This window comes from Pipistrellus kuhlii, unplaced genomic scaffold (genome assembly GCF_014108245.1).
Source record: "Pipistrellus kuhlii isolate mPipKuh1 unplaced genomic scaffold, mPipKuh1.p scaffold_m20_p_19, whole genome shotgun sequence".
In the NCBI taxonomy this organism is placed as follows: domain Eukaryota; kingdom Metazoa; phylum Chordata; class Mammalia; order Chiroptera; family Vespertilionidae; genus Pipistrellus; species Pipistrellus kuhlii.
In genome coordinates, this window is record NW_023425504.1 from 7,541,987 (window position 1) to 7,830,344 (window position 288,358).

At 39.8% G+C, this 288,358-nt stretch overlaps 3 protein-coding genes, 2 non-coding genes and 3 pseudogenes across 11 annotated transcripts; 3 read left to right on the forward strand and 5 right to left on the reverse strand.

Moving 5' to 3' along the window:
• Window positions 1-18,325: 18,325 nt before the first annotated feature.
• LOC118721934 lies at window positions 18,326-19,420 on the reverse strand (annotated as a pseudogene).
• Window positions 19,421-29,173: 9,753 nt separating this feature from the next.
• RBMX (RNA binding motif protein X-linked) lies at window positions 29,174-38,555 on the forward strand. 4 transcript variants are annotated; one of them, XM_036443352.2, is made up of 11 exons: window positions 29,174-29,353; window positions 30,440-30,569; window positions 30,789-30,895; window positions 31,420-31,591; window positions 32,962-33,114; window positions 33,379-33,493; window positions 33,589-33,714; window positions 33,794-33,873; window positions 34,521-35,716; window positions 36,584-36,667; window positions 37,456-38,555. In XM_036443352.2, the coding sequence occupies exons 2-9, from the start codon at window positions 30,461-30,463 to the stop codon at window positions 34,829-34,831; spliced, it is 1,173 nt and encodes a 390-aa protein (XP_036299245.1). In that variant the 5' UTR covers window positions 29,174-29,353; window positions 30,440-30,460; the 3' UTR covers window positions 34,832-35,716; window positions 36,584-36,667; window positions 37,456-38,555. The 4 variants fall into 4 exon arrangements, with proteins under 4 accessions (XP_036299245.1, XP_045439436.1, XP_045439437.1 ...); XM_045583480.1 differs by lacking the exons at window positions 36,584-36,667; window positions 37,456-38,555 and having other exon boundaries at window positions 33,598-33,714; window positions 34,521-34,991; XM_045583481.1 differs by lacking the exons at window positions 36,584-36,667; window positions 37,456-38,555 and having other exon boundaries at window positions 33,601-33,714; window positions 34,521-34,991.
• On the forward strand, window positions 30,621-30,692 carry LOC118722243. Its single transcript, XR_004988946.1, has one exon. It is a non-coding gene; the product is annotated as a small nucleolar RNA SNORD61 (small nucleolar RNA).
• Window positions 38,556-50,054: 11,499 nt separating the features above from the next.
• LOC118722248 lies at window positions 50,055-50,196 on the reverse strand. The gene has a single exon (XR_004988951.1). It is a non-coding gene; the product is annotated as a small nucleolar RNA SNORA61 (small nucleolar RNA).
• A 6,060-nt stretch (window positions 50,197-56,256) lies between these two features.
• Window positions 56,257-56,377, reverse strand: LOC118722240 (annotated as a pseudogene).
• Window positions 56,378-56,512: 135 nt separating this feature from the next.
• LOC118721935 lies at window positions 56,513-70,973 on the reverse strand (annotated as a pseudogene).
• A 20,906-nt stretch (window positions 70,974-91,879) lies between these two features.
• ARHGEF6 (Rac/Cdc42 guanine nucleotide exchange factor 6) lies at window positions 91,880-223,420 on the forward strand. Of its 4 annotated transcripts, none has more exons than XM_045583483.1 (22): window positions 91,880-92,496; window positions 93,758-93,841; window positions 128,191-128,275; window positions 132,362-132,486; window positions 133,707-133,908; window positions 156,995-157,065; window positions 174,878-174,972; window positions 179,890-179,985; window positions 181,715-181,837; window positions 196,062-196,200; window positions 199,231-199,290; window positions 201,337-201,483; window positions 204,431-204,517; window positions 205,284-205,362; window positions 206,821-206,966; window positions 208,005-208,142; window positions 209,910-209,930; window positions 211,565-211,658; window positions 212,811-212,900; window positions 215,071-215,170; window positions 219,932-219,986; window positions 221,127-223,420. In XM_045583483.1, the coding sequence occupies exons 1-22, from the start codon at window positions 92,332-92,334 to the stop codon at window positions 221,265-221,267; spliced, it is 2,343 nt and encodes a 780-aa protein (XP_045439439.1). In that variant the 5' UTR covers window positions 91,880-92,331; the 3' UTR covers window positions 221,268-223,420. The 4 variants fall into 4 exon arrangements, with proteins under 4 accessions (XP_045439439.1, XP_036299347.1, XP_045439438.1 ...); XM_036443454.2 differs by having other exon boundaries at window positions 91,906-92,496; window positions 208,017-208,142; XM_045583482.1 differs by lacking the exon at window positions 209,910-209,930 and having other exon boundaries at window positions 92,317-92,496.
• Window positions 223,421-244,910: 21,490 nt separating this feature from the next.
• On the reverse strand, window positions 244,911-259,054 carry CD40LG (CD40 ligand). The gene is made up of 5 exons (XM_036443420.2): window positions 258,482-259,054; window positions 256,577-256,708; window positions 250,644-250,698; window positions 248,621-248,683; window positions 244,911-245,628 (listed from the first exon to the last, which is right to left on the reverse strand). The coding sequence occupies exons 1-5, from the start codon at window positions 258,635-258,637 to the stop codon at window positions 245,252-245,254; spliced, it is 783 nt and encodes a 260-aa protein (XP_036299313.1). The 5' UTR covers window positions 258,638-259,054; the 3' UTR covers window positions 244,911-245,251.
• Window positions 259,055-288,358: the final 29,304 nt, after the last annotated feature.

Genomic DNA, 288,358 nt, shown 5'->3' on the forward strand with positions numbered 1-288,358 from the left:
AATTAGAACTTTTCTTATATTATTTCAACCATTTTTAAAAGAATCGTTTTAAAATACACTTTAATCTTGGCCTTGGACCGTAGCTCAGTTGGTTAGGTCGTTGTCCCGATTACAGCAAGGTTATGGGTTTGATCTACAAAAATCAACCAATGAACGTATAAATACGACTAAGTGGAACAACAAATTAATATTTTTCCCTTTCTCTCTCTCTCTCTCTCTCTCTCTCTCTCTCTCTCTCTCTCTCTCTCTCTCTCTCCCTCCCTCCCTCCCTCCCTCCCTCTCTCCCTCCCTTCCTCTCTTTCTCTAAAAATCAATATACAAAAATAGATTTTAAAAAATAAAATGCACTTCTGTCTTTTCTACCCTAAACAGAACAGTGATCACAATGTTCAAGGTCATTTTGAATATCAATCATTGCACCTTCTTTTACTCTGTGATATCTTTAGTATCAAATGATGTGAGAAGAGCAATTTGCCCCAAAACTAAATGATGATAGGTGACTACTCACAATCCTGTTATCCACACCCTCTCACTCCTACCAAAGAACTTAAACTTGTTTGCAAAAATATTGCCTTTTTTTCCTTTTGGTGATCAGCAGTCAATATGCCTCCTTTCCCTTTTTTCTCCCCTAATTTGTTAGCAAGCAAGCCCTGCCTTTATGGAATAAGTACAAGATTTGTTAAAACTATGTCAAAAAGATAGTCTGAGACATGAGAGTTAGTGCATGAATGTTATGCCATCTAGTCTGGCTCTTCACAGAACATTTTTGCTTACTTCTCTAGATCTCAGCTGTGTTCTTGATAATTTACCAAATAGAATTTTTTAAAATCACTAAAACAGGACAACTTGATAATCAGTTTATTCTTTTTCAAAATTCCATACATTGCCCCTAATAGATCCTCCCTTCCCCCAACTGGTGAGCAGAGTATGACGTAACCTGCAGCCTGGACATACCTGAGTCCCTAACCAGGCACCTTATATGGACTATATATGCCCTTGTCCCTAAATACCTGAGTGACTAACTATGTTCCTTATATGGACCTTACATTAAGCCACCAGTCAGTGTGTGCTGAGTGCACTAAGCCTTCATTCCTTCCCATTCCTCCCCTCAAAAGGTGTGTTCACCTCTCTGCACAAATTGCTGTTCTCCCCTTGCGAGTCAGCCCGGCAGGTCCTTCTCCTCTAATAAAGCCTGTAGTCCTGGTTTTCGGCCTCTGTCTGATCTTTCAGCCCCAAAATTAATTGGTTATAGGTGACTACTCACAATCCTGCATTTGTATCCAATCAGAAATTTTGCAATAGCAACATATCTGTTGTAGTTTTATAAAGGTAAATAGGCAAAAGTTTTTAAAAGACGGCAGATAGTTAAGGATAATAGTTCTTGTCTAAAGTCCCAATACAAAGTACAAAATATTTGAACTATATTTTTAAGTGCATGTTTGAAACTTATTGTATTTTAATTGATTTTAGAGAGAGGATGAGGGAGAGAGGAAAAAAAGAGAGAAACACTGATTTGCAGTGGAAAAGCAATCAATCCAAAACCGGTTTGGCTCAGTGGACAGAGCATCAGCTTGCGGACTGAAAGGTCCCAGGTTCAATTCTGGTCAAGGGCATGTACCTTTGTTGTGGGCACATGCCCAGTAGGGGGTGTGCAGGAGGCAGCTGATGGATGTTTCCAACTCTCTATCTCTCTCCCTCCCTTCCTCTCTGTAAAAAGTCAATAAAATATATATATTTTTAAAAAGAATAAAGTTAATAATTCTAAGAAAGAAAGAGAGAGAGAGAGAGAGAGAGAGAGAGAGAGAGAGAGAGAGAGAAAAGAAAGAAAGAAGGAAGGAAGGAAGGAAGGAAGGAAGGAAGGAAGGAAGGAAGGAAGGAAGGAAGGAAGAATGAGAGAAAGAAAGGGAAAGCAATCAAGACTCTATTCCCCAGGTAAAGACCTGTAAGCCAGGAAGAGGGCTCTCACCACAAACCAACCATGCTGGCACCCTGATCTGCCCCGCCCCCTGAATTAGCATTCTTGTACTCCATTATCTTGCTCTACTCTTTTTCTATAGCATTTATTGCCTTCTACCATATTAGAGAATTCACTTACTTTGAAATATATTGTACCCACAAGAATTTAACTCTGTAAAAACAGAACTCTTCGTCAGCTTTGTTCACTAATATAGTCTACACACTTGGAACAGTGGCTGGCATCTAATTGAGGCTCTATAAGTATTTCTCCAGTTATTCAATCTCAGTCTTCGCCTTTTGTACTTACTATATGTAGTTCAATGTTTACCATACAGTTTATCCTTTTTGCCCACCCATCTCTCTGCCTCTGGATGATACACTGTAAGAGAAGCTATATAATTCTTATTAAAAAAAAAAAATTTAGGGGGAGGGGGAAGCAACCTAGGAGGGGGAAAGGAAGGAACCAAAGATAAAGAGGGCAAGGCCTGGGGGAGGGGCGGCGCCTAAAGGGAAAGGGTTAAGGGAGTGGGGAGCTGAAAGTGAGGGGAAGGGGAGTAGCAGATACAGAAGGGATAGGGCTTATAGAAGAGGAGGAACTGTGAGGGTGAGGCAGTTGGAGGAACCAAGAGAAAGGGGAGAAGCCTATAGCAAAGGAAAGAGGATCCGAGAAAAAGAGAGATTTGGATCTGTGTGAGACTCAGAGTTTAAAACTTTGAGAAGTGCCAAAACCGGTTTGGCTCAGTGGATAGAGCGTCTGGCCTGAAAGGTCCCAGGTTAGATTCTAGTCAAGGGCATGTACCTTGGTTGTGGGCACATCCCCAGTGGGAGGTGTGCAAGAGGCAGCTGATAGATGTTTCTCTTTCATCAAAGTTTCTCTCTATCCCTCTCTCTTCCTTTCTGTAAAAAATCAATAAAATATATTTTTTTAAAAACAACAACAACTTTGAGACGCATCCACAGAGAGGGCTCTGGCATCCCTGTCCAAGTCAAAGAGCCAGGGACCATGCCCTGCCCTGCCCTGATGTGGCCCGAGTCCCTATCTGAAACCTGCCCCTCACATCTCCTTCATCCATTCCTGTCCTCACGTTGCAGGTTGCAGCCTCTTGGTCTGCCTCCAAATAGTTGACCTGAGCCAACCTGGCGAGGTATAATGTGGGGCAGCGGCCTGAGGCCCCTGGAGCAGCCCCAACAGCCGCCTCAGCCCAGGGAAGGGGGGACAGAGGTTGGCTCCGGCTCAGCGCCTGGGGACACACTGTAGAGGCCGAAAGAAATAATATAGAAAAATTCCCCTGCTAGCCCAGACTTCCCGTAAGAATGTGACCTTTAGAACTGCCCCAGGAAAAACAAGGTGTGAGCCACACAGCACCTGGCCACCTGACTAAGCCCCTAGAGATAGTAAACTTGATGTATTATCAACATCCTGCGGTGGTTTCTCCGTGTTCCTTGTGATAATGACTATCCTCCCCTCAGGAAATTCCTGTCCCTCTTTCTGGAAGACCCCCTCCCCTTGTTCTTTGTTCTGACTTTGCGGTTTTTGCCTTTATAAACCTGTAAGAAGTTCTGCTCGGGGCTTGACTTGGTTGCTCCTGCGTGAGTGATAGGTCAGGCCCCAGCATGCTGGAATAAATCCTCTTGCGGTTTGCATCAAGTGTCGTCTCTTGCGTTTGACTGGGTCGCTGCTGATCCTGGGTCAGGGCAGGGGTCTCCTTGGGGGGGGGGGGGGGGTCCAACAACGCACCATGAGCAAGATGGGAACCAGAGCAGGGGAGAAGCAAAAATGATAAGGAAACCAAAGGACTTATGTGCACACATATGAGCCTAACCAGTGGTCAAGGACAATAGTGGGGTAGGGGCATGAGTGTGGGGGTGGGGGATTGGAATGGGGGTTGAGGACAAATATGTGATACCTTAACCAATAAAGAAATTAATTTAAAAATATATCAATGCCAAAAAAAATCAAAGCCAAAGGAAAAACGTGGGCAGAGAAGAGCCAAAAACAACTGGTGAGAACAGAACTCCCAGGGAGGCCACTCATTCTAGCGACACACTGGCTTGGAACCGGGTTGCTAGTTGCCCGGTTGGGTTTGTATGTGCACACAGTACGCATGCGTGCGGGCAGCAAGTATTGTTTTGTTTTTCTACCCCGCCCCTCGGACAGCCCCTCTCTCACCCCCACCCACAGCCAGGCACTTTCCCGTGGTTCCTTGGGGCGGGGCGGTGCCTCACCCACCGCCTTCAGAGCTGCCTCTGGGACAGGGTTGGAGGGAGTGGGGGGAGGTTATGTGATAGGTCTCAACATCTCGCCCTCACAGGATTTCCTGTCCTCCCGAATTTGCCTTTCTCAGTTTCAAAGTAGCGGTGTTACCGCCCCCCCGCCATCTTCATTTCTAGCCCGCTGGGGGTGGAGGGCGGGGCGAGGAGGGAGAAAAGGGGAAATTCCAGAGCCTTGTTGCCCAGTGGGTGGCTATCTGGCGGTTGAAATGCAGCTAGCCAGAAATTAATGTTCTGTAAGTGTCAAATGCACACCGTGTTTCAAAGGATTTGCACAGGAAGAATGCAAAACCTCTCCACTTGTATATTGTTTACATGCTGAAATTATAATATTTGGGGTTTATTAAGTTAAAACATGAAAACTGATTTCAGGAGTTGCTTTTCTTTTTCAAGTGTGACTACTAGAATACTTAAAATTACTTTTCTAGTAGCTGCGTTATATTTCTATTGAACTGCGCAGGTCTGGGAAAGGAGGAAGGAAGGGGAAGAACGGAGGACAAAGGGAGTTTGATTTCGATTTTGAGAGAAAGTTTCTCTTAAATGGCAAGGATCTTATTTTGCAACCTCTTAGATTTCTTGTGGCCAGTACTTTCTGCTCCTTGTGCTGGCAAAGTGCTTGTGTTAGAACCTAGAGAGTATTGTCGCTATCATAGGACAAAGATAGCAAAAGAGCTTATTTTTCTATCTCATGTCTCAGAACTTTGGAGAACAAAAGCTCTTTCGTTTATGCTGAGACTTGTACGCCTTCCAAGTGCCTTTCTGCCTAAGTTCCTCCCTCCAAGAAGTGTCTTCTGCTGATTGGCAGGTGGTGATTCAAGATAGACAAAGGCAGTAAGATGGTCATTAGCAGAAACATGTATAAATTTAGCGAGTTAATGCTTGGACTATAAGAGGTAGGAAACGTTGTAAGAAAAATAAAAGGAGAAATGTACAAACAATCAGAATTAGGGGAGTAATGAAAGTGAAAATACTAAACTTTACCAAGAGAATAGAAGAAATCCATATAAAGATTTGGAGAACAGGATAACATGATCAGAAGGGGCATCATGTTTGTGAAGAGAAACAGGAAAAGGGAGCTGCAAAGCAGGAGAGTGATCCCAGTTGGAGGTAACCACAGCCTGAAAAAAATCTTGTGTTTAACCACTGCATTACCACAGTTCTCCCAACTGCTTTTGGATGAAAAAAGGTTATATGTTAAAATAAATGAGATACTGCCGAAACTGGTTCGGCTCAGTGGTTAGAGCGTCAGCTTTCGGACTGAAGGGTCCTGGATTCATTTATGGTCAAGGGCATGTACCATGGTTGCAGGCTCTCATCGATGTTTCTAACTCTCTGTCCCTCTCTCTTCCTCTCTGTAAAAAAAAAAAATCAATAAAATATATTTTAAAATAATAATAATAAATAAATAAATAAATAAATAAAATAAACAAGATACTGTGACAGCCTCCAGGCTTGGGCCTAGTCATTGCACTAGGACTAGGAAGGTCAGGACTACTGTGAAACTGGGAGGCCTGAGGTGCAAGAGGACTCACCAAGTGAGGGGACAGTGTATGATTGTATGCCTTTTGTTTCTTTTCTCTTGCCTTGTTGCACTGGCAAGGCTTTTCAGTATGATGTTGGCGCTTCCTGGGACAGGTGAGCCACCCATGCCACCTACAGGATGCCAGCCCTGCCTCTCTGAAGATATTAGAGAGAAATGAGAAGCCGGAAACATCAGAGATCAGCATGTTCATGATCCTTTTGGCCTTCATCACCATCCATCCTCTGGAATTCTTTCCATTGAACTAGACAGAAAATCAACAAGGATATTCTTTGCCATTGAGGTCTTCCATGAAGGCTCCAAGCTAGGCTTATCTGTTAATCTCAAGAAGTGAAGCAGCACCAATTTCAGCAACAAGACACGGTGCTGGTATAACCAGTGTATGGTTGTTACCAGCTCCAGCCACCTGCAGGGCCCATAGATCAAGGTGACTCTAAGAGTTTGTCTTTTGAGTTCCTACCACCCCCTTCCAAGAAGTTCCAGAGAAGCCTTGTGCAAATCATCCACTAGGCAGTCCTGCCTTTGCCCAGCACTAAGGCCTCCCCTCCCCCATGCACCAATTTGAAGACCTGTTTCTGGGTGAGGCCTGCCTGCCACCTCAGGCCAGGCCTATATACCTTCTCATGTTGGTATATAGGGACAGTTTTATTTTGTCTTTTCTAATTTGTATGACTTTTGTTCTTTTGTTCTTGCCTTGTTGCACTGGCTAGGATTTTCAATATGATGTTGAATAGAACTGGTGAGAGTGGACACTCTTGCCTTGTTCTCCACCTTAGAGGGAAAACATTCAGTCTTTCACCATTAAATACAATATTAGCTATAGGCTTTGAACAGCTGCCTTTTATCAGGTTAAGAAAGTACCCTTTCCACCCAGGATGGGTGGGTGTTGGGTGGATGGGGGCAAAAAGGGAGGAAATGGAAGGCATCTGTAACACTGTCAATAATTTTTAAAAAATAAAACAAGCCGAGACCAGTTTGGCTCAGTGGATAGAGCGTCGGTTTGCGGACTGAAAGGTCCTGAGTTCGATTCCGGTCAAGGGCATGTACCTTGTTTGCGGGCACATCCCCAGTAGGGGTGGTGCAAGAGGCAGCTGATCAATGATTCTCTCTCATCGATGTTTCTAATTCTCTATCCCTCTCTCTTCCTCTCTGTAAAAAGTCAATAAAATATATTTTAAAAAATAAAAAGAGAGAGCAAAAAATAAAACAAAATAAAGGAAGTACCCTTCCCTTCCTAGTTTGCTGAGAGGTTGGGTTTTTTATTTTGTTTTGTTTTATTTTGTTTTTTTTTTGTTTTGTTTTGTTTTTTTTTTTGTGTGTGTGTGTGTGTGTGTGTGTGTGTGTATTTTTTTTTTTATCATGACTGGGTATTGAATTTTATCCCATTTTTAGCATCAATTTATATGATTGCATGTTTCTTCTTAAGACTATTCATGCCTTGGCCGGTTTGGCTCAGTGGATAGAGCGTCGGCCTGGGTTCAATTCCAGACAAGGGCATATGCCTGAGTCATGGGCTCGATTCCCACTAGGGGGCATGTAGGAGGCGGCCAATCCATGATTCTCTCTCAGGGATGATGTTTCTATCTCTCTCCCTCCCTTTCCCTTTCTCTCTGAAATCAATAAAAACATATATATATATATATATATATATATATATATATATATATATATGTATATATAGTACATTGATTTTCAAATATTAAATCAGCCTTGTGTTTCCAGAATAAACACCGCTATTTTGACTGGTTGCTGTGTAACAAAAGCAACAACAAAACAAATGGAGCTATCAATATATTGTGGTGTGAAATGCAAAAATTTGCAAGGCTTGTAAAATTCAAGTCAGTATGAACTATAATAAATATCTGTACCTAAAAAGAGTAGGCTCACATGTACAGGTAAGTATATTGTGTATTTCTGTTCATAGAGTTGTATAATAAAACAGATGATTGCTTCAAAACTTGTTAAAAAAAAAAAAAAGATAAGATTCAAAGAAATTAATTTCTTAATGTAAGCTATGCCCCAAACTCCAAGGAGATATAGGTTCTATTATACCTCCTGTGCCATTAGGGTATTTTGGTGGAAAAGTGAAGAACACTTTATTCATTTGATTTGCTTACTTGTCTCTCTTCTTCTACTGAAAGTAAACTTCTTGAGCACAGGATCCATTTCTTCCTTATCTTTATATTCCTAGCACAAACCCGGGCACTTAATAAGAGCACAGTATGACTCAGAATAAATAAAAAAGGGTAAATGAATACGGCATAACATGAGCACTGTTGTAGGCATTTTTATATATTTTACCTCATTGAGAAATCAAAAGAAGATGCAATAAAAAGATAGGAGTAAGTGTAGATAACAAGGATAATGCCCCCTTTATTTGTGGGCCAGTAGAGTCTGCAAAGTTTTGCCCATCCATTATCTCACATGATCCTCCTAGTGACCACGTGTGGTTATTTTATGTGAGATTACACAGGCCAGGAGAAGTTAATTTGCTTTCTAAGATCACACAGCTGATACCTATATGAGCTCATTAAGGGCTGAAATATACAAGCAAGATTTTAGCCAAACAAAAGGTAAAAAAAAAAAAAAAAAAAGGATGGCAGAGTCAGCGGAGCATACTAGACCAAGGAACAACAATGATTGATCCGTTCAGAGGTTAAAGAGAATGGCCTCTTAGTGTAAAAGAAAGTAGTTCAGCCAAAACCGGTTTGGCTCAGTGGATAGAGCATCGGCCTGTGGACTGAAAGGTCCTGGGTTCGATTCCAGTCAAGGGCATGTACCTTGGTTACGGGCACATCCCCAGTAGTGGGTGTGCAAGAGGCAGCTGATTGATGATTCTCTCTCATTGATGTTTCTAACTCTCTATCCCTCTCCCTTCCTCTCTGTAAAAAATCAATAAAATATATATTTTTTAAAAATAGTTCAATGGCCGAAACCGGTTTGGCTCAGTGGTAGAGCATCGGTCTGCAGACTGAAAGGTCCCAGGTTCGATTCCGGTCAAGGGCATGTACCTGGGTTGCGGGCATATCCCCAGTGTGGGGTGTGCAAATATTTAAAATAATATTTTAAAAAAAATAGTTCAGGAGATCCAAGATGGCTGCGCCCAGGTGAACACCTAGCCGCAGCCGCACACAACAATTTCAATAAAATACAACTAAAATATAAAACGGACATTGCCCAGAACTACAGGAAGGTTGACTGACTGGAAATTCTACAGTGAGAAGCAAGGAGAAAACCAGAAGGAGGTGCGGAGGAGCTGGAAAAGCCAAGGTACAGAGACGCGGCGCGAGGAGAGTACTGAGCCGACTGAGCCGGAGAGGAGGGAGGCCGAGTGCCTGGCGGGCGTTCCCTAGCGGGAAGGAGATAAAACTCCGACTGTGCTGGGCCCCCGACTGCTCTAATCCCCAGTTTTAAGCCAGACCCCGGGGACTCAGGCTCAGCCATAGGGAGCCGGGCTGTAAGGCGGAACCCCGGGGAGAGGCGAAAGGAGGTCCGGAGGTGCGCACACTGCGCGCAGAGAAGGGACGGTCGGCTGTGCCTCGGGATTGCCCTGACGGGAAGGAGACTGGGGCTCCAGACTGCTCTGAACGCCACCTCCAACTCCACTTCCAAATGAACTGAACCCCAATACCGGACTCATTGGGGGAGAGCATAGACTGTTTGGCAGCAGGCGAAAATCGAGGGCACCTTTCTCTCAGAGGTGCTGGCAGCGAGCACTGAAGGACCCACAGAGGGCAGGGCTGACGGAAGCCAAAGCTGCAGGCTCCACCCTGAAACCCCGTCCCATCAGTAACTGCGAAATGAGACAACAAAATAGATCACAAACGAAAGAAATGGAGGACAAAAAGCGTCTGGATATAGAGTTCAAATCTACGCTTATAAGGTTTTTCAAGAATTTCCTAGAAAAGATGGATAAGGCCTATGAGGATATGAAAAGAGATCAACTAGAATTAATAAGGAGTCATCGAGAAATGATAAGGGATCAACAAGAAATAAAGAATACATTGTCTGAAATAAAAAATATTTTACAGAGTCCTAAAAACAGAAGGGAAGATCACAAGAATCAAGTCAAAGATTTGGAACATAAAGAGCCAGAAGACACTCCTCCACAGAAGCTAGAAGGCAAGAGAATCCAGAAAATTGAAGATAATGTAAGAAACCTCTGGGACAACTTCAAGCGAACCAACATCAGAATTATTGGGGTCCCAGAAGATGAAAGAGAGCAAGATATCGAAAACATACTGAAAGAAATAGTGACAGAAAACTTCCCCCACCTGGTGAAAGAATTAGACTTACAAGTCCAGGAAGCACACAGAACTCCAAACAAAAGGAATCCAAAGAGGACCACACCGAGACACATCATTATTAAAATTCCAAGAGCAAAAGACAAAGAGAGAATATTAAAAGAAGCAAGAGCAAAAAAGGTAGTAATCTATAAAGGAGCACCTATACGATTATCAGCTGACTTCTCAACAGAAACCATGCAGGCCAGAAGGGAATGGCAAGAAATATTCAAGGTGATGCACAGCAAGAACCTACAGCCAAAAATAATCTACCCAGCAAAGCTATCACTCAGAATTGAAGGCCAGATAAAGAGCTTCACTAATAAAAAAAAGCTAAAGGAGTTCATCACCACCAAACCAGAATTATATGAATTGCTGAAGGGGGTTCTTTCAGAAGAGAAAGTAAACAAAGATAAAAATTATGAACAACAAATACGTAACTATCAACAAGTGAATCTAAAAACCAAGGAAATTAAAAAAATCTGATGAACAATATTAACTATTGAATATAATAGAATCAGAGGTATGGAAGGGGAGTGAACTGACGATTCTTGGGGAAAAGGGGAGAGAGGGGCGTGGGAAGAGACTGAACATAAACTGTGCACCTATGGATGAGGACAATGGGGAGAGGGGAAAGGGCAGAGGGTGGGGTGGGAACCTGGTGGAGGAGAGCAATGGTGGAGGGGAAAAAAAGGAACATTTGTAATAATATGAACAATAAAAACTTATAAAAAAAAAATAGTTCAATGGAGCAGGATCAGAGGGTGGCCAATGATTATGGGAGTGGAGCTCTTGTCCTTTCCCACTTCCCCCTACTGAAGTTTGATGCTGGAGAGGTACATGTACAATATTTTCAATTTTTTATTTTTAGATAATTTTAGATTTACAGAAGCATTCCAAAGCAGTACAGTGGAGTCTGGTATACCTTTCACTGAGCTTCACATAATATGAACATTTTACATAACCATGGTATAACGAATGATCAAATTAAGAAATCAACAATGGTACACTACTATTAACTAAACTATAGGCTTTGTTTGGATTTCACTAGTTTCCCCACTAATGTTCTTTTTCTGCTCCAGGATCCAATCCAGGACCTCACATTGCGTTGAACTATCCAGTGAAGATTTTTTAAAAATATATTTATTGATGTTTTACAGAGAGGAAGAGAGAGGGATAGAGAGCTAGAAACATCAGTAGAAAGAGAAACATCAACCAGCTGCCTCCTGCACACCCCCTACCGGGGATGTGTCTGCAACCAAGTACATGCCCTTGATGGGAATCAAACCTGGGACCTTTCAGTCCCAGATTTGATGCAGGCCTACGCTCCATCCACTGAGCCAGACCGGTTTTGGCTCCAGTGAAGATTTTTAAGGAGTGTGATGCAATTAGGTTTGCACTACCTATTTGAGAGAAACATATTTAGATGCGGGGGAACTGGGGGGAAAAGTGAGTCAAGGCAGGAATCCTAAGGGATAAGTTAATCTGACCCTGTTGGCACACTATGAAAGGTTTGATATGGTCTCTGGAGCTGACACACTGGCTCACAGGGACACATTAAATCCCTTTTTGATGTTCCAATATGCTGATTTAGAAACATGGCTTAAATAGAGCATGTTTCTACTAGATCACAGTATTCTTTTGTTCCACTACTTAATTTTGTTATGTACCCGTTGAAGTGACCTGGAAAGGGGATGGGAACTGTAGTTGCATACCTTTAACTCTAAATGGTTAGAAATGTGGAAAAACATTAACTATTAAATACTTAATAGTGCCTCGGTAGTGTGGCTCAGTTGATTGGGGTGTTATCCTGTACACCAAAAATGGTTGTGGATTTGATTCCCAGTCAGGGAGGGCACATACCTAGGTTGTGGGCTTGATCCTCCAGGCCGGGGCCTGTGTGGCAACCAATCAATGCTTTCTCTTCCCTCCCCTCCCCTCCCCTCCCCTCCCCTCCCCGCCCCTTCCCTTCCCTTCTCTTCCCTTCTTGAAAACTATATTAGATATCAGAGACCTGCTTCCTAGCTTCAACTTACTCATATAGGTATCAGCTGTGTGATCTTAGATAAGCAAATTAACTTCTCCTGACCTCTGTAATCTCACATAAAATAACCACACATGGTCACTAGGAGGATCATGTGAAATAATGGATGGGCTAAACTTTGCAGACTCTATTTCTAGAAATGTATCCCAAGAAATCAGAAACACCAGTCAGAAAGAATACAAGCACCCCTATGTTCATGGCCGCACAATTTACAATAGCTAAAATTTGGAAACAGCTTAAGAGCCCATCAGCAGATGAGTGGATTAAAACATGGTGGTACATCTACATTATGGAATACTATGCTGCTGTAAAAAAGAAAGAATTCTTACCATTTGCAACAGCATGGATGGACCTGGAGAGCATTATGCTAAGTGAAATAAGCCAGTGCAAAAAAGATAAGTATACCTCGTTTGTGGAATATAATGAACAATATAAACTGATGAACAAAAATAGATCCAGAGACAGACAAGCATCAGACTGTCAAACCTCAGAGGGAAGGCAGGGGAGGGTGGGAGGAGTGTAAGAGAACAACTAAAAGACTTTTATGCATGCGTATAAGCATAACCAGGACACAGACAGTATGGGGGCAGGGACATGTGCTGGGGGAGAGGAGGAGTGTGGCTGGGGAGAGGTCAATGGGGGAAAAGGGAGACATATGTAGTACTTTCAACAATAAAGAATTTAAAGTAAAAAAATTTTAAAAAAGAACCTCTGTACTGTTTTTCCTCATGGCTGGACCAGTTTACATTGCCACCAATGAGAGTACACAATGGTTCCCTTTTTTCCACGTCTTTATCAGCACTTATCTCTTGTTGTTTTTATAATAGACATTGTAATAGGTGTGAGGTGATATCTCGTTGCTGTTTTGATTTGCATTTCCCTGATGACTAGTGCTATTGAGCACTTTTTCATGTGTGTATTGGAAATCTGTATGTCTTCATTTCATATATCATATATACTATGTTATGTATGGAATGATTCTACACATCATATTATAGTGTGTAATGTATAGAATTAAGTACTTCATTATTTTAGCAGATCCCTTACAGATATTACATACTATGAATATATCATGATTTATTTTGCATTCCTCTATTAATAATCATTTAAGTTGTTTCCATTTTTTCCTCAGTCACTAACAATTCTGTGAAAAACTGCCTTATACACACTATCATGGGCAAAGACGGCAACAAGAAAGGTATACTCATTTAACTTGATTGTGAATCCGAATTCCCTGGAGAGCTTGTTAAAACTCAAATTGCTGCCGAAACCGGTTTGGCTCAGTGGATAGAGCGTTGGCCTGTGGACTGAGAGGTCCCAGGTTGGATTCCGGTCAAAGGCATGTACCTTGGTTGCAGGCACATGCCCAGTAGCAGATGTACAGGAAGCAGCTGGTCGATGTTTCTCTCTCATCGACGTTTCTAGCTCTATCCTTCTCTCTTCCTCTCTGTAAAAAAAATCAATAAAATATTTTAAAAAAAAACCTCAAATTGCTACCCTTTTTTCTATCTGAGTTTGTGATTCTATAGGCATAGATGTGGGGGTCTGCAAATTTCCATTTCTATCAAGTTCCTAGGCAGAGCCTATTCTGTTGCTCCAGCAAACTAACTACATTTTGGGAAGCACTATCCTATGTAGCAAAAGGATAGATAGCTATATATGTTCGGTAACCAGAAGATCAGGAATTTCCTATCTAATGGCTTCTATTTTCTCTATGAAATAAGAATTGGGGTCAAATATTGAAAGTGAGGGGGCAGGAGAAAAGTGGTACTAGGTAAGTGGTTAGAGAAGAGTGGAGAAGTTTTAAAAAATAAACTATTGCTGAAGGTAGGAGAGAGAATTGACCAAAGGGTATGAAGTCAAATTACTGGATAATATTGAAGTCTCATTTGTGATCTGTGGTCTCATTTGAGATCTATAATACAATCATTCTGCTCAATTGTGTGACATTTTCCAGTAGACATGGAGAAAGTACATTATCAGTGTCACCCAAGACTGAGGTTTTGCCTCCCCAGTGTCTCAAAAAGACATTCAGTACCTCATGCCCCAAAACCAGACATCTCCATTGATTACTCCCTCACTCTCATAGTCAACCCCTTAGCAATATAATAGCTAACACTTAATATAATGCTTACTATGCTTTAGAAATGTTATGAATGTGCTGTGTTGTGTGTATTAATGTATTTAATCCTGACACTTCCTATGAGTACTATTATTACCTTCATTTTATAAATGAGGATACTGAGGCACAGAGAAATTATCGATTTTTCCAAATTCATGCAGCTAGGAAGTATCAAAACTGGGCTTCAAACCAGTCATTCCAGCACAAGAGGTGAATGACCCACGACCTGTGTGGTTCAGAGTTTGGGCTCTGGAAGAGTGGCCACACATAAATGAAAGAGACGAGACAAGAAACAATAATTTGGAAACATTGGGGGACCAGACGGAAGTCCAGTTCAAGAGGAAGGACTCTGGGTGGGCTCAGGCCTTGCCATCCTTTTATTCAATTTGGGATACACCTATTGCCCTTAGGCAGGCAATTTCCACTAACAGGCAGACCATCTTATCAGTAAGGATTTACATGACTGTGGTGGGGAAGTTGCTTCAGCTACCATTGTCTGGACTAAACAGTGGTGTACAGCCCTGACCTTTGCCAGAGCTCAAGGGTCATCAGCCTTCTGGGTTCCTTGTCCACACCTCTCTGGTAGTTGTGAGAATAAACAAGTCATATTTTCTGTTAAAGAACAGTTTAGACAGCTGCCATGTTGGCCGCATAGCTTGGCAGCTTCCCTGGGGCCACCATCTTGAAACAGTAAAGGCCAACCCCTTCCTTTGAATTAGCCAATCGCGAAAGACTGCACCTGAGCTCCAATCAAGAGCAAAGGAGAGGTCACATGCATCAGTCTGCTTGGTGTGCACGAGCTTACAGACCATATGTATGCACCCTTCTATATAGGTAAATATGTTATCCTTGCTGCGTGGTTCCCGAATGTTTTCTATTCTACCAGAATCCCTGCCTTGGGGGACTCGCCTTATTTCTAACATAGTGAAAACAATGGGCGACTTCCCCCACAAGAGTCCAGTTCATAGGCTGTTCTGTGTTGTTTCAACTTCCTATATCTTTCTGATATATCCACTCTTCTCCATCTCCACAACCCTAGTCCAAACCATGTCATATCTCATCTAGAATACTGCCTTAAACTCCTGAGCAGTATTCTGGCTTTTATGCTTGCCCCTTTATAACTCATTCTCCACATTGCTACTGAAGCACTATCAAAAATACAAATTAGCTCAAGTTTTTATCCTATATTAAAGCCCTTCAGTGGTTTTCCATCATTCTTAGCATAAACCCCCCAAATCCTATTTATGACTTACAAAGTCTTGGATGATCCTGACAGCTTCTTAACCCCCCAACTAGATCATTTTTCATTATTTTCCCTAAATCACTATGTTGCAGCCATAGTAGTTTCATTTAAGTTCTTAAAATATATCAAATTATTTTCTTCAGTAGAGCCTTTTCACATGCTGTTACTATGATCTAGAACACATGTGTCAAACACAAGGCCCGCGGGCCAAATCCGTCCCTCCAGGCCTTGCAATGTGGCCCGCACCGCGCTGTCATCACTGCACTCCACTGCGTTTCCATCACAATGACAGTTTATGACTGTTCAGTAAACCATTCGGCCAGCGATTTAGGCTGGATTTTAGATTTTGGCCCCTTCTCTGATTGAGTTCGACACCCCTAATCTAGAATGTCCATCCAATAGTTCTTTCCATGAATGGTTACTTTTCTTTTTCTATTGTTGACACTATCACAAATGTCCCCTTTCCTACCCCTTTGCTCACCTCCACGCAGCTCCTGCACCCACCCCCCCACCCCCAGCCTTCACCACCCTGTTGTGTGTGTTCATGGGCTATGCATCTATGTTCCTTGGCTAAGCTCTTCACCTTCTTTTACTTCTCATACTTGAACTCTCAGCTTCCACGTCACTATTTCAAAGAGATCTCCCGTGACTCTCATAAGTAGGTTTCCTCCCATTGCACAAATATGGGAACCCCTTTCACATCCTGCGTGGTTCAGGGTTTGGGTTCTGCAAAAAGGCCACACACAAATGAAAAAGACTAGAAAAAATTTAATTTGATGATATGGGGGGGCCAGGCGAGAACCCACCTCTAGTGAGGACTGCTACTAAGCTCTAGCCTTGCTATCCCTTTTACTGAGACTATGGGATACACCCATTACCCGTAAGCAGGTTTGGGATACGCCCATAGCCCTTCTGGCAAGTAATAAGTAGATTATCAGTAAGGATTTATGTGATTATTTTATGGGGAAGTTGCCTCAATTACGGTTGTCTCAATTAGATTTGGCTCTAATAATTTTTGTTAATTTCTATTATTGCAACTTTCTTCATAGCAGTTTTTAAAATTTGTTTTTTTTTAATTTGTCTTATTGTTAATTTTATCACACAGCCTTCCACAGGAATGGTACCCTGTTTCCCCGAAAATAAGACAGTGTCTTATATTAATTTTTGCTCCCAAAGTTGCGCTACGTCTTATTTTCAAGGGATGTCTTATTTTTCCATGAAGAAGAATACGGTACACATTTATTGTTAAATGAAAAGAAAGGAAATTTATTACCTGTATACGGTACGGTAGTACGGTAGTTGTCAATACAAACCAGACAAAATGTGAATCCTACAGTATCAAGAATTTACTCATTTATTAAATGACGATCATGTCATCATCTTCTGGAACATCATCATAACAATCCAATTCCTGAATTTCCTGGTGAATTTCTTGTGACTCCATTTCTTTCAGAATCAGTGGACCAAATCTCTCATGTTTAGCAATAGCATTCTGAGACAGAGCCTAGGGGGCCTTATTTTCGGGGGATGCCTTATATTTCACTCAGAAGGAAACCTGTAAATAGGTCTTATTTTTGGGATGTCTTATTTTCAGGGAAACACGGTAGTTTCATGAGGGCAGGGAACAAGTCAATTTTATTCTACTATTGTATACCAGTCCCTACAATAGAGGCTAACATGTAATAAGTACCCAATAAATATCCGAGAAGACAATGAGTTAATGTATTTGAGGCAGCCACATGGTAATGTCAGGAAGTATGATATGTACATTGAAGAGTACAAGGGAGAGATTTGACATAGGAGTCATAGGGATATTTATCATAGAGGACACCCTGGGAATGGATGGGATTTACCTAAGAGTGAGGATAAAATGAGAACACAAAGGATCTAGGCACAAGACTGAAAAAACAAAACAAAACAAAACAAAACAAAACAAAACAAAACAAAAACCCTCTAATATTTAAAGATCCACTTGAAAAGAATGAGCTATCAAAGCAGTGTGAGAATGAATAAATGCTTTTATAGTCAAACTAGTGGCCCAGTGCACAAAATTTATGCATGGAGTGGGGGTTCCCTCAGCCCAGCTTGCACCCTCTCAAATCGGACATCTCTCTCGCTATCTGAGACCTCTAGCTCCTAACTGCTCACCTGCCTGCCTGCCTAATTGTCCCTACCTGCCTTTGCATGCCTGCCTGATTGCCCCTAACCCCTCTGCCTGCCTGCCTGATCACCCCTAACTGCCCTCCCCTGCAGGCCTGATCTCATGCCCCAACTGCCCTCCCCTGCTGGCCTGGTTGCCCTCAACTGCCCTCCCCTGCCAGCCTGATCTTGCCCCCAAATGCCCTCCCTTGAAGGCCTGATCTCACCCCCAACTGCCCTTCTCTGCTGGCCAATTTTTTCTGGTTGGTCAGTTTCTATACCAGTCAGCATTAAAAATTTCTGCCTCCTAGACAGCCATTGGCTCCTCAGAGTTGACCCAGATTTGGTTTTGGTTGGTCAGTTTCTATGCCAGTCAGCATCAAAAGCTCCACCTCCTAGGCAGCCATTGGCTTTTTACAGTTGACCCAGGTTTTGTTTGTTTGTTTGTTTGTTTGTTTGTTGTGGGGGGACTGTTTATTAAGTAGTTATTACAGGATCAGACCACATAAGTGGTGTCAGCCCCTGGAATGTTGATCAAAAAGCCCCCAAGGCTGGTCCTGGTGAGTCCCAAGGTCAGAAATGAAACTGAAAGGCTTCGGTCACATGTTGCTTCCAGGAGTCCAAGCTGGGCAGCAGGGAAAAGATGCCCAGGATATGCCTGGTCTCCCCATCAAACACCACCAAGGTCTGGTAGGACAGCAGCTGCACACCTGCCTCTGCCAAGAGCTCAATCATGATAGGCAGCATGGCAGGATTGGAGAGCTGAGCCCAGAACAGGAGCAGGGACAGACCCCTGTGGAGAGGCACTTCTGGTCTGAAGGCAGCTCCATTGAGTGCCTGCAGCACAGGTGTGTTGCAGAGAGAAGGCGCTGACAAGGGCCTTGGCATTCACAACCCCCGCGAGGGCTCTCCCCTTCACTATGTCCATGAACTGGGCAGTGATCTCCTCACAGCAGTTCGGGGCCTCCTTGGTGCTGGCGCCCATGTGGGGGCAGGTGATGACATTCTTGGGGTCCACCAAGGCACGGTCCTGAGGCGACTCCTCCATGAACACATCCAGAGGTGCACCGACACACTGCCCTGACTGCAGGGCCTAGCACAGAGCACCCTCGTCCACGATCCCTCCACTGGCGCAGTTCACCAGTACACGCTCTTCTTGCACAGGGCAAAGGTGCTGTGGTTCAGCAGGCATGTCGTGGAGGGCCGTAGAGGGGTGTGCACAGTGATGAACTCACAAAGGGGCCCAATATCCTCCAAGGGCAACTGCTGAATGCTGAAGGAGGCCAAGACCTCTGGTGAGATGATGGGGTCGTACCCTACAATCTTCATCCCAAAGGACTGCATCGAACAGCCACCTCTCTCCCAATCCTCCCCAGGCCAAGAATTCCCAGGATCTTTCCATTCAACTCGGTTCCCATGAACTTCTTTCGGTCCCATTTGCCATCCTTCATCAAAGTCACCGCCTGGGGAATCTGCCTGGCCAGATACATGATCATCCCACGGGTGAGCTCCGCAGCATTAAGCCTGTTCCCATTGGGAGTGTTCATGACCAGAATGCCCTTCCTCATGGCAGCCTCCAGATCTACGTTGTCCACGCAGGTGCTGCCCCCCCCCCCCCCCATCTCCTGGAGTTTCTCTGCTGCGTTGATGGCCGAAGGGAGATAAGGCCTTCACAGTCCTGCAGCTCAGCTATCAGCTCCTCTTTGCTCAGGTTCTGCTTCTCCACCACCTGCAGCCCTCCATCTTGCATGATCTTCCAGCAGCAAAGGTCCAGGCTGTCAGTGATGAGCACTTTCTGCAGATTTGCGAAGGCCATTGCTGGAACAGCTGCGGGATTGGTGCGCTCTCTGGACAGAAACACCTGATTGGTCAGTTTCTATGCCAGTCAGCGTCTCTGGGCCTATCAATGGGGTGTGATCAGAAAGGCGGGGCTGATCAGCAGCCATGGTGGAATCTTGGAGAGAAATAGCGCAAGGCTGCTGGCCAGACTGCGAGAGAAAAAGAGAGGCAAGTGCTGGTCAAAAGCTGCCACAGAGGCAATGGATCAGTCCCTGCTTCTCTCTTCAGGCCTTTCTCTGGCCCTGATTCGCAGCCCCCTCAGCAGTCAGTGCTGAGTCACCGAGCTTGCAGCGGAAGCAGTCAGTGCTGCGGTGGAGCTTCCTTGTAAAGGTGTTACACCCTGGCTCTTTATTATAGAGATGAATCAACTTTTTCATTCATGTCATCTGGATTTTGTGTTGGGAAGTTCTTTTGACTTTGCCTTCAAAATATGTACAGAATCCAACAACTTCTCACCACATCCACTGCTAGCCCCTTAATTCAAGGTACTATGACAATCATCTTTTGGTAGATCTCCCTGCTTTCACCCTTGCTACCTACAGTGTATCCTGGACTCAGCAGCCAAAGTGTTCCTCTTATGAGATAAAACAGATATGTCACCCCTCGGCTCAAGGCCCTCTAGTGGCTCCTGATTTCAACCACAGTAAAAGATGAAAGGGAGCAGAATTTGCCACCCCAAAAATAAGTCTCTTTAGGTATAAGGATTATTATTTTTTTAATCCTCACCCAAGGATATTTCTCCATTGATTTTTGGAGAAAGTGGAAGAGAGAAAGAAAGACCAAGCCAGAATCAAATTTGGGATCCTTTGGTCTGCAGGCTGATGCTCTAGCCACTGAGCCAAACTGGCTGGGGCATAAGGATTATTTTGAGTTGATGGTTTTTAAAAAACAGTAGACATAGGAAAAACACTGCAACTTCACTATAAGTTACCCTTTTGTTGGAGACATTTACATTTAGCAGCGAAATCTCCATTTGTAAGGTTGTCTCCCTCTATGTAGCTGGAAGAGGAGGATTACTAAATCTCTGGAAACTGTCATTACTAGAGAAGACATTACTAATGGGTTTAGGCCTGCATAACTGCCCTGTTAACTGTGATTTTCCTGATAACCTCCCATAACTGTCTCCCCTCTCCCAATCTTCTTTTATCTTTAGCTTCAGATGGTATTTAAGGTAACAACTTGAGTCATGTTGGGGAATTACTCAGTTTTCCTGCATCTCTCCCATGTATACAGAAGAAATACATGTCATTAAATGTGTTTTACTCATGTTAATCTGTCTTTTATTACAGGAGATTCTCAGACAAAAAAAAACTAGAAACATAAAGGGAAAATTATTTTTTCTCCTGGACAAAGGCAATCTTTGGTCTACAAAGACCTATGTGATCTGACACTCTGCTACTTAAGAGCCTTATCTCTTACTACTCTTGGTTCTCTCACTCAGTTTCAACCATACTGACCTACTTGATGTTCTTAAAATATAGTAGGTAACAGATATGCTTCAGTCTTCCTGGCATGCTCTTCCCCCAGGTATCCACACAACTCCCTCCTCTATCATTGCTTCAATTTCACCTTTATCATGAGGCCAAATTTTTAAAAATATGTTTTTATTGATTTCAGAGAGAGGGAGAGATTGAAAATATCAATGATGACAGAGTCATTGATCAGTTGCTTCCTGCTGGGGATCAAGCCTGAAACCTAGGCATGCGCCCTGACCAAACTCAAACTGTGACTTCCTGGTTCATGGGTCAACGCTCAACCACTGAGCCACACCAGCTGGGTAGTTAGGCCAACTTTGATCAACCCTTTTAATTTTGCATGCTTCCCCTTCTACACTCATGACCCTCCTACTTATTATGCTCTATTTTTTTTCAGATCATTTTCATCTTCAAACATACTTTATAATTTATTTGGTTCATTGTCTATCGGCCCTCACCAAAATGTTAACTCTAGGTAGGCAGGAATTTTTGTGGTTTTGTTCACTGATGTATTTATTCCCAGCACCTAAAACTGGTGGCACATAATAGGCATTGAATAAATATTTAACAAATGAGTAAATGGATGGATGGCCCTCAAAATAAGAATACAAATGCATCTACCCAATTTTTCTTCGAATATCTACTTTTACATTTAAATCTTTAAGCTAGAATTTGTCTTGGATTAAAATGTGTAGTATGAATCCAGTTTTTTCTCTTTAAATGGCTAATTGTCTTGACACAATTTATTGAAAAATCCATTATTTCCCACATCTGCTTTGAAATATTTCTTAAAGCATACTTTGTTTCCTTTCAATTGAATATTAAGTTGAGTTAAAACACATCATCTCCATTATGGAAAAAGATTCAGTAAAATTATATTTTCATTTGTTCAACCAATTCCTATATAGATAATACAACTATATGTTCATTAAACCTGTTAACCGAGAGGGACGTATAAATACGTCAAATGTAAACAATATCGGGTACGGGTAGGACGTATGAATACGTCCTTGAAATATATGTTGTGCCCTGAAACGGGCGGGATGTATATTTCCGAACAACAAAGGTATTAGTCATCCATACATGTCTCGACATGAATTTAGGACACGGAGGGAATCAGTATAATTTCGCTATTGAGAGTGGTGGACGTGTTCTGGGTGAGCAGTGACGGGTACGCACTTACACTTACCTACGTACCTATTTCCGTATTATATATTATTTACTTATATTTTTTATATCCCCAACCTTTATATAATAAAAAACATATAAAATTGATCCAATCATCAACAATTTGTCAGAAAAGTTTAAAGCTTTTATGGATGTGAACAAGAAATATGCGTAGATGAATCTCTTTTATTATGGAAAGGGAATTATCTTGGAAATAATATATATCTACAAAAAGAGCTAGATTTGGAATGAAGTTGTTTATTTTGAGTGAAAGCCAATCTGGATACGTACAAAATATAATTTTATACACAGGCAAGGACACAAATTATGGTTCGAACTTCCCACAAGAAAAACAATCAACAAGAATTGTTTTGGAGTTAACACATGACTTACTGAATAAAGGGTATAGGATTTACTTAGATAATTTCTATACGTCAATTCATTTGGCTGAACTCTTGTGTCAAAACAATACAGACATTGTTGGAACAATGAGGATAAACAGAGTCGGAATTCCCAGTGAAATAAAAACAAAAAAATTACAGAAAAATGAACATATGTAAGAATCAAAGACAAACTTACGGTTTTAAAATGGAAGGATAAAAAAGACATATTGATGCTCAGTTCTATTCATAATGACGAAAAGACAATGAAAAGAGAGGAAGAAGGCAAGAAAAACCGAATGTTGTCCTGGATTATAACAAGAATATGGGTGGTGTAGATTTGGGAGATGGAGTTATGGTGGCCTACACGGTGCCCGTAATAGGGTAAAAAAATTGTATAAAAATTTTTTTCTACAATTAATTGATATGTGCTGCTTCAATTCATATATTATATACAAAAAAGATAAAGGTTATTTGTATCGATTACACTTTTTGATAGAGTGTGTAGAGAAATTGGTAGATAACAACATAGTGAAAACCCACCCAAAGACATCAACAAGCAGCTCTACATCTAAACCATCACGCTTAGTTGAAAGGCATTTTCCAGAACAAATGAAAAGCGATATAGGAAAAACTAAATCCAGGAAATGCCGAGTTTGCTACAAAAAAGGTGTTAGGAAAGAATCTACATACTGGTGTCCGGTATTATAAGGTAGCACTATGTATCAACAATTATTTAAAAATATATCACACGGAAGTTGAGTTTTGAATTTTTATATCTATATTTCAATTTTTTAAACTCAATATTTCTATTTTATTTGTGTGCTTTTGTTTATTGTTCTGTAATTGTTAACTTTTTTATATTTTTTATTGTGTATAGAAATAAAAATATATATTTTTTGTAATCTTTATAATTGTTTGTAAAATTTATAATTTTTTAATTTGATGTTTCCATTTTTTTTGTTGGTATTCTTTTCTATTTGTTTGTAATTTTGTATTTTCCTTTGTGCTTTATATATAAATAAACAAAAAACATATATTTCATTTATTTTAATTAAGTATAAATAAAAAAATAATAATATAAAATTACGTCCACTGGGTGTGACATACTGACACGTCCTAGTGAAAAAGTATGTGCCCGTTGTACGTTGCGTAATTAAAAAGGGAACTCCCCAGTTAACAGGTTAAAAAGTTTTTTTTTTTAAGTACAGGGAGAAAACTTTTTTAATTAATATTTTAGAGAGAGAGAAAGGGAGAGGGAGAGAGAGATAGAAACATCACCCCCCACTGGGGAGCTTGAAACCCAGGCACTTGCCTTGATGGGTAACCAAACCGGTGACCTCTTGGTGCATGGGACAACATTCAACCAACTGAGCCACACCAGTCTGACTGTTCCTCGTTTGTTGTAGTTCAGTAGGTTATCTTCTGTATAGTGGCTACTTAGAGTGGTTTGAAAAGTCTCCTTTCATTGAATAAAATTCTTTCCTCCTTTTGCTTTCTACCAGATAACAGGCACTTTTGCAACATGTTGGCAGGATCTCTTTCTGCAGTTTAGAGAACAGGCATAAGTGGATACAGAGTGACCTTCTATCTGCCCTTTATGTAAAAATGCAAGGCTGGCAGGAGAGCCTCAATTTACTTATCCAGAGTGATCCCTAGTGGATAACTGAAGATTCTTTCTTTCTTTTTAAAAAAATTGATTTCATGGTGAACAACATAGACTGATGAACAAGAACAGACCCAGAGATAAGGAGCTGTGGGTTAGACTGTTGGACCTCAAAGGGAGGGAGGAGATAAATGGAGAGATCAACCAAAGACTTATGTGCATACATATGAGCCTAACCAGTGGTCAAGGACAATAAGGGGGTGGAGCATGAGTGGGGAGGGTTGGGAGGAGTATTGGAATGGGGGGTTGAGGACAAATATGTGATACCTTAATCAATAATTTTTTAAAAAAGCTAACTAAATAAATAATAAAATAAAGTTTAAAAAATAAATAAAAATTGATTTCAGAGAGAAAGGGAGAGGGAGAGAGAGAGAGAGAAATCACTGATTGGCTGCCTCCTGCATGCCCCAAACCCAAGCATGTTCCCTTGGCTAGAATTGAACCCAGGACACTTCAGTCCATAGGCTGACGCTCTATCCACTGAGCCAAACCTGCTAGGGCAAGGTTATTCCTTAATCATTTAACTAGTTGAAGCTTTTAAAACTATGGCATATTTTTGTTTTGTCTTTTGTTGTTTGTTTGTTTTAGTATAAAAAAGTGAGCCATGAAGGCAAGGGAGGGAAGAGATCAACTGATTAATTCTTATGCATATACTAGAGGCCCAGTGCACAAAATTTGTGCATGGGGGCAAGGGGTGTTGTCCCTCAGCCCAGCCTGCACCCTCTCCAATCTGGGACCCCTGAAGGGATGTCTGACTGCCCGTTTAGGCCTGATCATACCGTGATCGAGCCTAAACGGACAGTCAGACATCACTCTCACAATCCAGGACTGCTGGCTCCCAGCTGCTCACCTGCCTGCTTTCCTGATTGTCCCTAACTGCTTCTGCCTGCCAGCCTGATCACCCCCTAACCACTCCCATGCTAGCCTGATTGATGTCTAACTGCTCCCCTGCCAGCCTGTTTGCCCCCAACTTCCCTCCTCTGCTGGCCTGGTTGCCCTTAACTGCCCTCCCTTGCAGGGTTGATCACCTTCAACTGCCCTCCTTTGCAGGCCTGGTCCCTCCCAACTGCCCTTCCCTGCTGGCCATCTTGTGTCCACATAGGGGCAGGATCTTTAACCACATGGGGGCAGCCATATTGTGTGTTGGAGTGATAGTCAATCTGCATATTACTCTTTTATTAGATTATTAAATAGGATAGAGGCCTGGTGCATGCTTGGGGGCCAGCTAGTTTGCCCTGAGGGGTGTCCCAGATCAGGGTGGGGGTTCCCTTGGGGCATGGGGCAGCCTGAGTGAGGGGCCTGTGGTGGTTTTCAGGCCTGCCATGCCCCCCAGCAACCCAAGTGGAGGCCCTGGTATCTGAGATATATTTATTGTACTTTCTACAGTTGAAACTTTGTAGCCTAGAGCAGAGCCAAGCCTCCTGTTTGCTAAGTGGCAGCAGCCGTTTCTGTTTGGATTTGTTTACCTTCTATAATTGAAACTTTGTAGCTTTGAGTGGAAGCTTAGGCCAGCAAGGACAGGTGGAAAGCTTGGCTTCCTCCGTTGCCAGGAAATGCCTCCCTCCTGCTCTCTGTGGCTGTAGCCATCTTGGTTGGGTTTATTTGCATACTCACTCTGATTGGCTGGTGGGCGTGATTTGTGGAGCAGAGTGGTTAATTTGCATATTGCTCTTTTATTATGTAGGATGCATAACCTGGGACAAGGCCAATGGGGTGGTGAAGGCCTGGGAAGGGGAAGAGGATGAGGAGGTAGCTGGAAGAATTTAATGGGGGTGGGGGAAGAAGACCTGATAATTTCAACAATAAAAAAATTTTGAAGTGAGCCCTTTGCAGATAAACTGGGATTAAAGCTAAAATCACCAGTATTTAATATTTAATTTACCAGGTACACATCTCATACTAAGTATCATGGAGGATAAAAAGAACTTGCAGCCGAGACCGGTTTGGCTCAGTGGTAGAGTGTCGGACTGCGGACTGAAAGGTCCCAGGTTCGATTCCGGTCAGGGGCATGTACATTGGTTGCGGGCACATCCCGGGTGGGGGGTGTGCAAGAGGCAGCTGGTCAATGTATCTCTCTCATCGACGTTTCTAGCTCTCTCTCTCCCTTCCTCCTCTCTGTAAAATATCAATAAAATATATTTAAAAAAAAAGAACTTGCAAATCATTCAGCAACATTTATTTAGCACTGATTACACTCTAAGGATACCTAGTGGCAAAGTAATATTGCTTGACTCAATCTTTCAGTAAATCATTGAAATGGTATCTGGAGGAAAACAATGTATCAAGGGAAAAGTTATACTAAAGAGAAAATTTAATTTGATTTAATGATAATCCAAAGAAAGAAAGAAGTAAAGGGAAAAATCTAGACCATGTACAGTATTAGGAGGAGGAATGGGATTCAGAGATTTGTATTGGGCAGTGTGAGATCTGCTTATTGCACTGCAGGTTGGCCAGTCTCTCACTCAGCAAGCCCACATGTCTTCTCTCTTGGATTACATCACCTATACCTTGCTTCCTGACCCTCCTTCCCCTAATACAGTCTCCATACTACAGCCACCATGATCTCTTTAAGATGAAATCTGATTAACTTGCACAGCACAATTAAAATACAGAAAAGTTCTATCATCTCTAAACATTCCCTTGTGCTGCCCTTTAGGAATAAAACCATCTCCCCTATACTCTAGCAATCACTATCTGTTAGATTATTTGACTTTGGATGGTACACACACCATGCAATATGCCAATCATGTTTCATAGAAATATATAATTGAAACCTATATACTTATTAACCAATTTCACCCCAATACACTTAATTTTCAAAAAATTAATAATAAAAAAGTCTCCCTTCCCCATTGCCTTCTGATCCAGTCAGGAGGTCCTCTGCCTCCCTCTCCAGCTTCTTTGTCCTGTGGGTCCCCATTCTGTGATACAGCCATAATGATCCTCTCCTACAATTCCCTCAATTAGCTATCCCCCCTTTCCCTCCCTCTCCTGATCCTTGGAAGTGCTGCCCCACAATATACAACACTCTCCTCCTTCTGGCACATTCCTGGACATTAACTGCAAAGACAAGACTGATCTAATCCACAGAGGTACACATTTCCTTCCTCAGACCTAGGGGAACAGGGACATCTGTTGGCCCTGTTCTGCCCTAGACCAGTGGAGGCCTGGCTTAGAGTTTAGGGAAGGTCCTGTGGTTATTCAGTCCTGGATCTGAGACAGGAAGTGCCAGTGGCCCTCGGGGCAGGACTTCCCTTGATTCTATCTGGAGGTGCAGATTCTACTGGCTGAACCTGGCACGTAAGTAGTTTTTGCCAACCTGGCCAATTTCCAACTATTGCCAGAGCCAAATCTTTATGGTTGTGAGTACACACACATACAAGAGTTTATTCTTGCCTATCCCAGATGTGTATTTCATATTATGTGATCTTGGGACTTCTCAATTTTTTTGAGATTTATTTTTGTTGTATTGTTTTATTTTTAATAATTATTTATTGTTGAAAGTATTATATATGTCTCCCTTCTTCCCATTGAACCCCCTACCCTGCCCCAGGCTCTTCCCGCCCCATTGTCTGTGTCTGAGGGCCATGTATATATGCATACAACTTCCTTGGTTGATTACCCCCCACCCCCACTTCCGCCTTCCCAGAGATTTCGCACTCTATTCCATGCTCTTGAGACTTCTTTTTGCATTGTGTTCTCTTTTTGGTGGCCTCATTCATTGAGATGGGTTTTATTAGCATTTCTAAAATAACAATTTAGTCCTGATCTCTGAGTATCAGATTTCCCAGTCTCTCTCCCTTGCAACAAGTTTGGTAAATGGCCATCACCTGCTAATGGCTTCCTTTTCCCTCAATTCCACCCCGTCCTTTCCCTTCTGTTTCATTAGCAAATCCTGTCCATACCACCTGCCAGGTACACCTAACGATTGTTTCCTCCCCATATCCACTGCTACAACCCTAATTTGAGACACTGTTTTCTTTCCTGATCTGTTTGCACTATCCCATTGGTGTCCCCGCTTCCACACTTAAGCCCCGCAATCTTTTAGTACTCTTTTCTTTTCCAGAAAAGCTCTTCCCCCAGCTTTCCCTTGGCTGGTTTCTTTCCCCCCCTTCATATCTGATCTCCAAAGTCACGTCTTTAGACAGACCTTTCCTGATGTCTAGAACAAATTTAGTCTCCCAAATATTGTCCATCAGCGCACCTAGTTTACTTTAGCCCTGGCAAGAATCACAAGATGCAATTAATTGCTTTAATTGTTGTTGTTTTAACTTTTAAAAAGATTAGAAAATTTTTAATTTTTGTAATCCCTTCCGATGGCAGACAAAATACACACTGCCCAGTTAAATTTGAAGTTCAGATAAACAATAAATGCGTGTTTGTTTGTTTTTTGTATATGATACTTACTTAAACTGAAAATAAAATATCTGAACTTCAAACTTAACTGGGAGTCCTGTATTTTTCTTCGAAAACCAGGCAGCCTTACCCATGGAGGTGCCCTGCGATTGTCTCACTTGTTCTGGGTTGTATTATAGCCACGCAGAGCCTACCACTTAGGTGATCAGTTTATCTGCTGCCTTTTTGTATGCCCCCCTACCCCTATATTTATCAGAATTTTATCCATACACTAAAAATCCTGGTTAAATACATTTTGGGGAAAAATATCTTATCATCTATACTTCTTTGTTTTCCATGTCTGCAAAATTGTCGTAGAAGTATCTACCCTCATCCCGCTACTTTTGAGAATTAAACCAGTTGATGTTAAAGTTTAGCAACGCTCCCGGGTCACTAGAACACGCAATTAACTTCAGTTCTTTAGTAAAGGCAGCCAGTAAACCATTTCAGCGGCAAGCAAAAACGCGGGTTTAGGGCGCAAGGGTGGGGGCTGGGAAAACGGTTTAGAAACCACCCCTGGCCCAGAGCTGTGGGCCCGGAAATGGGGCGGGGCTACGAATGAACGGCAGAAAACCCAGCCAATGGGGAGACTGGGAACTGCTTACACCTCTCCCTGGCGTTTCAAATTCTAAGCTCCGTTTTCATCCGGGTCCTTCAGCCTCGTTCCCGGGCAGTATAAAGTTTGCTGTCTCCTTTGTTCGCCCTCGTTGCGCAGTAGTTCCTGCGGGTTCTCCCTTCCGTCTTCGGAGCCGGCGGCCCGTCCCTCACGTTGAGCGGCTAGGAAGCCTCTGCCAGCGAGCTCGCAGGAGCTTGAAACCGTCGTCACCCCTCCGGTAAGCGTGTCCTTCTCTTCGGTCCCTTTCTTGGCACTTAGTTGTCACGTTCGAATCAGAGATGATCTCCCGGGAGATGGGGCTGGCGGGCGCCATTTTAAGAACGCAAAGGTGCCGACCTACTTTAGATAACAGTGGCGTGTCGCATGGAAACAAATGTAGCGGGTCCGTGGAGTTGCATGCTTGGAGAAAGTTTGACTGTCGCTGCCGGGGTGGCGGCGAAGGTCGGGGTTTGAGCTGGACCGGGAGACCACGCCGCCGCGGTGCCCTCATTGGGATGGCGCCGGCGCTACCGATAGGCACGTGCAGGTTTTCGCGGGGTCCCTGTTCATTGGTGGGGCCACGGAGAGGAAGCCCTTTGAATTTTCCCAGCCATTGCTGATACCAAAAGTTACTCCTCTCACCGGTGCCGGTAGTTCTGGGTTGATTCCAAGTGTCGCCATTTTGTGTGTTCCACGCGGTTTTTTAGTGACGGTTTTAATTGGGTTCTGCTGCAGCCAGGGGATGTTATAAGTTCCGGAGCGCGATTTCACGAATCGTTATTTAATAGGAAACTATGTTAACACTTTTTAAGGTTCTTGACCTTTTTGGCGGGCCACGGAGTGGTGAAGACCAGGGGGCGTAACTTGGCTCAAACTTTAAATTTCTAAATAAGTTTAGCAGGGAATCCTAATAAGGAAACAGAGTCCCCCCTAAGAGAGCTTGACGTTAAGGACTTGTGTCTGGCCTGTGTGTGACCTTGAATGAGTCGATAGTCTTCAGGGTAATTAGGATGTAATTGTTTAAAAGGCTACAATTTTGAGGTTAAAACAAAGTTGTAAATGTCGAGTAGCCGTTACTAGATTAAAACTGCCAGGGTGGGTTAAGGGTAAACGCCTAAACTTACTTGATCCTTTTAATCAGTTTAATGGAAACTGCGCTATGGCTTAAGTACTTAATTTGGGTTTCCTGCTTAGAAGAGATCGCTTTTGGTGTCTAGTTATTAAGGATTAATGGTTTTAGAAAAATAAAGAAATTCACTCCGATAAATTCACGTGTCCGATAAACTTGGAACTTTTCCCAGTGACACACTATATTTTTCTCTAGACTCTTAACCAGGGGGAAAACATGGTTGAAGCTGATCGCCCAGGAAAGCTCTTTATTGGTGGCCTCAATACAGAAACAAATGAGAAAGCCCTTGAAGCTGTATTTGGCAAATATGGACGGATAGTGGAAGGTGAGTTTCTCTGAAAGTATATGCAGGGTTATTTTGTAATTACAAAGGGAAGCTATGATGAATTTAATTGCAATGATCGTCGGAAATGATAATGTATTTTGTCCTCTAAGAAGTTCTGAGCTTTCTTTTCTAAAGATTCACTTTTGTTAATTTATTTGAACCAGAATAACATTTATAACATTTTCCTCCTCTTCCCCCCTCCCGAAAATGACTTTTTAGTACTCTTGATGAAAGATCGTGAAACCAACAAATCGAGAGGATTTGCTTTTGTCACCTTTGAAAGCCCAGCAGATGCTAAGGATGCAGCCAGGGATATGAATGGAAAGGTGAGATTGTCTGCATACTAATACAGTGTTCCCAGGTGCATAAAATAGCCAACCAGGCCTTAGGGCATGGCATCTCTTGAATTTTGTTTTTGGTGTATAACTTTCCCGGCCCCTCTGATCATGGCCCTTTGTAATTTTATAGCCAAAGTTATAGGTAATACTTTAGCAAGTCTTTCAGTTCAGAGTAGTGTGTGCTGCTTATTTTATCTGGGATTTATAAACTGCTTTAATAACGGCTTTTCCATTTGGTTATTAGTTTTGATAAGTTGATAGCCGGCCGAGCTTTAAAATTTTATCCACCAGTTAATTGGGTCCGCCTTGTTTGCCTCATCATCAGTAACAATCTTAAAGATGAGTAAGCACTTTTAAGTAAACAGAAAAGTAACACCACGACTGTATTATTTTTCTTAGATTAATTAGCAAAGTTTACCGGTAATTACATTTTCAAGGCCATTGTTGTCAGTGTGTGGTGCATGTGCAAGTTCTTTTTAAATGATGATGTAACTAACCACTTAATTATTTAGTCCTTAGATGGAAAAGCCATCAAGGTAGAACAAGCCACTAAGCCATCATTTGAAACTGGTAGACGTGGACCACCTCCACCTCCAAGAAGCAGAGGCCCTCCAAGAGGTCTTCGAGGGGGAAGAGGAGGAAGTGGAGGGACCAGGGGACCTCCCCCACGTGGAGGGCACATGGGTAATTTGGATCTACCTCATGCTTGGTGTTTCAGTTAGGAACTGCAAATCTATAACACGTGTGCTTTGTATAAGTCTTTAAGGCAGTGTTTCCCAACCTTCTCTCATGATGAGAATCACCTGGTGGAGTTGTTAAAACACAGATTCCTGAATCCCAACTAAGAAGTGCTAAACTAGAATTTTTGGGAGCATATAGGTAAAATTGTGTACTTAACTAGTGCTCTAAGACAGATTTTATATACAGAGCACTAAGTTAGGTATGCAATTTTACCTATATGTTCTCAAAAATTCTACTTTAGCACTTCATAGTTGGGATTCAGGAATCTGTGTTTTAACAACTCCACCAGGTGATTCTCATCATGAGAGAAGGTTGGGAAACACTGCTTTAAGGGCTCCAGCTTTTGAAATTGAGACCACATGTTTATCTACCAAAGTGATAATGACTTAAAAATGGGGTATCAAATCCTAAATTACACACAGCATTTTTAAATGATGGGAAATACCCTATTTATCCAAGTAGTTCACTCTAGGAAAAATCACTTGCAAACAGAATTTTTTTAAAAATATATTTTATTGATTTTTTTACAGAGAGGAAGGGAGAGATATAGAGAGCTAGAAACGTCGATGAGAGAGAAACATCGACCAGCTGCCTCTTGCACACTCACTACTGGGGATGTGCCCACAACTCAGGTACATGTCTTTGACCAGAATCGAACCCGGGGCCTTTCAGTCCACAGACTGATGCTCTACCACTGAGCCAAACCGGTTTTGGCTGCAAAAAGAATTTTTGATAGGCCTACCTGAATTGGCATCTGAAAATTAACTTATCAGGGAGCTTTTTGAAGATTATCCTTTTTTATTTCACTAAGCCTATATAGATTTCATGCTCAGTATTTTTGTTGTTAATCCTCATTTTAAAAAAATTATTGATTTTTTTTTTTTTTTTTTTTTTTTACAAAATAGAAGGGAGAGTTAGGAAACATTGGTGAAGAGAGAAACATCAATCAGCTGCCACCTGCACACCCCCTACTGGGGATGTGCCTGAAACCAAAGTACATGCCCTTGATAGGAATTGAACCTGGGACCCTTGAGTCTGCAGGCTGACTGCTATATCCACTGAGCCAAACCTGTTAGGGCCTCAGTATTTTCTTAAAAATATATTTTTATTTCAGACAGGATGGAGAGAGAGATAGCTGCCTCCTTGCACGTCCCCCACTGAGTCACATAGGCTGGGCACATGGTCAAGTCTTGTATGTGTGAAAACTAAAGCAAGATGCCCCAACTAAAATATTCTCCACGAAGCAAAGAACTTGTTTAGCCTTTTCTGGATTCTTGTGAATATTAACATTTTTCTTTTCTATTCTAATGTAGATGATGGAGGCTATTCCATGAATTTTAACATGAGTTCTTCCAGGGGACCACTTCCAGTAAAAAGAGGACCACCCCCGAGAAGTGGGGGTCCTCCTCCTAAAAGATCTGCTCCTTCAGGACCAGTTCGCAGCAGCAGTGGAATGGGAGGAAGAGGTAAGTTTCCATTTATGACCACCTATCCCACCGAAAAAATTATAAAAAATTATATTTAAAACTGACTTATGGACCCCAGATGATCCAGGTACATGCAGTAAATATGCATTAAAAAGAATTTAGGTGTGAATAGAAAATTTTTGGAGAACGAAATATATAGTTCTAGGTCATATGTCATTGAAGCACAATTTTTCATTGCTTGACTATAAATTCACATTTCATTTTCTATCTTTGAGTATATTTTAATAATATTTTTTCTTTAAGCTCCTGTATCACGTGGAAGAGATAGTTATGGAGGCCCACCTCGAAGGGAACCTTTGCCTTCCCGTAGAGATGTTTATTTGTCCCCAAGAGATGATGGATATTCGACAAAGGACAGGTAACCGGAAAATGTAACGGTCCCCTCTTACAAATGTTTCGTTTTGAAGGGAAAGCTTATCCAAAGCATCAAACAAGTTATTTTTGTTTTGGTAGCTACTCGAGTAGAGACTACCCCAGCTCTCGTGATACAAGAGACTATGCTCCACCACCAAGAGATTATACTTATCGTGATTATGGTCATTCCAGTTCACGTGATGACTATCCATCAAGAGACTATAGGTAAGTGATTCTGCTTCCATGAATTTTGATGTAAAATGTAAAGGTTTATGCTTTGTGGCTTACAAGTTTTTCTCTTTAGTGATAGAGATGGCTATGGTCGTGATCGTGACTATTCAGATCATCCAAGTGGTTCCTACAGGGATTCATATGACAGTTATGGTAAGATACTGGTTTAGTGTCTTTGTATATCACCAGCTTGAGTTTTTAGGTTCATGAGCCAATTTACTAGGCTGTGTGGTGCTTGCTTTTAAAGGGATGTTGCTTGCTTTTAAGGGAATAACTATCAGCTGGGCTTTTCCTAGTTTTGTGAGGGGCTTTTGTTGTTGTTGTTGTTGTTTTTTTCTATAAGTTTTTTTTCTTTGAGGCTGTTTGCTTGCTTTGGAGGGGGATTTTGCTTGCTTAAATTGGCAGCCTTATGTGTTTTCCCCCAACAGTGCAAATACAATTTAAAAATTTTATTAACAACAACAAATGTTTACCATTCCAATATGAAGGAAAGTCTACAGTTCAAAATTGCAACTTATCACTGGAAAGTGGCTGAGTGTCTACTATAAAATAACAAGCTGTCTGGAATATCCTCTTGAAATACACACCGTCTTCAATCTTTTCAAACAAACATTAAAACCCATCCATTTCCATATCTCAGCAAATGAGCAAATCCCTGTTAATGGCCAGCAATGGCAGAGTTTAAAACCTCCCAGTTGAGAAAGTAAAAGTTTAATACAGGAATTTTGTAAATTCAGATTTAAATGTTGTATATATACAATTTATAGTGTTGCCATATTACCTGACCATTGACCCTGCAGGTAACTCACGTAGTGCTCCACCTACACGAGGGCCCCCGCCATCTTATGGTGGAAGCAGTCGCTATGATGATTACAGCAGCTCACGTGACGGATATGGTGGAAGTCGAGACAGTTACTCAAGCAGCCGAAGTGATCTCTACTCAAGTGGTCGTGATCGGGTTGGCAGACAAGAAAGAGGGCTTCCCCCTTCTATGGAAAGGGGGTACCCTCCTCCACGTGATTCCTACAGCAGTTCAAGCCGCGGAGCACCCAGGGGTGGTGGCCGTGGAGGAAGCCGATCTGATAGAGGGGGAGGCAGAAGCAGATATTAAAAACAAAACTTTGGACCAAAATCCCTGTTCAAAGAAACAAACAGAAAGTGGAACCTATTCTGTCATAACTACCCAAGAACTACTAAAAGGAAAAATTATGTTACATTTTTCAAATTTCCTGTTAAGTTCCCCTTTCATAATTTTTATGTTCTTGTGAGGAGAAAAGTAAAACATGTTTGATCTTAGGACATTGCTTTCAACAAGCAAATGTTAAATGTGTTAAGGCTTGACTTGTGTATAGTGGTGTCATTTTCCAAGTAAAAGTGTCCCAAAGGCCACTTTCTAATTTTTCCCCCAGTTAATGAGAAGCAATTCTAAGATCTACAAACATTTAGCCATCTATTGTAAAATGGACAGATGAATCCCTCTGCCTATACAAATAAGCTAGCTATTAGAGGGTGGTTGGGGTATGCTACTCTTAGGATATCATTACAGTCTTCAAACTGAAATCTCAAATGTTACCAATATGAAAAACTTGAGATCAGATGCTTATGTAAAAGAAAGTGCTATTCACCCAGTAAACCCAAAACAGTTCTGGCCATATTTTGTCTTTCTGACATTTCCTTGGGAATCTACAAGAACCTCCCCCTCTCCCCTCCCCCAATAAGATCATTTTAAGTGTGTGTTAAGCAACTACAGAATACTAAATAAAAAGTTTGGCCAAAACCAACCATGAAGCTGCAAACGGTGCTTGCTCTTACTGTTTCAAATTTTTGCAACTCTGTAGTGTCTCACTTTTAAGGAACAGCTTGATTGCAAAGGAGAAAATAGATAAGCAATGAAGTTATCTCCAACTTCTCAAAGGCTTATGACTTCTAAAAAGTGAATCTATCAGCATTCCACATCAGATTTAAAGCATCAAATGCCTGTGAAACAGCAAAGATGGTAAGCAAAGCAAACTAGTTTTTCCGTCTAAGTCGAAATTGAACACTTCCTCATAGTACAGTGAAACATACTGTACCTCATGGCAGTGGAAATGCTTTCTAGATTAAAAAAAAACTTTTGGAAAAGCAAAGTGTTCTATAGCATTAGAAGTTCTCCAAATTCAACTTCTTGGATTTTTTTTTAAAGCATGTATGACACTTAAAGGCCTTTAGTACAGCTGTTTACCAATAGCCACCTGGGGCTTGGGAGGGGGTAACTTTTTAAGTTTTTGATGAAGACCTTTAAACATGCTTCACATATTTTGACTTTTTTTAAAATTAGATTTTTAGTCAATATAGGAAATGGCTTAAGTTTGGGGTGCCCCTCTCCCTACCCCTGTAAGCCATTGCAAACTTGACATTTAGTTGGATGCCTGACTTGTTTTTCTGTGAAACTACACTGTATGGAGAAAATCTATTTGGAAGTGGTCTTTAAAAAGCAAAACCTGAGGCAGCATGACCCAGGTCCAGCCACGAAGTTGAAAAAGATGCTCTTGAATATAGTAAACTTGAAGACCTCCAACTAAAAATCCTTGTACTGCACATATTCCTTCAAATAAGTTTTGTCCGTTCAACTTATGGATTTAACATGGCAGTGCACCATTGGAACAGGATGAGAATCCATAAGCCATGCAACTTAACCATTTAAGCCATTCCAGTCCATCCCAAGCCAGTGAATCTTCCACCACTTGAGAGAAATAGTAGACCATGAAATACCTTAAGCTGCAAGTCTGAACTTGCCTTTTCTTTCTGGCAAAGGGGGCAGTAAGTTATAGGCAAGTTTTGAAGCATTTCTGACTAGAGATAACTACCTATTTAATTTTTACAGGTTGAGGATTATGGTCACGGAATGCTGATTTATTCACACTAGGTAAAGCTGACAAGTTGGCAGCAAGAGAAATCAAACGCTGAGGTAAGTTTCAAAAGTATGATAGCTTCTAACAGGTTTCTAGACAAGCTTTGCCACTTTGCATGGTTAGGGTATTGGTACATTGTAAAGGGATCAAGTTAAGTGCTGTAATGTGCAACACCTTACATGTTAACTGCTGATTTGAATGTAGGGTGAAGCTACCGTATTTTAAACACAGGTATAGTTCCATTATGGCTCAGTCATGCAACACCTTGCTGTTTTTCAGTGTATAAAATTTGTTAGTGCTATTTCTGCATAAGCAGTTGACTGGAGATGTATAGCTTTCAGGCGTCTTCAAACTACGGCCCGCGGGCCACATGCGGCCCGCAGAGGAGTCTGATCCGGCCCGCCAGGTTTTTTGGGCAGTGAGCGCAGCCGAGGTGTTACAGTAGGAATTAGTAGTTCATATAGTCCGGCCCTCCAGCTCTCTGAGGGACCGTGATCTGGCCCCCACTTTAAAAAGTTTGAGGACCCCTGGTTTGGCAAATGAGCAAGCTTCCTATAATCAGTACCTGTTTGATTACAACACAGTACAAATTCACTAAAGGAGACTAGATGCAGCTGCTAAGTTCCCAGTTTGAAAAACAATTTTATTGGTTTAATGATAGTTATATAGTCTTGATTACACTAAATTGATGCTTAGAGGAATTGTACTGGGTATTTATGGTTGCTTTTAGAGTTTAGAATTGAAAGCAAATGCATTGTTGCCAGTTAAAGCAACAAAATAGCATGTATTTAAAGAGTAGGTAAGGGAGAGAAATTGACCTGATCACATGTTTTTCGTTTTGCAGAGTTGTTGAAGCAGAAGAATGCAGAATGTGTATAAGGCACAACAGTTGCATAAGCAGTGCTCATCAGAATTGGTTTGGTGCAAGCAATAGATTTTTGCCTTCAAGGGTTCCTGTTGGACAAAAGGCATCAGTGTTGGTTAGCACTCTTTTAACTAGGGAGTGGTAGATACTTAAGTAATAATTGACAGATGGAGAAAGGGGAGCAATTAAGGAAATTGGTAAGTGGAGGTAGTGAGGAGCTCTTTGGTTCTTTATGTAGATTTTATAGCTTTGGCTTTCATTGTTTAGCCAAAGTCATTAGGAACAACTTTAATTAGAACTTCCTAATTATCAATGTCAGAAAGTTAATTAAAAAAAATGAAAGGCATAAGCGGTAGCTCTCTGATTTTCAGCAAGTGTAACACTGCTGTTTATTATCCAGAACTGGGACTAAGTAAAAAAACAACTAAAGGAAAGAGTAATGTCTGGAAACTTGGCTGAAATGATTGAAAGCACATTTAAAAACTGGAAACAAAATTGGGCCACTTGGCTTTTTAAACTATTTTTGTTAGGCTATGTTACCCCCACCTCCTTACCTTGGAAAAAAAAATCCGAATACAGCTTCATTATGTTGGAGATCAGAGTCAATAATATAAAATCTACTGTTCTCAAAGGATACAGAGTTAAGTTGTTGGGTTAGAAAAAACAACTCAAGAATTTGTGCATAGTAAAATGGCAGTACTATCATGATCAACATTTGTGATTGTGGGAAATAATTTTAAAAAAGGTGTAACCCTCATTTGACAGGCTCTTAATCACAGACCATGAGGGTATTGGCCAAATTTTAAATGGCTGTTGCACTTATATAGCTGTCTTCCTCAATCCTGTAATCTTAAATTACTTGAGTTTATGCTTTTGTGTCCTGAGATTTTATTTAGATATCTTGAAGATAGTGTAGAACATTGAGATTAATTATAGTAAATATCAATACTATATTCAAATTAGGAAGTATGCTTAAATGACCAAGATAGCCATTTGGCAAGTAGTTTACTGATGCAGCAGACTTAATTCTGCTCTTGTGGAAAGAATTTGTTTTGATATTTATGACTTTATACTGGCTGCAAACACACACACACACACACACACACACAAAATGAGTGTTTTCCTTGTTTGTTTGAATATAGAACATAGGTATTATAGATCACTTCTCTTTTTGGAATGTTTTGTATTTGAAACTTAATAAAACTTAATATGCATTTTTGTGGTCCTGGGTTTTTATTTGCAATAAGGAATTTAGACTTTTTTCTGAGAGGAAGGGAGCGAGTCCTCAATGATGAGAATCATTGGCTGCCTCCTGCAAACCCCCATCCTCCACTGCAGATCAAGCCTGCAACCCCTGCAAGTTGTTTGACCAGGAATTGAACTGTGACCTTAAATTTTAAATATGACATTAAACCTGGCCCCTTCCCCAAAAAGTTCTCATCCACTATTGGCACTTGAGCAGCTATTAAGGAACATAGTCACTGAGGTGGCCTATTGCTGACACTGGACTTGGTTTCTTTGGGGAGTGAGCTCCGTGTAGGCATCAAGGTAATTTGGATGGTTTCATTTAATCCTTACCCTGAAATGAAATGGGGGGCAGTAACAAATTAGCTAAAATAGCAAAGATACTGTCAATTTTTCTCAACTCTTGGGAAAATTGGTATGGAAACTCAGTAGACAGTGAATCTACTTTAGACTAAAGTCCTTTCAGCATTGCTGTTAAACCAACACAATAGGTTTCTGTATTCACAATTTTCTCTGCCATTTACATACACATCTGACCTCTGATATTAATGCCAAAACAACTTAGTGAATTGGAAGATTGTGATTGGTGTATGTTAAGGTTTCATATAAATATAGGCTGACTTGGTTGTAGATTTGTGACATGGGCCAGGCCACTGGGGCAGCTTCCATTTTGTGGTTCCTAATGTACGAATTTCCCTAGCAACTAAAATAGGGTATTGCCTTTGGGTTATAGCCAGTTGCATGGAACTAACCACATGGAAAAGGAATTCATTTAAGTCCTACATGAATATAGTTTTTGTGTCTATCTGCTTTCAACATGTTTTGTTTTTGAGATTGTTAAAATTGTGGGTAGTACATTTTGTTGTAGAGTAGAATTTCATTGTATACCTTATGTGCATAGTATGTACATTCTATTGATTGTCATCTGGCATATTACCAGTTTTGGGCTATTGACAAATTTATGAAGAGTTCTGGTTGCTTTCCAACACTTATAGATCAATTTCTTTTTAACCATTTTTTCAATTTAGTTGGCATGCAATATTAGTTTTAGGTGTACGAAATAGTGATTCAATATTTATATACCTACAATGTGATCACTACTAAGTCTAGTAACCATCTGTCATTGCATACTTATCACAGGATTTATTATATATATTACCCTTTCACCCTTTTCACCAATTCTATACCTCTAACCATAAGTTTGTGAGGTTTTTATTTTATTTTAATTCTTTATTATTGAATATATGTCTTTTCCCCTCCCCCCCCAATTGACCTCTCCCGTCCCCTGGCCCATAACCTTCACCCTCCCCCCCCACTGTCTTTCTATTGGTTATGCTTCTGCATGCATACAAATCCTTTGGTTGATCTCTTGCCCCCTCCCCCCTGTCCTGCCTTCCCTCTGAGATTTGATGGTCTGGTCTGTCCAATTCTATGCCTCTGTATTTTGTTTCTGTTTTTGTTTTGTTTGTTCTTGGTTTAGTTTTTTACTTTGCACACAAAGTGAAACCCTAAGTTATTTGTCTTTCCATTATGATTTTTAAAAATACATTTTATTGAAGAGACGAAGGGAGAGGGATAGAGTTAAAAACATCAACGAGAGAGAAACTGATCAGCTGCCTCCTGCACATTCTCCTCTGGGTATGTTCCTGCAACCAAGGTATGTGCCCTTGACCAGAATCGAACCTGGGACCCCTGAGTCCTCAGGCCGATGCTCTATCCTTTGAGCCAAACCAGTTAGGGTTCCATTATGATTTGATATCGCATTTCCCTTAATGACTAATGATACTGAGCACTTTAAAAATACTTTTTGGGATTTTAAATTTACAGAAGTTGCAAAGAGCATAGTTTCTATATGTCATTCACCAGTTTGCCCTGATTTTAATCTTATATTATGGTACATTTGTCAAAACTAAGAGATTAATATTGGAATATGACTTAACTAAACTTCAGACTGCAAATTTCACAATTTTCCCACTACTCTCCTTTCCAGGATCCAATCCAGTATGTCACATTGTATTTTATAATGGGGCAGTTCCTCATGTTCTTATAGCCATCTTTCACAAACTGTTTTGTCAGTTTCATCAGTTTCAAAAAACTGGATGGTCTTTTTTAATTTTATTTTAGAATTGGGGGTGGGTGGAGGGGAGAGACAATGATTGTTGTCTCCAGCACACACCACATCCTGGGCATGAGTCCTTACTGGGAATCAAATTAGCAACTTTTTGATGGATAGAACAACACTTAACCAACAGCCATACTGTCCAGGGTTGGATCATCTTTTAAATGTTGCAAATATGTATTCTGGATACAAATAGTCAGATAACATGTGTTGTGAATGTTTTCTAGTCTTTGTCCTGCCTAATTTTTTTGTAATCCTCACCTGAGCATGTCTGTTTTTTTAGAATATTTTCTAGTTTGTCTAACAGGACAAAGGCTAGAAAATATTCACAACCCATGTTATCTGACAACTTGTATCCAGAATACAAGAATGTCTGGTGTGTTCCCCACCCAAAGTTAAGTCTCTGCATCCCCATTTATCCCTTCCCCTTTCCCTCTGGCTATCACCATTCTGTTGTCTGTGTATTAAACTAAACTACAAGGCCATTGTAATCAAAACAGCCTGGTACTGGCATCAGAACAGAGAGCCCAGAAATAAACCCACATCATTATGGTTGATTAATATTTGACAGGGGACAGGAGCAAACAATAGAATAAAGACAGTTTCTTCAATAAGTGATGTTGGCAAAATTGGACAGGTACATGCAAAAGAAAAGACTAGACCACCAACTTACATCATACACAAGAATAAACTCAAAATGAATAAAAGACTTAAAAGTAAGTCACAAAACCATAAAAATCCTAGGAGAAAACGGGCAGTAAAATTTCAGACAACTGTAAAACAGGAAAAAAAAAAAAAATAAATCTGCAGATATACCAAACAAGCTGCACAACAAAAGAAACCAACAAAATGAAAAGGCCAGTCCATTGTATGTAGCCCATTTACCAATGCTATATCTGATAAGTGGTTTTAAAAATACAAAACTTAGACAACACCAAAGCATACAACTCAATTAGAAATCTGGCCAAAGTTCCTGATAAACAGAGGACATTCAGGTGGCCAATAGGTATGAAAAGATGCTCAATGTCATAAATCAGTAAATGCAAACTAAAATCACAATGAGATAACTCATGCCTGTCAAGGATGTCAGGAAAGGGAAACCCTCATGCACTGTTTATGGGAATAAAGACAGGCACAGTCACTGGAAAAGTTTCCTCAAAAAATTCAAAGACTACCCTTTGAACCAGTGATCCGCCTTTTGGGAATACATCTGAAGAAACCCCAGACACTAATTTGAAAAATATGCATCCCCATGTTCATTGCAGCATTATTTACAATAGCCATGATCTGGAAACAACCCAAGTGCCCATCAATAGAGTGGATAAAAAAGCTGTGGTGTATTTACACAATAGAATACTAGTATAAAAAAAAAAATCTTACCTTTGAAACAATATGGATGGATCTGGAAAGTATGCTGAATAAAATAAGCCAGTCAAAGCAAAATATAAATACTATAATATATGATCTCACATATGTAGAATCTAATCAACAAAGTAGAAACAGAACAGACAATTGTCAGGGAGATTTGGGAGGCTGGGGTGAAAAATTAAGAGATTAAGGAAAGTGATGTTTTTACTTATTTGTTAGGTCTATAACTCTTTTTTTTTTTTTTATGATGAAGTAGGATTTGAAACTTGTTTTTAAAAACATGGATATAAGCCCTAGCCGGTTTGACTCAGTAGCTAGTGTCCTGCTTCAGACTAAAGAGACCCGGTTGGATTCCAGTCAAGGGCACATGCCCTGGTTGCAGGCTTGATCCCCAATCTGGAGCATGCAGAAGGCAGCCAATCAATGAATCTCTTTAGGCATAGGAAATGCTTGAGGATGAAATTTAAAAGTCTAACAGACAGCCCTTCATCTGTATTGTGAGGGAGTCCATCCTTCTTGACTGCTAGGTGAAAATGAGAGAGAGAGAGAGTTTCAAAACTCCCCCACTCCAGCGCCGGTCCTGTATCCTCATGCCCCAGGTGGTCCCTGTGCAACCTGTTCCTGTCCAGCACACTAGTCATGCGCTATCATTGATGTTTCTATCTCTCCCTCTCTGAAATAAATAAAAATAAACTTTAAAAAAGACAAACATGAATATCCATTTATTTTAGCATCTTTTATGGAAAATCTCAGTATATTTGTAGGAGCCATAGGTATATTACTGTACTTTTTTCTTTTTTAAAAAAAATATATTTTATTGATTTTTCACAGAGAAGAAGGGAAAGGGATAGAGAGCTAGGATCATCAATGAGAGAGATACATCGACCAGCTGCCTCCTGCATACCCCCCACCGGGGATGTGCCTGCAACCAAGGTACATGCCCTTGATCAGAATCGAATCTGGGACCCTTGAGTGTGCAGACCGACGATCTATCCACTGAGCCAAACCGATTTCAGCACTTTTTCTTATTAGTATGTCTACCTTTATCTTGATTACTGTAGCTTTATAGTAAATCCTGTAAAGAAATTACTTTAAAAAATTGTTTTCTTCAGAGTGTTTTTCCCCCTTAAGTTATGCTGTTTGTTTTTTCTACCTCAAACTCCATCTTCCATGTTAGAGGCTTTCCTAAAATGAATGGAAATTTTGGGTTTCATGCTTATGATTATAAGAGTAGGAGATTAAAATGTTTGTAAGCTCTGAAGGCTTTTTTTCTTTGACCTTAACTGTGGAGGTTGTTTGTTGAAGAACCCCCGATTCCAATGTCTTTAGGTTTTTCCTCTTGGGCTAAAGATATTCCTCAAGGAAATCTTGGCCAAATACCTGCCTTGAAGGCCTAGGTTGTTTTTCCTAACTCAAGATGGAGAGTTGGGGTTCAGTGTATGTTGGGTGAGCAATCACATGGCCTGTGTGCCTGCACATGTAATATGCTCTCCACTCCAACAGCTCCTGCTGACTGGGAACTTCTTTTCTTTTAAAAAAATATATTTTATTGATTTTCCACAGAGAGGAAGGGAGAGGGATAGAAAGCTAGAAATGTCAATGAGAAAGAAACATCGACCAGCTGCCTCCTGCACACCCCCTACTGGGGATGTGCCCGCAAACCAATGTACATGCCCTTGACTGGAATCAAACCTGAGACCCCTCAGTCCGTAGGCCGACGCTCTATCCACTGAGCCAAACCGGTTTCGGCTGACTGGGAACTTCTGTTCTCTGTCTTACCATGGTGATGAAGTAGAAAATGATCTCAGCAATGTTGGAGTGGGGTATGGGGAAGGGCACAATTAGAAATTTCTCCTGGCTTCTCTGTAATGGTGCCTGCCCCTATACCATTTTATGCCACTCTCCTCTGAACTTCATCACTGCCCCAGACTCATCTCTATAGGGGTTAGAGACTGAGTTCGATTTTCAGCTCCAGCATTCCCAGCTGTGAAATCTTAGGGAAATTACTTAACCTCTCTATATTTGTTTTCTCATCTGTAAAATGGAGTTCATGATATCTAATAGCATTGGCTGAGAAGATTAACTGAGTTAATAGTGCCTGCCATGTGGTAAATGCTGCATAAGCAGCAGATTTCATCTGTCAGTTTTTCTCATGTGTCATCTTGAGGGCTGGAGAATTGGGGAGGGAGCCAGCACCTTATGTTAGATCAGCATCTTGTAAAGGACTAAAAGTCCCTACTGCAAGCCAAGGTTTTTCCTTTTTCTCGAGTCATAGTCCTCATTTTTTTGGGTACATTATTGTGATTAGTCACACAGGGTCCTTCTTAATTTACTTAAATGGTATGCTATTATTATATACTAGAGGCCCAGTGTGCATAAAATTGTGTGCTATTAGGGTCCCTAGGCCTAGCCTGGCCTCCATTGCTGGCCTCTGCCACCCTGTGATACTAAGTGATGCTCCCTGCCCCACCCCCAGATGCTCCGTAATGCTCCCCCGACCCTGTCACTGCTCTGAGAGACTTCTCCTGCCCTGCCATGCTCCACGAAATTCTTCCCACATCTCAGCTGCTCTGTGAAACTCCCCCTGCCCTGTGACTGCTCTGCAAGGCTCCCCGTCCCCCAGCCCCTAAACTGCTCTGTAAAACTCCCCCCTCCCCCCCTCCCCCCCACCCCCCCCCCCCCCGCCCCGTGAGGCTCCACCCACCCCCTCCCACCCCATGAATGCTCCACAAGGCTCCCCCTGCCCCTCGACTGCTGGGTGAAACTTGCTGCCACTGGTAACTGCTCCACTAAGCTCACGGCTGCCCTGCAAAGCAGCCCACCATCGCCACCACTCAGAGTCCCCAGTCCCACCCACCACCACTCCCCACTCATGGTGAGTGACTCGGGGGCAGTGGGGGGCACCGGTTGTCCTTTTAGTCATGATGGCACCTAGCTCTTTTATATATTAGAGGCCAAGTACACCTTGATTCTTGCACCTTGAAAAGAACTGTGGGCCATGAGGCTGCGGTGGGCACAGGGGCAGGTCTCAGCCCATCCTCCGAACCCCCACCTGGCCCCTCCCGCCATGGCTCTCAGTCCTCTGCCTGCCAGCATCCCTGCTCCCACCCACCGCTGCTCTCACATGCTGATGCAGACAGCACTGGCCCTGCTCGCACTCACTGATGGCGCATAGCTATTGGGGCCAGCGCCAGCAGCGGGTGCCAGCAGCGGGTGTCAAGCGGGGCCAGCGCTGTCAGCGGGTGCAAGTGGCAGCTGCTGCCATGATTGCCCCTCAGGAGCAGGGGGAGGTGGAGAAGCCCTCAGGGGCAATTGGGGCCAGCAGCTGCCACTTGCACCCATTGACAGTGCCCAGCAATAGGAACTGGTGCTGGGCACTGGCTGTGGTGCAAGCAGGGCTGTGGGTGCAAGTGGCAGCTGCTGGCCTGATCGTCCCTCAGGAGCAGGAGGAGGTGGAGAAGCCCTGAAGGACAATTGGGGCCAGCAGCCACTGCTCACACCTGCTGATGACGTCAAACAATCATGGCCGGCGCCAAGCACCAGCAGCAGGTGTGAGCAGCAGCTCCAGTGGCAGCAGCAGGTGCGAGCGTTGGGCGGGACCAAAGCACAGACGAGCAAAGAATTTTCAGTAACCACCAGAGGCTCAGTCTGATGACAGTGCTCAGTGCCCCACCTTTGTCTGGCACTGCTGCTCACCAGCTCCACCATCCCACCACAGCTGACGCCCACCATGTTCCACCTGTGCCCCTGGTGGTTAATGCACGTCATAGTAACCAGTTTGATTGCTAAGTTGTCCTGCCATACAATATATTTGAATATTAGCCTTTTATTATACAGGACTAGAGGCCCAGTACACAAAATTCATGCATGGATAGGGTCTCTAGCAGATGCCAGCTGCCAGCATGGGCCTTCCTTCCCCCTGCTGCATGTCACCACTGCCACCAGCCGAGGCAGGGCTGGCTAAGGGAGCGACAGCAGGCAGTTGGCCATGCGGCCCCACCCCCTGGTCAAACTCCATGTCAAAGGAACAATTTGCATATTAGGCTTTTATTATATAGGACTGGAAGCCGGGTGCATGGATGTGTGCACAAGTGTGGTCCCTCAGCCTGGCCTGTGCCCTCTCACAATCTGAGACCCCTCAGGGGATGTTGAACTGCCAGTTTTGTTTTTGGCCTGGTCCCCGCAGGCAAGGCTGAGGGACCCCACTAGTGCATGAATCTGTGCACCGGGCCTCTAGTGTGCATATAAGATCTTTGGTTAATCTTGCCCTGCCCTCTCCCCTCCCCCCTTCCCTCTGAGATTCATTAATCTGTTCCATGTTTCTGTGCCTGTGGTTTCCGCTCACTCCGGTATTGAGTGTCTGCCCCCTGGTGGTCAGTGTGCATCATAGCTACTGGTCAAACGGTCACTTAGGCTTTATATATATATATATATATATGTTCTTCTAACTTCTCATCACCATGTTTTGAAGATTTACCCATGTTGAAAAATATATATCTAGTTCATTCTAGCTATATCATATTTGATGGTGTGCACCTCCCATCATTTGCCATCTACTCTGCCAGTTTGATATGTAATCTGTTTCTTCCTGGGTTATATATTACCTGGCTGCCTGAAGTATGCTGAGATTTGACCCTAGTTGTGGGTCTAGTGGCATTTTGAGGTGGTTGTGGTGGACCTTAAAAACAGCATCCACTTTCAAGGGGTCTGCTCCAGGTGAGGTTATCACAAGATTTTAAGCAGTGAAACAGTTATTCTAGACACTGAAAGGCAGCAAGCATGCTTCAACTGATAAGGGAGGTTCAGAATGACTTGATTCAAGATTGTCAGTCTTATCTGGGTCCAAACAGAAAGATGTCTCCATTCCAAGTTTTAGGGCACATGTGTCAAACACAAGGCCCGCGGGCCAAATCCGTCCCGCCAGGCCTTGCAATGTGGCCCGCACTGCGCTGTCATCATTGCACTCTGCTGCGTTTCCATCACAATGACAGTTTATGACTGTTCAGTAAACCATTCGGCCCGCGATTTAGGCTGGATTTTAGATTTTGGCCCCTTCTCTGATTGAGTTCGACACCCCTATTTTAGGGTCCCATTCCTAATAAATGCCCTTTCACATGAGAAATTTGATGAGACCAAGTTCAACTCATAATTCATCATCCAGTTCAGTTGATTTTCAGGAATATGAGGCCTGCAGCTATAGATTGATGGGCTGAGAGTTAATAGACTTGAGCTTGTAATTTTTTTTTTTTTTTTTTTTTTTTTTTTTTTTTTTGTAAAGCACTCAAGTGAACTCAAAATAATCCTCCCCAAACCAGTCTTCTGTTTTTTTTAGGAGAGGAATTTTATTTCACTTTTTAAATTTAATACATCTTTATTGTTCAGATTATTACAATTGTTCCTCTTCCCCTCCTCCCCCATAGCTACCCTCCACCAGGTTCCCACCCCACCCGCTGACCTTACTCCCCCTACTGTCTTCATCCATAGGTGTAGGATTTTTGTCCAGTCTCTTCCCACCCCCCCCCACTCCCCTTTTTCCCTGAGAATTGTCAGTCCACTCCCTTTCTATGCCCCTGATTCTATTATATTCACCAGTTAATACTGTTCATCAGATTTTTTATTCCCTTGGTTTTTAGATTCACTGTTGATAGATATGTATTTGTTGTTCATAATTTTTATCTTTATATTTTTCTTCTTCTTCCTCTTCTTAAAGAATACCTTTCAGCATTTCATATAATACTGGTTTGGTGGTGATGAACTCCTTTAGCTTTTTCTTATCTGTGAAGCTCTTTATCTGACCTTCCAATCTGAATGATAGATTTTCTGGGTAGAGTAATCTTGGTTGTAGTTTCTTGCTATTCATCACTTTGAATATTTCTTGCCATTCCCATCTGGCCTGCATAGTTTCTGTTGAGAAATCAGCTGAAAATTGTATGGGTGCCTCATTGTAGGTAACTGTTTTTCTCTTGCTGCTTTTTAATATTCTCTCTTTGTCTTTTGCTCTTGGAATTTTAATTATGATGTGTCTTGGTGTGGTCCTCTTTGAATTTCTTTTGTTTGGGGTTTTGTGCGTTTCCTGAGCTTGTAAGTCTATTTCTTTCATCAGGTGGGGGAAATTTTCTTCACTATTACTTCAAATATGTTTTCAGTATCTTGCTCTCTCTCTTCTTCTGAGACCCCCATAATTTTGATGTTGGTATGCTTGAAGTTGTCCCAGAGGCCCCTTACACTATCTTCAACTTTTTGGATTCTTTTTTCTTTTTCGGAGGAGTGTTTTTTGCTTCTTTGTATTCCAAATTTTTGACTTGATTCTTGTGATCCTCTAGTCTGCTTTTAGGTCTCTGTATAATATTTTTTATTTCAGTCAGTGTATGCTTAATTTCTAGTTGATCCTTTTTCATATCCTCGAGGGTCTCATTAAATTTATCTGCTTCTTCTCGGAAATTCTTGAAAAACCTTATAACCGTGGTTTTGAACTCTATATCCAGTCGCTTGCTTTCCTCCATTTCCTTCATTTGTGTTCTGCCTCTTTGTCCCCACATATTAGTTGCTTCCTTGAGTTGATGGAGTGGCTTTGTGTGCTAGGTGTCCTAGCAGAACCAAGTGGTTCAGCCTCCCCAATTACCTGAGGTGGACACTCTTGGTGTGCCCCTTTGTGGGATGTGTGTGCAATGTTTTTGTAGTTAAGCCTAGATTGTTGTTAGTATCACTGGGGGGAGTTGACCTTCAGGCCAATTGGCTGTGAGGATCAGCTGTGTCTCTGCTAGGAGAGCTTCTGTGCTCAGCTTGGATGGGGCGGAGTCTCAGGGTGGAGCAGACAGTCTTGGTTTCCTGTCAGCTCTGCCCTAAGAGGCCCCTGTGTGTCAGTGTCCCATGGCAATGGCTGCACACACCTCTGAGAGAAGGCTGCTCTCGAGTTTAGCCCGCTGCCAGACAGTCCAGTTTCTCCCCGAATGAGTCTGGGTACCCAAAAGTCTCACCCAGAACTGGGGTTCAGAGCAGTCACAACTGGGGCCCAATGCAGTCGGAGCTTATCTCCTTCCCACTAGGGAACGCCAGCCAAGCACTCAGCCGCTCTCCTCTCCGGCTCTGTCCTCTCCGCTTGCGCCGCGTGTCTCCGTACCTCAGGCTTTTCCAGCTCCTCCACACTTTTTTCTGGTTTTCTCCTTGCTTCTCCTTGCTTCTCATTGTAGAATTTCCAGTCAGTTGACTTTCCTGTAGTTCTGGGTAATGTCCATTTCATATTTTAGTTGTATTTTATTGAAATTGTTGTGTGCGCTGCGGCTAGGTGTTTACCTGGGTGCAGCCATGTTGAATTCTCCTAGTTGTAGTTTTGAAATTGTTGTTGTGCAAGGCTGCAGTATAGGTGTTTACCTATGCCACCATCTTGGTTTCCTTTATTTCATTTTAATTATTTTTTAAAATCCTCACCTGAGGATATTTTTCTATTGATCTTTAGAGAAAGTAGAAGAGAGAGGGAAAGACAGAGAGAGATATCAATGTGAGAGAAACACATCAATTGGTTACATCCTGCACGTGCCCCAACCAGGGCCCTGGGCTGAGGAGGAGCCTGCAACTGAGGTACATGCCCTTAACCAGAATTGATCCTGGGACTCTTTGATCTGCAGGCCAGCACTCTAGCCACTGAATCAAACCAGCTAGGGCCCAACACCAGTCTTTTTGGTCATTACTGGTACAATGGTTAAGTGTCAATCTACTCTCTATCAGTCTATTACCATTTTGCTTGCTTTAAAAATTTTTTAAAACATTTAAAAAAAAAATAAAGTGTAACACAGAAATGTAAACTAAACCACTTCCACTTTCCTCTTTTCTTCTCCCATCCCTTTTGTTTTATTTGAAACTAGTCCACATGCTATAGATAAGACTACATGCACTATGAGGGCAGCTTCAGTTTTACTTTTCCTCCTTTAATAACCAACCAACCACCAAAATTGGTGTTCAGATCCAATGGGAAAGGGAACCTGCAGGCAAAATAATTTCCTCCTCCACTTCTTCTTCTTCTTCTTCTTCTTCTTCTTCTTCTTCTTCTTCTTCTTCTTCTTCTTCTTCTTCTTTTTCTTCTTCTTCTTCTTCTTCTTCTTTAATGAAACACAATTTATTATTGTATTATTTTCCACATAAACAACTGTAAATTTACTTTTGCCCCACCCTGTATGTTAACATTTATTTTGTAGATTAAAATTTTAAGCAGCCACTGTTCTGAATTCTCATATTATTCTCAATTGATTTAAAGTTAATGTTTAGGTTTCTCATATGTAAAATAATATCTACTACAAAACATTTTGATTCTTTTAAAAATATTTATATTACCAATTTCATTTGCATGTCTAGTGATATTAATCAGTACATATAGAACATAGTTAGAATATAGTGACTATATTGGGCTCATGTTTTATTACCAACTTTAATGAAAAGGCTTCTAGGTATTTTTTCTGGCTTTAAACAAAATCACTGTAGAAAGTTTTCCTTCTATTCTTATTTTACTTAGAGATTTTGTTTTCTGTTTTTTTTAAAAAAAATTAAATTATTATCTGTGTACATATCTTACCATTGCCCCTCCTCCCATATATACCCTCCCTCCCCAGAGAATTTCCTCTTCTTATGATGGGATAACTGGTGCTGACCCTGCTTATCCACCACAGACAACAATAAAAGTGGACAAAATATAATGAGACAATTATTTTCAGGCATTACACAGTAAGCATTACCTATATACACTGAGTGGCCAGATTATTATGATCTCTGAATGCATCATAATCTGGCCACTCAGTGTATATCCTATATAATTGTCCCCTCAACAGTTCAACCAGCAGGCAGGCCAGCCAACTGCCCATGTCCCCTCCCCCTGGCCAGGCTTGCTGGACCCCACCCATGCATGAATTCATGCACCAGGCCTCTAATCCTATCTAATAAATGAGAAACATGCAAATTGACTGTACCTTTGCCACACCAACAAGCCCCGCCCACCAGCCAATCACGACGAGTATGCAAATTAACTCAACTAAGATGGCGGTTAAATTTGCATATCCAGGCCAGAGCGAAGACTGAAGACAATGTAGAAAGAAGCCAAGCGCTGCAGAAGGGTGTGAAGCTGCGGAGAAGCAAGCAAGCAGGGTGGGGGAGAAAGGAGGGAATCAGGCAAGGCAGCAACCACAGCAGGAAGCCCTATTGTAGGAATCTTCCTGCAACAGGCCTCTAGTATATACCGTATTTTTCGGACCATAAGACGCACTTTTTTCCCCCCAGAAGTGGGGGAAAAAAGTCCCTGCGTGTTATGGTCCAAATATAGCCTACACATATACTTTAAAAAAAAAGTTTTTTTACTTGCCATGCTCTGTGTGGTCTCTGTGTGCTTGCCCGGCTCTAAAATGGTTCTAAATGCTGCTGTTTACTTTACAGTAGGGGTGTCGAACTCAATCAGAGAAGGGGCCAAAATCTAAAATCCAGCCTAAATCGCGGGCCAAATGGTTTACTGAACAGTCATAAACTGTCATTGTGATGGAAACGCAGCGGAGTGCAGTGATGACAGCGTGGTGCGGGCCACATTGCAAGGCCTGGCGGGACGGATTTGGCCCGCGGGCCTTGTGTTTGACACATGTGCTTTACAGGGTTGATTACATGTGTTTATGACTGTGATGTTGGGTTTTAATGCACATAAAATATTTTAGGACACTATTTGTTTCAGAATCTTTTTTTCTTCATTTCCCTTCTCTAAAAACGGGTGAGTCTTATGGTCCGGAGCGTCTTATGGTCCGAAAAATACGGTATATAAACTGAATGGCCAGATTGTTATACATTCAGAGATCATACTAATTTGGCCACTCAGTGTATATACTACCGTGTTTCCCCGAAAAGAAAACATCCTCTGAAAATAAGACCTACTTACAGGTTTCCCTCTGAGTGAAATATAAGGCATCCCCCCGAAAAAAAGCCCCCCCCCCCCCCCAGAGCCGCCCCAACTGGCGTCTAGCAAGAAATGAAAATTAATTTTCCATAAACGTCACCAGGGCCGCCCCAACTGGCGTCTAGCAACCAGTGACGTTACGCGGAGTCCTGACATCACTGCTGTGTGGAGGCGGAGCGGAGGTCGATGTGAGCGGTGAGAGTGGGGCAGGAGAGAGGAGGAGACTTTTGCAGATGCGTGTGTAGAAGAACAGGAGGATTAGAGCGGACAGGACGTGGCAAAGGTGGTGAGTGCTGGTCTGACTCTGGTGACACTACCTGATGCTCACGGCCGCCCTCATGATGACTGAAGGTTCTCAGTCAGTGGCAGACCCTACTCCAGCCCAGATCCAGGCCTCAGCAAGCCCAGTGACAATCCCCAGGCAGGCCCCAGGGGGTAAATGTCTGATAAAGGGGTAGGAGGGATGTCTGGTGAAGGTGTTCAGTGGCACAGGGGTGGGGGGAGGGGGATCACTTAAAATGGCACAGGAGGATCAGAAGGGGCAATCAAAATGACACAGGAGGATCAAAAGGGGTTACTAAAATGGTAAAACCCCCTCTGATTCTCCTGTGCCATTTTGATCCCCCCTCTGATCCCCCCTGTGTCATTTTAAGTTATACCCTCCCCTCACCTTGATACCCCAATTCCTTTTTTTTACTCCTAGAAATGAGCACAAAAAGAAAAAGCTACTCCGTGGAGTACAAGAAAGGAATCGTGGAAGACTCTTGGGGCCAAATCTTACTGCTTTCTGCAAAGAGATGTTGAGTATCCGATTGGTCCGAAAATGGCGAGCAGAGTATGGTAACCTCATTGAACAAGTGGACAAGGGAAATGCTAAAAAGCGCAAGTGTGGATCAGGTTGGCAACCATTATTTTCCGAGCTGGAAGACCTGATCTGTGAATGGGTTGTTGACAGGAGAGCAGAGGCTTTTGTTGTGAATAGGGCTCAGATTCAAGAATTTGCCCTTGCAATGGCACCACAGTTTGACATAGCCCCCAAAGACTTCAAAGCACCACAACACTGGCTGGATAATTTCCTTCAGCAAAGTGAACTGTCTTTAAGAAGATCTACAACATTGTTTAGGTTGGAAGATACTCAAGTTATTTATGGGCCAATCATCTCAAACAACAATTGAACAGTGGGATGCCTCCTTAGTGTACATTCCCTCCACTTCTTACGAAAGTGCACGTGTTTCCTGTATTTTGGCAATTTGTCTGGATGGCACTAAAATCCCACCTTTAATCATTTCTAAGGGCAAGAAGGAAAAGATTGAACGTGTTTTGGGCGTTTTTATTCTTGAAACTGAAAAAGCCTGGGCCACACAAGCAGTTATAAGGAAGTGGGTTGATTTAATGCTGCCGCATGTTATGCAAGGGAGCCAAAGAGGTCTGCTAGTCTGGGATGCAGCCAGCACTCACCATGCTAAAGACATGAAGACATTTCTTCACGAAAGAAAAATAGATCAGATAATGATTCCTGCAGGAATGATGGCCTATCTCCAGACTCTTTATATTGCAATAAACAAGCCATTCAAAGACAATTTGCTCATGGAAATTAATGACTACATTGAAAATAGAATGGAGAGAAATCAATGTGGAACTTTGTGAAACCTAAACTGCAAGAAGTTGTGACTTGGGTGACGAATTTATGGGAGAAAATCACTGACAGTTGCATTGCAAATGCACTGCGAGCAGAAGTACTCATTTAAAGACAGTGCTGTTGCTAAACATGAGAGATTTGGTCCACTGATTCTGAAAGAAATGGAGTCACAAGAAATTCACCAGGAAATTCAGGAATTGGATTGTTATGATGATGTTCCAGAAGATGATGACATGATCGTCATTTAATAAATGAGTAAATTCTTGATACTGTAGGATTCACATTTTGTCTGATTTGTGTTGACAACTACTGTACTACCGTGCCGTATACAGGTAATAAATTTCCTTTCTTTTCATTTAACAATAAATGTGTATCGTATTCTTCTTCATGGAAAAATAAGACATCCCCTGAAAATAAGACCTAGTGCATCTTTGGGAGCAAAAATTAATATAAGACAGTGTCTTATTTCCAGGGAAACAGGGTAGTAAAATGTTAATATGTCTGACCATCTGACTGGTCGCTATGACATGCACTGACCACCAGGGAGCAGATGCTCAACACAAGAGCTGCTGATCTGCAGTGACAGTTCTCCAGTGATGCCCCCTGAAACCAGAGAGGAGGGAGCCCAATTCCTTGTGGGGCCACATGATTCCACCTTCAGCCGTGGGTTATGTTGTTGCTGGGGCATTGTTGACCCCAAATCTAACTTACTGCACACTTGCATTTGCTTTCATATCCTGTACGACAGCAACTTTGCAAGATGTCCTCTCACACTCTGGGACCCCTCAGGGGATGTCAGAGAGCCAGTTTCAGCCCAATCCCCACAGGCCAGGCTGAGGGATCCCACCTGCTGGAGGGACCCCAGTCACTCCACAGATGCCAGGGAGGGACCACTGTGGGAGGTTGGCTCCAGGGCATGTCTGGCGCTTCTTGCCTAATCCCGCCCTGCTGGCCACCTTCTCATTAATTTCCTTTCAATGTGCACAAATCTATGCACTGGGTCACTAGTAAGAGTATAATCTCTGAGAAAAGGGAAACACATGAGAGGAGCCTTATATTCACTCCAATTCTCTGCCTGGGGACACCTGCAACACAGGAGGTAGGGTCCTAGTCTCAACAGGTTTAAAATAAAAGTGTTATGTTAAATGAATTGTTGCATTCATCTCTGGAGGTTCTAGGAGAGAGTCCATTTTCTTATTCATTTGTGTTGGCAGATTTCATTTCCTGTGCTTATAAGACCGAGGTCCATGTTTTCTTTCAGTCTATAAACTGGGGAATGCTTCCAGCTTTTAGTGGCTAACAGGTTCCTTGTGTGTATCCCCCTTCCTCCATCTTCAAAGTCAGCAATGGCAGGTTAAGTCCTTGTCATGTTGCATCTCTCTGGACCTTCTGATTTCCTCTTTTACTTTTAAGGATTAGTGTGATTAGCCTGGTTTCACATTGATAATTCAGAATAATCTCCCAATTTTATTTTAAATGATTAGCAACTTTAATTTCATCTGAAAACTTAAATCCTCCATGTAATATAACATATTCACAGGTTCTGCGGATCAAGACATGGACATTTTTGTGAGGGCCATTATTTTACTTACCACACAAAATGTGTTCTCTAACTGTAATGGAACCAAATTAGCAATCAATAACAAAAATGCAACAGGAAAAATCAAGGACACTTTGAAATAAAACTTTAGCACTACTAAATAATCCATGGATCAAAGAGAAAATATCAAAGAAAATTAAAAAAATATAGAATTGAATGAGAATTAAAATACAACATATCAAAATATATGGTATTCATCTAAAGTGGTGTCAAAGAGAAAATTTTAAAATATAGTAGCTTCATTAAGATATAATTTACCCTTTTAAAGTGTATAACTTAGCTGAAACCGGTTTAGCTCAGTGGATAGAGCATCGGCCTGTGGATTGAAGGGTCCCGGGTTCGATTCCCACCAAGGGCATGTACCTTGATTGCATGCACATCCCCTGTGGGGGGTGTGCAGGAGGCAGCTGGTCGATGTTCCTCTCTCATCGATGTTTCTAGCTCTCTATCCCTCTCCTTTCATCTCTGTAAAAAATCAATAAAATATATTTAAAAAAATAAAAAATAAAGTATACAATTTAGTGTTTTTTTAGTATGTTCAGAGTTTTGCTACCATCACCACTGTATAATAATTTAAGAACATTTTTATCACCCCCAAAAGATATTCCATACCTCTTTGTAGTTACTTATCTTTACACTGTACTAGGATAGAATGGATCACCCTCAGTCTTTTTTGAGACTATACATTTCTTTTTTTTTTTTTAATGTATTTTGTTGATTTTTTTACAGAGAGAAAGGGAGAGAGATAGAGAGTCAGAAACGTCGATGAGAGAGAAACATCAACCAGCCGCCTCCTGCACCCCCCCCACTGGGGATGTGCCCGCAACCAACGTACATGCCCTTGACTGGAATCGAACCTGGGACCTTTCAGTCCGCAGGCCGACGCTCTATCCACTGAGCCAAACTGGTCTGACTGAGACTATACATTTCTATCACCACAATTACTTTAACAAACCTGATTCTCCCTACTTCTGCAACATTATGTAGAGTTAGTGATCCGGTATGCACTCCAGTTACTTATTCCTCCCTGTCCCCAGACCCTATAAAACAAATCTACTTTCTGTTTTAATAGATTTGCATATTTTTTTCCAGTTTCTTTCTCCATTTTTATTGAAATATAAAAAATGCAGAGGTGAAATACATGATTGATGCCAAGGAATTCATGAAGCGTGAATGTGAACACTTGATTCACAGTACAAGCCCTCCTCCCAGCCCACACTGTAGGGCAGGGGAAGGGAAAGACCAAATAGATCCATAGGTTCCCAGTAAACGGGACTGTGAACACCTGATACACAAAGGAGGGCAGAAAGCAGAGGCCTGTACCCAGGCTAGAGAAACAGGACTGACAGAACCAGCAGCCAGCCAGGTACTAGGAATCTTGACATATCAGTGCCCCCAGGAGAGTGCCCAAAGGGAGTTGGGCTGGTCAGTGAGGACCCCCCCCCCCCTCCGCCTCCCATGGTACAGGCTCTAGGCTCTGGCCAAGACTATGGGGACAGGATCACTGTGTAGGGATTTCCCTGCTGCCATAAGTCAAGGCTACAGGAAGGCAGGGTGGTGAGGGTGGGGGGGAGACATTCTCAGGGTTCACCAGAAAGGAGTATAATTCTAAAGGATACAGTTGGAATACAGGGTAGTCATCATCACTGGGGTCCAGATTGTCTGAAAAACAACAAGGTCTTGGGACCCCTACTCCTTGGGGAAGGTTGCTAGACCTAACTAGCACAATCTCTGCCCATGCCCTCCAGAAGTCCCCAGCAGGAGGAAGGAGCCACCACAGATTCTGAGGTACTGAGTAACCTCTGGCCAGAGCAGAGACCAGTGTGACTCCACAACAGACAGGACTGAAAGAGCCTTTGGCCTAGAGTCTCTCCTTAGACAAGGCATAGAGGCTGAGCCTGCTCCCCTGCTTAGGCACCAGGGATCTCTCAGGGTGGGGGCGTTGACTATCTCAAATGGATTTTAGAACTCAGCCACGTCATCCAAGCTTTGTTCAGGCAGAAGCAGGGGCTTAGAATATTCTGGGGGCAGTGCCACTTGGGAAAAGCTGACCAGGATGTGTGGAAGAGAAGGCAGAAACAGGAAGCAGACTCCAGGTTGAATTCCTCATTTGCTGAGTACCCATGCTGAAGGGAGGAGAGGAGCAGGGGGCTTTCACCCAGGCCTTCACCCAGACAGAAAGGAGCCTCAGCAAGGCCTGCCTAAGCCAGCTCTCCTTTCATTTCCTGGGCAATCAGGAGTGGGCGGACCAGCCCAGTTAACCATCCCAGCCAACAGTGATTTTGGCATCTGCAATTGTCAGGGAAAGAGGAAGGAGAAAGCAGAAAAGGGATTCTAGGGCCAGTCCTCCCAATGGAAGAGCCAAGGTCAGCTCTGCACAGCCCTGCAGGAACCAGGGACCCAAAGAAGCAGAAGTATAGGTGAAGAAAAATGTCTCATTGTAATAGCGAGGACTCCAGGGTTGGCAAGGTGGACTGGAAATAAGGGGAGGAGGAGCTACCCAGTTGGCTGGCTCCAGCTTCTATCTTCTCAGGCTCCATGACCCCTTCTGGGCAGGAGCCCTGGGCTCCTATAAGGCTGATGCCAGGAGGAAGAGTCCAAACTAGTACTTGTGGAGGAAGGGCTATCAGAGAAGGGGACTGGTGGGCAGGGACTGGACTCAGAGCCCCTAGAAGTCAGGTGTAGGGAACAACACCCTTTGATGGCCCAGGAGGAACTTGGTAAAGTTATTAATGGGATTAATGGCCTTGAGAGTGATGGCAGCATCCTTGGCCTACAGCTGGTTAGGACCAAAGACAACAGCTGGGTTAGTGTTGGTCATTTTGTTTTGGTCACACTGGGCAGAAACCTGCACCAGGAAGGTGGCGAGGAAACAAAGCACCTGGTAGTTCTCCTTGGGCAGCATCAGAAGGACCTGCAGCCTCACCTCCACTCTCTGGCTCTCATCAATGTTAAGGGGGTAGAGGTCAAAGGTGAGCAGGGGTTCAGGAAGCTCCCAGAGGAAGGTCTTGAAGATGACTGCTGGCAAGTTTTAGTTGTTGTACTGGTCAAAGTCCACAGGCAGCCCCATGTTGTATTTCTGCTGCACCTCTTATACAACTTAGATGTTGGCAGACCTCCGGAAAATCCCTTCAGTGGTGAGAGCATGAGCCTGCAGGTGGGCAATGGTCTCCGGGAGCATGAGAGGAATGGGCTCCTGCTCTGAGTTCTTCTTCTGGAGGTGCTTCAGTGAGACCCCAAACTGCTGGTTGGACAGAGGGAGCCGTGTTGGCATGGGCTTGGGGGCTGTTGCAGGTCTCTTCTGTGTGAACTTCAGAAAGTCATCATCCTTGAGCACTTGCTGAGGGATCCCTAATTTCTCCAGCTTCACATGCTTGCTTAACTCACTGAGGTAATTCACATAGAAAATCTACCCAAACTTGAAGCTAATGAGAGGCTTAAAGAGGATGAGCAGGGTTTTGATGACCATGGTAGGGTGCACAATGTACAGGGCCTTGATGTTCTTCTTGTATTTTCGGTCAAACTCCCGGTAGGCATCCCAGAGCCAGCTGAAGGAGGGCTTGTTGTTGCTGGTCAGGCCATGGTGCAGGTAAGCAGTGTGTAATCACTTCCTATGTACTAGGCCAAGGTGTGTTTCAGGTACCCCAAGAGCTTAATGTAGGCCAGCTGGTGGCTGGGAGGCATTCATCAGGCACTAAACACAATGATCTTTTGCCCATACTTGTCATCTCCTACCACCTCCGCAATCTGGTGCCTGGCGATGTTATAGTAACATCCCACTTCAGGTGTGTGACAGGTTCTAGGGAGCTGCTTTTGGAGTCATCTGACTTGGGAAAGTCGGGCATTTCATCTGAGGACCAATTCTTCTCATCAATGGAGGCTAGCTTCAGCTGGTTCAGAGCCTAGCTGGTGTCATCCAAGGTCAGGTCATCCTGCAGCTCCAAAAGTGGGCCTGTCCCCAATAGTCTCAGCCCATAGAACCTGAAGAGAAACCGCTGTCGGGCTCTGCTCCTTTTCTGCCTATTCTTTTCTTGCAAGTAAATAGAATCATAAAATATACTGTATAGTCTTTTGTGATTGTCTTCTTTCACTTTAAAAAAATATATTTTATTGATTTTGTACAGAGAGGAAGGGAGAGAGATAGAGTTAGAAACATCGATAACGATAAGAGAGAGTCATCAATCAGCTGCCTCTTGCACACCCCCTACTGGGGATATGCCCGCAACCAAGGTACATGCCTTTGACCGGAATCGAACCCGGGACCTTTCAGTCCCCAAGCTGAAGCTCTATCCATTGAGCCAAACCGGTTTCAGCTTCTTTCACTTAATATAAGGTTTACAAGGCTCATCCATGTTGCAGGATTTATCAGTATTGCATTCCTTTTTTTAAAAATCAATTATTCCATTGTATGGTAAAACATTTTATTTTTATTTTTTTTTTGTGTGTGTTTGTTTTTTTAGTTTTTACTTATTTATTTATTTATTTTTAAAATTTATTTGTTGATTAAGCTATCACATGTTTGTCCTCATCCCTCCCCCACCATTCCCATCCCAAACCCCTCCCCACACATGCTTCCACCCCCCTGTTGTCCGTGACCACTGGTTTGGTTTAAATGTATGCACACAAGTCCTTTGGTTGACCTATCCCCCTTACTCCCACCCTCCTCTACCTCTGAGGTCTGACAGTCTGATCGATTTTCCCTGTTTCCAGGTCTGTTTTTGTTCATCAGTTTATGTTGTTCATTATTTACCCTAGTTGAGTGAGATCATGTGATACTAGAAATACACTTATAAGAACTGAAAATGAGACAAGCAATAATGATTATGCTGAGAGGCAAATGAATCAGTCTGTAGTGAGTTTCTTTCTGGGCCAACAGTTCTTTTGAGTCCCAATTTCAATGTCAAACAGTTCCTTATGTGTACAGGTCAGCAATGATATTTCAGTTCTGGATGGTGGACAGATAGTGGTAATGCAGGTCCGACCCTCTCTTGTTTGGTCCTGGGCAACCTGCAGCGATGCACAGCTGCTGACTGCTAGTATGGCAAGCATCGTCAGATCTTCCATCTCTGGACTGTTTCTCTTCTGTCTTCATGGCTGAAGCAGTCCTGTCAATTCCTCTCTGATGCAGGAATCCACATGGTCTCAGGGTTCTTTTCTGAAAATATACAAACATATTCTCAACCAAAAGTTAATAAAGGAATATTTTCTATACATTTGACTTGGGATCCTTTTTCATTTTTTGCCCAAAATGATTTTCCTTTGGCTTGTTTTGATACCACGTGTGTTTTTCATGGGTGTCTTGCTATTAGCATTACAAATGAAAGTTAATTTTCTAAAGTAAAAGTTTTCTAGATGTAATTTACTTATAGGATATTTTCCCTTACATGATATTCTTCTACTACTTATTTATTTTTTGTGTGTCAATCCTCATCTAAGGATATTTTTTCCATTTATTTTTAGAGAGTGTGGAAGGGAAGGGGAGAGGTGGAGAGAAACACTGATGTGAGAGAGACACATTGATTGGTTGCCTAATTTCTGTCTGGGGCCAGGGAGGAAGCCTGCAACCGAAGTACATGCCAGTGATCAGAATCAAACCCTTTCATCCATGGGCCAATACTCTACCCACTGAGCCAAACCGGCCAGGGTGATATAACACATTTAAAAAAATGTTTTTGTTGATCCTCACCTGAGGGTATTTTCCCACTGATTTTTAGACAGAATGTAAGGAAGGGGAAGAGACAGAGAAACATCAATGTGAGAGTGACACAATGGATGTCTCCTATGCCTGCCCCAACCAGGGCCAGGGATTGAACCTGCAACCCAGGCACATGCCCTTTACTGGAATAAAACCCGGGACCTTTAGTGCCAGGGCCAATGCTCTATCTACTGAGCAAAACTGGCTAGGGCAAGATAAAATACATTTTATTTATCCATTCAACAACTGATGGGCATTTGAGAAGTTATACGTTTTGATTATCATGAATAATGCTGCTTATGAACATTCCTGTGCAGGTTTTTGTGTGAACATATGTTTGCAATTCTTCTGAGTATATCTCAGGGTGAAACTGCTGGGTCATATGATAACATCATTTACCATTTTAAATTAATACAGAAATTGTTTTCCAAAGTAGCTACAATATCTTACAATCTTATGAAATAGAAATTTATAACAACAAATGCTGTTTACATTGTTAAAGAGGAAAGGTCTCAAATCAATAACCTAAGTTCTCTTCTTCAAACAATTAGAAAATTAAAAGCAAAGTGAAACCAAAGAAAGCAGAAGGAAGGAAATAACAAAAATAAGAACAGAAAACGCTGAAATTGAAAACATGAAAACAATAGAGAATTCAATGAAATAAAAAGTAGTTCTAAAAAATAAGAAATTGATAAACATTTAGCAAGATTGACAAAGATAAAAAGAGAAAAGTCATCCCTGGTCAGTGTGCTCAGTGGTTAGAGTGTCAGCCCATGCACCAGAGGTTCATAGTTTCAATTATCAGTCAAGGGCACATACCTCAGTTGCAGATTTGATCCCAAACCCTGGTTGGGGCGAGTATGGGAAGTAATCAATATCTCTCACACATTGATGTTTCTCTCTGTCTGTCTTCCCCTCCCATCCTCTCTAAAAAATCAATGGAAAAATATAAATATGATTAATATCATTAGTTACTATAGAAAGACAAATTAAAACCACAATGATATACCACTGAATACCCACTAGAATGATTAAATTTTAAAAAAGGTAGAAAAGAACAATTTCGGCAAAGATGCAGAGAATTGGAAAACCTTATAAATTGCTGGTGGGAATGTATATGGTGCAGTCACTTATAAGCAAAATGAACTAACAAGCAAAATAGATAGGCTCATAGATAGAGAGCAGGCTGATAGTTGTGGGGTACGGCTGGGTAGGGTATGGAGGGATTGAGCAAAAAAGAGAAAAAAATGTGTGGACATGTGAAATAGTGTAGTGATTGCAGGGGTGGGGTGTGGTGGAGGTGGGTAGAGGGGAGATAAATAGTGATGGATCGAGACTTGACTTGGGATGGTGAACACACAATACAGTGTACAGATGACATGTTGTAAAATTGTGCACCTGAAATCTATATGATTTTGTTAATCAGTGTCACCCCAATAAATTCAATTAGAAAAAACAACAACAGTTTTGCAGTTTCTTAAAATGTTAAATATGTTTACCATATGACCCAGAAATTACTCTCCAAGGTGATTACCCAAGAGTGTTACAAAAGACTGGAGAAAAACCAAGCAATGCTTAGAGAAATGGGTAGCTTTATTATGCCAGCGGTCTCAGTGAAGTCACCTTCAAGAAAATCTGAGAAAGCAATATGGTGGGAGCTTTTCTTTATATTCTACTAGAAGCTCAGTGAGCAAAATTTCTGCACAAAGGGGGAGGGGGGTCCCCCCTCAGCCCAGCCTGCACCCTCTCCAATCCAGGACCCCTCAGGGGATGTCCAACTGCTGGTTTGGGCCTGATCCTTAGGATTCGCAGCCAGACATCCCTCTCACAATCCTGGACCACTGGCTCCTAATTGCTCACCTGCCTGCCTGCCTGCCTGATCCGCCCCTCACTGCCTCTGTGTGCCAGCCTGATCACCCCTTACTGCCCCCTCTGCTGGCCTGGTCACCCCCAACTGACTCCCCTGCTGGCCTGGTCACCCTTTATAGCCCCCCCCTGCCAGCATGGTCAACCCACCTAGCCTGCTTGTTCAGTGGTTTGGTCATCCCTCACTAACCCCCTTATGGCCTGGTCATAGGCAGCCATCTTGTGAGGGCGTGACAGCAATTTGCATGTTACCTTTTTATTATATAGAATTGGTCTCTTTGTCCCCCAAATATGGTTTTTTTCCCCAGACCTTTTGCAGGCTTTACAAAGAGCTCTGTGTAGATATTTTGCAGGCAGCTTGTAATCTGGAGCGCAGTACAACTTAGTAGATAACAGGCACCTGGTATGAAAGTGGGTAGAAACAGAAGCTAAAAGCAAAGTTAATTTATGGAACAAGAGACCATCTAAAAATAGCAGAGTTGACTCACAGAATAAAAGACCACCTAAATAGCAGAGAATTTTAAACAGCAGTTTTACAAAATAGAGTTTACTACCCATGTTTCCCCGAAAATAAGACCTAGTGCATGGAAAGATAAAACATCCCCTGAAAATAAGACCTAGCGCATCTTTGGGAGCAAAAATTAATATAAGACACTGTCTTATTTTCGGGGAAACAGGGTATGCATAAGGTTGATAACACAGGTTGGTACTGCTTCTCTGGGAAGGCTCTAAATGTTGGGAAGAATTAGCCTTTAGCTTTCTCAAGAGGGTTGAAAACATATGCCCACACAAAGACTATTACAAGAATTTTTCTAGCAGAATTTTTCATTATAACAAAAAGTAAAAACAAACTAAATGCTCATTATCTGATGAAATTGATAATCAAAATGGTATGTCCATACAATGGGATAATATTCAGCCATAAAAATAAAGTACTGATATATCTACAATGTGAATGAAACTCGAAAACATTATACTAAAGCACAAAGAAACCAGGCACAAAAGGTCACAGATTATATCTACCTATATTGATACATAAGTTGTATGATTCCATTTATATGAAATGTCCAGAATAGGCAAATCTTTAGAGACAGAATGTGGTTGCATGAACTTCAGAATGGGAACAGGGACTAGCTATAAATAAGATTTTATTGGGGTGATGAAAATGCTCTAAAATGTACTTATGGTAATAGTTACACAACTTGGAAAATTTACTAAAAATTGTTGAATTGTACACTTTAAACGGGGAAATTGTATGATTTAAAATCTGCAATAATAAAGGTATATATATATATATATATATATATATATATATATATATATATATATTTAAAATATATTTTATTAATTTCTTACAGAGAGGAAGAGAGAAAGATAGAGAGAAACATTGATCAGCTGCCTCTTGCACACCCCCGACTGGGGATGTGCCCACAACCAAGGTACATGCCCTTGATCGGAATCAAACCTGGGACATTTCAGTCCGCAGGCCGATGCTCTATCCACTGAGCCAAACCCAACTGCTAAATGTCAGGGGTGTGTAGTGGCTGTTGTTCTGCTCAGATGGGATATTTGGCCATAATAAGAAATATATATTTGGCCCAGCTAATGTTCAATGGTTGAGTGTCACCCTATGAACCAGGAGGCCACAGTTTGATTTCATTCAGAGCATATGCCTGCCCGGATTGTAGGTTCAATCCCCAGTAGGGGGCGTGTAGGTGGCAGCTGATCGATGATTCTCACAATTTTTAAAAAAATATATATTTTTACATACAAAGCAACTGATTTCTCAACAGAAACTTATCAGGCCAGAAGGGAATGGGATGAAATATACAAAGTCATGCAAAGTAAGGGTCTGAATCCAAGAATACTGTACCCAGCAAGGCTATCAATCAAAATTGAAGGGGAAATCAGGAGCTTCACAGACAAAAAAAGACTGAAGGAATTTATCTCCACCAAACCAGCAATGCAAGAAATGCTAAAGGGTCTACTGTAAAAATAAAGAAATAAGAAGTGAAGAAGGAACACGGGTATAGAATAAAAATGGCGTCAAATGAGCACCTATCAATAATAACCTTAAATGTAAATGGATTAAATACTCCAATCAAAAGACATAGGGTAACAGATTGGATAAGAAAACAAGACCCATACATCTGTTGTCTACAAGAAACCCACCTCGGAAAAAGAGATGCACACAGACTGAGGGTGAAGGGATGGAAAAAAGTTTTCCAGGCAAATGGAAATGAAAAAAAAGCTGGGGTAGCAATACTTATATCTGACAAATTAGATCTCAGAGTGAAGGACATAATAAGAGATAATGAAGGCCACTTCATAATACTAAAGGGAACAATCCAACAAGAAGAAATAACCCTGGTAAATATATATGCACCCAATACAGGAGCAACCAAATACATTAAAAAACTGCTGGAGGACATTAAGAGAGAGATTAATAGCAATACAATCATAGTAGGAGATTTTAATACCCCACTGTCACCCTTCGACAAATCATCTAAACAAAAAATCAGCAAAGAAATATCAATCCTAAATGACTCACTAGACCAGATGGAATTAATTGACATCTTCAGAACACTGCACCCCAAAGCCACAGAATATACATTCTTCTCAAGTGCACATGGGACATTCTCAAAGATAGACCACATTTTGGGACATAGGCAAAGTCTCTTCAAATTCAAGAAGATAGAAATCATATCAAGTATCTTCTCAGACCATAATGGCATAAAACTGGAAATTAACTACAATAAAAATAATCCAAAGAAATCAAACACATGGAGACTAAACAGCATGCTATTAAACAAGGATTGGGTTACCAGAGAAATCAAGGAAGAAATTAAAAACATCCTGGAAACAAATGACAATGAAAACACAACAATCCAAAATCTATGGGACACAGTAAAAGCAGTTTTGAGAGGGAAGTTCATATCCTTACAAGTCTATTGCAAAAAACTAGAAAAAAGGGTAACAGATGATCTAACTCTACAACTCAAAGAGTTAGAAAAGGAGCAACAAGAAAAGCCCAGTGTAAGCAGAAGGAAGGAAATATCAAAAATCAGAGCACAGATAAACGACATAGAGACCAAAAAAAAATACATAAGATCAACAAAACCAAGAGCTGGTTCTTTGAAAGAATAAACAAGATAGATGGACCTCTAGCCAGGCTAACCAAGAAACAAAGAGAGAGGACCCAAATAAACAAAATCAGAAACGAAAAAGGTGAAATAACAACAGACCCCACTGAAATACAACAAATTGTTACAAAATACTACGAACAACTCTATGCCAACAAACTGAACAACCTGGAGGAAATGGACATATTCCTAGAAAAATACAAACTTCCAAAACTCAATCAGGAAGAATCTAAAAATCTCAATAGACCAGTGTCTTGGGAAGAAATTGAAACAGTCATCAAAAAGCTTCCAGCAAACAAAAGCCCAGGGCCAGATGGCTTCACAGGAGAGTTTTACCAAACATTCAAGGAAGAACTAAAACCTATCCTCCTCAGACTTTTCCAAAAAATTCAAGAGGAAGGAACACTTCCAAACTCCTTCTATGAAGCCAGCATCACCCTAATACCAAAACCAGATAAAGACAACTCAATGAAAGAGAATTACAGGCCAATATCCCTCATGAACATAGATGCCAAAATCCTCAACAAAATTCTAGCAAATCGTCTCCAGAAGAACATCACAAAGATCATACACCATGACCAAGTAGGATTTATTCCAGGAATGCAAGGATGGTACAATATCCGCAAATCAATAAATGTGATACATCACATAAACAAATTGAAAGATAAAAATCATATAGTCATATCAATTGATGCAGAAAAAGCATTTGATAAAATCCAACACCCTTTCCTGATAAAAACTCTTAAGAAGGTGGGAGTACAAGGATCATACCTCAAAATAATAAAAGCCATATATGATAAACCCATGGCCAACATTATACTCAATGGGCAAAAACTAAAACCTTTCCCTCTAAGAACAGGAACAAGACAGGGATGCCCACTCTCGCCACTCCTGTTTGACATAGTACTGGAAGTACTAGCCATTGCAGTTAGACAAGAGGAGGAAATAAAAGGCATCCAAATTGGAAAAGAAGAAGTAAAGTTATCCTTATTTGCAGATGACATGATATTGTACATAAAAAACCCAAAAGACTCCATTAAAAAACTAATTGACTTAATAAATGAATTTGGCAATGTAGCAGGATACAAAATTAATGCCAAGAAATCCATGGCATTTCTATACACCAACAGTGAAACTACAGAAACAGAGACTAAAAAAGCAATTCCATTTACCATTGCACCAAAAAAATTAAGATACCTAGGAATAAATTTAACTAAGGAAGTAAAGGACCTATATGCAGAAAACTACACGACACTGAAAAAAGAGATAGAGGAAGATGTAAGGAGATGGAAGAATGTACCATGTTCATGGATTGGTAGAATCAACATAATCAAAATGTCCATACTTCCTAAAGCAATCTATAGGTTCAATGCACTCCCCATTAATATACCAACGGCATATTTCACTGACCTAGAACGAACTCTCCAAAAGTTCATTTGGAACAATAAAAGACCCCGAATAGCCACAGCAATCCTGAGAAAGAAGGGTAAAGTAGGAGGGATCTCAATACCAGACTTCAAACTGTATTACAAAGCCACTGTTCTCAAAACAGCCTGGTACTGGCACAAGAACAGACATATAGATCAATGGAATAGAATTGAGAACCCAGATATCAACCCAAATCACTATGCTCAATTAATATTTGACAAAGGAGGCATGAATATACAATGGAGTCAAGATAGTTTCTTCAATAAATGGTGTTGGGAAAATTGGGCAGACACATGCAAAAGAATGAAACTAGATCACCAACTTACACCATACACAAAAATAAACTCAAAATGGATGCAGGACTTAAACATCAGACGGGAAACCATAAAAATACTAGAAGCATCCACAGGCAGCAAAATCTCAGATGTATGCCAAAAGAACTTCTTCACTGATACTGCCCCTAGGACAATGGAAGCTAAAGAGAAAATAAACAAATGGGACTACATCAAAATAAAAAGCTTTTTTACAGCAAAAGAAACCCTCAACAAAACAACAAGAAAGCCCACGGTGTGGGAGAACATATTTGCTAATAACACCACTGATAAAGGTTTAATCTCCAACATCTACAGACAGCTGATACAACTAAATAAAAGGAAGGTGAATGATCCAATTAAGAAATGGGCAATGGACCTAAATAGAATATTTTCAAAAGAAGACAGAAGGAAGGCCAAAAGGCACATGAAAACATGCTCAAAGTCACTAATTATCCGAGAGATGCAAATCAAAACAACAATGCGGTACCATCTCACACCTGTCAGAATGGCCAACATCAACAAATCAACAAATGACGGGTGTTGGCGAGGTTGCGGAGAAAGGGGAACCCTAGTGCACTGCTGGTGGGAATGCAGACTGGTGCAGCCACTGTGGAGAACAGTGTGGAATTTCCTCAAAAAACTGAAAATGGAACTCCCATATGATCCAGTAATCCCACTCCTAGGAATATATCCCAAGAAACTAGAAACACCAATCAGAAAGGATATATGCACCCCTATGTTCATAGCAGCACAATCTACAATAGCCAGAATTTGGAAACAGCCTAGGTGCCCGTCAGCAGATGATTGTATCCAAAAACTATGGTACATCTACACAATGGAATACTATGCTGCCATAAAAATGAAGGAATTCTCATCATTTGCAGCAACCTGGATGGAATTGGAGAACATCATGCTGAGTGAAATAAGCCAATCAATGAAAGAGAAACACGACATGACCTCACTCATTTGTGGATAATAAAGATCATTATAAACTGATGAACCAAAAGATAGATACAGAGACAGTAAAGCAACAAGCAGATTGTCAAATTTCAGCGGGGAGGGGAGGAGGATCTGGGGGAGATAATAGATCAACTGAAGGACTTGTATACATGCATATAAGTACAACCAATGGACATAAAGCTCTGGGGAGGGAGGGGATGGGTGGGAGGGAGGGAGGGAGGGGGGAAAATAAAAAAAAATAAAAAAAAATAAAAAAATAAAAAAATAAAAAAATAAAATAAAATTGACTTTAAAAAATAAATAAAAAAATAAAAAAATAAAATCACAGGATATATCTTCAAAACCTAAAAAAAAATAAAAAATAAAAAAATAAATACTTTATAAAAATAAATCTTCACCAAATGATGCACTGGAGCATAATTTTTATTCCATGACATTACAAACTAGCTTTTGGTCATCATGCCAGATTTTTTTGTTAAATGCATAAAGTACTGCCTGCTAGTGACTGAGGTCAAGAAGACTTTTACTTGTTATCATAATTTCAATGCAAACAAAATTTTCAGAAGAAGCTCTTTTTGAAATATTTTGCATGATGTGTCAAGTGTATTTCTAATTTGCAGTTTGCAGTAGTGAAAGGATTCTAGAAAAGGTAATTATGTTATTTTAATATGTTGTATTCTATATTTTGTTTAATTCTGAAAATAAAATAATTATATCATTTTTCCATAAAAAAAAATATATATTTTATTGATTTTTTACAGAGAGGAAGGGAGAGAGATAGAGAGCTAGAAACGTCGATGAGAGAGAAACATCGACCAGCTGCCTCTTGCACACCTCCCACCGGGGATGTGACCGCAACCAATGTACATGTCCTTGACTGGAATCGAACCTGGGACCTTTCAGTCCGCAGACCGATGCTCTACCACTGAGCCAAACCGGTTTCGGCTGATTCTCATAATTGATATTTCTATATTTTTCTCCCTCTCCCTTCCTCTCTGAAATCAATAAAAATATATTTTAAATATATATATATATATATATATATATATTAGCTGTACCCGGTTATGCGTTGCTATGGCTCAGTCTGATTAAATGAAAAAGAAAGAAAAGAGAAAGTGCATTTTTCTAATATGTTTAATTTCACAATGCTTTTGGGTATACAATATTTTTTGTTGTTCCATTGTTTGTGCAGATATAGAGATTGTGTGGTTTGCCGACTCTAGAACACGCAACATATAATTGTCCATGTGATTGTTAAGTTTGTAGACGTCTTTGTTCTTGGCTGCAAGAAAAGCTTGTTCACTCAGCCAATCGTGATTCTTATAATTGGTTTGAATATTGGGAAATACTTTTTCAACCAGTTCTTCTTTTGATGTCACTAAATTGCAGAAGTTATGAGGCAATGAAATTCCTCCTAAGGTCAGATCAACCGGCACCTTTCCGTTCCCAATTTCCAGCAATTGATGTGAGAATGTTTCAGCTGATCAATCGTTTTGCAACTGGACACCCATATTTGTAGTTAATTTTAACATCTTTACATGTCGCCACAAAGTAGAGTATTTTAAGCAAGCATTTATTTCGTCCGCTGGTGTCGATCAAGAAATTACAAGTAATGTTTGCCTGAAATCTCCTGCAAGCAATATTAATGCGTTCCTAAATGGTCTGATGTTTTCACGCAAATCTTGCAATGATTGATCAAGAGTCTCCAGCGATTTTTTTGTGCTCCATTGTGCATTCATCCCAAACAATAAGTTTGTATTTCTGCAATGCTTTTGCCATGCCGGATGCTTTGGAAATATTGCACGTGGGAGTTTCAATCAATTGCATGTTCAATGGCAATTTCAAAGCGGAATGAGCAGTTCTTTCACCTGATAGCAATGTCTCAGCTAAGGCTATATCATTTTGGAATCGAATTGCTGTCAGAATCAATCTAATTAGGAACGTTTTACCAATTCCTCCTGGTGCATCCAAGATTTCTCCAACCCCATAATTGACAGTTTGCATTATTTGATCATAAATGCCTTTTTGCTCAAGCGTTAGCTTAGGAATATTTGCCCACACTACAAAAGATCACCCGTATTGTAATTTTGTTCACGATGCATTTCTACATCAAACGAAGCAGCAGCAGATTGATTCGGTGATGGCATTCCCAATTGACTGAGAACTTTGTTCGCGATTTCTAAGTACAAATCTATCATTCTCAACATTGAGATGAAATCGTAAAATTGGAAATTTGGACATCATAAATGGATCGTAAATCAGAAACACTGAAATGGAATCGTAAAATATTTAGTGTAGCATGTGTTGCTTTTACGTCCAACAGATGTGCTGTTTTTCAAAAAAAAAAGCATGTTTTTACCTGTCACAGGTGTGACATCTATATAACAGAAGGTATATAGGTACATGCACATATTCGAATGCAATGTTGTGTCAAAATTTCAAAGCAATCGGTGAAGAACTTTTGAAGATTTAAGATTTTGAACAAATGTATATATATATATATATGTATATATACATCTCAATCTCTCTTAACTCAAGAAATTCCAAGTTTAAGGAGCTCTGTGCCAGAATAGTGAGGAAGAATATATATATATATATATATATATATATATATATATATATATATATATATGAGTTAAGAGAGATTGAGATGTATTTTGTTATTCATAACAAGCCCCTTTAAACCACACCTGAATTTGGGTTAATGCAGTGACTTCATGAAAGCTGCCTAAGAGTGGGGCCAGTTGTCAAGGCAGTGATTAGAGGAGTCAAAGTTTCAACCCCACCCTCCAACCTTCAGGGATGGGAGAGAGAATAGAGGTTGAATTAATTTCCAATGGTCAATGATTTAATCAATCATGCCTAAGTAATATTGAAGCCTTCATAAAAACCCAAAGAACTTCCTAGTTGGTGAACACATGGAGATGTGGGGAGAGTGGTGTGCCTAGAGAGGGCATGGGAACTCTTCATTCCTTCCTACATACCTTGCTCAATGCATCTCTTTTAGATGTTCCTGAATTGTATCCTTTTTTAAAAAAATGAGTAGTCTATTAAGTAAACTCTTTACCTGGGTTCTGTGAGCCACACGAGCAAATAATAAACCTGAGTAGAGAGTCCTGGGGTCCTCTGATTTATAGTTGGTTGGTCAGAAAAACAGTTGACAACCTGGACTTGTGATTAATGTCTTAAATGAGGACAGTCTGTGGGACTGTTGTAGGCAGTTAGACAGACATGAGCAAAGCAAGGAGGATGCGCCAGGTATAGAAGGTCATCAGCATAGAAAGTCCCAAGTGCCTAGTGAGAGGCAGGACAGGGTTAACTCCTGACTCCAATTTGTACTGTGTCCTCCATTTTGTATAACTATGTCACTATGTAACTGGACCCTAGCCCTCACCCAACCAATCGGGGTCAGCCAAAGCAGTGACCTCACCACCCCTATAAATCCTATGTTCTAGAGACCTGCTCTCTTTCTCCACCTTGCTGCTGTGTCGGTATGTAGGGGGTGAGCTGGGGCTAGCTCAAAATAAAAACTCTTTTGCTTTTACATTGGACTCAGCTCCCTGGTGGTCTTTGGGGATCACAAAACCTGAGCATAACACCTAGCAATGGACAATCAATTGTAGAGTGGGGCCTTGCCCCTAGGGTGACTTTTTCTCCCCTTGCATATTGCCGGTCTTAAGGTTTGCACCACCTGACCTTTCCTCCCTGGAAATAACAACTAGGCCTCAGTTGTATTTCAGCTCTAGGCCCAGATAAGCAACAAAACTATCCACGCTGCCTGCCATCAGGACCAGCTGCATGAAATAATGACCCCCTGCCCTGATGCCGGCCAATCAATCATTGGAGACCACAACCCTGAATGGACCCACCTGGAAAACTACTGACTATTCTATTAAGATCTTCATTTGGATCTCCCCTGAATTCTCTATCCTTAAAACCCTTAGGATGGAGGACTGAGCAAGCTCTCCTCCTGGGAGCATGGCCTCCTGAGAGCACAGGACTAAGCCTTTGAAATAAGTATTTTTAGGGGTGAAATAGGCATGTTTAGGGATTTTTTTTTTTAATTAAGGGGGTCCATGGAAAAAGCATGGGCTGCGAAGCTGCAAATGGATATATTTCCATAAGATAGGGAAGTTGGGAGAGGCAGCAGTTACATTTCTATAAGATAAGGGAACTAGGAATAGCAAAAGGTCTATATTTACAAAATAAGGAAGGAGGAAGAAAGCCCAAAGGGAATAGGAGAACAATGAGGGAGGAGGGCCTTACAAGTCCCGCCTGAGGTTTAACCTTTGAGCTCAGGAGTTAGTATAGTGACCAAATCAAAGGGGAATAGTCACCAGTTAGAGTAATGTGACCAGACGTCTTGCTTTTGGCGGGACATTCCTGATTTTTAAAAATTTATCCAAAAATCCGGATTTTTTAAAAACGCCTGGGACGCGGGACAAATTGGTAAAAATCGGGACTGTCCCTCCAAAAGCGGGACGTCTGGTCACCTTAAATTAGAGGGGATATTGAGGCAGAAAAAAACTGCAGCCTTTATAAACTGTGGAAAAAGGGACTCAGTGGGACGCTTTCCTCCTCCCCACGTTGGGAGTCTGTATTTGTTCTTCAATAAATTTCCACCTTTACTATATCATCTTAACCTGTTGTATCTAACACTATCTTTAGAGTGTCAGAATTGAGTTAAATTATAAGACACCTCTATGGTACTGCAGAATTGCTTGGTGTGGGAAAAACCCTTCACATATTTAGTAACCAGTATTCAGAGTAGTGAGTGTATAAGGGAGAACAGGAGTGTGTTTTTCTATATACTTCTGATCCCTTTAACAATTCCTGAGGGCCAGTTCCCCTGGAATTTCTGTATGTTTGCTTCTCAATGCATGCACCTGTCTCTTTAATTATATTGGAAGCCTGTTTAGGGGTTAATGGAGCTGCTTTGCTTGCACATGTAGAGAGATGGCAATGTGTACAAGTTTACAGCCACCCTTACACAACCCCATTCCTTCCCACTTGCAAGCCATGGACCCAATGAAGGTGTGAAAATTTAGTTCCTTTGCTTCAAGCAGGGACAAACTCTGAGGCCAAATTTACACTTAGTGTTCCCCTGTTGTAGTGGTAGGAAAACTGTGGCTCATGAGCCACACGCGGCTCTTTGGCCCCTTCAGTGTGGCTCTTCACAAAATACCACAGCCTGTGCAAGTCTATTTTGAAGAAGTGACATTAGAAAAAGTTTAAGTTTAAAATTTTGGCTCTCAAAAGAAATTTCAATCGTACTGTTGATATTTGGCTCTGTTGACTGTTGTGGGGTCAAACCCTGGGTTCAAAATAAGACCACCGGAGGCTGATGATTGATTAAAAAAAGCAGGCAAGGATTTATTGAAAAACTGGCCAGGACAGTCGCGAGAGCACCACACACACAGGTGGAATCCACAGGACTGCACTGCTCGAGGTGTAAGCAGTCTTTTTAAAGGTCCAAATCACAGGAATTTCCTTTGTTCTAAATTCTAAAGACTGGGAACAGCCCTCAGGGTCACTCTCAGCCACATCCTGCCTTGGAATGTGGCCCTATCTTGCAATAGCCAATAATATAGAAGCAGAGCTCAGTGATTAATCTCTAAAGGCTATCTACAGCTTCTACCCCTGAAGCTACTGAGTCAGTAGGAATCAATCTCCTGTAGTTCTGGTCCCAGGCACAGGAAAATTGCCTTAACCTCCAGGTCTCCACCTAGAAGCTGAGGTAACTATCCTATGTTTAAGCAAGTAAGCGAATGCCGAAGCCAGAATAACAGTGTTAAGATTCAAACAGCAGTTTTTACCCAAGTATGGTTGCTACCATATTTCATTGACTAATGAGTTTGCCGACCACTGCCCTATTGATCATGCTGAAGCAATCCTTCACAAGATGTTGCCAGAAATTACACAATTGTTGAGTTTCTTCCCTTTCCTGTCCTGCTTCCTCCAGTCTCTTATCAGGTTCTTCTTGGAGCACTTCCTTAAATTAACTGCACGTACACAAGGCCTTATCTCAGCAGCTGCTTACTTGCCCAGGCCGTGGTACTTTGTGGAAGAGCCACACTCAAGGGGCCAAAGAGCCGCGTGTGGCTCGTGAGCCACAGTTTGCGACCACCGCAATAGAGGAACACTAAGTATAAATTCGGCCTCAGAGTTTGTCCCTGCTTGAAGCAAAGAAACTAAAAGACAAGGGGTGTTACTTATTTCTTACCACTGTGTTTCCCAGAAAATAAGATATCCTCCGAAAATAAGACCTAGCGCATCTTTGGGAGCAAAAATTAATATAAGACACTGTCTTATTTTCGGGGAAACAGGGTATGAGCCCAGTGCATGAGATCGTGGCACCACCCACCCACAGCCCTGCCTTGACAACCAAACCTGTCCTTGCAGAGCTCCAGTGCACCTAGGCCAACCCCCAAACCCTCTTGCCTTCTCGGGCTGCTTCAAGCCCCACCCTCAGTTCCTCCAGTCCCCTTGGGCTGGTCCCACTTTCTCTGGACACCTCCCTGCTTCTGCCCCATCTCCCAAGCAACACTGCAACCCTGCCCCATCATGGGGCCAGAGGAGAGCATGGAAGTCTCCCACCCGCTGTGCTGTGCTCCTTCCCCTGGCAGGTGAGCCGCAGGGCACTCAGAGTGCAAGCAGTGGGTGGTGAAGGACTGGTGAGGGGGGCGCTATGGACACTCACTCCTGCCCTCCCTGGCATGGAATGGTCCTGCCTCCTCTGGGCACCTCCCCACTTTCACTCTGTCTCCAGAGCAATGACCCAGCTAATATGCTAATTCAGTGGTCATTACCGTTATGGTGTATTGACCATTAGCATATCAGCTCTTTATTAGTATAGATTCCCCAGTTTTCAGACGGAGGGACATCTATTAGAGTAATACTACTGGCTTTTCTGTGCCCCCACTTCCCCCTATGAGAGGAGAAGTGACATGCTGAATTGTGAATTTGGGATTAGGAATTTGGCATATGTTGGTATATCAGATGTTCTATGAACCTTCAGGTATGGTGCTGGCTGAGTCTTTGTGGTAAGTAAAGGCAATCTACATTTGGCATAGGTGTCAATCTGGCAGAATGAACTACTGAAACAAAGGGGAAGGGTCAAATATAATCATTTTGACACATGGTTGATATCCTCAAGGGATAGTGCCATACTGGGGACTTGGTATTGGTCTCTGCTGCTGGAAGCTTAGACATCTGATCATGGTAATATGTAGATCAGCCTTGATAAGAGGAAGCCCATGCTGTTGTGCCCATGCATTACCTCCATCTCTGCCACTGTGGCTACTCCATTGCCCAAGCACTAGGGTGGGAGAAGACAAACTGGCTGATATTAATGGGGCCAGATCATCCTGTCTCCTTGATGATTTAGTGATCTTTTTGTAGTGTATGCTCTCTGGTGGGTGTTAATACAAAAAAACAAAAACCTTTACTTTTTGCCCATTCCCATAAATCCACCCACAAGTCTCTTCCTCAGGCCTCCTTGACCCCAATCTTTCCATTTTTCCCTTCCAAGTCCCTAACCAACCAACCGGGTCATTTACTATTGCCCATGATTCGATATTATAACCTTAAGTAACTTCTTCCATACAAAGTGGATGACCAAGCATACCACCAAAATCTCTGCCACTGTCCTAGCCAGTTTGGCTCAGTGGATAGAGTGTTGGCCTGCAGACTGAAAGGTCCCAGGTTCAATCCCAGTCAAGGGCATGTACATTGGTTGCAGGCACATCCCCAATAGGGGGAGTGCAGGAGGCAGCTGATCAATGTTTCTCATCAATGTTTCTAACTATCCCTCTCCCTTCCTCTCTGTAAAAAAAGCAATAAAATTTATATTTTTAAAAAGCTCTGCCACTGCCTTTCATGAACATCTTTGAGAAGGACCATAGGAAAGCAGCTGCACATTTTCAGCTTGTACTCAAACACTGAGCCTACCCATTCATGAAACAAATTTGAGATCTTTCCTTTTATGTCAGTTGGTAATAAGGGATGTTCCCTCTTCCATGTGCCCATCAGTGTGAATTGAGTGAAAGGCACTAATGCAACAGTGGTGGGTGATATGGTGTCTGGACCACCTGTTCATACTGCTTATTTGTACCCACTGGGCCTACTTGAGTCTAATCCTGTTGATGTACTACTTTACCTTACAATGGAATTATGATGGGCCTGCCCAACCTTATGACTGGTTAAGTCTGACAGAACCCAGCTCATGATGGGAAGTTCTGGGAACATGGTCACTTGATGTTCCAAGATCAGGTGCTCAATATCTACAAGGACTCAATAGCATGAAAGGCGATTCTCTTCAAATAGTATATAGTTATCTGCTTCCAAATGGCATGTCCTTGCTCCAGAACCCTTAAGGTCTTACTGCACCACTCCTATTTGGACTGTTCAGAGACTCCACCCAGAATTATTTTACTTATTTATTTATTTATTTATTTATTTATTTATTTATTTATTTATGTTTACCATAGATACTTCTAGTATCATGGCTCTGTTTGGATCAGATTACCCAAGTGGCAGGACTTTATTATTACAGCTTGTGCTTAATCAGAAACCTTCCTTTGAGCCCCATTCAAAATTAGTAGCTTTCATGTCATTCAATAAATGGACCAGTGTAGCATTCCCAAGAGCAGACAACATTGCTTCTGGACCTAAAGAGATGTACATTTTTACTTTTTCTTTCTGTTTTTAAATAAGAACACATTTATTTATAAAATTGTTAGGGGCAAAAATAGAATACTGGGGACTAGTTATGGGAAATATTATTGTATTAAGACTTTGTTAATTGTGATTGCCTACTTTTGGTTAAAGAAATGACATTCTAACCTGGCTGGGAGTTGTATGTCCTGGGACCTGGGACTCATTCTTGGACCTTGGAGACAACCTTAGAACGTAGTCCATTTTCTTTCAAGAACTGCCATTATCATGGAAAGTTTAGCAACCTTGTTGCCCAAACAATGGAGTCCCACCCCAGCCTGCATAGCCTAATTCTCCAAGTCTATAATCCCTACTTCCCCATGTAATCCTTGTCCTACCCTATGCAGGCAGTTGGTTTATGAGGAGTAGCAGAGCAGATTTTTGTGGATGATTTGCTGCTCTCCCATACTGCCGACATTATAGGAATGAATGCTCACATGAGATTCAACCCTGTCACTGCTTAATTGGCTCAAGTAGTGACAGGCAGCCAGGACCCATTGGTGTTCCAGTTTCAAAATTACACAGGTAGAAGAAGTAATTTGTACAAGAGATGGGCTGAGGAAATGAGTTATGGAGGCAAACCCCTAGGAGTTTAGGAGTAAGGAAGCCAACAGTAAAGCACCTGGTGGGTCAGGGAAGGGGGAAAGGAAAGGGGAAGGGAAGGGAAAAGAGGTGGGGAGGGTGAGCACACTGTGTTCTTCTTCCTAAGGGTTTTAAGGGTGGAGATTTTAGGGGCGGCCCCAGGAGAAGATCTCAATAGAACATTCAGCAGGGTTTCAAGTGTGGTGTCCACTGATTGACTGACCAGCATCAAGGCAGAGGGTCATTATTCAATGAAGCTTCTCCTGAGGTCAGCCATGGGGTCACTGGTCTGGTTTTGTTTTTTTTCTGGACCTGGAGTTGAAATATAACTGAGGCACAGGTGAAATCTCTAGGAAGGAAAGGTCAGGAGGTTCAAACTGCATGGCCATCAATATGCTGGGGGAGAAAAGTTCACTGTAGGGGCAAGGTCCTACCCTATAATTGTCCTTTGCTAGGCACCTGGGGCTTTCCACCCTGGTGCCTTTCTGTACCTGGCCCATCATCCATGCTCTGATCATGTTGGTCTAACTGCCTACCACATCCTCCCTCAAGGATCTTGGCTCTGAATTCTTTCGGCGGAAAGGGACACAGGGTTTCTTCTGTAACTGTTTCCTGTTGAAAGTGGGTGACATTTTTCTTCAGAGCCAAGAGAACCTTGCTCTCTGTCAGAGCAACAATAAGGCCTGGGAGGAAGCCATGATGTCTAGATGTGGTATTTCCTGAGTATGAGTAGGGCTTGTAATCTGGAGGAGACAAATTTATAAATTTTAATGTTATTGTGGCAAAAGCTAGAACAAGAATTATGACAAATGATCCAGTGGAAGGAAAAAGTTTTAGTTCTCATTAATTCTAACTCAAAGGATGGGAGAAAAATGAAACATTAGTTTGGAGGGTTGTAATAAAATATTTAAGAACAATAGAAAAATCCAATATTCAGTTCAATTCATAGATGAAAAATAGAACTTTGAAAATAACTAATTGAATTAGAATCTAATATTCACAACTGTGTATTATACAGTCTGTTGAAATAATTTCCCACCCTAAAATCACCCTCATTTTTATTGAAGAGTGAAATTAAGAGCAATCTATTTACTACATTAACTCTAATTAATTCAGGTTTGGTCCTGGGAGAGTGTCAATGTAGCTTTCACTTAATTTGTCATCATTTTGGAACTTCAGTAAACTTTTTGAGAAACATTTTACTTTTGAATGGAACCTGTTTTTTATTTTCCTTCCTGATGATATGAAAACAATAGATTTGCCCAAATTAGCCAACTACTATGTTAATCTGCTCTGCTAAAGATACCACATTCAGCTCAGTAAACGTCATTGGGGCTATTACTGAGCAGGCGCAAGACTGATTAAATGGGTATATAATGGGGACTATGACTCTTGCATCATTTAATGTTTTGAGGTTGACACTAATCGATCAGTTGCTTCCTGTACACCGCCCCCCCCCCCCCCCCCCCCCGGGGATGTGCCTGCAACCAAGTTACCTGCCCTTGACCAGAATTGAACCTGAGACCTTTCAGTCTGCAGGCCGATGCTCTATCCAGAGCCAAACTGGTTAGGGCACCATTGGAGGTTTTTTTTTTGGTGGGGAAGAGGAGTTTCAGGGGCTTCCATGGGGCCTTTTCTATTACAATAACTCTTACTCTATAAATCAAGGAACTGGTATAAGGATTCTGCTAACTGATAATACATTAATTCAAATTATTCATCTGGGAGCCATGGAGATGATTACTGAACCTATTGTGAAACAGATATAAGCTAATTCTCCTTTTTTAAATTTATTATTACCTGACCCCCATAAATCCCTCTCTTACAGGGCAGCCATAATTGAGCTCCTGGGTATCAGTGTCTGCTTACTTATTGGTTCCAATAGGCCTCAAAAGTTTTGTGTATCCCCCTTTCCCCAGCTATTTGAGTGAATAATCATAGATCCTTTTAGAGAAGGAATGGGGAAATCACTACTGGATATAATTGCCATATTGTTGTATGATCCTTCCTCATGAGAACCTGGCCTCTCCTTCATTTTATGGGTTCTGGGGTCTGAGAACTGGCTTACTTCTAGAAATTGGAAAAGGGTTGTGCCTTTCTTTTTCTTTCTTTCTTTCTTTCTTTCTTTCTTTCTTTCTTTCTTTCTTTCTTTCTTTCTTTCTCTCTCTCTCTCTCTCTCTCTCTCTCTCTCTCTCTCTCTCTCTCTCTCTCTCTTCCTTTCTTTCTTTCTTTCTTTCTTTCTTTCTTTCTTTCTTTCTTTCTTTCTTTCTTTCTTTCTTTCTTTCTTTCTTTCTTTCTAAACATTAAGCCTCTGTAAAAAATGTGTTTCTTATTCTAGGGTACAGGATTGAAGGGCATGATGATACAAGTAAGGAAAATTTACATGAAAAAAAGCTTGACAAATTTTTTCAGTTAAGGTATTGTAACATTCAAACTTGATTTAAAACATAACAAAAGAAACAAAATTGCAAACTAAAATATGTTTATGGATTTCCCCCCCCCAAACATAAATGAAATAGTGTTTCAGCAATAGGGCTCATGTTGATGGCTATCAGGAAGTAATAAGTATAACCCACTTGGGAAATCATTAATGTACAATAACAAGCCCAAATTATGGACTGCAGTAGTTTAATCATCACTGTCATTTTTCTTACTTCCAAAATAAAGCCTTGATTAAACCATTCATGCCCTATATTACTCATATCTTTACTTCAGAGATTGAAGAACTATATACACCAAATGAATTTATTTTCACCAGAGGGATAACATATTGTACTTTTCTGCTAATGTTACCTGAAAACCTTCCATGTTAAAACAATTTGACAGCAAATATAACAATTCAATAGATGTGCAATGATCTTTCATTATAGTCCATTAAAGATGCATGTTAATTCATGCTGTTAACCTTAGGATAACAGTGCTTAGAATCCAAATAGGAATGAGTTGGGATGACTTTGAAAGTAATGTTGGATTTCTCAGTTTAATTGGTAACATTACAATTGGTAAGTTTATTTCATAGGCCCAATCATGAATTAATTATTGAGTCGCAGGAGAAAATTTTCCTGTTGTGATGTCCATTGCCAACAATAAACAACTCAAAACTGCCAAGGAAATCGTTCTTATTACATAAAACATGAGGACCTGGAACTTTCCCAAAATTCTAAAAAATAAAAAGTGGAATTACATGTTACATTTTTCTGACACTTGCAAATACTATATGATTAATAAAAGCATGTCAATTTCCTGGACTGAACCAGCAATCAACATGTGCCCAGAATGCACACAAGTAATAATTCAGTAAAGGGGAGTAGTCTTCATTGCCTGTGAGTCACTTCCAGTCAAAGGTTAAAGTTCAAAGACTGAATGATCAAAGTGCTCATTTTTTCAGTAGGACTATCCTGCTCGGAGGATAAAAGTGGCACCAACAAGTACCACCATTTTGTTTTTCTTTTATTCTTGTTATATGTTTGAACTTAAAAAGAATGATCTGCTGGTCATCTCTTTTCTTTGAAGCTGGAAAGCAGGTGAATAACACTAAGACAAACTGACTGGACTGAGAACTAGGGACTGGTCTTTTGTTAGAATGAATAAACAGATATGACCATTGCTGTAAACATAAGGATGTACAAAGACATTTTCACCAGTAAACATGACCTGAGGAGAGTTTTGAGGATATTGACTACTAAATGTACAAAAGAAGTTTACATTTTCCCCTTTGTATAAGGTAGCTGGTGCACCTTCCATGTCTACAATCCACTGTGTAATTGAGCTTCAAATTCTATTTTTTTAAAAATATATTTTTATTGATTTTTCACAGAGAGGAAGAGAGAGGGATAGAGAGTTAGAAACGTCGATGAAAGAGAATCATCGACCAGCTGCCTCCCTCACACCCCCCACTGGGGATGTGCCCGCAACCAAGTACATGCCCTTGACCAGAATTGAACCCGGGACCTTTCAGTCCGCAGCCGACGCTCTATCCACTGAACCAAACTGGTGCCGGCCAAATTCTATTTTCATTTAAAGACATCCTGGGAGGTGGATCATTTTGCAAATACAAGTTCTTCCTGAAGTAATTTCTGCATTGACACTATGATGAATCCTTCCCAAATGGGGTTGTGATTTTTCACTGGGGCAGCTGACCTCCGTCTTAGGCTGTTTGGGCTGCTAAAACAAAACACCAGAGACTGTGGTGTGTACTTGTAAAAAATAAACATTTATTTCCCATAGTTTTGGAGGCTGCAAAGTCCAAGGTCAAGGTGATGGCAGATTTGCTGTATGGTGAGAACATGCTTCACGGTTCATAGAAGGCCATCTTTCTGCTGTAACTTCACTTGGCAGAATGGGTGAGGGAGCTCTCTGGGCTTCTTTTAAAATATATATTTTCTATTGATTTCAAAGAGGAAGGGAAAGGGAGAAAGAGATATAAACATCAATGATGAGAGGGAATAATTGATTGGCTCGCTCTTGCACACCCCCTACTGGGGATCAAGTCCACAACCTGGCCATGTGCCCTGACCAGGAATCAAACCATGACCTCCATAGTTCATTGGTGGACATTCAATCACTGCAGTGATTCCCTCCGAATTTAATTAATTAATTAATTTAGTTTAGCAGGTCTTTGAATTTGGGTCTGAGACCATGTACTGTGCCTGATTTCACTGAATCCTCTCATAATCATGTTCAACACTTAAAAGGGCTATCTCTTCTCTAGAAACCTTGAGACTTAAGGTAATAGTACCTGTAAGTACCTGCCTTAGGAAGTCTGCCACCCCTATCAACTGAGAAACTTTATTTACATAAAGATATTCTGGAAGAAAGACAGCTGTCACCCACAGAGTTCAAAGGGACACTTTCAAGTGCTGCTGATCACCCATACAATTATCAAAGTAAAAGAGAAATTTAGCTGGATTCATGCTTTACATGTGAAGCCAGCTTCCCATGAGAGCTGCACTGTGATTCCCACAAAAGATTTTTTTATAGAGTAATGAATATTGATACTGAACTCAACTGAAAAGAGATCCTAGAAAATTAATTTCTGTTCTCATAAGCTGCATGGCAGTTCTACTCATGGCAGTAGTTATTCCAATTACTTTTAAGCGTCGCATTTTTAAAGAAAACAAATGTTGTTATGATACTTTTCTATCTGTTCTCCAACCACATATTTTTGATCTGCTCTGAATTATGCTCCTGGCATGAACATGATCTAGATTTATAAATACAGCAATCTGATCATTTGCAGAGTACAAGTGGCACCATCTTTATTAGTAATTAAAAAAATATATTTTATTGATTTTTTACAGAGAGGAAGAGGGACAGAGAGTTAGAAACATCGATGAGAGAGAATCATTAATCAGCTGCCTCCTACACACCCCGTATTGGGGATGTGCCCGCAACCAAGGTACATGCCCTTGACCGCAATCGAACCTGGGACCTCTCAGTCTGCAGGCTTATGCTCTATCCACTGAGCAAAACCGGTTTCAACTATTAGTAATTTTTATTATAACAAAGTAAAAGTAGTTAGTATGCATCTATGTAATCAAGCTCTAAATTTAACACAGAAATGTTTTGATAACTGGTTTGATTGGAAGGTTGATGTAGAAAAGAGGAACATTTAATTCCCATACACACAGAAAGATGGAATCTACAGATAGAAGCTGTAGAAGACAGGTTTGGTATCATTAGATTAACATGGAGAGGCAAGCTCTCTGCAATTACAGTATAGGTGGATAAACAAAGATGGATGATTGTTATTTATAGAGATTCAGTTGACTGTTATAATAATACTAAAGGCCTGGTGCATGAAATTTGTGTTGGGGAGTGGGTTGTCCCTCAGCTCAGCCTGCACCCTCCCCTATCTGGGACCCCTCAAGGGATGCCCGTTGGGATCGGGCCTAAATGGGCAGTCAGACATCCCTCTCACAATTCAGGACTGCTGGCTCCCAACTGTTCGCCTGCCTGCCTTCCTGATTGCCCCAAATTGATTCTGCCTACCAGCCTAATCACTCCCTAACCTGATTGATGCCTAACTGCTATCCTGACAGCCTGATTGTCCCTAACTGCCCTCCCCTGCAGGCCTGGTACCTTTCAACTGCCCTCCCCTGCTGGCTATCTTGTGGTGGCCATCTTGTGTCCTCATGAATATTTCTTATTGTGCTTATTGGCTATTTGCATATCTTCATTGGAGAAATATCTATTCAGATAATTTTCCCACTTTAATTATTTCACAGAAAAGAAAATATAAGTGACCAATCAATATATGAAAAACTGCTCAACTTTGTTAGTAATCATAGAAAAGTAGACTCACACCCATGAAAACAACAAGATTTATATATTTTTAAAATATATATATTTTATTGATTTTTTACAGAGAGGAAGAGAGAGGGACAGAGAGTTAGAAACACTGATGATCAGCTGCCTCTTGCTCACCCCCCACCGGGGATGTCCCCACAACCAAGGTACGTGCCCTTGACTAGAATCGAACCTGGGACCTTTCAGTCCGCAGGCCAATGCTCTATCCACTGATCCAAATCAGTTTTGGCAAACAACAAGATTTAAAAGTTTGAGCTACCAAGTATTACCTACGGTGTGGAGCAATGGAAAATCATACCCTGCTTGTGGGAATGCAAATTTATATAATAATTTTAGAAAACAATGCTTTGAACATCCTGATGAGGTTAAGGACTAGTAGTAGGAGTAATTGAACAAGCAAGGTGAAAAAAAAAAGATGGTAGGCTGCGGTTAAAAAAGTGTAGTGTTTGAATTCACTATTTAGGAAGCAGAGAAATTTGTATTATGACAAAAGTACAAGATGTGACCTTATAAGTGTTTGAATCATCTGGAGGAGTGTTCATTGAAGATAATGAGGCATGTAAGTCTGGGTACAATCAGGACAGAGAAATCACAGAGGGATTTGAACAGAAATAATTTAATGTAAAGAATTATTAATGATAACGGGATTGGAGTAATGAGGGGTTGGCTAATAATATGTAAAGGGAACTCAACAAAGGAGTTAGAAATAGCAGATATACTATCAAATGGCAGGCAATATAAAAATAATATATTGTAGCCATTCTCTTAGAACTGTGATACTCCATATCTCCACCCATAGTTGAGACCCAGGCCTTGTTAGAGAAGTTGCTTTGGTGCTGAGTCAGTGGATATCCCCGGACATCTGCCCTCTTGAACTTGCTGAAAATGTTCCTCTCTAGGGTGTTGGTGCCTGTTACAGGGGATGTATCTCACCAGAGACACTCACTACAGAACCACCAAAAGGTGGTGTCCAGAGAAGCTTCTATCCACTGTGCATTGAGGAAGCCAATGCCACAAAAGGTGAGCATCAGGAAAGCTGGAAGGTTGTCTGGAGCATGTGGAGTGAACACACAGAAAATAAAAAAAAATCTCTTTTTCCTGAAATGTCTTTCCACCACTATCTATTGATAAAACATCATGTCATGCCAACTGGCAAAATAAAAAAATATTTAAAGGACCCAGATCCATTTTTATAGAACAGGCATAAAGAGGGAAGATTCAGGTAGTCAAGGACCTAATAGTTCTAATTGTGGATTATTGTTCTTGTGGATGACCCAGGTATTGGCAGAAATAAAGTTATTTCTCCAAGTATGACCTTGGTCCACCTGTATCAGGATCAAGTGGGGCACTTTAATAATACAGATTCCTTTGTCCCATTGCAGATCCTTTGAACTAGGGCAGTGGTGGGTAAACTCATTCGTCAGCAGAGTCAAATATCAACAGTACAACGATTGAAATTTCTTTTGAGAGCCTAATTTTTTAAACTTAAACTTCTTCTAACACCACTTCTTCAAAACAGACTCACCCAGGCCATGGTATTTTGTGGAAGAGCCACACTTAAAGGGCCAAAGAGCCACATGTGGCTCGCAAGCTGCAGTTTGCCAACCACGGAACTAGGGTATTGGGGAGTAAGGCCCCCAAATCTTTCTAACATGTGCCCCAGTAGATTTAAAATTCAATTATGAATATTTCGAACACATAAAAGTAAATAAAATAGCATAATAGGTTCCAGTGTACCTGGCAACCAGTTTTAAGAAATGTTGACATTTACCTTAGTTCTTACAGATCTTTATATCCTATACAATAAAGAGGTGATATGCAAATTGACCATCACTCCAACATACAAAATGGCTGCCCCCATGTGGACAAAAGATGGCTGCCCCAAGATGGTTGGCAGGGGAGGCAGTTAGGGGTGACCTGTCTGGCAGGGGAGGGCAGTTAGGGGCAAACAGGCCTATAGGGGAGGGCAGTTGGGGGCAACCAGGCTTTCATGGGAGGGCAGTTGGAGGAACCAGGCCTGAAGGGGAGGGCAGTTGGGGGCAACCAGGCTGGCAAGGGATGGCAGTTAGGGGCATTTGGGCTGGCAGGGGAGCAGTTAGGTGTTGATCAGGCTCGCAGAGCTGTTGTTAGGGGGCAATCAGGCTGGCAGGCAGGCAAACAGTTGGGAGCCAGCTGTCCTGGATTGTGAGAGGGATGTCTGACTGCCCAATTAGGCCCAATCATTGGAATTGGGCTTAAACAGGCAGTCAGACATCCCTCTAGGTCGGAGCCTGAGATTGGAGGGGGTGCAGGCTGGGCTGAGGGACACTTCCCCCCTGCCGTGCATGAATTTCATGCACCGGGCCTCTAATTATATATATATATATATATATATATATATATATATATATATATATATATATACACACACACACACACACACACACACACACACACACACACACATATATATATATATATAATATAAGCCTAAGCAACTGGAATGACTGGAACAACAGGTAGCTATGATGTGCACTGACCACTAGGGGAAGATGCTCAATGCAGGAGCTGCCCTCTGGTGTCAGTGTGCACCCACAGCCAACCTCCCGTGGTCCCTCCCTCTGCCCCCTAGGCTGGGATGGGGAACCAGGGGTGGGTGGCAGCAGACATGGCTCCTTTCCCAGGGGCCAGCTTCCTCCTTGGGGCTGGTGGCCAACCTCCCATGCCTTGTCCCTCCCCGCATCTGGCAGGCCCTGATCGGCCCACCTCCTGCCCACTGTGGTAGTAGCACAGCATTGAGGGAAGGAGGAGGGGGGAGATGGGGAAGTGTGCCATGACAGGGCGCTGATGATGGTGGCGTCAGCATCCGGCATCCATTCCTTCCATGCCCAGCCTGGTGATCGTTGCCTCATCTCTGGCCCAGCCCTGATTGGCCTGGCCCCAATTAGTCCTGATCACTGGTCCGGCCTAGGGACCCCACCCATGCACGTAGTTGGTGCACCAGGCCTCTAGTTTTTGTTTTTTTTTTAAAATATATTTTATTGATTTTGTACAGAGAGGAAGAGAGAGAGATAGAGAGTTAGAAACATCGATGAGAGAGAGTCATCTATCTGCTGCCTCTTGCACACCCCCTACTGGGGATATGCCCGAAATCATGGTATATACCCTTGACCGGAATCGAACCCGGAACCCTTCAGTCCTCAAGCCAATGCTCTATCCGTTGAGCCAAACCGGTTTCGGCGGGGCCTCTAGTTTTTATTAAAATGTTTACCTAATTTGGCTCAAGTTCTATTCATTCCTTTCTCCTTCGCACACAAGGTGATTATTTTTGTACATTGCTGTTTATAAATCATTGCTTTAGGTGATGGATAATCTTTGATGGTTATTGAGTAGGGATATTAAAGGGGAATTTTGGGAAAATCAACCAAACGGTTGTGCTAGAGAACTCTTTAGGACAAACAGGTGAAGGTAAGAAAGCCAGTGAGGACATAGGTTGTGGCTCATGGTATTAAGGATCTGAAGTAGAGTGAGAGACTTTTGCTTTTTTCACTCATGCCTTTATGTGAAATCTGCCCTTTGTGTTGCTGTGACCTCCAGTATTTCAACCCTCCTTTCTGATTCCCCAGCTCATCAGATTTTTTCTATCATCACTGGCTTCCTTACCCAGCCAGGGTTTCATGGTTACTCATTTTACTCATTTGCTTGCTACTGTCCCAGAATTCCTTGCTTTTTAATATATTTTTATTGATTTTTTACAGAGAGGAAGGGAGAGGAATAGAGAGCTAGAAACATCGATGAGAGAGAAACATTGACCAGCTGCCTCCTGCCACCCTCTACCGGGGATGTGCCCGCTACCAATGTACATGCCCTTCACCAGAATTGAACCTGGGACCTTTCAGTCAGCAGACCGATGCTCTATCCACTGAGCCAAACTGGTTTCGGCTCCTTGCTTTTTTGACATTTAAACATACTAACCCTGACTGCTAATCTTTATACTAATAGAACTGTTTCTTCTGCCTTGAGGAGGAGGCTTTGCCTTTCTGATTTTACTTTATGACTTAGAGTAATTTGCTACAGCCAGTGTCCAAAATGAGGCAGATTTTCATCTAGATGACCTCAGTGGACTCAAGTCTATTTTGAACTAGGCTGAGTTCCTGAAATTACTCAGGCTTCCTTCATCTTCATCAGAAAATATAAGTGATACCTTAATAATACTGCCAAATTTATTTGTCTCAAAAATACAATATTGATGAACTATTGTAAAAACTGTCCAAAATGACATATAAAAATGTACGTAAGCAGGTCAGATTTGGAAATTTCTTTTATCAATAATGTAGAGAGCCTCCTGAGAAGGCACATGGACATTCTTTTAATTCTTATCAGCTTAGCCCAAGGGCACTGGCAGAATCCTGTTATCAGTACTGATTTCTTAATCCATGCGCTTGGAATGAGGAACAAATAGGACCTTGACTCACCCAGGTCTTGATATGCTAAATCTTGAGCCAAAAAAATAAGGAGCTTACCTAGATTTTGATGAATAGGATCTGGGCACACCCGAAACTCCTTTTGACCTTAAACTCCCCTTTGGGAGCCAATAAATATGCTGTGTTGTCTGTGGTGAGTGTGACTGTCTCTCCATCAGAGAGATGGCACCCACCTAGCTCCCAGAAACACCACACAACAAATGGATTTTGATTTTATTTCTATTACATGAACTTGGCATAAGTCAAAAGTCAATTAAAACTTTTAATTGATTATATCTATTTTTCTTATAAGTGTAATTACATCAAACCAAACATTTGGATGTCAAATCTTTGTTATAAAACTATAGATGCAACAACATGAATGAATCTAAAAAGAGTGATGTTAATTGAAAAAAGCCTGACAAAAAAAGGTGCCAAGCTGTGTACTTTCATTTATATAAGATCTTAGAAAAGGCAAAATAATATTGTATATGGACACTGAAAATAGATTGGTAGTTGTCTGGGATTTTGGGAGAAGAGAAGGATGAAGGATTAAAAGATTACAAGGACACTTTTGGGGGTGATAGAAAGGTTTATCTGGATTTTGTGTGTGTGTGTGTGTGTGTGTGTGTGTGTGTGTGTCATTGTATCACAGGTGTATACATATGTTAAAATTAATTGAATTGTACATATTAAATATATGTAGTTTATTATGTCAGTTATCCTATCTAATAAAAGAGTAATATGCAAATTAACCATCACTCTGCCACACCCACAAGCCATGCCCACCAGCCAATCAGAGCAAGTGTACAAATTAACCCAAACCAAAATGACTGTGGCTACAGAGAGCAGGGAGAAAGCTTGGGTTTCCCTGGCAATGGAGGAAGTCAAGCTTTCCATAAACCCTGATGGGCCCGGGTCTCCACTCAAGGGTACAAAGTTTCAATTATAAAAGGTAAATAAATTTCAACAGAAGTGGCAGCAGCCTCGAAACTGGAAGAGCAGGAGGCAAGGGGTGCCTCAGGTGATGGAGAAAGCCAAGCTTCTGCAGCCCTGGCCTGTCTTGGCCTCCGCTCCAGGCTATAAAGTTTCAATTATAGAAGATACATAAATTCCAACAGAAATGGCTGCCACCACGAAGCAAACAGGAGGCTTGGCTCTGCTCCAGGCTACAAAGTTTTAATTGTAGAAGATAAATAAACCCCAGATACCAGGGCCTCTGCTTGGGTTGCGGGTGAGGGGTGGGGTGGGGGGAGTGGTGGTGGTGGTGGCATAGGTGGCCTGCAAACCACCATAGGCTCCTCGCCCAGGCCACCCCACATCCCAAGGGAACCCCCCACCCTGATCCAGGACAACATTTAGGGCAAACCAGCTGGTCCCCACTACTTTCTAATAAAAGGGTAATATGTAGATTGACCATCACTCCAACTCTCAAGATGGCTGCCCCCAGGTGGTCAAAGATCCTTCCCCCATGTGGATACAAGATGGCCACCATAAGATGGCCAGCAGGGGCAAGCATTTGGGAGGGACAAGGCCTGCAAGGCAGGGTAGTTAAGAGGGACCAGGCCTGCAAGGGAGGGCAATTGGGGTCAATCAACCCTGCAGGAGAGGGCAGTTAGGGGTGACCAGGCAGGCAGAGGAGGGAAGTTGGGGCAAACAGGCTAGTAGAGGAGCAATTAGACATCAATCAGGCTGGCATGGGAGTGGTTAGGGGCAATTAGGAAGGCAGGCAGGCGAGGAGTTGGGAGCCAGCAGTTCTGGATTGTGAGAGGCAGTCGGACATCCCTCAAAGAGTCCCAGATTGGAGAGAGTGCAGGCTGGGCTAAGGGACACCCACCCTGTGCACAAATTTCATACACCAGGCCTCTAGTACCTCAATATGAGTATAAAAATCATTAGCAAGGAAAAATGTTTTAAGACATTAAAACATAAAAAAAAAATCCTTGTTATAATCAGGTAGGGTCTATACCTGGACATTATGAGTTCAATCATCCATTCATTCAGTATTTTTTAACATCTGCTGTGTACCAGGCACTCTGCTGGAAACAGTGTTAAACAAGATAGAGAAGACCCCTATGCCAGGAAGGTTACATTCTGACAGAGGAGACAGATCAAAAAGTAATAATAGTAAAGTGTGATGAGTGTTATGACAGGGCAAGAAGGGAAGCTTTGGGAAACATTTAGGAGACTAATATAAGATGATTATTTGGTAGTGTAGTATATGCCTAAAGCTGAGTTGAAAAGGAAGCTTAGGAGGATCCCACATATGAGGATGGGTAGTGATGATGAGTTCCGTGCATTTACCAATAGGAGGAGGCTATACTGTACTGTTAAAGTTGGCCTTATAAATTTTTCAGTTGTATGACAATTTCGACTGGTCCTAAAAATGTTTCAGAATAGTTCAAGAACTTTTGTTATAGCCCAGTTTTTATCTTCAGAAAAGCATTTTTAATGCTTTTGGAAAACATCAGATTAGTATAGATAGAGGACAAGTGCTTTTTTGTTCTAAAAAATTCTGTTTTCAAGAGTCCCCCCCCCCCCCCCATTTATGTGACTGCTTGAGCCTCGGTTAAGGGTACTGCAGCTGGATTGTGTAGTGAAATCAGGTCTAGAAAAATAATTGCTCAAGAATGCAAGTAAACAGGATGTCAGATGTTATCCTTAGCCCATTTCCCTAAACATAACTTTTTGGCTGCAAAGTAAAATGCCGTTCCTTTAGCTTCTGACTATATACAGTGATGGCTGACAGCAGGCACAATCTTCATTTGCTTGGCACTGTGTCACCATGCAACTCAACATGTTTTGCAAGCAATGATCATAACACACCATCTCTGTGAGACAGTTTGTGGAGATTCAACCATTTCGTGGAATAATTTTTATGAACCTACCTTCTTTGAGCCATTTTGTGCCAGCAGAGCTCCCTACGAGGCTCAGATCTGTCTGACCTAAGAGCCAGTTGGCATCTTCCTCCTGACAGAAGCCAGATTTTCACTGGGGCTAGACTATTTATTGACAGCATTTTCCCAGACTGGCCCAAGAGTGTCTCATTTCCAAGGTCCCCTGAAGTGCTGGCTCACCTCTGTTTTCCAAGAGCGCTTGCTTCCTTCTGTCTCCTCCCTCCCTAGCATCCTCCTCACTTCCTTCCCTTACAGCTTCTTGAACTGTTTTTTTTTTTTTTTTTCTCCCCTTGGTGTGTGCTCGTGTGTGTATTTCTTCTTTTTTTTTTAGTCTAATGAATTTGTTTTGCAGATTTTGAAAAAGAAAACCAGTGTTATCCAGGTTTTTCCATTAATTCTCTTCCCACATCTTTGAGTGTGATCTTTGTGGCTTTAAAATCCCATAATTTGAGTGAGTTCCAACGTTGTCCAAGAAAGTTGTTTTAAAGCTTTGCTCTGCAAGCACCAGAAGAGAACTCATAAAAAGGAAGACAACAGCAGATGCAATCGCGGATGTGGCTTCGTCCTTGCAGCTGCCCCAGAGAGCTGTTCCGAGCGTACAGTTCTAAGGAATGAATCCAGAAGAGCAAATCGTGACATGGCTTATATCCCTGGGAGTTTTAGATTCCCCCAAAAAAACTATCTGCGATCCGGAGGAGTTCTTGAAGTCCTCGCTGAAAAATGGGGTAGTGCTGTGCAAACTGATCAACAGACTGAGGCCTGGCTCTGTAGAAAAGGTAAGAAACATTTACAATATCTTTAGAAGTGCTAACTATGAGAGAGCAGCAATAATGTAACACTTGAGATTTTCTATTGTCCTGATCTTGGGACTCTCCTACTTTAATCTCTTTCTAAGAGTTGGATATTCTTTCTTACTGATTTTGTAGTTTGAAAAAGTCAGAAAATGAAAGTTATCGTTTAGTAATTGGCCACCAAGAATAGTATTATTAAAAAAAAAAAAAAGCCTTTTAAGCCACTGATATAATACTAGGGGACCAGGAGAACACCCATATCACGAGCTTATTCTAAAAAAAAACCAAACCTGACAAGTTTATTCTGTCACAGAGATATGTCCCTGTGTACTGAGGACATGTTTTAAACTTGGGGTACATAATAGTCTGTGGAACAATGGAATAATTTCTAACAGATATTGATGGTGTTTAGTGACAGTTTGACTAAAATCAATGTAGATTTTCTTCCTAAAGAAATAAAATATCAATTGAAAGAGAGGCTATTTAGCAATTAGGAGAAATAATCCCAATGGCACATAGGTTTGTTAAAACAACAAAAACCAAATATACGTTTCAAGTACAACGTGCGTTCAAAGTGAAACTACCCTTATTCTCTTTTAAAAATCCAAAATTTTTAATGTTGGAAACCCATAGTCACGAGAATGGACAATTTTCAAAGCAGGCACTTTAAGTCAGTTTAAAGGTAGAGTGATGCAAGTATGTTCTTAAGGTTAGTAGGAATGTGACGCTGAGTAGTTGTTTTGCCTTCTTGTACTAGTTTGTATTTTTATTGAAAAAGTTGACTTGCTTATAATTTCTTAAACTTAAAAAGCAGTGAGAAAATGGTGGTAAAATGTAGATTTTTGTGATCAGATGCAAAGAAAAACAAAGAGTAAAATATACTTGAATAAATCATCATGAAGAGGAGGGAGCGAGGTAGTAACTTGAAAGCAAAAACAAACTAAAAAAATAAAAATAAAAATCTGGGTTTCTCTGATTTGCTATTACCATATTCAGGCAAAAAGCATGAGAAAAAGTTTATAAGTAGAGATGGCTTGAGGCTAAAGGTTTGGTGACATTTGAAACAAAGACCAACCGTTTAGATTTTTGCATCACTTCCTTTGGTGGTTATTTCTCTTCCTGGATTGACAGCAATGTTGTTCCCTGCCTTAAAAAGCCTGCATGTGCAGTTATTAGCAAATGGTGAATATGGCATGTTTGATCTGGGATGACAGTTTCCAAGTGACACTTGACCATGTTTCTCTAGTACTGTCTGGATCCCCAAACAGAAGCTGACTGCATCAACAACATCAATGACTTCCTGAAAGGATGTGCAACCCTTCAAGTGGAGGTAAGCCAACCCAGATTGCCTTTCTTGTCATTTTTTTTTTCACTCTGCAAGTGAAGATGGTATTGTAGTAAAAGTCCTTGGTTTATTTTCACTGTTAAATAGAGGAAGCATTTTACAGAAACCATGGTTAAGACTGGTGACTCCAGTGGTGGCTTGCTATTGTAGTTTGGCTTTTCCTGAAACCATTTTCAAAACAAAACAAAACTCTTTCAGATATCAAGCCCTGAAAGCAGGCTTCTGGTGACAAAGCTTGCACGGTGTGCTTCCCTACTAAGGGGAAATGGCTGCTATAGAGGGTCAATACATTCCCCCTGAATTGGGAAAAATGTCTATTGTTACTTTTTTTCCATTAACACTTTAGGACAGAGGCTTTGAAACACTGAGAGAACCTGACCCTGAGATAGAAATTGTATATTAAATTATGTTGCATTATTTTATATTACATGGATCCTTACTGTACTTATAAGGGGTTTACTGAAACTCAGTTGATACTTTTGACTGTGTGCCAAATTACTTCACTTCTCTGGGCCTCAGTATTTTTATTTGTAAAATAGACACAAATAATAGGTACTTCATGGGGTTGTTTTAAAGATCGAATGAAATGCTGCATAATAATTTAGAACTAAAACCTCCAACCTCAAAACATGTCTATATATATAAAAGCCTAAGTGACCAACCGACCGGCTGACCACTAGCTATGACATGCACTGACCATCAGGGGGTAGACGCTCAACACAGGAGCAAAAATCACAGGCATGGAAACATGGAACAGATTGATAAATATTAGAGGGAAGGGGGGGAAGGGTGGGAAGAGATCAACCAAAGATCTTATATGCATACTAGAGGCCCAGTGTACTAGTGGGGTCCCTTGGCCTGTGCTCTCTCACAATCCGGGACCCCTTGGGGGATGTTGGAGAGCTGATTTTGGCCCAATCCCCACAGGCCAGGCTGAGGGACCCCACTGGTGCACAAATCCATGCACTGGGCCTCTAGTATGACACAATGTATGTAGAGTGCTTAGTATAAGACCAGGGATATAAGAAGTGTATACAATCATTAGTAGTAGTATTTCTAGGGAAGTATTAGTAGTTTGAACATGGACTCTGACACTAGAATGCTTGAGTTCAAATTTCAGTTCTTTCTCACCAGTAGCTTTGTGAACTTCAACATGTTTCTTAACAATGCCTTTATGCCTCATTCTTCTCAGCTGTAAAGTGGGAATAATATTAGTACCTGTCTCATAGGATTGGTGTGAGATATCAATAAATTCATGTTCATTGCAGGGTTTCTCACACATAGTATTCTCTTAGTATTCTCCAAATGTTAGCTAGTATTATTAATAACAATACAAGTAGCTTTTGCCCTATATAAACTTTGCTTGCTTTAAAATTTTTCCTAAAGCTACCCATAGCATCAGGCTATGCTTGTCTCAGAATATTTTATTCTAGGTTTCTCCATTGACAAATTTTATTTTATTTTTCTATTTGTTTCCATTGCCCAATTTTAGATCTATGTATGTGTGTGCACACACATGTCCATATGTGCACATGTATGTGCATGGGCACATGTGTGTGCATGGGCACATGTGTGTATAGCTTTTGAGGTAGTAGGTATGGCCTGAGATAACTCTATATCCCTTATTGAATGATGGCTACTAGGGAACAGGTAATAGTGTTTCCATTTTTATTTGGCAAATAAAAACATGATGAGGTTGCCAATGATTTCTGCATTCTGAAGCTGCCAGAAGGTGTATTAAGCTGCTTCGCAGTTCTAAGAATACTAGATAATACAGAAACACCTCATGGGCATTGTTGGAAAATGAGTTGTTTCATAAAAGTGGATTTGTCTGATAACTAATGTTTACTTCTTTAAGCACTAATGCTTAAAATATTTTTTATCCACTTTGAATAGAAGTATTTCTAAAAAGTATATCATAATTTTCATTTTTTAAATAAAAGGCACTTGGCATATTTTAAATCTCTTTTTGATAATTCAGGCTGGCCTGAACATTATAAGACTATTGTAATAAGGCAATATTGGCATCATAGTTAAGTACATATCTTCTCTAATTGGACAGATTTTGGCCAGTCTTGGCTTGGTCGGTTATTGACTACTAGAGGCCCGAGGCACGAATTTCATGCATGGGGGTGGGGGGGTAGGGGGGATGGGTGTCCCTCGCCCAGCCTGCATCCTCTCCAATCTGGGACGCTTTGAGGGATGTCTGACTGCCGGTTTAGGCCCGATCCTACTGGGATCCTACTGGGATCGGGCCTAAACGGGCAGTTGGACATCGCTCTCACAATCCAGGACTGCTGGCTCCCAACCGCTTGCCTGCCTGCCTTCCTAATTGCCCCTAACCACTTCTTCCTATCAGCCAGTAACCCCCTAAACACTCCCCTGCCAACCTGATTGATGCCTAACTGCTCCCCTGCCAGCCTGATTGCCCCTAACTGCCCTCCCCTGTAGGTCTAGTCATGCCTAACTGCCCTCCCCTACAGGCTTGATCACCCCCAACTGCCCTCCCTTGCAGGACTGGTCCCTCCCAACTGCCCTCCCCTGCAGGCCTGATCCCTCCCAATTTCTCTCGCCTGCTGGCCATCTTGTGGTGGCCATCTTTTGTACACATGGAGGCAGCTATCTTGTGTGTTGGAGTGATGGTCAATTTGCATATTACTCTTTTATTAGATAGGATAGAGGCCTGGTACATGGGTGGGGGCCAGCTGGTTTGCCCTGAAGGGTTTCCTGGATCAGGGTGGAGGTTCCCTTGGGGCATGGGCCACCTGGGCGAATGGTGTGTGGTGGTTAGCAGGCTGGCCATGTCTCCTGACATGACAACACAAGCAGAGGCCCTTGTATCTAGGATTTATTTATCTTTATAATTGAAACTTTGTAGCCTTCAGCAGAGGCCAGGACAGGCCAGGAACTTGGCTTCCTCCATTGCCAGAGAAACCCAAGCCTCTTGCTCACTCTGTGGCCGCAGCCATCTTGGTTAGGTTAATTTGCATATTTGCTCCTGATTGGCTGGTGGACGTGGCTTGGGATTGTAGTGGAGGTATGGTCAATTTGCATATTATTCTTTTATTAGATAGGATGTGACTCTGAGAAAAGTTACTTGGCCTCTTTTTTTGGGGGGGTGGGGTGGGGAAGAGATGAGGTCTTTCTGCCCACTTTGGCTTCTGCAAAGAGCTCTTGGAATGCATGCACTGCTTCCTGGCATGGGGTTGGGGAGTGTGGGGATTGGTAGCTGCTACAATGTAAAAGCTGAAATAGACTGAAATTAACTTTGAATAAACTCCAGACCTCTAAATGGTTACATCAGACAGATTCTGCCAGTACAACTGCTATCTAGGTAGGAAGAAGGATCCAGGATGCTTTCCAATATCCACAGAATTCTCTTACTAAATCAATTATTTGTTTTATGGAGAGGTTGCTATTATGAACAAGGTACTGAAAATAGAGTAATGAATAAGACAGTTACTTGACCTCTTTAAGCTCCAGTTTCCTTATCTGTGTAACGGAGACATTAATCATGTATGACAGCCTGGACAGTGTGACTCAATTGGTTTGAGCATTGTCTTGAGTACTGAAGGGTTGAGGGTCAAGGCACATATCCAGGTTGTGGGTTTGCATAAGGGAGGCAACTGATGGATGTTTCTCTCTCACATCAATATTTCTATCTCTCCGTCTCCCTTCCTCTCTCTCTACAATCAATGAAGAACATATTCTTAGGTGAGGATTAAAAACAATAACAATAATATATATTGCATAGGATTGTTTTAACAATCAAATGAGAAAATCCATCTAAGGCACTTAATATATTACTGTACATAGGCATGCATACTAGCTGTTCAATGTTACTGTTAATATAAGGTAATATTGAATGCAAAATTATGCCTGTAAGAGGTATATAGGAGATGGTTGAGGAACTCCTAGAACCCTGAGGGAAGTCTAATTAAATCAATACATGAGACTGAAAGTTGAGCAGGGATGCACCCAGCAGCCATGAATACTAACCATCAAGTTTTAAGATTCTAGATAGCTAAGAGACATGCCTAAACACAGATCTTTGCAAAGTTTTAAACATTAACTTATTTTGCTTTTGTTTTTTCAAATTCAGTTTCTTTTTTAAAATTTAATAAATATTTATTATTCAGATTATTACAATTATTTTTCTTTTTTACCCCTATAGCTCCCCTCCACCCAGTTCCCACCCCACCCTCTGCCCTTACCTCCATCCCCACTGACCTCATCCATAGGTATACGGTTTTTGTCCAGTCTCTTCCTGCACCCCCATAGAGAATTGTCCCCTGAAAATTGTCAGTTCACTCTCTTTCTATGCCCCTGATTATATTATATTCACCAGGTTATTCTGTTCAACAGATTTTTAATTCACTTGATTTTTAGATTCACTTGTTGATAGATATGTATTTGTTGTTCATAATTTTTATCTTTACCTTTTCCTTCTTCTTCCTCTTCTTAAAGAATACCTTTCAGCATTTCATATAATACTGGTTTAGTGTTGATGAACTCCTTTAGCTTTTTCTTATCTGTGAAGCTTTTTATCTGACCTTCAATTCTAAATGATAGCTTTGCTGGGTGGAGTAATCCTGGCTGTAGGTTCTTGCTATTCATTACTTTGAATATTTCTTGCCATTCCCTTCTGGCCTTCATAGTTTCTGTTGAGAAATCAGCTGACAATCATATGGGTGCTCCCTTGTAGGTTGGTAACTGTTTTTCTCTTGCTGCTTTTAATACTCTCTCTTTGTCTTCTGCCCTTGGCATTTTAATTATGATGTGTCTTGGTGTGGTTCTCTTTGGATTCCATTTGTTTGGGGTTCTCTGCATTTCCTGGACTTGTAGGTCTATTTCTTTCACTAGGTGGGGGAAGTTTTCAGTCATTATTTCTTCAAATAGGTTTTCAGTATCTTGCTCTCTGTCTTCTTCTGGCACCCCCATGATTCTGAAGTTGGTATGCTTGAAGTTGTCCCAGAGGCTCCTTACACTATCTGCAAATTTTTGGATTCTTTTTGCTTTTCCAATTGAGTGTTTTCTGCTTCTTTGTATTTCAAATCTTTGACTTGATTCTTGCATTCCTCTAGTCTGCTGTTGAGTCTCTGTATAATATTTTTTATTTCAATAAGTGTATGATTAATTTCTAGTTGGTCCTTTTTCATATCCTCGAGGGTCTCGCTAAATTTATTGGCCTTTTCTAGAAAATTCTTGAAAAACCTTGTAACCGTGGTTTTGAACTCTATATCCCATCTTTTGATTTCCTCCATTTTTTCTGTTTGTGATCTGTTTCTTTGTCACTGCATTTTCATTGCTTCCCTGGGTTGGTAGAGTAGCTTTGTGTGCTAGGTGTCCTATAGGGCCCAGTGTCTCAGCCTCCCCAGTTACCTGAGGTGGACACTCTTGGTGCACCCCTTCGTAGACTGTGTGCACAGCCTTGTTGTAGTTAAGTCTTGATTGTTGTTGGTGTCACTGGGAGGAATTGTCCTCCAGGCCAATTGGCTGTGAGGATCAGCTGTGTCTGCATTGGGAGAATTTCTGTGCTAGAGACACCTTTATGAGACCAGACTTGCAAATTGCAAAAGCCTTGTGCTCAGCTTGGATGGGCGGAGTTTCAGGGCGGAGCAGACAGCCTTAGCTTCCCATCAGCCCTGCCCTATGAGGCCCCTGGGTCTCAGTGTCCCTTGGTAATTACTGTGAGCACCTCTGAAAGAAAGCTGCCCTCAAGTTTTGCCCACTACCAGACAGTCCAGTTTCTCCCCAAATGAGTCTGGGTTCCTAGATTCTTGCCCGGAACTACAGTTCAGAACAGTCAGGAGTTTCCGTTTACCTCCCACTAGAGAAAGTCAGCAGCACACTCAGGAGTCAGTCCATTCCATGCTCACTCTGCACGCATGCCTCCAGACCTCTGCCTTTTGTAGCTCCTCTGAGTCTCCATGTGCTTTTCTCTTTCTTTGTAGTTGTAGAATTTCCACTCAGCCAACATTCCTGTGGCTCTGAATCATGTCTGTTTTGTCTTTTAGTTGTAGTTTTGAGATTGTTGTGTGAGGCAGCAGTTTAGGTGTTTGCCTATGCCACCATTTAGGTTTCTCCTCAAAATTAACTTATTTTGAACTGATCATATTTGATATGTAACATTGTATAAATTTAAGGTGTACAATGATTTACTTTGATACATTTATACATTGTAATATGCCCAAAGTAATAATTATAGTACAACTAGAGGCCCAGTGCATGAAATTTATGCATGGGGGGTGTGTGCCCCTCAGCCCAGCCTTTCCAAAATGAGACACCTCGAGGGATGTCTGACTGCCCACTTAGGCCTGATCCTGATAGGACAGTTGGACATTCCTCTCACAATCTGGAACTGCTGCCTCCCAACGGCTCGCCTGTCTGCCTTTCTGATTTTCCCTAACCACTTCTGCCTGTGAGCCTGATCACCCCCTAACCACTCTCCTGCCAGCCTGATTGATGCCTAACTGCTCCCCTGTCAGCCTGATTGCCCTTAACTGCCCTCCTCTGGTGGTCTGGTCACCCCTAACTGCCCTCTCCTGCAGGCCTGGTCCCCCCAAATGCCCTCTTCTGCCAATCTGGTCACCCCCCTCAACTGCTCTTCCCTGCAGGCCTGCCCCCCCCTCCCCAACTGCCCTTCCCTGTAGGCCCAGTCGCCCCCAAATTCCTTCCTCTTCAGGCCTGCCCCCCTCCCCAACTGCCCTCCCCTGCAAGCTTGATAGCCCCCAACTTCCCTCCCCTGTTGGCTATCTTGTGGTGACTAACCTGTTTCCACATGGAGGGAGGATCTTTGACAGCACAGGGGCAGCCATATTGTGTGTCAGAATTATGGTCAATTTGCATATTACTGTTTTATTAGATAGGATTGAAGCTGGGTGCACGGGTGGGGTCTGGCTGGTTTGCCCTGAAGGATATCCCGGATCAGGGTGGGAGTTCCCTTGGGGTGTGGGGTGGCCTGAGCGAGGGGCCTGTGGTGGTATGCAGGCTAGCCACACCCCCGGTGTCCCAAGCAGAGACCCTAGGATCTGGGATTTATTTATCTTCTATAATTCAAACTTTGTAGCCTTAAGAGGAGGCCAAGCAGACAAGGGCTGTGGAAAGCTTGGCTTTCTCGATCGCTGGAAGCAACTCAAGCTTCCTGCTCTCTCCAGCTCCCTGGCTGCTGCCATTTTTGTTAGGATTTATTTATCTTCTATAATTGAAATTTTTTAGCCTTGAGTGGAAGCCTGGGCCCGCTACAGCATGTGGAAAGCTTGGCTTCCTCCATTGCCAGAGAAATTCAAGCCTCCTGCTTGCTCCATGGCTGCAGCCATCTTGGTTGGGTTAATTTACATACTCTCTCCTGATTGGCTGTTGTGCGTGGCTTGTGGGTGTAGCAGAGTGATGGTTATTTTGCATATTAATCTTTTATTATATAGGATATTGTTGTCTATATTTATTATACTGTGCATTAGATCACTATGACTCACTGTAAGTTTGTACCCTCAAACAACATCAATTTTTATCCCCTCACTTCATTCCCAGATAACCATCATTTTACTCTCTCTCTTTTTTAAAAAAATATTTTTTTTATTGATTTTTTAGAGAGAGGAAGGGAGAGAGATAGAGAGCTAGAAACATCGATGAGGGAGAAACATCGACCAGCTGCCTCCTGCATACCTCCAACTGGGGATGTGCCCTCAATGAATGTACATGCCCTTGACTGGAATCAAACCTGGGACCCTTTAGTCCGCAGACCAATACTTTAGCCACTGAGCCAAACTGGTTTCGGCTGCTCTCTCTTTTTTTTAATTTTCACTTTTTTTTAGATTGCATATAAGTGATATCACACCCTACTTGTCTTTCTCTGACTTATCTCACTTAGAATAATGTGCTCAAGGTCCACTCATTTTGTTGCAAATGGTAGGATGTCCATCATTTTCATGGCTAAATAATATTCCACCATGTATACTAATATACACCATATCTTTTTTTATCCATTTATCCATTGATGGATACCTATGCCAGTTTAGATAGATTATTTCTCAGGCCTAAAGTACTTTGCATGGTGCCTAGTATAGGGCATGCTTATTAGATTTTTGTTGATGATATAAAACTGTTAATGTATGAAAAATACAAGAACAGGGCTTGAATATTATCCAGAACACACTATTACCTACAGAAAGAGTATCAGTTTGAAATGGTCAGTTTGGAAATGCAAAACAATGATGCTAGATATGCAATAGCACACTGACATTTTCAATATTGGCTGTGGGACATAGTAATCACTTTAAGGAGCTGCTGCCATGTGACCCTCTGGGTGGCCAGTTGGCCTTTTCAAATGACCTCCATCTTTATGTTTTCATATGGCTATAGTGTCCTAGGGTCGATCAGGATGGCAGGGGAGTGAATCAGAGAATCACACAGGTAGCAGCTGGTCAGGTTAGTCTGCTGAGACACCTGGGAAACAAAGTACTATCTAAAGCACCTTCTCAAGGTTGACAGTATCCTTTGAAACACAATTTTGATGAAGTGAAAATCACCTATTTTTGTTGTTGTTGCTTGTGTTTTGGGTATTATATCTAAGAAACAATTATTTAATACAAGGTCATGAAGTTTTACTCCTATGTTTTTTTCTAAGAGTATTATAGTTTTTTCCTCTTACAATTACGTTTTTTTAAATCTATTTTGAGTTAATTTTTTTTGTATGTGATGTGAGGTAAGGTTCCTAATTCATGCTTTTACTTGTGGGTATTCAGTTATAACAACACTATTTGTTCTCCTCATTGAATCGATTAATGTAGCTTTGTGGTATAATAAATATTTTGATGGTATTTTGATGCTTGGTGGTATTTTATTCCTTTTGATGCTACTGTAAGTTGAATTGTTTTATTAATTTTACTCTTGGATTATTCATTTTAAGTGTATAAAAATGCAATTGATTTTTGTATACTGATCTTGTATCCTTCAACTTAGCTGAACTTATTTATTAGTTTTAATAGTTTTTTTTAGATTCTTTGTGGGGTTTTTTTGTCATCTGTTCATAGAGATATTTTTACTTTTTCCTTTCAAATTTGAATGCCTTTTATTTAATTTTCTTCTTAATTTCCCTGGTTAGAAGCTTCAGTACAATCTTGAATATAAGTGATGAGAGTGAACATCCTAATCTTGTTTTTATCTTAGGGGAAGTTTTCAGTCTTCCGTCATTAAGTATAGCGTTAGCTGTGGGTTTTTCATAGATGCTTTTTATCAGGTTAAAGAAGTTCCCTTCTATTCCTACTTTTTTGTTTGTTTTTTAATCATGAAAGGATGCTAGATTTTTTCAAAGTTCTTTTCTGCTTCTGCTAAGATGACCATTGGTTTTTGTCTTTTATTATATTGATATGTGGTATTACATTGATTGATTTTGATATGTTAAGTCAATCTTGCATTCCCAGGATAAATCCCAGTGTGTCATCTTGGATACCCATATAGAGATTTGTGTACATCTGTGATTATTCTTGAAGCATATTTGTTCATAGAATAAAATTACTGAATCAAAATTCTATAGGTACTTTCAAATTTCCCTACAAAAATGCTATATGAAATTCTACTCCCACCGATAGTGTAGAAAATGCCTTCTTCCTCATGTTCCTGGCAGCCCTCGATATTATCTTTACTGTTTGTTAAACTGCTGAGTAAAAATGGTATTTTATTTATTATTATATTTTGTATTTCATGATTCTTACTGAGTTTGGACATCTTATCACTCCTTCTATTCCAGTTGTACTTCTTTTTCTGTGACCCAAATATGTATATCTGTCCTATTTGTTTACAGAATAGAGAAGGCAGGTGGACACATAAGCCTCAAGAGTAAATATTCCAAAACATATGAAAAAAGTCTTCATGTCTAGGTAGAATGTGATTAGGAAGTCCCTTGACAACAGGAGTCTAGCAATGGTAGTTTTGGTTTGGTTTTGCCTTTGAACTTGGTGGGAATCAGGGACATACACAGTTCTTCTGATCCTTCCGGAGTGGCCTGGATAGTTGGTACCTCTCTGATTGCATTGTTCTGTGGCTAGTTTTCCTTACAGCCAGGCTTCCCCCACCTCATTCCCAGCAGTCTCCTGCCACCTTACTACCAATCCACTGCCAAGGACCTGCTACCATCTCCTATCCTGCTCCTGGCCATGCCTACTTTGTAAAAGATGTTTTATTCATGAAGCATTTAATTGAATATATATGAGGCTCATTTTGTGCTTCTTTCTCTCTTTCTTTCTCCCCCCCCCCCTTTTTTGTCTCTCTCTCTCTCTCACCAGCTGGTGTCAGTAAGGGTTTTTCTCTTTGCCCCCACCCCCTCACTGCCTCCTGTTTCCTTCTACTCACTCCCTCTGCCTTGTCACTGGAGCAGCATGGGTGCCCTACCCAAAGTGGGGCCTGTGGGATGGTTGATTTGCTATTTCACAGGGGCTGCTCTGCAGGGAAGAGTTTTGGAAGGAAAGCAGATTTACTAATGATCAGGAGTCAAGGTTAAATTCCGCATAGACGAGCTCTAGCTCTAGAAGAGTAGGACCTCCCCCGAGGAGTGAGGTGTGAGGGGCAGACAACTACTCAGTAACTGTAATGGCTATCAGCAGACCGTCCTTCAAGCCCGGAGCCTGCCACTTGTGTGAAGTCTGAGTCCTCTTCTCTAGGCTTCTGTTGACTCATCTGTAAAATGAAGAGACTAGAGTAGAGATTGGTAATGTCTAACTGTTGGACACTATTTTTAATTGGCCCCTTTCCATCAATTTCCACTCTGCAAAACTTTGTATATTTAGCTGCTCAATTTGAACTAGTGGGAAGACTAAAGAGGATTTAGGTAAAATTTTCTCTTCTGTTGAACAAATTGGATACTCTTAGTGAGTTTCATGAATTACATTCAATGGCGCCCATGATTGGACTTCAACAATGTTGTAAGTATTTTCCATCTATCATGAACCTTTTGAATTATTCTCCCTCAAAAAGACTTTCGATTTGGGGCCTGTTATCAGAGATCCCAGGAAGGACATCAAGGTTACTTTAGGGAAAGAGGCATCTGGAGGGCCCTTGGAGAATGCTTCCTTACTTGGGTGTCTCTGCTGCTCACCATAGAACCTGGGGTTCCGAGCGGAGTCGGGGGGTGGAGGAGGACATGGGCCACTGGAACAGGCTAGTCTGTGAGGCCGGGATTCCCGCCTGAGGTTCTGGCACTGACAGCCCTGAACTCCGGGCTGACGCGGGAGGCAGCAGCATGCGCAGTGTAGCAGTTGCCGCTACACCGGAGCTTCAGCAGCTGCCGCAGCTACTCGGTGGCTGCTGCTGCTGCTGCTGCTGCTCTGCCGTCCGCCGCAGTCACTTCCAGTTCCTACTTGGGTGATCCAGGTCCGGGTCACTGCTTCCCCGCCGCTAGCCCGGCCTCTCGAGGCCTCCCTCCCTCCCAGGCAGGAGGGGGCCAGCGTTGACAGCTGAGCAGGGTCCTGAAGAGCCGCAAAGGCAGGTTCCCAGGCAGCCGATCCAGGCCCGCCGCCGCCGCCCTAGTGCTCTGGCCGGCTCGCCGCCAGCGCCCCCAGCCGGGCTCATCCCCCGCCACCCCCTTCCTCGCATTCGGCCCCTTGGTCCTCAGCCCATTGAGGGGCACCATTCTGGAAGCAAGAACTTGAGGGCAAGAGTCTGGCTTCCCTTTAGATTAAAAAAACAAAAAATAAAAACAAAAAAACATAACGGAATAATAAAAAAAAAATCATTCCTGGACTGAGAGGTTCCGGGCGTGGCACAGAGTTTGGAGACTGGCGCCCCCTCCTCGCCGGCGTCTAAGAGCAAAGTTGCAGCCGCCCCTCCCCGCCCGGGGGAGCCGAGCCAAGCTTTCCAGTTTCGCCCTGGTGGCGGCTGCGCTTAGGGCAGGGTCCCAGCTCGGGCTCGGTTGAACGGTTCCCGCAGCCTTGGCACCGGGTAGCCCGCCCGCTCGCCGGCCGGGTGACTCCGGAGGACGAGCCTCTTCCCGGAGGCGGCGGCGGCGGCGGCGGCGGCTGGAGTCAGCGAGCAGCCGGAGGACAAGCGGGCAGTGGCCGAGCCAGGTGACCTGCCTGGGGGGCAGCGGGTTAGGGGAAAGGGACAGCTCAAGGGTTCTGGGTGGTGCCTAAGGACTGCCCCTTAGCGGGGAGCTGCCCTTCCACTGCCTTGGCTCCCAGCCCCAGTCTTGGGGTTCCTTCTCTGCCAAGGCCTCCCAGGGAACTGAGATCCGGGGTGCCCGGAGGGAGGGCGGAGGCTGAGGGCGCCGAGAGAGGACGCGCCAAACTTAGGGGCGAGTTGTCCGGCTCTGGCCGCAAGGTTTGCATCAGACCGGATTCCTTCCCTACAACCCCCCACCAGGGCAAGGAGTCCACAGTACTGTTTGTTTGTTTTTTAAAATACGAATTTGATGCCTCCCCTTTCCATCCCCAGCATCCGTACATTTGGGGATATTTTTGGCGATGAGTATACCGGTCTGTCGCAGGAATGGTTTGTGTAAGGGGAAAGACCTATACTCTCTACAAAATGTTCCAACCTGCCTGTAGTTATTTTCTAGTCATTAAAAAACCCAACAGGTATTTGAGCTATTCGTTTCTTATCTCTAGAGTGGAGAGCCCTTAAGTTTATCTCTGTCTCTTAAAAAAATCTTATATTTGTGTTTTTGGCTTGTTACTGGTTTTGGATATAAAGGTAACTCACATGACTTTTTTTCCCTCTCCCTTTTCTTAATGTGTAATGGGAATAAAAATAGAGTAAAGGAATACAGTTTTCTATGCAACTGTGTTTATTTTTGTCAATAAAAGCTTTACATGAAACAAACAAATTGTAGACTAGGCTAAATTTCAGTTGATGTTTTGTAAAGTATTTAAAAAATTTGAAGCAACTGCTTTTCTAACATATTTGCTTGGCAACCCCACAATTTGTCCTTGAACTTCCTATCTTAATTTTGACATTGACCACGGTAAGAGGAGCTTCAATGACATCATTTGCTCCAGCAACAGTTCTGGTGTTCCGTGACTGAAAGCACTTCTCTCCAAAATGTTAAGGCCTGGGCCTGCTCTTGTACTTCAGCTGAGGCATTCCCAGGGACTTCTCTTAAGGGAAATATTTTGCTACTTGATGGCGATGCTTCAGTCCCTTCTTACATAAACGGGCTTCGGGCTATTGTCGTTTCCTGCAGGTGTGCTTGAAGCAGTTAATATCAGAGAGTTCTCAGTCTTGAGGGGTGGTGCTGGTTAGAGTTTGGAACAAAGTAAATTTCTAGCTAGTGTTCTCATCTGGCATTTCTTTGCTGCTTAACGTTTTTTGGAATGTTGTCTATTTCTCTGCAACTTACTGGGCATTTGTAAAGGATGTGGGAAGGATGGCATTGCATTGCTTTCATTTGACAGAGAAACAAAAGTTGAGTTCACCAAAGTCAGGCAGCTTACCAGTGGTAGTATTAAAATTCTGACCTGGATCTCCTGCTTTCAGCTCAAGGTTGTTTGTTTTTACTAAAACATGGCATTTTATATAAAAGTGTTTCATTTGGCATATGTTTTATGGATGGTATATCTTCTGAGCTACCAATTTTTTCCCTATTCTTTGTACCAACTCACATCTTGGCCTTGTCTTTGCATAAGGCTGGCTCTGTTCTTAGGAGTACAGGAGCAGAGCTTTCGAAAGGAGGGTCTGTGGTTTGCATTTCCCACGGATGGCCTCCTCTCCATTCATCTTCAGGGATAACAGGTGCTGAATAGAGTGAGTCACTAGGGCCCCAAAAATGTCTGATATTTGTCTGACATCACTAGTTCAAGTATAATATTACTCCAGTCTTTACAAAGAAACTCATTCAGGAGGAGAAATTGGAGAGTATGAGTTTTGTTCATTTAAAGCAATCTGCTCATCACTGTACATAGGGAACTTAGATGTGAAAGAAGAAAAGGAGCTGAGTACCCAGCATTTCTCTATCTCCTGTTTTAAGTACTGTGCTGGGAGATTTATGTTATTCTATTCAATCCTCACGACAATCCCAAGAGGGAGGTGGCATTGTGCTCATCACACAGTGCTGGTTTGTGGATGATCTAGACCAGTGGTCGGCAAACTCATTAGTCAGCAGAGCCAAATATCAACAGTACAACGATTGAAATTTCTTTTGAGAGCCCAATTTTTTTAAACTTAAACTTGTTCTAACACCACTTCTTCAAAATAGACTCTCCCAGGCTGCGGTATTTTGTGGAAGAGCCACACTCAAGGGGCCAAAGAGCCGCATGTGGCTCATGATTCGCAGTTTGCCAAACATGGATCTAGATGTCTCAACTGCCAGTCTCACGGTGCCAAAATGTAATCACTGATATACACCTTACTCCAGAAATCATTCTGTTTGCCATGTGTCAGGCTCTCTCTCCAAAGGAACTGATGATAAATACAGAAACACCTAGCCCCTTGGTTTTCAGATATGGCTGTAACTAGAGCATGTCTGGTGTGGTTCAGTGGTTGAGCATTGACCTATGAACCAGGAGGCCATGGTTCCATTCCCAGTCAGAGCACATGCCCACGTTTTGGGCTTGATCCTCAATGGGGAGAGGTGGGGCAGGAGGGGGAGCAGTGCAGGAGGCAGCCGATCAAGGATTCTCACTCATCATTGATTTTTCTATTAATTAATATATCTCTGTCCCTCTCCATTCCTCTCTGAAATCAATAAAAAATTATATATATGTATATATCCATATCTATATATATATTAAAAATACAAATGTTGCCCTGGCCAGTGTGGCTCAGTTAGTTGTGAATAGTCCCATGCACCAAAAGATTGCTGGTTCAGTTGTTGGTCAAGGCACATGTGCAAGTTATGGGCTCTGTCCCATATGGGGGGGTCATGTGGGAGGCAGTTGATTCATGTTTTGCTCTTACATGGATGTCTCTCTCTCTCTCTCTCTCTTTCTCTTCCTCTCTCTCTAAAAATCAATTTTAAAAAATCTTTAAAAAAATGCAAATGTTGGGGAGGGCTCCCTCCCACTGAGTTTCTGTGTGAATTGGTCTTCAGTGAGGGCCAGGCCTTGGTATTTCTTCTTATTTTAATGTTTAAGTGAACTTTATATTAAATATAACATGAATTCAGGAAATTGCACAAATCCTAATTATACTAATATAGTCTGATGAATCTTTACAAATTGAACATATCCATATAATAACCAGCACACCATTTTCAGCACCCAGAAGCTACCCTTGTGCCCTTTTTAAGTCACTATCCCTCACCCACAGACACCACTGTCCTGACTTCTACAACACTCAATTCTTTTTTTCTGTTTTGATACTTTATATGAGTGGAATCATATAGTATGTACTTGTTTGTATGTTATCTTTCACTCAAGTCAGCTATGCTTTTGCAGGTAGTAGTAGTTTTTTTATTTTTATTTTTATTTTTTTATTGCTAGTAATATTCCATCACGTGGATGTACCATATTTTGTGTCTCCATTCACCTATTGATGGACATCTAGGTTGTTTCCAGTTTTTGGTTCCTATGAATGAAACTACTGTGAATATCCTTGTGCATGTCTTCTGGTGCACATTTTTGTTGGAATTTGTACATAGGAATGAACTGCTGGATCATAGGGTGTGTACAAGCTTAGCTTGAGTAGGTACTGCCCAACAGTTTTCCAAAGCGACCAGGTCTTGTTATTATTTATTTAAATTTTTAAAGCTCCCCAAGTGATTTTAATGTGCAACCAGAGTTGAGAACCATTTAAAAAATATCTTATTGATTTTTTACAGAGAAGAAGGGAGAGGGATAGAGAGTTAGAAACATTGAACAGCTTCCTCCTGCACACCTCCCCACTGGGGATGTGCCCACAACCAAGGTACATGCCCTTGACCGGAATCGAACCTGGGACCTTTCAGTCCGCAGGCTGATACTCTTATCTACTGAGCCAAACCAGTTTCAGCCAGAGTTGAGAACCATTTTGATGGCTAATCTAGAGTTCAGCAATATAGCAACCTCTAGTGTCTGCTGCCTAAATGAGAACAATAAAGAGATACCAGCTTTCTTCTCAGCCTCAGATCTTCTAGAAAAAATCTCTGTAGGATTTGGCAGCTGTTGTTCATTTTCTTATATTCCCTTGTGCCAAGGTACTTTTATTCTGTCTGCCCACTCTCACTATGGTAATCTGTGGACACATTTGTCTCTTTACCAGTCTTGGAACTTCTCAAAGGCAGGAACCAGAGCTTGATAATCCCAGCACTCAGTATTAGAATATGGCATATAGCAATGCTCAGTAAATGTTCATTAAATGAATGATTCATAGTATGACTGAAGGGTCAGAGAAGGTTTGGGCTGCCAAAGAGATGGCACACCTTTGCACTAAGACTTACGCACTTTATTCCTAGAAGACTGCCATGGACCCTTGCTCAGAGTCTAAATTACTTTTATTTACCTGAGCATGTTATAATTATGGGTACTCTCATTGCTCATCCCAAAACTGATTAGATTAGACAAGATAAGTTATGTGGAAACACTTTGTAAAGTGGAAAACAGATGTGAATAGAAACTTGTGATAAAGGGAGAAGAGGGGATCTTATAGATTAGATGAGTTAGCAATGGCAGAAAGAGTATATATCTAAATAAAACATGGAAGAAGTGAAATAAACAGCACATCAAGAAAAGAGACAAAAAACTATAAAAAACAGACACCCAAACATATAACCATCTGGGACCTTTTGGTGTAGGTTCAGGCAACCCAATACATGTATGGTTGATCTAGTGGCTAGAATTTGTGACTCTCCCTGTCTTGTTCTGGGTTTGATTCCTGTCAAGGAAACTTTGTTCTTGAGAAGTAGTATAGTACTGCGTTGGCTAAGAGCTTGAGCTTTGGATTTGAATTGACCTGGGCTAGCCAATTATTAGGTATACTAGGAGCCCAGCGTGAAATTTGAAATCAAGTGGCACTGCTCACTCTTGAGTTGCTGGTCTGGTCCTACCTCCCTCTCCAGCCCTTGAAGTAGCCATGGCTGCTGCTGATCAGGCCCTCCCCCAGCGTAAGCACGTGGAGGATCCCGCCCCCCATGCTTTGTGCGAAACCTCCTCCTGTCTGGTCAACCCGGCAGGGGTCGTCAAACTTTTTAAAGTGGGGGCCAGATCACGGTCCCTCAGAGAGCTGGAGGGCAGGACTATATGAACTACTAATTCCTACTGTAACATCTCGGCTGCGCTCACTGCCCAAAAAACCTGGCGGGCCGGATCAGACTCCTCTGCGGGCCGCATGTGGCCGTAGTTTGAAGACGCCTGCTAGGGTGTCCTGGTTAATTAGCATATATCTATATCTATCTATCTATATCTATCTATATCATCTATATCTATCTATCTATCTATCTAGATATATAGATATAATTCTTTAAAAATTATATTTTATTGATTTTTTTACAGAGAGGAAGGGAGAGGGATAGGGAGCTAGAAACATCGATGAGAGAGAAACATCAACCAGCTGCCTCCTGCACATCCCCCACGGGGGATGTGCCCGCAACCAATGTATATGCCCTTGACCGGAATTGAACCTGGGACCCCTCAGTCCGCAGACCGACGCTCTATCCACTGAGCCAAACCGGTTTTGGCTAAAATTCTTTTTTAATATTAGGTGTATTCTAACTTCCTTGGTGGTAGTGGTATTTATATTAGGTATATGCTACTTTATTGTTAGTTATATACTTACTAGGTATATGCTACCGCTTAATATTAAATGAGAGAATGCAAGTAAAGCACTTAGCGCAGTGCCTGGCACTGGGTAAAGCTAGTTACTAATTGGAATTTTAATATATTTCAGTAGACTAGTGTTCACAAATGATAACATTACATTATGAAAAAAGTTCACTTAGTACAGTTACGTTATGCAAGCTCCGTTTAAAAAGTGAGTCATGCTTTATCGAAAGACTTCCTTTTGAAATCTTAACATTAAAGAAAATTTGAACACAAGAAAGGGTAAATTGTGGACTTTGTGGAGAGATGGCTTCTCCAAGAGTTCTGAGGTTTTACACTAGTTACATTGAGAATTTAGACAGAGATGAAACAGGAAAATAAATCCAACCATATTATTTTTTAGTTCCATGCTTTATTTGGCAGAAACTGCTTCTTTTTGGAAAAACATTCTTAAAAAAATAAAGTTGAAGCTAAAATCCCCCACATATTTTCCAATACTTAATAACCCTCTTCTGAGAACAAAACAAAGTTGATTGTCTTAGGGAATTTTAGATGAATTTTAGATGATGGCAGGCTCTGTTCTCATGTTAACAGCAGAAATTATTCTTTTCAACATTATTAACATCTTTCACTCACAAATGGAAGTGCTTTTTCTTTTTTCTGGACTTGAAATTCTTAGTGCTTTGCATAATAGAAAATAATTTAAATTTAAATGAGAGGATGTTGAAATGTGTTTGAAATTATTTATATGTCATATTTAATTTGTTTATATCTTGTATTTGGAAGACTAGGTAAACACAGTTTAAATTTCAGTGATATTGTAGCCCAGTGATATCCATGGAACAGAGATAGGAATTTTTAACTATAATTTCTGACAATAAGCATGTAGTCTTAAGAGTTTTATGAATTGGTTATAAAAGTTCATGCTAAGTCTCCAGATGCCTGTCTTGCTGCTGTTGTCAATGCTGAGCATTGCCAATTTTTAACTGCTGAAAACAATTTGTATATTATCTTCTTTATAACAACTCAGGACTAGAAATACGTTTGGGGATCCAGTTCGAAAGAGGAACTAGAGAAGACAAAGCAACTGAATTCTTCAGAGGCTATGAATTATTCAGTTGTTAACCACAGTAACTTCTTTAGCTACCATTTTGTGATAATAATATAAACAATTTGATAGATTCCTCTTGAAATTGAAAAATCAGGAAAGCTTTCCACTTGTTCTTAGTCTATGCATAAACTAGAAGAATGTGAAAACTGAGTATTTTCAGTTTTTTATGTTTACCAAGATAGAGTGGTTTAATTTTTGTCTTTTAAAGCAAACCTGGTTATTTTATAGTCACAAAAACTTGAAATTTGAAAATACACCCCAGAGCAAGATGCATGTTATTTTAAACAATTCAACAAATTGTTTTTGTTGTTTTTTTTTATGATGACTGACAAAAAACATTCCCCTTTACCCTCGGAAAAAAGTAATAAACCTATTGAATTGGGCATAGTCGGGGGAGTGGAGGGAATAAAAATCAATTGCCTCTATACAAAAAAACCCATAGTATATAACACTTGAGAAGGAATCAGGTTGTTTCTGAATAGGTTGAATGCATACTAATAATACCAAAATAATGTGTTTTGTTAGAAAATTTGATCAAGGAATCTTCCTGACAGAAGATGTAAAAGTTACCTTGTTTTAAATCTAACTCACTCTAATTTTTTAAAAATTACTTTTATTGTTTTTAAATAGGTTTTTGTTGTTGTTGTTTTGTTTTTTGCTTTCAGAGAGTAAGGGAGAGGGAGAGAGACATAGAAACAAGAATGATGAGAGAGAATCATTGATTGGCTGTCTCCTGCATGCCCCTTACTGGGGATTGAGCCTGCCACCTGGGTATGTGCCTTTGACTGGAATCGAACCCGGGACCCTTCAGTCTGCAGGCCAATGTTCTATCCACTGAGCCAAACTGGCTAGGGCAATAACTTTATTGTTGAAAGTGTTTCAAACATTTCCCTTTTTCCCCCCATTGACCCCCTCCACCTCATTCCCACCCGCCCCCAGGCCTTCATGTTGGATTCTAATCCAGGCTGTTTCTGAGTGCAATGGAGCACAATATAGCTCTTATTAAAATCATACAATTTTGGCAAGCTACTCCAGCCACATTCCCCATTCTAATTTGGTCATTTGTTATTACTGAGTTTCCCCCCTCCCCCGCCAAGGATTTGTTGAAGAGGTAAAGAGTTGCCAACGCAGCATAAGGTATGCAAAACCATTGGTGATGACATTGGAGTTAACACCAAAAGGATGTGCAAGGTCTGGCCTTTGAATTGCAAATGAAGAAATATGAGGGACACTTGCCAGTTTTAGGGCCTTTGCTTACCAACTTTTTAGAGGAGATATATGTCCACTCAGTCCAGAAGCTGCTCTGGATTTCAACACTGACAGTGCCACTTCCTCTGCTGTCATCTGGGGGGGAAAAACTCATGACACCAGACATCTGCCTGATTAGCTCTAGGTTTTGTCATACCCTGGCACATTCGACCCTACCACATACAGGGCTGTGTGGGTTCTGAAATGTGGATCATCTAAAATAGCATACACTCACACATCGTTTCTATTTGACTTCTGGCAGAAGATTTACCTTCCTAATTAAGTTCTGCTTAGACAAATAGAGTAAAATCCCATTTTTATACTTTCCTGGGACTTGAATATTATTACAGAGATCAGACATGTCAGTTGAGGGATTGAATAGGGCAATGGGGAAAAGAAGGAATTAAATTAAACTGATACGTAATGCGGCAGTTTGCAAAGCAGTGAGTTATTAAGGACTTGTTTCACCGGAGACAATGACATACAGGCTTCCCTACCCCTTGGAAGCATGGACATTATTTTAAGAGGTGTCATTAAGGTGTCAAGCTCTTAATAACTTTTATGAAGAGCCCAGTCTGTGAAGCAGGCCTGTATGCTAAGGAACATTCTGTCTTGAAATGTGTCTGTTCTTGGCTAGGTCTCCAGCAAACTGGGGATATTTACCAATGATTGCTGAGAAATGTATGTAATTCAAGAGACTTATTTAGGTATAATTAATGTGCACTATCAATAGAATGTAGTATTTTACTAAAATAGAAAACTAACCACTACTTTTGAAAAACGTATGTTGTGAATGAATGTGTCAACAAGCATTTGTACTGTAGGATACCCAGTTTGCATTCTTTGAAGACATGCTGGTGTTTGAGAATGTGTTTTGAATTGAGAAATCTTGATTTGGGATTTAAAAAATCACCTTCAGGTGAACAAACTGTTAAACCATTGCTCCCCACTCTATTATTTAGTCCTCAAGTCACTTGTTATTTCTTATCTTACCAAAAGTCTCTCAATTTCATTGGGTTTTCAAGGTGTGACATTTGCACATTAGGACTCTGTGACTGTGATTCTAATAGGCAGTAACTTTGCTTCCTTTTGGTGAGGTGCTTTGACAGTGTTCTTAACTTCTCTCAATCATATTCTTCAAAAGGAAGAATCTATTTTACCAAGTGATGGAATATATATAAGCTCTGATTTATCAAGGTCTACCAGAAAAAAATGAGCCTTTTTCTGTCTTCTTTTCTGGGAAAGGTATGCCAAAAGGACAGGTATTTCTGTTGGAAGAAATATCTTCTTAAAAAATATATATTTTATTGATTTTTTACAAAGGGGAAGGGAGAGAGATAGTTAGAAACATCAATGAGAGAGAAACATCCATCAGTTGCCTCCTGCAAACCCCCTACTAGGGATGTGCCAGCAACCAAAGTATGTGTCCTTGACAGGAATTGAATCTGGGACCTTTCAGTCCGCAGGCCGACGCTCTATCCATTGAGCAAACCGGTTTCAGTGGAAGAAATATCTTTTTAAACTTTAAGTTGAAAGGAAAGACTGATGGCAAATACTTATTCACCATCTGTATGGTAAGTGCTGTGCCTGGCATTGTGGAAAGAGGCAGATGTACATGGGAAATAGTATAATTTAACAGTGTATGGCTAGGTATCCAAGTCAGTGGCTCCAGCGTATAGAACATAATGCTGGCTCAGAAGAAGAGAAGCCCCCAGTTATTGAGGTGTGTTTAGGGAAGAACCCATGGAAAGGAGTGATGCAGGATGGACTCTGTAGGTGTAGGACATCTAGGATTCAAATAGGTGAGGGAACTTTTTCATATAACAGAGAGGCACAGTGAAGAAAGTGAAGGATTGTGGAGCAAACAAGATGATGGTGAGAAATGATGGACTTGCTAAGTGTTGGACCAGGTTGAGAAGAAATAGGAATGCCAGCCTGAGAGTGTGGACTTGAATTTGTAAGTAGTTATCGGCTTGGTTCTATGAGGCTGAGAGACATGGATAGTAACTAAAAGCACCATTCCTGATGTTACTGGCATCTGAACTCTCAGATACCCACCTTACTGTGTTTGTTTTGTTTGTTAGGCACAAATATTGTTTGTGATCAGATGGAGGAAAGTTAATTAACAAATTAATTAATTAACTAATGTCTGTTAGGCATTGATAAGCAATTCAGAAAATGACATAGTTTTGAAAACGTGTCTCACATATAAACAAGGAGTGCCAAAAGTCATTGCCAGATGTATTATTGAAGGTAATCTCCAATTAAGAAAATGGTAGCGACTTTGGCACAACATCTTTCCTACCTGGATTAGCTGGTATAAGAGGGACTTTGTACATGTGGTTTATTGTCTCTTTCAAATTGCCTGTTACACCTTTCTTGCTTCTCATGAGTTAATTTGCCATATTTTCCTGTCCCATTCTGCTCTGGCTGCACCTTGGAGCTTGTTTTAGAGCAGAGTATGAGCAGATGAGTATGACTTAGAGTGTTTGTTATTTAAGCTATCTTACAGTAAAACAGTACAAAAAAATATAGCCTGCCCAGCCAGCATGGATTAGTGGTTGATCGTCAACCTATGAACCAGGTCATGGTTCGATTCCCGGTCGGGGCATATGCCCAGGTTGTGGGCTTGATCCCCAATGTTGGGGGTGCAGGAGACAGCCAATCAATGATTCTTTATAATCATCACTGATATTTCTATCTCTCCCCCTCTCCCTTCCTCTCTGAAAAAAAAATGTAGCCTACTCTAGCAAAGCAATAAACCCCACAATTCTTCTCTATAATGCTTAGGTCATGGTGCTTTGTGAGATTTAAAGGAGTCTGGGATAGGCCAGCAATTGCAGACTTTGCCCATACTCGCACACAATTCTATGAAATACAAAAGCATGGAGTTTGAAGCACCTTTGGTCACCTCATGGTCATAGGGCTTAATTTTGCTGATGAGTACAAGTGTATGTTATTTTTAGATAATACCTTTCCTGGAAACTTTCATGGAAATTTTTTATCCTTAATAATATATACATATATGTCTTTCAATTTATCTATTTAGGTATAATTGATATACGATATTATATTAGTTTCAACTGTGCAACATAGTGATTTGGCACTTCTATAGATTGCAAAGTGGTCACCACAATGTCCAGTTACCATATGTCACCTCACAAAATTAATACAATATTATTGACTATATTCCCTATTCCATACATTACATCTCCATGACTTATTTTATAACTGAAAGTATGTACTTATTAATCTCTAAGATCTTATGATTTAATCACTCATTTCACCCCCCCCCCCTAACCCTTTTCCTCTCTGGCATTCACCAAACTGTTTTGTGTATCTATTAATCTGGGTTTTGTTTTCATTTGTTTTGTGTTGTAGATTCCACATATAAGTGAAATCTGTGGTATTCATCTTTCTGTGTTTGACTTATTTTACTTAGTTCAATACCCTCAAGGCCCATCCATGTTGTCACAGAAGGAAAGATTATTCTTTTTTATTTTACTGTAGTTTCAGCAATACTTTTTCTTTAATTATGATTAATCATGTGTTGGTGAGAGCGTTTAAAGATTCATTAACCCATTAAATAGTTTATGAGCAACTATTATGTGACAAGCATTCTTCTAGTCACTAAGGATACAAAGGTAAAGAAGTTTTCTGAAAACTGGATTTATGGGGCTTATATCCTGGGCACAATTTAATTTTTTCTGACAATACATCCTATTGATCAACCAATAAATGGTTATTTATCAAATGCTTGATCTATCTTACCTAATAATATAAAAACATGTAAATTGACCATACCTCCACTACACCCACAGCCAGAGTGAATATGCAAATTAACGTAACTATGATGGTGGGTTAATTTGTATATGCAGGCGTGGAGCAGCCAGGAGGGGTGGGACACCTGCTATGAGGGGGAGAGGGTGCAGAGGAGGGAGCTACAGAAGCGGTACTCTGGAAAGAAGTGAGGACTTGCTGGCTCCCAGGCAGCTGGGAGTGAAGCCAAGGGAAAGGAGGCATATTATTGCATGAATATCGTGCAGTGGGACTCTAGTGTTGAATATTGAGCCAGGGCTATGGGAGCAATTTGGACTTCAAAGAGTCTGCCTTATAATAGTAAATCCAGGGCTAATCTTAACACCTACAGAATAAATAGGGAATATTACAGTGGTGGATGATTGAGGGCTTAAAAGTGCAACTTCTATAAAGACTATAAGAGTGTAACTCTTCAGAAGAAAAATATGTGAGGGTAAGTCAATAGAGGTCTTAGGGAGGACTGCAGATGAAACTGCCAGACAAGCTTCTGCTTAAACTTCAAGCCTTAAAGCAACTGTGAGGGGTTCCTTTTTTCTTTATTATTTTTAAAAATATATTTTTATTGATTTCAGAGAGGAAGGAAGGAGAGAAAGAAACATCAATGATGAGAGAGAATAATTGATTGGCTGCCTCCTGCATGCCCTACACTGGGGTTTGAGCCTGCAACCCAGGTATGTGCCCTTGACCAGAATTGAGCCCAGGACCCTTCAATCCTTAGGCCGATCTCTCTATCCACTGAGCAAAACTGGCTAGGATGGGTTCCTTTTTCTCATTGCCCTCCTCCTGCCTTAATTTTGTGTGGAGTTCATTTAACACCAGTATCTCCTGTATGTGGATGTCACAGTGAAGCAGTTGCTTCTGCTAGACTTTCTGGCTCTTACCATAAATTATAGCATGTTCCTAGGAAAGCACGGACTGCAGGAGCCTTCTTCACAGCTGAGTCTCCCCCTTAACTGCCTGGACTGTTACATATGCAGGGGCTGTCAACTATTATAATTTATGAGGATATTCTCATAATCTTCATATGTATTATTTGGTTCTCTCATCACAAGGAGTTCTAAAATAAATAGCACTTAGAATGTCTATTTTATTTGTTCATCCTTTATGTGATAGGACAAGGAAAAACTATGAAGGATCTGGACATTGATTTGGGACCACACATTCAGGCATTCTTCAATGTAAAAATTGATTATTTTCCAAAAGATCATTTTTAAGTTATTGTTGGGAACACAGAAAACATTTTTTGATAGAAACTAGGGTCTATACAATGATTATGTTTTTTGGCTGGCTCATAACAACCTACTTAATAACTAATGTTGCTGACTTTAAAACTCTCAGAGACTAAGTAGCAGGTGTGATGCTATGTCTTTGGGAAAATGTGTTCTGCATTCCAATTTGGAACACTAGAAAATAAGTCCCTTTTTTTTGAAGGGGTAGGGTGAGGGGCTTGGGGAGGACATCCAAAGTCTGGCACACAGATGCTCCAGCAGCTGAAGCATCACTCAAAACTGGCAGCCAGTATGGCTCCTGCAAAGGCTCTAGTGACAGGAGCACAGGAGGAGGGGGCGTGGGCAGGCCATATTGACTGGCTGGCTGACAGGCAGCAGGGTCTAGGCCTCCCACTTTCTATCCTTGGCTTGGCAAGCATTATTAATAGGAGAGGTTTTATCTGTCCCTTTCCTTTACGTCTGTTCTCTTTTTGGTCAGATTATCCGAAGCAAATTGTTCTATCTCTTTATCCTTATTTTATTTTATTTTATTTTATTTTTTAATATATTTTTATTGATTTTGTACAGAGAGGAAGGGAGAGAGATAGAGAGTTAGAAACATCGATGAGAGAGAGTCATTGATCAGCTGCCTCTTGCACACCCCCTACTGGGGATGTGCCCGCAACCAAGGTACATGCCCTTGACCGGAATCGAACCCGGGACCCTTCAGTCCCCAAGCCGACGCTCTATCCATTGAGCCAAACCGGTCTTGGCTATCTCTTTTCCCTTAATCCTGTGACTGTCCCCACCAAGATGCCTGTATCATTCCTCATTCATTCTTTTGAACACTTAATACTCACCTGAAGATGAATCTTTGTTGTGAAGAAAATGTTTTTCTCCTAAAGAACTGTAGCAAGGAAGGATGGAAGTAAAAGTGTGTGAAATATTGATGTTAGTGATGCTGAGGAAGTGGATTTGGTGAGTTTGCAATGAGGAGTGAGCAGCGAGGGATTACCCTTGGATCTTTATTCCTGTCATAGGAACTCTATGGAGCTGGATTCTATGAGATTCAAGTAATCTAGAAGCCCATAATAATTATGTACTGATTCTATATAAAGCCACAGAGACAAAAGGACATAAATGGTTAAACCTGCCTACAATAACAGTCCAAGTCCCACCAGGCAGAACCAGCAAGATTGAGCCAGGATTTATAATTAGGTCATTTTAAAATGACATTTTAAAAAAGCAAACTTATAAACAAACAACAATTACGATAGGCTGTGCTACCCCATACTGCCTTTGCTTTGATTCTATACTATCCAACAAATTTCTAATTCTAATTTGGCTTTCCACATAGAATTCTCTATTGGGAGAGAGTTATCTGGTCATAAAATGGGAATGTTTAATATTCTTAATGCTTCACTTTAAAGTAAAAATCAGCACATTGGCATTTTGGTTTATGCATTGACCTTTCATGAACTTGGATGGTGTGAGCCCATTCTCAAGAGTCTTGAGGACTGAAGATCAGATTCTGGACCTTGGGCACACTACCAAGATGCTGCCTTTCAGAGTTCCTATTTAGATGATGGGCCAGCACATCTCTCACTCTCCACATGGGAAACAGAGCCATAAACAAACTGGCATTGCTTTCCTAAATCCTCACAACTACTCAGCAGTGACAAATCTCAGATTGGAGTTAAGGTCTTCTGACCCTTGCACCAGTGCTGTCTTCAGTTCATCGATGTTTTTGCAACCACATGCATTCTCTCATTTAATATTAAGAGGTAGCGTATACCTAGTAAGCATATAACTAACAATAAAGTAGCATATAATATACCATTACCACCAAGGAAGTTAGAATACACCCAATATTAAAAAAGCATTATAAATTATTAAATAAGTCAGATCTTGTTTCCTAAATTGCTGAAATGGAGAGAAAGGAAGGAAATACGAGAGGAGTAGAGAACAAGCAGGATTTGCCCTCTTAACTTTGCTCCACATCAAATAGGAACAGTTATTATTTAAAACCAGGCAGGTGCAAATGCCATCCATTGCATTCTACGGTAGTAAGTGGAATATAAGTGCCTAGTTGAATCTAATTTCTGAGCTTAGAGCATTATTTGTCACTGACTTTGTGACTACTTTTCATAGGAGCTATGTGGAAGCATCCCAGGTTGCATTCACAAAGCCACGAGCAGTACCACCCAGTGAAATATGACTAAGCAGCTCAGATTTTCTTGCTCTGTTGCCCTATGTAATGGCATTTCCTCCAAAGTTCAGGGATTAACAGAAGCAGCTTGTTCAGTTGTGAGAATTCGAAAATGTGATTCAAGATGGGCTAAGTTAATTTAAGATTTTATTCAGTAAGAACAATAAGAACAAGTGAGAGTTGGAATGCTCCTAAAATATTTGGAATTTTTTTAACTGGCCTGAAACATAAGCTATGTCCACGTGGTTTCACTCAATCCCTTCCTTTTCGGTTGATTGGATTTAACAATTGAGTGATGGAGCCTATTGTGATCACTTCAAACCCTAAATTAACTTTAAATGGAAGTCGATTGAGTGGGACTGAAGCCTCATGACATTAGAGACATGACCTAGTTCTGAATCAGTATATAGTATGGCTTCTCTTAACATAGGTGTGGCTAGGGCTATGACTGTTAACTTAGGTGGTTAGAACATGATGCCAAGGGAATGGTTTAGCTTGGTCCTATACCCATGGGCTGGACCCCCACCCTACCAACAACTTCACAAATATGGATGGTGGCTTATAAGGTGAAACCCAATGAACAAATAAGAGTAGCTCAGTGCATCCCTTCCCCACTTCTGGCAAAAGTTAGCTGCTGGGTCAGGACCATCTTGAAATGAAAAGTATTGCACAGGAATTAGGGAAGACCCTGTGGAAAAAAAGTCTTGTCATATGGGGTATTTTCTCTTTGCCATGGTTTATTGTATTAGTCATGTTAGAGGTTGTAACAAAGTTCCTGCAGATGGTACAGATGCAGCAAAGGATTTTTTTTTTGTATGTACAAACCCATGGGTTTCTTTTTCATTTTTAAAAATAGTTCATGAAAACATAAGTATGCATGCAGGACTAAAACGTCCCTCACAACACTTTCTAGTGAATATTTATTGATTCCATCACTTTTTTGCTTTGTGACTTAAGTATTCTGAATCTCAGTTTACTCATTTATAAAGTGAGGGAAATAATTGTACCTACAATACAGGTTTACTGGGAGAATCAAGTGCAATGATGAATATCTATCTATCTATCTATCTATCTATCTATCTATCATCTCTATATCTATTCATCCTCATCAAACATGGTGTCAGCACATAACAAGTGCTCAGTAAATCAGTAAATTATAACTATAAGATTAGTAAGGGAATGGAACAAGGGGTTGTGGAAGTTTTTCCTCATGTGTTTCCTTGTGTTTGTCAGTTCAGAAAAAATGTCCTAAAACAGCATACATGTTGAAAGTGAAAACTACTTCAAAAGGATCTATTTGTAAAGCATAAAAATATTAACTTCTGTGCAGTTTATACTGGCAGATCCCAACAGTTCAGAATTAACACCTGCTGTTTAGTGGATAGAAAATAGGTTTTGCTGTCATTGTAGATGTTCAAAATGGAAAAATGTGGGGAAATATTGAAAAAGTAAATGCTTTGTCTGATATTAGATGCTGATGTAGGATTGGACCTTAGAAAGGCTATATATAAATACTTTAAAAAATCTTCAGTGAAGTTTAATCCTTGTCTCTCCTACTGCTTACCCGGAGTAGAGTAAATGTTTTTGTTGTTTCTGCTGTTATACTTGAACTTTGCCTCATCCCATTGCTGGAGCGGGACCTTGAAACCATCTAGCGATAGTCCAAGAAGCAGTCATTTCTTGCTGCATTACTTGTGGTAAATGGAAGAGAGAATCTTGCTGTTCATTTGACCTTCATAGATCCAACTGGAACTAACCATCTAATTTCTGAACCAAAATAAGTATAGAGAAAGTTAGTTTCATATGATATTAAACATGCTATCAAAGTTTACACAATATACCAGAAGAATAGTATCATCACATGCAGCATAAATATGCAAATATGCATTACCTTTTTATTGGAAAACTTTTTTATTTTTAAAAATATTTTTATTGATATTAAAGAGGAAGGGAGAGGGAGAGAGAGAGATAGAAATATCAATGATAAGGGAGACTCATTGATGGGCTGCCTCCTGCATGACCCCTGCTGGGATCAGGTCCACAACCCAGGCATGTACCCTTGACTGGAATTGAACCTGAACTCTTCAGTCCACAGGCCAATGTTCTATCCACTTAGCCAAACCAGAAACCTTTTTGTAAAGCCTCACCTGAAGATACAGTTTTGTTGACTTTGAAAGAGAGTAGAAGGGAGAGGGAGAGAGGGAGAGAGAACATTGATCAGTTGTCTCTCATTGTACCCCAACTGGTGATCAAACCTGCAACCTGGGTATGTGCTCTGACTGAGAATGGGATCCATAACCCTTCAGTGCATGGGATGATGCCCCAATCAACAGAGCCACCTGGTCAGGGCTGCATTACCTTTTAACAAGTCCCAGAGTGCTTTGTCGTTTGGAAAAGAGATTGGTTTTCCATTTTATATATATAAATTATTGGGCTTAGTCTTAGGCAAAGGGCCTGTACTATAACTTAATTTTCCTTGTTCTCCTTACATTCCTCTCCACATTGTGGGGTTCTACCTTGATTTTTCCCAGTTGGACCATGGTGACCTTAGTTTTTCTCCACAGCATCATCTCTAAACTTGGTCTTATTCTCCACATTTCCAGTAAGGTATAAAAGACTGATAATTAAGTTGTTGTGTTCCCTCCAAATAATATTCCCATTTTAGCAGGGGCCAATCTCAAGTGCATAGAAGAATGATCTGGGGTGGAATTTTCAATAGCATTCAATTTGAGGCTTGGATGGATATGGTACAGTGGGGAGTGTTCGTGGTTATATATAATCTTCTAACTGCTCTGGAATCATAACCTTTGGGCATTGCCTTCTCTACTAGTCCCTAGAGACCTCTTCCAACTTCTGTGTAGTTTCTAGTGCTACAGAATAGGCTTGCAGTGAGAAGAACAGTGTCTGTAGGTAAACTCTAGTTTTCTAAAAAGGAAACTGTGCATAGTCCAGGCAACTTCCCTCAAGCAGACACAATGACTTTCGTTGATGCATATTTTATTTTTCCATCAGTTTATTTTTCCCCCCATTTAGTCAAGTACCAGTACAAGTGAATAATGCCAGTGTTGCCACATATGGGCAGTCAATTAACCTAGATAAGGAGCAACATAAAAAAGAGAAGGTTTTAAAAATATATATATATATATATATATATATATATATATATATATATATATTTTATTAATTTTTTACAAAGAGGAAGGGAGAGAGAGAGAGAGTTAGAAACATTGATGAGAGAGAAACATTGATCAGTTGCCTCCTGCACCCCCCCCACCTGGGATGTGCCCGCAACCAAGGTACATGCCCTTGACCGGAATCGAACCTGGGACCTTTCAGTCCACAGGCCGATGCTCTATCCACTGAGCTAAACAGGTTTTGGGGGAAAAAGGGAAGGTAGTTAAAATATATACATATTTTTATTGATTTCAGAGAAGAAGGGAGAGAGAGAGAGAAACATCAATGATGAGAGAGAATCATTGATCAGCTGCCACCTTCACACCCCCTGCTGGGGTTTGAGCCCATAATCCAGGAATGTGTCCTTGACAGGAATCAAACCTGGGAGCCTTCAGTCCATAGGCCAGCACTCTATCCACTAAGCCAAACCAGCTAGGGCGGGAAGGTTTTTATCAGACCATTTGCTTTCATGCCTTATTCTTTGAATACTTACTTATTATTATTATTTTAGATTCTACCCATGTCTACTCAACCTACCCAACAAATGTATCCATATATACACACATATTTACATTCCTCTGAGGAATTCTGAGCTAAAAATAAATGACTTTTTTTTTTTTTTTTTTACTTTGTTACTATTTTGGCAAACGTCATTATATTAAGCGAGAGTCAATAAGTCTGGAATCCCTTGGGTTACTAGATACTCTTACCAGCATCTACTGGAACTTTTTCACCCAAGCTTCGACAAACTAAAACAGAATGTCTATCAATTTATTCCTGGAAAACTTTGAAATACGTAGTAACACTCAGAAATATATTTGGAATGTAATATCATTTAACTATTTAGTAATATTGGCATTGGCCTTTTACTAAAAGTATATTAATGCCTCATTTTTTCTTAAATATATATTTATTGATTTCAGAGAGGAAGGGAGAGGGAGAGAGAGATAGAAGCATCAATAATGAGAGAGAATCATTGATTGGCTGCCTCCTGCACTCTCCCTACTGTGGATCATGCCCATAATCCAGGTTTATGCCCTTGATCAGAATTGAACCTGGGACCCTTCAGTCCGCAGGCTGATGCTCTATCCACTGAGCAAAATTGGCTAGGGAATTAATGTCTCATTTTTGATGTGAAAGGGTTCTTTAATCATTTTAAGTTTGAACGCAAAATATTTATTGATTAAGTGAATAGTTGAGCTGTGAATTCCAGAGTAGGCAGACTGCTATAAACTCATATTTGCCTATATTATCTACTGAATGTCCCTTCACTCAAAAAAAAAATCCATATATTTTTAATTTATAGATGATTTTAGATCTTCAGTAATATGTACACAAACAAGATAGGGTTAGGGTTAGGGTTGGAAAATTTTCTTTAGATATGGCTCCCAGAAAACAGGCAGATTAGAAATGGAGCAAATGGCTTTACTTAATGGGAAGATAGATCCTTCACAATGTTAGATCCAATCATGTTCCACATTCTATTCTCATCACCACATTTGTGTGTGTGTGGCGGGGGGGCAGGGGGGATAGGCGAGGAGGGATGTAAACTCAGACATCTTGGAACAAAATGTTTTTATTGGGTCGGCAAGTAAGTAATTGCGGATTTTTTAAAGAAAATCAAAGACAATTTTTTCATGGAACTAAATAACTTTATTCTGTAATGTATTGCCCATTTTGATCAATGACCTTTTGCCATCTTTCAGGCAGCATCATAATCCCACGTTCAAAAAACTTCTGGTTTTTATTAGCAAAAAACTGAATCAGGTACGATTTGACATCATCATCATTATTGAAATTTTTACCATTCAAGGAGTTTTGTAAAGATCGAAACAAAAAGTAATCAGATGGTGCAAGGTCAGGACTATATGGTGGATGTGGCAAAACATCCCAACCAAGCTCCATTAATTTTTGCCGAGTGACCAAAGATGTGTGTGGCCTTGCATTGTCATGATGGAATACAACACCTTTTCGATTTGTCAATTCGGGCCGCTTTTCTTCAACTGCATTGTTTAATTTCATTAGTTGTTCAATGTAGACATCAGAATTGATCGTTCGGTTGGGTGGTAAGAGTTCAAAGTAGACAATTCCTTTGTAATCCCACCAAACTGATAACAAAACCTTCTTTTGATGAATATCAGCTTTTGATGTTGTTTGAGTTGGTTCACCTGGCCTGCTCCACGATCTTTTCCGCTTGATATTGTTGTAAACAACCCATTTTTCATCGCCAGTTATCAGTCGTTTTAAAAATGGATCATTTTCATTACGTTTCTTTAGCAAATCGCAGCTGCTAATGCGTTGCGTTAACTGTGATTCTTTCAGTTCGTGAGGAACCCATGTATCGAGTTTTTGAACATAGCCAAGTTGTTTTAAGTGATTTTCAATGCATGTATGTGATACATGAAGCTTCTCTGCAATCTCACGTGTTGTACTGTGACAGTCCGAATTGATTATTGCTTTGATTAGGGCGTCATCAACTTCAACTGGACAACCAGAGCGTTTTTCATCTTTGAGTGAAAAATCACCAGAACAAAATTTGGCAAACCAATTTTGACACTGCCGTTCTTTTAAGGCTTCGTCACCATAAACAGCACATAACTTTTTATGAGCTTGCGATGCGTTTTTCCCTTTGTGGAAATAAAAAATCAAAATATGACGAAAATGTTCCTTTTGATTTTCCATTTTTCAACGAACGCCAAACGAAAACTACAAAACAGATCAAAAAACTTTTTTTACTGTTTAACAGCTGAATAGCCAACTATCAAATAACAAAATGTGTTTTACATTTTTACTACGTCTGTAAACCTAAAAATTCAACTGAAGCCATATATGTGTGAAACCCGCAATTACTTACTTGCCGACCCAATAGTAGGTGCATTTCCATCCAGAAAGTGGGCATCTGGTTACTTACAGATGTACATATCTAGATCATTGACTGGCAGATTAATAGATTGTGCTTGTACTTGAGAATACTTCTAGTTTCAAATACACATATGTGAGACTAAAAGAAATTTTGATACATTTTAATACATTGAAGACATTTTAAAATTAGTAAATTTTCTTTAAAACAACAACTGACTGGTATCTTCACTAGGAACATTTTGATATCAGAATTACAGTTAAGAATGGCAAAGTGAAATATTCTCTTTATTTAATGTTTTGTTGCTGACAGTTGAGTAGTATCAGAAAGGCCAAAAATCATATCCAGGAAAGTCACTTAAGGCCAGGAAGAATCTATAAGTTCAGGCAGGCAGGGGTTCAAATTCATGAAGAATGTTTAAGCAGCAGAAATCAGAAACAGGGGCTGGAAGAGAAATGCATATCTGGGTGAAACATTTAGGCAATGTGGAATTGGGATCACAGGCTTTGGGATCCAGTGGGTAGCAGTGGGTAGGACAAAGAGCAGAGAGGAAAACACATCTGACAGTGCTCCTACTGAGTATAATGAATAAACTTTACAAATGAAAAAGTGTCAAAAGGGCTCCACCCCCTTTTTTGTCTACTTTTATGGACATTATGTAGGTGATGTGCATTAACTGTAACCCATGCATACAAGTTTCCTGTAACTGGGTTAGAGTATTGATATGTTCAGATTACAAGAGTGGTCCTGAGTATGCACTGTGCATTTCCTGGTAGGCCCTGCGTTCTCATCTGGGCTCTCATTTCCCATTACTGCTTTATTCTAACTCACTGCTGGCCTGCCAAATGTCGTTAGGCAACTCAGCTGCTGCTTTCATTTCTCCAAAAGGTATACAGAGGTTTGGGTCTTGGGTTTTACTTTTTTTTTTTTTTTCTTTTTTTTTTCTTTTCTTCTTAGAGCTAAAGGAAATGGTCTTTTGATAGTTGTGTTTGTTGAGTTGAATACTTATGGTATCTTACAGTTTCAATGTCCTTTCTCATAGGTATTTGATCCTGATGACCTTTATTCAGGAGTCAATTTCTCCAAGGTTCTGAGCACTCTTTTAGCTGTTAACAAAGCAACAGAAGGTAAGTAGGGATTGTGATTTATGAGTTTCTGGTTGACATGTTTGGATCCACATGTTTCTGATTACCCAAGAAGCTAACTATGGCCAGGATTGTTTGATTGGTGCAAAGTTCTCCCCTTCCACCAAATAAACTTAATGGGTGTCAAATGCTTTAATTTTTAATGGTTTTAGGATTTATTATTAATTTTTATTGGAGTGACACTGGTTAAAAAAGTTATACAGGTTTCAGGTGCACAATTCCACAACCCATTGTCTGTATGCTGTATTGTGTGTTTACAAACCAAAGTCAAGTCTCCTTCCATCAGCACTTATCCCCATAGTCCATCCTCCAGCTCATCCCCTCTCCCTCCCCCAACAATCATCACACTGCTGTTTGTCTACGAGTTCTTTTTCTTTTTTCATTTTTTTGTTCAATCCCTTCACTCCCCCATCCCAACAGCTGTCAACCTAATTTCTATCTGAGTCTGTCTCTATATTGCTTGTTAGTTCATTTTATCCATTAGAGTCCACACATGAGTGAAATCATATGGTACTTCTTTCATTGACTGGCTTATTTCACTTCACATAATGTTCTCCAATTCCATGATCTCACTTATTTATGGATTATAAGGAACATTATAAACTGATGAACAAAAAGATAGATACAGAGACAGTAAAGCAACAAACAGACTGTCAAATTACAGTGGGGAGGGTAGGGAGATATGGGGGAGATAAGAGATCAACACAAGGACTTGTATGCATGCATATAAGCATAACCAATGGATGAAAAGCTCTGGGGAGGGAGGGCATGTATGGGAGTGGGGGGAATTGGTAAGATATATACACCTTAATAAATATAATACCTTAATAAATAAGATATAATACCTTAATAAAAAAAGAAAAAAATTATATGGTACTTGTCTTTCTCTGACTGGCTTATTTCACTTATCATAATGCTCTCCAGGTCCATTATAGTTCAGAATTTAAACATACCTATCACAGATGTCATTCTAATACCCTTAATATAATGATAAGAATCAAGAAACTATTTCATTCAGCCAGGACCGGTTTGGCTCAGTGGATACAGTGTCGGCCTGCGGACTGAAAGGTCCCGGGTTCGATTCCGGTTGAGGGCATGTACCTTGGTTGCGGGCAATCCCCAGTAGGGGGTGTGCAAGAGGCAGCTGATTGATGATTCTCTCTCATTGATGTTTCTAACTCTCTATCCCTCTCTCTTCCTCTCTGTGAAAAATCAATAAAATATATTAAAAAAAAGAAACTATTTCATTCAAAGCTATTGAATACGCAACTGAGTGTAACAAGACCAAAAAGAAAAAGAAAACAAGTTCCCTTTTCCATAAAGTTTACAAAACTATAGCTGTTACTTCCCTCTCTCCACTAGAGACATTTTTCTCATTGTTTTTTTTGTATGTCTTTGTCCATGTAAAGCACATGTGTCAAACACAAGGCCCGCGGGCCAAATCCATCCCGCCAGGCCTCGCAATGTGGCCCGTACCGCGCTGTCATCACTGCACTCCGCTGCGTTTTCATCACAATGACAGTTTATGACTGTTCAGTAAACCATTTGGCCCGCGATTTAGGCTGGATTTTAGATTTTGGTCCCTTCTCTGATTGAGTTCGACACCCCTAATGTAAAGGAACCCCTTAAGAATCTTGCACTGGAAATGAAGCCTCAGATTCATAGTGAGTGAAGAGAGTATCTTTTATTTAGATCTTAATACCCACCACATTAGAGGCATTAAATATAAATCCTACTAATTGTGAAGAAAATGAAGATTACCTTAGAGCAGCAACTTTCAATCTTTTTTATCTCATGACACATATAAACTAACTACTAGCATTCTGTGGTACACCAAAAATCTATTATATTTTTGCCAATCTGACAAAAATAGGTATAATTTAAAAATATATATATTTTATTGATTTTTTACAGAGAGGAAGAGAGAGGGATAGAGAGTTAGAAACATCGATGAGAGAGAATCATCGATCAGCTGCCTCTTGCACACCTCCTACTGGGGATGTGCCCACAACCAAGGTACATGCCCTTGACCAGAATCGAACCCGGGACCTTTCAGTCTGCAGGCCGACGCTCTATCCACTGAGCCAAACCGGTTTCGGCAAATAGGTATAATTTTTATTGATTTACAAAAAAAAGAAAAAAAAGAAAAAATAGTAATTACATACACTTTTTGCTCCAAAGTGACTTTAAAAAAATCAGGTGCATGTATTTGTATATAAGGATTTCTGGAACCAAGAATTAACCAATCAGATGCAACCTTATTATGCAACATGACCAATAAGATGTAACTTCATTATATGACCTATATATTTATGGTTCAAGACAGAGCATTCACACTGGATGACTATTGTGTTGGCTGTTGTCAGTTTTTTATTTGACAATCTAAGGGAAAAGATGTTAGTAACCCTGCCTAGCTAACTAGTCAGGTATTGCAGGTCTTAAAAATTCTTGCAGTACACTGATTGAAAATCACTGCCTTAGAGTATAATGTCACACTTTATGTGATATAGTATCTTACCTTCAAATGGGCAGTAACAATCATAAAGTGCTTTGAGCCCTTACCATGGATATAGGCTGTCTTATGAGCCTTAAGTAGTCTCATTCAATCTTTGAAACAACCCTGCAAGTAGGTATTATTATTAGATCCATATTACAGATAAGGAAAGTCAGGCCCACACTTGCCCCTCTAGAAAGTATGTGGCAGAGTTGGGATTCAAACCCACATCTGACTGATTCCAGAGCTCTTACGCCTAAACACCAAGTCCTGGTGCTCCAGCTATTGGAGAGTCAACAGAGTGTGCCCAGCACTGCCAGATACTACAAAGGAAGTGTAAGATATGATCCCTGCTATTGAGAAAATTACCATCTATTTAGGGAGATTCAACTTACCCACGTGAGACAATTAGAGAAGAAGAGCAGACAATATAATCAAGTGCCAAATAGGATGGAGTATCTAGGAAGCTATCAAGTAATTATAGTTTTAGTCAAAAGAGCTGTATATAATAGCAATAAATGTAAAAATACTTCTCCAAAGTTGTTCTTTTGCTACTTGGAAAAAATACTTTTGCACTTATTGCAAGGCGTAGAGCAGAAAGTACAGCTAATTCAAGTAACTAAATTTAACACACATGACAACTCTCTAGTTCTGGGCAGGGAGAACCGTATAATTCTAACATATGCCATGAAAATTATATGTTCCTTTGCCAAACACTCCTAGCAAGTTTTATAGTCTCTTACCTCACCACAGATATTTATAAAATACAAGGAGGTGAAAGTTAAAACCCACAGTATCAAGAAAACTACTTGGATACTAAGCTTGTCGCCTAGGGAATGTTTGGGCTTTATACTTTTGCAGTTTATATCTTTTAAAAATAAATGGAGAGGAAAAGAACCGTCATTTGAATTTGTCAAGAAGCCAGCTCCTCTCTTTAGTACACTATCAGCATACTGAAAACATCTAGCTCAGCGCTGGTGGGATCAAATTTCATAAGGTCTCAAGGAAGGGAAGACTCTTGAGTTAGATTTAAAAAAAAATTAGTCTAGTGTTAAGATTGCATCTTTCCCAGACACACTCACTCATTCTTGTTCTCCCTCCCCGCACCAGGCAAAGGGAGATTTCACATTCTATATGCCACACATATTGTTATATGTGAGGAAGAAAAAAACCACTTAGTTATAGGCCAGAAAACAAAGATAGAAATTTGAAATATTTCAAAGTAATAAGAGCCACAAACAGCTGTCTGGTAACCAATATAGTTCTGCCTGGGCTAACAGGGCATACTGTTGCAATTGGCTCAGGAGGGAAGAGCTGTAGGGAAATGGGTTAAGAGAAAATGTGGCTCTGTCGCTGTTTTTCTTTCTACTGGAGAGCAATGGCCAGTAAGGTTAAGAAAAAGAAGTTGGCCACCAAAAAGGGAGGGGGAATGAAACACACTTGGCACATTCATAATGATGACAGAATTATAGTCAGATTGCCTTTGATAGTGTTCCATGGAAGATAATGTTATGTTGTCGATGTTTTTCTGACACGAGTGGTTCCCTTTACCATGCCTTTTCCTCTTTTCACAGATCAGCTATCAGAAAGACCATGTGGACGTTCCTCTTCTCTTAGTGCTGCTAATAGTTCTCAGACAAATCCACAGGGAGCAGTTTCTAGCACAGCTCCAAGGCTGCAAAGGCAGTCAAAGGCAGTGGTAAGTATTGTTCCCAATTCCTCCTGCCTGTTTGAGAATCCAACCAATTTGATTGATAACTCGGTTGAATTTCCATATGTAGTAAGATAGCCATCCTGTTTGCTCGGGGCGTCTGGAGAAAACTAATTTTAAACCTAGCACAAATTCAGGCTGGCCCCCGGGACAAATCAAAGGTATGCAGAAAATCGAGGTTGAAGCTCCCAAATTCTCTCTCTTCCTAAAATGGAGCAAGTTGTTTAACTATGTATATATGTCATTATGACTACTTCCTGATGGCAGTTTACTGTTATTTTCCCCATCCTTCAGTTTATTAGGGGAACTAAATAGTGCCTGTCATGTAGTAGTAATCAATATTACTTGCTATTGTCATTTTATTTTTCTCTTTGTACGTATGATGGGCCTATAATGAGCTCCTTGGCATTTAGTCTTAACGGGAACTTTTGTTTAGGAAGGAACACCCCATCTTTTGCTCTTTTGAGACATTATTTCTTGTCAAAGCCACCCACTTGCTTTAAGCTATCAAGAGCTATTACTTCCAAAACACTTTAATTACTTCCAAAGCACTTAACCTTTTGAGGTCACAGATCCCTTTGAGAAGCTCCTGAATACAATGGTTCTATATTTCTTGGACCCTCTCAAACTGTGTGCAAAATTTTCTGTGTGTGAACATAGGGGAATATGTGTTTTGGAAAAAGTTCAATTGTGCTCATCAGTTTCTCAAAGGGGCTTGTGATAGATTAAGAACTACTGACGGGGTATTTAATCTATGCCTATGACTAAGTCTCAGCCAATTTAAGATATTCTTAGTAATTGGGATGTGGGAGGCACATGTTATTAAAGTAGGTTAGTAACCTAATCTTGGTCATATAATCACATAAGATAGGTCTATGTATTGGGTAGGGGCATAATCCTTTGTTTCCTGGATTATTTAAAATAAGTATCTTTAGATAATTGATAGGGAGAGAGGGAAATGAAAGCTATGACTCCCTCCAAAATACAAAGTCTCACAAATACAAAAGTTTGCATACAATTTTGAGGAGTTTATTAGTTCCCACTGAGGCCTATCCATGTTAGGCCCACTCCTAAATTAAAAACACAAGACTGAGATGGCTCTGGGTTTTATCCTAGGTCACCCCACTCAATTTGCCTACGTTCATATAATTTCTGCCCCTGCCTCATTTAGATGGGTGCTTCATCTGGTATGGCTTTTGTTTCTTTAGGAGATGTCTGAAAATGGAAGTCACCAGTTGATAGTAAAGGCAAGATTCAACTTTAAGCAGACGAATGAAGATGAACTGTCAGTCTGTAAAGGGGACATCATTTATGTCACTAGAGTTGAAGAAGGAGGCTGGTGGGAAGGCACGCTAAATGGGAGAACAGGCTGGTTCCCTAGTAATTATGTACGAGAGATTAAATCCACTGGTAAGTGAATCTTTTATAAGCCTTTCTGAATGTGACTCTTGTACTTTCTTGGCATTCTACTGAAAATAATTGTAGTTTTAATTGGTTAACAGAAACTGTAATTGTATGTATGTCAAAAAATAAGACTAGAACAGAACTGGGAAAAATCTGTGGTTACATATTTTGAAATGAAGTTGTATTTATATTACAGCAAGGAAGAAAAAACACACCCACAAAACTAAAAAAGCAATAGAATTCAAAGCTAAGACAACTGTTTCACCTTAACTATGAACCCTCTGTCTTCTAATTCTAGCTCATGTAACATTGTCCTTCCTGCTACTCTAAGAATCTCCATGGCAGAATACAATAAGACAGACCATGTGTTAACTTCCTTTTTTTAGCCCTAAACTCTTTAAGCAGGCCTAAGTCTGAATGCCTCAGAGATGTGTTCAAGAAATAATAATCATAGGATTGCAGAAAGCTATCTGGCCACTTTGATTCTGGATAAAATTACCCTTAACTCATTGCATACTGCTAACTGCTTACATTTTTCCTTTTCCTTAAAAAAAAATATATGTATTTTTATTGATTTCAGAGAGGAAGGGAGAGGGAGAGAGAGATAGAAACAGCAATGATGATAGAGAATCATTGATCGGCTGCCTCCTGCATGCCCCCTACTGGGGATTGAGCCAGCAACCCAGGCATATGCCCTTCACCAGAATCAAACCCTTCAGTCTGCCAATGCTCTATCCACCAAGCCAAACTGGATAAGGACATTTTCATAATAATATCCAGAAAGTGAAGTCTAATTGCTCTTCAGTAGTGTTTCTAGAGCTTTCTTAGGTAATTTGTTTTTTTATTATTTAAGAAGGTAGGTCCTGCCTATATTATATCCCCTCCGATATATAGAAATATGTTACAATTTAGATAAAATAGTGTTCAGTCATTCACATTATTATATTTCTTCACTTTTCAAAAATATTTACCCAAGGGCTCCTTTGAATAGTTCCTCAGTCCATTTTTGGGTATATATCTTTATTGCTTTTTAATGCCTCATAATTAATACTACTAATTAATAAAATTATAACTTCACTGTAAATAAATTAAAACATTACAGACATAGATAATTAAAATTTCTCTTCCTTTTACCCCTTCCCCAGATAACTATTTTTAGGAGCTTTTCCCTAAAGCATTTAAGATAAAATTTAGTTTGCACACTTTTCTGTGCAAATACACTTTCTGTATTGTATGTTGGGTTAAGGGAAGGAGTATCTCCTTTAATGGAATAAATGTTATTAACAGATTTATAATTATATGGGCATGTGTAGACTTCTTAGTAATTTTTATTACTGAGAGTGGAGAAATTTTTGTTGAGCCCTGGAGTAATTTCACAGGCCTTGCCTAGAATTTTCTTGGTTTAGATGATTTTCATAGCTGATTTTTACCTCTGTGCTACATCTTTCAATTGGTATCATTTGATTGTTATGATATCTACATAACTTTATAGATTAACCCTGACTTTATTTTCTGATTCAATGTCATCATCTTCAAAAGGCACAGCACTTGCTGCCTTTCCTTGGGAAGTGGGCAAACAGCATGCCCTCATTATAATGTCCTTCACTGACAAGCCTCATAGCACATTCTGGCCACTCCCTTATGGATTGCTCTAGGGCCTAGGCTATTTGTCCTGGTTTTGGACCCTTTCCTTGAAGTTTCTCCTATTTTTCTCTTTGGTCTGGAACTCAGATAAGGACTCACATGGCAAACTCTGGCTCTGATTTGAACACCTATGTAACCCCTAGAAGCATTTTACCCAACTGTTCAGGTTAGGTCTGAACAGCTGAGGCCAGGTAGCCAGTTAAAAAATAGTAAAGTCACCCAGCCAGCATGGCTCAGTGGTTGAGTGTTGACTTATGAACCAGGAGGTCATGATAACCCAACCTTGATCCCCAGTGTGGGGTGTACAGGAGGCACCCAATCAATGATTCTCTCTCATCATTGATGTTTCTATCTCTCTCCTTTTCCTTTCTTCTCTGGAATCAATAAAGATATATTTTTAAAAATAGTAAAGCCAAGGTCCTCCCAATAACCTACAGGGCCATACAGGATTTGGCTTCCCATTGTCCCTCTGATTTCCTCTCTGTGTTCTCTCCCTCTCATTCATTCCATTGCAGCCACACCAGCCTTCAGCCTCCTGGTTGCCTATGCCAGACAGGTACCTGTCTCACTTGCTGTCTCTCTGCCTGGAACACTGTCATGGCAGAACCATCATGACTGATTCAGTCACTTTCTTTAGGTCTTTGCTTACTTATCAGCTCCACAGTAGGGTCTTCCCTGGCCACCTGAGAGAAGATTGAACTCTATCCTCACTGCCCCACACCCCTTCTCTGCTTTATATTTTTGTTTGCCGTTTTCTCTAACACAGAGTATACATTTACTTATTTCATGTCTGTATATTACCATTAAAATTTAAGTTCTGTGAGAGTAGAGTTTTTTGTTTAATTTATGCTCAGTAATCATTTGTAAAGTGAATGCATATTGTAGGGTAGTCCTTAAGTTCTGTTCAGATTGTTTATTGAGCATCTCCTAAGTACTGGTTTGAAAGGGCTATAATAATCTGTTTTCATGAACCCTACCTTCAAGGACTTGCTACTCTAGTAGTCAAGATAGGTGTGTACAGAATCAACTATAACAAGATATGACAGCATAAGTAATACAGACAAAGCTCTAAGTAAGATGCTGTGGAACCAGTAAAGAAATGGTTCAATTGACAATAACCTTAATGGGTGGGGAAAATGTATTTGAATTGGGTCTTGAAGAATGGAATGAAGATTCTGACTAGTGGAAGATAGAGAGAGTTAGTAAGTTTAAGCATGAAAGTAGGAGATCATGGGGTGGGTGGTAGGATGATATAAGAGTAAGGTGAACAAAGAGGAATGGGGCCTTGAGCTGGAGCTACACTAAGAGGGGTGCAGTGCAGGGGATAATATGTGGTTTAGAAATATCTTTCTAGTGATAGTGTGGAGGCTGGATTGCAGGGAAGTGGTGAGGATAACCAAGGAGGTTGTGGGGAAACCAGCAGAGATAACTGCTGAGGTCCAGCAATCCATTAGTGGTGTGGGCTATTTCTGTGAGAGTGGAGAGGAAGAGAAAGTGGATGTATGCAGTAGATACTGTTAAAATGGAATCAAGAAAATGTGCTGATGATTAGTTATGAGAAAAAGGGAAGAGATGAAAATAATTGCAAGTCTAAGGGACCTCCTTGATGGTGAGTTCCTTAGGGACATGCAGTGTTAATCCACTTAGCCAGCCAGCAAAAGTTTTTTCCCTGTGACTTAGATCTTAGTCTTTCCTAGGCACTGGAGAGGCAGAGAAACATAAGACATGAATCTTGCCTTCATGGTGTTCATAATATAGTGAGGGGGAGAAATAAAAATGCAATGTGAAAGATTAGTGATAGAGCTAAATACAGGGTGTTTTGAAGAATGGTGAGCAGAAGAGAGGTGACTAATTCATCCTGACAGGGAAGTCAAGGGAGACTAATTCATCTTTGTATACCTCTCTGTGTCCATAGTGCCCAACAGTGGTTTAGACATTGAAAATGTTTGATAAGTGCTGACCTCCATTAATATCAATAGAAAAGATAAGGAAAATAGGAGGAGGAAGTGTGTGTGTGTGTGTGTGTGTGTGTTGACCTCCATTAATAGAGAAAAGATAGGGAAAATAGGAGGAGGAGGTGTGTGTGTGTGTGTGTGTGTGTGTGTTGGGTGGGTTACTGGCACTGAAGATGATGAGTTATTATTTTGGGCATGTTGAGTGGAGGTGCCAGCAAATCATAGTTCTGAAGATTTTCTACAGATAGTCGGCAGTGTGGATTTAGAGCATGTGAGAGATAGAAGAGCTGGAGATGAAACTGACAACTGACAGTATAAAGTGGTAGATGATGAAGCATAAAATATATAGCAGATCATCAATGGACAGAGAATGCACTGTGACTGGAGAGGATGGAGAAGGCTTCACAGAGAAGGTAGGGCTCGAATTGAACCTCAGAGACATGTAGCTGTGGGTAGGCCTAAAAGAGAGTGGGAGACAATCTAAGTCAGTGATTTATCAGAAAGAACAAAACCACAAAGGATCTGCAGTAGGATTGAGCAGAATGAGTTTGGGGAACAGTGGGAGAGATTAGCTTGATGTAATGAAAATGTCTTGTTAGGAAAGTAGGTGTCAGGTCTTTGTTGACTTAAATTCTTCCCATCCCAACTCTTGATACTACAAGAGTGAGTAGAATACTGCTGAGGGATATTTATTTATTTATTTATTTATTTATTTATTTATTTATTTTAAAAATTCTTTATTGATTAAGGTATTACATATGTGTCCTTATTCCCCCATTACCCCCACCCCTCATTCATGTTCCCACTCTCCTGTTGTCTGTGTCCATCGATTAGGCTTATACGCTTGCATATAAGTCCTTTGGTTGATCTCTTCCCCTTACCCCCACCGTCCCCTCCCTTCCCTGAGGTTTGACGTTCTGACTGATGTCTCTCTGTCTCTGGATCTTTTTTTTTCATCAGTTTATGTTGGTCATTATATTCCATAAATGAGTGAGATCATGTGATATTTATCTTTCTCTGCCTGGCTTATTTCACTTAGCATAATGCCTTCCATCCCCATTCATGTTGTTGCAAATGGTAAGAACTTCTTTTTTACCGCAGCATAATATTCCATTGTGTAGATATACTATAGTTGTTTATTATTTAATTTTTTAAATTTTGTGTTATTGTTTAAAGTATTACATATAGTAGTACATATATCTCCTCCCCCCCACAGACCTTCCCCCAGCTTCCCCCACCCCCTGTCAAATACCCTCATCCCACCCTACAGTTTTTTAATCCACTCATCAGCTGATGGGCACTTAGGCTGTTTCCAAATCTTAGCTATGGTGAATTGTGCTGGTATGAACATAAGGGTGCATATATTCTTTCTTATTCGTGTTTCTAGTTACTTGGGATATATTCCTAGAAGTGGGATCACTGGGTTAAATGGGAGTTCCGTTTTTAGTATATTGAGGAAACTCCATACTGTTCTCCACAATGGCTACACCAGTCTGCATTCCCATCAGGAGTGTATGAGGGTTCCTTTTTCTCAGAATCCTCACCAACACTTGTCGTTTGTTGATTTGTTGATCATAGCCATTCTGACAGGTGTGAGAAGATACCTCATTGTTGTTTTGATTTGCATCTCTCTGGTGATTAGTGACTTTGAGCAGGTTTTCATATGTCTCTCTTTTTTATATTTTATTGATTTTTCACAGAGAGGAAGAGAGAGGGATAGAGAGTTAGAAACACCGATGAGAGATAATCATCGATCAGCTGCCTCCTGCACACTCCCTACTGGGGATGTGCCCGCAACCAAGGTACATGCCCTTGACCAGAATTGAACCCAGGACCTTTCAGTCCGCAGGCCGACGCTCTATCCACTGAGCCAAACCGGTTTTGGCAGGTTTTCATATGTCTCTTGACCTTCCTTCTGTCTTTCAAAAAGTGTCTCTGTAGATCAGTTGACCATTTTTTGACTGGGTTGTTTATCTTCTTTTTGTTAAGTTGTATGAGTTCCCTGTAAATGTTGGAGATTAAACCCTTATTGGCAAATATGTTTTTCCATGCAGTGGGCTTTCTTGTTGTAATAGTGATGGTTTCCTTTGCTGTGCAAAAGCTTTTTTATTTTGATATAGTCCTATTTCTTTATTTTCTCTTTAGTTTCCATTGCCCTAGGACAGTGGTCGGCAAACTCATTAGTCAACAGAGCCAAATATCAACAGTACCATTGAAATTTCTTTTGAGAGCCAAATTTTTTAAACTTAAACTTCTTCTAATGCCACTTCTTCAAAACAGACTCGCCCAGGCCATGGTATTTTGTGGAAGAGCCACACTCAAGGGACAAAAGAGCCACGAGCCACAATTTGCAGACCACGGCCCTAGGAGGAGTATCAGTGAAGAAATTGCTTCAGCATATGTCTGAAATTTCTCTGCCTGTGGATTCCTCTAGTATTTTTTATGGTTTCCCATTGTATGTTTAAGTCCTTGATCCATTTGAGTTTATTTTTGTGTATGGTGTAAGTTGGTGGTCTAGATTCATTTTTTTGCATGTATCTGTCCAATTTTCCCAACACCATTTATTAAAGAGACTGTCTTGATTCCATTGTATGTTCATGCCTCCTTGTCAAATATTAATCGAACATAGTGATTTGGGTCAGTTTCTGGGTTCTCTATTCTATTTCATTGATCTATAAGTCTGTTCTTGTGCCAGTACCAGGTTGTTTTGAGAACAGTGGCTTTGTAATACAGCTTGATATCTGGTATTGAGATCTCACCTACTTTGTTCTTCTTTCACTGAGGGACATTTTAAACTCAATGCTATGCTTTTTTATGTTTGGTCTAGAAAATACTTATCAACTTTTATTTCTTTCCAGGAAGTTCACACCAATGTATAAGCTTAGGAAAGAAGATTTCTCTTTAATGAGTTTAAAAAAAGATTCATAGATTAAATGCACATCTCATTGAAATGAAACCTTCAATTTAGAGTTTTAAATCCCATGTCATACAACTGATTCAATTAAGGGGTCATTAAATCCTTCTTCTAAAACTTATTAGAAGGTAAATACAGATATCAAACGAGGGAATTAGGTATATGGCTAATTAAATTTGTATTAAGGCAGATTAAGAAATGATTATACTGATTATATACCAAAACTTGGATTGAGATTTATATTTAGACTTCCTGTTTTAATCCCCCGGGTATATCACCCAGATGTTTCATATCCAGAGAAACTGGTTGTCACTAGATTTCTTTTTGTCGTATCACCACCAATAGGGGATGGACTCTGAATATCAGTAAGAGAAGGGAAAAGTTAATTAGAAATAAATCTTTATATCAGTATTTGAAGTGCTCCATACATATCTACTAGAGGCCCAATGCACAAAATTCATGCATAGGAGGGGGGAATCCCTTAGCCAGGCCTGTACCTTCTCCAATCCAGGAACTCTTGAGGGATGGCCTATTGCTAGTTTAGGCCCAATTCCGTGATCTGGGACCACTGGCTCCTAACTATTCGCTTGCCTGCCTGCCTAATCACCCCTAACTGCCTCTGCCTGCCATCCTGATCACCTCTACCTGCCTCTGCCCGCCAGACTGATTGCCCCCTAACTGCTCCCCTGCCAGCCTGATCACCCCTGATGACCTCTACCTCGGCCCCTGCCACTGTGACTTTGTCCAGAAGATGTCTGGTCTAATTAGAATATTACCCTTTTATTAGAATAGATTAGTATAGATGTGACACTGTTGTTATTTGAGTTATATTATGCCAAATAACCCGTTTGAATTCTACATTACACTGATGTTTTTTCAGTGATTAAATTCAATTGAGCAATCTTTTCATTGCCTTAGAATCACCACCTAAAATGTTTATGTTTTAATGTTAGTTCCAGTTAGGTTACATTGAAATACCCCCAGGGATTGAACATGTTTTCTCTGAACCTGCACATCTTTGCTCCTCTGCAGGATGTTCAGTTTAGGTTTCATAGATAAATGCACATGGCAGGAGTAAGCAATGGTAGCAGTGGAGGTGGAAAGCAAAGAGGAATGAGAGGTAGGAAACTCACTGAGGCACAGTGCTGGTGATTTTCTTTTTGTAGCCACCCTTTGATTCCCCACCCCCCATAAGATAATCATTTACAAGGGCTATATGTTTTTAGACTTCCCAAGTCTGTACTGCCAAATTTGTCTTCCTTCCACTCCTCCCCCCCTACATTTTTATTAAGGTATTTTTTAAAATAAATCTTTATTGTTCATATTATTACAAATGTTCTGCTTTTTTCCCCCCCTCCATTGCTCCCCTCCACCAAGTTCCCACCCCACCCTTTGCCCTTTCCCCACCCCCCATTGTCCTCATCCATAGGTGCACAGTTTATGTTCAGTCTCTTCCCACACCCCTCTCCCCTTTTCCCCGAGAATCATCAGTTCACTCCTCTTCCATACCTCTGATTCTATTGATATTATATTCATCAGTTAATATTGTTCATCAGATTTTTTTTTAATCCTCCCTTGGTTTTTAGATTCACTTGTTGATAGTTACGTATTTGTTGTTCATAGTGTTTATCTTTATTTACTTTCTCTTCCGAAAGAACCCCCTTCAGCAATTCATGTAATTCTGGTTTGGTGGTGATGAACTCCTTTAGCTTTTTTTTTTATTATTAGTGAAGCTCTTTATCTGGCCTTCTATTCTGAGTGATAGCTTTGCTGGGTAGATTGTTTTTGGCTGTAGGTTCTTGATATTCATCACTTTGAATATTTCTTGCCATTCCCGTCTGGCCTGCATGGTTTCTGTTGAGAAATCAGCTGACAATCGTATGGGTGCTCCTTTATAGGTAACTACCTGCTTTTCTCTTGCTGCTTTTAATATTCTCTCTTTGTCTTTTGCTCTTGGAATTTTAATTATGACTTGTCTTGGTGTGGTCTTCTTTGGATTCCTTTTGTTTGGACTTCTGTGAGCTTCCTGGACTTGTAAGTCTAATTCTTTCACCAGGAGGGGGAAGTTTTCTGTCACTATTTCTTTCAGTATGTTTTCACTATCTTGCTCTCTCTCATCTTCTGGGACCCCCATAATTCTAATGTTGGTTTGCTTGAAGTTGTCCCAGAGGTTTCTTACATTATCTTCAACTTTCTGGATTCTCTTGTCTTCTTGCTTCTGCAGAGGAGTGTCTTCTGGCTCTTTATGTTCCACATCTTTGACCTGATTCTTGCGATCTTCCATTCTGTTTTTAGGACTCTGTATAATATCTTTTATTTCAGACAATGTATTCTTTATTTCTTGTTGATCCCTTATTATTTCTTGTTGATCCCTTATTATTTCTAGTTGATCCCTTTTCATATCCTCATAGGTCTTATCGGACTTTTCTAGGAAATTCTTTTTTTTTTTTTTTTTTGAGAGAAAGGAAAGTTTTTTTTTTTTTTTAAATAGTATTTCTTTTTTCTTTTTCTTTTTCTTTTTTTAAAATATATTTTTATTGATTTTGTATAGAGAGGAAGGGAGAGAGATAGAGAGCTAGAAACATTGATGAGAGAGAGTCATCGATCAGCTGCCTCTTGCAACCCCCTACCGGGGATATGCCCGCAACCAAGGTACATGCCCTTGACTGGAATCGAACCCGGGACCTCTCAGTCCCCAAGCCGACGCTCTATCCATTGAGCCAAACCGGTTTCGGCTCTAGGAAATTCTTGAAAAACCTTATAAGTGTGGTTTTGAACTCTATATCCAGTCGCTTTTTGTCCTCCATTTCTTTCGTTTGTGATCTGTTTCCTTGTCTTGGCATTTTCGCAGATTCCCTGAGTTGGTAGCCTTAAAAGTCTCTGTGTTCAGCTTGGATAGGGTGGAGTTTCAGGGTGGAGCCTTCAGCCTTGGCTTCCGTCAGCCACGCCTTATGCGGCTCCTGAGTCTAGTGTTCCTCAGGGTCCTTTGGTACTCGCTGCAAGCACCTCTGAGAGAAAGGTGCCCTCGAGTTTCGCCTGCTACCAAGCAGTCTAGGCTCTCCCCAATGAGCCCGGAACTGGGGTTCAGTTCAGTTGGAAGTAGGGTTGGAAGTGGGGTTCAGAGCAGTCTGGAGCTTTTGTCTCCTTCCCGCCAGGGCAATCCTGCGGCACAGTCAACCGTCTGTTCTCTGTGCATAATGTGTGCGCCTCTGGGACCTCCTTTCGCCTCTCCCCCGGGGTTTCCCTTTTACAGCCCAGGCTCCCTCTGTATGGGCCTGGGTCCCCGGGGTCTGGCCTAGAACTGGGCTTCAGAGCAGTTGGAACTGGGGATCAGCACAGTCCAGAGCTTTTGTCTCCTTCCCACTAGGGCAATCTAGCAGCAGAGTCAACAGTCCGTCCTCTGCACACAATGTGTGCTCCTCTGGGGCTCTGCCTTTCACCGCTCCCCTGATATTCCGCCTTACAGCCCAGGCTACCTCTGTATGAGGGGTTCAGTGCTGTTGGGTTTGGGTTCAGCACAGTTCAGAGCTTTTATCTCCTTCCCACTAGGGAACGCCAGCCAGGCACTCAGCCTCCCCCTCCTCTCCTGCTCCGTCCTCTCCATGCGCACAACGTGTCTCTGTACCTTAGGCTTTTATAGCTCCTCTGATTTTCCTTCTGGTTTTCTCTTTTCTTCTCATTGTAGAATTTCCAGTCAGTCGACTTTCCTGTAGTTCTTGGTAATGTCCATTTTGTAATTTAGTTGTATTTTATTGAAATTGTGTGCAGCTGAGGTTAGGTGTTTACCTGTGCAGCCATCTTGGATCCTCCTTTATTAAGGTATTATATGTGTACATATCTTACCATTGTTCCCCTACTCCACTCCCGTACATGCCCTCACCCCCCAGTGTTTTGCATCCATTGGTTATGCTTATATGCATGCATACAAGTCCTTCGGTTGATCTCTTATTTCCCCCACCTCTCCCTAAACTTCCCACTGTAATTTGACAGTCTGTTTGATGCTTTACTGCCTCTGTATCTATTTTTTTTTGTTCATCAGTTTATAATGTTCTTTATTATCCATAAATGAGTGAGATCTTATGGTATTTTTCTTTCATTGCCTGGCTTATTTCCCTTACCAAATGTTCTCCAGTTCCATCCAGGTTGCTGCAAATGGTAAGAATTCCTTTTTTTTTATGGCAGCATAGTATTCCATTGTGTAGATGTACCATAGTTTTCTGATCTAGTCATCTGCTGAATGGCACCTAAGCTGTTTCCAAATCTTAGCTATTGTAAATTGTGCTGCTATGAACATAGAGTTGCATATATCCTTTCTGATTGGTGTTTTTAGTTTCTTAGGGTATATTCCCAGGAGTGGGATTACTGGGTCAAATGGGAGTTCCATTTTTAGTTTTTAGAGGAAACTCCATACTGTTCTCCACAGTGGCTGCACCAGTCAGTATTCCCACCAGCAGTTTCCTTTTTCTCCAAATACTTGCCAGCACTTTTTGTTTATTGATTTTTTTAATAGACCATAACATGATATGTTTATTTTTTTGTTTTTTATTATTTTTTAATTGTTTTAAAATTAAATTATTATCTTTGTACATATACCATTGCCCCCCCTCCCATACATGCTCCCCTCCCCAGAGTTTTGTGTCCATTGGTTGTACTTATATGCATGTATATAAGTCCTTCAGTTGATTTCTTATCTCCCCCAGATCTCCCTAACCTCCCCACTGTAATTTGACAGTCTGCTTGTTGCTTTACTGTCTCTATATCTATCTTTTGGTTCTTCAGTTTGTAATGTTCTTTATCATCCATAAATAAGTGAGGTCATGTGGTGTTTCTCTTTCATTGACTGGCTTATTTCACTCAGCATGATGTTCTCCAATTCCATCCAGGTTGCTGCAAATGATGACAATTTCTTCTTTTTTATGGCAGCATAATATTCCATTGTGTAGATGTACCATAGTTTTTGGATCCAATCATCTGCTGATGGGCACTTAGGCTGTTTCAAAAATCCTAGCTATTGTAAATTATGCTGCTGTGAATATAGGGGTGCATATATCCTTTCTGATTGGTGTTTCTAGCTTCTTGGGATATATTCCTAGGAGTGGGATTACTGGGTCGAATGGGAGTTCAATTTTCAGTTTTTTGAGGAAGCTCCATACTGTTCTCCACAGTTCTTGAACCAGTCTTCATTCCCACCAGCAGTCCACGAGGGTTCTTTTTTCTCCGCAACCTCGCCAACACTTGTCGTTTGTTGATTTGGTGATGTTGGCCATTCTGACAGGTGTGAGATGGTACCGCATTATTGTTTTGATTTGCATCTCTCGGATAATTAGTGACTTTACACATGTTTCCATGTGCCTCTTGGCCTTCCTTCGGTCTTCTTTTGAGAAGATTCTATTTAGGTCCATTGCCCATTTTTTAATTGGGTCATTTATCTTCCTTTTATTAAGTTGTATAAGCTGTCTATAGATGTTGGAGATTAAACCTTTATCAGTGATAACATTTGCAAATATGTTCTCCCATACAGTAGGCTTTCTTGTTGTTTTGTTGATGGTTTCTTTTGCTGTAAATAGCTTTTTATTTTGATGTAGTCCTATTTGTTTATTTTCTCGTTAGCTTCCGTTGCCATAGGAGCAGTATTAGTGAAGAAGTTCTTTCTGCATATGTCTGAGATTTCTCTGCCTGTGGATTCCTCTAGTATTTTTATGGTTTCCCGTCTTATGTTTAAGTCCTGTATCCATTTGAGTTTATTTTTGTGTATGGTGTAAGTTGGTGATCTAGTTTTATTTATTTATTTTTTGCATGTATCTATCCAATTTTCCCAACACCATTTATTAAAGAGACTGTCTTGATTCCATTGTATGTTCATGCCTCCTTGTCAAATACTAATTGAGCATAGTGATTTGGGTCAATTTCTGGGTTCTCTATTCTATTTCATTGACCTATAAGTCTGTTCTTGTGCAAGTACCAGGCTCTTTTGAGAACAGTGGCTTTGTAATACAGCTTGAAATCTGGTATGGAGATCCCTCCTACTTTGTTCTTCTTTCTTAGGATTACTGTGGCTAGTCAGGGTCTTTTTGTATTCCAGATGAATTTTTGTAGAGTTCTTTCTAGGTCAGTGAAATATGCAGTTGGTATTTTAATGGAGAGTGCATTGAATCTATAGATTGCTTTAGGTAGTATAGACATTTTAATGATGTTGATTCTACCAATCCATGAACATAGTATGTTCTTCCATCTGTTTACATCTTCCTCTATCTCTTTTTCAGTGTCGTGTAATTTTCCGCATTAGGTCTTTTACTTCCTTAGTTAAGTTAATTTTTCTAGGAATATGTCCATTTCCTCCAGGTTGTCCACTTTGTTGAAATAGAGTTGTTCATAATATATTTTTTAAAATAATCCTTAGTATTTCTGTGGGGTCTGTTGTTATTTCACCTCTTTCATTTCTTATTTTGTTTATTTGAGTCTTCTCTCTTTGCTTCTTGGTGAGCCTGGCTAGAAGTTCATCAATCTTGTTGATTCTTTCAAAGATCCAGCTCTTGGTTTAGTTGATCTTTTGTATTGATTTTTTGGTCTCTATGTCAATTATTTCTGCTCTAATATTTATTATCTCTTTCCTTCTGCTCACTCTGGGATTTTCTTGTTGCTCTCTTTTAATTCTTTGAGTTGTAGCATTAGATGATTTACTACCTTTTTTTTTTTTTTTTTTTTTTTTTTTGAGTTAGGCCTGTAGAGCTATAATCTTGCCTCTCGTGACTGCTTTCATTGTGTCCCATAGGTTTTGGCTTGTGGTGTTTTTATTGTCATTAGTTTCCAGAATGTTTTTAATTACTCTTTTGATTTCATTGGTAACCCAATCAATATTTAATCACATGCTATTAAGCTTCCAAGTGTTCGAGTGTTTTGGATTGTTTTTTATTGTAGTTTATTTATAATATTATGCCATTGTGGTCTGAGAAAATGCTTGATATGATTTCAATGTTCTTTAATTTGGGGAGACTTTGCTTGTGACCCAATATGTGATCTATTTTTTAAAATGTCCCATGTGCACTTGAGAAGAATGTATATTCTGTGGCTTTGGGTGAAATGTTCTGAAGATGTCAATTAACTCCATCTGATCTAGTGAGTCATTTAGGATTGATGGTTCTTTGCAGATTTTTTGTCTAGAGGATTTATCCAGTGATGTCAGTGGTGTATTAAAATCCCATATTATGATTGTATTGTTGTCAATCTCTCCCTTGATATATTCCAGGAGTTGTTTTAAAAAATGTATTTTGGTGCTCCTGCATTGAGTGGATATATGTTTATAAGGGTTATACTTCTTGGTTGTATTGATCCTTTTAGTATTATGAAGTGGCCTTCCTTATCTCTTGTTATGGCCTTCACTTTGAGGTCTATTTTGTCAGATATAAATACTGCTATCCAAGTTTTTTTTCCTTTCCATTTGCCTGGAAGATACTTTTTCATTCCCTCATCATCAGTCTGTGTGAGTCCCTTGTTCTGAGGTGGGTCTCTTATAGGCAGCATATATATGGGTCATTATTTTTTATCCAGTTAGCCACTTGATGTCTTTTGATTGAAGCATTTAGTTTATTTACATTTAAAGTTATTATTGAAAGTTACTTGTTTGTAGCCATTTCTATTTTTTTAAGGCTGTGTTCCTTCTTACCTTTTTGTTTCTTCTTTTTACAGCATTTCCTTTAGCATTTATTGCATTGCTGGCTTGGTAGTGATAAACTCCCTTAGTATTTTATTTTTTTATTTTTCTGTGAAGCTCCTGATTTCTTCTTCAATTTTGATTAATAGTCTTGCTGGACAGAGTATTCTTGGATTCAGACCCTTGCGTTGCATCACTTTGTATATCTACTTCCATTCCCTTCTAGCTTCATGTGTTTTTGTTGAAAAATCATTTGATAATTTGATGGGCGATCCTTTGTAGGTAACTCTCCGTCTCTCTCTTGCTGCCTTTAAGATTCTTTCTTTGTTGTTAACATTTACCATTGTAATTATGACATGTCTGGTGTGGGTCTTTGGGATTGATCTTGCTCAGGACTTTCTGCACTTGTGTAACTTTTTTCTTCCCCATATCAGGGAAGTTTTCTGTCATTATTTCTTCAAATAAATTTTCCAATTCTTGCTGCTCATCTTGTCCTTCTGGCAGCCCTATTATACGTATGTTATTTTATTTTGCATCACCCCAAAGTTCCCTTAGGCTCTCCTCCTGCTTTTTAATTTTTTTCTCTAGTTGCTGTTCAGATTGGGCTTGTTTTCGTACCTAATCTTCTAATTCACTAATTCGGTCCTCTGCTTTTTCTAGTCTACTGTTGAAGCTTTCCATGGTGTTTTGGATTGTAGCTATATTATTTTTCATTTCTTTCTGATTTTTGCATAGGTTGTTGATTTTCTCATCCATCAGTGTATGAACTGTATGATCATTACTCTGAATTCTTTTTCTGTCATGTTTCATGCTTCCGTTTCACTTATTTCCTTTCTTGGGGATCCTCCTTTTCTTTCCTCTGGGAATTGCTTTGTTGTCTCCCCATTCTGACTATCACTAGAAGGTTCAAATGTCAAGTTGCAGGGCCTGTGACATGTGCAGTGGGAGATTTGCACCCGCCAAGTGTCACTGAATAGCTCTGACACGAAGACATATGTGGTTGCTGTGGGTTGTTGAGAGCCACGCTCACCTTGAGTCAGAGTCACAGGCTTAGTGTGGCCTCATGTGTATACCTAGAATCAGGGACTTAGTGTGGCCTGTGCTACACTGAAACAGAGAACCCACTGGCGTGTGCCAAAAATCAAAGTTCCCTATTGTGTGTCAGAAGTCAGAGGATCCCTGTGTCCAGGCTGACTATCGAGTATCAGAGTCTCTGTTGCTTGGTGCTACTTTGCACTGAGAATCAGGGTCCCTGTGTGCATATGCTCCAAGAATTGGAGTCACTGGCTCTATAGTGTGAATTTACTGGGGATCAGGGATCCCAGGCACACACAATGAGAAACAGAGTCTAGTCACTGGTGCTCATTGCTGACTCTTGCATGGAGATTCAGCGTTCCCAATCTGCTTGGCAGACTGGGTTGCTCAGTCACAGTGTGTTGGCAGGAAATCTACTTCTCCCCTGTGATAAACAGCCTTCTGTGTGTGCTTGCCCTGAATCAAAGTTAGGTGGTACTGCCACTTAGTGTGTGTGTGGAATCTGGTCATGCAAATGTGTACTGTGGAAAACAATCTCCCCGTGTCCATGCACCCAGGCTCAAATTCAACGCTGTCTCCCTGTGCTGGCGCAGTGTCTGGTCTCAGAAAACTAGGTAGTGTGCCTATGCTTAAATTCAGGACTGCCTCCCTGCCTGGGTGTAGAAACTAGTCGTGGGAAACAAAATCCCCGAGTTCTCAACTCCAGGCTCAAATTCAGGGCTGTCTCCCTGCCCTGCGTGTGTGTGGGATCTGGTTGCAGAAAACAACCTCCCTGAGGATAAGCAGCTAAGTTCGAATTCAGCTCAGTCTCCCTGCCTGGGATATGGAGGCAAATTGTGGGAAACAAATTCCTTGAGTTCGCAAGTCCAGGCTCATGTTCAGTGCTGTCTCCCTGTCCTGCGTGGGCACGGTATCTGGTCACAGAAAACTACCTCCCTAAGGATGAGAAGCCAAGCTCAAATTAATTCAGTCTTTCTGCCTAGGAATGGAGACGAATCGCAGGAAACAAATTTCTTGTGTCTGACACCAAGGCTCAACATCAGGCAGAGTCGCTAATGCTTTGTGTGTGCAGAAAGCCTTATTGTACAGCTGGGGTCTGGTAGTTTCTATGTCGCTGCCACTGGGGCAGTAGGGAAGAGATTGGCTTTGTGACTCACAGAAATCTGCAGCTCTGGTGCCTGGAGTCTTGGTGTCCCTGGGTCTGCAATAGTGATTGCAGGTCTTTTACCAGAGTGGTTGTAGGGTCCTGGTTTGCTTCTGAAACCAGACTAGGTGTTGGCAAGGCTAGGATTCTAGTTTCAAGCAGTTCTGTTCTTCAAGATGGGGTGGTCTCTGTGCTGCTGGTGTCCTCCCCAGAGTGTCTGTGGCACCAGCAGGGCTTTGCTGTCTAAGACTGCCCAAATTAGCAACCCCTGAAGGACTACAAGGTCTAACTGTCCTTATTTCACTCACACTCACACCCACACACATCCACACACCTCTATCACTCCCTTACTCTCTCACACTCTCCCTCCCTACCTTCCTGCCAGTCGCCATCTTTCCTCTTCTCCACCTGCTTTTCTTCCCTGCAGGAAAAAAAGGCTAACCCACTTATAGTCTCTTAGAAAGCATTGATAAGCTCTGGCTGGTGTCACTCGGTTGGGCATCATCCTGTGCATCAGATTGTTGCCAGTTTGATCCATAAATGCTCTTTATTGAGTTGCAAAAGTTGATGTTTATTCCTATTCTTTTCTGGAAGTTTTTTTCTTTATCTGTTTTGTTAATCCTCACCAGAGGACACATTTTTCCATTGATTTTTAGAGAGAATGGAAGGAAGCAAGAGGGGAAGGAGGGAGAGAGGGGGAGAGATTGACACCAGAGAGACACATTGATTAGTTGCCTCCTACACACGCCCCAACAGGGACTGGGACTCAAACCTGCAATGCAGGTATGTGGTCACTAAGGAAAACGAACCCAGGTGACACTCTACCCCTTGAGTCACACCAGCCAGGACTAGAAGTCTTATTTTCTTGAAGGGTGTTCAGTTTTTCATGTATCATTATCATATGATTTTTCTGTTTAGATTATTATTGTGGGTTACACTGATTGATTCTTGAATATTTAACCAACCTTTCATCCCTGGAATGAATTACATAGTATACAATTTTTAAAATATTGCTGAATTATATTTCTTCACTAGAGTCTCAGTGCATGAAAATTCATACACTGGAGGGGGGCGTCCCTCAGACCGGCCTTCCCCCTCTCACAGTCTGAGAGCCCTCAGGGGCGGGAGGCAACCTAGTGATCAGGGGAAGGTGATGCCCCATCACACCTCTGCTGCTGCCACTGCCGGTAGTGCAAGCCTCAGGTGGCCCTGGTTACCTGAGCCTCAGGTGTCCCTGGGTGGCTGGGCAGCCAACATCTGAGGCTTGCCTGTGCTTCAGGCTAGCCCTGTGCGGCTGGGGGGGGGGGGGCTGAGAGGACTGGGGGACTTTGAAGGCAGGCCTTGCTGCATGTCTGCCACTCCAGTGGGGCTGAGGGGACTGGGCGCCACCATCTGGTGGCTATGGGCACTGCCATCTTTGAGGGCGTGATAGTCAATTAGCATATTCCCTAATTATTAGATAGGATACTTTGCTAAGATATTCATGAAGAATGTTGGCCTGATGATTTTTTTTTGTGCTATTTTTTGTTTCTCTATAAGAGTGACTTTATAAAATGATTTGGAAAGTGATATTCTTTTATTTTATATGATAGATTGTGAAGAATTTGTATTGCTTCTTCTTGACATTTGATAGAATTCTCTGGTGAGAGGGTATGGCATGGACTTTTCTTTTTTTAAATCAGAGTTTTAAATTTACAAATTCAATTTCCTTAATAGTTATAAAGCTATTCAAATTGTCTCCTTCATTTGGGTGTGTTCAGATAGTTTTTATTTTCTGAGGAATTGATTCACTACATTCTAATTATCAGATTTATGTGTGTAGAGTTTTTCATAGTACTCTTTTATTATATTTTTTATATCTCTAGGGACTGTAGTTATAAATATCTCCTGTTTCATCCCTCATATTGGTAATTTGTGTTTTCTCACCTTTTTTTCTATCAGTCTTGCTAGAGGTTTGACAATTTTATTGACCTATCAAAGCACCAGCTCTTTTACATCATGTTAATCCACCTAGTAATCTCCATGGCAGCCACTTCTTTCTTTTTAAGTCATGATTCTCAATTCTAAACCACTTAGTTAACATTTTGTTTCAATTACAAAGACCCATTCCTATGGCCTTTCCTTTCCTCTTCCATGTCTTGACAGGCTCTAATTACTGTTTACCCTTTCCTTTGGCCTTGCTTTTGAAAGGTGACTACATCTTGCTGTTATTGTTAGAAAGTTTTATTTATTTTTAAATATATATTTTTGATTGATTTTAGAGAGGAAGGGAAAGGGAGCGAGAGATAGAAACATCAATGATGAGAGAGAATCATTGATTGGCTGCCTCCTGCATGCCCTACACTGGGGATGGATCCAACAATTCTGGCATGTGTCCTGACCAGGAATTGAACTGTGATCTCCTGGTTTATAGGTTGACACTCAACCACTGAGCCATGCTGGGCAGGCTAGAAAATTTTATTTTTATCAAGACTAATTTACATTTTATTTCCACAGAACAACTAAATTCTAAGTAGAAGCATTAGAGCTATGTTGTAGAGCTATGTTGTAGAAAATTTGCCCAATACAAAACTAAAATAATTTGGTAATGGTCAATTTAAGAGAACAAACATCTAAGAGAACAAAACCATGTGTATTGGAAAGAACACCAGATTTGGCAATGCAATACTTGGGTTTGAGTACTGTCTCTGCTACTTATAATCTCAAGTAATAGGCAAGATGGTTCCACATTGCTCAGGTTCACCCAGTAAAGCATTGTGAAGCCACCAAATGGGTCCAGGCAGATCTTGAAATTCCATATACTTTCCCCAAACTGGCCATACCCCATTTGTCATCACTGGGAAATGATCGAATTGGCCTTCATCATTGCCTTTTTACTGTTTCCACTCTGCTCAGCCTGGCACAACCGTGCAGTTCTCCATCACAGGAACAGTTCTGCCTTGAGCATTGTCATTACTATAGCTGTGCTTCTGGAATCTTCCCTGACTACAAAACTCCTTACTGTCTTCTATGCTTGTTTGAATTTTAGCCACCTTCCAGAGAAAGATCACGGGTCCTCTGCCCAGCAAGATATTCTCTGACCATTCCAGGTCAAACTGATGGTCCTTCTGAATTCCAGTAGGAACCATTACCCATCAATTTAAACCTTCAATAATTTTATTTCAGGACCTCATATTGGTTAGAAGCATAGCCCCTTATCAAGACACACTTGCACTTTTAGTCTTAGTTTTGCCATTTTTCAGATTCATACCATTAGGCAGCTGACACCACCTTTCTGAACCTTAGTGACCTCTGCAAAATAAGATCATTTCTGCCTGACAGGGTTGTTGTAGAAGTAAAAAAAAATGTTTTAAAAGCTGTTATGAGTCAGAGAAGAGGATCCAAGATGGCTGCACAGGTAAACACCTAACCGCAGCAGCACACAACAATTTCAATAAAATACAACTAAAATACAAAATGGACATTACCCAGAACTACAGGAAAGTCAACTGACTGGAAATTCTATCACTAGAAAGAAAGAGAAAACCAGAAGGAAGAGCGGAGGAGCTGTAAAAGCCTAAGGTACGGAGACACGTTGCGCACGCGGAGAGGACGGAGCAGGAGAGGAGGGGGAGGCTGAGTGCCTGGCTGGCGTTCCCTAGTGGGAAGGAGATAAAAGCTCCAAACTGTGCTGAACCCCAGACCCAACAGCACTGATCCCCAGTTCTAGGCCAGACCCTGGGGACCCAGGCTCATACAGAAGGAGCCTGGGCTGTACAGTGGAAGCTCAGGGGAGTGGCGAAAGGAGGTCCCAGATGCGCGCACATTATGCACAGAGAACAGACGGTTGACTGTGCCGCAGGATTGCCCTGGCGGGAAGGAGACAAAAGTTCCAGACTGCTCTGAACCCCACTTCCAACCCTACTTCCAACTGAACTGAACCCCAGTTCTGGGCTCATTGGGGAGAGCCTAGACTGCTTGGTAGCAGGCGAAACTCGAGGGCACCTTTCTCTCAGAGGTGCTTGCAGCGAGTACCAAAGGACCCTGAGGAACACTAGACTCAGGAGCCGCATAAGGCGTGGCTGACGGAAGCCAAGGCTGAAGGCTCCACCCTGAAACTCCACCCCATCCAAGCTGAACACAGAGACTTTTAAGGCTACCAACTCAAGGAATCTGTGAAAATGCCAAGACAAGGAAACAGATCACAAACAAAAGAAATGGAGGACAAAAAGCGACTGGATATAGAGTTCAAAACCACACTTATAAGGTTTTTCAAGAATTTCCTAGAAAAGACCGATAAGACCTATCAGGATATAAAAAGGGATCAACTAGAAATAATAAGGGATCAACAAGAAATAATAAGGGATCAACAAGAAATAAAGAATACATTGTCTGAAATAAAAGATATTATACAGAGTCCTAAAAACAGAATGGAAGATTGCAAGAATCAGGTCAAAGATGTGGAACATAAAGAGCCAGAAGACACTCCTCCGCAGAAGCAAGAAGACAAGAGAATCCAGAAAGTTGAAGATAATGTAAGAAACCTCTGGGACAACTTCAAGCAAACCAACATTAGAATTATGGGGGTCCCAGAAGATGAGAGAGAGCAAGATATCGAAAACATATTGAAAGAAATAGTGACAGAAAACTTCCCCCTCCTGGTGAAAGAATTAGACTTACAAGTCCAGGAAGCACACAGAACTCCAAACAAAAGGAATCCAAAGAAGACCACACCAAGACAAATCATAATTAAAATTCCAAGAGCAAAAGACAAAGAGAGAATATTAAAAGCAGCAAGAGAAAAGCAGCACCTATAAAGGAGCACCCATACGATTGTCAGCTGATTTCTCAACAGAAACCATGCAGGCCAGACGGGAATGGCAAGAAATATTCAAAGTGATGAATAGCAAGAACCTACAGCCAAAAATAATCTACCCAGCAAAGCTATCACTCAGAATCGAAGGCCAGATAAAGAGCTTCACTAATAATAATAAAAAAAAAGCTAAAGGAGTTCATTACCACCAAACCAGAATTACATGAATTGCTGAAGGGGGTTCTTTCGGAAGAGAAAGTAAATAAAGATAAAAACTATGAACAACAAATACATAACTATCAACAAGTGAATCTAAAAACCAAGGGAATTAAAAAAAATCTGATGAATAATATTAACTGGTGAATATAATAGAATCAGAAGTATGGAAGGGATTCTCGGGTAAAAGGGGAGAGGGGGTTGTGGGAAGAGACTGAACATAAACTGTGCACCTATGGATGAGGACAATGGGGGGTGGGGAAAGGGCAGAGGGTGGGGTGGGAACTTGGTGGAGGGGAGCAATGGAGGAGGGGGAAATGAGGAACATTTGTAATAATATGAACAATAAAGATTTATTAAAAAAATAAAAGCTGTTATGAGTCAAATAAACATAAGGGATATTTTAAATATAGTAATAATTAGAAATAAAGGTTAAAAGGGAAATAATCCATGAAATAATGTTATAGTGGTAGAATTATAAATATATATTTATAGGAAAACTGTAGGAAAAGTAAGAAAGATCCATTTGTATGTGTGTACATTTGAGAAGACACTTCAAATTCTTACTGTGGGTGATGGGCCAACCGTTGTTTTTCTTTTTAAAAATTTTTCTATGTTTTGCATTTTTAGGGTGGATATGTAATAGATTTAAAACTAGAAAATATAATTTTTAAAAAAGAAAAATTAAGATTTGATGTTATATTATTTTGTTATTGATAATTCCTCATACTTCAGAAAGAGGTTAAAACTGCATACAATGTAGCAAGATAAAAGTAGAATATGAAACACAATGAAGCAAAGGAGAAAATGAGGGTAGGAAAGATAGTATGTAGTGACTGTTAAACATTTATCATCCATGTCTTGTATTTTTATTAACTACTTTTCTAAAGAAAAAAGTTACTAGAATGTCTCTTATGAGTTTAATAGGTAAAATTAACTTTGTAAAAAAAAAAAGGCAGCATTTTACAGCATAATGTATTAATATTAAAATGATACGTATCGTAAAAGAAAAGACTTTTCTGCTCGTTTTTAGTGTATTATATATATTCTAATTATTTTGTTTTTGGCACAGTAGATAGCCCTAAGAAATTATGGTTCTTAGTATTTATGTTATACTTAAATTGTAAGTTGCAAGTTACAAATATGCATTTGGTTAGCATTGGCCTTGCTTATTTATCTGTTTTTTTAAAAAAATATATTTTATTTTATTTTATTATTTTTAATATATCTTATTGATTTTGTACAGAGAGAGAGAGAGAGACAGAGAGCCAGAAACATCGATGAGAGAGAGTCATCGATCAGCTGCCTCTTGCACACCCCCTACTGGGGATATGCCCGCAACCAAGGTACATGCCCTTGACTGGAATTGAACCCGGGACCCTTCAGTCCCCAAGCCGACGCTCTATCCATTGAGCCAAACCGGTCTCAGCTTATTTATCTGTTTTGATAAGTTGAATGGAACAAACTGAAGCTGGGAGTGAAGTTCTTGCCCCCATCCTGGCATTAAGTAGCTAGACCTTAACTCCTTGGGTTATTCTCCTCCTTAGAAATTGATGGACCTGAACAAGAAGATTTAACTTTGACCATATGTAGTTTGGTAAAATTATGGTTTCTTGTTTAGGAATGTACATTTCCATTGATCTTTCCACTTGATAATATTCATGATATTTTAGTTGGCCCATGTTATAAAATTTTCATCTTATACTTGTATGATATTAACATAATTAATTTTTTTTCACAGAAAGACCTCTCTCCCCCAAGGCTATCAAAGGATTTGAAACTACACCACTTACCAAGAATTATTATTCCGTGGTGAGTGATCAGATGATGAACAAAATTTTCTTGACTATATGGAAACTTTTCAGTTGTTGAATCATTGATGTTTTGAGCTGAAACAAATGGAAGACTAGATAAAGTTGCTAACAAGGGTATAATATCAGCTACATTACAATAGAGCTCTTGTATTTATAGGCCTTTTATATATGCCTAGAAGTTTATTTGTAGCCTATTAAACTATAGTGAAAGAGAAAGTACAGACATAATGGGGAAATTCAGCAGTTAGGTAGCCAATTTTGTCACTAAATAGCCTTACCAGATATTTAGAAGGTGAATTATCAAGTTCCTCTCATGTAGTAAGTTTTTAGTGATTACATACTGTGGTTTCATTTTAAAATAAATCAATCAATTAATTATGATATTCCTCTGAAATATTATCAACTTTGTTCTTGAGGAGAACCCAAAAGGAAGGTTGTCCTTTGGCACAGAAGGAGGAATTAAATGGTTCTGGCTTGAACACAATTATGTCAAAATATATTAGGTATAGATAGGGCAAGTGCAATACTCAAAATAAGTTCCTGTTTGAGAAAGAAATAATATCCTTTCCTTAATATTCTCTCTGCTTTCCTTCATGTCTCCTTTCCTGATTTGGCTCAGTCCCTGACTGGTAGCCACATTGTTCCTCCACACTCCTGCCCTGCTGAAATACAGTTTCACTTTTCTATGTGTTCTATGTGTGTTTGTACTGCATATTCCTTTCATTTTATGCATGGATGAACAGTTTTAAAACATCTCTATACATTTGGTTTAAAAAAAAATAAATTTCACTCTTCAGTGAATTTGCTCCATAAATGATATCAGCAGTAGCTGGTATGAAAAATCAAGACAGAACTTCATAACATCGAGGACAATTTTGTCACTATTTTTTCTCTTATATTTCTGAGGTTAAAATGTATTACCCAACAGAGCTAGGCTCCCTTATTCCTTCCACTATGACTACTTCTTTTAGCTTCTAGGTGATTCTCAATGATTTAATTTTTAAAGAAAGGCACATTCAAATGGTGGATAAACATGTTACCATAGCTTATTTTCCCTGTTATTTGGAGGATATCATCCATAGTTTTGCTTTATCTCTCTCTCTGCCTCTGTTGATTCTACAATTTATTATATTGTTGGGATTATCCAAGGCAGACTAACCTCTGTGATTCTTTCTTTATTTTTTTAAAATATATCTTATTGATTTTTTACAGAGAGGAAGAGAGAGGGATAGAGAGCTAGAAACGTCGATGAGAGAGAAACATCTACCAGCTGCCTCTTGCACATCCCCTACCGGGGATGTGCCCACAACCAATGTACATGCCCTTGACCGGAATCGAACCTGGGACCCTTCAGTCCGCAAACCGACGCTCCACCACTGAGCCAAACCGGTTTCGGCTCTTTCTTTTTTTTATTTAATAAATCTTTATTGTTCAGATTATTACAATTGTTCAGTGTATTTGGGAGCTTCCATCTCCCTCCTACTTTAGAAAGTGAGCTGCACACTCATCCTCTCCCAGTGCCTGTCTTCATACCTCAGCCTTTTGCAGCTCCTCTGAGTCTCAATGTGCTTTCCTCTTTCCTTCTAGTTGTAGAATTTCCACTCAGCTAGCTTTCCTATGTTTCTGGATGGTGTTCGTTTTGTCTTTTAGTTGTAATTTTGATATTGTTGTGTGAGGCAGCAGTTTTGGTATTTACCTATGCCACCATCTTGGTTTCTCCTACACCTCTGTGATTCTTATGGGCCTTATGTAAATCTTACATATACAAAGTCTATTTTTATCATGTACCTCCTACTGGAGTCCATGTATGTTGTTTCTAGTTACTTGCTACTATAAACAATTAAGCAGTAAACATCTTCTATGTGTAACTTGGCAAAGTATATAAAGATTTGTAGGTTAAATTCACAGAAGTTAAATTGTTAGATCAAAAAATATATATAGGGTGGGCAAAAGTAGGTTTACAGTTCATATGGAAAATACAGTAATTAATACAAGAATAAACTGTGTTTCACATACAACTTAAACCTAATTTTTACCACTCCTGTATGTTTTTTTTTTAACTTTGATAGATTTTGTCTCAAAACCAAAGCATAATAAAGAAAATAGAATGCCTTGGGGGGCTCATGATGGCCTGTGAAAGAACTGTAGATCTTTCTTATAAATATTCCTGAATTGTGGAGACCAGTTAGATATAATGTTGCAACTAGATAGGTATATGAAGGGATTTTGGTTGGTTATTGTTTTTTATCCACATTTCTTTTGGTTTGAATATTTAAGCAAAATTTTAGAGGCAATTAATTAAAAATATATTCTGAGTGTTCTGATCACCCTCCCAATCTGTGTTGATTGGCTTAGACAAATAAAAAAAATTCTAGCTCTCCCATAGTATTTGGAAACCTGGAAAATCAAGTTTACCTGCATGCAAATTGTTCCTATATGATGTTATATGAACTCTTCTTCCTTCTAAGAGTCATTAATTGTAAATATTTTCTGTTTGGTAGTTCTATAAGAACACCAGTGAAGGATTTTTTCATCTATTTTTTAAAAACAGATAGGACAGTTTTTTTTTTCTGATTCCATAACATCATATAACTAAACACACACACACACACACACACACACACACACACACACAAAATAAATAAATAAATAAATAAATAAATAAATAAATAAATAAAAATAAAGAAGAAAATAAATATCACTTGTAATTCCACAACTCATAGTCACTACTAGTATTAACATATTGGTGAATCTCATGCCAAATTTTCTTTGAAGTAGGGTATGTGTGTACTCATGTGCATATATCCAGCCTGGGATATATGTATGTATATAGATATATACATATTTATAAATAAAAATGGGAACTGAAGCTACACTGGTCAAGTGGAACAATGCATTTTTCTAAATTATTATTTCTCCTTTATGGAGATTCTTAAAAATTGGCTTTTGAGCCCTGACCAGTTTGGCTCAGTGGATAGAGTGTGGGCTCAGGGACTGAAGGGTCCCAAGTTCAGTTCCGGTCAAGGGCACATGCCTGGGTTGCAGGCTCGATCCATAGTAAGGGTTATGCAGGAGTCAGCCAATCAATGATTATCTCTCATCATTGATGTTTCTATCTCTCTCTCCATCTCCCTTCATCTATGAAATCAACAAATATATTTAAAAAATAAAAATTGACTTTTGAGAGAAAGAGGGAGAGAGAGAGAGAGAGAGAGAGAGAGAGAGAGAGAGAGAGAGAGAGAGAGAGAGAGCACAATTTGTTGTTTTACTTATTTATGCATTCATGTTGGTTGCTTCTTGTATGTACACTGACTAGAGATTAAATCTGCAACCTAGACATATTAGGACAATGCTCTAACCAACTAAGCAACTGGCTTGGGCCTATGGAGATTTCTCTATTGTCACACCCTGATAATACTTCTCTGACCAAACATTTTCTTAGACTCTTTCATTCAGTGAGTCCTTGAAGGTCCACATGTTCCCTTTACTTTGGTCCTGTGTATTATTAGTGAGGGTTCTCCAGAAAACAGAACCAATGATTTACTATAAGGAATTGGCTTACACAACTATGGTGACTGAGAAGTCCCACGATCTGTCATCTGCAAGCTAGAGACCCTGGAAAGATGTCCAAAGGCCTGAAAAGCATCAGAACCAATAGTTCCTTTCTGAGAACAGAAGAGTGATATCCCAACTGAAGCAGTCAGACAGAGAGTGTATTCTGCCTTCGTCCACCTTTTTGTTCTATTCAGGCTCTCAACAGATTAGATGATGCACACACACGCAAGCAAGACAATTTGCTTTTTTTAGTCTATTGATTCATCTCATCTGGAAAGACCCTCACAGACACACCCAGAAATAATGATTGATCTGGACACCTTGTGAACCAGTCAAGTTGATACTTAAGATTAACCATCACATCCAATAAACTTGGACAGGATAGAGAACTCTTAGAATTTGCAAGTGTTCAGACATTCTTCCCCTCTTTTCAAGTTTCCAAGAAATTATCCATATATTTCAAGCTCATTCAGGCCTTGGAGTGATTATGGTGGCACATCAATTTTAAATGTTAAATTCTTCAGTGTGATCAAATGGCTTTAGGCACCCAGTTCATACTAGCATCTGCAATGAGGCATCTTTAATGTGTTTGACTGAGGTTTCGTCACTCCTGGCTCATTATTTTGAATGAGAGTTTAGCATCCTTTAGGGACATGGCAGGCCAGTGGAGGCTTTTGCTGTCACTGACCTTGATTCTTTCATTGTCCTCAAAATTCAATGTAACTTGTTAAACTTCTCTCAACATTGGAAAAAAAAAAAGCATTGTTTTTTTTTAGTAATTATTTTCCTAATTATGTTCTCCTCACTGTCCTTTTTTTGCCCATTTTAACTTGATATTATACGCCAGGAAGGATTAAAAAATAAAGAACAACAACAAAAGAAAATGGTAACTATGTGAGGTGATGGGTGTGTTAATTAGCTTAATTGTAATCATTTTACAATGCATACATATATTAAAGCATCAATTATATATATTAAGTATATACATTTTTCTTTGTCAATTATATCTCAACAAAACTGAAAAAAATAAAGGATAGAAAAAGGAATCTGTATTAGTTGTCAGGCTTAGTTTGTATGCAGCACTTAGCTCTTGCACCCATAATCTTATTGGAAAGACAGTACAAACATGATAGCACAAGCCATGTGGCAGAGAATGATGTAAATTTATAGAAGGTCCTAAAATGAGTTTCTCCAAATGTGGTTGGGGATCCTTTGCATCAGAAGCCCCTGAGAGCTTGTTAAAACTGTAGAACTCTGGGCCCCGCACCACACTTGCTACATCAGAATCTCTGGCCACAGATCCCAGGAAAAGGCATTTTAACAACTCCCTCAGCCTCTTTCTCATCCTTCCCTCACCCCAGGTGATTTGGATGTTCACTGAATTAAAGTTTGAGAACCAATAAAGGGATAGATTGCATAGAAGAGATAGGATTCTAGGTGTGTCAGAAGACAAATGAGCAAAGATAAGCTGAAAGAGAATTCAGGCAAGGGGAACTATATGAGCAGATTCACCTAGGCAGGAATGTACATGCCTATAATCCATCCCTACAGTTCATAGTGTAGACTACAATCAATTTCTCCCCCATCCAGATGTCCCTCTGAAGGTGGAATTCTTTATTCATTGCAACTAGTGTAGCTCACTTTAAGATTGCTATTTTTTGTGCTGCCACAAATAGGCTGGACTCACAGACTAATAATCAACTCTGGAAATGAGCATCTGTCTGAAGAATTAGAGGTGATATTTCCCTACATCCAGCAAGAAAAATATAATCAATAATTACTAGTATTATTTATTTTTTCTTACTTTCTTCTACTGTGTTATAACTTGTGACAGATGCCTAAGGGTATCTCTCACAGAACCTATATGAAATTGGAATGGTGGGAAGAAGTCTATGGCATGCCAATCATATAAAAATCCCAGGAAACCTGGAATCCTTGCTTTTGCCACCCACATTCTGCTTATCCCCATTTTCTCTCACTCATTTATCTACCCACTTGCTTCTGCCCAGAATTTTCCCTACCTTTTTAGTGTTTATCAGCCCCCCCCCTTTTTTAAAATACTTTATATTCTTTAGAGCAGTTTTAGGTTAACACCAAAATTAAGTGGAAGGTACAGAGATTTTTCATATGCCTCCTGCCAACACACATGCACAGCCTCCCCCACTATAAGCATCTCCCACCAGAGTGGTGCATTTGTTACAAATGAAAACTCTACATTGAAACATCATTATCACCCAGAGTGCATAGTTTACATTAGGGTTCACTCTTGGTGTTGCACATTCTATATGTTTTGAACAAATGTATAAAGACATGTATCTATCATTATAGTATCATACAGAGTATTTTCACTGCCCTGAAAATCCTCTGTGCATCCACTTTTTAAAAATCCAACAGCCTAAACTACCTCACATATCTATCCATTTATTTCTTAGCCATGTTCTCTCTTTGTTCTTATCTACCAATTTCCTGTCTTATTCTTCCATACATCTCTTTCATCTGAGGGATGGAAGTAGAAAGAAGAGATGATAGTATTTTGTAGAGTCTGTCTGTCAATAATGGGGGATAATGCTGCCTGTTTTGTGAGAGCCAAGGATTTGAAGCTATGAAGTCAATAACTGCATTTGAATGTAAATGGGTGGTTCTACTGGAATATAAGTCAGATATAACGTAAGTACAATATATTAATATATTGCTTTTTTCAGTCTTATAAGATGTTACCGACATTAACTCATTCTTATAAATCCTATAATATGATGTTTTTTATTTGATTTAAGTTTTCCTGGGGCCATCATAGTTTTCATATCTCTATCTTCAGCCTTTGTTTTTATATATTAGCCCCATAAAAAATGTCTTTATTCTTATATGACTGTTTCTCTCAGAGTTATAAAAAAATGAACTCCAAAGACTTTCCAGAAAATGTAGGAAATATATTTTAGTGTAAAATCAATAGCCTAGGATTGAGGTACAAAAGTCCTTCACCTCTTTTTCTATGGATTTTCACCATCTAATTTGTTCTGAATTTAGTCAAAGGTTAATTGAACAAAAGGATACTCTACTCGGTTTTCCTTGTGAGGACAGAGTCAGGGAAGCAAAGGCAACGTCTGGACATGGTCTATTTTAGTAAATTTGAATGGATTTCATTTTGATCAAATTGTACTGCTCTGAAGTTGGTTGGCCTGCCAAACTCCTTGTCTTCTGACTCACCACTGAGGCCTTCTGTTTTGGAGCACATAGCCTTCTCTGTCTGCTTCCCTTTTTATCCTTTTACAGTAGATGCCCTGTGGTTTGAAAAATAAAGAACCAGTATCAGAAGTTAATCAGTTGGTCTTTTGAGATTGAGGAAAGCAATAAATGTCCAAGCAAATTTGGGAAAGAATCCCAAACATTCACCCTGATGAGCATGTCTACCTCTCAAACCAAAGAATGAACAGTATTGTTTAATGCATTGCCATTCAAAACTTTTTTTGCATTATTTAATGAAGGAATCATTAATTACCCTTATCAATTTAGTTTTATAAATTCATCATTCAGCCACCCTCAAATCTGGTAACAGTATGAATTCAATGTATAGGTTCTGTTTAACGCTCCAGAACTCACTCAAAGGCACAGGACATATCTCCTTGAATACCTCACCTTTGCCTTCTGTGTGACCCATGCTAGTGGTTTCAACAGAGATCAAACTCCTCAAAAGTGTGCTGCCTCACCAAGCAAGTAAACCCACTGGAATAGGACAGTTTGTACCTTTCTTGCAAAGTCTTAGTGATTTCTTTTACAAGAGCCCCAGATAGTACACCTCAAACTAATACAAATAAGATTGAATGTCAACTGTAATCTATCTATGTATATAAAAGGCTAAGTGTCTGTCCATCCAACCCACAGCTATGACTCACACTGACCACAAATAGCTGCCATGACACACACTGACCATTTAAAAATTAATGGCACCATGGACCTGGCTTTTTGATTTAAGAAAGAAACCAACACTCAGCTTCCCCCAAGTGGGACACAGGCCCCACCACCACCTTAAAGCGACATCCCACCAAATTGCAGCCAAGACCCCATGGCTCAAAATGTGGCTCACAGCCCAGCCCAGCCTGGAAACAGTGGCTGTGGGCACTAGGTAATGATGTCACATAGCAACACCTGGCTTCCTCTCCCTAGCAACTAGCATCCTTGGAGTTTCTTCAACTCAGGAACCCAATTGCTTTATAGCCAGGTGCAAAAATTTTACAGTTTAACAAGTATTTGTGAAGTGTTTTCCCATGCCTCATCTCATTTTATCCTCACAGAATTCCTGGAGTAGGTAGATAGGAGACTGGGTAGAATCCTATTTTCTTTTCATTCGCAAGATGCAAGTAGCAATATTAAGATATTTCTTCTAATTAATTTACTTTCAATGTGCATGAATTCATGCACCAGGACACTAAGATTAAAAAAAGAAATAAATAAAGGAGCCACAGATAATAGAATTTTAAAGGAAGTTAAAATGATAAAGCTGTTTCAATGGGGAGAGGGAGGTTGAATTATAGCAACCATGGAATTAAGGTATCATATTATTTTACAAATTACAAAGTTGTTTAATTGTTTTAAAAATTACATTTTTAAGTATGTCAATATGATTTTTAAATTTTCAATTACAGTTGGCATGCAATACTATATTACTTTCAGGTGAATAACTTAGTAATTAGACATTTATATGCCTTATGATGTGACCATCTTGATAAGTCTAGTACCCACCTGACACCATACCTAGTTATTACTATATACAAATCACATTTTTATGATGTAAATAATATCTGAAATTTTTCTAATTTAAAAATTCCCTTCAGGCAAAGATAATTTAGTTTGTTTTTTTTATTTTGCTTTTCTTTTTAAAACAGAGATTATAATTTTGGTAGTGTGACAGTTATAGACAGCAGTGCTTAAAAGGAGAGGAAGCATGTGGATGGCTCATTACCAAACATGGTCTTTTTATTCATTAATTCATTTATTTATTTATTTAATATATTTTTGTTTATTTCAGAGAGGAAGGGAGAGAAAGAAAGATAGAAACATCAATGATAAAAGCAAATCATTGATCTGCTGCCTTCTGCCCTCCCCAACCCCCCCCACACACACACTGGGGACTGAGCTTGAAACCCAGGCATGTGCCCTGACTGGGAATCAAACCATCACCTCCTGGTTCATAGGTCAATGCTCAACCACTGGCTGGACAATCAAACACAGGCTTTTTAGAAAAATGTGAACAAAAGGAGATGATTAGATAACTTGATTCCTTCCTGAATAAAAGTGATAAAGTATGTCACCAGCTTTCCCACCTATACAAATAATATAGAAAAATAAATATTGTTAATAAAGCAATATGGATGTCAGATTTACATTTTGCTTAGTATAATATGGTACCATTGAATTCTAGTGCAGTTCTTTCCATTTCTAAGAATATAAATATGAATACATGAGTGTAAGTAATTACTTGAGGTATTGCAGTGAACAACAGCACAGTTGGGCAGAGAGCTATAAAGACAGACAAATTTGAGTTAGGGGTACATGATAATGTATAAAGACTTGAAGTCAGAAATGAACAGAATATTTTATTGACATAAGAAATTTGATTTTTTAAAATAGCAGCTTTATTGACATATAATATACATACCACTTTTTAAAAATTTAATAGATCTTTATTTTTCAGATTATTACAATTATTTCTCCTCCCCCCCCCCCCACTTCACTCAGTTCCCAACCTATCTTCTGCCCTTATCTCTCCCCCCCCACTGACCTCATCCATAGGTATACAATTTTTGTCCAGTATCTTCTTATACCCCCACATCCTTTTCCCCCTGAGAATTACCAATCCACTCCCATTCTATGCCCCTGATTCTATTATATTCACCAGTTTATTCTGTTTATTAGATTTTTAATTCACTTGATTTTTAGATTCACTTGTTGATAGATATGTATTTGTTGTTCATAATTTTTATCTTTAACCTTTTCATCTTCTTCTTCATCTTCTTAAAGAATATCTTTCAGCATTTCATATAATACTGATTTGGTGGTGATGAACTACTTTCGCTTTTTCTTGTCTGTGAAGCTCTTTATCTGACCTTCAATTCTGAATGATAGCTTTGCTGGGTAGAGTAATCTTGGTTATAGGTTTTTGCTATTCATCACTTTGAATATTTCTTGCCACTCCTATCTGGCCTGCATAGTTTCTGTTGAGAAATCAGCTGACAATCATATGGGTGCTTCTTTGTAGGTAATTAACTGTTTTTCTCTTGGTGCTTTTAATATTCTCTCTTTGTCTTTTGCCCTTGGCATTTTAATTATGATGTGTTTTGGTGTGGTCCTTTTTTGATTCCTTTTGTTTGGGTTTCTCTGCGCTTCCTGGACTTGTAAGTCTATTTCTTTCACCAGGTGGGGGAAGTTTTCAGTCATTATTTCTTCAAATAGGTTTTCAGTATCTTGCTGTCTCTCTTCTTCTGGCACCCCCATAATTCCGATGTTGGTACGCTTGAGGTTGTCCCAGAGGCTCCTTACACTATCTTCAAATTTTTGGATTCTTTTTTTTTTTTGTGCTTTCCTGGTTGAGTGTTTTTTGCTTCTTTGTATTTCAAATCTTTGACTTGATGCTTGCGTTCCTCTAGTCTGCTATTGGGTCTCTGTATAATATTTTTTTATTTCAGTCAGTGTATGTTTAATTTCTAGTTGGTCCTTTTTCGTATTCTTGAGGGTCTCATTGAATTTATCAGCCTTTTCTAAGAAGTTCTTGAAAAACCTTATAACTGTGGTTTTGAACTCTATATCCAGTTGTTTGTTTTCCTCTATTTCTTTCATTTGTGATATGTTTCTTTGTCTCCGCATTTTTGCTGCTTCTCTGAGTTGGTAGAGTGGCTTTGTGTGCTAGGTGTCCTATATGGCCTAGTGGTTTGACCTCCCAGTTACCTGAGGTGGACACTCTTGTGCACCTCAGGTAACTGGGAGTACAGCCTTGTTGTAGTTGACTCTAGATTGTTGTTGGTGTCACTGAGAGGAATTGACCTCCAGGCCAATTGGCTGTGAAGACCTGCTGTGTCTATAATGAAAGAGCTGCTGTGCTGGAGACACACTTATGGGGTAGGACTTGTTTTTGTGGGGCTTTGGTGCTCACTGAGTCTGCCTCTTGAATGTGTCACTTATGGTGTGAGTAGTTGAAATCTGGTGTTGTCTCACACTGACCACTAGTTACACATGCGTCTGGATCTCCAATGGGGTGCATGTCAGCTACTGTCTAAAGCCACCCAGCAGGAGCTACAGCAAGAACTACAGTTTTCTCCTCTTTGCTTGAGGTATGGAGGTTTTGGAGCTGTCTGACCAGAGCTCCCATTTGTTAGGTTAAGCTGCAATAAGGCAGGCCATTTATGTGCAAAAGCCACTGCATGGAGCTTGGGTGGGTTTATAGACTGTGTGGGGTGGGGTCTCAGGGAGTCATTAGGCGAGGGCGTGGAAAACAGTGACGGCTGCCAATCAGCCATCTCTACATCTCCGTGTTTCCAAGTCCCCATGTCCCACGCCCCAGCACAGTAAACAATGATTGCTGGGTGCACCTCTTCAAAAAAGTCACCCTCACTTTCCTACCTGATGGCAGACAGTCCAGCTTCTCCCTGTAGGAGTTTGGGTCCACCGTGTCCCCCCAGAAACTGGAGTTCAGAGTAATCGGGAGCTTGTCCCCCTGATCAGGTTGAAAAAAGCAGTTTACTCAGTCGCCCACTGCCAGTCTTTGTACCTCAGCTTTTCAGTGCTTGTGCACATCTCAATGTTCTTTTCTTTTTCCTTGTAGTTGTAGAACTTCCACTCAGCCAGCTTTCCCATGGTTCTGGGTAATAGACGTTTTGTCTTTTAGTTGTAGTTTTGAAATTGTTGTGCGAGGCAGCAGTTTAGGTGTTTACCTATGCTGCCCTCTTGGTTTCTCCCTCCCACATACCACTTTTATTTAAATATATTTTATTGATTCTTCTACAGAGAGGAAGGGAGAGGGAGAGAGGGTCAGAAATGTCGATGAGAGAGAAACATCGACCAGCTGCCTCTTGCACACCCCTCACCAGAGATGTGCCCGCAACCAATGCACATGCCCTTGACCGGAATCGAACCTGGGATCCCCCAGTCACAGACCAACGCTCTACCACTGAGCCAAACCGGTTTCAGCTCACATACCACTTTTAAACTTACCATTTAAAAGTGTAAAATTCACTGATTTTTAAAATAAATTAACAGAGTTGTGTGATTACTACTAGCTTATTTTATAACATTTTCACTATCCTAATAAGAAATTCTGTACCCTTTAGCAAGTACTTTCTCCAAGCCCTTGAATCTTGTTGTTTCTATGGATTTTGCCTATTCTGGACATTTCATATAATAATTGTTCTTTTGTGTCTCACTTCTTTCACTTAGCATAATTGTATTAAAGGTTCATCCATGCTATAGAATGTGTCAATACTTCCTTTCTTTTTATGGCTGAATAATCTTCCATCATATGGACATACCAGGTTTTGTATATCTATTCATGAGTTGATGGACCTTTGAATTATTTCCACTTGTTGGTTATTATAAACTAGTGGCCCGGTGCATAAAATTCATGCATGGGGGACAGGGGGGGGTTTCCCCTCAGTCCATCCTGCACCCTCTCCAGTCTGGGACTCCTGGCTCCTAATCGCTCACCTGACTGCCTGCCAGATTGCCCCTAACTGCCTCTGCCTGCCTGCCTGATTGGCCCTAACTGCCTCTGCCTGATCACCCCTAACTGCCCTCCCCTGCCTGCCTGATCTTGCTTCCAACTGCCCTCCCCTGCCTGGCTGATCGCCCCTAACTGCCCTCCCCTGCTTGCCTGATCTCACCCCCAATGGCCCTCCCCTGCCGGCCTGATCTTGCCCCTAACTGCCTTAAAACCCCTCCTCAGCCCCCACCTTAGGTTCTGCATTCACAGTTCACCAAGATTAGGTTCTGATTGGTTGGTTTCTATTCTAGTCAGCATCAAAAGCTCTGCCTCCTAGGCAGCCATGGCTCCTCGCAGTTTACCCAGATTTAGTTCTGATTAGTTGGTTTCTGTGCCAGAGTCTCTGGGCCTATCTCCGGGTCTGATCAGAGAGGTCGGGCTGATCAGCAGCCCTCATGGAGGCCCAGAGAGAAAGAGGGGTGTGCTGCTGGCCAGGCCCAGAGAGAAAGAGAGAGGCAACAGCTGCCACAAAGGCTACAGATCAGACCGTGCTTCTCTCTGCGGGCCTCTTTCTGGGCCTTATCTGCAGCCCCCTCAGCAGTCAGAGGTGGGTCATTGTGCCTGCAGCAGCAGCAGTCAGTGCTGGGTCACCACGGTAACCCAGCACTGACTGCAGGACTAGCTTCCGGTGCTTAGTCAAGCCTTTGGTCATTATGGTCACTGCCTTTTTATATATATAGATAATGCTGCTGTGAAAATCATGTGCAAATTTGTGTGGACATATGTTTTCATTTCCCTAGGAGTGGAATTGCTGGGTCATTTGGTAACTTTGTGTCTAACTTTTTGAGGAACTGGTAAACTGTTTTCTACAGCAGCTATACCTTTTAACATTCCCACTAGCAATGTATGAGGGTTCTAGTTTCTCTGCCTTCTCAACAACACTTACTGTATATTTTCTTTTTCTTATAACCACTTTAATGAGTATGGAGTAGTATCTCATTGTGGTTTTGATAAGCATTTCCCTAGTGTTTAATTATTTTGAGCATGGTTTTGGGTGCTCATTGGCCACATGTATATCTTCTTTGGAGAAATGTCTATTCAAATATTTTCCCAACTTTTGATTATTTTTATTGTTGAGTTGTATGAGATTTTTATATATTCCTCATCAGATGTATAATTTGTAAATATTTTTCCCATTCTATGTGTTGTTTTATCACTTTAAAAAATATATTTTATTGATTTTTTATAGAGAAGAAGGGAGAGGGATAGAGATACAGTTCCTCATGTTGTGGTGACCCCAACCATAAAATTATTTTTGTTGCTACTTTGTAACTGTAATTTTGCTACTGTTAATGAATAATAATGTAAATATCTGTGTTTTCTGATGGTCTTAGGCTCTACAGCAGTGTCTCGACCTACAGATTGAAAATCACTAGCAGGGTCACCTAAGACCATCGGAAAACACAGATATTTACATTATGATTCATTAACAATAGCAAAATTATGGTTATGAAGTAGCAACAAAAATGATTTTATGTTTGGGGATCACCACAACATGAGGAACTGTATTAAAGGGTTGAGGCATTAGAAAGGTTGAGAACCACTGCTCCATAGGTGAGCTGTTTTTTTCCCTCTGGCTTTTTTTAAGATTTTTTCTTAATCTTTGATTTTTCTAGAGTTTGAAAATAATATGACTAGGTAATTTTTTGGGGGGGGGAGAGAGGGGGAGCATTTATTCTGCTTTATGGATCTGTGGTTCTGTGTCTAACATTGATTTATGGAAATTCTATCATTGTTTCAAATGTTTCTTCTGTTCCCCTTTCTCTTTCTTTTGGTATTCTTATCATACATTGTTAGGAATTGTTCCCCAGTTTTCAGGTATTCTGTTCCATTTTTTAATTTTTTTTCTATTTGCTTTTACGTTTTAGAAGTTTCTATTGACATATCTTCAAGCTCAGAGATTCTTCAGTGGCTCAGACTATTAATGAACCCATCCAAGCCATTCTTCATTTCTTTTATAGTGTTTTTCCCCCCAGTATTTCATTTTTATTATTTCTTAGTATTGCTCTCTGCTTACAATATCAATTTGTTCTTGTATGTTATCTTCTTCCACTATTATAGGTCTTCGCATATTAATCAGTTACATTAAAATTCTGGTCTGATAACGCCAACATTCCTGCCATATTTGACTCTTATTCTAATGTTTGCTGTCTCTTCAAGCTGTGTTTTTTGCCTTTTAGTATGCTTTGTAATTTTTTTGTTGGAAACCAGACATGATGAACTAGGTAAAAGGAATTGTAGTAAATTGGCCTTTAGTAATGTGATGGTGAGGTGTGAGGAAGTGTTTTAAGGTCCTATGATTAGTTCTCCATCTTTTGGTGAGCTTATGTCCCTAGATTGTAAGGCTCATCAGCATTTCTCAGTTTCTTTATTTACCCTCCCTTAGGTGGGACTTCAAGACCAGAATTAGGTATTTCCCTTCTCCTAGATATGTTAGGCTCTGATAAAGCCCCAATAGATTAGGTTATAAAATTATTGCTCTCTTAAAAAGGAAACCTTGTTACAAAGAACAGAATTTACTGAAGCATGAGTGCGATTATCCTCCTATGTTCATTGTGAGAACCCTTTAGAGCAACTGGAAGTAAAACTCACAAAAGTGTGGGTATACTCCCCTGTAACTGGGCCCCTGGAGTTTTTAACTTTCATACTGTTTTGCATTCAGTCCCCAGCTATTCATAATTTCAGTTCATGTTTTCTTACCCAGGTACCAATTCCCATGAAGACTTCTGCTCCTGGGTTTCCTTTCTAGCAAGTTTTGATTCTTTGTATCTTTCTGTCTGTTTCTCCAATTTGGGGAGTAATGTTTTCCCCATGACCACAATTCACTGACAGACATAAGAGAAAATAAGTTTTCTTTCAGTTTGTTCAGCTATTTACTTGTTACTAGGATAGAGTAATGACTTACAAGATTCTTAAAGACAAGACTGGAAACCAGAAGTCCAAATTTATCTCTCTTTTTTTTTTTTTTTGCTTTTTAATTTAATTTTAAGTCTTTATTGTTGAGAGTATTACAGACATCCCCCTCTTCCCTCCATTGCCTCCCTCCACCTGGTTTCTGCCCCGCCCCAGGCCTTCACCATCTTACTGTCTGTGTCCATAGGTAAGATCTTTAGTTAATCTCATCCTGCCCTCCTCCCCGCTTCCCTCTGAGATTTTCCAGTCTGTTCCATGCTTCCATGTCTCTGATTTTATTTTATTCATTAGTTTGTTTTGTTCATTAGATTCATTGTTTGTTTATTTTTGACTTTTAGATTCATTTGTTGATAGACATATATTTATTGCCATTATTTGATGGCATTCACAGCTATATATTTGTCTCATAAGCACTGCTTTAACTGCTTTCCATATGTTTTTTTTATGTGTTTTTGAAAATTAATCTCATTAGTTTCTAATTCCTTTTATTGTGCTTAGACTTTTATAGGGGTGACATTTCTATTTCATTATTGGATTAGTTTCAGAGAGCATTATTAGTTCTATCAGGCCCCTGGATTTACATTTATACCTTTAAAGAATAGTTTCTGAGGAAGAGAGGAACTGAGAGTAGACATTAGCGGCTGGGGAGGAAGGGACACCATTTAAGCCTCAGCTTTTTTTCCCTTTTTATTGTAGTGGCCAGATTATTATGCATTCAGAGATCATAACAATCTGGCCACTCAGTGTATATGTTCTTTGGTTAATCCCTTCACCTTCTTTCATCCAGTCCCCTCTCCCCTCTTCACTCTGACAGTTGTCAGTTTGTTCCATGTATCTATATACTTCTGGTTCTATTTTGTTTTTCACTTTATTTTGTTCATTAGATTCCACATATAAGTTAAATCATATGGTATTTGTCTTTCTCTGATTATAATCCCCAGTTTTTGAAGCCACCCTGTGTCCTGTGTTCTTCTAAACCAGTAGTTCTCAACTAGGGAGTGATATTACCCTTCCGGTTACATTTGACAATGTCTAGAGACATTTTTGGTTGTTATAACTGGAGTAGGGGATAGCATGCTACTGGCATCCAGTGGATATAGGATGCTGCTCAACATCCTAAAGTGCACAGGGCATCCTCTCACAGCAAATAATTATCTGGTCTGAAATGTCAACACTGCTGCCATTCAGAAACCCTTTTAACCCCTTAAATTGCTTGGATTGTTTCCCACTCACCCAGCACCTACCTATACAGTGTCTTACTATTGCTTCACAATGGTCGCTGGAGGTAAATGAAATGTCATGATTTTGAGATGAGGTGAGCAAAGCCTTAAATTTGAAGCATCCTGTCAGTCAATAGCAAAGTGTGGATGACCACCCTCTAGACCAGTTGATTCCCAAAAAGCCCACTTCTACCTGGGCTCCACTTGCATTGTTTATTTCATCTTTCAAAAGCAGGTTATCGTGCATTGTCTTGTGAGTATATGTCTGGCATATTGGTAGGCTCAGGGGCCTCTCCTAGCTAAGAATGCTTTACATTGTCTTGTGATCCCTCATTGTCTTGTTCAATATCTCCCTCTACAAATAGTGTGGAAACTCCCTGGGGACAACATAGAATTTGGCATTGACTAGACATTCAATAATTTTTGTTGTTGAACGAATTAGGCTACATAATAGAAAATATATAAAAATGTAAGCTTGGTTATCCTTAGGAGCTCAAAGTGAAAGCTGTAGGTGCCTCCAAGAGAGGCTAGGAAATGGGGTGTGACCCTAGAACTGATGGGGGAAGAGAAATTATGGGCTTGTACATTGGTTGTTTTGCCTATAGGATTTAACTCGTTTGCCATTAATAATACTGGTAAGTATTATTTCCCTTATTAAATTTGTCACATTTCAGCTTCCTTTTCTCTTTGAATTGTCCAGACTAGCACCTTTTATCTTTATTCAAAGACCAGTTTTAACCCTGTTTGAAAATTCAGAGACCTCAGATTTTGTTTCCTAAAGGTCTTATCAAAAACATAACTAAAAAAATCTTTTGTAATATTTGACATTAGTTATTGTTATATTATCTTGATATTAATTGAATCTCTACAATAAGTCCTCACAAAACTGTTGAGAGGTTCTATGACTTTAAGTGAAATGATGTATAACAAAATGAATTTTACCATGGACTATCAGCAGTCTCCGACCTTTTGGACCTCACGGACCACCAGTGGTCCACGGAGCACTGGTTGTGACTGCTGGACTAATTGATATAAACGAGAGTTAGATTCCTACAGCATCTCATTAACATAACGATGCTGAAGAAAATAACATTATTCAAGGACCTGCTCTATGGATTAAGGTAGCTGGTTTCAATTTTTCCATACATAAAATGGAAATAATAATCCTTTATTAGCTGAGACTTTTCTTGAGATGCAATTATAAAAGTAGTTTGCTAGAATGAATCAAAGTGCATTCAGACTTTGTGCTTTTTACTTACACTGCTAGCCTGAGTAAATGGGATGTTGATCTAGTAATTTGATTAAAAAATCGAAAGTTATTTTACTGCCCTGACTGTCCTGACAATGACAATGCCTTGATTTTTGTTTCTCCACAGGTGTTACAGAACATAATAGACACTGAAAAAGATTATGCTAAAGAACTTCAGTCTCTTCTTGTTACTTACTTAAGACCCCTGCAGTCCAATAACAAGTAAGATTTATATTTGAAAGCCCTCACTAAATAAAGCAAGATAACATCTGCATATGGAGTCATTGCTCTCATGTCACTGAATAATTTATATTGCCCTTTAGAAAAATTTCCACAGATCACAGGTTGCTGAGAACATGGTCAAGGCAACAGAAAAGAGCTTGGCTTTCTTTCTCTTCTGGCTGTGAAAGGGATCAGTAGATCTTCATTTCTGTCTCTCACAATTTTTATGTTATATGTTTCAAGTCATACATCTGGTTTTACCTCATAGAAAAAGAACTTGCTAGTGTTTTTATCCAGAAAGCACATAAACTGAAAATTATTTTGCTCACTCTGACCTTTGCTTGCAAGGGCAGAAACTCTTTCCCATGTGCTGTGAGTGGAAAAAGTACGGCATTTTATGAATGTTCATAAAAACAATTCAAAGCAGTATTTTACCCAGGCAAAAGTGAATGATAAAGAGATGCTAAAAAATTTTTTTTAAATAAAATGTTCTAAACTTATTCTGGTCTTAGAAACTTGAGGTGATAATTTTTACAAATGAAAAATATTGACCATACATTTTTTTGTGTGCTTGTAGGAATAGTATATTTAACAAATAGTGCCTCAGCGCATTTGTTTGTGTTTTTATGTGAATTTATTAATCTTTACTACAGATTATGATCTATAAGTCAAATAGAAAACTTAGCAATTGGTCCATATAATGGAAAACAAAAGCCTCCTCTTTTACTTTAGTAAGAGTTTATTTTTGTTAGATAGTTACCTGAACTATTGATTTCAGGCTTAAATAAGTTTAATATATCACTACTTTTTCTCTCCCCCCCCCCAATCATGTTTGTTTAGTCATAATGTCTTGCTAAATTTTGCACTTGGTTATTTTCATGGTACTATGGGAATCTTACTTCAGTATTCCTGTGTTTTGTAAGAGTTTAACCATATTCAACAAAATGTCTTTTGTCATTACTTATGTAAAACATGAAGTGTTCTATGAATCATGATTCTTAGAGCTGAATGGAACCTCAGTGAATTATTGGGTCCAGTGCCCTGGAAGAAATGACTGTCCCCACTAAATAAATAAGAAAACTGAAGTCCATAAACGCTTTCTACTGTACCCACCACACAACCAGTCAGTGGCCAGATTGGACCATTTTGTCTCCAGCCACCGAGTGAAATGTGCCTTTAATTTTTCTGGAGGTGACAGGCAGAGGAGGAGAGGGAACCCTGGGAGGGGAAATGGTAAGATTTCAAATGAAAGAGTGACTGATTAGTAATCAAGAAACAGTAGAGGAAAGGAAAGGAAGAGCCAGGTCAGAGGAGGTGAGAGACTTGAGTCAGAACTGAACTGTTCCCAACTAAATTCAAAATGTGGTTATAGTAAGTTTCCATTGGTTCTGTCTTAGAGACCTCAGAGTGATTTGAGCCAAACCAGATTGTTTATTGTCTGATCCTGAAGGGGCCAAATAAGTCCCCAGTCAAGTTCTTGGGGCTGTGATAGAGTAACAACCAGGGGAAGCTGGCTGAAGGTTTCACTTTTGACACCCATAAGAGGGGTTTTCTAGCTTGTTTCAGGAAGACGCTAGAGTAGAGGAACTGGGAGTTTTTTATACTCTAGGGGTTATTGGTAACATTTCTTGGGTTCTTCCTTTTCTTTGTCAGCAAAAATTACTCTCTTGGAAATATTCCCTTAGTATTACTATACTAAGGAGAAAGGACATCGGGCCTTTTAAGGCAGATACTGACCTTGTAAGTAAACCTTTGGTCAAGTTTTCTCCCAAAAAGTGGTTAAGAGTGTGGCTCTGGAGTTAAAATGTTTTTTTTTAAATACATTTTTATTGATTTTTTACAGAGAGGAAGGGAGAGAGATAGAGAGTTAGAAACATCAATGAGAGAGAAACATCCATCAGCTGCCTCCTGCACACTGCCTACTGGGGATGTGCCTGCAACCAAGGAACATGCCCTTGACTGGAATCGAACCTGGTACCTTTTAGTTTGCAGGCCGACCCCCTATCCACTGAGCCACACCGGTTTCAGCTGGAATTAAAATGTTTTGACTCAAACGTTGACTTTGCTATTTACTAGCTTTGTGACTTGGGGTGATTTGCATAACCTTCTTGTACCTGGGTTTCCTTACAAGTAAGATAAAAACAATAGTACCTACATAATAAAGTTATTGTAAGGTTCAAATGAGTTAATATTTGTAAATACTTGCATAAGTGTTAAATGCTTATGAGTGTTGTTAGCTCTTATTGTTATCACCTATTAGTATTTTTTTTCAATTACAGTTTACATTCAATATTATTTTGTATTAGGTTCAAATGTACAGCATGGTGGCTAGATATTTCCAGTACCCACCTGGCACCATACATAGTTATTACAATACTAGAGGCCCAGCGCACAAAATTTGTGCACAGGAAGGGGTTATCCCTCAGCCTGTCCTGTACCCTTTACAATTTGGGACCTCTCTGGGGATGTCTGATTGCTGGTTTAGGCCATATGCATATGTGATTGAGCCTTACCCGGCAGTTGGACATCCCTCTCACAATCTGGGACTGCTGGCTCCTAACTGCTCACCTGCCTGCCTGCCTGATCGCCCCTAACCACTCTGCCTGCCTGATGCCCCTAACTGCTCCCTTGCCTGCCTCATTGCTCCTAACCGCCTCTGCTTGCCTGCCTTTAACCTCTCTGCCTACCTGCCTAATCACTCCTAACTGCTCTACTCTGCTGGCCTGATCACCCTGACTGGTCTTCCCTGTAGCCTGATCCCCCTAACTGCTCTCCCCTGCCGGCCTGATCACCCTAACTGCCTCTGCCTCAGCCCTGCCACTGTGGCTTTGTCTGGAAAGACGTCCAGAAGGTCGCCCAGAAGATATCTGGTCTAATTGGCATGTTATCCTTTTATTAGTATAGATTATTTACTATATTATATACACTATGATTGACATCCCTGTGACTATTTTATAACTATCAATCTGTACTTCTCAATTCCTTCATCTTTTTCACCTAGTCCCCCAACCACCCTCCCTTCTGATAACTATCAATCTGTTCTGTGTATCTATGAGCCTGTTTCTGTTTTGATAGGGGAAGACTGAATGAGAAAAATTATAATATAGAGGCCCTGGACAAAATTATTCAGTTTGCTTTTGCCATTCCACTTCAAAAACAAAGAAATTAGTACTACTTCTCCTACCTCCTCTCATAAAGAGTTCTTTTAGTTGATTTATGTGCATTTTAATATAGGAGAAACTGGAGTTTGCTATTTTCTCCTGTGCATTATATTAGCATATATACCTTTCAATTACTTTCCCAGCTCCTCTAGAAGAGAGTTCTCAAGATGTTTTACATTTATCGCCATCTATGATGTATTTTACATGTTTAGATGATAAGATGTTCTTATTGAGGTATAATTGACATATATCATTGTATTAGTTTCAGGTGTACAGCATAATTATTTGATAGATATATGTTTATTTTGTGAAATGATTACCACAATAAGTCTAGTTAACAGCCATCACCCTATATAGTTACAGAAAATTTTTTTTTCTTGTGATGAGAATTACTAAGATCCACCCTCTTAACAGCTTTCAAATATGCAGTGCAGTATCATTAACTACTAGAGGCCCAGTGCACAAAATTTGTGCAGGGGGGCGGTGTTCTCTTCAGTCTGACCTGCACCCTCTCCAATCCGGGACCCCTCAGGGGATGTCCAACTGCCTCTCGCAATCCGGGACTACTGGCTCCTAACTGCTCACTTGCCTGCCTGTCTGATCTCCCCTAACCACCTCTGCCTGCCTGATTGCCCTTAACCACCTCTGCCTACCTGAGTGATCACTCCTAACTGCTCCCCTGCTGGCCTGATTATCCCTAACAACCTCTGCCTCACTCTGCACCTAGGGCCCAGGATTCCCTCCTCTGGCTGGTTGCAGATACCAGGAAACTGGGCTGGCTTTGCCCAGGTCAGTTGCAGCCACAGGGGATTATGGGTGGGTGGCTTGTCCCTCTCCTGGGCCCCAGCCCCAGCCTCTGGCACCTGGGACCATGGGGCATGTGGCTTGTCCCTCTTCTGGGCTGGGCCAGGCTGCAGCTGCAGGCACAGCTACTGGGACCACAGGGCGAGTGGCTTGTCCCTCTCCTGGGCTGCTGACTGGCTGGTCCCTATTCCTCTCTCCCTAGTGTGTTGAGTGTCTGAGCTGTTATGCCATTATGGTATGATGGTGTGAGGGCATGATGACCATTTGCATATTAGCTCTTTATTATATAGGATAGTCACTATTCTGTGCATTGCATTTCCATGACATTTATTTTATAACTGGAAATTTATACCTTTTGACTTCCTGCACCCATTTGTCAACCCCTACCCTCCATAAGTGGCAAACACAATCTGTTCTCTCTAGATTAGGGGTGTCGAACTCAATCAGAGAAGGGGCCAAAATCTAAAATCCAGCCTAAATCGCGGGCCGAATGGTTTACTGAACAGTCATAAACTGTCATTGTGATGGAAACGCAGCGGAGTGCAGTGATGACAGCGCGGTGCGGGCCACATTGCAAGGCCTGGCGGGACGGATTTGGCCCGCAGGCCTTGTGTTTGACACATGTGCTCTAGATACTAAGATATTAAATATCTGTTATTAATTTACTTGTAAAATACCTGATAAATACATATAATACCTAATAAACACTTGTTTTCTTTAGGAACAGTATTATAGAAAAGGTAAATCAAGGAAAGAAGCTTTAGAAAGTTGCTTAAAACTGGAGTTGGCATAAATTTAAAAAAAGTTAAAATATATGGATTGCTTCCCTTGATTTATATGCTACTTCCTAATAAATTATCAGCTCACTGAGAGAGATAACTAGAGTCATCCTCACTAGTTCTATTCACTGACACCATATATATATATATGGTGTATGTTTTGTTTTTTTCAGTCTAAGTACTGTGGAGTTTACATCTTTATTGGGGAACTTTGAGGAAGTATGCACATTTCAGCAGACACTCTGCCAAGCCTTGGAAGAATGTTCAAAGTAAGTGTCACATATTGCCATAAGGATAGCTAGCAATATTGTTTTTGTTTTATTTTCCTTTTAAGTTTTGTCTTAGACAGAGGCACTTTATATGTATGCATTTAGTACAACTTATGTAAATTGTCTCAGAGCAGAGAGGATGCACCAGGTGGTGGTACAGTGTCAAATCACTAGTTGTATTTTTGTCTTTATTTTAAAATCATATAAGTTTACTGCTTCTGGTCAGTATAAGAGACAAATAAGGTCTCAATTAACCATGGATGATGCCTTTGACATCGATTAGGTATTTTCTTTTGTACATTGTAAACTAGTTGAAAAAGTTATTCAGATTATTCATTCAGTTTCACAAGCTTGTTTTTCTCTTTTAATTACTCCTGGTATCATGTCTATTATACTAATATTTGAAAGACATGAAAAGTGGGGAAAGGAAATGTATCTTTCTATGAACCAAAAACACATATTTCATGGCTAGCTAGTTTTTGTTGTTTTTTTAAATATATTTTATTGATTTTTTACAGAGAGGAAGGGAGAGAGATAGAGAGCTAAAAATGTCAATGAGAGAGAAACACCGACCAGCTCCCTCTTGCACACCCCCTACTGGGGATGTGCCCGCAACCAATGTAAATGCCCTTGACCGGAATCGAACATGGGACCTTTCAGTCCGCAGACTGATGCTCTACCGCTGAGCCAAACCGGTTTCGGCTAGCTAGATTGTTGAGGTATTCAACTTCATACTACAAAATGAACTATATAATGATCATCAGGCAATATATATCTGTAGCAGGATTAATCTTCCAAGCAGTGTATTTTGGAGAAGTTGGTGACTTTCATTATCTATAGGGAAATTGGGGTGATTATCTGTTTCTTTTTTTTAAAAAAGTTATTTATTTAACAGTAATTTATTTCTTATTTTTTAAAAAATTCTTTATTGTTTAAAGTATTACATATAATATTACATATGTCTCCTTTTTGACCTCTCCCTGACCCCCCCCCCCCCCACCTATTTATGGGACACAGATGGTTGTCTAGGGAAGGAGATGGTAAGAGCCCACACTAAAGAGATCTGAGGAGCCATTCCAAATGCTGATAAGGATACAGATTATTCATATGGAAAGACTAAGAGAGAAGAAGCAGATTACAAATTATATTTGTGATCTTTACTTTCCATTTTATAGAGAAACATGTAGAAGAAAGGCCAATGAACATAACAAAATTGTTATAATAGGTATCTTTGAATGGTGGAATCCTGAGTACTTTCTTTCTTCCTGGTGTTTGTCTGATTTTTCCATAAATGAAAGCAGGTGGTTTGTTATTTAAAAAATCTTAAGGCCACCCTACCTAGCAAACACCAGACCACCAAGACTATGTAATACTTCTTTTTGGATTTTATTAGTTTTGTCTGTATTTGAACTTCCTCTAAATTAGCCAAGAGTATTTTTAGTGTGGATAGTAAAATTTGAATATTATAATTTTAACAACCATTTTAGAAGAAAACCCTACCTTATGATTCCAAGTAAGTATCTGACTCTATGTATTGGCCTATGTTTAGTGACTAGAGTTAAAGCAATAGTCAAGAATTTATGTTTCATGGATAAAGTGGTTGTAATATAGTTTCTCTTTTAACTTTGGCAGAATTTGAAATGTATGCATGTTCCTGGCATAATTTGAATCATCTTCCTTTCTACTCTGTTTCCTGATCTACATTGTGCTCCACCTCTTTTACCTACAGATTTCCAGAAAACCAACACAAAGTAGGAGGTTGTCTACTGAACCTCATGCCTCATTTTAAATCCATGTATTTGGCTTACTGTGCAAATCATCCTTCGGCTGTAAACGTACTCACCCAACACAGGTAAATTGTTAACATTTCCCCAAATAAACTGTTTTACAATGAGACCCTTTCCTAGTACCATTTCATTTGGAAATTAAGTTCTCTGGTAGAACTCTTAGTTATTTCCGTTCATCATGCCAGGAATTGATTCAATGTTACATGGATTGAGTATTTATCAATTCAACAAATAATCTACTGAGCACCTAATATGTGCAAGATCCTGTACTAGCTGGTGGGGATACAGCAGTTAATAAAGAAGAGAAGGTCCCTCTCTTTATGGAACATAGAATCTTGAGGGAAAGGCAGGCATGAAATTAAATATTGTAAACATGTTGTATACTAAAGGGAAATTAAAAGAATGCAGTGAGAATTTGCAACATGGTCTCGACTTAGTATGGAGTGAGGGGAAGATTGGAGAAGGTGTTCCTGAAGTAAAATTCTATTTAGATCCAATGGGTTAGCCTTTCCCTGCCCCAGTAAATGTTTTATCTGGGTTGCTGGCAAGTAGCTAAACCACTTAGATTAATCAATTTCAATTTTCTATTTTCTGGTAGGGGAAGTCTTAGTGTTATGGCTAAAAGGCAGCTATTAACATGGAAAAGTGGAAGGAAACTAACACTGTGAATTTTGTGGCAGGTACTTTAAGCAAAGGGCTTATAATAATCGTATACTGGATATAAATTGTTTCTGATTCAATGGAGAGCAACAGAATAGTAGTGTCTCCTTTAAGAGTTCTTGCAAGGGACTAGGAGAAATCTTCTACCTCCCCTTACCCTCTGATTACCTATCCCTGACACATTTGCTGAGACCTTTATCTGGGCCAGAGTACTGTATGATAGGCTTAAAGATGCAGTTTTAACTTTGAAATTATGTGCTAGAAATCTGGGTGGGACAGTAGCAAGAACAATACACATAGGCTCTTAGGACTTAACCTGGAGACTAGATTCATAATGGACACAAATTCTGGAGACTGCTCAATAATGAAAAGAATATTCTTCTCTTAATCTGGCCCAAACGTGAACTCCTAGAGCAAGGCTAGAACACTAGTTGATACTGACCCTTAGAAGTGGCAGTAATTTTTGTATGTTGGGCACCAGATATACCATGTTTCCCCGAAAATAAGACATCCTCTGAAAATAAGACCTACTTACAGGTTTCCTTCTGAGTGAAATATAAGGCATCCCCCTGAAAATAAGGCCCCCTCTAGGCTCTGTCTCAGAATGCGATTGCTAAACATGAGAGATTTGGTCCACTGATTCTGAAAGAAATGGAGTCACAAGAAATTCACCAGGAAATTCAGGAATTGGATTGTTATGATGATGTTCCAGAAGATGATGACATGATTGTCGTTGAATAAATGAGTAAATTCTTGATACTGTAGGATTCACAGTTTGTCTGGTTTGTGTTGACAACTACCGTACTACTGTACCGTATACAGGTAATAAATTTCCTTTATTTTCATTTAACAATAAATGTGTACCATATTCTTCTTCATGGAAAAAGAAGACATCCCCTGAAAATAAGACCTAGAGCATCTTTGAGAGCAAAAATTAATATAAGACATTGTCTTATTTTTAGGGAAACAGGGTAGGATTCTCTTTCACGTCCCGCGTGGAAAGGGTTCCAATTCAGGGTTTGAGTTCTGGAGAAGGGCCACACATGAAATGAAAGGAGACTTGAGACTTGAAGAAATTCAACTTGGCGATATGGGGGGCCAGGTGGTAGTCCAACTCTAGTGGGAGAACTACTCCCTGCTCTGGCCCTGCCATCCCCTTTGATTGAGGCTTTGGGGAAAGCATCTTAGGCAACATAAACAGAAATTTACATGTAGCCTTTAGGCAGGAAATAAAACCAGATGGAGGCTGCTTCAGCTAACAATGTCTCAACTAAAGGGTGAGTGGTTAGAGCAATTAAGGTTGTTGTCCAGCCTTCCTGGCTTCCTGTCAACATCTCTCTTTTTAGTGAAACTGATTTGTTTTCCAGCAAATTTTGTGTGTGTGTGTGTGTGTGTGTGTTTGTGGTTTTTTTTCCTGATTGTAAAGAGCTTTATTGACTTCATAGAGCTGTTGTGTAAGGACATTTTTAATATATTTTATTGATTTTACACAGATAGGAATTGAGAGGGACAGAGAGTTAGAAGCATCGATGAGAGAGAATCATCAATCAGCTGCCTCTTGCACACCCCCCACTGGGGATGTGCCCGAAACCAAGGTACATGCCCTTGACTGGAATAGAACCTGGGACCTTTCAGTCCTCAGGCTGACGCTCTATCCACTGAGCCAAACCGGTCCCGGCATGTAAGGACATTTTTAATGTAGAATTCAGCAGTTTCTATTTGAAGGTACATTTTATTCTCCCTATCAAAGTTATGAATTCTTATAGAATAGTAAATATGAAAGTTGAGTTTATAGAAAGAGAAGCCATGACTCTGGGTTATTTAGGCAAGTGGCCCAACTGCTTAAAGCTCATACTAGCTAATAATAACACTGACTATGTGCCAGGCACTTGATTTAAAAGTCTATAGCAGATATCAAGTTATGCTACACTGCAATAATAATAATAATAATAATAATAATAATAATAATAATAAAAAGCCTGCTATTGAAACAAGAACAGGCATATAGATAAATGGAACAGAATAGAGAACCCAGAAATTGACTCAAGCCAATTAATATTTGACAAAGGGGGCAAGAGCATACAATGGAGTCTCTTCAATAAATGGTATTGAGAAAATTGGACAGTTACATGCAAAAAAAAAAAAAAAAAAAGAAGAAAAAGAAAGAAAATAAACTAGACCATTAACTTACACCACACACAAAAATAAATTCAAAGTGGATAAACGACTTAAATGTAAGATGGGAAACCATGAAAATCTTAGAAAAAGTTACTAGTATAAGCAGCATAATAGCGGACATTGTTGTAGCAATATCTTTACCAATACAGCTTCTAGGGCAAAAGAAACCAAGTAGAAAATAAACAGATGGGACTACATCAAAATAAAAAGCTTCTAAACAGCAAAAGAAACCATTAACAAAGTTAAAGGGAGCCCACTGTATGTGAGAACATATTTGGAAAAGATACATTTGATAAGAAGTTAATATCCAAAATATATAAGGAATGCATACAACTTAAAAGGAACACAAAACATCCCAGTTAAAAAATGGGCAAAGGACCTAGAGACTTCTCCAAAGTGGATATACAGATGGCCAGGAGATGTATGAAAAAATGGTCAGTCACTAATCATCAGAGAGATGCAAATTAAAACAACAATGAGGTATCAGCTCACACCTGTCAGAATGGCTACCATCAACAAATCAAAAAATGACAAGTGCTGCCAAGGATGTGGAGGAAAGGGAACGCTAGTTCACTGCTGCTGGGAATGCCGACTGGTGCAGCCACTGTGAAGAACAGTATGGAGTTGTCTAAAAATATTAAATATGGAACTCCTACTTGACTAGTAATCCAACTTCTAGGAATATAGACAAAGAAACCCAAAGCATCAATCAGAAATAATGTATGCACCCCTACATTCATAGAAGTGTTATTTACCATAGCTAAGATCTGGATTACTTAGTGTTTTCTACATATAAAATCTTGTTATCTGTAAACAGAGATCATTTTACTTCCTTTTTCATTTGGATGGCTTTTAATTATTTTTGTGTCTAATCGCTCTATCTAAGACTTCCAGTATAATGTTGAATTAAAGTAGCAAAAGTGGACATCCATACCTTGTTCTGAATCTTATAGGGAAAGCTTTCAGTTTTTCACAATTGAGTATGATGTTAACTGTATGCTTTTCATCTATGGCCTTTTAATGTTAATGTAATTTCTTTCTATTCCTAATTAGTTGTGTGTTTTTTTTTAATAAAAAAGAGTGTTAAATCTTGTCAAATGCCTTTTCTACATCTATTGGAATGATTGTGTGATTTTTATCCTTTGTCCTTTTAATGTGGTGTTGATTGATTTTCATGTATTGAACTATTCTTGCATCCTAGGGATAAATCTCACTTGGTCATGGTGTATAATCCTTTTAGTATGCTGTTGAATTTGGTTTGCTAGTGTTTTGTTGAGGATTTTTGCATCTATATTAATTGGGATATTGGCCTGTAACTTTTCTTTCTTTTCTTTTTTTTTTTTTTTTTTTTTTTTTTTTTACAATTGAGATAACATTAATTGATAGCATTATATGAGTTTCAGATGGACAATACTATATTTTTTTCTTTTTTCTTATTGTTGAAACTATTACAGATGTCCCTTTGTTTGTTTTTCTCAATGACCTCTTCCACCCCGCACCAGCCTTTCCCAGGCCTTCACCACTCTATTATCTGTGAATACTGTAATTTGATATCTGTATACACTATAATGTGCTTACCACCAAAAGTCTAGTTTCCATCTATCACCATATACTAACCTTTACCCATTTTGCCCTATCCCACCTTCTTCAATTCTGGTAACCATCAATCTGTTGTCAGTATCTATATGTTTGTTTTTGTGCATTTTTTTTTTTGGCTTGTTTCTTTTTTTAGTTTTATTTTCCAAATATGAGTGAATTTCACAACTTTTGTTTTTTCTTTTTAAAAAATATATTTTATTGATTTTTTACAGAGAGGAAAGGAGAGGGATAGAAACCTCTAGAGAGCTAGAAACCTCGTTGAGAGAGAAACATCGACCAGCTGCCTCCTGCTCACCCCCTACCGGGGATGTGCCCGCAACCAATGTACATGCCCTTGACCAGAATCAAACCTGGGACCTTTCAATCTGCAGACCGACGCTCTATCCACTGAGCCAAACTGGTTTCAGCTATTTTTCCATTTGACTTATTTCACTTAACATAATACTCTCAAGATCCATCCATGTTGCAAATGCCAATGTTTCCTCTTTTTTTTATAGCTGAGTAGTATTTCACTCTATCTATCTATCTATCTATCTATCTATCTATCTATGTATCTATCTATGTATCTATCTATGTATCTATCTATGCATCTATCTATCTATCATCTATCTAGTCACATGTTTTTTACCCAATCATCTGTTGATGAACACTTTGGTTGCTTCTGTGTTTTGTGAAAAGTTATTGTAAATAATGGTGCTATAAACATGGGGATGCAGATATCTTTTCCAGATAGTTGATTTTGTTTCCTTTGGATAAATACCCAGAAATGGAATTACTAAATCATATGGTATAATTATCTTTAATATTTTGAAGAACTTCCATACTGTTTTCTGTAGTGGCTGCACCAATTTACATTCCCACCAATAATGCACAAGTGTTCCCTTTTCTCCACATCCTCCCCAATACTTGTTACCTCTTGTATTTTTTATGATAGCCATTCTAACATATGTGAGGCGATAGCTCATTGTGGGTTCGATTTGTATTTCCCTGCTGATTAGTGATATTGAACACCTCTTCATGTACCTGTTGGTGATTTGCATGTCTTCTTTGGAAAGATGTCTTTTCAGTTCCTTTGGCCATTTGCTAATTTGATTGTTTCTTTGCTATTGAGTTGTATGAATCAGATTTGTGATTTGCAAATATTTTTTCTCATTAATAGGCCATCTTTTCATTTTGTTGGTTTCCTTTGCTGTGCAGAAGCTTTTTAGTTTGAATAGTCTGATTTGTTTATTTATTTTTTTGTTACTTGTGCATTTTCTAAGTACTGGGCTTCAGTTTCTTTGAATTTCCTAGTTGTTTTTTCTCTATCTTTGTGTTTCTAAGTATTCTTTTTAAAATAGAGTCTGAGTCTTTAGCTCTCTCAATTGTAATCCTGATATTGTACTGGAGTTCTATTGATGTGGTGGCAAGGTGTGCTGGAGGGGATGCAGTCTATAGTCTTATAAATAAATTTAATTTTTAATGGACCTGTGTTCCTAAACTTTGACCTTTAGAAATATTTCTTAGCCTTTTCTTTTTCTCCTCTCATTTATGACAGGAAGATGAGAGAGAGTTGGAGCTGGCCTCTTGTGCCTTCCCAAGTTAGGTAAAGCTCTGGCAAGCTAGATTCTCTTGGAGAGCAAGCCTTTGTTATGGTGAATGTTCTAGGAGCTTTTCACAGTTCTTTCTCTTCTCTGAACCACAAGGGAATTTTTCTCAGATTTTTACCATGAGAACCTGAGATGCAGAACCCACAAAAGTGTTGGGGTCCCCAAGGCTGGGTTCCTGGAAGTTTTTAATTGTCAAGCTAGTTAACATTCATACTCTTGCAATTCATCAAAATTACCATTTGTGTTTTCCTATTAATTATTGTCTCCAGTGGCTTCTTCTGAGGGAAACTGATCTCAGCTCTTATTATCAGTATTTTCCTGTCTTTGCAGATTTGAGGGTGGTGATTTTATTGTAATTTCAATTCTCATTGAATCTAAAAAAATAAAATTTCATTTTGTTGAGTGTGTTTTTTTCTTATTACGAAGACAGCAAGGATGCCTTTTAAGCTCTTTACACGGCAGAGCTGAAAAACAACAACAAAACAAAACTGTTAATATTTAAAAAAAATTTTAGTGGTTATTTTGAGGCTTTCCATATGTATCTTAACTTGTTAATATCTACTTCATGTTTACACTAATGTAATTCTAATGAGATACACAGATGTTACTCCTAGTATCTGTCTCCTCTTTCCCTTTTGTGGCATTGTTATATATGTTACAAGCACAATAATACATAGTTATACTGGTAATGATTGTTTAATATACTTTTATATCTACAAATGAAACTGGGAGAAGAAAGGAGAGTAAGGATATATTTATGTCATTTTAAAAATTAATATTCTTATTTGTTATTTGGTTATCATTTCTGTGGATTTGAGTTACTATCTGGTATCATATCGTTATTCCGATAGAACTTTGCTCCCAACCACCTCCATTGTACTTGCCTTTGTAAAATATTTTACATTTCTATATGCTATAGGTCCAACAGTACAATTACATAATATTACTTTATAATATCATTTTTATATCAGTTAAGAGAAGGAGAAATATATATTTATAATTGCATGATTACTTTTCATAATTGCATGATTATCTTTACTGGTATTCTATGTTTTTATATGTTGATTTGTATTAACATACAAATTTACTTGCTTTTATACTGTAAGTTGAGTATTTCTTGGAAAGTGGGTCTTCTAGCAAAGAATTCTCTCAATTTTTTATTATTTGAGATTGTTTTCATTCCAATTTTTTTGCAAGATACTTTGAATGGATACAGAATTATTGGTTAGTAGCTTAGTTTTTTCATTACTCTGAGTATGTCATTCCACTGCTTTCTAACCCCCATTAATTCTGATAAAAATTAGTTATGAATTTTATTCAGTTTTCCTAGCCCATGATGAGTTGTTTTTCCTTTTCCTTTTTCTTTTTTTCAAGATTTTCTTTTTGTCTGTCCTTAAGCATTTTTACTATAATTTGTCTGTGGATTTCTTTGCATTTAATCCTAGTTGGAATTCATTGAGCTTCTTAAATGTGTATATTAATATTTTTCTCGAGTTTTGGAAATTTTTAATCATTATTTTTTCTATTTATCTGTTTCATCTCTTTTTGGTACTCTCATCATGCATATGTTGTACTTAAAGATGACCCACATGTCTCTGAAGCTCATTCATTTTTCTTTATTTTTTTCTCCCCCCCCCCCCCCAGATTGTATTATCTCTGTCATTCTATCTTTAGGTTCATTGATTCTTTCTTATGCCAGTTGAGATATATCATTGAGAACTTCTAGTGAAAATTTAAAATTCAGTTATTGTACATTGTAACTCCAGAATTTCCATTTGGTGCTTTCAAATAATTTCTCGCTACTCTCTATTTGATAAGACACTATCATAGCTTTCTTTAATTCTTTAAGCATAGTTTCCTTTTTTCCTTAACACATTATAATTAATACTTTGAAGTTTTTATTAAATCTGACATTTTGTCACATTCACAAATCATTTCTGTTGTCTTTTCCATCCCAATCTGTGTATGGATCACACAATCCTGTTTATTTTTTTAAAATCCACACTTGCCAAGAATTTAGCTTCATCAACTCAGAATTGAAGCTGATGAGACGTGCTAGTGAGATCTTTTATCCTTGAATTGGGATCTGAGGGGAGAGAGAGGACTGTCTTGGCCACCCTGGCCTGGAATGGAGCTTGTGTCAAGATGAGTTGGAAAGAAAGGAGAGTGGGAGATAGCAGGTCATGGCTCAATGCCTGAACTCTCCCTGTTCTGAGTTTCAAAATATTTTCTTGAATGTGTTTTTTCATGCATCATATGTCATTGAGACAATTTCCAGAGACTTAAAATTGTTTTTTTCTATGGTTCCCACCAGCTATGCTTGTTTCACTGGGAAACAGGTCTATGGAGCATCTCATGCCACCATACTAAAAGTAAAACTTCTTACCATTTCCTTTTAAGCTCCTTTGTGCCACTCCTTGATCTCAGTGTAATTTTTGTTTTACCACTTTAATATTGTTTCAGTTTACAATTCTTCCACCTAGAAGTTTTATTACCCAAAGTAATTCATTTACTTCTAAGCTGTAGTTTCCTCACTTGTAAAATGAGGATAAAATCACCTACTTTGTAGGGTTGGTATGAGGATTAAATGAAATAATGTATATGAAGTCTATAGCATAAAGCACAAGGTAGTTGTTGTTACTCCCCATTTCTACTTTATTCGCCTTCTATCAGCTTCTAATTATTTTTTTTGAAAAAAAAATGGGATATTTCAAGTACACAAAGCATTCAGCTTAATTATAGCTGCAATTGGAGTCATGTGTATATTTTCCAATATTTCCTGCTTCCCCCTCCCTCATCAGAGGGAACCACAATCTTGAATTTGTTTTGATCATTTCCAAGAATGTTTTCATACATCACAACCTATCTTCAATAAAGAAAAAATGCTTTAAGGGCATTTTTCCTGTGATGGGTGCAGAAACATCCTGTGTGTATAAGGACAGATTTCTTAATACCAATAAAAAGAGATACTCACAGTTCTTTTTTTTTCCTTTTAGTCCGAGAACAGCAATTTTGGATAAATATCAGGAAGAAATGGTGTACCTCAAACAACAGCCTTTTGTAGTATTTAGAGATCTTTCTGTGGTAACTCTGTGTGCTAAAATGTTACTGACCAAATTTATCCATATTATGAATTTAATTTTATAAATAACAATAGAGATTTCTTCTAACTTTATGATTTAAAGTGTGTTACATTTGTTAATTTTAAGATTCTCAACTTTTGGAGGAATTATTTTACGCTGTTTGTTTGATTTTTGCTTAGTGATTTATTTATTTTTTTTTAGATTTATAATATCCTTAGAAATGGAAGAAGATTCACTGGAATCTCTTAGAATTGATTTTTTTTCCATTTTTAAATTAAGGTATTATATGTGTACTTATAGAATTTAATTTTTATTTACTGGTTTATTTACATGTAAGAGGTGAAAATTCAATGATAATACTTGGGATTTTCCTCAGATGTGCTAATATTATCTCAGCTATTTTACAAGCATCTTTAATTTATGCTGGCATACTAGAGGAAAAGCATAGCTGAATAAAATTCACAGAAAATTCAGATGAAAATCCTGTGTTAGCGGAAGTTTGAAGATGAAATAAAGACATTAGTGGATTTCTGTTCCTTCCCTGACAAATTGTAAGCAGGAAAAACACTCCTGGCCTGAGCAGACCAGTCAGTTGAACTGAATCCTTTTGGCCTGCAGGTGGCAATATCATACCAGAAATTAGTGTGGCAGCTGGCAATGAGAAAGCATGCGCCTTAACACTGTATGATTACCTGTGGTGCCTTATAAAAAAATGCAGTAATTTATCATCTGAATTTGGATATATAAGCAGACTCCAGTCATGGTGTGTTCGCAGATTTACATATATTTGAATAGCTGCCCCGGTCTTTTACTATCCCCTGGGTGAGGTTTTTTGGGATTTCCCCCTTTTCTCCCCTTTGGCTTGCTGTTGTAGCTCATGTTTCTCTTTTTACAAAAATACCCACTTTCTTCCCATGCTTCAGTGTGGTGTCCATTCTTTGCATGAGGGAGAAGGACCTGGAGTTAATAGAGAGGAGGAGATATTTGGTGCTAAGACAGATCTGTGTCTATTGCAACAACTACTATAAAAACCACAGCTGTATTTTTTTTTTTTGTACTTTTCCTCTTCTTAGTTTTATTAACTCTCTGTTACTACTGTTGTCAGCAGTGAAGACTAGGAAAAACTCAAAGAATGGTGTCCTTGCTTTGGGGACAAGGAGCACAGGAAAAAAAGCTGAGATTAGATTCTGTTCTGTTTCTGTCTTTGAGCATCCAGGGAAAGGAGAAAGTGAGACTGGACACAAACAAAATATGGTGGGGACAAAAAAACAAACAAACAAAAAACCCTCCGAAAACAGCAGACAGCCTAGTCTCTGGGACTGGATAAATGAAAAAGGGCTAGTAGGTAACTACTCAACCCAATAGAGCGGCCTTGGAATTTTCCACTGGCCAGAGGCCAGGGCCTCCCAGATCCTCATGTCTCACCTTACCTTTCCAGGCCACAGTGATTCCCATGAAAGGCTGGTATGAAGAGGAAATAAATATCTGATCCTTTTCTAGCTGTTCTAGGTAGAGTTATTATTATTCAAAGTAGCAATCTTATGCAGAGGTTCCACAAAAACACAGGTACATGATATGGTTAAGCTCTGTAGTTATATTACAATGTAAGATAGTTTTCTTGAGCTTTCAGCCCAACCCAGAACCTCATCCACCATGAATTTTATGAGGTAAATATATGTAGAGTTTCAAACGAGGTTTATACATTGAGAAATGCTTCTGTTGTGTCATATCATACATATAGAACATGTTAAGCTTGACAAGGAAGTCTTAACTCACATTTCAAACAAGCTGTATAAAATTAAAACTGCATTTTAAAGACAGATTGTTCTTTGAGATAATGATATACAGGGTGGGCAGAAGTAGATTTACAGTTGTTCATATAGAAAATAATACAATAATTAATTAATATTAATACAAGAATAAACTCTGTGTGTCCCATACTCACAACTGTAAACCTACTTTTGCCATAACCTGTATTGATTCTTGTGTATATTAATTTGTATATTAAATTTATTTGGCTAAATGAAAATGTACATTTTATAATCTATTTATCATAAAAGACAGTTGCTTTATGAGATAGCTTTGTTCTTTTGTTGTACTAGTATAATGTTCTTTTCTTTTTTAAAATTTATTTTTCAATTACAGTAGTAAAATATATTTTTTTATTTCCAATAACCAGTGTTCTCATTATATTGAAAAATTTAAAAGCTTTTTATAATATTTAATAAGCCTAGAAGTTAAAATATGCATGAGAAGCAATAACAGCGAACACATTACATTTGCTTTTATTTTTTGTATCACTTATATTAGAGTAGAATGTTGAGGATATGCGCAGTTACTTAGTCATGGAAAGAAAAAAGTTAGACTTGTTTAGTAAATTGAAAAGAAATTAGGAAAGTGATTTTCTCTAAATTACATTTCTACTCAAATGCACTCTCCAAGTCCCAGTTATTTTCCTAATTATATTTTATATTCCATGAATTTGTAAACCTCTTTGTGCACTTTATGCTTTTGGTTGGAAATTAAACATTAATTGAATTTCAATTAAAAATGTAGTTTTTAAATTTTATTTATTAAAAATGTAGTTTTAAAAGATGCTATCTTTAGCAAGGCATTTGCCTTGAAATAATAATAACAATGCATCTAATGACTACTTTAAAATTTATAAAATACTTTCCTATACAGAGGCAGTATGGTGTCTTGGAAAAACCTGAGGCTTTGACTTCACATTTGGGTATGAACCCCAACTTAGCCATGTACATGCTGTTACTCATTCTTCTTGAGACTCAAGTTTCTCATCTGTAAAATGAGGATAACACCTGTGTTGAAATGTTGTGAATCTATAAAAATAGAAGCATAATATGCTAATTAGGCCAGACGTCCTTCCAGATGACCTTTCAGATGAAGCCGAGGCTGCAAGGGGAGCCCGGGTCCTGGGTTCCAGAGGGAAGCCAGTGCTGGCAGCCGGGGGAAGGAAGGCTTACTCTCGCACGAATTTCGTGCATCAGGCCTCTAGTATTAAATAAGAACCAATGTATGCAAGGATCTTAGCATGGAATAGTAGCCTTACAAACCCCAAGTATTTAATCTTAATAATTGTAGTAGGAAGTAGATTTTATTTTTATTTTACAGATGAGTCATCTGAGGCTAGGTCACTGATCCAGGGTCACCAGATCTATTGTGGTTTTGTTGTTGTTGTTTGGTTGTTTTTTTGAAAATCCATTATTATTATTTTTAAATTTTTATTATTAAATTTACTAGGGTGACATTGGTTAATATGATCATATAGGCTTCAGGTGTAGGTTTCTATGTTACAAGATTTGTATCTTGCACTGTGTGCCCACAGCAAATCTGTTTTATGACTCCAAGTTTTGGGCACTTCTCTCCCTTCAGCTGCTTTTGGAGCAAGATTGCAAAAACTGCTAAAATAATATTAATTATTAAATATGACCACTCAGATGCGATTTACCTTTCCTTAAGGCAGCGATTCTTAGTCCTTTCCCCCCTCTGACACACATGTGATACTCAAGGACGCTGAGACATTAGCTGAAGCTCCATCCTTTTCTCTCCTGTTAAAAAGAAAACATAGAAGGAGAATGTCTGTTAATAGGGATAACCTATAATCCACACCATTCTCAACCCTCCTAGTATTTAATAATGATAACAAGTTTCATTGAACACATTTCACAACTTATTGCAGTGCATCACAGTTGGGGACCACTGGATAAGATGTGTCCTAGGGACAATAAGTAGTTGAGGATTTCTCTTGGTGATGAAAAAGGTTGGTGGGGCCAGTAGGAGTCTAAAAAAAGTTAAGCCATGATCTCATAGGCAAGCAGAGGTTCTCGAGCAGAAAAGCAACAGGATTAAAATGATGGTATTCAGAATAGTTCAGAAGTGAAAAAGCCCAGAAGACCAGTTGGGTTATTGAAGTGAACCAGATAAGATAAGAATGCCTGAACTAAAGCCGTGGCAGTGGGAGTGGAAAGAAATAAACAGATACAAGAAGACTCAGAATATTCTTTATTCTTGTTGATGGTTTCTTTTGCTATAAAAAAGCTTTTTATTTTGATGTAGTCCCATTTGTTTATTTTCTCTTTAGCTTCCATTGCCCTAGGGGCAGTATCAATGAAAAAGTTCTTTCGGCGTATGTCTGAGATTTCTTTGCCTGTGGATACCTCTAGTATTTTTATGGTTTCCCATCTTATGTTTAAGTCCTGTATCCATTTTGAGTTTATTTTTGTGTATGGTGTAAGTTGGTGATCTAGTTTCATTTTTTTGCATGTATCTGTCCAATTTTCCCTATACATTTTTATTTATTTTTTGGATATGTATGGGCAAGCAAAGAGGTAAAGGAATCAAGTGATATACAGAAGTTTCAAAATATGCTTTAGTTAGGCAGTAGGTGTTCTTTAATTATATTTTGTGTAAATGTATATTAAAATGATCTTGCAGCCTTGGGACTCAATATCTTGTTGGTGAAGACAACCCACAGGGTGCTTAAATGGCAGAGAAAGTACAAGCTGAGACTAAATCATTTACAGGACATAGTTAATAAACTGTTAATATACTCTCCTTTAGTTTTAACCAAGTTGTTTGGATCCTAGGCTAATTGACTTTATAGTTAGGCATACAAACAGGCTGCTATCTGAATTTAGTTCTTGATTCTGGAACAATATAAGTGGGTGCTCCGGTAATAGGAAGCACTTGGTGAGTTGCTAAGCTTGGCATCTGACCAGCCAATAGCTAGGATGTTTGAAGCAACAAGTAAATAGCTATTAAAACCTGATATCAAGGTCATCTGATAGACTGTATGCCCTATTCCCATGAATGCAATCTCCTTATAGGTAGGAATTTCTGTTTTGTTCATTGTGGTATTCCCAGCAGAGAATGGAGCCTGTTGCTTAGCAGATGCAATAATTGTTGGTTGAGTAAATGAAGCCAGGGTTCTTGAATGTCTGGCTCACCACTGTAGCCCCAGTGCTCCGTGCAATGCTGATTGCATAGAGGAACTGAATAAAGGTTTTTTGGATTAAGTTAAAATGAAAGGGACAGCATTTAGACTAGTGAAACAAAATTTTATTTGGTTTTATGTTATGTGAAATACATTAAATAATGTTCAGTTTTTTCCCCCCATGAAATATGAAGCAGTAACAAATTTGTATTTGTCCTTTTGGTAGTGATGAACTGGAGCAATTTATGGAAAATCAAGGTGCATCCAGCCCAGGTATCCTCATTTTAACAACAAGCCTCAGCAAACCATTCATGAGACTGGAGAAGTATGTTACTCTTTTGCAAGAGTTGGAACGGCATATGGAGGTAAGGGAAGGTTAGCTTTTTTAAGCTCATGTATAGATTATGGGGCTCTGCTCTTGGAGGGAATTGTCAGTCTGCTTTCAAACTTAGCCTGACTGCAGAATTCAGAAAAAGCCTTAGTTTCCAAATTTTCTTGACCCAATCTCCCCTCTTCCCAGACTTTTGGTTTTCCTTTTTGTGCAGCAAAATAAAGGGGCATTCTTTCACACCCCCCCCCAGAATATTCTTTACTCTTTATGCATTTGTATTTATTTTTCCCCCCAGCTTTATTGAAGTATAATTGACAAACAAAAATTGTGTATATTAGGTTATACAACATGATTTTCTTAAGGTGTATAATGTGGTGATTCATTATACACAAATCTTGTGGAATGATTACCACAATCAAGTTAATGAACACATCCATCATTTCACATAGTTACCAATTTTTTTTTATGCTGAGAACTCTTCAGATCTACCCTCTTAGCAAAAGTATACAATACAATGTTATAAACTATAATCACCATGAACTTATGATATCCACTCTTTCCTATTAAATATTCATGATCATTTTCTTTCTCCTTTCCCCCTCCCAGCTTTGGTCCTGTTGCTTCCCTCAAGTCTCTGCTAACTTGTTGACTTAGGTTTTCTTCTGCCCTCTCATCTGTAGATGGTGGTTCAATCAAAATCGTCCAGGAAATCTTCTGTTCTGGTATATGAACAACCTTATTGTGAGATACAGGCAGGAGTATTTATCTCTAGAGCTCTGTGGTCATTCAGCTGCCCGACTTTGGATTATAATGGAAGATTCTTGTATTTCCTTAAAGATTAATAATTGGTTATCTCTCTATGCATCCATACATCAAGATCCCCTCACATTTTTGTTTATAAACTTACAATGAACTTGCCACAGCTGTAACATAGCCATATGTTTTCTAAACAGTAAGATTTCAATGAGGCCTGATAATTGAATTTTATTTATTTATTTATTAATTTTTTTTATTTTTTACCAAGAGCCAGGCACTCTTATTAAAAAAACAAATAATGGGATAGCTTCTTAAGCTGCTCTTGAACATGGGGTTTTGAGGTGTGGGTGGAAAAGGAGGGCCTGCTAGAGGAGGCTGCACTCACCATACTTGCTCTTCCTGTGTCTGGGGGAAAGGTTTGAGGTTTTAAAGGGTTTGATTATCTCTTAAAAAAAAAAAAAAGTTGCATACTGCTTGTCTTGTCAGCATTTGTAAGGATTGAAAACATTTACTCTGAGCAAAACCACATTCTCAGGTTATTTGAACTGCCGGAAAGCTGGAGGCAGTGGGGGACTAATAGTAAAGCCCACTGGAATGAAATTTTAGTTAGGGCTTGGAAAGGTGCTGACCTCCGGATGTCTTTCTAAAAGCTTAAACAATTTGATGAACGGTTTGAGGTTTGCCCCTCCTTGCTTATCACTAAAATCCAGAAACTAGTGGCCTCAGTTTCTGTTACTGCTCAGTGCTGAACTACGAATATACACTTAATTCAGAGAGAAAAATCCCTAGATCTCCTACTGCTTGGATCCTCTATCTTGGCCTTCCTTGTATCAGAGCCCATTTCGACTCCTGCCTACATTTGCTGTCAGTTACCTGTCTTGGCTGCCTTCCATTTTCCACCATCAGATAATACACACCCTTAGCACCAATTCACCACCAGTAAGACACTTAATCCAGCTTTCTGATTGTTTAGTATGGCTGATGGCTAATGGAAGAGTAGAACCTGAACTTTACAGCTGATTTGGGTAAGGATAAATTTAAGTTAAAAAGAATACAACCTTTCCTTTCATTAAACAATGCTGGTTTGGGCTTGGGTCAGACCCCTAGTCTGTTCATCTCTCTATTTTATCACCCAAGGCTGGTAGTGCAGCAGATTGTCTTCCCATTACTCCAGCGGAATTGCAAAGGTTAGGTACATATATACCCCCAATGTTAGATACATATCTATACTTCATATAACCCCATATAGGTGTATATCTACCCGTAAATAGCTCTACTTTTCTACATAGACAGTTATGGAGATGTGCATTTCTCAAAGCAATTTTTGAAGCTGTCCACTTTTGGGGGTTGTAAATACTGTGGAATTGCAGACTATATGTAATAACCTTGCTTAAGAAGGCATACATGGTATAAAACTTGGATACCCCCCATTTGCCATTTGAGTCTGCTGAAAGAAAAGAATAAGCATTTTAGGAGATGAGATTAGATTGATTTTTCTCTTAACCACCACTCTGTTTCCATTATTCCCTATCTATTGTCATTTACTAACGATGTGACTGATACCCCCAAACAATTATTACTTATTAACAGCAAAAAAGAAAATGTTAACTTTTGCTTTTATATTTGTGGTTTTCAAATATTAATATAATTATGTGTTACCAGCCATCTTCATATCTTTAAAATTTTTTTTAGTTTTATTTTAGAGAATGGAAGGGTAGAGGAGAGAGAGAGCATAACATTGATGTGAGAGAAAAACATCTATTGGTTGCCTCCTCCATACACCCTGACTGGGGATTGAACACACAACCTTTTAGTGTTTTGGTGTACAGACAACACTCCACCAACTGAGCCACAGTGGCCAGAGCTTAAAAATTGATTTGTTGCTCCACCCATCCATGCATTCACTGGTTGCTTCCTGCATATGCCCTGACCAGAGATCAAACCCACAACCTTGCTACATCAGGACGATACTTTAACCAACTGAGCTCTCCTGTCAGGTTTTCATTTCTTAATCACCTAATAATTGGCGGTGCTGAGATTGCAAATGCTCAAATGTGTGTTTTTTTTTTAAATTTTTACATTAGCATACATTAAAATTGACTTTTTTCTTTTGATGTCAGTTTTATGACTTTTAACACATTCATAGATTTGTGTCACTACTGCCACTATTGAGATACAGAACAGTTCCATCATCCCCCAAATTTCTTCTTTTTATCTCTTTTCAGCCATACCTTTCTCTCACCTCTAACCCCTGCAACTGCTGATCTGTTCTCTTTTAATATTGTTTTAAAATGTATTCATTTAATAGGATACACATCCAGATCATCAAGATGTTCTGAAAGCCATCGTAGCATTCAAAACACTCATGGTAGGTGATGCTCTAAAATTATATTTCTCCATTTTTTTGTGCTGTGTTTCTAAAAGAGTAATTTGTGTGTGACATTTCTTTCCTTACGAAAAGGTCTTTAGAGTGGAAACAATAAGCTTCAGTGACAGTATTGCTGGGATTGATTCATTTAAACTTGTCTTCCAAAAATCATGCTTACCTAAGAAAGGTTGCCAGTCTGAGGGTATAAAGCACTCACATTTGAAGTCTCTGCCACATTAAGCATTGCTGTGTAGGTGGGGGGTTTCCTTTAGTCTCTGTCTTTACCCCTGTGTTGCTCACTTTATGTTGGTGCAACTTGTTCACTGACTGACATCAATACTAGATTCATCTACGTATGCCAAAAGGTGTGAGTCTATTCTTTGCATATGAAAAAAAAATTCTTCATCAAATCTAAAAGGTAAAAAACCTACTAAAATACAATTGCTTTATATAGATTGCTATCAAATGTACCTGTAATCTTATATCTTGAGCATGATAGCTAATGACTTCTTGATACTAACTGATGTAAAACCACTTAGTGGCATTTTAGGAGGAAATAAAACATTATTTTGGGCAACTGACTAAGTTAGCTTCAGTTGAGACATTTCTGTAGCATTCTAAGTGACTGAGATTAATGTTTAGTTATTGATTCTTGTTATAAGGTTGTGATGCAACATTCACTATCACCTCGTTTTTAATGCTTTTGAAAGATCAGTACCTGACTATGTCCATGGTTAAACAGAAAATTGAAGACCAGAATAAGGAATTAGGTTAAAATTGCTATTATGGATAAAAAAACAATCTAATATTGGCAGCTTTACACAGTTCAACACATGTTGTAAAACTTGCTTTGATGGTGATACTATATTTATTTGCACTATAGATGCTTCAAAAATATATGTACAATGAATTTATTTCTTCAAGTTTCCAATTTGCTGAAAGGGACAGCATAATTTTATAGAAAACACATCCAAAAAAACTGACATTCATTTGCAAACCATGACATAACTAATCATATGCTTATTTTTACATTTAATTTATAATAAATACTGTTAAATTACTCTAAGATAATTTCACACTTTCTGAAAGAAATGGTGTGTGTGTGTTGTATTGTATTTGTATCCCACCTATTGCTTCTTGGTTTGTATTTTTCATTTGTAATCATGAAATTCAGGTGTGTCTCTTTTTGTCCAAACCTTTTAGGATTAAAATTTTAGTATTTTTAATAGAATTTACTAGTAGTTCTTAAATACAATGTAGCGTAGTACATATGTTTTATTATAAAATTAGTTTGATTCACTGTGGCATAAAGAATTAAATTTTCTCTTTTTCTGTCACTTATTTTTATTTTTTAATATATTTTTTATTGATTTCAGAGAGGAAGGGAGAGAGATAGAAACATTAATCAATGATGAGAGAAAAATCATTGATTGGCTGCCTCCTGCACACCCTCCATTGTGGATCGAGCCCACAACCTGGGCATGTGCCCTGACTGGAAATTGAACCGTGGCCAGTAGGTTCATAGGTTGATGCTCAACCACTGAGCCATGCTAGCCATACCTGGAGTCACTTTTTTTTTTTTAATTAAGATGTTAGTTGATTGGAAACTGAGCATGTATTAGAAAAATAAAATTGCTTTGTAATTAAAGCACTATTTATGCAGGTAGACAAGATTGAGAGGAGCTAGAACAAGGACATCATCCAGAAGATCTGAATATACCAATTGGTCTCCTGGCTCTGTTTGATGTGATTCTGCTACTTGTCTTTCCATACTCCTTGCAGGGAAGGAGAAACAAGCTCCTTCCTCCATTGTATCTTCATATTTTGGCAAGATGAAAAGTAGCTCTTCTTCAAAAGACTTTTGGGGACTCAAGGCTAGAAATTCAGAGTAGTGGATTTTTCTATCTGTCAAGACATCGGTGATGGGATTCATGTGAGGAATAGGAACTCAGTTGAAGTCTATGAGACTCAAAAGCCACATCTTACTTTGGTCTTGTTTTAGGTGTGTTTCATAAAAATTTCTTTTCCTCTGCTTTCCTTCTATAGGGACAGTGCCAAGATCTAAGAAAACGAAAACAGCTGGAGTTGCAGATACTTTCTGAACCTATTCAGGCATGGGAAGGGGAGGATATTAAAACATTGGGAAATGTAATTTTTATGTCACAAGTAATGTTACAGTACGGAACATGTGAGGTAAGATGTTTCAAATCTCAACACCATTCTTTACATCTTTCATATTTTTCTTCCTTTATTCTTCAATCAAGGTCAAATGCTCAAACATTCAAATAAACTGAGCACCTATTATTTGCCCAATACTGCTAGGTGCTATGGGAGAGAGGAAGACAGAACACACATTGTTCTCTGCCTTCAAAGAATTCCTTAAGAATAGATTAAAACACAAGTTGCAAGTAGAAAACAAACCAAAATAGTCAATGGCAGTTTGTGCAACCTCAACAATAGATTCTATTGAAGTTCAGAGAAGGAAGAGAGTAAGAAGAATATTTTATGAAGATAAGATTTGAGGAGGAGGGCTACGTAGAGGGAAGGAAAGGATTTTATAAGGTAGATGTCATTTTTATTCCAGAAGAGAACATGAAATGGTCTTTTTTTCCTACAGCACAGTGAGAAGACAGTCTGTTAGGAGCAGAGGAAGCATGTTGGACAGAGTGAAGAAGTTGATTGAGTCAGAGTCAGGTTATGAAGAACCTTGGATGTCAGACAAGAATAGTTCACATTGACACAGCAGGCAATAGGAAACTATGAGACTTTGGTAGTAGAGAAACATAATGAAAGGGATATTTAATCTGACAACCGTATATGTCAGATAAGATGGAGGGGGTGGGGCTAGAAACAGAACATGTAGCTGAGTTGGAAAGTGATAAGTACCCCCGACGAAGGTAGTGGTGGAGAGAATGAAACTTAAGGGGCAAATCTCAGGCATGTTTAAAAGGGAGTCTATAGGAAGTTGTGACATATGGGCTAGAGGAGATAACAAATGTAATTTAGACATGTTAGCTTTCAAGTGACTGTAGGTATTCAGGTGGAAATGTCTTGTTGGTAGCTGTTAAAATAGTGTAGAAATGTGGGTGGGAGATCAGAGTTAGAAGCAGAGACTTAGATGCCTCTGACAGATGGGCCTTTCAAGGAAGTAAATACCCAGAGAGAAGTACAGAGGACTGAAGATGTATTATGTCTTTTAGGAAGAGGGCAGAGTAAGGGAGGAAGGTTGATTATGTCAACTGGTATGATTTATCTGGTGTTAGAATTGCCTTCCCACTCTTAAAACATCTTCCTATGCTCCCTGACAGGTCTCTGTCAGAGATTCATTACCTAGGGTTAATAAGCAATCTCATTTAAAATGTAGGTACTCCTCTGGGAGGTATATGCAGAGAGTTTATTAGAGTTTCACATCTTTGGATAAACATCTTCGATGAAGGAAGGAAGAATCACTGCCTGAACAAAAAGACAAAGAGGAAGATAGAGGAGAACTGGGAGAGTGTGGAGTCATGTAAATTCCAGGAAGAGAATTTGAAAATGGTCAAGCTGAGTGCTACAGAAGGTTCAGAGTTCAAGGAGCATGGAGACCAAGAAGAAGCGATTGGATTTTGCTAAAAGAAGTTATTGATTACTTTAAGAGAACAAAGCAAGTAGGTAGGGATCAATAGGGAGAACATGAAGGCAGCAAAACTCAACCCAGTTTTTCCCCTTTCTTATCTGGTTAAAATTTAAAGCAGGGAAACATTATCTATTTGTAGACCAGTGAAATATAACAAGAAGTATTTTATGTAAGTAGTCACAGGGGCAAGTGAAAGCCCATTATGATAAGAAATGTGCATATGTTACAAGCCAAAAGAAAAAGCTGACTAAATAGGCGAGGCTGCTGGAAGAAGGAGATGAGATATCTTTAGAAGGAAGCCAGGCAAGAGAAAGATGTGGAAGGATGGAAAGCCCTTTTTAGAAGAGTTAGCTTCAAAAGGTTGCTCTTTTCAAGTGGGAAGAAGGTGATGGAGATAGGTATAAGAATAATTGAAGCTAAGATGGATGGAAATGTAAGCTGAATGTAATTACTTGCATCTACTAATTGCATATCTGTTTAAAGGAATTCAGAGAAATCCTGTGTAAAATTTCCTTTAGTGCCATTATAAAGTGTTTACTTCTCTTTGTGTATGCAAAAACTATCTTGTTCTTACTAATTAAAAGTAATTTTATAAATAAGAATTTAACATACATGTTAGAACATAATAAATTTCCTATAAACTGAAAACCTCTTTATTTTGCTACTTTTCAAAATAGAATTGTTTTCTTTTTTTCTTTCTTTTAAAAAATATGTTTTATTGATTTTTACAGAGAGGAAGAAAGAGGGATAGAGTTAGAAATATCGATGAGAGAGAATCATTGATCAGCTGCCTTTTGCACACCCCCTACTGGAGATGTGCCCGCAACCAAGGTACATGCCCTTGACCAGAATCGAACCTGGGATCTTTCAGTCCACAGGCCGACACTCTATCCACTGAGCCAAACCGGTTTCGGCTAGAATTGTTTTCTTTTTGTGAACCTAGATAGTTATCTTGTGCTCTGAATGCAGCTTGGACAGGAAGGCATTGTGTGACTTCTCAAGCTTTACATACTTGGGAAACAACCAGGGTTATTTGTATTTAATTGTTATATATGGGAAGGAGAGAGACTCGGTTTATATCCATTTCAAAATAAAATTCAACTAGCTCTGTGCTTTTAAGTTGAGTATCTTTCTTTTAAATTTGTTGTTCATGTTTCATTGCCTTATGTAAGATCTATGTTACAAAATAGTGATTCCACGGGAGATGTTTATTGATTTTAGAGAGAGGAATGGGGAGAGAGAGAGAGAGAGAGAGAGAGAGAGAGAGAGAGAGAGAGAGAGAGAGAGAGAGAGAGAGAGAGAGAGAAATATCTATTGAGAAACATCGATCAGTTGCTTCCCCGTACATGTACCAACTGGGGACAGAACCTAGATATGTGCCCTGACCGAGAATCAAACCCATGACCTTTTGGTGTACGGGATGATGCTCCAACTACCTGAGCCACACTGGCTAGGGCCAGAAATTCTTAACAAACAAAATGTCCAATTTCTATTCTTCATTTAATATTTTTCATCCCACTTTAGGAAAAAGAGGAGCGGTACCTCATGTTATTTTCAAATGTCTTGATAATGTTATCTGCAAGTCCTCGGATGAGTGGCTTTATCTATCAGGTTAGTAGATTTCGTATAGAACAAATAGCAGGACCCATAGTTAAAAGAGGTTTCCATCCAGGTGCAATATTTCTATTATAGTTTTAAAAGCTCCATCCAAAAAAGGCAGAATGTTCTGAACATTCATTGTAATTATGTATATAGCTTGTAAGAGCAGATGTTCCTTAGATCCTTTGTATTACTATAATGGGTTTATCCAGAAAGTCCACTGCTCTGGTTATAAATGTATAAACAGAAATATAAGTCTGCAACTAGATCAATTAGCAAAAGCATTTTACAGATCCATATTATATCATTACTGTTAAAAAACTATAAAGCTGAAACCTCATCCTAACAGTCTCATCATATGGTTTGAATTTCTGAGATGCAAATCATTACACTCCTTAAGAAATTAAACTTCCTTTAGTCTGTTACCTAAATATGGAGTATTATAAATTGCTGTTGCCTCTTATCTTGGCCTAGCAATTACTAATTTTCACAAAATTTGTGTCTTTGTTTACTGATTTTTCATGAAAATGTGCTTGAAAAGTGAGCTCTTTATAAATCTTGACCTTATGGTTTAGGATGTGCTAGCAAAACACAACCCAGTTTTTCCTCTTAACTTATTGAAATTTAAAACAGGAAAACATTATCTATTGACAGACCAGAGAAATATATCTATCCATAATCTGGCAGTGATTCCTGAGAGGGTCAGAAATATAATAGAACTAAGCAGAGACATTTGCAACCACAGAATTAATGGGAAATGTTCTTTTTTTTCTGGTAGGGAAAAATACCAATAGCAGGAATGGTGGTGACTAGATTAGATGAAATTGAAGGGAATGACTACACATTTGAAATCACAGGTAGGTAATTTTCTCTTTTTAATGTAGCTACTTTAAATTCTTTTTGGAAAGAAGTGGAGTTTAAATAAATAAATGCTATTATTTTCTGTTATATAGTCCACGAGTAACTTTTGCATGGGCATGACAAAGTATATATCATTTCCTGGGATAATTAGGGTACAGCTATAGAACAGAGAAGTCTCCTGGTCATTCAAAAGCCTCAGCTTTGTCATTAGTTTCAATTTTCTCTTGAATAAGAGCTACTTGTTAGAGCTAAGAAATAACAAAATGGACTTAGGTTTATGCAATTTTCTCTCCTTTCTGCCATCTATTCCCTGGTGGCAGAGAAGCCCAAGATGTGGAATTTTATCAGCAATTTTATCATCAGCCTATGAATTAGCAAGATTTTATTATGTTTATAAAAAGTGCTGAAAAGCCATAAAACTTTTTTTCACAAGTTGAGAAAATGCCTGGTTCTCTGACATTTTAGCCTGTTGTCCCTTCTGCCAGGTCAATGGTTTGTACTTTATGTACTGATATGGTGCAATGGTGAACACTGGGATAATGGCCCCAGGCCTTATCCCCTTTTTCCCCCAATAGGGAGTAAAAGATTTGATGTTAGGTGTAACTAGTCTTAGTTGGATTTTGTTTCAACTTTGATATTGGATAAAACTACAATATTATCACTTTATATTATGAATTAAATGGACTCTATACTTAAATTTTTGGATTGTGAGTTTGTCTAGAGTGAAGTTTTATACTACTTCTAAGATTCCGTAAGCAGTAGAAATCAAGGACAGATTTATAAATCAGATATAACTATTTCTTTATTATCACAAGATATATGTTCTTTTTTTAAAAAGTGTCTTTTTTCGTTTTTTATTATTTGAAGGATTACAAATAGTAGTAAATGTCTCCTTTTTTACCCCCTTGACCTCCCCCAGCCTCCCCTACCTCCCCCGCCCACATATGCTTTCACCACCCCCTTCCCCCCATGTCTTATATCCATTGGTTATGTTTATATGCATACATACAAGTCCTTCAATTGATTTCCTACAGCCCCCTCCCCCAACCTCCCTTGCCTTCCCGCTATAGTTTGACAGTCTGTTCATTGCTTCTTTATCTCTACAACTATTTCCCCCCATTTATTTTCTTTGAAAAATCTTGCAACTGCAGACTGGAAATAAACATATAATAACAAAAAACATTTGAGTCCCAATTTCAGTGTCCAAAGTTCTGAGACCCAGTTTCAATGTCAAATAGTTCCTTGTATGTACATGCCAGCAATGATATCTGGATGATGGACAGATGGTGGCAATGCAGCATATATTTTCTTTATATTGTAGTTTCAAAAGGGTTCTCCCATAGGTATAAAAACTCCTGAAAATATACACTTAATTCCAAGTTGTGTGATGTGGTTTTGAATGAGTCAAGCTCAAGGTTCTCCTTGCCTTTTGTTTCCAAATGCGGGTGATGCAGGTCACATATTGGAGAGAATTGTGGTCCACTGCAGCAACAACCAGGACTTCCAGGAATGGCTGGAACAGCTGTATAGACTGATTAGAGGACCTGCCTCCTGCAGTTCATTATCCAAGACATCATCATCATCTTGTAGTGCTCATTCTGTAAGTAGTCCATTTGTTCTGTCCAGGGATTACTGAGTTGTCAAATCTTGTCTGCTGAGGACTTATAAGAAACAGTGAGCATGCCCTTAATCTTTGGGTAGTCTATATCTGTAGGTTTTGAAGTACAGTTAAACCTCACTAATTCAGATTTCTTGTTGTAGAGAGAGGTCCACCTAAATTAATACAAAGTTTTACTTAAATGTGTGCAGTTTAGTTTGACCTTAACTTGGAGTACCAACTAACTGCTAGCAATGTTTTTCTAACCAGAAGTCCTGCAAAAATATTTTAATGACAGTCAAGATTTATTTTTAGTTAGCAACTGTTGTTCTCATAATAATAATGTGCTAAGTCAAAACCAATAGTTTACCTTCATAAGTATTGAAGCATCTCCACGTAATCTCATCTATATTATCATATTCACTCAGTAGCCTTCAAGGGTAAACCCTTAGTATTGCTTTCTTCCAAGTTATCATAAATTTAGCTATTCATGGAATTTGAATTGAGATTTTACTGTACTTGCTTAGTGATACCAAATATACGCTGTTGTCTATTAACACTCAAACCTGTGATATCAAAATTCCAGTTTGGGAACTGTGTGTTGTGGTAGGAAGAACAAGGGCTTTGGCATAAGATCTGAGTTCAAATATTAGCTTTGCCAATTGCTGGCTACTTACTTCACTTTGTTACAGTTTGTCTTATGTTTGTTCTGATGAAATGACCAATTTAAGTATCTAAACATATAACGGAACTCATTAAATTTTGACTGTTCTCCCTTATCAATGAAAAAATAATTCTGACGTTAATGAAATTGCTGAAGAGAGAGGAAGAACAGGATTATAGGATATTGACATCATTTAGTACTTTTCCACAGAGACCTCATAATCTTGACTGGAAAGTGCAAGTTCTCAAACTGGAGATTTTGGGGTTTTGTTCCTTCCTTTCTGTGGCTGGCACTGCTGGTCCATTGACACTATTGATGTTCTTTTACTGCGGGGCATAAGGTTGGGTTCCAATGGCAGACTGCCAACATCTCATCAGATATTTTTCCAGTCTTTTAGCTCTACTGGACAGCCCCGAGGACCGTTGGAGCCTCCTCAAATTATAAAACCATGGAGTTTAAGTTGTCTACGACCTGCTCCTCCACTTAGACCATCAGCAGCACTAGGTTATAAAGAGGTAATTTTACTACATATGATATAAAATGCTTCTGACAAGCTAATTCTGTAGCTTATTACCAATGATTCTGAGGGAATGTGCTTAGAATTTATGATAGGTGAACATGGCATTCAATCTTGAATTGCATGATACACTGATTTTTTTATTTTGTTTTTAAAAAATATTTTTATTGATTTCAGAGGGGAACGTAGAGGGAAAGAGAGAGAGAGAAACATCAATGATGAGAGAGAATCATTAATTGGCTGCCTCCTACATGCCTCCTGCTGGGGATTGATACACAACCTGGGCATGTGCTCTTGACCAGAACAAAACCTGGGGCCCTTCAGTCTACAGGCTGACGCTCTATTCACTGAGCCAAACCAGCTAGGGTGATTTATTTTTAGTTCTTAATTTTCATTTTCCTTATTGTTTATCTACAAAAATTTATTGAATTTCCACAGGGTTTATGTGTACTGAGTTTCCCCAACTTCCTCTTGAAGTGCCTTTGGTTTACCTTTATGATGATATGATAATTTTTAGATTGGTGGTGATTTATACACATCTCAAACAAGAGCCACTTCATTAGAGTTGAATTTCCAACCAAGCAGACCCATTTCTGTTTTTTGGATCATTTCGATCTATTGAACCAAATCAGTAGAGTCTTATGGGAATAAGCCATGTGTCTGAAGTATGAAAGTCTGAACTCTTTGCTGCAGTTGAAAAAAGAAAAGAATTTAACAAAAGGAATGTCTTTTTAAAAGAGTCTTCTAAGTCAACTGTAAAGAACATTTGGTATTTGGGTAGGGTGACGATTTCAAGGCTTTTTTTCTCTCTCGAAGTTGCAATCAGGAAATGTCAGTCACTAGCTTCCATAGCTGTGTGGAGTTTACATTTTCCATCCAAATAGTCGTTTTTTTCCTTAACCTGTTGCTCATCATTTTAGCTTTTAGAAAAGATCATCATTTAAATGTAACTGTTGCTTAAAATGGTCTTAGTAAGTGAAGATTTAGGTTTATGACAGTTGTGAGAGACAGCATATATTTGTCTATCATAGGTGTTTTGATAAATGATGAAGACTTAGCTGAATTTTGAGTTTGTTTTTATTTGAAACACATGCTACTGTTTCAATTGTTGCCTCAACTCTTAGTGTAGTATAAATGGAACAATATTTGGACACTGGAGAACTATTTTATCCGTTTAACCCAACATGTTAGGAAAAATAACTCTTGAGCTGAATTTTCATTATGTACCTTTTTTCAGAATTTGGCCAGAAAACAGTCCAATAGGTTTGCGTTGAAAATTGACCTGTGATACTTGCAATCATCCAAGTTTTTTCTTTGATTATCTAAACCAGGAGTCCTTCATAGTTATGTAGGTCCCCTCTTTGATGATGGATATTTTGTAATTTGTCAGTTACTAAATTCAAATTAAGGTGAGCTTTGAGGGGTAAAATTGACTTAATCCTTCACAGAACTAATCCATTAAGACTAAGGCATGATTATTTTTTTCGGCTGGGAGAAGAGAATTATTAATAAATTCTTACTAAGCACTGTGTATTTTAGTTATTTTCAACATTTGTTATTTTGCACAGAACTGTATTCCTTGGGCTTTTGCATGATGGTATTGCATCTAAAACTAATGTGGGAAACGTGATGATATTCTCTCTGTGTAATTTATGATAACACTAACATTTCAAATGTTGTTTTAGAATTATTGATAAATGGATTTGTTCATTGTAACCATCGATCTCTCACACTCATCTTCTCTTTCTTTACATATTCACTTTAGAGGATGTCTTATATCTTGAAGGTAAGGGTAGAACACTATCTTTGGCTTACAGTGACATCATATTGTGCTGTAACCTTTTATGAATGAAGCTTTCCTTTGTGCTTGTTTTGTCCCTTGTTATTATTGGTAGCTAAAATATGAAGATGCAATTCTGGCATGTAAGTATTTTCTTCAAAAAGCAGGCTCTTGTGAAATACATATGAAACTGTCATTTTATAATGCTTTAAAATGTCTGTGTGCCTGTATTTTAAAGCGATTGTTTCTGTTATTTTTGTCACATATGAGTTTTTCATGTCTGTCGTTTTATGCATATGGCAAAACAAATTCAATAATTGATATAATTTATATATTTTAAAATCTACTAATTAAAAATATAGCTTTATATATGTACTAGAGGCCCAATGCATGAAATTCATGTGAGGGAGAGGGGGTTCCTCAGCCCGGTCTGCACCCTCTTGCAATCCGGGACCCCTTGCTCCTAACTGCCCACCTGCTCACTCCTTACCGCTTGGCTTGCTGCTCCTTAGTGCTGCTGCAAAAGTGGGAGAAGCTCCCGCCACCACTGCTGTGCTCGCCAGCCATGAGCCCAGCTTCTGGCTGAGCGGCACTCCAGCTGTGGAAGCGCACTGACCACCAGTGGGCAGCTCCTGCATTGGGTGTCTGCCCCCTGGTGGTCAGTGTGCATCATAGCGACCAATCCTTTTACCGTTAGATCGATTTACATATTACCCTTGTATTATATAGGATATAGCGACCAATCCTTTTACCGTTAGATCGATTTACATATTACCCTTGTATTATATAGGATATTGAGCTTGATTGTAAGAACGTTACTCCTAACCTAAAATTATCAAGAAGTCCTTCAGTTGGCTCTTCTTTCTGACTATGGGGAAATTAGTCTCTTTGTCTTAATTTTCCCATCAGACAAATAGAAATTAATATTCTTCATTGTGGGACTATTGCACAGGAAGATTTTTTTAAATATATATATTTTATTGATTTTATATAGAGAGGAAGGGAGAGAGATAGAGAGCTAGAAACATCGATGAGAGTCATCGATCAGCTGCCTCTTGCACACCCCTTACTGGGGATATGCCCGCAGCCAAGGCACATGCCCTTGACCGGAATCGAACCTGGGTCCCTTCAGTCCCCAAGCCGACGCTCTATCCATTGAGCCAAACTGGTCTTGGCAGGAAGATTTTTTTTAAAATCATTTCAAGCTCTTTGAAAAGAGGTATATACTACAGTAGTAGTTATAATTTAATTACGATTTAATTCCCTTAATAGTGTATCAGTGGGGAATATAAACCAAGTTAGTAATACTGTATTTCTCTAGGATTGACATTCATTACTTTCTCTGCAGATGATACCCCAAAGGCATTTGGTTTCCTGGAGAATCTGCTGCATCTTTAGTAGGCATGCTCCAGTCTTACTCCCATCCTTATAGCAATTGAGAGGACAATGTCATTGCCTCTGTTTTACTTAACCTTTCAGAGATTATTGGAACCATTTTTTAAATTGTGCATAGTATTACATTTTGATGCACTCCTGAGACTGTCAAAATAAGAGAGAGCATTTTATTTAAATTTATTTGCTCTTTTAAATTTTTTTTGGGGGGATAAATTTAATTCATAAAGAAACCTCTATTTTTACAGGAATCTAGTAAAAGCCCCAAAACCATGAAGAAGTTTCTTCATAAAAGAAAGACTGAAAGAAAGCCATCAGAAGAGGAATATGTAATTCGGAAAAGTATGTGTTTTGTATTTTCTGAAAATTGGTAATGGATAAAATAACAGACAATTTTTTTTTAAAAAGCAGATGATTAGAGCAACCCTCTCTCCCAGCATCATCTGTTACATAACAACAAATGCATGGAAAGGTTTATTTACCAATAAAATTTTTATTTTTAATTTTTTTGTTTGTTTTTTAAATATATTTTATTGATTTTTTAAAGAGAGGAAGGGAGAGGGATAGCGAGTTAGAAACATTGATGAGAATGAAACATCAATCAGCTGCCTCCTGCACACTCCCTATTGGGGATGTGCCCACAACCAAGGTACGTGCCCTTGACCGGAATTGAACCTGGGACCACGACACTCTATCCAGTGAGCCAAACCGGTTTCAGCGACCACTACATTTTTTAAATAAATTGTCTCCTGCTGCACTTCTTGTCATCGGAGGCAGACACCATCTATACGGTTTTCATGTTGAATATTTTGCCCACCAGGTTTAGAACCATTAAAATGAGCATTTGCGCTGGATACATTTTCCCCTCTTAGTTTCTTACCAGGGGTGACAAAACTGTGTGTATTAGTTGAAAATATAATCTGGATAAATTGTTGACTCTAGTTTCTGCATTCCCCTCCCTCACTGTCACCACACACTTGAGTATGCACATCAGCATATTAACAGGGTTTTGCCATCTAGTCATGTCAAGAATGAGTTGGAAGAGGAGGAAGGAAGAGGGAGAATCAGTGACTATGCTGGTTGGTTGGGAAAATGTCTAGGCCTAATGGAGATAGCTTCCTAGAGAAGTGTGCCTTGGAATTTGAAAGAGAGGAAGGATGCATTGTATTGGATGAGAGCTGAGGCTGGTCTCAAGCCCAGTGCTATAACTGTGGCCTTGAAGAAGAGACTGACAGGACTCCCCAGTTTAGAGCTCTGGATGGGCTTCAGGAGCATGCCACCCTTGGTGCTGAACTCACTGACGCTGGTCCCAGTTCTCCTTGGGAATAGTGTCACTCTCATTCCATTATGAGAACTGAATAAGCTTTTGCTCCTGTATTTCTGAAACATCACTGGTCAGAGAGGCAAGTCCATAGCAGTGGAGTTCACTACATAATTTTGAGGCTCCCGAGGCATATATCACTATGAAGAGTAATTATGAATTACATTTGACAGGTACCGCTGCTCTGGAAGAGGACGCTCAGATTCTGAAAGTGATTGAAGCCTACTGTACCAGCACAAATATTCAACAAGGCCATGGCTCAAGTAGGTTCCCCCAAACCACAATTTCTTTTTCACTGTTCACTGCCTCTTAAAAGAAGAGAAAAGCAACCCACATTGGTGCAGGGTATTTAAAGCAGGTGACTGGGTTCAGAGGAGCAGTGCAGAGAGGAGCGGTATAGGACTGCATCTTTCAGATAAGGTGGTTTTACCTACCAAGCGGTTTGTTTACCCAGTTTCTTTTCACCCAGAGAGAAAGAGAGATGCAAGAGTAAAAAATTGGAGGTGATAGAAATGAAAAAAAAATTTTTTTTTAAAGTCATTCTCCTTTGAAGTACACAGATACCTTCATCAACACTAGTTAGGAATTAAAGAGCCCAGAGAGTTCCTGTGTCTGTGAACTGATGCTAATCTATTCTTATAGGCAGATTTGGAAAGGAAGTCAAAATACTATCTTTGATCAGCTGCATATTTAAGCAGACAGAGCTTCACCAAACTCAAGTTTCAAAGTTGCTCTAAAAATCTGGAAATAGAGCTGCTTAGCAGGGGGCTGTTGGAATGTATGCAATTTATCAGGGAATTATTAGGTGAGGATAATTCCCTGAACAACTTTCACGTTACAAAATGAAAGCAAGATAATGTTTTCTGATTCATCTTTGTGCTTTTTAAAAAGCCAGGTCACATAATCATGTCTCAGGATAGGTTATATTGGGATTTGGTATCTGGGTAAGAAATGAATTCTCTATCATGCTCCATTTTGGGCAGCCATTGACACATCTCAAGCGTGGGAGGGGATCACTTAGGTGGACTGCCTTGACATATGCTTTTGCAGTGACTGTCTCTAAGACTATCATAAGGAAAATGTTCAATGTGGAAGTTGGCACATTTGACCATGAAGAGGGGACTGTCACAACTTCTGCTTCACAGGCAAAACCTGGCTGTGGCTTTGGGCATACCAAGTTCTGCTAACAGGGTTTGAAGAGCCAGAAACGGGAAGTGAGAGCAGTTTTTATTGTGAAAAGTAGAAATGAGAAGGGTACAAGGAGACACCAGAAGCAACATCCTTCATACAAAATCTGACCTCATCTCTTCCCACCACCTCTCTTCACATCAAGAGTTGATAGATGTATTTGGAGGTGCTGGCAGGCGCTCTGACTAAAAGAATCACAATTATCCCCATCCACAGACTACCTTTTACATGTGGAAAGTGTATAGTGCAGTTCTTAGCACATAATAAGCCTTTTAGCATCATGGTGACTACTACCCTTTATCTCTCTCTGGCATGTTTCTCTAAAACTGATTGTTATTATTTCTTGCTGCATTCAGTCTGTTGGTTGGTCAGTCTGCTATTCCATTTATTAAGTATCTATGAAGTGCTATGAGGTAGAAACTTATCCACCTCAGGAAAGGGGAGGTGGTCAAGTGAAGGCAGTGAGTGTTCAGTTCACTACACAAAGGAGCATGGTTTAGAAGATAGGAAACCAGTGGCTCAGGACACTCAAGATTAAGGGCTTGAGATTCAGGAGGAAGGATCCAGAAATGAGGGGGAGATTGGATGTGCAAGAGAGCTGTTTGCTTAGGCCCTATGTCTGTTCTGCCACCTCTTCTATCCCAAATCTTATAGACAGTCTGAGCAGAAAGAAGGATGCCTGCATCTTTGCTGCTGAAATGATAATCTCCCAACTCTGACTCTACACTTGATCAAAAATGGTCTTTCCTGACCCTACCCTACTTTATAGGACTTCAAAGAGAAGAAATGGGAGTGACTGATATTTCTGATGCCCTATAAGCATGTTGTGTCACAGTCTAGTGTTATTTCTAAATTTACTCAAATTATATAATGCCATAGTATAAGATGTGGTGTGCTGTTCTCTGGAGATGTGCACAGACAGATGATCACTGGTCAAATTTTTGCTGTGGAAGAGGCAAAACAGGAAAAGATGGGGTCGTGAATACAGGTATCACAGTGGCCCTTTCACATAATTTTTCGGACTATAAAATTCTCTCCTTCCCAAGATTTAATCAATATATTTGGTCATTTAGAATTTTCTCAGGTCAGGAAGATTTAGTCATTAATATTGGGTGCAATATGGGTGCAAGGTTATAACATGCTATTAATAAAGACCCTTCAATAACAATAGGCAAAAGGAACTGACACTTCAAAATAGTTCTAAGAACTCTTCCCTCTCCACCTTCTTGCAACCCTTAATTGTAGGTTCTCGCAAAGATTCAGTCCCACAAGTCTTACTTCCCGAGGAAGAAAAGCTCATCATTGAAGAAACCAGAAGCAACGGTCAGACCATCATTGAAGAAAAGTGAGTACAGTAGACCAAACCTTTTCTGATTTGTCTAGGGGCTGGAAAGACGGTTCTGGCAGGGCAATGTGGCTCTTGCAAAGCCTACACTGAAGGACTGTCCCTTCTTGTCTGAGACTGTGACCCTCTTTGCTGATCATGCAGTTGGGAGCCTTGGGAGGGTTGTCTCCCAGCAAAGGGAAGAGGGAAGGAGAGACACATGGGGCAGAATTCTCTTCATGGTGGCTGTCCCTGGAGCCTTCTCCCCCATATAGTAAGGTGCTTCAGGATACATATAAATATCACTCTACATGGATGTAGGAGGCACCTGAGAAGGCCATGGCATCAATTTCCATGCCTAGAGGGATGCTTCTCACATTTATTGAGTCTAGCACTGGACTTTCACCAACATGACCTCATTTAAAATCCTGTAGCAATGAGTGAGATGAGCATTTTTTCTCCACTTTTACAGATGAGGAAATTGAGGTTCAGGATGATTATTTCCCTGGCCTACCTTTGCACAGCAGTGGGGGAAAATCAGCTTAAATAACTGATGGCTCATAAAATAAACACAAAGTAGCAAAATAATTCATTTGTTTAAACTTGAGTCATTTCTGAAATCAAGCCAAAATTTGCAGCAGACAGCATATTTCAAAGTGCTGGGTGTCATCAGTGTACAACACTTTTCCATCTGGTGTACAGGGTGAATCGGCCAAGTGGTAAAGCACTTGGGCTTATGAAAAGAACAACCCTGGTTCAACTCCAAATTCTACTATTTGCTTGCTGTGTGACCTGGGCAAGTTCCTTCATCTATCTGTGCCTCAGCTTCCTCATCTTTAAAATGGGTATGGTAGTTATACTTTCCAGGTTGTTGTGAGCTTAATTGGAATAATAAGTGTGTATAATAAATGCACATGGTAATCACTCAATATAAATGATTATACTATAATAATGTTATTTAAATTTTTATAAATTATTACAGCTGACATTCAATATTATATTAGTTTTATGAGTATAGCATAATGGTTAGATGTATATAATTTATGAAATGATTCTCAATAAGTCTAGTACCCATCTGGCACCACACATAGTTATTACAATATGATTGACTATATTCCCTATGCTGTGCTTTACGGAATATAAAAATTCAATTTTTTGTACCTGCCAATTTGTGCTTCTTAATCTTTTCACCTTTTTCACCCAGCCCCCAACATCCCTTCTATCTATCAACCATAAGTTTATTCTCTGTATTTGTGAATTTGTTTCTATTTTGTTTGTTTATTTTGTATTTCATATATAATTGAAATTATATGGTATTTCTCTTTATCTGACTTATTTCATTTAGCATAATACCCTGTAAGTTCATCTATGTTGTCACAAATGATAAGATTTTATTTGTTTTATGGCCAAGTAATATTTCATTGTTTATGTACCACTTCTTTATTCAGTCGTCTATTGATGGATACTTAGATCGCTTCCATGCCTTGGTTATTGTAAATAATGCTTCTGTGAGATTAGAAATGCATATCTCCTTTCATAATAGTGTTTTGGATTTCTTTAGATAAATACTCAGAAATGGGATTGCTGAGCCATATGGTAGTTCTAGTTTTAATTTTTCAAAGAACCACCACACTGTTTTCCATACTGGTTGTACCAATTTGCAATCCCATCAACACTTGTTTATTGACTTATTGGTGATAGCCCTTCTGACAGGTGTGAGGTGATATCTCATAATGTTTTTTAAATTTAATTTTTCAATTCTAGTTTATATTCAATATTATTTACTATTAGTTTCAGGTATATCTCATTGTGGTTTTAATTTGTATTTCTCTGGTGATTAGTGACATTCAGCATCTTTTCATATATCTATTGGCCATTTGTATGCTGCCTTTGGAGAAATGTCTATTCATGTCCTCTGCTCATTTTTTAATTGGTTTGTTAGTTTTTTTGGTGTTGTCATATGAGTTATTTATAGTTTGAGTATGTCAACTGATGGTTGTTGGCATCAATTCAACACCAACAGGAATTTCCAACTTGAGGTACAATGAAGAAGGAAACTTTATTCAGTGCAAACAGATCAAACGTGTTATAGCTCAGTTATGAAGCAGCACAGCTGTAAAACAGCCCAGCTGGGAAGCAGTAGGGTAAGCCAGCAATGGGGCCAGGCAGCCTGGAGCCAAGCCTCTCTCCAGATAGACAGCTGTGCTCTGCTCCAGTAACACACCTTTTATGTTTCATCTTTGGTGGAAAGGGAAAGTGCACTCTCTGAGCCAGAGGGGAGCTGATTCGTATAGACAGAAGTCCCTGCCTCTGGTCCCTGATTGGTTTGTCCTCATGCAAATGAGGACTCCAAATCCTCACAGTTTGGTTGGTCTAAAAGGCACTATTCTGGTTGGTCAGATTGGAGACACACTGTTTTTTTTAGTGAAGATACTGATGGAAATATAGCTGCATAACTCCTATTATACAGGGAAAGCCTCAGTCCTATTGGTTGAAATAGGATTCCAGGAACTACTTCATAAGGACTGGCTCAGATTGAAGAAACACCATGAAGGAAGGCAGTTCAATGCAGAAGCAGACAACTTACTTAGTGCAGGTTTCTCCCTGAAGAGCATTTGTATGAAACACACCTTATATAGAAACTAGAGGCCCAGAACACAAATTTGTGCATGGGTGGAGTCCGGCCAGCCTGGCCCCAATGAGGGTAGATCAGGGATGGGCTTATCAGGAGGAGATGGTGGGAGGTTGGCCAGCGTGTCCCACCCCTGATTTGGGTTGGAGGGGCCAATGCAGATGGGGAGGGGCTGTGGGTGGTGGGCCGGCTGGCCCCACCCCCAATTGTGGGGGGCGATCAGGGGCAGAGCTGGCTGGGGGAGGGACTGTGGGCTGATCAGGGTGGTGGGGGCTGATCGAGGGTGGGGCTGGCCGTGGGGAAGGGCTGTGGGTGGTGGGCCAGATGGTCCTATCCTAGAATAGGATGGGGGGCTGGTCAGAGGCCAATAGAATAGCCTGAGGGAGGGGCCATGGGTGGTTAGCTGGCCAGCCCTGCCCTTGATCAGAGTGGGGAGACCTATTGAGGGTGGAGGTGGCTGGGGAGGGGCCACAGGTGGTTGGCTGGCCAGCCCTGCCCCAGATCAGGGTGTGGGGGCCGATGAGGGGTGAGGCTTGGTGGGGGAGGGGCTGTAAGAGGTTGGCCAGCCAGCCCTGCCCCCTATTAAAATGGGAGGGTGGCAATCAGGAGTGGGGCCTGTTGGAGGGAAGGGTTGTGGGGGGTTGCCTAACCAGCCCCACCCCAAGATCTGGCTGGTTCACTCGCCACAGTGTGCATAATAGCGAATGGTCATTCTGGTCATTCCAGTCGTTCTGCCAGTTGGATTCTGGGATTTTATATATATAGACTAGAGGCCCAGTGCATGAAATTTGTGCCTGCACCCTCTCCAATCCATGATCCCTCTCATAATACAGGACCGCCGGCTCTTAACTGCTCACCTGCCTGCCTGCCTGATCACCCCTAACTGCCCTCTCTGCAATCCTGGTCGCCCCCAACTGCCCTCTCTGCCAGCCTAGTTGCTCCTTACTGCCCCCTTGCTGGCCTGGTCACCCTCAATTGTCCCACCTGCCAGCCTGGTCCCTCCTGCCCTGGCCTCCCAGCCCCTGTCTGACAGCAGCCCCACTCTTGCTGCCACTACTCCCACACATTGATGGCACCAGTCCTGCTCGCACCCACTGAAGGCACAGAGAAATTGGAGCCAGTGCTGGCAGTGGGTGCGAGTGGGACCAATGTTGTCAGTGGGTACGAGTGGTGGCTGCTGCCCTGATTGCCCCTCAGGAGCAGAGAGAGGTGGAGAATCCCTCAGGGATAATTGGGGCTGGCAACCACTGCTTGCACCCGCTGATGGTGCTGAGTAATTGGGGCCAGCAACAGCAGCAGGTGTGAGCAGCAGTTCTGGCACCAGCAGAGGGTGTGAGCAGGGCCAGCAGCAGCAGCAGGTGCAAGCGGCAACTTTTGGCCCTGATCACCCCTCCAGAGCAGAAGGAGGTAGAGAAGCCCTGAGAGGTGATCAAGGCCAATAGCTGTCACTTGCACTCGCTAATGGTGCTGAGTGATCGGTGCCGGCGCCAGCAGCAGTGAGAGTGGTGGCTTCAGCACTGGCAGTGGGTTCATCTGATACCCACTCACCTGTTCTACCATCCTGTCATGGCAGACACCCGCCATGTTCATGCATGCACCCTGGTGGTCAGCACATGTAATAGCAACTGGTTGTTCGGTTGTTTCACCATTCAGTGTATTTGCATATTAGGGTTTTATATAGGTAGATGAAATCCAGAAATAATGCTTCTGCTTTTGTGTCTTGTAGGGTCGTGTTGGGTCAGATAGGTAACAAAAACAATGCTATAACACAGATATTGTAGGATTGGTAGGGCCCTGTGATACTTAGCATATGTTAGGTGATGTTTATTCCTGCGCCCAAGGAGAAATAAAAAACCTGATGATAATCCCTAGGTTCTTTTTTTGTAAATACTGAAGCTGGGAGGTGAGTGGCAAAGGAGGAGAGAAGCATAGGAAAGGTGCAATGACATGGAGTTTGCATGAGCATGTGTGGTGATGGTGGTTAGCCCATAACAATGAGGAACACAAGGACAATTAATAGCAGTATCTCCTTCAATCAGGTAGAAAATCCACTGTTTTTCAGGATCTGCATTTCTATAAAGCTGCTTTTCTTGTTAAATATTACTTAACAATACAGGGCCAGCTATTAATCTCTGAACTTTATGTTCTAGGAGCCTCGTTGACACTGTTTATGCCTTGAAGGATGAGGTGAAAGAACTGAAACAGGTAATGAAATATGTCTTTTTTCTCAGATCATAACTCCGTCTTCCTTGTCACACACTAGTTGATGCTCTCAGGAAAGGTCCAGGAACAAAATGGTGACGTGGGAATTTCTATTTTCCTTGTGTAATCATGGTGGGTTTTGTTGATTTTACCATGTGGTCTTGGGTAGAAACTCCTGAGGCTTGCTTCTATACCTATTTAGTGATTTACAATAGGGTTCAAAACTTGCTTAAAATTTTCATGCTTCCTGATATTTGTTAACAGAATTTAAGAAAAGATAAGTAATTTGTGACCATGTAATCGGAATTATAAATCATAATTTGTGAGCTCCAGTGCAGATGTGATCCAGTGCTCCATGATGTTCACACTTCCTTATGTTGGAGGATTGACTATACCTCGTGACAGGTTAAAGGATGGATTGAAAGGAAGAGGGACCAGACTCTGAAATATCAGTTAGAGCTTATTACAAAACTCAGGGTGAGACATGAAGTTCTGACCTGAGGTAATGCTACCGAGGCTACAGTGGAGGGAAACAAATGTAAAGGAAGGCACATTGCAAAGTTAGAGCCTGTGGAAAATGATGGTGTGATTTTGGGATTCAAAAAGAGCCAGGGATTGAAGATGAAGCTTATTACTTTGGTATCTAGTTTGATATGGTGATTCCCTTTATGGAGATCAGCAACCACAAAAGGAAGAGAAGTTTGGGGTGATGGAGATAGAGTTCACTTTAGGACATAATGAGTTTGAGGGGCTTGAAACATATCTAGGGGAAATACCAAGTTGGCATTAGGGACTGTGGACCTAGTGCTTATGAAATGAGATGAAATAAATACTAGAGAGATTTTGGAGGCCTCTTAAAAGATACTTGAGTTGAAAGAAAATAGACACCAAGTGAAAAGAGTATTGAATTAGCAGAGTGCCAGGGACAGAGTCTTAGAGAATGCTTGTATTTTCAAGGAAGAAGAATGCAAAAGGTTTGTCAGAGAGCTAGGAGAATCAAGAAGCTGCCTTGTGTTAGAAGCTGAGAGAAAGGATTTTGAGGAAGAAAAGTGTAGTCAGTAGTGAAGGCCACCAAGAGGATGAGCAGGAGAAGCCCTGAGAAGGGGTCCCTTTGTTTAGTAATAAAGTCTTTTCCCATCATAGGAGAATAAAAGAATGAAGCAATGCCTGGAAGAAGAATTGAAATCAAGAAGGGATCTAGAAAAGCTGGTTCGGAGGCTGTTGAAGCAAACTGATGAGTGTATTCGGGCTGACTCCAGTAACAAGACCTCCATTCTTCCATAACCATCACTGTGTACCTGGGCAGAGTGTGCCTTCAGTGCATCTTGAAATGTCCATCTGAATGATTTGGCTCAGTTTGCTCACATCCTTGGTTTTTATTTTGTATTTGAGCCAGCCCCCTTTTCTCTTTTTGTTTGTTTGTTTGTTATTGGTTGGTTGGTTACATTTTTCCAGACAGGGATAAAAGCAAGAGGTGGTGGTAGAAGTCTCCCCAGTGTCGTCTCTATTCAATAACAAAAGGAAAGCTAATGTAGGCAAATGACTTAATTGATCTACTGTCGGCCTTGAAGTGCCTCTTTAACAACCATTAATTACCCTTTGGGGGCTGGCTACTATCACAAAGCTACTAGCCATGGATTATTAAAGGTGAATTTGACTTTCCCCCCAATGCTTTCCTGTACCTAGAAGCCCCTCAGTACCAAATTTACTGACAAAAAGCTTTTTGAGTTATGACTAGAGTGAAAGACAAACACATTAGCCTAATAATCCAGCTGTCTTTCCTGGACCATCATTTGCCACCCCTCAGTGTATTTTTTTTTATTACTACCTGATGTTGTCTATAAGACCAAGAAGACAGTAGCACCCTATTTCTTTTGTGTTGGTTAACATTTTAACTATGTGGATCAAAAGCTGTATGGGGCATTCATGCCAACACCAAATCCATTAGCAAATTGCACTGGACAGTCCTCCCTTCAGCAGTGGAGTTGACCACCACCTCTTCTCCAATACATAATAGAATTTTCCCCTACCTTTATGCCTCATTGTAAGTTTTGTATTTCCTCAGTGCTTTAAGCCAACCATACCAAGTGGTGTGTAAAGTAGTATGCTTGTACTTTGCTTACCTTTAAAAAATATCGACTGTGAGCAGGTATCTACATTGCATATTAAAATTGCAACTTCTCATCTTTAAGCAATTTGCCATTGAGGAGATATTGTATCCCAGCAGACAGCTTTAATTCACATTACTGCTCTCCCATATATGTTATGAGAAACTTAATATTCATCAGCCTCTAAGCATTGTTTGTAGAAATGTGCTGTTAGTCCAGTTTGTGTATTCCAGGGGGGCGGGAAGTGCCCTCTAGTAGCTGTGTGTTGGTTACTAGTGAAGCAGATTATTTGGAACCTGTTTACTCGAGTTTCTCTTGGAATCAAACAATTGCCTTAGTAAGTATCTCAGAAATTAGATCTGTGACATACCAGATTTAGAAGATGGTCACAGAAGAGTAGCATATATCCAAATTACTCCCAATTGAAAAATCACTTCTCCCAAGGAGGTGAAATTTGGTCAGGTGGGGAAGATCACTAGAAAAAGAGGCAAAGGGATGTCTTCCAGATACATTTGAAAGGTGCCTATAAATATGGATTTTGCAAATATTGTTTAAAAACCAAACTTGAAGCTTGAACTTCTCAGCTTGCTAAACCCTTTTTCTTTCTAGTACTGTAGGTATCAAGTTCTGATAGCTGCATGGTATGGGACTGTTGACTGCTTTCTGCACAGCAGAAATTAACCATTCACAGGATATAGACTATTCCTGTTGTCAAACATCAGCCAACCACACACAGCTATCTTTGGAAGCTGAAGAGTGAAGATGTCTAAGAATTAACTGTTGTTCCGTTTTTAAGTACAGCAGTTTAGATATGCCATCCTTCAAAACAACACAGATCTTAGCATTTGCTCTGTCTGTGGTTAGTCAATGGCTTGCAATAAGTGTGCAAACTATATCCATAGGAAACATTTTTGTGATTACAAAATATTTTAGCTGATAAGGTATAGCTTAAAATATTGAAAGGTTTTTATTTTAGAGTGACATATATAAATGCATGTTTTGGGGACTTGGCCCTTCTGATGAGAGGCCCTCAGTTGTCTGGATAATGAAGCTTGTGCAGAGTGGTGTCCATGCTCACACACTAAACAATAATATAAAGGAAATGAAGCCATGTTAACCTGAGAGCAGTATCTCCATAGTTGTGTTGTTTACAATACTCTATAAATGGGTTCCTGTTACCCTGTAATTAAACTGTTGCCCTTGGAGGCCTTTCAGTTCCTCTTGTCATGTCCCTTATTACACAGGCGCAGATTTTCTAACTTGTTTTTATTTTGAACTTTTAAAATTGACATTTTCAATAAATAAGAATAACAATGCTTTATAAAATAAGTGCTGTGTTTTATCAATTTTATTCATTCATTCATTCATTCATTTAGCTCGATGGTGTGCAGAAAGATTTCTCATGCTATGTCAACTTTATTTCCTATTTCATTATCATCAGGCCCTCCCAGGGCATATGATATTTGCTTCCCACTTTATACAAATAATAAATGCCTTGAGACAGAATCTTCCTTAACTTCACCTTCTCCTTTTGGCCTGAACCTGTATTTCTTACCATTTGCATTCCAATACTAGAAAAATATCCATTTTCCTTATCAAGCTTATTCCTTGATCTTTATTCTTATCCCTATCCCTCTTTGTATTTTGGAGGATTTTACCAATCAGTGATATCGTATATTTTGATCATAGTTGGAATGTTGGTATCAAGAGTCAGGAAGGATATATTTATCTAAAGATAGATGCTTTGGATATTATGTTTCTACTCAGCATCCATTTTTACCTTTTTATGTCACTTGCCCCCAAGGTTAAAAAAAAATACACACCCCAGACTCCCCTGGAGCTAGGATTCTGAATACAATGTGGGTTCTGATCAACATTTTCAGTTCTGGCAATGAGATGCTTTTGCACAATATTTGGAAGCCTTCAGTTAAGCAGAGGATATCTTCCTAGGGCTTGCTGGCTGGCAGGCAGTTACAAGGATATACTGGTGGCTTATGTACTCTACATTCCAGTGTGTGTATCCACAGTTTTGGGGTAAGGAACTAATGGCAGCAGTGCTGATGACAGAAGTGGCAGCAGCTTCCTAAACTAAATTTGGATCACAACTGCAATGGTATGACCGCAAAGCCGTTAATCTAAAGGCAGGCCCCTGACTTCTACTTCTATAGCCAATAGTTTTGTAGATACCTCATATTACTTTTCTGCTTGAGATATCTGCATAGATTTATTTTTTTATTCTGAGGCAATAGATAAATATTGCACCTCCTCTGTGTTAGGCCCCATAATTTTTTACATAGTTTTAAGCTCATGTAATCCACATGACCCTATGAGGTATTCACTATTTTTAAAATATATATATTTGTTTTTAAAATTCTAAAATTATTTAAAGTATAGTGGCCTGGTGCATGAATTCATACACATTGAAAGAAAATTAATTAGAAGAAATATTTTAATATCTCTATTAGCCCTTTCTCTATAATAGAAGTGTTAAACAAATTCATGATCAACAATGACAGATTGAAACATGTGCAATTGGCACCAGTGAGAGCTTTATATGTATGATGCATACACAAGTCAACCTAGCCATATATATATATATATATATATATATATATATATATATATATATATATATATATAAAATAGACTTGCTTAATTAGAACTGCTTTCTGCTTTAGCTAAACTTTTTCATATTCCGGCTAATGAAAAGACAATAGGATTTCACTGAGTCTCCTATCTACCTACTCCAAGACTTGTTTGAGGATCAAATGAGATAAGGCACAGCAAAATGCTTCACAGATATTTGGTAAAAGGTTCCTCAGCCTGGCCCGTGGGATCAGGCTAAAACTGACTTTCCAACATCCCCCCAGGGGTCCTGGATTGTGAGAGGGTGGCAGGCCAGGCCAAGGGACCCCACTGGTGCACAATCGGGGCCAGGGAGTGACACAGGAGATAGACCAGCCTGGGAGAGACTGTGGGAGAGCTCCAGGGTGTGTGCAGCCTGTCTTAGTCCCAATCAGCAGGAACCCAGCAGAAAGATAATCTATTGGTTGGAGTGTTTGCCTCCTGGTGATCAGTGCATGTCATAGTGAGTGGCTGAGTGGCCTTAGCATGTCCTATCTAATAAAAGAGTAATATGCAAATTGACCACCACTCCAGCACACAAGATGGCTGCCCCATTGTGGTCAAAGATGGCTGCCCCCATGTGGATGCAAGATGACCACCACAAAATGGCCAGCAGGAGAGGGAAGTTGGGAGCAACCAGGCCAGCAGGGGAGGACAGTTAGGGGTGATCAAGCCTGCAGTTAGGGGTGACCAAGCCTGATCCTGGTTGGGCCTAAATGGGCAGTAGAACATCCCTAGAGGGATCCCATATTGGAGAGGGTACAAGCTGGGATGGGGACACAACCCCGTGCCCCCTGTGCATGAATTTTGTGCACTGGGCCTCTAGTCATTAACATATTACTCTTTGATTGGTTGAACAGACTACTGAACAACTGGACACTTAGCATATTAGGCTTATATTATATAGGACATATAGATTACATATATCTCCTTTTTCCCCCATTCACCTCTCCCCAGCCCCACCCACCCCCAGCACATGCCCTCATCCTCCTTGTTTCTATGTCTATTTGTTATGCTCATACGCATGCATACAAGTCCTTTGGTTGCTGTCTTAATCCTCACCATCACCCTCTCCCGCCTTACATCTGAGATTTGCTTGTCTGTTAAATGCTTCTGACTTTGGATCTATTTTTTCCCACCCCCCAGCACATGCCCTTACACCCCAACTGTCTTTGTCCATTGGTTATGCTTATATGCATGCATACAAGTTCTCTGGTTTATTTTTCACCCCATTTCCCACCCTCTTCTGCCTTCCCTCCGAGATTTGATGGTCTGTTTGATGCTTCTCTGACTCTGGGTCTACTTTTGTTCATCAGTTTATGTTGTTCATTATATTCCATAAATCAGTGAGATAATGTGATGTTTATCTTTCTATGACTGGCTTATTTCACTTAGCATAATGCTTTCCAGGTCCATCTATGCTGTTGCAAATGGTAAGAGTTCTTTCTTTTTTATAGCAGCACTAGAGGCCTGGTGCACAAAATTCGTGCACAGGGGGGCGTGTCCCTCAGCCAGGCCTGCACCCTGTTCAATCTGGGACCCCTTGTTGGATGTCTGACTGCCCGTTTAGGTCCAATCCCAGTGGGGCCTAAACCGGCAGTCAAACATCCCTCTCACAATCCAGGACTGATGGCTCCCAACTGCTCGCCTGCCTGCCTTTCTGATTGTCCCTATCCACTTCTGCCTACCAGCCTGATCACCCCCTAATCACTCCCCTGCCATCTTGATTGATGCCTAACTGCTCCCCTGACAGCCTGTTTGCTCCTAACTGCCCTCCTCTGCAGGCCTGGTCACCCCTAACTGCCCTCCCCTGCAAGCCAGGTTCCCCTCAACTGCTCTCCCCTGCAGGTCTGGGTCCCTCCCAACTGCCCTTCCTTGGAGGCCTGGTCGGCCCCAACTTCCCTTCTCTGCCAGGTTGGTCACCCCTAACTGCCCTCCCCTGCAGGCTTGATCGCCCCAAAATTCCCTCCCTTGCAGGCCTGTTCCCTCCCAACTGCCCTCCCCTCTGGCCATCTTGTGGTGACCATCTTGTGTCCACATGGGAGCAGCCATCTTGTGTGTTGGAGTGATGGTCAATCTGCATATTACTCTTTTATTAGATAGGATAGAGGCTTGTTGCATGGGTGAGGGCCAGCTGGTTTGCCCTGAAGGGTCTCCCGGATCAGGGTGGGGGTACCCTTGGGGTGTAGGGCATCCTGAGCAAGGGGCCTGTGGTGGTTTGCAGGCCAGCCACACCCCCTGGCAACCCAAGCAGAGACCCTGGTATCTGGGGTTTATTTATCTTCTATAATTGAAACTTTGTAGCCTGGAGCAGAGCCAAACCTTCTGCTTGCTCCATGGTGGCAGCCACTTCTGTTAGGATTTATGTATTTTCTATAATTGAAACTGATTGTCTGGTGGGCGTGGCTTTTGGGTGTGGCTTGTGGGTGTAGTGGAGTGATGGTTAATTTACATTACTCTTTTATGAGATAGGATGGTATTCTATTATGTAGATGTACCATAGATTTCTATTCCACTCATCTGCTGATGGGCACTTAGGATGTTTCCAAATCTTAGCTATGGTAAATTGTGTTGCTATGAGCATAGGGGTGCATATATCCTTTCTGATTGGTGTTTCAGGTTTCTGGGCATATATTCCTAGAAGTAGAATCACTGGGTCAGATGGGAATTCCATTTTTAAATTTTTGAGGAAACTCCATACTGTTTTCCACAATGGCTGCACCAGTTTACATTCCTACCAGCAGTGCATGAAGATTTCTCTTTCTCAACATACTCTCCAGCACTTTCTTTTTATTGATTTGTTGATGATAGCTGTTCTGACAGGTGTGAAATGGAACCTCCCTGTCATTTTGATTTGCATCTCTCAGATGATTAGTGACTTTGAGCATGTTTTCATATGTCTCTTGACCTTTTGTATGTCCTCTTTCAAAAAGTGTCTAAATGGGTCCTTTACCCATTTTTTAAATTGGATTGTTTATCTTCCTTTTGTTGAATTGTATGAGTTCCCTATAAATTTTGGAGATTAAGCCCTTATCCTAATACTAGAGGAATGTTTCATGAAAATTCATGCACTGGAGGGGGTGGTCACTCAGCCTGGCCTGACCCCTTTTACAGTCTGGGAGCCCTCAGGGGCATGCCCATCTTCCCGGCAATCAGGGAAGACGATGCCTTATCACATTTCTGCCGCTTCCACTGCTGGCAGCATAAGCCTTGGTCAGCCCTTGTTACCTGAGCCTCAGGCGGTCCTGTGCATCTGGGCAGCCAACAATTGAGGCCTGCCTATGCCTCAAGCAGCCCTGGGTGGCTGGGCAGTTGACATACGAGGCTTGCCTGCACCTTGGACCAGCCCTGAGAAGCTTGGGGACTGAAGAGACTGGGGGACTCTGCATGCAGGTGTGTGGAGTGGCCAGACCTGCCTGGGGGTGGGCCCAGGCATTTCGTGTGCCTGCTGCCCTGGCAGGGCTGAGGGGACTGGGCACTGCCATCTTGTGGCTGTGGGTGCTGCAATCTATGAGGGCATGGCAGACAATTAGAATATTCCTTCCTTATTGGTTGTGGGTGCTGCCATCTTTGTGAGGGCATGATGGTCAATTAGCATATTCCCTCTTTATTAGATAGAATATAAAAGCTCAGTGTCTGTAACATCCAAAATGACCAAAGGCCCAACTGATCAAAAATCAGTGCTGGGTTGCTATGGTGACCCAACACTGACTGCCCACCGCTGTGAGCACTGTGACCCACCACTGACTACTGAGGATGCTGTGGATCATGCCCAAAGAAAGGCCTGGAGAGAGAAGCAGTGTCTGAACCATAGTCTCTGTGGCAGCTGTTGACCAGCCCTTGCTGCTCTCTTTCTCTCAGGGTCTGGCCATCAGCCATGCCTTTCTTTCTCTCAAGTGGCTGCTGGGGCTGCTGATCAGCTCCACCTCTTTTATCAGGCCCATTGATAGGCTGGGAGATGCTGACTGGCACAGAAACCGACCAATCAAAACCAAATCTTGGTGAAGGCAAGGAGCCAATGGCTGCCTAGGAGGTGGAGCATTTGATGCTAACTGGCATAGAAACCGACCAATCAGAACTAAATCTGGGTGAACTGTGAGGAGCCAATGGCTACCAAGGAGGCAGAGCTTTTGATGCTGACTGGCAGAGAAACTGATCAATCAGAACCAAATTGTCCAAAACCGGTTTGGCTCAATGGATAGAGCATCGCCCTGTGGACTGAAAGGTCCTGGGTTCGATTCCGGTCGGGGACATGTACCTTGGTTGCGGGCACATCCTCAGTGCGGGGTGTGGAAGAGGCAGCTGATCAATGATTCTCTCTCATCGATGTTTCTAACTCTCTGTCCCTCTCTATTCCTCTCTGTAAAAAATCAATAATAATAATAAAAAAAAGAACCAAATTGGCTGGTAGGGGAGGGCAGTTGGAGGCAAGATCAGGCCAGCAGGGGAGGGCAGTTAGGGGAAAGATCAGGCCTGCAGTTGACGGGATGAAATTAGGCCAGCAGGGTAGGTGGGTTGGGGGCAACCAGGCAAGCAGGGGAGGGAACTTGGGGGCAAGATCAGGCAGGCAGGCAGAGGCAGTTAGGGGTGATCAGGAAGGCATACAAAATGGTTAGGAGTGATCAGGCTGGCAGGCAGAGGGGTTAGGGGCAGACAGTTGAGCGGTTAGGAGCCAGTGTTCCCCAATTGCGAAAGGATGCAGGCTGGGCTGAGGGAACCCCCCCTGCACGAATTTTGTGCTCTGGGCCACTAATTGTATATAACATTGGCAAATATGTTCTCCCATGCAGTGGGCTCATTTGTTGTTTTGCTGGTGGTTGCTTTTGCTGTGCAGAAGTTTATTTTTATCTTGATACATTTTTTTAATTTTCTCCTTAGTTTACATTGTTCTAGAAGCTGTATTGGTAAAGATATTGCTACAATGTACATCTGATATTTTGCTATCTATGGATTCTTCTAAGATTTTTATGCCATATGAATTTTTGGAGTTTTTTTTTTTAGGTCTGTGAAATATGCTATTGGTATTTTTCCTTTCCTTCCCCCGTCACTGTGTGTGTGGTGTTTTTTGTTTGTCTGTTTGTTTTAATTTAATTTTTTCCATTTTTTATTAAGGTATTATATGTGCACATATCTTACCATTGCCCTCCCCCCACTCCCATACATGCCCTCACTCCCCAGTGTTTTGCGTCCATTGGTTATGCTTATATGCATGCATACAAGTCCTTCAGTTGATCTCTTATCTCCCCCACCTCTCCCTAACTTGCCTGCTGTAATTTGACAGTCTGTGAAGCTTTACTGCCTCTGTATCTTTTTGTTAATCAGGTTATAATATTCTTTATTATCCACAAATGAGTGAGACCATGTGGAATTTTTCTTTCATTGACTGGCTTATTTCACTTAGCATAATGTTACCCAATTCCATCTAGGTTGCTGCAAATGGTAAGAATTCCTTCTTTTTATGGCAGCATAGTATTCCACTGTGTAGATGTACCATAGTTTTCTGATCCAGTCATCTTCTGATAGGCACCTAGGCTGTTTCCAAATCTTAGCTATTGTAGATGCGCTACTATGAACATAGGGGTGCATATATCCTTTCTGATTGGTGTTTCTAGTTTCTTAAGATATATTCCTAGAAGTGGGATTAATGGGTCAAAAGGGAGTTCCACTTTTAGTTTTTTGAGGAAATTCCATACTGTTCTCCATAGTGGCTGCACCATTCTGCATTCCCACCATCAGTGCATGAGGGTTCTTTTTTCTCCGCATCCTTGCCAACACTTTTTGTTGATTTGTTGATGATAGCCATTCTGATATGTGTGAGATGATACTGCATTGTCATTTTTATTTGCATCTCTCGGATAATTGGTGACTTTGAGCAAGTTTTCATGAGTTTCTTGGCCTTCTATTTTCTTTTGAAAAGATTCTATTTAGGTCCATTGCCCATTTTTTTTTATTGGATCATTTATCTTCCTATTATTAAGTTGTATAAGTTGCCTGTAGATGTTGGAGATTAAATCTTTATCAGTGATAACATTTGCAAATATGCTCTCCCATACAGTGGGCTTTCTTGTTGTTTTGTTGATGGTTTCTCTTGCGTGAAAAAGCTTTTTATTTTGATGTAGTCTCATTTATTTATTTTCTCTTTAGCTTCCATTACCCTAAGAAGAGTATCAGTAGAGAAGTTCTTTCGGCATATGTCTGAAATTTTATTGCCTGTGGATTCCACTAGTGTTTTCATGGTTTCCCATCTTATGTTTAAGTACTGTATCCATTTTGAGTTTATTTTTGTGTATGCTGTAAATTGGTGATCTAGTTTCATTTTTTTTTTTTTTGCATTTGTCTGTCCAATTTTCCCAGCACCATTTATTGAAGAGACTGTCTTGACTCCATTGTATGTTCATGCCTTCTTTGTCAAATATTGATTGACCATAGTGGTTTGGGTCAATATCTGGATTCTCTATTCTATTCCATTGTTCTACTCTGTTTCCCCAAAAATAAGACAGTGTCTTATATTAATTTTTGCTCCCAAAAATGCTCTAGGTCTTATTTTCAGGAGATGTCTTATTTTTCCATGAAGAAGAATACGGCACACATTTATTGTTAAATGAAAATAAAGGAAATTTATTACCTGTATACGGTACGGTAGTACGGTAGTTGTCAACACAAACCAGACAAACTGTGAATCCTACAGTATCAAGAATTTACTCATTTATTCAACGACAATCATGTCATCATCTTCTGGAATATCATCATAACAATCCAATTCCTGAATTTCCTGGTGAATTTCTTGTGACTCCATTTCTTTCAGAATCAGTGGACCAAATCTCTCATGTTTAGCCTAGGGGGCCTTATTTTCAGGGGGATGCCTTATATTTTACTCAGAAGGAAACCTGTAAATAGGTCTTATTTTTAGAGGATGTCTTATTTTCGGGGAAACACGGTATATGTCTATTCTTGTGCCAGGACCAGGCTGTTTTGAGAACAGTGGCTTTGTAATACAGCTTGATATTTGGTATTGAGATCCCACCTTCTTTATTCTTCTTTCTCAGGATTGCTGTGGCTATTCTGGTTTTTATTTATTTATTTATTTATTTATTTATTTATTTATTTTTATTCCAGGTGAAATGTCTTCCTCTATCTCTTTTTCAGTGTCCTGTAGTTTTCTACATATAGGACTTTACCTCTTTAGTTAAGTTTATTCCTAGGTATCTTTTTTTTTTTTTTTTTTTTTTTTTTTTTTTTTTTTTTGGTGCAATGGTAAATGGGATTGCTTTTTTAGTCTCTCTTTCTGTAAGTTCACAATTGGTGTATAGAAATGCCATAGATTTCTTAGCATTAATTTTGTATTCTGCCACATTGCCAAATTCATTTATTAAGTCTGTTAGTTTTTTAATGGAGTCTTTCAGGTTTTTTATGTACAATATCATGTCATCTGCAAATAAGGACAGCTTCTTCTTTTCCAATTTGGATGCCTTTTATTTATTCTTATCTAATTGCAATGGCTAATACTTCCAGTACTATGTCAAACAGGAGTGGTGGGAATGGGCATCCCTGTATTTTTCCTGTTTTTAGGGGAAATGGTTTTAGTTTTTGCCTATTGAGTATGATGTTAGATGTGGGTTTATCATATATAGCTTTTATAACGTTGAGGTATAATCCTTCTATTCCTACCTTGTTGAGAATTCTTATCAAGAATGGATGTTGGATTTTGTCAAATGCTTTTTCTGCATCAATTCATATGCCTATGTGAATTTTAGCTCTCAATTTGTTCATGTGATGTATCACGTTTATGGATTTGTGGATATTGTGCCATTCTTGCATCCCTGGGAAAAATCCTACTTGGTCATGGTGTATGATCTTTCTGATGTATTGCTGGATCTGATTTGCTAGAATTTTGTTGAGGATTTTGGCATCTATGTTCATGAGGAATATTGGCCTGTAATTCTCTTTCCTTGTGTTGTCTTTATCTGGTTTTGGTATTAGGGTGATGCTGGCTTCATAGAATGAGCTTGGAAGTGCTCCTTCCTCTTGAATTTTTTCGAATAGTCTGAGGAGGATAAGTTTTAGTTCTTCCTTGAATGTTTGGTAAAACTTCCCTGTGAAGCCGTCTGGCCCCAGGCTTCTGTTTGCCAGAAACTTTTTGATGACTGCTTAAAATTCTTCCATAGTTATTGACCTATTGAGCTGTTAGAGTATTCCTGATTGAGTTTTCAAAGGTTGTATTTTTTTAGGAAGGTTTCCATTTTTTCCAGGTCATCCAGTTTGTTAGAATAAAGCTTTTCATAATATTTTTTAACAAGCCATTGTATTTCTATGTGGCCTGTTGTTATTTCACCTTTCATTTCTGATTTTGTTTATTTGGGTCCTCTTTCTTTGCTTCTTGGTGAGCCTGGTTAGATGTTCATCTATCTTGTTTATCCTTTCAAATAACCAGCTCTTGGTTTTGTCAATCTTTTGTATTGTTTCTTTGGTCTCTGTGTTGTTTATCTCTGCTCTGATCTTTATTATTTCTTTTCTTCTGCTTACACTCGCTTTTCTTGTTTCTCTCTTTCTAACTCTTTGAGTTGTAGGATTAGGTAATTTATTATTATTGTTTCTTAATTTTGTTTGTTTGTTTGTTTTTGTAGTAGGCTTGTAGAGCTATGAACTTCCCTCTCAAGGCTGCTTTTTTTGTGTCCCATAGATTTTGGATTGTTGTGTTTTCATTGTCATTTGTTGCCATAATATTTTTTATTTTTTCCTTGATCTCTTTGGTAACCAAGTCATTGTTTAATAACATGCTGTTTAGTCTCCATGTGTTTGATTTTTTTTTAAATTGTTTTTATTGTAGTTGATTCCAGTTTTATGCCACTGTGATCTGAGAAGATGCTTGATATTATTTCTATCTTCTTAAATTTGGACAGACTTTGCCTATGTCCCAACATATGGTCTATCTTTGAAAATGACCCATGTGCACTTGAGAAGAATGTATATTCTGTGGCTTTGGGGTGAAATGATATGAAGATGTCAATTAATTCCATCTAGTCCACATGTGTCAAACACAAGGCCCGCGGGCCAAATCCGTCCCGCCAGGCCTTGCATTGTGGCCTGCACCGCACTGTCATCACTGCACTCCGCTGCGTTTCCATCACAATGACAGTTTATGACTGTTCAGTAAACCATTCGGCCAGCGATTTAGGCTGGATTTTAGATTTTGGCCCCTTCTCTGATTGAGTTCGACACCCCTAATCTAGTCTAATGAGTCATTTAGGATTAATGTTTCTTTGCTGATGTTTTGTTTAGAGGATTTGTTCAATGGTAACAGTGGGGTACTAAAGTCTCCTACAAGGCAGATCATTTCACCCCCCCATATTCCTGAGTGCATCTCGCTTTCTGAAGTTCTCGCCTCACCCTCCCCACCACTTATTCTCCACTTGCTCACTCATTGGCCACAGAGCCTCTGACCCCATCCTCCTGGGGGCCAGTTTCCATCCTCCTGTAATGAAAGACCACAAACATGGGCTGACAGCAGCACATGCTGATGGACTTGCAGTTCTTTCTGTAGGAACACAGTGGCAGCACTGGGTGTGGCAGGTGTGTCTCTGCTCAGAGGCTTGGGAGAACCACTGGCTCTGACAACAGCCTCTTCCTTCAGCAATAACAGCTGAGTCCCTCACACTGCCTCAGGCCCCCCCTCTGCCTCCCTTGGCCCTGTGTGAGGACTCCCGTGATCACAGAGGCCCAAGGATTCAGGGCACTCTCCCACCTCAGTCATTTGAGGTGCCATCGCAATTCCACCTGTTTAGCTTTGCGTGCTGCCCTGTAACACCTGGGGACAAGATGCAAATTTTACGGCTGGTTTTCCTGTAAGTTCAAACAATGGTCTGAGGCTTCCCTGAAGCCTGGGGTTCACCTTCCAGGGGATATACACCCTCAGGAGACCCTGAAACACACAGAATGCTTAAATCTAATGGCTCTAGCTGGGTCTGGTGTGGCCAGGCCCGGAGCAGCGGCTGCCAGGCTGGGAGCGGCCAGGCCCGGAGCAGCGGCTGCCAGGCTGGGAGCGGCCAGGCCTGGAGCAGCCGGGTCGGGTGTGGCCAGGCCCGGAGCAGCAGCTGCCAAGTCCAGAGCAACTAGTTCGGGAGCGGCAGTGACCAGACCCGGAGCAGCTGGTTGTGGAACGAACCAGAGCAACAGAGGCCAGGCCTGGAGCAGCCAGGCCCGGAACAGCTCGCTCCTCACCTGCCCCTGCCCTACGGCTGCCTCTCAGACATGGCTGGAAACTTTTGTGGGAACTTGAAGGTCTGCTGAATCAAGTGATGAAGGCTTAGATCTGGATGTGTTGAGTTAGTATAGTGCTGGGGTGTTGATCTGTGAGTGCCTTGGGTGGGGCCTGGATGAGGCTGGTTGACCTATTTGGAAATGTCTTTTGTGTGAAGTGTATCATTGGGCATGTGGAGGTATTATTGATATGAGAAAATGCTAAGTAACTGATTTACTATCTGAAAAGGGATTTACAATACTATCGGGGAAAGGGAGGGAGGAAGAGACTGAACATAAACTGTGCACCTATGGATGAGGACAGTGAGGGATGGGGAGGGGGCGGAGGGTGGGGTAGGAACCTGGTGGAGCGGGGAAGAAATGAGGAACCTTTGTAATAACATGAACAATAAAGATTGATTTAAAAAAAAAAATCTAAGGGCTCTGCTCTCCGTGGGCTCCCTGGCACTGGGCATGCCCTGAAAATATATTTTAAGGGGGGACATTTAATAGTTCACAAACCACATCATATAAATGATGGCTAGGTCCGTCTTCTTGTGAAAACATCTCCCAGTTTGGCCTTCACTGTTCATACCCTCTTATTCTCCTCTCACAACCTGAAGGGGTTGGATGTGCAGCTGTGATGATGAGATGAGCAGTGAGAGTGCTAGAGCCCCTCAGAGTCCATGGCAGACATCCAGGGTGGGGGACAAGGGGACAGCCACTGAGTCATAGCCCCCAGCAGCAGTCATATCAGGGGCTCCACTGGGTGACTCCCTAGCATTCATCAATGGTTTCAATGGGAATTCCAAATTTTCCAATAAATCTCCAAACAAAATTAATTTTAATGGCTTTAATTAGCCTTAATGGATTATTCCTATTAGTATCTGCTCATTTGGTGAGGTTGTTGAGGAAATACTTAGAGAGGAACAAACCAACAGGCCAATGAAGGAAATGGTTGGTCCAAAATCTTTTGAAATTAATTGCCTGTGTGCTATCTACTCACATCACCTTCCACATTTCATCTGGAGTGGGGCACGTGACCTTGAGGAAACACAGGGAGAGCAGTAACTGCTGGTGCTATAGAATAGTAACAGCACTAGATGGCACTGCTGGCGATATCCTTTCTTCCTTGTGGACTGTCTAGGTAGGGGAAGCGGCTGCAGTGCCTGAGGCAGAGTTCCAGAAGGCCAACAGAGCTGTCAGGATCTTGCTGGCAGCACCGGTCCATTGGTGCCTGGCCTGTCCTCTTCAGATTGAACCTACAGGACTGCTAAGGGAGCCAGTCCAAGGAAGGGGAAGCAGTTGCAATGCCTGAGGCCAAGTTTCAGGAGGCTGGCAGCACTGTTAGGATTGTGCCAGTGGTGCTGGTCTGTTGGTGCCTGTCCTGACCTCTGGAGATTGTACCTGAAGGACTACTAAGGAAGCCAGTCCCCAGTTCTCCCCTGCCTCTGCCACCGATTGATTGGAGGGCCAGAGGGAGGGACCAAGAGGCCTGCCTTCCAGCTGCTTGCCAGTCTCTGTTGTGCCTCTCACTCTGCCACTCACTGTGGTTCCCTGTTAGCCATCCCCTGATCAATAGGAGACTGCAGGCTGGGGGAGGTACCAAGTGGTCTGCCTTCCACCCACCCACAAGTTCGCTCACAAGTTGCTGCTGCCATGGATTCATTGGAGCCTGAGGGGTCCAGTTCCCCCATTAGCCATCACCTGATCAATGGAGCCTGAGGGCCAGAGGATGGACTGGTCATCTGTTTGGTCATGATGGACCCAGAGATTTTATATATTAGGAGATATATATGGGCCTGGTGCATGAAAATTCATGTACTGAAGGGGGGGTGTCTTTTAGCCCAGTCTGCCTTCTCTCACAGTCTGGAGCTCTCAGGGGCGGTAGGTGACCCAGCAATCAGGGGAAGGCAATGACCCATTACACCTCTACTGCTGCCACTGCCAGCAGCACAAGCCTCAGCTGTCCCTGGTTACCTGAGTCTCAGGTGGCCCAGGGCACTTGGGCAGCCACCACCTGAGGTTTACCTGTGCCTCAGGCCAGCCCTGTGTGGCTGGGGGCTGAGGGAACTGAGGGACTCCGGAGGCAGATGTGGTGAGGCTAAGGGAATTGGGCACCACCATCTTGTGGCTGTGGGTGCCGCCATCTTTGAGGGTGTGACAGTCAATTAGCATATTCTCTCCTTACTGGCTGTAGGTGCCATCATATTTGTGATGGTATAAGGGTCAATTAGCATATTCCCTCTTTGTTAGATAGGATAGTCACAAACTTTTCCTAGGAACAATGGCATCCTAATAGCAATGAACAGAGCTAGTGCTCAGAACTTGGTTTCTAAACACTCTTTGCTGAAAGAAATCAAGTCTCCTTAGAGAAATGGCTGATTCTATAGCTGAGACAGGAAAGGTAAGAGTTGAGCTTGGAACATCTTTTTGTTCCAGAAAGTAACAAAATAATAAAGAATGATAGGGGCATGTTATAAGGATATAGATACCCACTGGTCAAAATAGAAAAATTGAACATCAAAATAAGTACAGCAATAAATTAGAAAACATTGAAATAATAAATTTGTGAGTCCATACCAATAAGTAAATGGGGAGAAAGGGAAGACCCTTGTTTACAGCACCATGATGAGTGTCTATTGGTAAATGTGGAAGGAATACTGAAGTTGGAAAACCGTTATTTTTAAAACTTCATAGTAAAGATTGATTTAGGCAAAATTTATCACTGGATGCTAAATATAGGAAGAAATGTTGACAATAAGCAAGATACTTTCATGGTATGCAAGTATTTTCTCAAAGAGTGCTTACTAGTTACAAGGTGGAAAATAGTAATTATGGAATGGAGAAATTGGACAATACCTTAACTGAGTCATCAAAATTCACATAAACAATGAGAGGCAAATAGCTACCATGTGCCTTCAGATGTGATACTCTGGGAAGGACACTACATAATTTATATTTATTTCCATCCAGGAAAGCATAATCCAAATTTAAATGTGAAGAAATATCAGATGAGCTCAAAGGAAGGAACATTCTTATTTTAAAGGGAAGATATTATTACTCAACATGTCAATGTCATTAAATATAAAGAAAGGCTATAGAAATGATTTAAATTAAAGGCAATTAAAGAAACATGGCACCTAAATGCAATACATGACCCTAGATTGGATCTTGTTGGAAAGGAAAAATAATATAAAGGGTATTATTGGATCAATTAATTAGACTGGAATACAAATGGAAGATCGGCATCAATGTTAAATTTATTGTAGTTGATAACTGTACTCTGGTCATAAACAAGAATAACTATTTTTTGGAAATACATACTAAAGTATTTAGAGGTGATGACTATAATGTACAGAACTTACTCTCAAATAATTCATCAAAAAATACACACTTGTGCCCTAACTGGTTTGGCTCAGTGGATAGAATGTTGGCCTGCAGACTCAAGGGTCCCAGGTTTGATTTCAGTCAAGGGCATGTACCTTGGTTGCGAGCATATCCCCAATAGGGGGTGTGCAGGAGGCAGCTGATTGATGTTTCTCTCTCATCAATGTTTCTAAGTCTCTATCCCTCTTCCTTCCTCTCTGTAAAAAATCAATAAAATATAAAAAAGACATACTTGCTACTGATACTATTCTTATTGTGCAACTTGATATATCACCTTACACCTGTCAGACAACTATCATTAATAAATCAACAAACAAGTACTGGTTAAGATTTGGAGAAAAGGGAACCCTCCTGCACTATAGGTGGGAATGCAAATTGGTGCAGCCACTGTGAAAAACAATATGGAGGTTTGACATAATTTTTAAACAAAACATTTTAAAAGTTAGCTCAAGCATTGCCTCCTCAGGGAATCCAGACTCTGAAAGCCCCCTTTGATCAGTCATCACATTGCACTTTATATGCTTGTATCTTTTTCCACACTAAATGTCAAGTACTTTAAAAAGGATTGATACCTTTAATCTATGTAAATTCAGGACCTGATACAGGATGATCCCATAGTCTGGACTCCATAATTATTTATTGAATGAGCAAATGTTCCAAATAATTTCAGGCCTCTGCTATTTGTATCAAAAAAGTGTGAAAACTTGCCTTAGTTCCAATAGCAGAAGTCAGCTAGGTTTCTAAGTTTTCTGTAACCTCAAAACCCATAGGGTCCAGTTTGTAACCCAACCTCCTCGTCACCTTTCCCAGGGCATGCACTGCAAGCCGCCTTACCCACATTGTAATGCAAGATGCTGTGGAGCAAGCCCCTCTTGGAAAGCAGGCTAGAGGACAGTTTATCTCTGCCACAAGAGCACAAAGCCTCTTCCTAGATTGGGCTGCAGCATGTGGTATTTGGCCTATACACTAAGATTTGTTCTAACACAAGGCTCTCTGTGAGTTTACTACTCCTGCGTACTCCTCTAAATCCTTTATCCATTTTCACACCTCTATGTTTTTACATATTTTGCTCTCTCCCTCTGGGACTCCTTTCTTCCTTATGGCCCCTCCTTTCTGAAATATCCTTCGACACTCAGTCTGTGCCACCTCTCCTGGAAAGCCTTTCTTTACACCTGCCTTCCCCTGCTTGGCTGAGTTACATGTCCTTCCTGTGTGTTCCCTGTAACATTGATCCTGACCCCTGTTGCAGCATTGACATTGGGCTTTAAACATTTGCAGACCTGCTATACAAAGGACTGTAAGCTACTTGAGGGCAGGGACTGGATCAGATTCATCTCATGTCTAGCACAGAACCTACAACCTCAATTGATGTTGTATGTGTGGGTGAAGGGAGGCAGAAAGGGTATGGGGGGAATAAATGGTAATGGAAGGAGAATTGACTTGGAGTGGTAAACACACAATACAATATACAGATGATGTATTATAGAATTGCATACCTCCGTGGTCAGCAAACTGTGGCTCACGAGATATACATGGCTCTTTGGCCCGTTGTGTGTGGCTCTTCCACAAAATACCACGGCCTGGGCAAGTCTATTTTGAAGAAGTGGCATTAGAAAAAGTTTAAGTTTAAAAATTTGGCCCTCAAAAGAAATTTCAATCATTGTACTGTTGATATTTGGCTTTGTTGACTAACGAGTTTGCTAACCACTGGCATACCTGAAGCCTGTATAATTTTATTAACCAATATATCCCCAGTGAAGTTAATTACATTTTTAAAATCTTTTAACTCCTACTAACAGGAAGTGTGAATGAATCTAAGCTGTATTAAAAGTTGTACATTGGACTCCAAATATGTTGATAGTCAGAGAAATACCTGAGATAGGAATATAGTTTGTGACCAAAAACTATTTAACTTTAGGTAAGGTTACATTAACAGGAAAAAAAAATTTTAAATATATTTTATTGATTTTTTTACAGAGAGGAAGAGAGAGGGATAGAGAGTTAGAAACGTCGATGAGAGAGAATCATCTATCAGCTGCCTCTTGCACACCCCCTACTGGGAATATGCCCACAACTAAGGTACATCCCCTTACTGGAATCGAACCTGGGACCTTTCAGTCCACAGGCCAACGCTCTATCCACTGAGCCAAACAAGTTTCAGCAACAGGAAAATTTTTAACTATAACTCAGTGGAAATTCAAGAATGCAGAATGGAATACAACTACAATATATATTTAACTATTATAGTTGTGGTGTTTTTTTTGGGGGGGGGGTTTGAGAGTTGTTGAATTGCCTATTGGCATTGTTCAGAGGACTATGGTATGGAAGGGGTAAGTTTGTGTGTGCATGTCTTTAGATTAGAAATCAATGATTATAGATTTTTAAAAGAAATCTCCCTAAATATAGAACTACTGAAACTTACTGTGAAATTTGGCAACCCTAAGCCTCCAATGGTTAAATTTTTTTCAACAATGAAACTATAAGAAGGAGTTTTCACTACCCACAGATCTACTCTAATGTTAAGTATGTTTTAATCTCCTCTCTCTCTCTCTCTCTCTCTCTCTCTCTCTCTCTCTCTCTCTCTCTCTCTCTCTCTCGCTTTCACTTTGCTTCAAATTGGGTGTGGTCTTTGGTCTGCTACATAGGCAAGGCCTTTTATGTGTACCTGGGCTGCCAGGCATTCTCCTTGGTCATAGAAGTTTCAACCATTTTAAGATGCCACTCTATCTACATGCACCCTGTTGTGCTGGGACCACCTTAATGCTCTTTTTAGATCACTATATAGATGACTCCAGAGAGCAGACTTTCTATAAGTGATCATCATATTCCTTGCAAAGCAAGTATTCTTATCATCTCCATTTTACATATGAGGGCACTGAGGCCCAGAGGAGATAAAATGACTTACCTGTGGTTATAAAGTTGTTAAATAGTGAATCCTAAATTAAGACTCTTTCTGAATCCAGATTTAACCACTATACTACAGTTAACATTTCTGATTTTTTTTAATGGAGATATGATTCACAGAGAAAAAGAACATAATAAAAATATTAGTTCCATTTTCCATGTTTCCATGTCTTAGAATACTTCAGACTGCTCTAAAGGACTATGGCAGTTCTACTTCCAACACAGTGGTGTCAGGCCCTATGGATATAGTCCAATTCAACACATAAAGTGTTCTCCTGGAGCCCAGGAGTCTATATGCTGTTTCCCTTTAACTTGGGTGCCCTGTATTGGCAGCTTTCTAGGGAACAGTTTACATTTTAAAAAATGTATTTTTATTGATTTTAGAGAGAAAGGGAGAGGGAGAGAGAGATAGAAACATCAATGATGAAAGAGAATTATTTAAAAAAAAGAAAGAAAGAAAAAGAAAGAAAGAAAGAAAGAAAGAAAGAAAGAAAGAAAGAAAGAAAGAAAGAAAGAAAGAAAGGAAGAAAGAAAGAATTTTTGACTGGCTGTCTCCTGCAAGCCTCACACTGGGGATCAAGCCCACAACCTAAGCATGTGTCCTGACTGGGAATCAAACTGTGACTACTTGGTCCACAGGTTGATGCTCAACCACTGAGCCATGCCGACCAGGTGGGAACAGTTTACATTTTGTAGACATTTATGTCCTATCAAGTAACAAAGATAGCAATGCTTTGTACTTTTTTATTTTATCTTTATCTGGAAATAAAATTATTGGTCATTTTAAGTATTTCTCCCCATTTTGATAGAATGCAGAAGTGACATGTTTATAAAAATGGAATTAAATTAGATAATTTATGATCAGAATAGTATAGGAAGATCAGAAATGTACTCAAGTTCTCAGCATTTATTGGACAATTTTGAAAATGTTCAAGAATAGATGAGGTCATCATTCACCAGAATAGGAAGCACTGAAAGTAGATCACATCGTATAGGGGAAAAGATCAAGAGTTCCATTTGGATGTGTTGGGTTTGAGGGCCTGGGCCCATGATTTGGAGATTTAGATGGTCAGGGTTAATGGAGTAACATTAGTAGCATAAAGATGGTAGTTAAACACATAAAGGATGAGGGAGACAGCCCACCATGATCTTGTAGCACAGGAAGAGAAGAGGGTCAAGGATGGGACCTGGAGTTCTTGTGAAGCACAAAGTGACCTCATAAAGAAGCAGTCTGAGAGGCTGAAGGCAGTTGGCTATTGGAAGCTGAAGCTTAGGGGGAAACTCTGGGTTGTAGCTATAGCAGGCGGCATTTAGAGGGTGGTAGAAAGCATGGGAACAGAGGAGATAACCTAGAAAATGTAGTTTTTGTATCAATAGCATTCCTTCTAATAACTGATAATGTTACCAACTTGTTAGAGGTAGAGATAGTCTGATGATAATGATTTCCAAATTCATTGGAATGGGGTAAAGTGCAGGGGCAATAATTAAATTAGAGCATGTGAGTATATAAAGACTATAAAAGATATGTTCAGGCTGTACCTGTATTCCCTTCCCATGAACCATACAAAAGAGGGAATGCCTTTGTCCATCTCTACTGTGAACACATTGATAACTGAGACCCTTTATCAATAAATGTCACCCCTGCTCATACCAAAGTTTTCTCATTGGAAAAAGTTTGTCTAGCATGATTTTGGCCTTATGGTAGAAAGTCATGTTCTAAGGTGTTCAAAGTCACTCAGCCAAGAAAGAACGGTGTGTGTGGCCCATGGGACTGAAGAGCAGGGGCAGTGGCCAAGAGCTGACCCCACCTCTTCTCACTCTCCTTTATTTTTTTTCTACAGTAAATCTTTTCTGCTTGAACATGTGGTGTTTGTCTTAAACAATGCACTCTGTCAATAAAGACAAAAGCTACACTGGGTTTCTTACATGAAAATCCCTCAACTGGAGGTGACAAGGAATAGCCCCCTTGACTTCAGTGGAAGACTGAGGACTGATATTTCCCCTCAGCTGACTCTGCTCTATTTCTTCTTGCCTAAGCTGGAACCACCTAGACAGCTATTAAAAAGACTAGAGGCCCGGTGCATGAAATTCATGCACTCAAAGAGGGGGATCCCTCAGCCCGGACTGCACCCTCTCACAGTCCAGGAACCATCAGTTGGACATTCTTCATGCTGCCAGGAGTGAGAGAGGCTCCACCACCACTGCTGTGCTAGCCAGCCATGGGCCTGGCTTCTGGCTGAGCAGCATTCCCCCTGTGGGAGCACAATGACCACCAGGGAACAACTCCTGAATTGAGCATCTGCCCCATGGTGGTCAGTGCATGTCATAATGACCAATTGTTTTGCTGTTCAGTCAATTTGCATATTGGCCTTATATTATGCTAGTGGCCTGGTGCACGAAATTCGTACATGGGGAGGGGAGTGTCCCTCAGCCCAGCCTGCACCCTCTCCTATCTGGGACCCCTCTCACAATCCAGGACTGCTGGCTCCCAACTGCTTGCCTGCCGGCCTTCCTCATTGCCCCTAACTGATTCGGCCTGCCAGCCTGATCACCCCCTAAGTACTCCCCTGCCAGCATGATTGATGCTCAGCTGCTCCCCTGCCAGCCTGATTGCCCCTAACTGCCATCCTCTGCAGGCCTGGTCACGCCTAACAACTGCCCTCCCCTGAAGGACTTGTCCTCCCTAACTGCCCTCCCCTGCAGGCTTGATCACCCCCAACTGCCCTCCCTTGCAGGCCTGGTCCCTCCCAACTGCCCTCCCCTGCTGGCCATCTTGTGTCCACATGGGGACAGGTTCTTTGACCACATGGGCTCAGCCGTCTTGTGTGTTGGAGCGATGGTCAATCTGCATATTACTCTTTTATTAGATAGGATAAGCAACTGTTTCTCATTTAAGGCCCTCCCTCCAGCATCACTTAGCTGTGATTTTAAAAAGTTTCTCTTCAATCCCTGAAACCGTTCCAGAGCAAGCTGGAAATAAAAACCCAGATTGTTTTTCACTGAGTAAGCTTCCATGACATTTATCACAGGCTCTCACAGACTTTCAGGGAGTGATATTTTGTGGTGCAACAAGCTTGAGAACCAAGTTTATCTAGTTTATGAACACAACACAAAGGTTAGGAAAATTCCCTCCAAATGATTCCTCCTCCCCAAACCTGACCTAAGCTTCAGGTGCTTAATAACAACAATAATGTTAAGGGATTTTTATTATTATAAAATAAATAACAGGATAAAGACAAGTTCACCCTGGAAACAGTGGAGACTGCAGATAGATACAATAGATTTCCTTTAAATACACCAATTTCTTGAGAAGGAGTGGGCAGGTTCAGAGCTATTCTCTCTGCTCCCCCTCCCATCTACAGTGGTGGAGATAGGAACAAGGTTGATTAGCAACAGTCTCACACTGTGAGGGAGGGAGGGAGAGTGGGAGGAAGGGGGAGAAGGAGAAAGAATAAATGAGTGTCAGGGAGGCTAGTGGGGGGACAGAGTTTTTTTAGTTCTCCACTGCGTTAGACTTTCTAGAGCCTGTTCCCTTCATCAGTGACACAGGGGCCAGAATCAACCATAACTAAATGTGAACCGAGCCTCCTTGTTTCCCTTATGTAGTTTCACTGATAAATCAAATACATTATCCACTGAAAGACACTTCAGGCAACAAAACAAAACAACTAAAAAACTAAACTTGGCTAATAATTTGCTATTTACTCAGAATTCAATCTGTGCTTAATGGCCTTGTCTTTTCATTGGCATCTCTGGATGTCTGTATCAGTTGGGTTACTGCTTCAGAATATAAGCTCATAGGGAACGGGGTCCTCTTTGGTTTCACCCCACCCATAATTCACTTATTGCAGCCCTATATGCCTTGGGGTGTATAATAAATAGTTCTCCGTGGGGAGGATCCTAGAGTTATAAATAGGCAGTTCAACAGGGGGTTGTCTTAACTGCTTTGCTGTATTATGAAGACTACCAGCATCTGCTCAGTGGCAGCCTGCGAGGTTACAGTGTTCAGAGTTTGAGTAAGCCAAAATATGTGAAGCCGGTCCCATGGCTCACTTGGCTTGGATCAGTCACATTGACAAACACTGAAGCACCTGGTTGCAATTCAAATACTCCTCCCAAGTGAATGGATTGTTGCCCGCAAGGTTTGGAGGAACTGTGGGTATTTGCCGCTCTAAGTAAGATTCTCTCAGATCCACTCGGGGACTTCAGGCAGAGGCTGGCTATAAATGGAGCTTGACTTGCAGCTTCCCGATTGGAACAGAAGGTGACTTGGGCATAGATATAATAGAGTCCTTGTCTTTTAACAGCCAGCTGTTTCCCATTCTCGAGGGTTACCAAGTTGTTGCTCATAGTGTAATATCCTTTTTGGGCCCACTGTAGAACTGTAATGGAGAGGAGAAAAATTTGTGGTGAGATGAAGCATAGCATGATTCACATTCTAACAAAACATAGTTTAATGTTGACACTAACTTCGTATATGAATGGAAGTTTGGGGCAATAGGGACTTTTAAGGACCCTTCCAGCCTTAACTCTATGGCTGACAAATTAGCATAGGCTTTATAGTCAAATGAAGCTCGGTTCCAATCCAAACTTTATTCAAGCACCGGCAAATTAATCTCTGAGTTGCAGTTTCTCATCTGCAACCCTGGGCTGATATTAACAGCACATTTTAGAGACTTGTGAAAATTAAATAAACAGAGCATAGCAAGTTTCCTTCTCCCTTTAGAGTTCTTAAAGCTAATTTGTCCTTGAACTTCAGAAAGTGTGAATGATTTCAAAATTACACATAATAAATTATGCATTCCAAAATATTCAAGCAAAATCCTTGCTAATATTAACATTTATTTATTCCTTTTATTAAATTTTATAAAGTCAAAGAATTGCTGATCTTCCTAGCTCAGCCTCTGCACAGAGAAAAGGAAAAGATCCCATTTCTTCCTACCTGATCAAGCTGTCGCAAACCTGACCTGCCTCCCACAGCAAGAACTAAAATTAGGCAAGGAAGTATAAAAATAAACCTGTCATTTCACTATGTGTTTTGATCTCCCCTTGTAGTGGGCGCCACCAACTTGAAAGTGCATGTATTCTTGTGGCTAAACCAGAGTACCCACCAACGGTGTGCCATTTTCTCGGCTGAGATGTTGAGTGGGTTCAAAGTAGTGTGTGCACCTGATTTCAAATCTCAGCTCCCACAGAGAGTTAGATTGCTGGGGTGGGGGTTGGGGAGAAGTAAAAATATTGATACATTTGCTTCCTTGAGCTTTAAAAATAATCCTATTTGGTGGTCTTAAGCCTATCGGAGTGCAAGATCCAACCTGTTAGGACTCATCCTTTAGTATAAAAAAGGCATCCAAAATGTCCAACTTTGCTGAAACCGGTTTGGCTCAATGGATAGAGCATCGGCTTGGGGACTGAAAGGTCCCAGGTTCGATTCCGGTCAAGGGCATGTACCTTGGTTGTGGGCATATCCCCAGTAGGGGGTGTGCAAGAGGCAGCTGATCGATGACTCTCTCTCATCGATGTTTCTAACTATCTCTCTCTCTCTCCCTTCCTCTCTGTACAAAATCAATAAAATATATATGTATATAAAAAAAAGTCCGACTTTTTGGCCCTCCAGATCACTTAAAAAATGGTACTTTATTATGATGTTTGCACTTTTAGACCAATTGAGAAAACAAGTGCAGGTTCCATATATTTTAGTCCACTAAATTTATTTTTATAAGTCAATGTAATTTTCAGCCTTGCTGTGAGATGTAGGTCAAGTCTGCAGCAGCATGAGCAAGAAAGAACTAGAGGTTTGGGACTGGGTTAGGGTGAGAAATGTTACATTTTCTCACCTGGTCCCCTGAGAACCTACTGTGATGCAGAGCATAAAATATACTAGGACCAATATCAATAACGGTCCTTTTAGCAGAATCTGAACATCATGAAATATAACCAAGGGCAAAGATTTATATACAAATGACCAATGGGAAGCTATTTTTGAGGAAGTATCTCTGTTGCTATTATCTGGATAAGAAGTTGTCATGTGGATGGCCTCTCTGGATATGCCAATATAGTTGTGATATTCTCTTATCTATAAGTGTATTTTCTAAGAAAGGGGTACTTTGTGGAATTAATCAAATATTGTGGGAATGCTGGTATAAATGAAGGACTTTATGTCACTCTTGTGACAGCTAAATTACAGTGAAAAAAGCTAAGTAATGTAATTTGTATAGCACTTGACGGTACAATGTCCTTCACATTAGCTGATTTGATGCTTAGAGTCACTCTGTGAAGTGGGGCAGGAAATTGCTGTGTAGATAAAGAGACTTGTTGAAGGTCATCCAGCAAGTAGTAGTCATGGTTCTTGAGCCTCAGTGTTCAAAACTCCTTATCTACTGCTCTTACTCCCATACCATGATCCATGATAACCATTTATAACCACTAAGAAACCAAAATCCCACCTTAGAAATAAGGTTGTCTCTCCTCTCCTCCCCTCTCTTCCCCTCCCCTCTCTTCCCCTCCTCTCTCCTCTCTTCCCCTCCTCTCTCCTCTCCTCCCCTCCCCTCCCCTCCCCTCCCCTCTCCTTTCCTCTCCTCTTCTCTCCTCTCCTCTCCTCTCTTCCCCTCTTTCTCAATCACACACTCTTTAAGACTCCATTCCAGAGCACTTCAAAGACTTCTCTCATGCTCTCAGACTGCATTTATGTAAATGGGGGATTTTATGCTAGCGTGTGTGTTTCCATCCATTTATCAGATGTGACACATTCTCCAGCACCAGCTATCAGGAGGTACAGATTTGGGAAAAAGATCTAAGGGCTAGAACAATGGCAGAACGTATATGGAAATAAAGTCACTCAGTTGAAAAGATTACAATATGTTTTCTGTTGTTACTTCATTGGAAAATCTAACATCCTGGCACCTACTGATCTTTGCAGAATGATTTCACCTTTTAATTTCCTTGAGGTTGGCCCCCATGTGAGGCTGAGGTAATCATACATCAATTGACAGATGGCAGGAAATGCCCCTTGAGGCCCATTTACACATAATGAAGAAGGGTTAGTAAGAGTTCGCAGTTAAGTCACTACCTGCCATCTCTTCTATGTTGTCAGAATAATGATCTCTTCACCCAGTAATTCATCATTTAGAATCAGCCATTGAACAAGAACATAATGAGAACTTCAGTATTATTTCCCACCTCCTTTTGTTCCTTCAAGTCCCATTTTTACATTTGAACTCACTTTGAAGACAAAGGAGAACATGTGCGAGGTACATGAGTAGGTTTATAGATTAGGCCCCAGAGGAAGAGAGGAATCTAATCATTAGGCTGTATTGCATCAGTATCCCAGCCTTCTCCCTTGGATGGCTGATGCTCAGATGCTTTTGGACTTACCAGATGCTGTTTTACTACTGGCCTCACTTATGACATGCGCTGCAATTTGAGGATCCTGATCACCTAAAATGATACAAAAACCAAACTGTCAGGCCAAAGTAATGCAAAACTGCCCATGGAACTATTTAGTTCAGTTCCACATCTGTGTAATAGAGACTGTGTTTAAACAGGTTATGTAAAAGTAAGGGTAGAATGGTTTTTAATCCTCACCATGGGAAAAATTGGTTTCTAAAAAATCTGAATGATTGAATTGATTAATTCCACTGATCCTATTTTTCTTATAGTTGTTCAGTACTCAATTCAACTTCACATAGATTGACACAGGCTAAAAGTACTGGTCTGCATTAAAACATACTTTGAATCTTGCTTTTAGGAACAATGTCCATCCATTGGGAATGTTAGTGGGCCCCAAGGTCATGTCTACACAATTAGCTAGTAAGATGCTCATGGTGTCTGATTTGGTCAAATAACTGGCTAACCTACTGTATCTACCTCTAATTGTTTCTTATGTAAAAGGCTTGCTTCTTAATTAGATGTGCTAATTGCATAAGTGCAAAGATTGTGTGGAAGTTTCTTTTTGTCCACTAATGAGGCTGGTGTCAGATACTTTGTAGATGCCCTATAAATATTTAGTCAAATTTCATGACCTAAATTATAAGTTTTGTTAAGTTTATCATTTTTTTCTGAAGACTGTTAGGCAGCCTGTATGATTAACTTCAGCCTCCACATGAACAGTTTCCTCAAAGTTTACTGTACTTAATAGATAACATGGTTCTACTCAACATAGAGTCATTCTAAAGACAAAGCCTTCATGGAAACCAGATCACCCTTTGTATCTAGACCAACAGTTAAAGCAAGGTCTGAGTATGCTCTTTGCTTCAGAAAACAGTATCTGTATTTCTGTATGCACAGGGTAGCGGCAAAAGTAAATTTACAGTTAGAAATATGGAAAATAATATAATAATAAATAAATAATAATATAAGAATAAACTGTATGCTCACAACTATAAACCTACTTTTGCCCTACCCTGTAAGTGCATATGTATTTGTGTGTATTAAATTTACAAAACCCATACCATCATTTTCACTGACTTTGTGATATAATAGTCTCTCTAAAAACACCCATCAACCAACTTTTCATCTTTCTGATATGTAGGTCACTCCAGGAGTTATTATGTTACAGTCTAAGAGGAACAGGGAAAATTAGGGAGTCATCCAGAAAAGGAGGTAACTAGGAAAGGAAAGGGTCTGGAAAGGCTCACAAGAACAAGAGTGGAAGGTATTGGGGAGGTTTAATCTGGAGAATGAAAGGTTTCCATGATATCTGGACAGCTGCTATGTAGAAGAGGAATTATACTTTGTTTCATATGGCCCCATAGAGCAGAATTGGTTCCAGTGAGTGGAAATTACAAGAACAAAATTTAACTCCAGAGGAGAAAAGACTTCTCTCATGTAATATAGTAAACTTATTATAATTTTTAGACCCATTCAAAGATGGGCCAGGCTGCTGTATGAGATAGAAGGTGCCTCGGCATATTTTACCAGAGGCCAGACCAGATGGTCATTGCTGTTGTGAAGGAGATTTGTGCCCTGGGTGTGGTGTTGGATTTGAGAACAATCAAGACCCCTTCAAACCAAGAGATGTTCCAGATACTTCATCAAAAACAAGGCAAAGAATAGAATATTGTTACATTGACTCATTCCTTGATCCCAGAGGCTCCACTGGCCATGGTTCCCCATGGAAAAAATTATTGAACAATGAATGCCACTGCAACAAATGATGATTTTCTTATCATCTTATCCCATGTAGGTGTTATGGTTATTTGATCATGGTACTGAAAATAATGGAATTTCTTCATACTTGGTAATGTCAAAATTAAAAGAAGCCATCCAATTGTATTCCAGTTTTACTTCCAAGGCTAAAAGTTCCCTGATACAACACTGGGTTACTCAATATAATCAGCCATATAAAGCTTCCTTTTAGTTTTTAAGTATGCATAGAAATTGGTAAACAGCAACCTACCTTTTTGATGTTGAAAGTTTTTTTCTTTCTCTTTCACTTCATATCCCGTTATATCCTGAAATAAAAATCATTGCAAAAGATTTTGACAGGGACTCTTCTGTGGGGTTTTAGAGGTATCATTCATTTGGTATCAAGCCTTACTCTGCTTCCTGTTTCTAGTAAGGATTATAATATATGCTTATATCCTATATTAATATCATACTGATTGGGAGCCCATAGCTCTGACAGATGAACTAACAGCCCAGAAAACTGAGGTGTATACCTAGAAGCAGAGTCTGGTCTTCATTATCTTCATTCCAGCGTTCTCTCTAGATGAGAGGTGATTATACTGACTCTTCCTGTGATCCCAACTTCCCTGGTTTTGTTATATATTTGCAAATAATGTTGAATGGGGAAATGATTCTACCCTGGGAACTGGTATATAGAATGTTAGTAAACATAAAGCCTAGTGTATATCTATTAGAATAAAATTTCTGTGAAATCTTCCAGAAAATGGTAACAATAAGTTTGATTGTGGGAAGAAATCTCAACATTTTTTATTTTGTTGTTTCAGTGGGCTGAGGAGGTTCTCTTGTTGCTGGTATTGTGCCCTTGTGTGGCCTGCATTTACATGGGTAGGCAAAAGTAGGTTTATAGTTGTAATACAAAGAAATAATATAATAATTAATAAATAACAATACAAGATAATAATACAAGAATAAACTATTTCAACTACTCACAACTGTAAACCTACTTTTGCCAACCCCTGTATTTAGAATAATCAGCATGTATATAGGAAACACAGGCCATCTCCCAATGCTTCTGATGTTCAAAGGCAAATGCAACTCTTCAGGGGTTTCTTCTCACTTGGCAACTGAAGGAAAGTTAGAGGTACTTAAAGAGTTTAACGGGGACAGCAATCAACACGGGTAAGAAGATAATAAAGGCTACTTGCTACCATTTTAAAGATACTGAATAAAAATCCTCAAGGGCATAACTGGCTGGCATGAGGTCACCCGAGGAGTCTGAAGTGAAGAGAGCCAAAACTGTGAGATCATATTCATAGGCCAGGTTGAACTCACACCATCACCCTATGTTCTAAATACAAGAAAGGAAGACAATAGTATTTCCACATCTTGTAATATCAGAATCAAAACTGTGAGATCAGGCAAAACCGGTTTGGCTCAGTGGATAGAGCGTTGGTCTGCCAACTGAAGGGTCCCAGGTTTAATTCCGGTCAAGGGCATGTGCATTGGTTGCGGGGACATCCCCAGTAGGGGGTGTGCAGGAGGCAGCTGGTTGATGTTTCTCTCTCATCAATGTTTCTAACTCTCTATCCCTCTCTCTTCCTCTCAGTAAAAAAGTCAATAAAATATATTTTTAAAAAACCTGTCAGATCATATTCATAGGCCAGGTTGAACTCACCCCATCACTCTATGCTCCAAGAAAGAAAGACAATAGTATTTCCACATCTTAATCAGTCTTGAGCTCCTTCCCATTACTAGGATCAATTTTCTACAGGGTTCTTCCTTTTCATTCCTCCACTAGAAGGAATTAGTGTTGTAACTATTATCTTCTTGTAGACTCAGCTCAGTTGCCAGATGTGAGGGTATAAGTTAAAAGAACCTGTATCTCTCCCTGGCCACTGTGGCTCAGTTGGTTGGAGCATAATCCCATGTACTGAAAGGTCTCAAGTTTGATTCCTCGTCAGGACACATAACTATATTTCAGATTCTATACCTGATCTAGAGACAACTGATATCTCTCTCTCTCTCTCTCTCTCCTTCCATCTCTAAAAAAAACTTTATTTATTTTTAAAATATATTTTATTGATTTTTTTACAGAGAGGAAGGGAGAAAGAGAGTTAGAAACATCAATGAGGGAGAATCATCAATCAGTTGCCTCTTGCACACCCCTACTGGGGATGTGTCCGCAACCAAGGTACATGCCCTTGACCGGAATCGAACCCAGGACCTTTCAGTCCCCAGGCTGACGTTCTATCCACTGAGCCAAACCGGTCTCGGTTCTAAAATAAACTTTAAAAAAATTAAAAGAAAAGAAGAACTTGCACCTCAGAAAGCTCACATAGGCCACAGAGCCTCAACTTTCCACTTGAGGTGAAGCGTCGCACTGTGAAAGTGTGGCAACAGGAAAATGTTTGTGAGATAACAAGTAAACAAATGAGTATTTAGTGTCTTTTAAAAAAATGGAGTGTGATGATGGAGGTTGAGATAGTTTCAAGCTAGGTGGCTGCATTGGTGTCAGGGCCTAGCCAAGATGAGAATGTGAAGTCAGCAAAGTTTGCCTTTTATGCACCCAACCTTGCCTTTCCGAGAACTTTCCCCCAGTCACATGCCCCAGTCTTTTTTCTTCCTTTACACCCCACCTCAACTGAAAGACTTTTAAAAGATGACTTTCAGAAAATCTGGGATTAGTTATTTCTCTCTCAGTGTGAACTCTTGTGGCAGGTATGGACAGATTGACGTTTACCTTAAAAAGGGAATGCTTTGGCCCCAACTGGTTTGGCTCAGTGGATAGAGCGTCGGCCTGCAGACTGAAAGATCCCAGATTCGATTCCAGTCAAGGGCATGTACCTTGGTTGTGGACACATCCCCAGTAGGAGGTGTACAAGAGGCAGATGATCCATGTTTCTCTCTTAGCAATGTTTCTAACTCTCTATCCCTCTTCCTTCCTCTCTGTAAAAAATCAAATATATATATCAGAAGTCTGATGCACGAAATTCATGCAAGAGGCTTGGTTGTTCCGCTGTTCGGCCCTCTGATCTAATTAGCATATTATGCTTTTACACACACACACACACACACATATATATAATATATATATATTATATATATATATATATATATATATATAATATATATATATATATATATATATATATGTAAAAGGTTGACCCTATTAAAGACATCTCAGGAATTGGTGGGCAGATAATCATGCAACTAATCATTCTAAAACAGTGTAGGGTGGGGAGTAAGTTGTTGGTTTTTAATCCTCACCTAAGGATATTTTTTTCCATTGATTTTTTTTTAGAAAGAGTGAAAGGGAGAGAGAGAGAGAGGGAGGGAGAGAGAGAGAGAGAGAGAGAGAGAGAGAGAGAGAGAGAGAGAGAAGAGACACATCGATTAGTTGCCTTCTGCCTTCTGCTTAAACCCGGACCGGGGCCAGGGATCAAACCTGAAACCAAGGTATGTGCTCTTGACTGGCAATCAAACCTGTGACCCTTCAGTATACCAGCTGGCACTCTAACCACTGAGAAAACTGGCCAGGGAGTAAGTAGAAAGTTTTTAAGAAATATTTTTATTAATTTAATTTCAGAGAGGAAGGGAGAGGGAGAAAGAGATAGAAACATCAATGAGAGAGAATCATTGTTTGGCTGCCTCCTGCATACCCCCTACTGGGGATTGATCCTACAACCCGGGCAAATGCCCTTGACCAGAATTGAACCTGGGACCCTTCTATCTGCTGAGCCAAACTGGGAAGGTGTGAGTAGCAAGTTTTAATGTGAAATTACACTATTCACAATGCTTCCTCCACTACTTTAACATAATCCCATTGTCCCACCAAAGTGACAGTTTAGTGCTACCTGCCTCTAATAACTTCTAAAAGTTATTAGAGGCAGAAATTGGGGGACAACTTGGCAGAGACTGTGAGGAGAAAATTAAAGTTCTGATTAATAAATGCATCTGATGATTTCTAAGACCTTTTTAAGTTTTATGATTCAGTAACCAAAAATTCAAACCCTAGGTTGCTCTGGACCATTCAGATTCTCACCCCAGAAAGACTGCTAATGTTAGATAAGAATATAAAAATTTAATTTGGGATAATTATGTAGCTGACTGTTAAGTTAAAAAAAAGTCCAAAATATTGTTCTAGAATGAAAAATTTGGGTGGATGGATTATTGGAGCGATGTTCAATCATTGGAGGAGGATTGGGTTTGTGGATGACTTTGTGTCTCACCATCATGCGTATCATAGGTACAGATGACATTGACTCAGATTCCACCTCTAATGCAGTAGAGGCACTGGGCTTTCTCTGTCATATGTCAGGAGCCCCAGTTGACATGCCTGAGAGGTTCTGCCTTTTTAGAATATGAAACTTTGGAGCTGTTGTGTATGGGATCTTTTTTGGTTTTTGCTTATTTGGTGTGTTTTTTTTTGGTTTGGTTTGGTGTGTGTGTGTGTGTGTGTGTGTGTGTGTGTGTGTGTGTGTGTGTGTGTGTGTTTTATGTAAGCATAAGCAGAGAGATCAAATCAGCTGTTTTCCTTACTTCTATCCTGGGAAGCTGATTTAGGAAGCTTTACATATCTAACTTGAAATAAAGCCATGAGGAATTGGCAATTCAACTGTAAAACTCCCAGTAAGAAGAGAGCAGAAATAAAGCAAGAGCGCATCTCACTGCCTTTGGAGGGACTGTGAAGAGAAAACTATATAAGACTGATCACATAATTACAGAATGTCAAAGTTGTTAGTGCCCTTACAGATAATCTCAGCCCTCTCATTTTATAGATGAGAAAACTGAGGTCTAAAGAGGTGAAGTCATTTGCACAAGATCATGCAATGAGCATATTATATTTACACATTACTGGGTTTATTAACTATTGTTCTGAAAGTGGCTTTATTTACATTTGAATTTGCAACACATCCTCAATACTGGCCAGAAGCCTCAAAGAACCAGAAAATAAATTCATTTCTACACCTTACAAATAAAAATTTATGAGTCTTCGACGAAAACATAGATTAACATAAAGAACCTAAAAGCCAGCAAAAGAGTTGATCTCTTTCTAATTCCCTTAGGTGGCTCAAGAATAAGGAAGGTATTAGAGTCTTCACTACTGGGTTAAATTACAAATCTGGGACAAAATAGGTGGAAAAGAATAAGCTCGGGAATAAGATCTTAAACCCTTCAATTCTGGGTTAATAACACATCATCCATATATAAAAACTAATTTCTCCCAATACCCATCCACCTGGCACAGAGCTGTCTTCAGTGTGGAGTGCTGCCTCTGATTCATGACCCATGAGGGCCAAAGGTATATGACTCAGTGTTCTGAGTGAGAAACAGGTAAAAAGAATCCGTGATGTTCTGCTTTAAGAGAAAAAGCCCTTAGGTATTTTGTCTATGAGGATGGAATCAATGTTGTAAGTACATCCTCAATGAATGTTCTAAAGTTTCTTGTTTTAGGTACCCATTATATGACTTCATGCTCGGTACCAACCTGTTGATCTAGAAAGCTTCAAATTATCTCTACCTCAGGTCTTGATTTGCCCTAGAGTGAACTGGTTTCATGAGCAAGTGGTATCATATGGTGTTTGGTTTGAGCAGCACTGAGAAGGTCCATCATCCATTCCCCACACCTTTCCTCACAATAAAAGGAAAATATCTGACTTTCACAGCACTTGGAATTCCTTCATAAGAAAAGCATTCCTTAATGTCATGTTAGAATGTATCCATCTTTAGAAGTCTCTATGAACTCCAATAAAGGCAATACCTTAGCCTGTGGCCTGCCAACAATGAAGCAGCAAATGGTTATCGCATCTCTGGAAAATGGGTGCACAATGAGAAGGCATCAAGATTTGTATGGGAAGATAAGAAAATGCAAAAAACAAGCTTGGTGTACTTCAAAAATTTCCCAGAGACAGCTGCAAATATAAACTTATGTGTATGTGTGAATGTGCCCATGAAACTATGTTTTCCCCTTAGAAAGTCTTTTTTGTCCTTCTCAAGAACATTTCTATGAATGAACACTTCTAACTTACCATACCCTTTTAACATAGGATTTTTGCTTCATTTTTTTTCTTTTCTTTTTTAATAATCATACTATGTATGTATAAATAACAAATGTTTAAACTTTTACCTTGTCATGTTTCAGTTTCCCAGCAGAAGTACTAAAACTTTTCAATGACACTTTTTACCAACAACTGAGCTCCTTACCTTGACAAGGGCTTCAAACTGGCTTCTAATTTCCTCACAGTTCAGTAAGGATAGGGACTTCTCTCCTTTGTTGCACCTCTGTAGCATTTTCATGAACACAAAATCTTCATGAAGATTCCTTTCATCTTCTATCTATTTGTAAAATAACACATAAGAAATGAAATTCTGAAGAATGGCATCAACAACAGGAGGAGGATTTTTACAGATATGCATGGGGAATAAAAATGTACATTGAATTATTGGTATTTGGTATTAACAGTTCAAAAAAATCTACAAAAACCAGCAACTAAAATGTCAGAGTATCTGTAACTCTAAGTGGAAATCAGAGTTATTCTAATGCAATTTAATCACAAAGTATACATTTTAAAATGTATTGTAGCAGCAACATTCTATAACTGTCATATTCCTCCTTGCTCCAGTAATGATTGCTCATTGTAAATAGTCTTGCAAACTAGTTCTCTACTGAGCAAATTTTCCCACTTCATTTTAGTGTTTGTGATGAAAAAGTTAATTTGCAATGTGTGTCAATTAACTCAAGTTCTAATTACATCTCTCTTTTTTAACTTTAGTATTTGCAGAAAACATTTGAATTTTTAAAGAATCATCTTTCATTTCCAAAGTTAACAAGTTATTTTATTTTCCGGTGTCTTAGAATGTATGGAATTCACTTGTATAATCAATTAATTCTCTGCCATTTTCCTGTTTTAAGATTAAATATTTGAATTCAAAACAAGATGCAATTAGTCAGTGGCTTTCACTGATATTAAGAGCACACCTAAATGCTACATTAAAATTGAGTCTACCTTGTAGAGTCTAGGCTTATATCCAGACTTTGATTGGCAGAGCCCATTAGGCCAAACACAATCAGACCAAAACCACCCCCCTTTTATTCTCAGCAGTGAGAAACTCAATAAATTACCTCAAATGTCACTGCCCCACTTTATTCTGATAGAAAACCACATTAATCTTAATTCTAGGTTGGCATTCCAATAAGAGACACTTAAATAATCCTGAGAAAATATAGTCTCCAGATACTCTACATCCACAATTCCCATATCCAAACTTTTTAGGAATGGCCAGATAATTGATCAAATTTCTTCTTTTCATTTATGATTGATATTTTGTCAACACAGCCAATGATTCCCCTCAATGAAAGTGGGTAAATGCACCAAAACAGGATAAATGCTAATGGTTATCTTTTCCTAAGAATGCAAAACAACTTCCTAAGTTACTCTACTCTTGTTTCTATAAGTCTAACCAAAGAATGTAAACCATCTTTGAAGGAAACTGGGAAGCTTGCAACTACAATCGGAATTTGACCAATTATACAGAGAATGCCACTTTTACTAAAAGACAATTTCTGGGATTTATCCATAACTATGTTAATCTGAAGCACTATGGAATTTGAGATCAAATTGATATTCTCCTTCTGTAGTTGGAAATTTAAAAATTTTAAAAATGTTTTCATGATTAAAAAATAGTTTATTTTTTAAACAAAACTATAGCAAACAATTATATGCAATGCCTACATAATGCTTACTTTGTGCCAGGCTTTGTTCTAAGCTTGTTACAAGGCTACATTCATTTAATCAATGAAGTGGATACCATTATCATTCACATTTCTCCCATGTGGAAACTGAGGGATAGAAATGTAAAATGACTTGCTTAGGATCACAGAGCTTGTAAAGGGTAGATTCAATATTTGAACACAGGCAGTTTGACTCCAGAGCCCAAGCTCTTGACCACAGACAAGAATATGAGATTTCACTCACTAGGCACAAACATTATGCCACAAGACTATTTATCGGTTTTGGTTCCTACCATTGTTCATCATTTGAGTAGAGCTAAACCAACCAACCCAGAAACTGAAGACCCCAAATTTCGTTAATAAAGATTTCATCTTACCTTGTCCAATCTTCTGTGAAGATACACAGCAAAAAGTGCGGACCCAATCATCTGGGTGATAAGAAAAACAGTAAGTAAATACATGAAAATTTTCATACTGACGGGTGGTCCACTATTCACAGGTCGGGGAGAAGGTTGGCTGTATGTTTCGATCATGCTGCCTTAGAGTTGAAATATCTTCTGCTGGAGAAGGTGACAGCGGCAGCATGAGAAGACTGTCAAAGTGGCCACCTTACTCAGAATTAGTTAAGAGCATACAATCATCGCAGCCCACACTTCCTGGAAAATGTGCTTCGTAGTCTTCTCTCCCAGCAAAAACGTTACGTAAAGGTTTTTTTCTTTCTTAAATTATACCCATATCATTCACTTCCAGGCTTTCCCTTTTGTTAGTAAAGAAGAAACTCTTCCATACATTCATTCTTGCCTTAAAATGTCATAGACTTCTCAACAGACAATGGCAGTATTTTCCAATTGCTGTCTAACTTTTGGGGTTCACCAGTTTCAAGGAAAGTGATAAATTAATCCACCAGCAACAGACACATTTCATTTTCATTCTTACTAATGTAAAGCGGGAACTTGGTATCTAAGGAAAGAAACAAATGAAGACAAAAGTTTGGATTGATTTTATGACAGTGTGTCACTAGCTAATTGCTTCTCAAGACTTATTTAATATTTAAACCCAACAAAATCCCAGCAGGTATTCAAGTTGAGACTACATGGCATAAAGCAAAAAAAGAGTGATAAAATTTATTAAATAAAATTTAGCTAGAGAGATAATTCAAGAAAAATACATTTCTCAAAGGTCAAGAGAAGTAAGGGCTCGAGGGAAATCAGGCCAAAACTCTATGATTGATGTTAAAGTAGGAATATTAGTTTGACTTAGCCAAATTGCCTGTTTATGCCGTTCCAATCCATCAGATCATTGTTGATGCCTATGTAACTGTTCAGAAAAGGTGAAATAGGCTGCACCTAAGATAACTAAATTATACTCCTTGCTCTACCAATAAATTTCTATGGACCACAGGCAAATAACTTCGTCTCTCTAGACCTCAGTTTCCTCATATTCAAAGAGGTCAAGAATATGATTTCACTCACTAGGCACAAACATTATGCCACTTTGCCTATACTATAGGTTGTTGTGAAGTACAAAAAAGAGGTGTATGAAAGACCTTTCAAATGTGTTAAGCAATAGACAATTTTCATTCTGAGTTTTTTTAAAAAAAATATTTAGCCTAAGATATGAGTTTTCCAAATAATTGCCAATTCCTTACATACTAATAAAAAAAGAAAAAAACAGCAACAACATTTAAAAACCCAAAGTTTTATTAACGAATTGAATCACTGAGGTGTGTAAGATTACATATTTCTGAATGGCTTTTGCATGGTCTTATCAGATTGCCTTCAAAATTAAAGCAGCTGTGGAAATCCCTACCCACATCCCAACCTGGTCTAGAAACCATGACAAGTTGGCTTTGGCGATTCCTATAAAATTGTTTTAAGAGACAAATAGGAAATGCAACAAAATGCTCCGATAGGCATGCTATCTGTAGAGTTAGCACCTGCTCTCTTCTCCTCCCACGCCCCAGCATCCTGTCCTGGACCCAGATCTGCGTAGCTTTTCACTATATCTGACAAGTAGGTGACTTCAATGTATGTGATAAACTTTGATCAGTCAAGTAAGAGGCTTCGGTTCTTAGACAAGCCTTTGTTCCACTAAAGGAAAATTATCACAAGAGGCAAAATAGGCTCGAGGACTTCTCCAAGGCCAGCTTCATATAATACAGAATGCCAGAGCTGCAAGGACCCTGCAAAGATAAGCTGAAGGGACCACAGAGATGCAGACAATGAAAGGATTTGTTCATGTGACCAAAAAAAGTTGTCCAACCTCCTTGTCTCCATTTCCTGATTGCCCACCTCCTACAGTCTGACTTCTGCCCACAATATTCCCCTGAAATTGCACCCACCATTATTAGTTCAATAATTTTGGTCAAATTATTTCTAGAGTTTATTTTTAGTGACTTTCCTATTAGTCTGTTGACCTATTATTCTGTTGTCATCCTGCTGAAAACTCGCCTTCCTTGCCTCTCAAAAAACTTCTTTATGGATCCCTTTATTTCTTTGTATCCTTTAAAACTTAGGTATTCCCTATCCTCATTCATCTGTTCTCAACTCTCCTCCCTTTTCCCTCTTCTCATTCTACATATTTACCTTGTGTGAATCCCATTATATTTCTCAATATCACCTTCATTGTGACAAATCCCAAATCTATAACTGTAGTCCTGAACTTCAGATTTTTAAGTATGGCTACCTCTAACTATTTCTACTTGGATATCTCAAAGTCACCTCACATTTGGCATGCTCAAAACTTAACTCAACTGCCCACTCCACTTCCAATCTAGACCTGTTCTCTCTCTAATGTGTCCTTATCTCTGTGAATGGTACTACAACACCCACTAATTGTTCAAGTCAAAGTCCTGGTAGTTATCTATAATCCCTCTTTTTCTCTTGCCCAAATTACTTGCCAATCCCAGTAGTTCCTTCTCCCCAAAGCTTCTTTGCCACCACTTTTTTCCATTTCCCCTGTCAACATCCTAGTCCAGGCCCACATCCTCTCTCTGCTAGATTACTGGACTATACTCTCCTAATTTATCTCCTTATTTCCTTTCTGTCCCACTCATCTAACCTCCATATTTGCAGCAGAATGCTAATTCTAATTATTATAATTAACCAATCATCTTATCTAATTTGAGCCCTCAGACTCTGCACTAGACCCAGGGAAGCAGATTGACAGAGTGCTCTGAAATGTTTAATGTGAATGGAATTAACTCCAGAATCACCTTCTTGTACTTCAATTCTTGAAACTTCCCCCTGCCCCTGATTCTTCTTCTGCCTGGTCCTAGGCACAATTGGCTACCTTCCCAGTTTCTAAACTTCATTTTCTGATTCTGTATCTGATGTCCTTTGTATTAGACTCCCAATACCTGCCTCTGCCGCAGCAAGGAATGGATTGGTTCTGGTTTTGGTCCCCTTTTAAATATCTTCAGCTGCTTAATGCATCCAGAAATTATTTTTAAACTTTGTTACAAAGAAATGTATAGCTCTATAAAGTACATGAAAGTGCCTGAAGCCAAAGTAAAATATTGGCCATCTTTTCCTTAGCTCACAAAAAGAATTAAATTAATAGATTAAATTGTTTCAATTTTCAGTTTTTCTTATACAAAATTATCTGAAATGTCTGTCACCCTTTTCTACTACTGCATTTCTTGTAGATAGTGCTGATTTAAAGCAAATTAGTATCAAGGGAAAACTAAAAAAACACAATGGATTATACTTCAACAGCTTGTTTTTTATGTTAATGAATCTGCTTGTGGTTGTGATTTTATATTGATAACCTCGAACACAGTCATAGTTTCTGTTAGGAAAATTATTTCCAGTACATATAAAGAGTTAAATAGATCAGTGTTTTGTTTGTTCTACAAAGGCCCTCACAATGATTCTTTTCCCTGAACATGTCTGGAAAATCCTTGTGTAGAGGACAACATCTCCATCATTAGCGCAGCACATGATCTGACCCCCCACCCACATTTCTGTCTTCATCTCTGCAACTCACTCATGCTCAGCCCTGGGAATCAACCATATCAAGTGAGGCTTATTTCTCAAAATGTGCTGTGCTTGTTCAAGCTGTTTCTTATGAGCACACTGACTCCCTCCTCTCTTATCCATTAATGTTGAAAAGGTATTCTGTGAAACATCCTCTCTCAGCTGACAGTGTCCTCTTCTGTGCTTAATCTATCATAGCATCATAATATCATGTCATGATTGACTTGTCTGGACATTTCCATACCATTAGTTTCTAGAGGAAAAAGACAATTAAAAAATTCAAAATCTTTGCTTCCTGACACACTGTAAGGAATTCATAAATCCTTTCCAAATAACAAAATTTTCTTTTAAAGAGATAGAAAGGGAAGTTGTAAAAACAATCTAACCTAGTAGAATAGCACTGGCTAGCCTCTCTAATGATACAAATCAGAATATATTTAAGTTTTCCTTTATTCCTTTAATTATCTCTTTTATTCTGGGGTCAATCCCATTTGTTTATTTTGGTCCTTCCCTTTCATGTTGATAGTTTCCCTCAAATGTGTGGTGACCCTTATGAATGAAAAAATGATGTTAGGTTTTATGGGTAGATGGCATAAGTTTCCTCTACTGTAATGTTGTTCTGTTTCCCCCACAAACCTCTCTCTGGAATGGGAGGGCTAAGTGTGGGTTCTATTTAGTTGGGTAGGGCCTGTCAACAGGCACACTTCCTTTTATGTCATGTGGGTGGAGAGGCAGGAAGGCCAGGGACCCCCACAACTGATAAAATAAGGAGGGCTTTCCTTTGGGGGTGGAGCCCTGTAGAGGTTTTCACTTTTGACTGATGCTGGTTTTCCTTTTGTTTTCTTTTTCATTTCTGTTGTGGAAGTTGCAGGATCCTCCTTAGAGCCCTCTCCAAGCAATTTTAGCTTGAGAGCAAAAGTAAAATATTGCTGCTGACAAAGAATCTATGGGGAAAGGGAGAGAGTGAGAAAAACATCCATCTTTCTCAGTTTTTCCCACCAGAGATCTATAATAAGAGTTACCATAATGATTGCCTCTCAGCCTACCCTGCTCTTTGCATTTATTGACATTGAGATTCGTGCCTCTTTGGGAAAACCCATTCTTATGTCTGTTTTCTTGAGTTGCCATATTTTCTGCTCTTCTTTCTCTGTTAGTCAAAATTCAATGGCTTTCTTGCTTTGCCATAGTCCTCAAAATTTATTTCACACTGATGTCACCTTTTTGGTTTCCCATGGTGGTTGTAGTTTTATTATTTTTACATTTAATTTTGACTAAGTACATTCACATAGTTTAAAATGTAAGTGGTACAAAAGATTGTTCAATGTACAGTATTTCTTCCACCTCTTCCTACTAGTCCTCCATTGTCAACCAGTGTTGTCAGTTTTATGTATCTCTCAGAGATGCTTTTTTAATTTTATTTTTATTGTTTGAACTATTACCTGTAATAATACATATAGCTCCTTTTTTTTCTGCCCATGAACTTCCCCCAGCCTCCCTTACCCCCTGTCGCATGTTCTCATCCCACACCCCAAGTATCTTGTGACCATTTGTTGTGCTTGCATGCATACAAGTCCTTTGATTGATCTCTTCCCCAGCGCCCCTCCCCAACTCTCCTGCTTTCCCGCTGTAATTTGACAGTCTCTTCGGTTCTTATTTCACTTAGCATAATGCTCTCCAGTTCCATCCAGGTTGCTGCAAATGGTAAGAATCCATTCTTTTTTATGGCAGCATAGTATTCCATTGTGTAGATGTACCATAGTTTTTTGATCCAATCATAGGCTAATGGGCGCCTAGGCTGTTTCCAAATCTTAGCTATTGTATAATAGATGTGCTGCTATGAACATAGGGATGCATATATCCTTTCTGATTGGTGTTTCTAGTTTCTTGGGATATATTCCTAGGTGTGGGATTACTGGACCCTTTGACCTTTTCCACCCATTGCCCACCCCCTTCCTTTCTGGCAACCAACAATTGGTTCTCTACTATGAATTTATTTCTGTTTTGTTTGTTCTTTTGTTTAGTTTTTTTGTTTTGTTTTGTTTTGTTTTTTAGATTCCACAAAAAGTGAAATCATACCAAATTTGTCTGTCTGACTTATTTCATTTATCATAATACCCTCTAAGTCCATTTATGTTGTCTCAAATAGCAAAAGGTCATTCTTTTTATGCATATATCACATCTTCTTTAGCCATTTAACTATTGGTGGACATCTTAGTTGTTTTCATATATTGGCTATTATAAATAATGCTGCAATAAACATAGGGGTACATATATCTTTTCAAATTAGTGTTTTTGTTTTGTTTGGATAAATCCCCAGAAATGGAATTGCTAGATCATATGGTAGTTCTGTTTTTAATTTTGGGGAAATCTTCCAACTCTTTTTCATAGTGGCTACACCAATTCACATCCCACCAACAGTGCACAAGGGTTTCCCTTTTCCTACATCCCCACCAACACCTATTATTTGACTATTGATAATAGGCATCTGACAAGTGAAGTATGTCTCATTATGGTTTTGATTAGAATTTCCCTCATAATTAGTGATGCTGAGCATCTTTTTATATATTGGCCATCTGTATGTCTTCTCAGGAGAAATATTTAATCATGTCTTCTACCCATTTTTAAATAAGATTGTTCATTTTATTTTATATATTAGTTCTGATAGTGTTACTAGAATCCTAAATTTCTATTTAGCTGCTTACCTCCATCCCAAGTCTCCTAGGCAAATATTTTTAGGCAAATGCCCACTCTTTGTTTTTGATTTGGTGGCACTATGACTCCACTCTCCTGTTGTTCAAGAAAGAATGTTGTGTATGTTTGTATTTTGATAGACAATAAATACAAGTTACAGTAGTTACCACTTAAAAGTAGAACTGGGTTGGGGGCAAGTTTTACTTTTTGATGTACACTCTCCGCACTATTTGCATTATTTTTACAATGAGCGTATTTTATTTTTGTGATAATTTATTTTCAATAAACTTTTTATTAAAGTAAACCTTTATGTACAAGAAGTGCACAAATAATAAGCTTGATGAATTTTCATAAAGCAACCACACACATTGTAATCATCAGATCAGAGACTTCTGCAGCTCCCTCTTGTCTTCTTCCAAACACTTCTACTTCTCACAGAAGTAACCACCATTCTGCTTTCTATCACCAAACACTAGTTTTGACTTAGAGTTCTAGTTGCTCCTTATCCTTGATAGCACTTGGTACCACCAGTATTATTTATCTTAGCTATTCTAACAGGTCTGTAATATTAACTCATTGTGGTTTTGTTTTTGCATTTCCCTAATGGCCAATTATATTGAACATCTTTATATGTGCTCATTTGTCACCCACATGTCCTCTTTGGTGCTAACATCTTCCATAAATATAGAACATATCATTTTCATTGCTTGAAAATAATAATGACATAATAATGACATTAACCTGATTAAGAAATAGTCTTTGAGTGTACAATCCTTCTGAGAGGCAGATTGTGTGTGTGTGTGTGTGTGTGTGTGTGTGTGTGTGTGTGTAAGCGGTTGGGGGAATAGCCAGAATTTAATAGCAGACATTCCAGACTACTCTATTTACTGTGGGATCTTAAGCAAATTATGTAACCTATTTCTGCCTGGGTTGCTATGTCTTTAAAGAGGGATTATAATAGCTCCTGCTTCATAGGGTTGTCCTGAAGATTAGATAAGAAAATATGTAAGGCTCTCTGTCACATGGCTAACAAGGTAAATGTTTATTAGAGTCTCTCTAGCCTTCTGATAAAGTCTGGAAAGAAGGCAAGTAACGGTGACTTAGTATTTTAGGGAGATTTGGTGAGTGATTCCTTATTTTCTGGCTCTAAGGGGGAAAAACCCCACTCCAGAGTTGTGTTCTGAAGGCAGGATTCTGTCCCCTCATTCCCTGCTTGCTGTCCTCCTTCCCTACACCAAATACAGCAGAAGCAGCCTACTTCTAAGGAAATTTTAGAAAAAATTTCTAGTCATAACTGGGATCTTGGGTCCTGCTTCACTCTTTATATGGTTTTTAACACCTACTGCTGTGTATCTGTCCAAAAGACAAGCTCCACAACATCTTTCTGTATAATTTCCAAAGGTTTTCCATTGATGTTTCAAGCAGGAGTAGATGAGGGCCCTGTGCCTACCATCAAGTAGTCAATATCACATCAGCAAATATTTGCCCATCACTTAGCAAATACTAGGCTCTCTGATAGATATGGGGAATCAAACTGAAGGAAAAAAAAAGGATTTCTATTTTAGTATTTCACCACAGTGCACTAGGGAAGCACCCTAGTGCACTGTGGTGAGCAAGAGCAGCGGGTTGTGGGAGCATACAGGAGAAGCGAGGTGAATGTGTGAGAGAGTTAGGGAAGATTTCTGCAAGAGGCAAAATCAGAGACCTGAGGGAATGTTCTGTGGGAGGGAAGAATTTATTCCAGGTATGGAGAATAGCATGTGCAAGGATCCAGAGGTTGGAGACCAGGGGTTCTTTCTCTTCTTGAGCTGTGTAATTGGGACCAAAACCTTGCTTTGGGTTTTGCACAACACTCCAGGTTCTTCCGGTTGTTCATTAATTGATATTGGAGCAAAGTATATCAAGGCTTTGTTCCAGGGAAAAGGATCTCAGGGATCAAGTGCTTTATAAATGGGTACATTTTTGGAACCCATTTTCAGCCCCTGAGCTCCAGAGCTCTGGTAGGCTGGGTCTTAGCTCCTATGCCCCCAAACCCTTCCACATAAACTGTCCCTAGGCCACCTTATGTCACCCCTACTCTAATCTTTCTTTTTGACTTAATTTTTTCAGGGGTCTCTCCTCTTTCTTTGTCTTTCTCCAACTTCTAACTGCTATCCTCCAAGCTTCCCTCCTTAGTTCCAGCAGTCCTTGTCTGATCCCTCTTGTGTCCATTCCTGATAAAGCCCTGTGTATTTCTGAAATGAGTGATTCTGTTCCTAACTCATCTACATCTCTTCATAGGACACTGTCTTCTTATTGGGGACCTGACTCAGGAGACCTCTAGTTATCCTAGAGTGTCTCCTGGGACCAACCTAATGGTTTCATAAATGAAGAAATAGAGGCTCAGAGAAAGGGGTGGCTTACCAGGGTCATGCAGCAAGTTAGTGGCAGAGCAGAAACTAGCCCAGACCTTCAGACTTCTAGCCAATGCTCTTTCCCAGGAACCAGGCTGCCTCTCACAAGGCTTAGGTCTTCTAGCCAACATTAGCTCCCACTCACTGATGGCATAGTGCAACCATCTCTATTAGCACTTCTTTACTTAGCATGTTCATTAAAAATGAAGCTAGCCTATCCAGGTTTCTGACTCAGCAGTCTAGCAAAGAACATCCAGCCATGTCTGCATATAATTAAAAAAACACTAGGAGCAGAAAGCTCTTTCCACCCCTGCTGCCCACCCAGCAGAGTAAGGGTTGCAAAAGGAAGTAGAGAGATTCAACTAAATGGTAAGGTGTTGGGGACCATGGGGGTGGAGTGGGGAGTGGGAGGGCCTATCAAAAGATTTAGGATTATTAGGTAAATACATTTTGATACAGAAGTATATTTACTAATGTAGAAGGACCCCTGTGATATACTGTTTAAATATCATGCCAAAAGTAGTATGTTCCCATAGTTCCACTTGTGTCAAGATAAGTTGAGTGTGTCCCCAAAGTGCCTATAAGTGGTAGTTAAAAATTAGTTGTATGTTCCCTTCCATTCTCTGTAATCATGTTCGTTTTTGCCATTAGGTTAATAGTTGAAAATGATTAGTATACACTTCCAGAGCTGTTGTGGCTCAGGAGTCCACCTGAAAATAGAGTTGAGAAATCTCCTTCACAATGTCCTGCAGTGAACAGGGCCATCTTTCTAAGTGTGCACTTAGAACAGCTTCCACTGCAGCACATTTACTTCTAATCCAATTGGAGATTTTGACACTAAGATTTTTTTTTTTACTAGAAAAAGCAGGAAGTCCTGGTACCCGCTATTATTACAGGGTCACTGATGCCTGGATGCCGCTTTCCTGATATGGGGGAACCAACCATATCTGAAGCATATTCAAATAAGCAATCAGATTGACAATTATACTGAGTTGAATAGTGTCCCCCAGAATTCTTCTTCACCTTGAACCCTTATTGTGACCTTATTTGCATCTATTAGTTAAATTGAGATAAGGCCACACTGAATAAGGGCGGGCTCTCATACAATGACTGAGGTCCTTACAAGAAGAGGAAAATTTAAACACAGACACACACCAAAGGAAAATGGCAATGTGAAGACAGAAGCAGAGATTGGAGTGATATTGTCACAAGCCAAGAAAAATATCAAAGATTTCTGGCAACCACCATAAGCTAGGGAGAGTCAAGGAAGGATTCTCTCTCAGAGCCTTCAGAGATCTTAGACTTCTGGTTTCCAGAACTGTGAGAAAATAAATTTATATTGTTTTAAGCCACCCAGTATGTGGTACTATGTTATAGCAGCCCTAGGAAACAAATACAACACTTCTATAGACAAAATTATTCCCATCTTATGAAATACTGTTCCAATTGTGGCATGACGAGAAAGATGCTTATCAACAGAGGACACACTCTCAAGCACAGGGACAATATGGTCTCTTTATATTCTATTCTGGTCTATACAGTACATTCATAAAGAAATATATTATGCCTCAAGTCTTGTTTCTGGGTGATAAGTTCTGGGAGATTCTTATCCTTTTGCTTTAACTTGTCTATATTTTCTACGTTTTCCACAATGAATATATATTACTTGTATAAAAATATATATCTATATATATCTGTCATATAATAATCCACCTATTTATCTTAATTACTAGTACTCTCATGCACTTACAAAATCCTTCCAAGTGAAACAGTCCCATGGTATTTTGTTTCTTGTAGGCCCAAAGTTAGGAACTACTCCCTAAATGTCCTGGCAATGATGAGGGTACACAATAATAAAATCACATATTTTGTGTTTGATACTCTTCAAAGAACATACTTCAATATCCATTGGCAAATTCAACCTCATGCCCCTCTAATAGATAATAAACCCAAGTTTAGTAAGGAACTTATCCAAGGTCTCATAACTAATAATTCATGGGGCTATGACTAGCACTCGTGGTCCTGACACCTAGGTCAGTAGCAGTTTCTATGATAGAATGTAAGATTCATGAGTACAGTACTTATTTTGTCTTATTCTCCAAGCATTTATATCTCCAGCACATAGAATGATGTCTGGCATATAGTAAAATATCAGTAAATTTTCATTCAATGAATGTGACAAAAGCAAGCACCTCCCTTGAAGCATTTTCTGCTACCAGGAAAAAATTTTTGTTTAAGCCAAGCTGTTGTACTCCTCACAAGGACTCCTTGTCCAAAAATAATGACACCCAGCAAAAAATTCCAGGGTCAAGAGGAGGGTAGGTTATGCCAATGAGTGTGCTTGTCAACTTCAGAATGATTTATTTGGTTCTGGGAAAGGGAACAGAACACATCAAGAAATATTGACAGATGGAGAAGATGGCAGCAAGGTGGATGGAGAAGGGTCTCAGTTTAGGAATGGAACAAGAGAAATTAAAAAAATATCCAAAAGTAAGTCAAGAAGGAAAACTTGTTGAAACAAATGAGAAAAAAAATGGGGTGGGGCAGGCAGAGACATTTCCACTCCTGCCTGTCACCCTAGCCCAACCCCTAGATCTCACACCACATCCTCACCTCAGGCGACATGTTCCCATCAGGCCTTGCAGGGCATGGGTTCTAAGAAAGCAGGTTTTGTACAGGCTGCCATCCCAGTTCTTTTCAAGTACATGTTCCTAAGAAACATTAAATATGCTCCCTTATCTGCTTGGCAGGGTAGGTGCAGGGCTACTCTTAGTTCTGGAGATCCAGGAAGCCAGCTGAGCAGTTGGAGAAGGGGAGGGAGTGACAGGAGCCTCTGAGCATTGGGGTTGAGGAACAGAGTTCTGGGGACACTGTAGGATTTCACAATTCTCTCCTTCCTTGGCAATTTCCACATAAGCAGGAGAGGAAATGGAAACTTAAAGAGGATTATGGACCAATAAATAGTATGCAAGGAAATTGCTTCCTGAAAAAAGTACTCACGGTAAATGTTATTTTAGAACTATCCATATTTGGATAAGAAGAAAAGAGAAAGTTTACCAAGTAAAAAGGAAAGTTCATATCACTGTCTTAATTTCTGGACATTCCTGGCCAATTTACTAGACAAGGAGAGGGGTGCAGTTTTAATAACAAAAGATTTCAAAAAATCATGCATGTATGTGTCCAGGCAGAGCCACATGTATTCTGTGAAAGAAAGTCTTCCAGACCTTTGAGTTGAATGGGAGGAGAGATGCAAAAGTATTTTTCTTCTTTTCCAACATTGTATAATTCTGCCCCTAGCATTCTAGGTTTCACAGCATAGACACTAGGTACAAAATGTCAATTTAGGATATCACTCATGTGACTTAACCTAGGAATTAATGCATTTGTCAATTATCAATGCTCATATTCATGCTTCTTAACAAAGACCTATCACAAAATCTACTCTCATCTGGAAGCAAAATGTTAATTTACAGTTTAGGACACATAAGAATTTTCTATCGGTGAGATGGGTTTGGGGAGTATCTTTCACAAATTTAGTGAACAATGAAAATTATTGCATTTTCAGAGTTAGTTCCCCTGCAACTGAAAATGTGAACAGAGCTGAGTTAGTGCTAATACCTTCTCTTACTCCTGTAAGAAAGAGGAAAGACTTTTAATATATATATATATATATATATATATATATATATATATATATATATATATATATATATTATTGATTTTTTACAGAGAGGAATAGAGAGCTAAAAACATCGATAAGAGAGAAACATCGACCAGCTGCCTCCTGCAAACCCCCTACTGGGGATGTGCCCGGAACCAATGTACATGCCCTTGACCAGAATCGAACCCGGGACCTTTCAGTCCACAGGCCAATGCTCTATCCACTGAGGTTTCGGCTGAAAGAGGAAAGACTTTGCTCAAGGTAGTAGTGATGTGCGAAAACCACAGTAGGAGTTTTGAGAAGAGCAACTGTGGCTTTTGCACAAGTTATTCCTAAAACGAGGCTGGGGACAGCATATGACATTTTTCAAAGTAGCTTCTGGACTGGTATTTCACTGAAATAAAGACTATCTTTGAGCAAGACTGGAAAGCCAAAAATCTATGTTTCATGACCTCTGCAGGAAAGTAATGGTTGCATTGTGGAACATTCTAGAATGGCTGCTCAAATCATGGCCAGGAAAAATAGAGATCTTTTTGAGTTGGAGTGAGGGAGACAGGGAAAATCTAATTCCCAATAATGATTTGGATAGTTTTCCACTCTGTCTCCCCACCCCTCACTTAGTTCTCTGTCTCTTCTTTAACTACTTTCTCTAGTACATGGGGATCTGATTCAATAGCTAGGACAAAGGAAATAGAGAAAACAGAGAAGAAACATTAATGCCAATCACAGGAATCTAGAACATTTTTAATTCAAAAATTGCTTGCAAATGTCAAGAATCTTTATCATGTATCCATTATATTAGTAGTGCATCTAAGTATATTATAATCTAAATGTGCCCTGAAAAAAGTTCTCACAGTAAATTTTATTTTAGAACTATCCAGATTTGGATAAGAAGAAAAAAAGATGGTTTACCAAAAAGAAGGATATCACTAATGAGTAAATAAGTGAACAGGAAGAGCAAATAAATGGCCTGATATCATGTACTGAATTTCATCTGTCCCTTATGAGGTTCCTTGAATTTGTTAAATACTCTATAGAATAAACTAGGAAACTTTTAAATAGCTAACTCTACTAAATAGCATTAAGCCCAGGCAGCTTCATGAATGAATTCTTTAAAATTTTTAAGGAACAGATTCTTTTGATAAAAAGATAAACAAAATTTATAAACCCTTAACTAGACTTAGGAAAAGAGAGAAAAGTCAATTAAAGTTTTAAAAAAATGAAAAAAGGGGCATTAAAACTGATGCCACAGAAATACAAAAGTTCAGAAGGGACTACTATGAAGAATTATACACCCACAAACCTAGAAAATAAAAAATTTCTAAAAAATAACCTACTAATACTGAATCATGAAGAAATAGAAAATTTGAACACACCAATTTAAGTAAGGAAACTGAATCAACAACCAAAACCTCCCAACAAAAGCAAAGCCCAAAAGTAGACAGCCATATTGGTAAATTTCACCCATCATTTAAAAGAAGAATTAACACTATTAAGTGTAAAACTCTTCCAAAAAAATTGAAGTGAAGGTAACACTTCCAAATTTGTTTTATGAAGCTAGTATAATAATACCTGATACCAAAGCCAGACAAAGACACCACAAGAAAAGAAAACTACAGGCCAATATCCCTACAGGATGTAAATGCAAAACTTTCAAGAAAATACTAGCAAGCGCAATCCAACAGTACAATAAAAGAATCTTACATCATAATCAATTGAGAGTAAGTCCTAGGATGCATTGGATGGTTGAATCTCAGAGGGAAGGTAAGGGAGGGTGGTGATAAGGGGATAGATCAACCAAAGGACTTGTATGCATGCATATAAGCCTAACCAATGGATACAGACAACAGGAGGATGAGGGCATGAGTAGGGGGGAGATGATTGGGGGGTGGGGGGATAATGGGGAGAATAAGGACACATATGTAACACCTTAATCAATAAAGAAATTAAAAATTAATTAATTTTTTAAAAGAATATATGAAAATCAACCAATGTGATACACCATACACCACATTAACAGAACAAAGGATAAAAATCACATGATCACCTGACTGGATTCAGAAAAAGCATTTGACAAAATTCAACAGCTTTTGATGATAAAAACTCTCAACAAACTAGGAATGAAGTACCTAAACAAAATACCGTATGTGATGCTCTACAGCTAATATCATATTTAATGGTGAAAAGCTGAAAGGGTTTCCTCTAAGATCAGGAACAAGGAAAGAATGGCCACTTATGCTACTTCTATTTAACGTAGAACTGGAAGTTTTAGCCAGAAAACTAATGAGTAAGTAAGTGAACAGGATGAGCAAAGAAATGACCTGATAGCATACACTGAATTTCAAAGAAATAAGTGTATTTAAATTAAAAAAGACAAAGAAATAAGGATATTCAAATAAAAAAGAAGTAAAATTGTCCTTGTTTACAGATGACATAATCTTAAATATTGAAAACTTTAATGAGTCCATTTTTTAAAAAAACTGTCAGAACTAATAAACAAATTCAGTGAAGTTGCAGGACAACATGCAAAATCAACATTTAAAAATCAGTTGTATTTCTATACACTAAAATCAAGCTATCTAAAAATTAGTAAAATTATCCCATTTATAATAATACCAAAAAATAATAAAATAGGAATAAATTTAACTAAGGAGGTAAAAGTCCTGTTTACTGAACACTACAAACTATTGATGAAAAAAAATTAAACAAAACACGAAGACTTAATAATGTTAAAATGTCCATACTACCCAAAGTGTCGTATAGATTGAATGAATCGCTATCAAAATTCCAATGGAATTATTTAGATAAATAAAAAAACATCCTAAATATCACATGGAACCAGAAAGGAGCCTGAATAGTGAAAACAATCTTAAGAAAGAAGAACAAAGCTGGAGATCTCACACTTCCTGATTTCAAAATATATCACAAAGCGACAGTAATCAAAACAGAATGGCACTGCATAAGTACAGACATATAGATCAATGAAACTGAATGGAGAGCTCAGAAATAAAACCACATATACAAAAATATACAAAAATCAACTCAAAATGGATTTGAGACTTAAATCCATAAGAAACTATAAGATCTGAAACTATAAACCTAGAAGAACATATGGGGGAAAGTTTCATGAAATATTGGTAATGATTTCATGGATATGACACCAAAATCAGAGTCAACAAAAACAACAAGCCGTAGTTGGTTTGGCTAAATGAATAGAGTGTCCATCTGCAGACTGAAGGGTTTGATTCTGGTAAAGGACATTTGCCCTGGTAGTGGGTTCAATCCCTAGTTGGGGGCGTGCAGGAGGCAGCTGATCAATGATTCTCTCTCATCATTGATTCTATCTCTCTCCCTCTCCCTCCCTCTCTGAAATAAAAAATATATATTTAAGGAAGAACAGAACTGCTTGAGACTAGGATCCTAGCCTTGCCACCACCCAATCTGGTCTCAGTAGCAAACTCAGGGAAAAGACCTGCAATCACAGCTGCAGACCTAGGGACACCAAGACTTCAGGCACCTGCCACAGATTTCTGTGAGTCACAGAGCAAATCCCCCTTCCCAACAGCCCTGTGGCAGTGGCATAGAAACTGCCAGACCCTCTACACACAAACAGTCTTTCTGCCCACACAAAACAGCGGCAGCTTTACCTGAATTTGAGCCTTGGTGTGTGGTCATGGGAAGTTAGTTTCCCACGACCAGGCTCAGTGCCTAGGCAGGGAGGCTGCGCTGAATTTGAGCCTAGGTGCCCGACCTTGGGGAGATTGTTTTCCGCGACCAGATCCCATGCCCACGCAGGGAGATAGCACTAAACTTGACCTTGGGAGCGCAAACCCAGGGAGCTTGTGTCCCATGACCAGACCCAGCACCCAAACAGGGAGTCTGTGCTGAATTTGAACCTGGACGTGCGAACTCGGGGAGTTTGTTACCCACAACCAGACCCCGTGCCCACACAGTGGGGAAGCACTGAATTTGAGACTGGGTGCATGGACACGGGGAGTTTGTTTCCTCCAGTGAACACCCGTGTGACCAGACCCCACACACACACTGGGCAGCAGTGCTATCTGACTTTGATTCAGGGCAAGTGCACATGGAAAGGCTATTTTCTGCAGGGCAGGGGTGGACCTCCTGCCAACACAGTGCTACGGAGAGAAAGGAACCCTTTTGCACTGTTGGTGGAAATGCAGACTGGTGCAGCCACTGTGGAGAACAGTATGGAATTTCCTCAAAAACTAAAAATGGAACTCCCATTTGATCCAGTGGTCCCACTTCTAGGAATATATCCCAAGAAACTATAATAGAAACACCAATCAGAAAGGACATATATGTTCACAGCAGCACAATGTACAATTGCTAAGATTTGGAAACAGCCTAAGTGCCATCAGCAATGAGTGGATTAGAAAACAATGGTACATCTACACAATATAGTACTATCGGGTCTAGTACTAATTAATGTCGTTTTTAAACATTCGTTTAAAATCTTGCTTGGCGTTGACTTGTATTGACATAACCTTCAAACACGTGGTATCTACAGAACGTGTGAAGTGCAATTAACAAGTTTTGCTTGAAAATGTTTGTGTTTGGTTTGGTTTTTGTTGCAAAACTAGGGCTAAGAAGATGGCGGATGAAGAGCATATTCGGCACTGCATGCTTTACGAGTTCCAATTAGGAAAAAAAGCAAGTGAGGCTGCAAAAAACATCTGTAGTGCTCTTGGTCAAGATGCAGTTAGCGCCAGAAAATGCCAGCGTTGGTTTGAGAAATTTCGCGAGGGAAATTTTTCGTTAGATGACAAGAGTGGTTGAGGCCGTGTGTCCAATTTTGATCAAGAAGCTCTTCAAGCTCTTTTGGTGCAAAATCCTCAAATTACCCAACAAGAGCTTGTGACAACTTTAAATTGTTCACAAAAAACAATTTCCAATCAATTGCGTGCACTTGGCAAAGTCCAAAAGTTTGGAAAATGGGTTCCTCATGAGTTGACCGACAACAACCGTAATCAAAGAGTCACAATTTGCAGTTCGCTCCTCTCTCGTCAAAACTGTTTGCCATTTTTAGAGCAAATTGTTACCGGAGATGAAAAATGGGTGCTGTATGTTAATTTGAAAAGGCGGCCTCAATGGTCGGACAAAAATGAGGCTCCGCAGCCCACGCCAAAACCTGACTTGCATGCGAAAAAAGTGATGTTGTGTGTTTGGTGGAATTTTAAAGGAATTCTTCATTATGAACTTTTACCATCTACCCAAACCATTACAAGTGCAGTGTACAGTGCCCAATTGGAAAGGTTAGCCCAAGCTTTAAGAGAAAAAGAACCCGCGCTGATTAATCGGAAGGGCGTAATTCTTCACCACGATAACGCACGACCGCATACTGCAAGAATCACTGCTGAAAAACTGCGCCAGTTGGAATGGGAAGTTCTCCCTCAACCTGCATATTCTCCTGATATTGCCCCTTCCGATTACCATTTGTTTCGTTCTTTGCAAAACTTTCTTCTTGGAAAAAAAATTTAATAATGAAGAATGCCTCAAAAATGCATTGACCGAATTTTTTGCGTCAAAATCACAAGAATTTTACAACAGAGGGATTAAAATGCTTCCTGAGCATTGGGCACAAGTAGTAGAAAACAACGGCAACTATATTGTTGATTAAATGTTGTTGTATTGTTTAAATAAATTCGATTTAAAAAAAGTATTAGAAAACGACATTAATTATTACTAGACCTAATATGTTGCATTAAAAAAGAAGGAATTGCTACCGTTTGCAACAACATGGATGGAACTGGAGAGCATTTGCTAAGTGAAATGAATTAGTCAGAGAAAGATAAATATCACATGATCTTACTCATCTTTGGGAAATAATGAACAACATAAAGTGATGAACAAAAACAGATCCAGAGATAGAGAAGAATCAATCAAACTGTCAAACCTCAAAGGGAAGGAAGGGAAGGGTGGGGATAAGGAGAAGAAATCAACCAAATGGCTTGTATACATGCATGTAAGCCCAACCAATGGACACAGACAACAAGGGCGTGAGGGCATAATTGGAGGGGTTTGGGAAGGTAATGGTGGAATGAGGATACATATGTAATACCTTAATAATTAAAGAAATTTTAAAAATTAAAAAATATATATTTAGAAAAAAAAACAATAAACAAGTAGGACTATATCAACTTAAAAAGCTTCTACAGAGCAAAGGAAACAGTAAGCAGAAAGAAAAGCCATCTTGCAGAATGGGAGAAAATATTTGCAAACCATAAGTCTGATAAGGAGCTAGTCTCTGAAACATGTAAGAAACTTCTACAATTCAATAGTAAAAACAAACAACAACAACAAAACAACCCTAACAAAACAAAGCAAAAACCTAGCCAACTACCCAATTAAAAATGGTCTTAGGATTTAAGTAGACAATGCTTCAAAGAACTCATAGAAATGGCTGGCAAGTATATAAAATATTTTATCTTCATAAAAATGCAAATCAAAACCACAATGATACATCACCTCACAGCTGTCATGGTTGCTATTGTCAAAAAATTAGAAGGTAACCAGTGTTGATGAGGATTGGGAGGAACTGAAACTCTCACACATGTAGATAGGAATGCAAAAATGGTGTAGCCTTTATGGAAAAGAATATGGAAGTTCCCACCAAAATAAAAAAAAAATAGAACTACTATCAATATATGATCCAGCAGTCCCCCATCTGGGTATTTATTTGTCCAGGAGAATTGAAATCAGAATCTCAAAAATACATTAGTACTTTTTATGTTTATTGCAGCAATAGCCAAGATATGGAAACAACTTAAAGCCATCTTCATTGGGGTTAATTTGTATACTCTCTCTGATTGGCTGGTGGGCGTGGCTGATGGACATGGGTGTGGTGGATGTATGGCCAATTTACATATTACTCTTTTATTAAATAAGATTCCTTATGCCATACTTCATTCACTGTGACAATTTTTATAACTATCAATTTGTACTTCTTAATCTCTTTCACCATTTTTATACATTCCTAGAACCACTCTCCCATCTGGTGACCATCAATTTGTTCTCTATATCTATAACTAAGTCCACAATTGTTTAAGCATACAGTATTAGACACGTTACTAAACTCGCTGTGCCTTCATCTTATCACCCACAAAATGTAGACAAGTGTCTGCTCCTAGGGCTAGTATAAAATCTAAACAAGGCACCAGGAACAGCTTGTGGAAAAATGTTGAGTGTTAGCTATTATTTCAAATATCCCTGTTGCAGTCCTTCATAGCAGTATGCATTTCCCTTCTGTAGTATTTGTCCCAATTGTCATCTTAACAATTTCTTTCAGTGAATGATTAATACAGGTTCATTAGGATCATCTCCCTTTTGAATAACTCAAAACCAACTGATTTGGGACCTTATTTCCATCTGCAAAATCCCTTTACCTTTACAGTATAATATAACCTAATCATGGGAGTGAGAGTCCAATATAATCACAGATTCTGCCCACATGCCAAGGGAAGGGATTATATAAGCCATGAACACCAGGGTGTAGGAATCTTGAAGACCATCTTAGAATTCTGTCCATAGTGATTATTTGATTAGTCTCTCTTCCACTTTATTAGAAAGTCCACATGGGCAGGGGCCACTTCTATTTTGTGGAATGAATGAACAGATGAATGAATTAATTAATTAATGAAAAAGAATTAAGGAAAAATAATTTCATATTTTGATTAGCAAAATGCTTCACCACTATGTTCAAGAAGCTGAGGGAGCTCTAACAACTTCACAAAAGGTTCTGAAAAATTGTAAAGAATATAACCCAGGTAAGCCTCTGCTGGTCCAAACAGTTCCCAAACCACAGGGTCTCTACACACCCACCTAGCTCCTTGCCAACACCCAGAACCTAACACCTGGTACTCCTAACAAAGGAGAACCATCTGATCTCAACTGTTTATGAAGAGATCAAAGGCATCCTGAGTGAGAAAAGGAGGGGGAGAAATTGCATCTAAAGCCAAACTTAAGAACTTCAGAGAATAAATTTGAGACCTCAGTTCAAAAGCACCCAGGCTTTTTTGTTTGATGTTTATGAAGTTTCGTAGTTGCTAAATGGTCTGAACTGCATATCACTCTATTGTCCTGACATTCACCTGCCCCATTTCTCTCCCAGCAATTGAGCCTATATTCTGGGCCAGGATTTAGGAATAGCTTTAGGGATTCAGCTCCAGTTTTTCTATAATACCTTTCTTGAAATATAATACCCATACAACATAATTCATCCATTAAGGTGTATAGTTCAATGGTTTTTAGTATAATATATTTACAGAATTGTGCAACCATCAACACCTTTAATTCAAAACATCCCCTTTAGTAGTCATGATCCAAATCTGTCACTCCTACCCAGTTTTGACTAAGGCAGGATACCTTAAGTCCTTAAGGCTCTCCCAATCTTGTGCCACATCATTGGAGGCTGGGGGTCAGAAGACCAAGGTTCTATTTCTGGCTGTGTTTCTGGCCAGCTGTGTGACCATGTGACCTTCCTTGTTGGGTCTCAGTTTTTGCTAGATGGAACTGAGGGGTTTGAACCATAAAATTTTCCCTGAGGGACTTTGATGTTCTTATGTTCTACCCAGAAACTACTGCTGTAAGCAAGGTACTAATTTAGGCCAAGAGCCCAACATCTTTATTGCCTCCATTAAGCCTTCCTTTTCATTCACCTCACCTGTAATACCTTTCTCTCCCTTACACCCCCTTCACACTCCTTCCTTCAAGACCAAACCCAGCTGTACTTTCTCTAGGGAGGCCCATAGGGCTCTCTTATCTAAATTTCTATGGCAACTAAATTGTCTACCACACAATTTGGCCCTTCCTTAATACATACACAAATCTGTGTTTCTTGTGTATTGCTAAGAAATAGCATAAAATATTTTCACTGTATTCCACATTGCCATTCCCTTTATCCATCCAATGCCTTGTATAAATATATATTTGCAATTTTTTCCTGTTTGACACATGGTAAACTATTGCAATAGTTCAGAATTTTGGGTGAGACTGGGCAGGAAACAGGATGGGACTAATATGGCTTGGGTACTTATTATAAGCCTATTTCATGTTAAAGATTTTATATACTTTATGTCATTGGAGGCTTCCAGCAGAAGCTTGTGAGGTAGATTTGAATCTGGGAGGGGTTAAGTAACTTGACCAAGCTAATAAGAAGCACGAAACAGATGAAAATATAAATCTGTTTGACTCCTGTGTTTGTGCTTTTAACCTCTATGCTATGATGAGTCTTGCTACAGTAGGAGATGCTGGAGGGAACATGATCAGATAAAAATCCAAATTTCTCCTATAACTAATGGGTGTTGAGCTCACTCAAAACAAGAAGAAAGAACTGTGCAGCCTTATTACACCCAGTGCAATGCTGGGCACACAACAGTTATTCAGTTCCTGCTTGCTCAGACCCTGGGAGACATATAATGATACTGTGATGCTAAGGCAGGTGTGTGGGAATGTATGACTGCCCCCCTGGATGTCAGTGGAAATAAATTTATATCACAGAGACTTAATTTCTATTAAGAACTCACTTTCTATCATCTGAGGTTTTCTTTTAAGTTGTTCTTAAACCTGTTTTATTATTTTCACGGAGAGCTCTACATTTTAGAATACTTCACCCACCAGTGCCTGATAGAGCTCCGGTTTTCTGATGAGAAGAGTGATAAGTGTTCATTGTGGGAAACTTTAAAATGCAGAAAAATATAAAGAAGGAAACAAAAAGCACCCACAACTCAAAGATAACCACTGATAACATTTTTGGAGTATTTCCTTCTAGGCTTACTGGCTTGCATGCTCTTTCTGTTAATAAAGAAATATATGTGCATACATTATGCATCACTGGATTCATACTGAGTATATCACCCACCTTTCCCCTGAACATTGTGTGTGGGGTGAACATTTTCCCATTTAAATTATTTCCAAATTGTCCCTATTAGGAACTGATTTTCCAAATAAAATGATGTTAACAATGGCTCTCAGAGGCAGATTCCATAACTATCAAATACCAAACCTAATAAACAAATGAAAACAGCTCCAGAGCCCAGAGAATGGCAGAGAAATTTGGATGTTGTTCTGATAGCCTTGGCTTTCTCTCTCATTCACGTGGCACTTAATTATGTAGCACCAGGCATGGTACTTAACTGATTCTTGTCTGCTCAACAAGCAATAAGTATTAAGCTTCTTTGGTGCCCTGTCTCTCCACTTCCCATTTTCTAATAAACAATTGCTGGGTTAATTCAAATATATATATTTATAAGATTTCTTTTGGTCATTTTAGTAAGCAGCCCCCACAAAAATATTTTGGTGAGCCTGGTGATTCAGTTGATGATCTGTGGGGACCAAGGAACACTCTAAGTGACAAATCCTAGCCATCTTGCTCCCTTTCCCTTTTCCCTACTTCAGGCCCATCCACATCAAGCTCAAATCAGGGCCTTCCAGCTGTTACTTGTCCTCTTTCTTGAGGCTCAGTTTTATGAAACTATCCTGGCAGGCACACATAAGAATGGGGTGCACCATGTTCTCAATTTAGACTCTACCTCTTCAATTGTCTGTGATCCTTGTTTCTTTCACATCCTTAGCGACATTAACACTCTTGATGGCCACTTTATGCTTTAAAATTGTGTTAATTAAGGTACATCCACACAATGGAATACTATGCTGTGGTAAAAAAGAACTTTTACCATTTGCAACAGCATGGATGGAACTGGAGACCCACAGTTTGAGAACCACTGCTGTAGAGCTTAAGACCATTGGAAAACACAGATATATACATTATGATTCAGAACAGTAACAAAATTACAGTTATGAAGTAGCAATGAAAATCATCTTATGGTTAGGGGTCACCACAACATGAGGAACTGCATTAAAGAGTTTACAGCATTAGAAAGGTTGAGAACCACTGATTTAGAGTAACAGATAGGAATGAATTTGATGTCTCTTGTCCTGAGGTGACTCAGAATTTCTCCAGGTCTACTCATTCAGAGCCAAAAGCCCAACTGAGCCTCTCTCCTAGGCAAACGTTTTAGATCAAAGAATTGCTCACCCCATTGAGATTCTCAGTTTCTAGAAGATTGGGTTCCATAAGGGAAAAAAATCAACTCATGCTTTCAACCTAGGAACTTAACTTTATTATAACTTGACAGAAATCCTCTTTTAAATTAAATTCTGAAAAAGTATTATTTAATGATATTGCAAAAAAAGAAAGATGAAAGGAATAAAAGTACTCATTAATCTAACTTTCTAGTATAACCATTGTTGTTATATTTCCTTCTAGTCTTTTCTTTATATAAAGTTTTTCATAGCTGTAATTACAGTATCTACATGTTTGTAACCTGCTTTTTTACTTACCCTTTTCAGCTTTATTGAGGTATAATTGACAAATAAAATAGTAAGAAATTTAAAATGTACATCATGATGATATACATATACAGTCAAACCTCATTTCTTGAACATCTCAAATAATTCTGTCCTTGACAAAATTGTTTGCAGAAAAAAATGTCTTGGTTGTCTAACCAAATTTTGGTTTTTAACCTGAGAACCCTTTCATGATGATACCTCAGCATGACAAAAAACTTCTCTCAGGCAACAAACAAAGGAGAGACTTTTGTTACTGGTGAAATCTTTTGTTTGTTTGTTTGTTTGTTTTGTTGTTACTTCCTTCTTAGAGGATACATTTTTTAAATTTTCTTTATTGATTAAGGTATTAAATATGTTTCCTCATCCCCCCATCCACCACCTCCCTCATGCCCTAACCCCCACTGTTGCCTGTGCCCATTGGTTAGGCTTATATGCATGCATATAAGTCCTTTGGTTGATCTCTCCCCCTTACTCCTCCACTCCCCTACCTTCCTGCTGAGGTTTGAGCATCTGATCGATGCTTCTCTGTCTCTGGATCTGTTTTTGTTCATCAGTACATGTTGTTCATTATATTCCATAAATGAGTGAGATCATGTGATATTTATCTTTCTCTTACTGGCTTATTTCACTTAGCATAATGATCTCCAGTTTCATCCGTTCTGTTGCAAACGGTAAGAATTCCTTCTTTTTTACCAAAGCATAGTATTCCATTGTGTAGATGTACGTTAATTAACACAATTTTAAAGCATAAAGTGGCAATCAAGAGTACTAATGTTGTTAAGGATGTGGAAGAAACAAGGATCACAGACAATTGGAGAAGTAGAAAAATTGTTGTTGATTTGGATAAGGAAAAGTAGTTAGCCAGTGACAGACATTTCAGAGACAGATGCTGCATCTGACCTGAAAGACACCCCTGTGAAGAGTGCTGAAAGTGATTTGTTTAAGGTTAGTAGGGGGTGGTTCAACAAATTTAAGAAAATAAATATTTATTTATACATTAATCTGTGCATTATTTACATACTGTGTATAATAAAGTTAAAACAGGGAATCATTTGGGGGACTGGAAAAAATGAATTCAATTTACACTATGTCTACTGGGGAAAAATGATTCATTTTTTTAAAGAGCTTCTTCAATAGCATTCCAGAACACATTAAGTTTGAGACCGAGGTTCCACTGTACCTTGTGAAAGGATTTCCTCATCTAGTTAACACATCCATCCCCTCATATATACTGTATATCTTCACTTAGTCTTTTCTAACAAGCATTTTTCTATGTTGCTCCACGTTTTAATAACCACATTTTAAAAGGCAACATAATAGAATGCTTCTTTTTAATAGCATTGCATTGCTGGGAGTTGTGGGTTTTCTCCTATTTCTCTGCAATGGGCACAAGATAAAGAGTCTTATGACATGGCTACTGCCCTCAAAGAGCTTTTATTTTTTTTCTAGTGGAGATAGTAATTTCTTCAAAGATCCTTAAGTTGGAGCCATAAAGCATGAGTGGTGTGAAGTCTAGGACTGTCTAAACAGGTACACCTCCATGAGTACTGAAGTACGTATGGTTGCAAATGAATGAGTCATTTTCAGTGATACAAGTTTACCACCCTCAAAATCATATTCTATATCAGCACTTATATGACCTACTCCTAGCTAAAAAGGTGTTTCAGTGGCCTTGATGTGGGGGTTGTATATCTAGAGGCCTCTCCCACATCCTTTAAATCTGGTTGGTTGGTTTGATTGAGAGTGTGCCCTGATGGGTTTGCACCCTACTTCCGTGGTAACCAAGTGAGAAGATTCTAGCACCTTAAAGGATATCAAATTAAATCCTCTGATGAAAAGCAGAATCTTTCTTTCTTTTTAATTTAATTTTTTTCCATCACCATTTATTCTTTCTATACCTGCTTCCACTTTCACCTATCCCTCTATCCCCTCCCCCTGGCAATCACCACACTGTTGTCCATGTCCATGATTTCTCTCTCTTTTTTATTTTTTGCTCAACCCCTCCACCCTCGGGGTGACACCCCAACACCACCATTAGAGCTGTCTTTGAGAAGCAGAAACTTTCTGACTATAAGTGGTTTAGCTGATGGAGGTGTCACCTAGACTCTATAGTCCTGATAAAGGTTATAGCATATTGTCTTTATGGCTAAAAACTTCCAAGCCTAAGTTTTACTTAGACACCAGTAAATGTTTAGAAATGTTTCTACTTATAATTTGTGTTTGTTGATCTACAGAGTATTATCAATCCAAATAATTTGCATTGTGAACCTCTTTTATAACTATGGGCCCTCATTATCCTGGATTCCATGAAAAGAGTATTATCTTAATACAAGGAAATTTTTATCACTGGCTGCCAATGCTCAGGAAATAAAAGGCTACCAACATCAATGTATTCTCAAGTGAAAAGAACCATTTGAACATTTAGAGCAGTGGTTCTCAACCTTTCTAATGCCGCGACCCTTTAATACAGTTCCTCATGTTGTGGTGACCCCCAACCATAAAATCATATTCTTTGCTAGTTCATAACTGTAATTTTGCTACTGTTATGAATCGTAATGTAAAATCTGTGTTTTCCAATGGTCTTAGGCGACCCTGCTATTGTGACCCACAGATTGAGAACCACTAGCAGGGTCGCCTAAGATCATAAGAAAACACAGATATTTTATTAAAGAGTCATGGCATTAGAACCGCTGCTGTAGAGCCTAAGACCATTGGAAAACAGATATTTATTAAAGGGTCGTGGCATTAGAAAGGTTGAGAACCACTGATTTAGAGGCTTTAGTTATTTTGACTTCTAAATAGGGTACCCTCTTTTAATCAACACTCAGCTTTGTAAAAATGACTTTTCTACCTAATTCTACAGTATGTTTTTACATTGAGCCCAAGATCACATGTGCTTGTGATCTTACTTTTGTTTTTGATAAATAGTATCCTAGACTGTTTAAAATAAACTTGTTTTCCTGACACACCAAACCAGGCACTGGAATGTGGGCAATGCCAGATCACCTGGAAATCAAGGTTTAAATTTTGAGTTATGGAAAGATTGTGGAAAACAAATGTTATAGAAGGGCACTTCAATATCATTCCTCACAGTCTGTGAGAGGGGGTCTTTCATAATGATATTTTCTCCTCTTTTTAAGAATATATTCTGGATATGCCTCACCATTGTAAAAGGACATTTTCCCACTCAAATTAACTATTTGCTTCCTCAATAAAACATTTCAGTACTTTTGTCCACAGTCATTAGGCTTCCTCTAATTACTCTGACTCAAATGGAGATTGACTTTGTGGTTGGAAATTTTGTGACATTACCAAGAAAGCTCAGTCAGTATCAGGACTCTTCTCAAACTCCTGTTTGCAAACCCAAGGAAAGATCTTTAGCAGGAAAGACCAAAATACTGATATGCAAGATAATTATGCAATTGGGTAGAACTCAAATGATTAGTGAATCTACCCTTCTTTCTATTGTTTTATTTGGTCAATGGAATCAGTTCAAGGAAATTTTTAATGAAGCTACCTACAGATTATTTGTGTTCATGAGGGATAAACAAGTTCTGGAAAATTAAAAGCTACACAATAACAAAAGTTGATGGTAAGCTAGTAGTTTCAAAATTATTTCTCACTAAACCTTTATTTTTGCTTTTCCCCTTGCTATAGGTCATCCTTTACTGGAAGAAGAACTATGGCTTCTATAGTTACACTAAGGATCAAACCAGAAGCTAATAGCAAGGGGATCAGGTGAGAATGTGATTCTATTTTTTATTGTTGACACTATTATAGATGTCCCCTATTTTCTTCTCTTTGTCCCCCTGCACCCAACCCCCACCCCAGGCTTTCACCATACTATTGTCTGTGTCCATGAGCTATGCATATATTCATATATGTTCTTTAATTAATCTCTTTCAGTGTCCTCCACTCCCTTCCACTCTAAGATCTATCAGTCTGTTCCTATTTCTAAATAGGTGATGGGGATAAGGCAAAGTGTATAACAGGTCACTGATTAGTGAATGTTGAGTTTAAAGAGACCTTGGAACTATGAAATTTGTTAAAATGCAATTTTCAGTCCAGCTGATATGGCTCAGTGGTTGAGGATTGATCTATGAACTGTTCAATTCCTGGTCAGGACACATGTCTGGTTTACAGGCTCAATCCTCAGTAGGAGGGTGCAGGAGGAAGCCGATCAATGATTCTCTCTCATCATTGATGTTTCTATCTTTCTCTCCCTCTCCCTTCTTCCATGAAATAAATTTTATATATATGTATATTTTTTTAATGCAAGTTTCAAGACCCCAACACAGGGAATTCTGATTCAGTGGGTCTGGGTTAGGGCCCAGGATTCTATCAGTAACAGGTGTCCCAGATGATTGTGCTGCAGCTGGTTCATGCTGATCCAAACTTTAGAAACACTTCCTGCTAAGGTACAGACCATTTATTTTAGAGATAAAGAAAAAAAGGCCATGAGGGGTTAGATAATTTGCTCAAGGTCCTTGGGAACAAGATTAAGAAGCAAGGTTTCTCAGTCATACTGGATTAAGACCCACCATAATGATCTCTTACAACTTAATTACTCCTATTAAGGCTATATCTCCAAATACAATTATATTACGAGTACTGGGGGTTAGGGCTTTAAAATATGAATTTTGAGGGATGTAATTCAGCCCATGAAAAGTTTATTTCTATGATAAATAAGGATGAACAACTGATGGTGAACAGTAAAGAGTGAAGAGGAACAGAAGAGTGGAAACAAGCCTAAGTAAAGGACTACCTAGTGAAGAGAAAAATGTTTGTTAAGTAACAGAACTCAGATATCAGGAAGAAAATTCCTTCAATTCAATAATAAAATCATGTGTCGTATACTTTTATTTGAGTGAATTGTGACATTTCATAAGGGTAGATAAATATTTAATTAAAACTCTGCACATGAATGAATTGATGTTATATTTTACTGATAAAAATGTGTTCTGAATCAAGAAAAAAGACAAACATGCCCTTTTTAATTTTTTGGAGCTTTCTAATATAAAGTTTCCCCAAATCTTTGAACTGTAAGGGGCAAAGTAGCAACAAATTATCTCAGAAATTGAAAGGATATAAAAGCATCAAGCATTTCACCAGTGAGAGCATAGAGATGTTATAGACTTCCTATTCAAATGTTCCTAAAATGTGGTTTGCTATGGTTGACTTTGAAAAAATAGAGGTCATCTATTTTTTTAAGGGTGGCCTAACAAGAGGAGAGAGGACGTCATGAGGGGGATGGAAAAAATAATTTAGTGATTACAAAATTGTCCTGGGTCAGTCTTGCAGATCACTAACAAAGACTAGGAAGCTATTTTAGTTGGAGTTTCTTTGTTTTATGAGTGATGGATGGGCTGTTTTAATCTAGCTATGGGGGATATAGGTTTTGCTCAATTGGAATCCCATTTGGGGAAGGTCTGGAGCCTTAGGCTAGTTTAAGGGAACCCTGCCCAGCCAGGGTCAGTTTAAGGATACCAAGTATCTGGGAGAATTGGAGAAGAGAGCCGCTGAAGGGAAGAGTGAGTGCAGCCACCCAATATAACACTGCCAATGTCACCCATTGTTGTGGTTCAGGGTAGTCGTGGGTTTAGCATACTAAGGGGGGAATCAGGAAGTGAGTGCTTAGTCACCTATGCAGAGTTACTAGAAGACAGAGGTGGGCAATTCTGAGTTTTGGTGGTCACAGAATGTGGCTTCGGTGGATCACAATCTGACTGTTTTCATAAACAGTGAAAAGAGGAATAAGAAATATTTGGTGCACAGAATTTTTAACTTGCAGGCTTAACCTTTTAACTTGTTGCTTCTATTATATTTTGTCTATTTGATGGCCTATTCACAAGCCTATTTTTCCTCACAGGATTTCTTACTTGAAGGAGCATAATAACTTTGTTATTTACTACATGCCAGCTTTAAATGCTTTAACAATAATAACTTACATAATCCACGCAATAGATGAAGAAATGGAGCTACACAAAAATGAAGTAATTTGCCTAAGATTAGTGTTAACAAGTGGTAGAGAAAAGATTAGAATCCATGCAGTCTAACTTCAGAGTCTATGCTCATCATGACTGCAACTTACTACTGCCTAGTCTCTGTGTATGAAAGAAGGATAGTATTAGCAAGTAAGCCCAGCTGTTGAGAACCAACAGA

Excerpts from the sequence above, each read along its gene's own strand:
- CD40LG (XM_036443420.2), bottom strand. The coding sequence starts at position 258,637 with ATGATCGAAACATACAGCCAACCTTCTCCCCGACCTGTGAATAGTGGA. Across the intron at positions 256,709-258,481 it reads TTCACAGAAGATTGGACAAG|ATAGAAGATGAAAGGAATCT; the intron begins GTAAGATGAAAT and ends TTTTACAAATAG. Across the intron at positions 245,629-248,620 it reads CAGTAGTAAAACAGCATCTG|TTCTACAGTGGGCCCAAAAA; the intron begins GTAAGTCCAAAA and ends TCTCCATTACAG.
- ARHGEF6 (XM_045583483.1), top strand. The coding sequence starts at position 92,332 with ATGAATCCAGAAGAGCAAATCGTGACATGGCTTATATCCCTGGGAGTT. Across the intron at positions 157,066-174,877 it reads CCAAGAATTATTATTCCGTG|GTGTTACAGAACATAATAGA; the intron begins GTGAGTGATCAG and ends GTTTCTCCACAG. Across the intron at positions 215,171-219,931 it reads CAGACCATCATTGAAGAAAA|GAGCCTCGTTGACACTGTTT; the intron begins GTGAGTACAGTA and ends TTTATGTTCTAG.
- RBMX (XM_036443351.2), top strand. The coding sequence starts at position 30,461 with ATGGTTGAAGCTGATCGCCCAGGAAAGCTCTTTATTGGTGGCCTCAAT. Across the intron at positions 30,896-31,419 it reads CCAGGGATATGAATGGAAAG|TCCTTAGATGGAAAAGCCAT; the intron begins GTGAGATTGTCT and ends TTAATTATTTAG. Across the intron at positions 33,494-33,570 it reads GGATATTCGACAAAGGACAG|TTATTTTTGTTTTGGTAGCT; the intron begins GTAACCGGAAAA and ends GCATCAAACAAG.